General features: G+C 39.8%; 1 protein-coding gene and 1 non-coding gene across 12 annotated transcripts; both read left to right on the plus strand.

Annotated features, from left to right (window-relative positions):
• Positions 1 to 667: 667 nt before the first annotated feature.
• Positions 668 to 148,023, plus strand: Mpdz (multiple PDZ domain crumbs cell polarity complex component). 11 transcript variants are annotated; one of them, XM_021161141.3, is made up of 48 exons: positions 668 to 872; positions 22,077 to 22,146; positions 24,301 to 24,467; positions 44,497 to 44,709; positions 45,644 to 45,783; positions 46,971 to 47,184; positions 47,505 to 47,633; positions 49,066 to 49,275; positions 52,480 to 52,594; positions 52,903 to 52,991; positions 61,509 to 61,671; positions 62,486 to 62,557; positions 65,276 to 65,382; positions 67,162 to 67,308; positions 68,112 to 68,276; positions 69,793 to 69,978; positions 70,904 to 71,113; positions 72,395 to 72,511; positions 74,099 to 74,266; positions 79,625 to 79,900; positions 80,158 to 80,272; positions 89,745 to 89,943; positions 93,099 to 93,140; positions 95,699 to 95,803; positions 98,295 to 98,387; positions 104,699 to 104,876; positions 107,499 to 107,609; positions 111,722 to 111,820; positions 115,008 to 115,170; positions 116,908 to 117,104; positions 118,144 to 118,235; positions 118,954 to 119,044; positions 122,076 to 122,156; positions 128,056 to 128,148; positions 128,237 to 128,311; positions 130,093 to 130,258; positions 132,546 to 132,691; positions 133,326 to 133,409; positions 133,558 to 133,751; positions 135,996 to 136,143; positions 138,637 to 138,723; positions 139,905 to 139,995; positions 141,091 to 141,134; positions 141,899 to 142,021; positions 143,148 to 143,252; positions 143,819 to 143,931; positions 144,759 to 144,882; positions 146,775 to 148,023. In XM_021161141.3, the coding sequence occupies exons 2-48, from the start codon at positions 22,131 to 22,133 to the stop codon at positions 146,919 to 146,921; spliced, it is 6,210 nt and encodes a 2,069-aa protein (XP_021016800.1). In that variant the 5' UTR covers positions 668 to 872; positions 22,077 to 22,130; the 3' UTR covers positions 146,922 to 148,023. The 11 variants fall into 11 exon arrangements, with proteins under 11 accessions (XP_021016800.1, XP_029332734.1, XP_029332735.1 ...); XM_085839204.1 differs by lacking the exon at positions 668 to 872 and adding an exon at positions 4,546 to 4,618; XM_029476874.2 differs by lacking the exon at positions 111,722 to 111,820.
• LOC115031000 (small nucleolar RNA SNORA17) lies at positions 87,223 to 87,353 on the plus strand. The gene has a single exon (XR_003836592.1). It is a non-coding gene; the product is annotated as a small nucleolar RNA SNORA17 (small nucleolar RNA).
• Positions 148,024 to 288,358: the final 140,335 nt, after the last annotated feature.

Consider the following 288,358-nt stretch of genomic DNA (forward strand, 5'->3'; position numbering starts at 1 on the left):
TTCTTGTAAGTATTTTAAAGTCTGCGAGTTTTAAATTGTACACTCTAATATTAGACTTAGAAAAAAAGAGAGCGAGCAAACTGTATTTTCTTTAATGGGTGTGGGGTTGGGGATAGATTGTGGGACTCCAGAGCTGAGGTCAACAGAAAGACAATTGTAAAAGTCACAAAAGGAAAAGGGGCATTTTTCCCCGCCCCACCCCAATTCCCAGCAGCAGACAACTCTGAGCTCTTTCCCGGAGTTTGCTGCTTTTTTTCTTTTAATTGTCTCAGCAGGCTAAGAATGCGTCTTGATGTGCTAAGTAACTTCTCAAAAAAGGACTTCCCTTGACCACCTCTTTTCTCAAGAGGCCACGAATGCAGAGGGCAGTCCTCACCAAGAACTAGGAGAACTGCAACTAGAGACTGCATAAAACACAAAAACTACATTCCTAGCCCAAATTCAAGTTTTTGATAAAATATCAGCAACACTGGAGTGCAAGTATTTCCCGCTCCAATATTTGTGAAATGCTATACTTAAAAAAAGGCATTTCCTTTGGAAGTCACATTTAGGAGCCTGCCCCACGCCCCGCCGCCTTCGCGCTTGTCCGTCACCCACGCCGGCCCCGGCCCGTGCGCCGGTCGTTCCATCCCGGCGGCGGCTGGGCCGCGCCCCTGATTGGCCAGCGCGCCCCGCCGGCGTCACGGCTTCCCGCAGCCCCGCGGCCTCCGGGAGCCTGGTCCGCGCGCAGCAAGGCTGGCCGGCCGTGGGCTCCGGTTCTCGGGCCACGCGTGAGCGTTCGCGCCAGGCGGCACTCCGAGGGCCGCGACTGCAGCGGAGAGGAGCTGAGCGCTCTGCCCACCCCGGGAGTCCCCGCCAGGCCGCCGAGCCGGGTAAGCGGCCCCGCCCGAGCCCTGCCCCCGGGACTCTGGAAGTTTCCCCGGCTGCGCGCTCCCCGCCGAGCTCTCCCCGCGGCCTGCGCGCCTGTTGCTGTGCGCGGGCCCGGGGAGTGCGGGAGGGCCCGGGCCTGGTGAGGGTGGGGGAGCGTGCGGGAGGCGCTTTGTGTCAGAGCCCTGCTTCGTGGGGCGCGATGGTGCTCTCTGGGCTGCTATTCTCCAGGGGCTCGGGGACTGGGCAGTTCCTTCCCGGGTCATAGGCGGCGGAGAGGAGGAGGAGGGGGCGGTGGCAGCCGGGGCGGGCGCGAGGGGGCTGCTCTGCGGGGGGGCGGGGGGGGGGGAGGACGCCGAGGATACGCAGGCCTGCGGGCGAAGGTTGGGGTTTCCTTGTAGCATCAGATAAGAGGACCGCGACTTCACTAGCCAGAGGGAAAACTCCTCTCAGTATTGTTTTAGTGTCCTGAGGGGATGAATCTGAGAACTGAGCCCAGGCCACCCCATCCTGTGCTGTAGGACAGCTGTGCAGTTGACATCACCTTTGTGTATCCATAGACCCTCGTTTAGGATGCCCTTCATAAATTAATAATCTGGGAACAGAGGGGGGATTGGTTCTAGGGGTTTGGGAGGTTTTTGCATATAGAACTTGTTAAGAGATGATGAAGATTTTATAAAGATCAAATTATCCAATGTAGTATATTACGGATTTAGAGGCTGATAGAATCCAGGATAGCAATTACATTTAAAACTCTAATAAAATTAAACTTTGAACGCTTTTGATTTCAAGTTCTAATATAAAGTTTTGGAAAAGTGCACCTGGGCTATTATGGATAGAGGAAAGCTCTGTAATTTGTCTTATCTTCCTCACCCCATTTAAAAAAAAATAAGCAAAACTTGATGGGACTTTTTTTCAGCATATTGATAATAGTGCATATGTGTGCAGTGTCTTTCATGCGTTCCTTTCTTCCTTGGATTCTTCTAGTTTCTTCTGGTTTTCTTTCTTCCTTTACCACGTTCTAATTTTACCACAGATCCCTGATGGTGGCTTGGTGAGGGAGTTAAGTTTGTTTTTAGGGTGCTCCAAATTCTGTCACCCAGAAAATGATCCACTGAATTCCTAGGGGTGTCTTTGCATTTCAGATGCTTTTTAAATAGGGAACACCTTGAGGGAGTAAAGGCTTTCTATACATCATACTTTGCTGCAGGTTGGAAGGTACTTAGAGAGATAATTTCAGAAATGCAAATTTGCATTGATTCAGTGCTGGTTAGCACTTTCAACATTTAACTAAAGTACGCAAAATGGTTTACAAATGAAATCCTGGATATGTGTTCTGGAGGTAAGACGAGGGGGTCTAGAATCTTCTGAGCAACAGTGAGTTGCTGCAAAGGTAACCAACCTGAGCTAGAGAAAGACCATTCTGCATATTACATCCTAAGTCTATCCTCATAGATTTGACTGAGTTGAGTTGCGGTTGGCTCCACTTTTTACATTTATAATATGGCTAACATCCTCTGAATTTCTTCAGATTCTTTAAGGCAGAGTTAACATACTGGACTGGATATGACTCCAAATACTGTAAATGCCCCATCTCCAGAGAAAGATCTACACTAAAGAATGAAGAAACAGATGAGTTCTTAGTGAATTCAAGATTGTCCAAGGGATGTGTCTGGCTTCAGTGGGTTTGTAAAAATAGACATTTGACCTTAGGTATAACTAGGCTGTAACTATCCTTGGGTATAGTTACATTGTTTCAAGCATCAGTTTGCTGATAAGAAAGGTATTTTTCTCTTTTAAGTTTAAGCTTTGCTTACTGAGCAGTATTTACACAAATTTGAGAAACTATATTGTTATATTGTAATTAGTTATATAATTTTAGGAGGGCTCCCTGGGAGGAAAAGTGGGGAGGAGAAATCACTGCTAATTAACCAGGTGCCTTCAATATCTAAGGTAGATAGTAGGTGGTAATTGGGAGCTTTGGAGACTTGTTGCATTGGGTTAGGTACTGGAAGGTCTGGGGATGAGTCAGAAGTAGGCATACAAAATAAATACAAAACAGTTTTCTGGAAGCTTGTTGTCTTCACTGATCACAGGGGAGGGGAGAATAGAAAGGTCTTGTATGTGGTCTTGAGATTCATTAAAAAAAAAAAAAAGCAGCCAAAGGGTCTTAGGTTGCTGGACATGATGAAGTGATAATAGTTTTGCTGTTGGGGCTGCTGTTAACGCAAGTTAGTGTTTCTCATTAAGAAGAGAGCATAGACCTGTAGGTGAAATGATTGGGAAGGAGGTGGGTGGCGGGAATTAGAGGGGATGTCATTTTGTATTTTTCTAGAGTAGAATTGAAGGTTTGGGTCAAGGGGAAGTGTGTAGGTGATGAAGGGGAAGGGGTAGGAAGTATGGATGTGTAGGCAGAGTTTTGGTTTTCCCAGTGTTTGTCATTCTGTCTGTGATCTCAAAAGTCATCCAAATGTCCTTGTGTTTTACCAGTAGTCCCTTCAAGGCAGCCCAGTCTCTCCTGTTATATACTTTCAAACTCTCTGGTATCTACCCATTGCTTGCTTCCCCAGCCACTGTGTGTGCAGTAAACGGCATCTCATTCCCAGTCTGGTGTAATGGACTTGACAGCTGGAGAACTATAATGTATGTGCTGGTGATAATGGGAAGTGATAGCCTTGGTTCCCAGGGGACAGCAATCAACAAGTGTGGCATTTGGTTGCTTGGTATCTGTGTCTTTACCTTGTAGATGATGACATCTCTGTATTTCTTTCCTGTTTGTTTCTTTTTGTGTGTTGACCTATTTTCTTCCGAAGAGGATGCCTGGTCTCATTAGATTAAGGCCACTGATTACCCCATTTAACCTTAATTATTTCTTTAAAGAAACTCTCCAAATATAGTCATATGCTTAGGTGCTAAGGATTTGGATTTCCCATGAGTTTGTAGGAAGAAGATGCATTCCTTATCCTATAAGAAAGTTCTTGGAGAAACCCAGCCTGTAAGCTGATTAGAACCAGAAGAATAGGTTGGCCTGGGGTAAAGGAGAGAGGTCAGAGAGGGGGCTGCTGGGTAGTCTAAGCATTGTTGCGGTAATATGATGCTTGGTAAGAAAGGGAGACTGCTATTTGAGGAAAGGCTATTTTATCTCTGGCCCAAGACCTACTGCTTTCTGTAAGTGTTCACTGGGCACTGTATATCTAAGGCCTTTTTCCTTTTAGAAGATAGATAGAACTTTAGTTCTTTCTAGTGTTTTATAAAAGCATAATTTTCTTAAAATATTTCTAAGCCTTAAAAATAGTAAAACAGATTCGTTAAAGAAGAAAATATTAATGTAAACATGGTGATTTGTATGTTTGATTAAAACAACACACTTTGTTTAATTAATTAACTTTCTGCTTCTTGAAGCAGGGTCTGATGTAGCCTCAGCTGGCCTCTGATTCACTATGTAACTGAGGCTGGCCTTGAACTCCTCATTCCTCTGCCTCCACCTCTGAGGTTCTAGGATTGTGTAGAAGCACACTACTATACCTAGTACTATTTCATTGATTTAGAAACTATGTCCCATGTGTGTTTTATGGCCCAATTTTTGTCATAAACTTTTTCCATTTTGAAAATTTCCCCCTTTTAGAAAAAAAATAGAAGATTAAAAATCATATGTAGCCAGATGACTTAGAGACAAGCAAAAGCCATTCTTCCAGTCCTGGCCATCTGGGTGAAGAAAAACCAGTGCAGTAGCAGAGGAAATGGAGACAAGGTTCTGACATTTTCTTTCCTTCCTGTCCTTCATATATTTAGACTTGTTGGGTTTAGAGAATTCTTATCTTTATTTATTATTCTTATAAAACATTTTTTATCTCTAGGTCTAAGATATTGTAAATAAATGCATGAAGAAAAAGTGAGAAAGGAAACATTTGTAAGAAAGATGAAAAGCACATACAGTAAACTAAGTGCACACACACTCACACACACTCACACACACTCACACACACTCATACACATTCATACATACACACACACACACAGTCACACACACACTTACACAGTCACACACAGTCACACACACATACATACACAGTCACACACATTCTCACTCACACACACACTCACACACTTACATACTCACACACACACATACACACACACACTCACACTCTCATAATACACACAGTCACACACACAGTCACACCCTCACACACACACACTCACATGCACACTCACATTCACAAACACACAAACACACTCACATGAACACTCACACACACATTCACATACACATTCACATACACATTCACATACTCACACACACATTTTAATGTAAAACAATTAGGTTCTGGTGAATATTTACCATTATTAGTTTTGATTATATAGTGGATGGATCTTAGCTTCTATTAATTATCATTTATATATTTGTAGCTTTCATAATTTCTTTTGAAGGGTAATAGATATAAATGGAAAAGGTTTTGTGTGTGTGTGTGTGTGTGTGTGTGTGTGTGTGTGAGAGAGAGAGAGAGAGAGAGAGAGAGAGAGAGAGTGTCAGATTGTGTACCTGTGAAGACTTTAGTAGTGTTTCCTGGTCCCCCTTCTCTTTCTCTACAATGGTCACAGTTTTTTTGGGGTACTGAGTTGATGAGCTGATTGCCCTGTAGTCATGGGAATCAAAGGTGGAGATCCCCACCATGCATGCAAAAGACAATAGCAGGGCCCTACATTCAGTCAAGGGTAGAGGGGGTGGAGATAGGAGGCTCCCTGCAGCTTATTGGCCAGCTAGCTAAAGCAACTCTTAAATTCAGGAGAGACTGTGTTTCCAATACAGAGAGTGATAAAGGAAAACACCTGATGTATACCTCTGGTTCCTACAGGCTCATGTAACTCACTCACATATGCAAGCACACACAGGGACATGTACATACACTGATACAGGTGTAGATACATGCACACATGTACAGCATTGCTTATTGTGAAGGTTGAGTATAGAGTGGATCAGGCTAAGTCGGCAAACGTTTTAGTCTTTCTTGTAGCTGATTGGAGACAACATGATAGATCATCTGGGACTGAATTATTGTTTTCTAGCATGAATATTTGTTCAACCCAGGAGGTTCTTGTTTTCTTAGGGAGGCATAGGGCCATTTAACATATTTGTTGCCCTAAAAAGTTTCCTTATGGCCCTTTTATTTCTTTTCTGCCTCCCTTGCCTACCCATGCCCCTTCTTCAGGGACCAGCAGTGTGCTCTCTATCACTGCAGATGAGCTGGCATAAACAGATCTTGACTAAACTGAATAGACTGATTATACAGAAGGCTATAGCTTTTTCTCTATATAATTATTTTTGAGTTCAAACTAAAGTAATTTAAACTTATAGTTACAACTTAGTTCTGTTCATTGCTCTCTACTAGTTCACTGAACATAGATATACAATTAAGGCTTTAATGGCTTAGGATTCTTTTGTATTTTCATTATTCAATTACAGTATATTTATTCTTAATTTTGTGGATGAGTAGAAGTTTTTGCTATAGAACCAATTAGATTCTACAGTTGAGAACTATAAATTAAAACAACAAAAGATAGATTTACTGGCAAAAAGGTCAAACACATAAAATCAATTCTTCTAATTTTACTTGCAAGAAGGCCACATAGAAATGAATACCTTAAGTGGTTAGTCTGAGGTGACAGATAGGCGGCAAGTGTGTGTGTGTGTGTGTGTGTGTGTCTGTGTGTGTGTGTTTGGGTATATGTGTTTCTGGTGTGTACAGTAGGAATTGTTTTGATTTTATGGGCATGGGAAAGGCTAGTAACATCTTTACTAGTAACAAAGAATATATATATATATATATATATGTACATATACATATATATATGCACACACACACACACTATATATATATATATATATATATATATATATATATATATATATATATAAACAGTAACTTTATGTCCCACTTGGGTTAGAAAGGAAGCATTAAGGAAAATGTCTGTGTCTTCTGGTTCTCTTTACCTCCATATCACAATAGACCTTAGGATAGTGGATTCTGATTCCTGTATTTTAATGTGCATCAGACTTTTTTATTTGGCAGTGAGTCTTCAGTCTTCTTAAAGTTAGGCTACTTTTGGGAAGTCATAGAATTTCAGTTTTATTTTATTAGATGTTTCAAAAAAATACTACTGGGAATTTTAAAATAAAAGGATCCAAGATCCTTAACTTTTGATATTATCAGGTGAATAAGTCAGAATAAATAATTCAAGAAATACTTCCTCTGAGCATAGCATATATTCATATTACATATATTATTTATTGTATATTCATAGTAAAGTGAACTTTGTGCTTTATTTCCAGACTCCCTGTCAAAATTCTTTTCATGTGTGTGCATATTTTTAGTATTTTAAAAATCATTTTGTTAGAATTATCTGTAATTCCATATTAAAAACATACAATAGGAATATGTAAGGCTTTAACCAGTAAAGGTGTAATTTGTTGTTAGGATTATACAAATAATAGGTAGTCTGTAAATGTTCCAATTAAGACCATTGAATATACCAAGAATTAGAGACAGGATGAACTAAAAACCTATTTTATTCTAGATCAGGCCTTTCCAACAGAAAGGTAGAAGACGTATGTAATTATAAAGGTGTGTGTGTGTGTGTGTGTGTGTGCTCCTGCACGTGTGTTAAGTGCATGTGCATATGCAGGTTTGTGTGGGCTCATGCAGAGGCCGGAAGAAGGTGTTCTAGTCTTCTGGAACTGGAGTGACAGGTAGTTGTGAGCCAACTGATAAGGGTGCTGGGAACAGAAACCTAGTGCTATGCAAGAGCAAAGAGTGCTCTTAACCCAGAACCATCTAAAATACATAACTTTAAAAATTCCTAGGATCCCCAGAAAAGAGAGATGCAAAATAGAGGAAATTTATTTTAACAGTGTATTTTGTACAGTATCATTTATTCAAAATATTATTTAATTATGAAATAAAATATGAACTACAGATGAAGTATTTGTCTTCCTTTTTTTAAAAAAGTCTCTACAGTCATTGCTATATTTTATACGCAGAATATAAAATAATCATATAGAATTTGCTGTATTTCAGAAGCCAAAGAGATACGCTGGCTCCTGGCTACCATGTTGGTAAACATAGCGCTTTAAATCATGCATCTAAGCTGTGTGGAAGATGCAGTCAAAAGAGGTGGCTTCATTGTGCCTGGACAGAGTATTCTGCTGGCTGCTCCCTTTGAGCCTTTCTTGGATTGTTTTGTCTTTGGTCTTTTGAGAAATGGTATCATGCCAGACTGGGATTGTCCTTCCTCAGCCTTACAAGTGCTTGGAGCACAGGTATATGGCACCTGTCCAGCTGGGTCAATTTTAGTCTTTATGTGTTTGTTTCTACTTTCTGACCCATTCTTGAAAGTGTAATAAAAACACTGCTTTCTTCTTCTATGTGGCTGCAAACCCCTTGATCTCCTTCGGTACTTTCTCTAGCTCCTTCATTGGGAACCCTGCGCTCTGTCTAATGGATGGCTGTGAGCATCCACTTCTGTATTTGTCAGGCACTGGCAGAGCCTCTCAGGAGACAGCTATATCAGGCTCCTGTCAGCAAGCTCTTGTTGGCATCCACAGTGTCTGGGTTTGGTGGTTGTTTATGGGATAGATCCCCAGGTGGGGCAGTCTCTGGATGTTCATTTCTTCAGTCTCTGCTCTACACTCTGTCTCTGCAATTCCTCTCATGGGTATTTTGTTCCCCTTTCTAAGAAGGATTGAAGTATCCACACTTTGGTCTTCCTTCTTCTTGAGTTTCGTGTGTTTTGCAAATTGTATCTTGGGCATTCTGAGTTTCTGGGCTAATATCCACTTATCAGTGAGTGCATACCATGTGTGTTCTTTTGTTATTGGGTTACCTCACTCGAGATGATATTTTCTAGTTCCATCTATTTGCCTAAGAATTTCATAAATTCATTGTTTTTAATAGCTGAGTAGTACCCCATTGTGTAAATGTACCACATTTTCTGTATCCATTCCTCAGCAAGAAATTATGTTCCTTCTTCCGGATCCCTTCTTTTCTCTGTCCATCCTCCAGGGAGGGGTTGATGTGTCTCATCTTCAGAGTCCTATTGATTCCTGATAATGATGTTGGGTGCTTAGTGCATCACAGTATGATGCTGGGTCATCCATTCTGTTCGGACTCAGATGGTAGGCTTGTGTCCTTATTCTCTGCCATTCTTGTGCTTGCAGTCGCCATGCCAGGCAAATGAAGATTTTTATACAGTTTGAGTATTCATCTTTAATTTTAAGAAGATTGAAATTAGATGTGAAAATATGTAAACACAGGTCCCTAAATTGTTTGTGAAGAAAAAGGAGATGCAAAATGTGCACATGGGAAAGCAAGAGGCTTAAGGTTGGAGACACGAGCACTTAAAAATGTACTGTTATGTTTAAGAGTTATTCTGTCATTAAAAACTGTTAGAAACAAAGCTTCATGCCTGATCACACTGAATGACACTGGTGTCTTCTTTTATCTGATGGTGAGGAGGTAGCTAGAGTGCTTTTCCAGCATGAAGAAAGCCTATGGATGACTACTGCTAGCTGGCAGCTTGACAAGATGTAAAAACACTCTTGGGTTTTGAGCGCAGGCAGTGATGCTCTTTGCTTTCTGAGCCTGGGCTCAGGCATTGATGCTCTTTGCTTTCTGAGCCTGGGCACAGGCATTGATTATGCTCTTTGCTTTCTGAGTTTCTAGCCATCATACCATAGTCACCTGCTTCACACTCCTATTGCTTTGACTGCTTTGCCAGGGTGGAACGAACCCTTGAAATGTGAACTGAAAGAAACCATTCTCTCTTGAGTTGTCTTTTGGAGTATCTTGTCAAAACAATAATAGGAAAAGAAAGTTAGATTCTCTGTGTTATGTTGGAATACCAAAAGAAAAGAGGAGGAGTGGAGGGTGAGATGGAGTGAAGCCCTCATTTGAAGGAGAATGGAAAACCTGGATTCTGAGCTCGTCCTGTTGCTAAATCTCCATATGCCTCATATCTAGGAAGGTTTCAGTGATTAGTTAATGCTTGATGAAGTCATACAGTCGTCAGTTTTGGACTTGTTAATTTGTGTCAATGTCTACATTTCTAGATTAATATGTATAGTTTTATTTTGTGGTTGATTTTCTAAAGCAACCAATAACATCAGTTTATTTCATACGATGAATATTGTAATAAAAATGTCTGACGCCTCTGTAACATCTTTAAGTGCTGACTTTTTTTTCTGACAGTCAAGCTACATGCTTTCCTCCATGCGTCTTTCTGCGCTTTTCAGCTTATTCACTTTATCACAAGCTCTTCCTTCCCACCTGCAGTTGCTTCTCCGAGTCTTGCTGTATTAAGTCAGAATTAAGCTCTTTCCATTAATCTCTCTGGTTAATGACACTTTATGTGTCACTACTAAGACTAAATTTTTCAATTTGGAATTTGTCAGGTTGAGTTCTACTTCTTTCAACCCCTCTGGGGCGGGAGATGATTTTTAGGACTGTAGGTAGTATAAAAAGTGTCCCTGGCTGAGGAGATGACTCAGTGGATAACGTCCTTTCATCCAAGAACGAGGGTCAGGGTTGGGATGCTCAGAACCTATGTACACACTTCAGGCCAGATTGCAGGTCTCCTTAGTCTGACAACTGGGAGCCAGAGGCAGGATTGACTAGGTAGACTAGTCGGGGGTCCATGAACTCTGGGTTCAGGTAGAGACCTTGTGTCAATTAAAAAAAAAAAAGCAGAGATCTGTCAGGGATGGTGGCTAACATCAACTTCAGGCCTCTAAATACATAGGCACAAATGCACTCTTACATCCATGTGAAGACGTGCGCGCGCACACACACACCCCATACTTATACAAAAAAGAGTTTTCGGTAACTGGGAAAGGTGTCATGAAACTTTTTGCTTTGCCACATCAGTAATAATGGGGTAGTTTACTGTTCTTACTCTAGAAATGAGTAACTTCGATTAAATTAGGGACTTATTGTGATAGCTGTTGGAAATACAAAAATACAGAGATTAATATATGGACATTACATCGAATACAAATTAGTAATCAAAGTAGTTTTGCATGTCTATTGCTTGTAGGCATTTGCAAATGTTAAAGATAGCTGATTTTGCCAAGTGGTTAGAACAACTCAAAGAGGAAAGTACTCAACCTAGGGTCACATAACTAAGAACGTGATGTGTTTATTCAAGAGAATTATCTAAGAAAGCAACTATGAACCTTGGAAAGCCCAGCTACCTGAGCTATTTAATCTGAAAACGTATAACTGTTGCTTGTCCTACATCATTACTGTTAGAAGCCAGCACAGGGAGTTGGTGCTGGGGACTCCCTTGCCTTTGATCTGTGGATTCCCAGGTTGGATCTATCTACATGTTGGCTCTGTTGCATATAGGCTGTCTGCACAGAGAAAACACGGACTTCCTGACCCCCTGTCTTATCTGAAAATGGGAGGCTCTAAAAGCATCTGTGAAGAATACATGTCATTGGCTCAAGGGAAAAGGGATATACTATTCATATTTCATAGATAGTTCAGTTGTATACATTAAAAATATGTGCATATTGTTTTGTTCTCAGGATGAGTCATTACAGTAGATGTAAAGGCAGGTAATACTTAGGCACAATTTTGCTGCAAGTAATACTTAGGTAAAAATTTGTTTGTGGGTTTCTCAAGGCAGGTTTCTCTGTGTAGCCCTGGGTATCCTGGAGCTCTCCATGTAGACCAAGCTGTCTTCAAACACAAGAGTTCTACCTGCCTCTGCCTCCGAAGCACTGGGACTAATGGTCTGCAGCACCATGCCCTGCACAATGCAATTGCATTAGCTGCGATTAGTGAACATGTATTTCAAAAGCTCCAAATAGATTGATTGTTGCCTTCATTTGTAGATTACAACTCTACCTACATCTTAGATATTTCAGTGGTAATATATCTAAGGGAGTATTTGATGGTAGATTGTGTTTGAGGAGCCAGGCTACTTTTCTCAATCACAAAAATTATGCAGAATATGACAAAGACTTTGATCTTTCTTCCTTATTTACTTTTGTTCCATTTCCAAACTCATTTGTAATCAAATTAATTTTAAATAAGTTTTGCTATTTAATTATGTAAAATCTTCATATGTGATTTCAGTATCTCTAGGAACATAATGATGGCTCCGGTAAAATCTCTAGGATTGTACTTCTGTGTCTATAAAATCTGGTGTTAGCAAGCTTTGAGATTAAACTATTTTACTATTTTAAAATAATTCATCATTAATAATTATGAAAGAAATAGTTGTTGCCTTACATCAGCTAAATTTAAGGGTTTTGAAGTACTCCATGGAAACCACAGTAGAGAATGGCCTTAGAAAGTGGGGTATGCTCACTGGAAACAGCTCAACTCCCTCACAGTCCCCGCTTTTCTCTAAGCAGACCTGGAACTCAACCAAGCCATTAGTCACCAAAAGCATAGCATGGGAGAGAAAAGGGCCACATTAACTCTAGCTCTAGGGTGTTGTTTTCTTACCAGACAACTTCTGATCAGCAATATGAGCCTGTCTTTTCTTAAATTAACTTGCAAACTTTCTCTTTACTCCTATCCAGATTCAGCGAAGGGAAATCATGGCAGCCACACACTGAATTTAGAAGCGCTGATTGATGAGGAAGGATAAAAATACCTAATTACGTGCAGTGTTTTATAGCTCAGGGTAACTACGTAGGCGAAGTGACAGAGGACACCCTTGATGATTTCTGTAGGAAAGATGCAAGAACTGGAGAACCACTTGGGAAAATAATGGAGAATGTTTGAAATAGATTTAGTCTTAAGAGCTAAAAGGTACCGTAGAAAATGACATTGGAAGAATTGTATAAACTTGAGGTTGTTAGAGAGCACCTTGCCTCTCCCTCTGTCCTAATTCCATAGTGTTTTTCAGAGAAGTTTGTCTCTATTCTCTACCTGTTAGAACTCCACTGAGGAATGTCTCTGTTAGAGTTGACAAAGCCACATATTGTTCTGCCTCAGGATTGGCTCTCCCATCTCACCAACTCAATGGAAATCCTGTGACCGAGTAGGCAGCCAAGGAATGACAGACATCTTCAGTACCAGCCCCTCCTCCTGCAACTGTGAACTCTTGCAAACCAACTGCCTGCCAAGGTTCTGTGTCCATGGGGATGCTTGAGTCTCCATGCGTTTTATAAGCACCAAGGACACAATGTGCTCAGTTCATTGGGGAATTGTCTTGTTCCAGGCAGGCAAAAGGACAAACAGCGAGCGCCAGAAGTAACTTCTCTAGAGAATTAATTTCCAGTATAGGAATTACACCTGAGGATTCTGTAACACAGAGTTTATCCTTCTGTGGGTTTGAGGGCTCCCAAGAAAACAGTGGCCCAAGTGAGTTGTTTTGTGGGGCCGGGGCTGGATCTAGAATCTCCTCTTATTGATGTGTTAATTTGCCAGAGCCACCCTTGGAGGAATCCCTCTGCCTGGCTCTGTCCAAGAAATATGTGTGGCATCTGGTATCTTGGCCATTAACACTGAAAATGAGGTTCTGAACAGGGGCAAACTGCCCAACAATCCAAATTCCCTTGACTTTCACTAAGGAGTAAGAGAACAGAAGAGAGTAAATTTCCATTAGAAGCACCATTTCCTGAGTCAGTATGCTGAGGGGAGTTGACTCTGGAGAAGGGTCCTGTCATCTAGGCCTGTGGGTAGAACACAAGAGAGACAAGTGCCAAAGACAAGGTATCAGAACCGAATTTTAATATTTATTTTGGATTCTTAACAATAACAACAACTTGATGAAAGTGGAGAAGGGAAGGCATAAAATACTAGAATAACTAAAGCAGATTTGATTTATCTAGTACTCTTTAAAAATGTTCCACCAATTTGATACTTGAAGGATGGCAACAGCTCTAAGCCACAGACCTAGAAACCACTGGTTTATGTGGACCAACCACAGTGAGCATGTGTCTCTCAGCTACGTGTGTTTTGAAGTTTTTTTCTAACTCTAGAATTGACATCAGAGTAGATTACAAGCAGAGAATAAAAGAATTTAACTAAAAAAATTACAAATCATAATTTAAATGTGTAACTCAGGAAGTAGATTCAAATCTATAAAAACAGTATTTTTGTGTTTTGGGGTATCTGTAATTTAGGAAGGAAACACATACGTTTCTGAAGGGGTATGAATACCCCTTTAGGTAGCCATCTACAAAATGAATGTGGACATACATATAGACCAAACACACATACACAAAAAATAAAAGGAAAAGGATAAAATAAGTAAAAGTAACTTTCAAAGCCCACTTCAAAGTAATTTTGAAAATTAAAGCAAAGTTAAGGAATGTTTGTTAGTTTGAATGTATTTGTTATATAAATATATTCATAACTAATAAAATGTTTAAACTTGAATTTTCTACATATTTTTCATCACCATGGGATCTTTGTCCCTCTAAAAAGAGAGGAAGTTTTAAAACTAAGGAAGTGAATAGAGTAGCAGTCCTAAGAAATGAAAGGATATAATACCATTGTTATTTTATTGGATGTTTTATGTACTTACATTTCAAATGTTATCCCCTTTCCTGGTTCTCCGGGCCCTGCCTCTCCCATATCCCTGCTTTCATAAGGGTGCTCTCCCTCCCACCCACCTACTCCCACCTACTGCCCTAGTATTCCCCTGCACTGGGGAATGGAGCCTTCACAGGACCAAGGGCTTCTCCTATTGATGGCAGACAAGGCCATCCTTTGCTACATATGGAGATGGAGCCATGGGTCCTTCCATGTGTACTCTCTGGTTGGTCGTTTAGTCCCTGGGATCTCTGGGAGAGTCTGGTTGGTTGATATTGTTGTTCTTCCTATAGGGTTGCAAACCCTTTCAGCTCCTTCAGTCCTTTCTCTAACTCCTCTATTGGGGACCCAGTGCTAAGTCCAATAGTCCCTTCCCTTCCCTTCCCTTCCCTTCCCTTCCCTTCCCTTCCCTTCCCTTCCCTTCCCTTCCCTTCCCTTCCCTTCCCTTCCCTTTCTTTTTTTTTTTTTTTTTTTTTTTTTTTTTTTTTTTACAGAATTCAGATGTTTGCAACTGCATGAGTTATCTTGGGAATGAGACCCTTCCCTTTTCAGTCCTTTCTCTAACTCCTCTATTGGGGACCCAGTGCTAAGTCCAATGGTTGGCTACAAGCATCCACGTCTGTATTTGTCAGGCTCTGGCAGAGCCTCTCAGGAGAAAGCTATAACAGGCTCCTGTTAGCAAGCATTTCTTGGCATCTGTCATAGTGTCTGTGTTTGGTACCTGTATATGGATGGATCCCCACGTGGGGCAGTCTCTGGATGGCCTTTCCTTCAGTCTCTGCTCTACACTTTGTCCCTATATTTTTTTTAGACAGGAGCTCTTGGACATAGTACTACATGAGGATCCAGCTATTCCATTCCACCCAAAAGATGCTCTAACATATAACAAGGACACATGCTTCACTATGTTCATAGCAGCCTTATTAATAATAGCCAGAAGCTGGAAAGAACCCAGATGTCCTTCAACAGAGGAATGGATACAAAAAATGTGGTACATTTACACAATGGAGTACTACTCAGCTATTAAAACAATGAATTCATGAAATTCTTAGACAAATGGATGACTAGAAAATATCATCCTGAGTGAGGTAACCCAGTCACAAAAAAACACACATGGTATGCATTCACTGATAAGTGGATATTAGCTCCAAAGCTTGGAATACCCATGATATAATTCATAGACAACATGAAGCTCAAGAAGAAAGAAGACCAAAGTGTGGATGCTTCCTTTAGTCCTTAGAAGGGGACACAATACTCACAGGAGGAAAACAAATTGTTTTAGTCTGGCTGGAATTAAGTCACGCAGACTGAATGAAATTATATGTGTGTGGGAACTCACCAATGGTGATGACATTTACAGTTTAGTAGCTTCAAGTAACATTTTTTTTCTCCAATAAGTAGAGAAGATTTGAAAAGTACTGTAATTAAAATTAAACAAACAACCAGTCAGTTCTCCCAAAGCAGATATTGTTAATATTTTTACAATTGTTGCCAATCTCTTATTTTTTTAATTCTTACTATGAAAAATTTCAAATAATACATGATCAAATAATACGTGAAGGCAAGGTGAAGGGTGGAGTCTAGCCAGTCAGCTCATGGCCGGGCTTGTTTCTCTGCTTCTCTAGCATTTCCTTAATCATTGTCATGGAAACAAGTCCCAAACACTGAACCATTTTATCTGTAAGTATTTATACACTCACTGATCTACTTACAAAAAAGTAGAGTTTAGCTTCCTTGAAAGAAGGAAAGACAAATTCCTGGTAGATATTCCTTGACTTGAGGCTACCATACCTGTTTATTAATAAGTACTATATGAGCAACTATCTAATAAATACTATAAGCTCATGACTGAGACGATAGGAATTTATCCTCTGAACAGTTCTGGATTTTGGAAAGTCCAGGGACTATATTCAGTCTAAATGAAGTCAAAAATTAAGTAGACTGGTACAGACATTCAACACAACCAACTGCCCATAAAAATCTGATCCAGTTGGATCTATGTATTTTTAGAACCCATCAGTAGTCCTGTCAAAGAAAGATAACATTCATCTTATGTGATGTTCATATATTTAAAGCAAACCAATTTTAAAATGCAATATTTTAAAGAACTTCTCACGATAAAGTATACCTGTTTGTATTAATGTTTAAAAATGTAGCTGTTGGGCTGGAGAGATGGCTCAGCGGTTAAGAGCACTGATTGCTGTTCTGAGTTTAATTCCCAGCAACCACATGGTGGCTCACAACCATCTGTCATGGGATCGGATGCCCTCTTCTGGTGTGTGTCAGAAGTCAGTTACAGTGTACTATGGGTCACCTCCCTAGTACCCCATGTAGGAATGCTGGAATCTGTATCGTACTTGCTTTCTCTTGTGCGCTTTAGCTCATTGTGGCTTTAGCTCCTTACCGACTCATGATCTGTCTTTCACTCTCATTTATTTTTACTTTCTTCTGTATTCTGAACATCCCTCTTGCATGATCTCATTTCCAGTTTCCCTTGCATTTTGCATATCTTTTATACCATCACAGGTCATTGACCTGAAATACAATCTGATCATATTACATACTTGACCAAATTAAACTTTAAATAGAATCCAAACTTTTGTATTCAGGTTCCTTAGTAATTTGGAGTGTCCTTATCCCTAGCTTCATCATGTCTGTCAGAGGTAAGAAAGTTCTGTATTCAGAAGGTGCCATGTATACTGCCTTGCCACACTGCACACTCACCATCAGCTCTAACTCCTGCCCATTTTTTAGGAGTCTGTGAGGGGTATGGGGTCTGTAGCTCTGGGAAGCTTTTTCTGACTTCTCACTGTGGCCTTGGGATCACCCCTTTACATTTCTGTTTTTTCTTTTTGTTGTTGCTGATTACTGTGTCTTCCATTCACTAAGCATTGGATTGTTATACTGTCCTCATTTCTCATTTCTCTGTTTGTGTCACTTGACAGCATTCCAGTCATATGAGCACACTGTGACTGAATCAGTAAAAACCAAAACCTTCCTCTAATCCGTATTTTCACTTTTGAGAGATAATTTAACTCACAGCCCTACAAAGGTAGCACAAGTTTGCCAAGCGGAGATAATATTGATCAGCATGTGAAGTACTTAGGAAGTTAAGTTTCTTTGACTTTGGAGTAAGTTTAGAATTAATAAATTCTGCACTTATTGTAGGAATCCGGAAGGATTTATAACTGTGAATGTGAAAATAAACTTGCATTCAGGAATGCTTTTTTGATCAGGGCCTAAAAAATGAGGGAGACAGTTCAAAGGAGGAGATGCTAGTCAAAGTGTGCTTGCAACTACTGGGCAGCTGTGGTGTGGGTAGATGCTGTGCTGCGTCCCTGCTTTGGAGACGGCAGTTCAGTAGTGTTACCCAAAGTAGGAATTATTAATGAAAGTGTCCATTTTGCCATCACAAACACTTGCAGCTATGACAGACTACCCATGAGACATTATATCCTGGCTTTTGTCTGCTAGCTTCAGGAAGTGCTGAGGCTAGCTGTGAAGGGGACAGAGGCTAAATTTAAATTCAGTGACAGATGCTGAGCTACCTTGATGAGATTTTACTATCTTATATTTACTTATGCTGTAGTAAGAATTGAGTATAATAACTATAAAAGTGTGAGCATTTCCTGCAGCTTCTCCTCAGAATTTTTTCTGTCTGTGCTGGTTAGACTTTTTTTTTGTTTTGGGGTCATCAATTTGACAGACTAGGGAAAAGCAGGCAAAAAAGTACCTCAGTTGTAAAATTGCCTTTGTCAAACTGGTCTGTAGCAAGCCCATAGAGTGTTTGTTTGTTTGCTTGATGATCGATGCCAGTGGGCCCGGTGGTTCTATATTGTGTGAGAGCCAGCTGCGTGAGCCAGGAAGAACAAGCCAGTGGGCAGCATCCCTCCATGGCCTGGGTTCCAGGTCTGCCGACTTTCCTTCATGATGGACTATAACCTACAAAATGAAATAAACCCCTTCTTTCTCTCCAGATTACCTTTGGTCATGGTGTTTTCACAGCAAACAGAGAGCAAACTAAAGTGCTAGAGCGAAGCAGTTGTTTTGTTGTTGTTGTGTTGGTTTGTTTCTTTGCCAGTTGCTGTGAGATCTGTGTATTTAGGATGATTTACTGTTTGAATCGCGTAAGTGTGTGCCTGCATACTTCCAGAACAGCTTGCCAGAGAGCAAAATGGCCAGTTAGTACTTGCTCAAACAAAACCAAATATTCAGTTTATCTTTCATTCCTTGCAGAAAAAAAAAAATAGTGTTATCAACCCATTGTTGGGCAATGAAATGGTCACAGGGAAAGTCTTCAGAGACTTATTAAGGATCAACAAACTTCATAATAGAAGTTAACAGAAAACACATAGGCCTAAGATTATAAATGATGTTTTAGTATTAGTATCCCTAAGCAAATACAAAGATAACCAGATTGTCAATAAAATGATCAGTTAAACTTGAATTTTAGATTTTAGTACAGATATCACTGGAGATATATCTACACACACATACATACGCACACACACACTAAGAAAGTAGTAATTTTCCTGTAGCTCAAATTTGAGTAGGCATTATGTTTATATTTGTTCATTCTGGAAGTCTAGATGTACTTAGTCAAGATGCAAAACTAAAGAAGAATGCAGCACTCCAGCGCTTTCTTCTCTCCCCTCTGGCCTGACCATGATTCACTGTGAACAGTTTTGTAAAATCCATGGAAATAGTTTTTTATAAATATGCAGTTTTGTGGTTCTTACAAGTTTATATCTTTCAATTTCTACCTACAATGGATTTTATATCCTCTTATTTTATAGAGGTAGTTGTACCTTAATACACCATCTCATACATTCTCTTTTAAAAAAATCGATACCTCTACCAAGTATATTCAGGACAATATAGAAAATAGGAGATAGAAGATGAGTTCAGAGGTTCATATTTCTTATCCTTGGTAGGCTGAGGGAATTGGATTAAGAGCTTGAGGACTACATAATAAGATTAAGGGCAGTCTGGACTGCATAGTGAGCCCTGTCTAAATAAGTAGGGCCAGCGTGATAGAGTGTAGACTTGCAAATCAGGCAGAGGGGATTTCAAGTCCAACTTACCCCCCCACTTAAGGGCTCTGTGACTGTGTGATGATCTTGCACTGTCCTTGTCTGGAAGATGGGCGAACAGTTTGTAGGACACTGAAGGAACACTCTGTCAGGCACTGGAGGAGCACTCTGTCAGGCACTGGAGGAGCACTCTGTCAGGCACTGAAGGAGCACTCTGTCAGGCACTGGAGGATCATTCTGTGGGGCACTGAAGGAGCACTCTGTCAGACACTGGTGGAGCATTGTGTGGGGCACTGAAGGAGTACTCTGTCAGGCACTGGAGGAGCACTCTGTCAGGCACTGGAGGAGCACTCTGTCAGGCACTGGAGGATCATTCTGTCAGGCACTGAAGGAGCACTCTGTCAGACACTGGTGGAGCATTGTGTGGGGCACTGAAGGAGCACTCTGTCAGGCACTGGAGGAGCATTGTGTGGGGCACTGAAGGAGCACTCTGTCAGGCACTGGAGGAGCAGTCTGTGGGGCACTGGAGGAGCACTCTGTCAGGCACTGGAGGAGCACTCTGTCAGGCACTGGAGGAGCAGTCTGTCAGGCACTGAAGGAGCACTCTGTCAGGCACTGGAGGAGCAGTCTGTGGGGCACTGGAGGAGCACTCTGTCAGGCACTGGAGGAGCAGTCTGTGGGGCACTGAAGGAACACTCTGTCAGGCACTGGAGGAGCAGTCTGTCAGGCACTGGAGGAGCACTCTGTCAGGCACTGGAGGAGCAGTCTGTGGGGCACTGAAGGAGCACTCTGTCAGGCACTGGAGGAGCACTCTGTCAGGCACTGGAGGAGCAGTCTGTGGGGCACTGAAGGAGCACTCTGTCAGGCACTGGAGGAGCACTCTGTCAGTCACTGGAGGAGCCCTGTCAGGCACTGAAGGAAAACTCTGTCAGGCACTGGAGGAGCAGTCTGTAGGACATGGAAGGAACATGAGGATCACTTATTTCAGATACTATGAGGATCCTTGTCTTCAAGATGTGTCTTCCCAATTCCAAATCTATTGAGTGATGATTAATGTGCCCAGTGTTTCAGAGTGTTTGATTATTAAAATAACTTTAGATCCATTTGTATATAACCTGATGGTGCTATGATCACAACTAGAACTTATGGGAGGTTGCTAGTGGGTAGCCACTACTTCTATGGGTCTCTCAGTGTTGGGGGATTTAGTTTGAAATGTAACAGCTACATTTTTTTATTATTTATTTATTATTAGTTGTACGAGTACACTGTAACTGACTTCTGACACATACCAGAAGAGTGCATCAGATCCCATGACAAATGGTTGTGAGCCACCATGTGGTTGCTGGGAATTGAACTCAGGACCTCCGGAACAGCAATCAGTGCTCTTAACCGCTGAGCCATCTCTCCAGCCCAACAGCTACATTTTTAAACATTAATACAAACAGGTATACTTTATTGTGAGAAGTTCTTTAAAATATTGCATTTTAAAATTGGTTTGCTTTAAATATATGAACATCACATAAGATGAATGTTATCTTTCTTTGACAGGACTACTGATGGGTTTTAAAAATACATAGATCCAACTGGATCAGATTTTTATGGGCAGTTGGTTGTATTGAATGTCTGTACCAGTCTACTTAATTTTTGACTTCATTTAGACTGAATATAGTTTTCTTCATTGGTTTAACCTCTATAGGTATGCTGGCTAGTTACTTGTTGTTGTTAGTTTTATATTCAACTTGACATAAACAAGAGTCATCTAGGAAGTGGAAGCCTCAATTGAGAAAATGCCTTCAGTGGATTGGCTTATATGTATGTCTGTGGGGTCCTTTCGTCATTAATAATTGATGTGCGGGTGTCCAGCCCACTGTGGACTGAGCTACCCCTGGGCAGATGATGGTTCTGCATTGTGTAAGAAAGCAGTCAGTCTTAAGAACAAGAAAGTAAGCATGATTCTCCTACTTTCTGTGTCCAAGTTCCTGCTTCGGTGTGTGCTCTGCACAGTCCTTCAGTGATGGATTATGTTGGGGAAATGTGAACCTAATAAACCCTGTTCACCGCATTGTGGTCAATGTTGTATCATAGCAACAAAGAATAAGGAGAGAAGGCAGTGAGTCTCATGGCAATTTTATCATTGAAAAAGAGAAAGAGTTGTGAGATGAATTTTTCTCCTTTGAGGAGCAGCATTTTGTAACATTTGAATTGTGCACTCTGGAGCCAGATGGTGTGTGTTGAGATTTTGGCTTCATACTGGTGATGTCACCTGAGACAAGGGACTTATCTTTGGTCTGCTTCCTCTTGTAGGTGAGTGGACAGTGAGGATTAGGAGAATAGTTGAACAGTGTGCTCGAAATGCTGCCCAGCACACTGTGATTGCACTGGGGATAGCTCTTCCATTCACCTCGCTCTCACCTTCAAGCCCTTCCCTTCTTACATCTCAACATTATATGTTACTATTGCAACTAGTGGGAACATTTTAAAATCATTTCTTTGCTGCATATGAAACAAACTGTTACATTTAAGTCAATACCATTTTAGTAAAAAGAATTATAATAGCACCAAGCACTTTTCAGTGTTTAGATTTTATTAAAACATAATGACTCCATTTTATTTCCTTTCTCTACAGAATCTCCTTTTAGTTGGTGTTTGGCATCATTGTAGAGTACACTGAACCTTGAAGATGTTGGAAACCATAGGTAAGACTTCTCTTTTCTCCCTGTTTTTGTTAGAAATGAGCATGCATCCGCTGTTTTTTCAGTATGCTATTCTTTGTATATTCATAGTAAATTGGATTTAAATTTCTTATCCAGTAGCATTGAACTAGGTAGTAGATTTCTCTATTCATGCAGTTTTATCCACATTGTTACCAAAAAAAATCATTCAAAATAAATATATGCGAGAGTCTACAAATTATGTTTAATAAGCTTAATAGAAGCTCTACTCTGTTTTATGAACCTATTTATGACATTTGGGTGTCACTAGAAATCTGAACAGTAATTTAATACTAAGACAGGATTGTTATTCTCACTTTTATTTATGTAGGTAAAGCGCTGCCCAATAGGGCAATAATTGTACCTCAGATCCCAGTTAAAGTAGTTTAATTTCTGCATGAGATAATTTTGCCTGAGATGGGGTTACTATCTGCATGTCACTACACTCTTCCCCACACTGCAGTGTGGGACAGTGTTGTAGAGACAACTGATTGTAGAAAGCTGTGTCAGGTATGGCACACACTGCAGAGCTCACAGGTCAGCACTGTGCCTTCCCCGGGTAGCTCTTGGGAGCCTGAGTACTGAAGGGCATGTACAGTTCGCTCTGACACCTCAGCAGTTGCCAGTTTTGAGGGAATGGGACAATAAAAGGAAAAGGAGCTGTTGTGACATTTGACTTCTGACTCCATTCCTACTCTGATCATAAAATTCTGTGTGGCTACATTTTCTCTGTCTCATTCTGCATTGAAATCTTAGGCCATAAAAACTGTTGGGCCACATCGGGAAGTTCCTTGTAATGCAGGAGAAGGAAAGGGAACGTGTGGCTTCCATTCAGACAGTGCTTTCAGGATTTCCTGCTGTTATCAGTTGCTAAGTAGCATGACCCTCTAAGGATTGACATGCATCTGAGTAATAGGCCTGTGTTCTGACTTACCATGGAAAATGTGATACAGAACAGAGTTCTCCGGTGCACCTTTATCAATCTTTGCTTAGAATTTCTGAAAGAACTTTAACTTGTTTGTGTGTATGTACTCATGATCAATATAATTTTGTATTTCGTTACCTAGTGTCTGTGGAATGCCAGATGTTGTTCTGTAAGCACTGTCTCTGGTGGTGAACCCCTCTTTTCTGATTACTGTCATATACATGTAATATTGCATACAATGTACATGCAGTATATGTGTATTCTATCATCGTGACTGTACTAGAACATATTTGAAGAATCTCCATTTGAAAAAAAAAACCAAAATTGGCTTATAAAGTATAAGAACCTGTGTTTGTGTAATTCAGATACGTGTTGAAATTCACTGTAGAAGCATGTATGTAAGGTGGTAGGCCTATCAGAGCATAGTCAACATGCTCACTTTCATAAGATGTCTAATTGTGATCTGAGTTATTGGTTTAAAGCATTTAAAAATATGCTGTTTAATTTTAGGGTAAAATATTCCAAGGGTTGAAATAGTACCTTGAAATGTCCATTATCTAGGATTCTGAAATTATCTAGTATAGAATACTTAAGTTTTTAATACATGGAATTATTGTACTTTGGATGTAATTCATCACTCACAGCCACATCCACTTACTAATGGGTTAATTATCCATTTTATTATACATAAATACAAGTTTGTTTATTTTTTTAAAAAAGAAGAGATTAGATTTTTAAGGCCATGCAAGGCTTTATGCCGTTTTCACAGGAACTGGAAACATCTGGCGCCGAGCTCAGTGACACATCGTTTGCATCAGTTTCTGGGACTTTACAACTGTTTGCTTAAGCATGTACTATACCCTGTTCCTGCTTTTAAATGAACTTCACTGTAAGAAACTTAAATATGTATAGTGACAGATTTTAGTCTTCCTTTAGGTCCTAAATCTAATCAAGCAGCTGGGTTGTTTTGAAGCATATGTAAATATGTTATTTAATTTTGAGAAAAAAGTATTTAAAGTCTTAAAAGAGTGGCATTATACTGAATTAAAAATATGTACTTTTTTAATTGCTTCATACTCAGTTCCCATGTGACAATGTTGTGCACTTTGGGAGATTATTTCAAGGTTTCTAAAGGTGTAAGGGTCTTCATAGGTTTCATGAGTCTTTTAAATTCTGTTATTGACTGATAGTAGAAAAAAATCTCTTTGGAATAGACAAAAATCGGGCCCTGCAAGCAGCAGAGCGCTTGCAAAGCAAGCTGAAGGAACGCGGGGATGTTGCAAATGAAGACAAACTGAGCCTCCTGAAGTCTGTCCTGCAGAGTCCACTCTTCAGTCAGATCTTGAACCTTCAGACTTCACTACAGCAGCTAAAAGACCAGGTAGGATGGCATCACCCACAGAGGCCATCACGGTGTAGCAAAGATCTTGTAAAGAAAGGCTCATGCTTTTCCACAGGCTGACTTCTCTCTGCGTTAATAAATAATGAAGTCATTTAAACCAACAGACATTCAGGCTCGCAGTGCCTATTCCCTGCTGGTTATTTTTGTCCCTGTTGTTGCGGATGGTATGACATTATGTTGAAAGCTTGTGTGGATGCTTAGACAAGAGCTCCTGCAGGAGGAAGGCTGCTGAGAGTGTTTGGGCTGGGCGGCTGCACCCTTGGTTTTCACTATCACTAGGCCCCGTTGTTCATGTAATCCTGCTCACTCAGATTCCGACGTTCAGTACAGCTACAGAATTTGAGAGTAGCATGAATTTGTATGTTTAATCATGTGTGTGAAGAAGGGAAGTCACCTCTGTTTTGACAGTGAGAGGATAATTACATTGTCATCAGCTAGAGGAGCTGCAATTCTCACTTCTTAAAGAGTGTGCAAGTAGCACTTGCTTCCATGACAGCATCAGATGGCGATAAACATTAGGCTCTCTAAATGTAACACCATGTTTTATTCCCTGTAAAAATTATGAACATTACAAAGTTTGAACATTTATATTAAAACTGAAAGCATATCACATGACAGAATGAAAACCAAAGTCAGATGTTCTTTGAACTTACTTAATTTAATCACCATTTCGCAGGTTTTAAAAACGTTTTTTAAAGCAGTTCTTATCCTCTCAAGGTTTGAAGTTAATTTAATTATGTTCTCATGTTTTTTATAATTAATTTAATGGTTATGGATGACTTGCTAGCAAATATTCTGCCTTAAAAGGATAAAAATGAAACTTAAAAACTAGTTTCATAATTCAGTGAATGAGCATTTCTAATGGGATGGATATTCCAGATGCCAACAGATCGTAGAGAAGCTCGCTTAGTGTCTTCCAGCCTTAACCCAGGTTCCCATGTGCTTTTGTAATTCCCCATAAATAAAAAGAAGAATCTCCAGAAATATTTATCTATTGGGCTGAGGAGACAGCATAGTCAACAGTGTCCCCATCCCCAGAACCCTCTATGAACAGACAAACACATGGACAACTGCAAGCTGGTATGGTGGTACTGAGGGAGAGAAACAAATGGATCTCACAAACATAGACACCTGCACGTCGGCTGTGCAGGCGCACACACACACCCTCAAGCCATTTTTCTGTAGCTAGTTTCATCTTAATTATTTAAAAAGCCATGGTTGTGAATTTAAAAGTGAGTTTTTGTTGTGTGTATGTGTGTTTCTTTTCTTGGTAAGTTACTGGAAAGACTGGATTTTAATAATGATGGACCAACAACCTTTTGGAGAAACCAGTATCTAGAATATAAGCATAAATATTACCATATTATGTTAGCAGTTATGTTTTATAATAAATATTACCAAATTATGTTTTTTTTCAAGAGTGACCAGAAGTCTTCTTTGTGCATCTTGTGAACATGTAGTTGTAATGACAGGAAAATTAAATCATATGCCAAGTATGTTAAAATATACTAGTAGACAAGCAAAGTAGCTAGATCTTTGCCTGTTAGGCAGCCTTCTGCAGGGAAGAGGGCTTGTGTCCTCTGTGTCCAGTGAAAGAACACAGATGGCCTATAGGTTGTCCTGCTTCTGCTGCTTTCAAGTAGAAATAGAATCTAACTCTAGGGCCATGTGGGCCTAAGTGGTTCACATGAAGCCTACTGAGATATCTACTGAGTATTGTAAGGAGCTTCACAAAATATATCCTATTGTGATTTTTATCACTGGTAGGGAATGTCTCTGATGCTATAGAGGACACTGAGATAGAGATTGTTTCATGAGGATGTAAGATTTATTTAACTCTAAACAGACCAACAAGCAACAGCATGGCCAGATCTCTGAGAAGACCTGAACTAGGCCTTTGCACCAGAAATAAATAACATAATGGAACTCTGAAGAGAGGAAATCAGGATATAAGTGGCCTTTCTTACACCTTTATGAGGATAGGGGATGTTTCTTAGGACATATGAGGCTCATAACTTTCCAGGCAGGAGGCAGGGGAGGGGGCAGGAGCAGGATGTGTGTCTACCAAAACCTCCTTTGCTATAACTCTGCTTCTTGGGTGGAAAGCTCATGGCACCAGGAAGTCAGTTAAGTAGGACTCACAGACCGAGTCTCAATATGTTGGCATCTATGAAAGGTGGGAGCTGTTATAGAGGACGTTTTTCTGAGCAGCAGCTAGATTCTGAGATTACATTCTTACACTATATTTTCAAGATAGTTGTTAGGTCCTTGAATCCTGCTGCCATGTCTTAGATATCTTTGGATTTTTGTCTCATTGACCATTTGTTCCATAGAATAGAAAAATATTAAAAAAAATAAAAAAAGGAGGGAAATGTGTAGCTCTGTTTGTCACAGTGGCTCAAGAAGGTTACTGATAGGTTTCTAAGGCAGAGTTTCAAGTAGATGTCGGTTTCGTCACTGCCTTTGGGTTAGTTACTGCAGCCTGTTTTAGATCTTTCAATTCTTGTTTCTTACAGAAACAGACTTGATGGCTATGCATCTCTCAAAGGCTGGTGACCCTTCCCTGGACAATGAGAGTTTGCATTTGCATATGTATTTCCTGAACTTTCTCCAGTCTAGCATAGGTGGATGCCATTCTTTACCATTGCCTTTTGCTCTCCAGACTTTTTACTTTGTAAATGTCTAGTAAAATTTCAAAATTTATATGTTATTTTCTCTTTTAAAATTTAATTATAGATATTCTAGACTTTATCATGTTAGATTTAAAAATGCTAATATATGAATGTTTATAATTAAATAACTCATAAAATTTGTTTCATGCTCTTAATCCAGTGGCCATATAAATTACCCATTGCTCACTTTAATTTGTTGCCTTAAACCTATATTGTATATTTGATGTACAATCTTGCATGCACGGCAGATGGAAATTATTGCTTCTGTCTGTTTCTTTTTCTGTCTTCAGCCCCTACCCCATGCCCAGTATCACTCTGTCTATTAGAAAAGCTCGAGGTGTATATAGCGCACTGAAGAACATGATCATATTGTTGTGTTAATGACAGATGCTGACATGCCGTGTTGAATTAAACCTGCAATTTTTCCCCTCCAATCCTTCTCATTACTTCCATTCAATAATGTTTAATTTTTCTAATTTGCTTCCACAGTATTAAGACTGCCCTTAGAAATCAAACTGTTTCCCTTTGGCAAATTAAACACTTGACAGGTGTGTAACTGAGAGGGCAAAAAAGCCGTGCCCTGAAGGGATGTGCTATTTAAATATTGTCAAAATTATTAGCAGGTCTGAGAGTATAATTGATGCCTCTGTTTAACTCTGCCACATTGTGTATTGTTCTAACGCCAGCTAAAAGGATGTATGCTATTAAACCTGAATAATCTCTAATCGCTGCAGCTCATTTCCTATTGCACGACTCCTGTTTAAGTGAAAGAGAACTGCGAGTGCGTGTCAATGATCTGTCAAACGCAGGTTCTCAGGCAGTGTCCTCAGTGTCACCTAGTCATCACAGCTATTAACTACAGGGCTTAATGCCTATTCATGAAAAAAATCTCGCTATTGTGGGAGAAATAAACACGTTAGCAGTTTAATAATAGAATCTTGTCAGCCTTGAGCATATCGGATTTGCATATTTATTCGGAGACGTTGCTCCAGTCCAGTATAGGTGTAGTTGCTTCTTTCCCAATTAATTAATTACCTTGCTTTATGAATGACCATGAGCACTAAATCAGCCTTCCCCTGTTGCTTGTAGGAACACTGTAAATTAAAATTATTAATTTTAAATAGAAATACATACCAGGGTTTATAAATTGACATTGGCATGATTACTTTTAAACCATGACAACAGAGACTAATTCTAAGACTGGAGAAATGGAGTGCCTAGCTCAGGTTACCAAAGATGCTTCCCTGGAAAATGAGCCTTGGGCTAGGACTATCAGGGGCCACTTGAGAAAGACTCTCAGCATCTGTGGCATATGGCACTCTGCTGTATTAGTGGTGTAGTTAATGCTTACAGGTTCCTAGTTAAGCTATCACCCCTTTCAAAAATATGTTGGCGTGTACATGTTTTATTTAGAAGCTTTAGAAGTATAATGTATAGTTTTATATATGTATATATATAAATATATATATACATATATACATATACATATATATGTGTGTGTGTGTGTGTATTATATGCTAGACTTCTCTGAAAAATTTTAACTGAAGAGATGCTAGGTGTTTACATGGTAGGAGGGTTGGCAGTTAGAATAATTAGATCATTGAACAAATCACTTTCACTTTTGAAGTACCACCTGCATGCTGGAACTTTTTTTGTATAATTCTGTATTCGTAAGTAAGTGTTACCTGTTTACACTCAAAACAACTCCTGATGACAAACAACTTGAACAATGAACAAAAGTGAACACAAATGCAAGCACACTAAAACAGTAGTAGATCTGTGAATACCTAAGGACCTTGGCTTATAAAGTTCAAATCATTTAATTTTGGTTTTCAAGGATCGGAGTAAAACCAAACCAAATTACAAAAGAACTGGGAGTTTTAACCTTCTCATTTTGAGTCATTCATTGAACTCCATTTTTCCGTGGCAACAATTAATAATTTCTAGCACACTAATGCTTTTATGGAGTATTTATATGTGTTTACAATATCGTTGTTGAACATCTAAAATCAATGAAAATCAGTGAATAATAAAATAGGGTTCTTACAATTTCAGGGAAAAAAAACAGAACACAAGAAAAGAAGGTAAGAAATGCTCTGATGGAAAGAATTACTTAGCTTTGATTAAAGGAATTGTCCCAAACAGAAGGGAATATTTAAAATGCATCATGAAAAATGAGTACTTTTCTGCAGAGATGAGGGAATAGTTTCAGGTGGAAGGAAGAGTAATTACATGTGTACAGAGTGCTTTTCAAAGGAGGGCATTATCTGAAGTCGGTTTTGCTTGACCTACTTGGAGATGGCAGAGCTGCTATTGGTGTGCAGTGGGTAGAGCTAGGGAAGTTGTCACATGCCCATTGTGCCTAGCACAGGCTCACCCTCCCCCTACATGGAGTTGATGAGTTTGTTAGACTCTACAGCCCAGATTGAGAAACCCTGGCTATATCCACACTTTTATTCCCCAGAATTCCTTCATGATAAAACTCTTGAAGAGAATAGTTATACTGGATACATATCTCAGTATAATCTGAAGCAAGCACACAGTCAACATCATGTCCAAAGGGGAGAGTCCAACATTAGGAATAGGTACCTACTCTCCTGCTTTCTGTTCAACGTGTACTTGAAGTCTGAGCTAGAGCAATAAGAAATGAAGGAGCAGAGGGGATACAAATAAGACGGTAAAACATCAAAGTTTCCTTATTAGCAGATACGCTTCTATAGATAAACAAAAGCAGTGGTTCTCAACTTTCCTAATGCTGTGACCCTTTAATACAGTTCCTCATGTTGTGGTGACCCCACTAATCATAAAATTATTTTCATTGCTATTTCATAAGTATTATTTTGCTACTGTTATGAATCACAATGTAAATATTTGTGTTTTCTGAAGGTCTTTTTGGGGTCATGACCCACAGGTTGAGACCTACTGCCATAAATGCTCTAGCAGAAATGCCTAGGCTGTGTGTGTGTGTGTGTGTGATTAAGCATAAAAACGTAGGAGGCTTTAATAGCATTTTGATAAATAACAACTTTGAATGTGATTTGAAAAATACACAAACCATTCTTCACAGGAATGGTATTCATATTCCTGATGCTAAGAACCTGTGTTCTTTTAGTCACTTTTGATTGTCTAGCATGAGCAGAGTCATGCCTGAAAATGTCTAGCTTGTACATAGATATCTGCAAACCCAAGGGATCAAATTCATGTCCAAATGTGGAGATAATGCCTGTAGGTTGTAACATTATCAGCTCTGATAACTTCTTATAGTTTAGACAGAGGGAAGGAATGAGGTCTTGGCAGATGACTCAGGGGATAAGTCATTTGCTTCTCAAGTGTGAAGACCTGAGTTTGGATTCCTAGAGCCTTCATACAACCTGGACAGAGCAGAGTGTCTAATTTCATCGTTTCTGAGGATGTAGAAGGTGCACATAGGAGATGCCCTGATGTGCTGAGCCGGCTATCCTGGTATAAATAGTGGCGAACAATTCAAGACTATGTCACGTATAATTTGAAAGATGAAGATGGATAACCATGCACACACATCATACACATACAAAAGAGAAATGAAAAATTTTGGTACTTGAACATTTAAAAATTTTGGTATTGAGTGAGGGACAGGTGTGTATACTTGCCGTAGTGTGTGAGCGGAGGTCAGAAGTCAGCTTTCTGAAGGTAGGTCTTTCCTTCCACCTGTATGGGGCTCTCAAGTCCTAAACTCAGATCACCCTATATGAGAGTCAGTTTCTTAACCATCTTGCTAGGCTGACACACACACACACACACACACACACACACACACACACACACACGCGCGTGCGCGCACGAGTGCGCACGCACATTTATTTTTGTGTGGGAAGTAAATGTGCATGTGGGTATATACAAAGGTCAGAGAACCACTTTGTGGAGTTGGTCTTCTCCTCCCTTTGTGTGGGTTCTGGGGATCAAACTCTGTTTAGTTGTCATATTTGTATAGCAAGCAGCTTTACCTACTAAACATTTCACTAGCTTGATACCTGCGCATTTTACTACTTAATTTGACTTTTAATTGAAAAATGCTATTTTGTGATGTTTCTCTTAAAGAGTGTAAATGCTTATGTCCCCAACTTTATTTCATTGCCTAACAAGTTTTCCCCTTTCCTTAATTGTAATTTGTGCAGAAGTGGCTATGCTCCATCTGTAGGCTGTGGACTAGTTAAAGCAAAATGACTCCCACTTCCTTGGACTGTCTAGTTAAGTTCAGACTTTTCTTGTGGGTGTTGGAGGACAGAAAAGAAAAGAAAATGTCATGATCCCATTAACAGAGTTACCTAAAACCAGAATGCAGTTCTTACCCGTGTGTGTTGTTTCTGAAAATGGATAAATATTTTTCTTATGTCAGGAATAATTTTAAGACAGAGCATAGAGCTGGCTAAGATGAAAATGTCTGTGGTGTCTTTTGAAATTCTAATGCACATTGTGCAGAAGTTAGGAGTATTTTTATTTATTTATTTATTATGGGTTTGTTTACTGTAGAAAGTTCAAATACTGCACTTTTGTATAGTAATACCTTTAGATGTTTGTTCATTAACTAAAAAATAAATACATAGGCATTAAGTGAACTAAATTCTTATGTTCTTTGATTAAGAAGGCACTATTTAAGCTTAATGCAGAGCTGATTCAAATGCAGCCACGTTTTACTGTGGAAAATTCCTGTGTATCTGAAACAGCAAATGGTGTTAATTAGGTGGTATTTTTGTGACAAAGATAAAACTTCAGAGAATAAAAAAGCAAAAACTAAAACAAAACAAAAAACCTGATGAAGATTACTGGGCATAATGCAATTGAATGGTTTTTGTTTTGTTTTGTTTTGATGTGTTTTTTTCATTCTTAAGAGTTTAAGAACAAGTCTGAAGACAGGATGACTCAGTTATGAGAGCCCATTGCTCTTTCAGAGGATCTGGTTTCAGTTCTCAGCACCCAGCCCAGGCAGCTCAGAACCCTTGGAAACTCCACTCCCAGGGGATCGGATGCCTTCTGGTGTCTACATGCATCTGCACTCTTGGTGCATATAAAAGCACAGAGATACACATGCATACACATAATTAAAGATAAATCTTAAGACAGGAATTTAAGAACAATACGTACATTTGGATCTTTAGCAACAGCAATTAAATTAGCTTCAAGAAGCCCTTGTATACATGGACCATGGATTGCGTAGCTAGTGCACCAGTCGGCCTTATTCCCATTCTGTCCAGAGGCTGAGCTTCTGCAAGCTGTGTGCCTTACCCAAGACCATGACAGTAGTCATAGTAGACAGAGGAAGGCAAGGCAGGTCTGTTCTACCCAAAGCCAATGTCATTTGTCTTTCAGTTTATTTCATTTCTGACCTTGGTTATCTCTGTAAAGGATCGAATGAGATTTTAAGAAATTAAATGAATGTCATTTCTGAAGGGAAATGTACATAAATGTTTTACATTTTTAGATTAGTTAAGACTTGTAATTGCTATGAAATTGTATTCTAAATTTTAATCCTTAATTATAAATGTTTCATCTTCATTTTATTTACATTTATAATTTGCTGTATGTTATGGGTCATTTATGTGAACTGGGCTAAGAGGATGCTGGACAGGGACAGTGCGGCAGGAATGGAGGTTATGGCTCTGTGGCTCCCGCCCCCTCATTTGTCCTCAGAGTTATTTCTTCCTCTCTCTCTAAGCATATCCGGAGCAGTTAATAGTTGCATTTCTCTTCTGGAAATCTGATAACGATGGCAAAATCATTGTAAGACCCTAATGTCTTATCTAAATTTCTCTTTGCCTTAGCATGGTAGTGGATTCATTCACTTAATCTTGGTGCTTTTGTTGCCTTGATGTAGAAAATCTCATCGTACTTTGATGGTAATATATTTTGTCAAGATACATTCCTTAAATGTTTTTCCCTTGAAAGTTTGCCTGAAGAAACACAGTTCTCGAGATTCAAATGAATTAATGCTCTGCTGAGGTATGCATAAGCACGTGTTCAGACTGCTGTGTGCTGTGAGACTTAAGATGGGGCTAGCATGCACCATGCGGGGCGTTGTGTTAGTCAGAGTCCAGGCTGCCTGAACATCCTCCACTGTGCCTATTATCTTTGAATACTTTGAACCCCATATGTACGCAAGCTCAAGACGATAACTTAATGAACTTTTAAATACCATTAAACATTCTGAAGGCTCTGCATTAAATATGTATCATTCCTTTCCAAGAGACGAACTTGTAAAGTGAAAAGACAGGTAAGCAGAGTTCCTTTGGAGACGCTGTGCTTTCTCAGAGTAAAACTTTGTCAGAGAGCTGTATGCCATGGCCTTATCACCATCATCATTATGATGGCCTGGCACGGTCTTCTTCCCCCAGGACTCGCGCTCAGCACAGTTCTGTGTCTCCATCACATTAGAGTGAGAATGTAGAAGGGACGGAGCTCCTCATGTTCTGAGGAGGATGTGGAAACACCAAATGGTCACATGGCAGAGCTGGTATCTGGGCCCAGCAGGCTGAAGCCAGGACCCAAGTCTTCACTGTGGAGTTCCCTGTTGTTTATGTTTTATTGACTCCATAATTATTCAGCATAATTTAAGGATTTCCTCATGACTTGAGGGTTCCTTAGGATTATTTATTTTCAGATTGTTGTTATGTGATTTTGTATTATTTTCTGTTACTGATAGGTTTTAGTAAGTGATCTTAAGACTTTAATCATATGATCTACACACACACACACACTCACACTCACACTCACACTCTCTCACACACTCACACACACACATACATTGCTACCATTGCCACCACCACCTCAATCACTACCACCACCACCATCACCATACTTCTTACTGAGTGCATCTCTCTCATTATTTAAATAGTGGGACCCAAATGAAATGAAAGGCCTAAAGTGTAATCCAATACTTTCATAGCACTCAGTAAATATTAGCCATCGTGTCTTTTTTGCTAACCTTCCATACTGACATTTAATGTTCTAAGACAATACTTTTCAAAAATTCGATTTCATGATGATTTGCATTTTTAAAGTTTATGAAAAGCTTGGAGAGATGGCTCAGCAGGTAAGAGTGTTTTCTTTGCAGTCAAGAAGACCAAAGTATGGGTCTCAGCACCTGTATAACAAGACCTATATCTTTAAATGCCTACATCTCCAGTTATCAGGGATCTGATATCCTCTTCTGGCCTTTGTTACAAAGATGTAGATCCCTGTACACACAAGTACACATCCTCTCGCAGATACATACACATGTACACCATATAAGTAAAATAAATCTTTCATATTATTGATAAAGAGCTATAAAACGTTTTAAAATGTTATCCCCAAGTATTGACCATATTAAACTTTAGAGAAATGCTTTAAATATTTATTAATTCATATATAATAATTATAGAAAATCTATTTTATGTTTAAAAATTAGTGAGAGGAACTAAGTTTGCTTTATATTTTCTGTGCATTTCTCTACTCTTATTCTTGACTGAATGACTGAGGTGGTGGCAGTGTGTGTGTGTGTGTTTTAAGATTATTACTAAAACCTATCAGTAACAGAAACCAATACAAAAAAAAATCACACCACAACAGTCTGAGAATAAATAATCCTATGGAGCCCTCAAGTCATGAGGAAATCCTTAAACTGTGCTCAGAAGAAAATTGGACACTCTTACCTGCTTTTGCATTTAGTTTGTTTGAATTTATGGTTTTACCTGGTATATATGGGAAAAAATTGGCCTTTCGTGTATATGTGCACTGCAAAAGGAAAATAGCATTTTAGAAAATTGTAGCTATCCTTCTTTTATTTTGAAAATCTATTGTTTCTTCTTTATGCACTGTGTCTGTGTGCTGGGGTGTGAATGGGCATGCGGTGCCTATAGAGGGCAGAAGAGGCATTAGATCACCTGGACCTGGGGACTCAGGCAGCTGTGAGCTGGGATGTGAGTGTTTGGAACTGAACTCAAGTCCTCTGCAAGGGCACCAAATGCTTTCACTTCTGAGCAGTAGCTCCATCCCCTGCCATTATCCTTTGATGGTGTTCCAGGAGCCGTGATGTTTTCCTAAAGGTGAGGTAGAATATGCAGCCAGGAACTCCAGAGTATTTCATAAACACTCTTTATAGTAACACCTAGTTGTTTGTCATGATTTCTATTTTTGTTTTTTACCCAAGCATACTTTTATATTACTTTGGACACTTGAAAATTTGGATATTGACAAAATTAATACTTATACTTATTTATGCAATTAAAATAGTACTTGCTAATAGTATCTAAGACTTATCAAAAACCCTCTTATATATGGGATGCTATCAAGCTCAGGGTGGCAGATATTGGCTCTAAAGTTCTAATTTTCATTTGAAAGCGCTAGTTTCCTTACTGGTAACTACGGTTAGCTATTTTACTTGAAGAGGTGTTTGTCTTTCATATAATCAGGAATTCATAATCATAGTTTGAATTTGAGTCATATTTTTAGATATGCACATTAAAACTTGGCTAGTTCAGCTTGCAGTTCAAAAGTAGTAGGTTTCCTTGATCCCTTCACCAAGGTCTTTTTTCCTTTATGTGACACTGCAATAAAAAGACAAGAACTAAAAGGAAGATTTTTAAAGGCCTTTTAACCACTCCATCAGGAACTTTTGAGCCATCCACAGTACCTGCATTTGGTGGCTGAGACTGAATGCACTGTGAGCTTGCATCCAGCTTGAGCTGAACAACAAGGCTCCAAGGTGAAACTGATTTCAAAAAACCCAACAGAGACCAATCTAAAAGAAAAGAAACAGAGTTAAAGTGATTTAAAGAGTGGGGAGTTAAGCTGTTATCTGTGTTAGAGGAGCTGGAAGTATTTCTAGTCAAGTCATCCTTCCTTTAATCCCCACAATACAGATACTCCCCAACCCCATTAAGTTAATAGAATTGGAGATATGGTCAAAGCAGATGGGAGCTGGGATGGGGAGAGAGCACAGTGGTATGCATTCTTGCTTTGCATGCTCAGTGCCTAGCACTGCCAAAACAGAATTATTATTTTTGACATTAGAATCTTAGTGGAAACTAAACGGCTAGGTTAAAAAAATCCTTTTATGCTTCACTTAATTATAGAACTTAATTATTTTAGTACATTGGCTGTATATGTGCAGATGCACATATACAGTACATACCTGGAATGTGGTGTTCAAAGAACAACTTGTGATGGTCTCTTCTTCATGCTGGTCCCAGGGATTGAACTCAGGTCATCAGGCTTGGTGGCAAGTACCCTTCTTTTCCTGTCGAGCTATCTCACAGGACCCAGAACTTAATGGCTTTAAAGAGTAAACTTTAAGTTTTTTGTATAACAGCAATGAAAAGAGTTTTGTTTTATTTATTTATTTATTTATTTTTAAAACATTATTTTACTTTATTATTTCAGTAGCATTTTAATGTTATAGCTATTGTTAGTATTTTACTAGTTAGAAAATAGATTGGGAAGTAGATAGCTTTCTTTTTTTTATTAGGTATTTTCCTCATTTACATTTCCAATGCTATCCCAAAAGTCCCCCATACCCTCCCCCCTACTCCCCTACCCACCCACTCCCACTTTTTGGCCCTGGCATCCCTGTACTGGGGCATATAAAGTTTGCAAGTCCAATGGGCCTCTCTTTCCAGTGATGGCCGACTAGGCCATCTTTTGATACATATGCAGCTAGAGACACGAGCTTCGGGGTACTGGTTAGTTCATATTGCTGTTCCACCTATAGGGTTGCAGTTCCCTTTAGCTCCTTGGGTACTTTCTCTAGCTCCTCCATTGGGAGCCCTGTGATCCATCCACTAACTGACTGTGAGCATCCACTTCTGTGTTTGCTAGGTGCCGGCATAGTCTCACAAGAGAGAGCTGTATCTGGGTCCTTTCAGCAAAATCTTGCTAGTGTGTGCAATGGTATCAGCGTTTGGAAGCTGATTATGGGATGGATCCCCAGATATGGCAGTCTCTAGATGGTCCATCCTGAAAAGAGTTTTAAACACAGTTGGGACTCTTCAAACTTCAGTTTCTTCTTCATAAAGATCACTCAGTGCTTTATACAAATGTTATGAAACTGGGGGGTGGGGGGAAGTCCCAATGTTCTCACTTGAGAGGCCTTTAAAAGATTCAGAACATTAATTGATTTATATAGTCAGATGGAGTACTTTGCAGTGTGCTTGAGCACACAGTTTTGTTTAGTGTACCTAGTAAATGGATTTTTAATAAATATATTTTTTTTGTAATTTCAGGAATGAATAAAATCATTGTAGCTGCAGTTTTGAGTGAAAACTAAAATGTTATGAAATAGTATAAGTGGTGAAGTGGCCATTCCTTTGGATTAATTAACACTGTATAGATGCCGCCTCTACAGTCTTGTACGTGATGCTGTCGATAAGTCCTAATCAGCACTGCGTGCGCCGGGTGGATCAGTGATTATCTGTATAGACTTTACTAAATACCAGAACGGAAAAGTCAAGAGTCTTACATACTCTTTAACTCATTTCCTGCTCTAGGCTTTAAGTGTCCTTTGCCTTCCATCTTGAGCTTTGTAGCTGGTAATTTCTCCTTTTTCTAGCACGGGGGAGTGTGATGAGAAATAGGCCGTGGAAACTCAGCACTCAGACCTAATGGGAGCAGGTGCAGAGTCTTTCCATCTCCCCCACTCAGAACGACTCCTTGAATTTTCTCGTCTGTCAAGTCTCTCAGCCCAAGGCAGTTAGAATCTATTTTAACAATATCTGTAAATTAGAGGTTCTAGACCTCTGTCCACTCTGCTCTTAAGAATTTATCGCTGTGAAAGAAAGATATCCCTCTCAGTAGTTGGGTGAACTAAGCTGCTTGGAGTAATTTCACAGTTAATCTTAAGTAACGTGTTTTACTTATATTTAACATTGTGACTGGGGAAAGAAATTTGTCACTTCCTGCCCCCCAACACTGCCTAGTGTCACATAATCTGATGGTTAATGGGAATCTGAATGGATGGTCTCAGACAACATGTGAAACTGTGCTGTGTGTGGCAGTGCTATCTTTCCATGGACCTGCATCCCATCTGTTTGTATCTCAGAACATTCAGAAAGTATACATTCCCTTTGCCTAGAAATGTCTCACCAGTGAACATTCAACTCAATCTCTTTAATTAGATTTAAAAATAAGGATCTCCCCTTTTGATTTCTGTTGAAAAAATTATTGCCTATCCCAGAATACTTAAAGAATATTCTCTATGTTTTCTTCTGGAAGATTCAGTGTTTAAAGCTTTAAATTAAGATCTGATGTTGCCTGTGCCCTAGACACTCCCTGCTGCCCCTGCCTGCCCTTGGGGGTTGGAGGTGAGGTGGCTCAGAGTCAAAGACCCAGACTCTGGGAGCAGGTGAGAAATGGCAAAGGAAGCCCACCTGAGCACTGCTGCCAGCTCCTTTACTGCCCTCCACCCACACCCCATTGGTCTCAAGAAAGCATCTCTTTTAGATCCTCTGCACCACAATCCTTGGTCTCTCAGGCAGTCCTCAATTAGGCCCTCCTGCTGGAGATGCTTTCTGTGGCAACACAGGTTCCCGGTATTTGCATAGAGGTGTTGCTGGTATTCCTGCCACAATCCTTAATTCATTTAAATTGATGTTTGTACAAGGTATAATATAGACATCTAATTTAATTCCTCTGTAGGTTGGTATCCAGTTTTGTCAGCACCATTTGTTGAATCTTTTTATTACAACATGTGTTTTTGTCCATTTTGTCAAAAGTAAGGTGTTGTCTGCCAGTATCAGCCTGCCTTTATCACTATAGCTTTGCAGTGTAGTTTGAGGCTGGGTATTGTAAAATGTCCTGCAGTGTTCTTATTCCTTAGAATTACTTGGTTGTTTGTGGTATTTTGTGGTTTTGTTTGCATTTGTTAATCAGTTTTTAATCTGTGAAATATGACACTGGAATTATGATAGGTGATGAATTAAATCTGTAGATAAATTTCGATAATACAGTCATTTTAATAATATTTGCCAATTCGGGATCATAGGACGTCTTCCCGTTGTATGGTATATCCTCTGATTTCCCTCTTCCTTGTCATTGAACTTTTATGGTGTGGAGGTCTTTCTCTTTGTTCAGATATGTTTATAGTTATTTTTTGAAGTTATTTTTATGAGAGTGCATTGTTGGTATATTTTAAGACTAATGATTGTTTTAGATACTGATATTTTATCTCACAATGCTACTATGTTTATTAGATCAAGAGTCTTTTAAAGTAAATAATCATCAAAGACAGAACATTCTGAAACTATTTCCCATATATTCCAGCACTCTTGAAATTCACCCAAATTGTATTAATATTGTGTTCCTTTTTTATTACTAAGGAATGATCCATGTTATGGCTATATCTCTTGATGGGAATTTTGTTTCCAGTATTATTGCTCTTATAGATAAAGTTGCTACTGTGAGCAGTTATGTAGAGTGTTTTTGAATGTAGATTGTTGTTGTTGCTGTTATGTTTTTGTTGTTGGGAGAGATTTCCATTGCATATCCTACGCTGTTCTTGAGTTATAATCCTCCTGCTGCAGCGTCTTGTATTATAGACATGTACCATTCTCACTATGTCTAGCCTTCAGCTTAGGATTTTGAAACTGAATGATGCTTACGAGGTTGTATGGTTAGTGCATGCATAATTCCCCCCAGAAACTACCAGTTTATCTGTCAGTGAGTATGTAGGTTTTTTCCACATCCTCCCTAATATAGGAAGTATAATGGATATTTTTATGCTTTTAACTGACTCTTCTTAGTGGTGCCGAACACCGTTCTGTGCCTGTTTTCCAGTCCTACCTCTTATTTAGTGAGATGTTTCTGCTTTTAATCATTTTCAAATGACTTGTTAGTTTCCTGATATTTTGTATCCTTGTCCTGTCAGATGTGTCCTTGACTCCCTCCATTCTAGTTTAATCAATGCTGTCACTGCCTGGAAGATGTAGAGGACTTACCATCTTTCAACCTATTTTATCCCATCCTGCCCTTCGTGGAACTGCATGCTCCGCATCTCCATAGATATTCCAGACTCTACAGGTGTATATTGTTTGCTGTTCTGAGTAATTGGTATTGATTCACTCACATTTTAAACCTTGTTTACTATTCTTTAACTGTTGCGGCCTGCCCGCAGTCCACAACACGAACGGTTCAACAGAGAATGGCAGTTCGAGCTGAAGAGAGAGGAATCTAGACGGGGCAGAAGAAAGAATGGGGCCAAGACGATTTCATGTTCAAAGCCCGCCTTTTTAATTCCAACATTCAGTTATAAAGGAAGGGGGAGGGAACCCAATTTCCCACCAAGTAACTCGGGATCCAGTAGCAGGACGAACACGTGTGTGCCTCCAAGCAGCTAAGCCGACAGGGTCCAGCAGTGGGCGTGGCAGCACGAATGAGCAGGAAACTCCACCCTTGAGCAAGCAGGTTCAAGCAGGTGGGGGAAGGGAGACCACATTTAACCATGGACCTTCTACATTTTGGACCTACTCTCTTAAGATTAGGTTCTTTCTGTCCCCACATTTATTGTTTTGTTTTGTTTTCTTTTTCCCCCCCTCCAAATCTAAATCAACAGGTAAGTATGCATACATGTGTTCTGAAAACAATCACTTTTTATGCCCTGTTTGTTAGGTTTTTATTATTTATTATTTGCTTATTTATGTAGCGACAGAGTCCCTTGACTCCTGATCCTCCTGTCTGTCTTTTGTTACTATTTCAGGAGTGTGCAGTCCTCTGGCTTATGTCTTAGGTTTTAGTCACTCTGTTCATCTGTGGTTCAAGAAAGGGGTTTCTCTTCTTTGGTGACAAGTTCAGGTTTTCTCTGCCTTGGATGACAGCAATGTCACTGTGATGTGCTGTAGTCAGGAGTAGTGGATAGATGGCAGTGGTCTCTGCTTTCGTATAGTCCTCTCCTTCATCGTGTGCTCTGGCTGCTGCTCTGCTTCTCATTGTTAGAGCATGCTAGAATTCCTGCTCTGCTTTCTTCTTATAGTTGAATATGCTGTGCTTTGTAAAAAAGGAAAAGAGCCAAGGATTTGTTTGGCAGAGGCACAGTATGGTGAGGAGGAAGAAGGTGCCTCTGTGGGCCCTTGCAGAGGCATCCCTTCCTCCTGAGGGACCAGCCATAAGAATAGAGTTTATTTAGGGCATGGAAAGGGGAGTTGAGGAGGGAGCGGAGACAGGGAAAGGCATGGGGTGGGGGGAGAAGAGGAGATAAAAAGAGAAAGAGGAAAGGCTGGCCAAGAACATGTGGAGGGGGAAGGGGTTTGGAGAGTGAGAGAGCAAGGACATGGAGAGAAGGGGCAGAGTAAGAGAATACAAGGGTAGGAGAGCAAGGAGGGGTCAAACAGCCCCTTTTGTTACCTGGCTGTTGCCAGGAAACTGTGAGGTAGAGCCTAGAAGGAGTGCTAACATTCATCTGTTTTGGTTTAATTAAAAAAGGAAAACCTACAATAGTAGACAGGCACCAGGCAATAAAAAATACAATGAAATACTTCTAGTTTTGTACCTCATACTAGAAAATTTTATTAATTCTTTTAGAATTTCATGCAAAATATTTTGATCATAATCAATCACAAGTTTCTGAACTCATTCCAGATCCATAACCATTCCCTCCTCATCCTGCTTTGTGTATTTGATATATTACAAGTCTGTTTAATCTTGTCTGTGCTTAGACAGAGGAGATGGTGAGACAGGAATAGAGTCCGTTGTGAATTTTAGCTACTTCCTTCTGACTTTGGGGCGATGTGTCTCTGGGAAACCCAAGAAATGGGAATGAGGATGTTGGTCCAGTCTTAGGAGACTTGGCTGTTTCCTTGTGTCCAGGGTCTGTGGAACCAAGTGTGGGCAGGAAGGAGCCAGTCCAGTAGAAGCATCTGTGTCTGTGAGAGTCAATTGAGCATCTGTGGGTTGCTTCTCTGGAGCTGTTCTGGATGTAGATTTTGAGTAAACACCTAGATTTGACAAGATGCTGAAACACACACACACACACACACATATACACACACACTAAAGTTTAGTATGCTTGGGAGAATACATATTTTCTCTTAGGTGTACATTTGAAATCCTTAGGTCTTGGTGGTTGTGTTTTTCTCCTAAGAATATACATTTTCAAATTTAAAAACAAGTCATTTGATGGTATAACTAAATTACAGTTTTAAGGCTGTTTTAAGTAGATAACTGTGGTACTCCATTTAGATGAAACTTCAGGAACAGGCAAGAAACCAGGGAAGTCCCCAGCTTCATTAGGTTCTTAAGAGATAACTTCACATTGCAGTGGTGCTTGTTCTCCAAAGACTTTAGTCTTTCAGCGCCCTTGACCCTGGTTCTCTAACATGAGAGCTTGTACTTCAGTGTTAATTTCTTATAGTGAGACCATCTATTCCTGGAATTGGGTTTGTTCACTCTGGCTTACTGTAGCTGAAGTCCAAATATTTTTCCCTATGCAAACATACCATAGGCATTAGGTCCTAGTGTGTGGGATCTTCAGCCTGTCACAAGTTTTATTATGCCATCTGCTTCAACCTGAGCAGCGTGTCTTCTGCCAGCAGACTTCCCTGAAGTTGCCATGGCTGGGGGAAAAAAAAACAAAAAACAAAAAAAACCAAAAACAAAAAAAACAGTCTTGGCAAAAGAAGCTTGCTTTTGAAAAATAATAATTGATCATGCCTGCTGTGGATTGTAAAATAAGCATTTGATAGAATTCCCAGAAGCTTCCTCCCTCTTTTTCATGGGTGACTAAAGATAGGTAATATAATGGCACAATTTTCGTAGCTTTGGTGGCTAAGTACATTTTCTGCTTTATTTTTAAGGATAGGTGTACACAAACTCGTGTGTATAGATTAGGGACACTGTATAGAATATTTTCACAGAGTTCATCATTGGATGCTCCTCACCTCTTGTTTTTATCCTGGAGTGGTACTTCAAGTGATTGTGTCCTGTGCAGCACACAGAAGTGACAGCGGCATGATGACAAAGCATCTTGGTCACACAGTGTTATTAGTCATTGGACTTTGTCTGACCCATCATCTATGAATTGTAGCTGAATCTAGTGGAGGATTTGTGGGGAGAAATGTTTGTTCTGCAAATATATATTGAAGGCCTGCTCTGGGCCAGGCATTCCTCTAAAGGACAGAGACAGTCACTTGAAGGAAACAGAATGGCTGGACCCTTCCACTGGCCAGTTTTACATTTTAGTTACCCCCCAGTGGCTAGAAGGGAAATGCTGTGACAGTGAGTGTATATCAACAGCATGGACTTGATGTCCTGGTTAGCATTACGTGCCAGTTTGACACAGCTGAGCATCCACTGAAAGGGGAGTCTCCATTGAGCACTCGTCCTTATTGTTTGCCTGTGGGAATGTCTCCATTTTCCTGATTGGTAATTTATGTAGAAGAGGCCAGACCCCTGAAGGAAGTACCATCCCGTGGGCTGGTGTTCTGAGCTGTAAAGGAAAGCTAGCTAAGCATGAACCTGGGAAAGACTGAGCTAGAGACCAAACTGCCATGTTGTTCTCTTCCATGGTCCCTGCCTCCATGCTCCTGCCTGGAACTGCTGCCCCTCTTTCCTTTAGGGGTGGGTACTGATGTAAGCCACAGAACCCTTTTTTCTCTCCACGTTGTGCTTGTTCAGAGTGTTTTATTATCACAGGAACAGTATAGAACTAGAATAGGGGCTGTGAAGAGAAGGGACAAGGGCTGCCAGTAGAGCACCTGTTCCATGTGGGATAGGTTGTCATGGATAGGTTGGATAGGCACGGGTGAAGTAAAGAACGGGATGTGAGTGTCTTTACCTGGCTGGTAGTGTGGAGCACCTTACTGCAGTGTCAGGTACCGTGAGGAGGTCAGCATAGCTAAAGCCAAGGGAGTGAGGAACAGGGCAGAGCTATTTTGAACATAACACTGATGCATCATCCTGACACAGAGTTGTAGACAAAACTGCAGAAGTGCCCTGTTAGGACTGACTTCTTACACTGCACAGTAAGGATTGACTGTCTGTATTGCACAGGTAGGATTTACAGCCTACACCTCTTAGTTAGGAATGGCCACTTACACTGCTCAGTAAGGATTAACCATCCACACTACACAGTTAGCATTGACTGTCTACAGTGCTTTTTTTACTTGGAGCCATGTAATGTTCTGCTTTGCAAAATGAAATGATCTGTTTTTGGTGTTGTTATTGCAGATATAGCAGGAGCTGGTCAGATTGGCAGGTTAATGTTTTGAGAATCCTAATCCTAAAGTTAAAGAGGAAAGTGGCTGCAAAGCCACTCTCACTTCTCCCATCACTGCTGGACCACTGCCGATGACGGAAACACACTAGAATCATTGCTAATGATCTCTGCATCCTCCTAGGTAAACATTGCTACTTTGGCAACTGCAACTGCTGACCATGCCCACACTCCTCAGTTCTGCTCTGCTATCATTTCTAACCTGCAAAGTGAGTCACTTTTGCTGTCTCCAAATCATGGGAACCTGGAAGCCCTTCCTGGACCTGGTGTTCCAGCTGTCATGGATGGCAAGCCTGCCTGTGACGAACTTGATCAGCTCATCAAAAATATGGCCCAGGTAATAGTGTTCCTCCCTGTGAGTTAGCACCGGATGGATTTAAAAAGGTCTTCAAGTCCTGGATAATTTGAGGAATGCATTAGTAGTTATAACAGCTGAACAGGTTTATAATGAAAGAGTTTTATGGAAGTTTGTCTAGTTCAGATGTTTCTATTACATATTTTATTTTATTTAATTTTTAAGATTATAGTACATCATTTCACCCTTCCCTTCCTCCTGCCAAATGCTTTCAATTGAATGGTTTCCCTTTTTTATTAATTACATAATGCACATGCACACTCACGTACACATGTACACATGTTGGGTAAAGGAATAAAATGTGAATACCTGGCTGGTAGTGTGAGTACCTGGCTGTATGAGGTACAATGGAGGCAGCATAGCTGGAGGTAAGGGGATGAGAGACTTTTCTAGGGATAGGGTGATTGGGACAAAACAGTCAAGAATCTTGTTGACACATAATTCCCCTGTGTGAGCGCATGCACGCACGCACGTGTGTGTGTGTGTGTGTGTGTGTGTGTATTCGTAAGTACATAAATAAAACCTACTCAGTCTGTATAATGTTCCTTACATGTTTATATTTTCAAGACTAATCATTTGGGAAAATGGTTACATTTTAAATTGAGTATTTTGTGCTATAATCCAGAAATACTCTTCTGGAGAAATGAAATGTTATATTTTAAGTGACAAGTACTAAACTAACTGATCTTTCTCTAGTTCCTTCTTTTTAATAATCAAAGTAATACCCCAAGGAGACAACTGCCACAAGAAATAATGTTTCTTGTTTAGTTTAGTTCCTTTCCTATGTAGCCCAGGCTTGCCCACAATTCTCTTATTCTCCTCTCTCGGTCTCAAGAGCTGAAATTAAAAATATACATCATTGCCACCAGCTAGTAATTGGCTCTTGATTCTGTTTTCTATTGTGTTTCCTGAACAGGGTCGCCATGTGGAAATATTTGAGCTCCTCAAACCTCCGTGTGGAGGCCTCGGCTTTAGTGTTGTTGGGCTCAGAAGTGAAAACAGGGGCGAGCTGGGGATATTTGTCCAGGAGATTCAGGAGGGCAGTGTGGCTCACAGGTGAGATTGCCACAGTGACTCCTTTGTTCTAAATGTACACACAGAAGGGTTTTGATCACTGCAGGAGGAAATGTATGTAGAGAAGAAGCTGAAATAGTCAGACATTAGCCAGGTTTTAGAAGCTGTCATACTTTGAAAGTATAAAACAAGTCTATTCAAGTGAGAGTCACAGGGTGAGTGAGATGCTGGAGTTCTGGCTGTGCAAGTGTGAGGACTTGAATCTGGATCCCCAAGACTCTCATAAGAAAGCCAGATGAGGAAGCACACATCTCTAACCCAGTACTGGGCTAGCACAGATAGGCATATGCCAGAGTTTGTTGGACTACCAGGGTTGCCAAAAAATAAATGAGAGACTGTCTGAAAAAATGGGGTACAGAGCAGTAGAGGAAGACACTCAGTGTCTACCTGTGGCCTTCCTACACAGGTGCATATACAGTCACGCACATGCATGCATATGCCACACACATGAGAGTAGCTTTTAAATAGTCATAAACTAATTATATTTTAGTAAGTTAAGAAACAAATGTAATCATATTTTCATTGTATTTTTATTAGATATTTTCTTCAGTAAATGATTTTACTATAGTCTTTTAACAGTTTCCTGTGTAGATGCTGATGGGTCTTTGTTGTTTTTTAATATTTATTCTATGTATATGTATACACTGTAGCTGTCTTCAGACACACCAGAAGAGAGCATCGGATCTCAATACATGGTTGTGAGCCACCATGTGGTTGCTGGGATTTGAACTCAGGACCTTCAGAAGAGCAGTCAGTGCTCTTAACCACTGAGCCATCTCTGCAGGCCCATTTTCATTGTTATTATTGGACTTCATTTTGAATAAAAATCACAAGACCTGTCTCATTATAGTTTGAATTGTGTTTTATTAATGTAGCCAGAGTAGGAAGAAATACATAATTTCATTTTTAACATAAAAGACCATCTGTTATTGAGTGAGTTATCAGTGGTTGATGAAAAGAGTCCTTTGTCAGTGGTTCAGATAGCATGGAATGGCCACAAGCACAGGAGCCAAATCATGCACTTTTAAAAGTAGAGTTTCAGGTGCAAGTTATAAAACTATGTGTATTCTACACTAGGATTTAAGTGGCCTGAACACTTCAGGGCACAGGAACTGTCGTTTTCTTGAGAACATTCCCATCTTTCATCACTCCATTTCCTCCCTCGATAGAGATGGCAGACTTAAGGAGACTGACCAGATCCTCGCCATCAATGGCCAGGTCCTAGATCAGACCATCACACACCAGCAGGCCATTAGCATCCTGCAGAAGGCCAAAGACACCGTGCAGCTTGTGATTGCCAGGGGATCTTTGCCGCTGGTCTCCAGCCCACGGATTTCCCGCTCTCCATCCGCAGCCAGCACCATTTCAGCCCACTCGAATCCAGTGAGTAGCCGAGGATCAGGATCGGAAGGCGCCACCTCTGGTCTTTTCAGCTGTGCCCACCTCTAATGTCTGCCGCTTCCCCAGAGCTCCTGCTGGTTTGCTTGCTTTAAGGTTTTAGGACTTTTTATACTTATTCTTTTATGTAGTCCTACTTGGTGTCTATTTCTGATAACTTCAAGAAGGGTCAGATTGATAGTGGTAACAGTCTGTTAAATGGGAAGTATACTAAATGAAAAGCCTGATTTGGTTAGTGCTCACGGTTCTGTATGAACTCAGTATTTAATACAGACCATTCACTCACCACAAAACTTTCCTTCTAGATGCACTGGCAGCATGTGGAGACCATAGAACTGGTAAACGATGGGTCCGGCCTGGGGTTTGGCATCGTAGGAGGAAAGGCAACTGGTGTCATAGTGAAGACAATCTTACCTGGAGGAGTAGCCGACCAGGTGAGCCATTACAGATCCGTTCTGTTGTTGTTAACCCGGAATTAGGGCTTCATCATAGAGATTTTCTGTTTAATAAAAGGAAAATTTGATCAATTAAGACCCCTTCATTTTATTGGACTGGCTTTTAAGTACTCTCCTATACTTGGAAGAGAATACTTTGAACATAGACATGGATTTTGCTAGAATACAATTGTAGGCAATGCACTGCATACCCAGAAGAACCACAGTCGGAACCAGGCTGATGGCTCCAGTCCCTGGAGAAACATCTACCCTTTGTTTGGTAGTTATATATTTGTGAACCTTGCAGCTGTTCAAAAAGCACATTATGTAAACAGTGCATTATTACTGAGGTAAAACCTACCATGTTGCTCCTTTAGTGCTGGGTCTCTGGTGCATCTTTGTACATGACACATAGCCCATTTTTCATTTAGTTTGTTGACATGTTGTTGCTTATAAGGTGTGCCATTTTTTTGTGTGTAGGAATTTGATGTGTTTTTTAATCTGTGTTTAATATTTTTAATCTTTTAGGGTTATAAGGCTATTGCTTTCACTAATAGATTTGAACTTAAATTTGGAAGTTGAGTTCATCATATATCCTCATGTTTATGAATGAAAGCTTAGTTAAACAACAACTCTGTAGTGATATTAACAGTAAAATAACATTTAGGTATCCGATGACCTCTAGCAATAGCAAGTGAACTTCCCGTGCTTGAGAGAAAAGGACGAACCATATATATTTCACTAGGAACTAGAAAATACAAGTACATTCAGCTTTAAATCCAAAATTAAATGAAATGTCAAAGGTAATTCTTAATTGGACCAGCCACTGCCAGGTATTCCTCAGTCACATGACACTAGTAACTGCTGTGATGTACAGTGTAGAGCAGTCTGTCATTTCAGGTTTTTTTTTTTTTTTAATATTGTTCATATCACTCTCTTCTATCTTCATTTTCCTTTCACTAGAATATTGTCTGGAAATTCATTCTTTGCAGTATTTATAATTGAAATGGCAAGATAGAAACTCTTGTAGAAATTCCTGTATTTTCTTGTGTTCTATAGCACATTCTAATTAATATGAGCTGTATTTGCACAATGATGTCATACTTTATCTATGCTTAAAGAAATTTTTTTCTTGTTCCTCAAAACCAAAAATCACAAAAACCATCCTTTATTTTCATGTGAATTTTAACTAGAAGTCAAACTGGGAAAAAAAAAAACCTAGCTATTGACTTAACAAATTATCTGTAAGTTTCATTTGCTTTTACAACATTGGATGTCAGAGGACAGTTAATAGTAAAATTTAATATTTAACTTTATATGATTGACATGTTCTATTACTGGCATTTGTATTATTGTCTTTAGATCATTAACACCTTTCAACTGCAGTTATAATAGGAGTGCCTAATTATTTGAATGCTTTTTTTAAAATCAGCATGGGCGATTATGCAGTGGAGACCACATTCTAAAGATTGGTGACACTGACCTAGCAGGAATGAGCAGTGAGCAAGTAGCACAAGTCCTTAGGCAGTGTGGAAATAGAGTTAAGCTGATGATTGCCAGAGGTGCTGTAGAAGAAACGCCAGCATCTTCCTCTTTGGGCATCACCCTCTCCTCTTCCACGTCTTCTACTTCAGAGATGCGAGTAAGTAGTTGAAAACCATTGATGTAAAAGAGTAAATGCATATTTTGTTCACCAGATGTAATTGTTGTCTCTGAAGATTACTGCGGAATAAGTTCACCCTTTCTAGTTCTTTCTGAACTTTGGCTGACTGGTTCAACTCAGCTGTTCTGCTCAAACTACTCCTACCCTCTAAGCTGATTCAATCTGGCTTCTCTCAGCCTCTCATTGAATCCCTGTGCTTGGCCTTAAACTAACTCTCCCAATTTGTTCTAACCTGGCTCCTTATTCTCTGATTTTAACTGCTTCTACTGACCTTCATAAACTCAGGAATAAACTCAAATCCACTGCACTGCACTCCCTGCACTGACTCCAGCTGACTGACTCTCTTTCTCCACACTGCTCTTAAATAGCATCACTGTTTTGTGGTATTCTATTGAGAGTTGGATGTATCCCATCTCTGATTCATTCTGTCAAATCATTCTGATTTATCACGTTGTCTGCCCCTCAATTAGTCTTCATGTTCAAACATAGCTGCTTCCATACACCAAGTAACCTTACCTACATTGTTTGGGATTAAAGGTGTGTACTAAGGACATGTCTGCATTTTATCAAGATCATACTGTAATACAGAAGGTCTTTGGATATGAACCCTTGCCTGAGCAGCCATGTTGCTGGATTAAAATTCCTCTACATAAAGGTCTAAGCAAACAGCATTCAGATGTTTATTTAAAAGTTAGATTTACTGATACCTGTATGTATTAAAAGAATTGAACAAAAAGCATGTGTAGAGATGCTAGTGTTCTATTTATTGAGAATTCCTCACTTAAAGATTCTAGGAGGTCATTTCACACTTTCTGTAAGCAACCATTTTATAAGGATATTTTGAAGCACATATGAAATTTTAGTGTTGTACTGTTCAACTGCCTATAATATTTAAGTCTATCTTTGTCTTACTTAGAAGCCTCTTTGTAAACTGGGCCATCATTCTAATCATGAAAGTTAATCTTTCATTAACTTCTCTGTAAATAGTTTCTTATGTGGCAGATGGGGATTGGGAGCCATGATGGTGGGAATGGATGAGGCTTACGAACATCCCTGTGTCATTTCTTTAATCTGTGTAAGCTATGGACTATTAACAGAACTATGATGAGTGACTGTCATTGTAAATACTTGTTTAAAACAGTAGCCATGTTTTGCCATGGCACATTACCCATGATTTATCAGTGTACTGTCCCATATTTGCCCTAAATTTGACATGAAAAGAAGTTGGACATTTTCAAAATTCTTGAATGTTAAAATTTATATCAGGAAAAATAACAGAAAAAAAGTAGTATCAGTTGGTTTAAGGTCAGAAGACTACAATGGATAAAATAAAACAAACACACCCAAAAGTGTCTTAATCATTTTAGAAGCAAATTCTACCCATTTCTAGATAAATTTTCCAACAAATTCCAATCCTGTATCCATTTTTCATATGTGTAAAATATCCACATTTTCTTTTATTAAAATTGCTCTAATCAGTTGGTGTAAATTCTTTTGTTAATAAGCTAACCTCCTCCATAAACCCTTTAAAGCTTTATTAGCCTTCTTGAGATTTTCATGAGTCTGTTGTTTTTAGGACTGGATTTGGTTGCTATTTTTACAGAGAGAAGAAAGCGAGCTTGTTTAGGGAAGTGTTTAAATGCCATTCTTTTGTGGAAAACAAAACCTTTTATTCAGCAATATATAAATGAATGCAGTACCAGAAACTACTTGATGTAATGAAAGCTTAGGACAGTGTCTATTCTCTGTGTATCATCATTTCTGAAGCTTGTGCCCCGTTTAAAACCATTCGATAGTCAAATTGCCACCCTCTAAAATAGCACTCGGATAACTTATTAAAAATAGAAAACACATTTGTTTCAATTGAAGCAGATTTTATCCTGTCATTTTCTTGTAATTATCTAAACTTTAAACTTTTGCGAAGTTTGCACAGATAATTATGTGCAATGAAAAATAAATCCAACTTTACTTGTAAAATTATACTTCATTTAGGTGGTCTGTCAGTGAGATAACTGTTTACATAAATCAGGAAATGTCAATGATCAGTCCCAAGCTGCAAGGCCATTACATTAAAGCCCATTGCCTTGAGGTTTTTGTAGGGTTGACTGGAAGGTCTGCTGACATCACACCAATGTATAGGACCAGTGGCTTATTGATAACATCATGTGTCAGCTCACTAATGTTTAATTGAGGGAGTCTTCTTTACCTGTGGTCCAACATGCAATTAATTGTAACTATATTAGTATATATTAAAGAAGGCTTAGATCCAAGAAAGCTCTTCTCAGATACCATTCCAGAATGGGAGGGTGCCAGTGTTGAAAGGCACCCTTTCTTCATGAGTATCTTCAATTTGCAAAACAATGTAAAAGGGCAATGTAAAAACCATCCCTGATGCCATTTACTTTTTTGAAAAAATAAGTCACCAGCTTAGTTATAACATGGCTGCAGGATAGACTCACTCATATTCATGGTGTTAGGATAAAGTAAAAATTGTAGGTAACAGTGCGAACTCTCTTGTGGAAGCTGAGGCCCTATGTTGTATACTCTTACATACTATACATCATTTATGAACAGGATCCCTTCAACCACAATGTTGGAATTTGAGCTCTGTCTCCCAAGATGTTTGTCCTTGGAAACATTTATATGCCTTCTTCCTCTGGGGAAAGATCGATAAAATTGGACATCTTACTGGCCTACACATGATGTAGGGAATTCTAGATTGTTAGAAGGAGTAAGAAATAAAGAAATTCCGAGTATATTTCAAGACACTGTTCAATAAATGGCAGCTGGTCATTACTGGTGGCTGTCTAGAAAGTGATGTTTAGAAGGATTTAAGTGGTAACACTAAATCAAAGTTTTGATATCCATTTAAAACATGACTTATTTGAACATTAAACATCCCAGCTCCTTTAGAAATAGATATATCTGAAAATACTTTATTAACAGGAAGCTATTTAATCTTTAACATTTTGTCTATATAGTAAGTTTGTCTGATGAGGGAAGGCTCAGCTTTCTTTTCTACATTCTTTTCTGAATGAAGATGCAGTGTTCTGTCTGTATTGTCAGGTTGCACAGCACAGTTAGAGATGCCTTAGTGAAATGGAGTCTTTGACTTTAAAATTCGACCTTAGTCTTTCTTACATGTTGATTTATTTAAAGATATATTTATTGATACTTCTTTAGGTTGATGCTTCTACTCAGAAAAATGATGAAAGTGAGACGTTTGATGTGGAACTCACTAAAAATGTCCAAGGACTAGGAATTACCATTGCTGGTTATATTGGAGATAAAAAATTAGGTAATATTAAATCCTAAATATTTTCTAAGTGTTGCAATTTTCTCTTAATATCTGTCTTATGAGATATTCAATCATTATATACTTTCTGTTGTTGAACAAAGTTGTTGACAGCTTTCTTAGAAATAATTTGGTGTAGGTGATTCTGATATGATAGGCTGAATAATTGCCTTATTCTTTGTCCTAAATGTCTGTGTGGCTCGTCACTAAATACTTAGTCATAATTAGGATTTTTATGTAGAAGGCAGAAGATGGCTTTTCTTTGTGTGTGCTTTATAAATAGTGAAAAAATTACTTATTTCTAATCTTAGAGCCTTCAGGAATCTTTGTAAAGAGCATTACAAAAAGCAGTGCTGTGGAGCATGATGGAAGAATCCAAATTGGAGACCAAATTATAGCAGTAAGTTACACACTTAATAATAGTTTTTGCAGTTTTCGTGATTAAGAGTTGTGTTCTCAGAGATTGGAAAGATGGCTTCATGGTTAAGAACCTGAATACTCTTCCACAGGACCTGAGTTTGGTTCCTAGAACCTGTGTTGAACAACCAAGAGCCACATCCACACATATGCATGTAGATCATAAAATCTTGTGATGAAGAAATAATTTGTTATCTATGTATCTATATCTGTCTGTCTGTCTGTCTATCTATCTATCTATCTATCTATCTATCTATCTATCTATCTATATCTGTCTGCCTGTCTGTCTATCTATCTATCTGGGTATATATGGTATGCATGCATTTGTATGTGTGGGTACAGTGCATGTGTGCCAGAGGCCAGGGGTCAATGTTTGGTGCATTTCTCTATAGTTTTCTATGTTTATTTATTGGGACAGTGATTCTCACAGAGCTTGGAGCTCATTGGTTGGCTAGACTAGCAGGCAAGTGAGTTCCATGGCATGGCTCTGGCTCTGGCTCCTCCTTGTTGATGTTAAAGACTACACAGCCGTGCCTGGGTTTTATGTGGGTACTAAGGATCTGAACTCAGCTCCTCATGCTTGAGACTCAGTTTACCTACTGAGCTGTGAACCCAGCATTCTGATTTTACTTAGTAAAGAACTGCATTCATTGACATTTTTTGTTTGTATTTGTGGTGTGTGTGTGTGTGTGTGTGTGTGTGTATGTGTATGTGTGTATGCACACAGGTGTGTCTGTCTGCTGGTGTTTGCACATATGGAGGCCAGAGGTTGACACTGTGTGTTTTCTTCTTTCCTCTAGCCTTATTTTTGAGACAGGGTCACCAATTTTCTAGACTGACTGAGCCCAGGGATTTTTTTCCCCATTAATGTATTTATTCACTTTATATCCTGATTACAGTCCCCCTCCAGTCCCATTCATACAATCCCCCACCCCCCATTATTTAAGCCCTCCTTGGGTACCACACCTCCTTATGGCCCAGGGACCTTCACATCTCTGTCTCCTAGCAATAGGATCATAGACGTGTACCACCATACCCAATCTTTTCACATGGGTACTCTGATCCCAACATAGGTCCTTAAACTTGTACAGCAAGCACTCTACCTGATGAGCCATCTCCCCAACTCCAGATCCATGCATTTAATCTAGTTTTAGTGGCTTGAGATTGTCTTTATAATTCACTAATTTATTATTTTGAAATTAAATGGAACATTGGATAGAAGCTTTACTTTCCTTAAGTCAGAAATAGAAATGTGTTTCAATATAATTTCTGATGTATTTCAATTATGGCCATAATGAATTTGTTACACTAAAATTACAGTATATCTTCCTGTGTATATTCTGAAGGAAGACCTGGTGTTTACTATAGCCGGATTTCCAGTTACAGGTATTTTTTTTAAACCTTGCAGAATGACACTGTCATGTAGGTCAGCTCCTTTTAGTTCTACAAGGATTTAGGAGTGAAATAAATCCAGAAGTCTTTGATCTGTTCATTATGGTATTGTAGTGAAGTCAGTGCTTTAAGTATATGGCCAGTTTAGGTAGTTAAGAGAAAAGTAGCCCGCTCTTCAGTGGATAATAGCTTCTTCAAACTGCTCTGTGATGTAGAAACTAATTTAGGTTAACCACACAGGGAAACCTGAAGATGATATGATTTCGTAGGATTTCCAGTTCACATAGGAAAACTAAAGACTGTTAGATGCCCTGCCAGTAGGAAACCTGTTTGTTTACTCTCTCTGTCTAAACTTCTGTAACTAGAAGATCTTTCTCATTGCCAGTGTTTATTTTAATATCATTTTGAAGACATTGGTGGCAAATGCTGACTGATTAAAGATTCCTTTGTCACAACACTGTTTGTCACATAGCACAAGCCAAAGAATAGCCCAGATCCTGTTGGTAGACAGCAGGCTAAACAAAAAAGGTAGTATAAAGATGGAATGTCTTGATTTTTGACCTGCTAAACAAGGAAATTCTGTCACATGCTACAATTTTAGTCAGTCTTGAGGACAGTGTGCTAACTTAAATAAACGAGGTTTGGAGACAAATGTGTCATCCCATCCCAATGTCAGGATCCAAACTTGTCAGAGAAATGCAGGTGGGAGTGGTGGCTCTGGGGCTGTGGAGTCAGATGGTGAGAATTGTCATTCAGTATGACACTGATTCGTGGACACGATGAAAAACCCTAAAGGTTGCTACAAACCAGTCGGAAACATTTACCACTAGGAATTTGATGATTAGAAGAAGCTAAATTGGTAAGTTTTTGTTGTTGTTGTTGCTGTTGTTGCATATTTTCTATGACAGTTTAGGGAAAAAAGGATTAAGGAGTATTACCTCTGACCTTGGAAAGTCTATATAGTATGTCTCCCAGAGCGTTCCTGGCATTACAGCTGGGAATTCTTAACTGTATCTATCTTTTGAAGTCCAATTGAAAGATTAAGTTGAGCTTCCCACCTACTTGGGTAATAGCTGTGAAGACTTTCTCAGTGCATCTCTATCTCACCACAAGTGGAAATGAGCCACTGCCCCGTTTTCATTTTGAGAGTGATGGAGAGAATGAAGAGACAGCATGGATCCCTGTACAGTTATCCCAGTTAAGGTTACCGTTGCTACTGAGAAACCACCGTGACTAAAAGCAGCGTGGGAAGTGTTTACCACTCTAAAGGTGGTAGGACCTGGGAGAAATGAGGCAGACTAAAGTCTCATGCAATAGTGAGATTTATTCAGAGCATCAGACAGTTTGTACTCTGAGAATTTTTTTGTTTGTTTGTTTGTTTGTTTGTTTGTTTGAGACAGGGTTTCTCTGTATAGCTCTGGCTGTCCTGGAACTCACTCTGTAGACCAGGCTGGCCTCGAATTCAGTAATCCACCTGCCTCTGCCTCCCAGTGGTACCAAACTTTGTACTCTGAGAATTAAGAGAGGCCTCCTGAGTAAAGTTGTTAAGAGTTCAAGCTGTATACAACACAAGGACAAACTATATGTGGCAAAAACAGTTTTATCCAGAGGCATATACAGTGGTAGTGTAAACATTTAATTGAATAACAAGAGCAAGCAATAATGAGTATCTGCAGTTAAACTTACTCCTATTGGCGATGCTGGGGAGGAGCAGGAAAACATATTCTAAGGACGATTCAATGTTTTTAAGAAACTGAGGTCAGAAGACTTCTGTTTGGATTTCTTGGAGAGTTCTCATAGGTGCTAAGACTTCTCACACGACTCCATTCTTGGACCGCATTCTGACAGGAGAGGAAAGGGTTCCCTTGGCTTACCTTTCTACAGCATAGTCTTATCATTGAAGGAAGTCAGGACAGAGCCTCAGACATTAAGAACCTGGAGAGAGGAGCTGATGCTGAGGCTGGGGAAGAGTGCTGCTTATTGGCTTCCTTATTCCTCGTGACTTGCTCAGCATTCTTACAGAATCCAGGACCACCAGCTCGGGATGGGCCCTCCCCCATAATTCATTAATTTATAAAATGCTCTACTGAATTGCCTACAGTGCCATCTTCTGGAGGCATTTTCTCACTGAGGTTCCTTCCTTTCAGATGACTACAGCTTGGGACAAGTTGGCATAAAACTATGAAGCACAATAATCTTCAGTTTAAAATACACACTTTCTTTCTACTATGTCACTTCAATTAGATAGTGTTTCAAATAAGCATTATGATAAGTAATTTATATATTCTATAACTTATACCTTTAAATTGTACAATTCGGTGACTATTCATATATTTCCCATGTTGGACAATCAGCACTGCATTCAGTTGTAGAAGACTTTCATTACTGTATTCCTTGCTCCCTACTTTCTCTATCTTCTTATAGAGTCTGGGGTCTACATTCTGTCTTTGTACTTTTCCTGGGACATTTCCTATTAAGAACAACAACATAGGATTTGGTCCATTGTAATTAACTGCTTTATTTAGCATACAGTTTTTCAAGGTTCATCTATGTAGTAGAGTCAGTTTCCATTTTCTTTCATTGCACACACTTACCTTCTCGTCAGTGCAGCCATAGTGGTATTTTCATTTGTTGTCTCTTAGAGATAACACTCCTGTGAACATTCACACACACGGTTTTATGAGGATGTGTTTGCACTCTCTTCCCCTTCCTTCTTTCACTAAAGCGTCTCATAAACCTGCCCTTGTCTCCTTTAAATTCATGCATTTTTAAACTAAATATCAATGCAAGCACATATGTACATATATTCATATTCCTCACTAGAATCTGTTTAGTTTGTACAGTGCTGCCTAGGCACCTATGCACATTTGCAGGGCTGGCCATTTGGAACTGGGCAGCCAGTCTGTGTGCTCTTCCCTGTGGAAGGCGTTCCCATTCACAGCTTTCCTCAGTTCCCTACAGTTCTTTGAGTAGGATTGAGATTCATGGATTTTTCTGTCTGTTTTGGCCTATCCATTGGTCCACCTTTAGCAAGCTTCTTGATTCAAGTGCATTACCTTAGGATGAAATATAACATCCCTTGAAGTACTCTTCAGAGAACCACATGAGACCCTCCCAGATGCTGATACAGGTCTGGCTGTATTAGTATATTCTACTAGAAAAATGTTTACTGATGAAGTAGATTTATTTCAGATTTCTAAGTGTCACAGTAGCTTCCCTCCAGGTTGTCACTGTTTTTGTTCCTATGAAAATGATCCTCAAAGATGACTTCCTCTTAGCCAAGTAGGTGATTAAAGAAATGTCCTCACAAAGGGGAGGTGTACTTTCCCTAAGTCTTCTCTTGCTTTTAATGAGAATGTCTTCACTGTCACCTATATTCTAATTACTTTCTAATTTAGAAATGCCTTCACCCCAGGGAAGCATTATGGGAGCTCTTGACCATGTGCTCCTTTTATGCAAAGCATCATCTTCTTGTGGCTTTCCCATTGGCCATGTGTTCATTCTGTGCCAAGCATCACCCTCTGGTGGCCTTCCTATAAATTGGTAATATTTCCTTCACTCCTAGTTGCAGTTTTACAATTATAGACTTTATTTGTTCTGGCTTTGTTTTGACAGCAGATATTGAAGCTATGATCTATTTTTAATTTTTTTTTTTTTTTTTTTTTTGTTTTTTCGAGACAGGGTTTCTCTGTGTAGCCCTGGCTGTCCTGGAACTCACTTTGTAGACCAGGCTGGCCTCGAACTCAGAAATCCGCCTGCCTCTGCCTCCCGAGTGCTGGGATTAAAGGCGTGCGCCACCACGCCCGACTTATTTTTAATTTGTATTTATTGAGGTGCTGAGAAGATTAAGAATTATATACTATTTTGAGTAAGCATTTATTTTGTAATTTTTTAGCTACTTTGGTCTTCCTTTACAGACTGTCTTCTGTGGACCTCTAGCGTTTTCTTTGTACAGTACAAGGATAGGAAATTGCCAGTGGACCCCACCACCCCCACCAAACTCTTCCATATTGGCATTCTTTGTGACAATCATTTGATAAAGGGGCTCTTTTTCTCTTAAAATGCTAGGTACTCTTGTCAACAGACAAAATCATAATCCCTATTAGTTATTTAGTGACACACTGTTGCAAGCAGCATAGAATTGTGATTGATAATGAGAAATGTCAGATGCTGTCTTTAATACTCTGTGACAGAAATAGATTCTCAGTTTCTTGTCAGTAGATAGAGGTTGTTGGAGGGTGGTTTGGCAAGCCACATGGGGTATGTGAGGGAAGCAGGTTTTCTCAGCTGCGTGACTTCTGTTTCTTCTCCATGAGTTCTCTGGCTGGTTGTGGCACCTGCATTACATGTTAACAGAGCAGTGCTTGTGTTTCCCTGATCAGCAGAGGCTGTTCAACTTTGCACCTACTTGTGTCACTCTCTTCTGTGGTACCGCTGAGTCGAAGCTGACACCATAGCTTTTCTGTCATCAAGCCTGGTCATAGTTAAATACAGATTCTGGACTGGTGTTTTCCCTGCCTGGACTTGTTATGTAATCAGGCTGTAAGTTGTTTATTTCTATGAAACTTTGGGATTTCAAGTTAATTACCTTTCATGCTCTATTAATAATAATACTAGCCTCCATGTACCCTAGTACAAAGCATCGTGAACTGGAGCTCTTGGGAAGCAGGTGCCTTCTTTCCATGTTGTGATGACATTATTAAGAATCTTAGTAGAAGTATAGTTTAAAATCTAGTTTGTTTAAGCAGATTTTCTTTGCTGGTACCCATCTTGTGGCATTGGGTAATAAATATATTTTAAAACTTAATTTGCCATGATTTGAAAACAGAAGCAAATGCATTTTTATATACATGCTTAAACAGAATTCTTTGTACAAAGTTTTTCTTGGTGAAACTTCTTTTTAAAAGAGAGATAGAAAATGATTTTAGAAGAACCACTTGCTGTATAAAGTTTTGTGCATTTGAAGAATTGGGGGGGGGGGTGTTTCAGTGTTCAGAGTTGGGCTGTTTTGTTTTGTGTTTAAAGTTGTCTAAGACACTGTCTCACTTTATAGCCTATGCTATTCTGACACTAAATAGTCCAGAATATCCCTGAACTCATGGTGATCTTCCTCCCTGCCTTCATGTGCTGGGATTTAAAAGATTGTACTACCATGCCTGCCTCCCATTTTGATTTTTTTATTACTATGATAACAGACATATTATAGCATGTCTGTCTGTTTTAGCAAAACTTGTCTTTGAAGCTTAAAGAGCATATAATGTGATCAGAGTTAAATAACTACCTAACAAAATACAAAACCAACCAACAAAACAAAACAAGGTTTGGTGGTGTAGAGACAGGCAGATCTCTGTGCTTTTGAGGTTAGCCTGGTCTAGAGGCCAGAAAGAGCAGTGCTAGCAACTGCGAATGTGAAAGTGCTCAGTAGTAGAGATTACTCTTCTTGTGCACTGGAGTTCAGTCTCAGCACCTATGTCACATCACATGGCTACAAATGACAGTAACTCCAAGCATCAAGAGATCCAATACCCTCTTCTGGGCTCCACGGGCATAACACACACACACACACAAATTTTCATGTATCTATGTTTAAGTATTATTGTTGTCTATTTGGTATCCTATGTACCATTAGTCCACCTCCACTGTGTGTGTGTGTACATGTGTGTGTGTGTGTGAGACTCTGAGATTTTGTATGTATGTGTGTGCATTTGTGTGTAGAATGCCCATAAATGTGGAGACGTTGCTCTCATGTCTTCCACAATTGGGATCTTCACGACCATCTTCAGTCTCTGTTACTAAACCTGGGACTTGCTGATTGATCCTCTCTGTGCCTTTCCTGTGCCATGGTAAGCAGGGGTCAGAGCACAACTTGCTGGACCCCATTCTCTTCTTTCACTAAATGGGTCTTGATGATCCAACCTAGGATGTCAGAGTTGACAGAAAGCATCCTTATCTGCTGACCCATCACTTCAGTCCTGTCCTAGCTCTTGTGCATGGGTTCTAGGGGATTGAGTTTATGTTCTCATACTTTCTCAGCAAATGTTTTACCAAGTAAGCCATCTCCTGAGCCAGGGACCACCTCTTTTTAATGAGAGAACATGGTTTTATTTTTATTAACACTTCTTCTTTGACCAGATGAGCACATGAAAATTAGGCCTTTGTTTCTAGACCAGATTTAGAAGTTCCTTCAGTTACTGGTATAGGAACTTTTCCCCCTTGCTTATGACTCTGTTGCAGTCTTTTCTCTGTTATTCTAATTTGTTAATCTTTGCAAAAGGAAATCAGAAGATCTGTTATGGGGAAGAATAGAGAAGAATAGAGTCAGGTGCCAGTGTTCCCATTGCCATGTAACTTAGCAGGACTGTACGAAAGTCCAGTAGCCAGCATGTGAGACTGTCTTTCACAGGCCAGGTCTCTAGATCTTTGCCTGACTATTCCCACCAGTAAAAATAATTTAAGTATTCATTTCCTCTCTGGTTCTTCTGTATATCCAGATGTCATATACTGTTCCATTTGTTATATGTAGACTGTAGATGTGTCTTCATATTTATATACATATGTACAGATAATTAAAACATTATTTTCAAATGATTAATTTGAAGTTTTAGTATTTCCTTTTCATAACAGTTATAGTTAGGCTGCACTGTGGTAGAGAATGGTAGTCTGGATCTCACAGCATTTTATTCATCTGCTGAGTCTATGAGTTTTAAAGTTTTCACCTTTCTTGTTTGCAGGCAATGTAAAGTACCGTAAGTACACAACAGTGTCTTGGGGGAGTGTTTTCCTCACTGCCTTCTGCCCTTGATCCCCCAAGGTACTCATTTCCAAGTTTGACTGTGCATCGGGATCACCTATGGAGTTAGAGAAATGACCTTAATAGTCACACCCTGAGCCTATACCACAGAATCTGTAGAAAGCAGTGCAACCCTTGGGATAGTCTTGAGAAAACCATCATTACTCCTGGACACAGTGTGTGTTAGGCTGTTGTGGCCATTTCCCAGTGAGAGAAATATTCATTCCCTGATCATTACTCACTGCTAAGTGATAAATACACATTTTGCATTAGCAATGCAAAAATGCTTTTGATTTTTAATATATCTTGTTATTACAGGTCGATGGCACCAACCTTCAGGGTTTTACCAACCAACAAGCAGTAGAGGTGTTACGTCACACAGGGCAGACAGTGCGTCTGACATTGATGAGGAAGGGAGCAAGTCAGGAAGCAGAGCTTACGTCAAGAGAAGATACCGCAAAAGATGTGGACTTCCCAGCTGGTAAAGACCTTTGTATTTTCTTAACATTGTCTTCTAACTCTAAAGTGCTTTTTGTAGAAAAGTTGTAGAAAAATATTTTGGTATTAGTTGGAACCATGGGTTTACTCATTTGCTTTAGATTGGGCTCCTGAGTAAAACAGGCATACTGTTATTGTTTTTCAATTGGAGATAGGCTCTTCTTTCTTTCTGTCCTGACTTTAATTTGGGTGTCATCAAGACTTTCTCTTCAGGGTGGGGATACAGTTGTGTTTGATGCCTTTAGGATCTCTGGGGAGGCATATGAGGGCTGTGTGTGTGTGTGTGTGTATGTGTCCGAGCACCTGCATTTGTATATAAGCAAGCATGCACAGTGATGTGTGCAAGTGTGAGGATAGCTTCCCGTGCACTTCAGGTGCCAGTCTGCCCTAATTGAAATGGACTTCTTTGTTGTTTTACACGGTATATGGCTGATCTAGCTGACCACAAGGTTCTGGTGATTCTCCAGGAGTGTCCCTGCAAACGATGGAAACACTCAGCAGTGAGAGGCTGTTACCTGGAAGGTGTTTTATTGCTAACACTGTGAGCTTTGTGCTTCCCACTGTGTCAAGCATTCGTAGCAGATGGGCAGACAGGTTTCCAGAAAGTCCTAGCCCACTTACAGGAAGACATTAAGTTCATACGGTTACTGTGGAGGTGGTCTCTTCAAAATTAACTCTAATTGGTGGTTCAGACAAGTAACATGGGTTTAGAAAAATTCAAATGGTTTTATTTTCTATTTTATTAGATAATATTTAACTATTTAATTTATTTAACTTAAAATACTTTTATATTTAAGAAAATTGTGAAAAGGATGAAGAATCTTTATCATTGAAGAGAAATGCCAGCATATTACCAATTGAAGAAGAAGGTAACACTTAGAACCAGGCTCAGGATTTCATTATGTTTTAGACAGAATGCTTGCAAAGAGATTAAGTCTTTATGATAGTCTAAGTTACTAAGACCATTATAAATATGCTACTAACTTCTTGGGAAAGAGGAGGTTGATAAATTTGTATTTATCAATAGAACCAAGTGCTTTTTAAGGTTAAAATAATTAATTTATTTGTTGTTTGTTAATTTTCATGCAGAATCAGTTTGTTCTCTGACATATGCACACACATGCACACATACACACACACACACACACACACACACACTCACACACACACTCACACTCACTCACACACCAGACTTACTCTTGAGATATCATTTGGTAATATGTGTAGTTTTAACTTACTGTTTATGTATACTTGACAGTTGAACACCCAACTGTGAAACAATAGTAAAATATGAAGTATTTAAAAACAAACACAGAAACTCTTAGAATTTTTAGGAATGGAAACATGCGGTGTTTTTGTTTGTTTGTTTGTTTGGGAATTTTGATTCTGTCCATTGTTTGTTTTCTGAGGCAAGGTCTTGCTTGCTACGTGGCCCAGGCTGGCTCCTGAGTGATGGATTTCAGGATACACTACCACTTCTTCCTGAAACTGGGCTTGATAACAGTTTTACAGAGAATTGTTCAGGCCATCTAAGAATTCTCACTGTAGGTTTGCTAGGATGCAGTGTTTTATCATAGTTCACACCAAATTTGCCCTCTTTTTATGCCTTGTCTCCTGCCTCTTTCCCTGGTCTTCTTGCTGGGTATTTGGTGACTTAAAGCCATTGAACAAGCGGGAAACTGTTCCTGTCTGCTAGAATGGATTCCGCTGTTCAGAAGCATCTTTACTCTGTCTGTGGCCTCATTATTATTTCCTCTGCTGTGGAAAGTTTTAGTTTACTTTTATTATTTAAAGACATTTTGTATATGTTATGATATCCTGGAAGGAAAATGTGTAGTGTTCATACATATTAATTACATTCTGCCATTTTTTACACTAATTAGTAAAGAAAATACTTGGGCTAAAGTAAATATCAAGAGTTGGGGAGGTGATAAAAATACTTAGAACATGACTTTAAATAGGAAGTGAGGATGAGCATGAGGGGTTATGTGGAAGATGCAGAAACATCGATTTTGTTGCAGAAAGGCAGCTAATGAGAAACTTGCATATGTGTGTGGAGGGATATCTGCACCTTCAGGCTTACAGTCAACAGTTCTTGAGCTATTTAAAATAAATAAGTAAATAAAGAACCCTGGAGGTGGTTCTAATGTACCTGGTGTGTCCATCCTGGCAGGGGGGGATGCCACTGCCTTTCTAGAGGATGGTGATGCTTCAGGATCATCACTTGCCTCAGCGCCAGTGTTGGAGAAGATGGCGCTCTGGCTTTTTGTTTGTGTTTTCAAAGTTCTGAAATGTAGTCTGGAGGCAGGTGGAAGATAAGAATGGCATGGCGTGGGCTGGGTGGATGAATGTGAATCTCAGATGGTGTCATCTGATTGCCTGCATTCCATTTATAATCCCCCATTATATTCCTGTCAAGCTGTGTGAACACACACACACACACAAACACACACATACAGTTGAAGGTGAACTGGGGGAAATGATCTCTGCTCCCAGAAGTAGGGTTAAAGATCCCTTATGCACCCAGCTCACTGTTGGTTGTTACCCCTCACAACTAAATTTTAATTTGGACAGAAAACACAGGGATTTCACAGGGATACTTTCCAGTCCTGTTTGGCTTTTTTCTCTAAGCTAGACATTGAACCTAGGACTTTGCATATGACCAGACCTTTAAAAATAGTTATCAACTTTGTCCAGTTTTTTGAGACAAGTTCAGAATCATTAACTAAAGTATGATGAGCCTGAAATGAGAGACAAGGTAACTGGTAAAAATCAGAACTCTCAAATATTCCTTAAAGTAATGTAAAGACTGTAAAGGAATAGAGGTTTTAAAGAGAAAGCATTTATGAGTAAGCACCAAGTGACATTGTATATGTTGGAGGGCTACTGGTGTGTGATGTAGGGTTAGTTGTATGTGCTGTAGGGTCAGTTGTACATGCTGTAGGGCTGGTTGCATCTATTGTAGGGCTAGTTGTGCACGTTGTAGGGCTAGGGCTATAGCTCAGTAGCAGAGATGCTCCTCAGTCAGGGCCAGCTTTCAGCTCCACATTCTGTAGTCACGAATATGTATGTCGCTTCCTTGTTGCCTTTCTTACTGGCTTGAGGGCTTTTTTTTTTTTTCTTTTTTCCTTTTTTTTTTTTTTTTTTTTGGCTGACTAGTGAGATTCTGACTACAGGTTTTTATCTTGATACACATTCTCATTTCTTCATTTTTTCATACTTTTATATATATTTTCCTGGTGATAGGGTTGTCTGTTATAATTTATTTGGTATGTCTGTGAAGTGATATCATAGTCTCCTTTTCTCCTAACCACAGTTTTACTGCAATCCTTATTCTTTTAAAGAACATTAGAAAATGTATGGAGATTTGAATGGAAAGTCTAGATAAGCTTAAAAGCTGTCCATTAAAAAGGAATACTGTTGCGCATGCAAACATTAGTCTAAATTAGAAAATTAAAATTCAATAAAATATGAGGGAACCTATGAAGAGTCTGATAAAGTACAATAGGAAGGATTTGCCCCACCTTCCTGGTGGAGAAGGTGAGTCTTGTGTGCTGGTACTGACTTTAGGACTTCGACTGTTTCAGGGTTTCCACTGTTGTCAGCTGAGCTGGAAGAAGCTGAAGATGTGCAGCAAGAGGCTGCCCTGCTGACCAAGTGGCAGAGGATTATGGGAATTAACTATGAAATAGTGGTAGGTTGGCTTGCTCTTCCTGTTTTCTCACTTCGACCTGTGTCTGTGCAGGAAATTCTTGGGGAAAATAATGATACTCATTGAGAAGAGGCCTGGGGAGAGGTCAGAGGTCAGAGTTTCTCAAAGCTGTCGTGTTGCTAAGGGACTGAAATACATGGTTTGCAAGGTTGAGAACTCAGGTGTCATCCTTCATGCCTCAGGATTTCTGAGAGTGGTGGGAGTAATATTCACACAGGAAAGGGTTTCCTGATTCTACACATGGGGTTTATAGAAAGAACCAGCCTAGAATGACACCTTACTTCAAATAAGTTAAAGCTTGCCATGAGCTATGACTGAGCGGTAGGCTTTTCCTCCTCCCTCCCTCTTTCCTCACCTACCTTCCTTCCTTCTTTCCTTGTTAAAAAGAGTCACTTCAGGCAAGGCATCACGTAGCCCAGGCTGGCCTCAGGTTCTCTGCATAGACAAAGGACCACGCATTCCTGACCCCTCTACTTTCCTTTCCCTAGTGCTGCACATACAGGTGTGCACCATGCTCTACCCGACATTGCCTTTATCATTCTTATTCATTTAGCTTTTGTGATACTGTGATTCTACCTCGCTTTCATATCACTTATGGCAGTGTTGGATATTTATTTGCTATTATTAAAGGTAGCAAAGTTGACACACATCATTGAAATGTCAGGAAATTCAAAAGCAAAAGTAAAACACTACATGCAGTATAATTTTCATATTTATAGTAATTCCCGCATGCCTCTGGGTTAGAAGAGGTAAAAGAAAACAGGTGATATATAGTACAGATATCTCGGGCTTTCACTGCTAAGTAGAATTGCCAATGTTGCACTTCATTTTCATATCAGTCTTTGTTTGTAAAGACTCCAGGTAAGTAACAGTCAAATAAGAAATGAGTAAGTACAGCCAGGAGCATTTTAACTCTTAAGTTGAGGAGGAATACAGTAGGACCGTTGAAGAGTACTTCATTTAGCACTACTTCATGGGTGGGGTTAATGTGACTGGTATGGACAGCATCATTTGCTGTTTAGGGGGTAACTAAATGAGAGGTGGGCCCTCCACAAGCCATTTCATCTATATCAGAGCCCCTTGTGTACCTGTTGTCTGCATATGTCCTGTCCTCTCCTAAGAGCAGAAGCGTGCTGCACGACAGGACCACATCATTTGTGATCTGTACTCAGGTAAATGGGAGTAGCCCCGCCTTCTCCTCACCTACGGTGTACTTGGCAGCATTAATATAATTATAGAGGGGGTGTGGAACAGAGATAGCTGGCGACTTCAGTGGGAGCCTGGCCTTTTCTTAGAGGAATTGAGCTCTAATTTGGGTTTTCAGGGTTGAGAAGAATTCTTCTCAGCATCACAGCTCAGAGTCTCGTGACTTCACTCTCATACTGACCTTTCACCAACCACCTTAAGATGTGAGAGGTCTTGTTTGGTAAAGTTATTATTTGTGGGAAATGGCACATGGCACCCCATGGTGTGCATAGCAACAAGTCCCAGGTATGCAGTCTCCAGGCTGTTAGCTGTGCTCAGGTCTATAGGAATTATTGTGGAGAATGCTCTCAGGTGCTTGAGGCTAGACATATCCCTTTAATCTTGGTCTGTGAAGCCATTTGACGTAAATAATTTTCACTGGTAGCACTACAATAAGATTTTTTTAAGTTTTTTTTTTTTTTTTTTTTACTTTTTTTGGATGAACTTAATATTTACATGACTAGGAAAAAAAACCCCAGAAAAATGTTAGAGTTGTGATGATTTTTCTCATTTCAGGTGGCTCATGTGAGCAAGTTTAGTGAGAATAGTGGGCTGGGGATAAGTCTGGAGGCAACAGTAGGCCACCACTTCATCCGGTCTGTGCTACCAGAAGGCCCTGTGGGACACAGCGGGAAGTTCTTCAGTGGAGATGAGCTCTTGGAAGTAAGAAATTCTGATTTCCTTCTTTCTACTGATGCAAGTTGGGAAAGGCTGCTGGAGAATTAATAGTGATGAATATATCATAAAGTCAGTCCAAAGCAGAGATACTGTGTGTGTATTCCAACCTGCAGATCCAGTTCCCTGTGTTCTCGTTTGGTGCTTTTTGTTCTGTTGTGTTTTATGCTATTTTAGCCTTCAGAGACTATGAAACTTCCATGACTATTTTTCAAGTATATATTCAGTTCTTAGAATAGTCGACACCTTTGTATCCTTCCATAGAGAATAACGACAAACAGCAAACACATCCTGTCTGTCCCCACTCACTCAATTCTTGTCGCTCAGTAGCTATCTACTGGTATTTGTTTCTCTGCAATCTGTCAATGGTTTTTTAAATGCAGAGATAAAAAAATAGAAAAAAATGTTTCCAGTTTTAAAAACATTTTACCATACTATATATGCCATTTCTAGTCTTTCTTAGTAAAATTATTAAATGCTAATTCTTTGTAGCCTTCTCTCCTGCATCCACTAGGAATATTTGTATTCTCTCTTCCTACCCTACATTCACAGATGAAACCTAGAGAGATGCTGAGGGTTTTACCATGGTACTTAGGAAGCTCTAGGTACAGAGAGACACTGAGCTCACATTCAGATCCTGTTTGGAAGTGCTTGCACAGGTCTAACTGCAGGTCTCAGCAAGGCAGAACCACAGCCATTACCATAAAGAAATGTATGTTGTGGGAAAATGGTGCGCCCCCACAGACCTTTGTACTATAAAACTTATTTTGTGCGGACCTGTCTTTCTGCAGGTGAATGGTATAAATTTGCTTGGAGAAAACCATCAAGATGTGGTCAATATTTTAAAAGAGTTGCCTATAGATGTGACAATGGTGTGCTGCCGTCGGACTGTGCCACCCACTGCCCTGTCAGAAATGGATAGCCTGGACATAAATGATCTTGAACTCGCAGAAAAGGTATGAGACTTACAGAAGGAAGGCTGATTTGATGCTTAACACTGTTAGAATGTTAAGGTATTTTTATTTTCTGCAAGACGATTTTTTTTTAAGAGTCTATGCTTATACAATAGATCTAGAACCCAAATAGCTTGGGCTTGAGTTCAATCAGAATTGATGCTTACCCTGAACAAGGCACCTCTCCTTTGTAAACCTCAGTTGTTTTTGTCTTCTGTAAAATGTAGGTTAGGATGCTGCCCATCTCATGGACAGTCTCTCTGTAGGTGAAAACAGTTACAACAGATAACACTGCACACTGTGAACTTGACAGTAGGTACTCCCAACAGCATGCCTTGCACTTGACAGGAGGTACCACTGCACCATGTGTATTTGGAGTGCCTTCATGAACTAGCTCAACCCCAATCGGCAGAAGTATGCAAGTAGTATACAGATGGAAAAGCATATCTTTACTTACCCACCCTGCCACATCTGGTTTGTAGTTAACCATTTAATGAATAGCTAAAATATAGAAAGATGTGTTTTAGTGTATGTTTGGGTTTTAATTCACTTGTACATTTTAGTGTGAGATCATAAGTTAACGCACAATTCACATCAAATAATTTTCTATGGTGTGTATTTTTTTTTATATGCGTATTCTTATCTGTTTGAATCACAATATCCAAGAACAGAGCGAATCACCTTTTTGGACGGTGCTGCAACATAGACCCCTGGTCAGATATTGTGAAGCAGGGATTTCTTTTACCTTATGCTGAAGGAATCAATACAATGGAATAATTTTGTAACTTAAAGGGTAAAGTACAGAGTTTATCATTCATATGGGTGATCATAACAGGAAAGAACAAGAAACATGATTCCAGCCTGTGTGCCAGTCTAAGGTTGCACCATGGCCCTGCCTGAACATGTTCATTTGGAGTGAGTGGGGTGGTCACAGGAGAGCAGAGGAGGAGGTTTGCGTCCATGGCTCTAGGCAGTGCAATAGAATATCAAAGCAAAGGCAGCACACAAACTAGACAAACACACCTTTCTTAGATTTGACATGCTCATGCAGATAAGTGGGGTTGGCTTAACCTGGTTTTAGGTTTGTTGTTGTTGTCATATGTTTTGTTTTGTTTTGTTCTGAGAGAGAAGTTAACATTATCCCTGCTTAATCTATATATTTTATGCACTGTAGAGACCTTATTTGCATATAATACAAAACTTTACACACACCAACTTTCTCTTGAATTCACCTTAGGTTATATGCTTTGTTTTTAGTTAATATCAATATCACACTTCTTTTTATTTTTCATGTAGAGATGACTCAAATGTACACAAGATGTGAAAGTCACACATAAGCTGTGTAGTAGATGCATAACTGCTAAATAAGCTTATAGAAAATTCTAGCTTATATTTTGAATGCCTTTATGACTTAGGATTTTGAGCGTGTTTTGGTTGACTCAGACAGAGGAACCCGGTTTTCTTGCAATATGTCATTGCTATTCCCTCTGATACAAGAGATGACTGGTCTGTTGTTCAGCCTCATATAGATCTAGGAGAGTTCATTGGGTCCTCAGAGACAGAGGATCCCATGCTGGCGATGTCTGATGTGGATCAGAATGCAGAGGAGATTCAAACACCACTGGCCATATGGGAGGCAGGCGTTCAGTCCATCGAGCTGGAGAAAGGGGGCAGAGGCCTCGGCTTCAGCATTTTAGACTATCAGGTAAATATCTCCCATTTTTCCTAATTGCCATAAGGAAGCCATATTCTAAAAGTAAATTGTTACTCGCAGATAAAAGACAATAAAATTTTACAGTTAGTAATAGCATTTTCTTGTTCAAATTAATTGCTCAGGATAGTAATGTAGTCAATGTTTGTTTTAGCATTATATTTATTGAACTGTTTTATGTTTTAGCTTGAAAAATTGCAGAGTATTAGGAGCATCATAATATTCTCTGTCATTTGGGGAATATTTTTATTTCTATGCTCTTAATTTACAGCTTACACTTTAGCACTAATCCATAAAGTATTAGCTATTTCTTTCTTCTGTATAATAAGGAAGATGAATTTATACTTGGACATATCACAAATTCTAACCATTCCAATCATTTTATTAAATTTATGATTGTTTACAAATTGGTTCAGTGCAGTCTACACCCTTCCCCGGATTGTTTTGTGCTGGGCAAAGAGGAAATGCTAAGCACTGTCTGATAGAACACAGGTGTTCCTCGTAATAGTCTTGACCTCAAGCTTTCTCTGAGCATGGCTTCCTTTTGTAGTTCTTCCTTTGTAAAGGACAAGACCTTCCTCAGAGTATATCCATCCACTATACTGTTGTTACTCATGCCCTTGACATCCAGCTTCAAGCGGTAACTTAAACACTTGACCGTTTCCCCCAGATTCAAATTTCATCTTAAAGTTATCTAGCATTAATCCAGGGGTCAAGTTCATGACAGTAGCAAATGAAGCTCCCATTGCTTCTGGTGAACTCCTCTGGTCTTTCCAAAATGAGGTAGACATTAGTTTGTTCTAGGTGCTCATTAGAACCTCATATGAAAACTGTAAGACACTTGAAACAAAGTACATTTGTAAAAGAGACTTCCGACGCCTGAATGAGCTGACTGCTTTTCACCCTCCTGCCCTGTTAGGACCCGATCGATCCAGCAAACACAGTAATTGTCATTCGTTCCCTGGTGCCTGGTGGCATAGCTGAAAAGGATGGACGGCTTTTTCCAGGAGACAGGCTCATGTTTGTCAATGACATTAATCTGGAAAACAGCACTCTTGAAGAGGCTGTGGAAGCCCTGAAGGGAGCGCCCTCAGGGATGGTGCGGATAGGAGTGGCCAAGCCTTTGCCTGTAAGAACTTGAATTTTATTGATTTCTTGTGTATATGCAAGGGGAATGGCTGAGGAGAGCAGAATAGTTATTTAGAAGCATAGCCTTTTTTCTTTTGCTAGTTCAAGACAGTATTTGATGTTTCATAATCTGTTGGCACTGAAGCATATGATGAATATTCCTGCCACTTTAAGTGGGACTTAATGAATAGGAAATATAAATTTGGGGGCACATAAAGCTTCATAGTAACCCTAAGAGGAAGAAAAGAGGAAGAGCATCCCTCTGTAGAGAAGCCAACTGAGACTGGGAGGGGTCAGTTCAAGGTCACATAGGTAAGGGACATAGCTAATGCTTTCCTGGCAACCCGTACTTTATATTCTGGGATTGGACATTTTATTAAAACCTTTGCTAAGAATGAATTCTGTTGACTATTGAGATTAAACACTTGATTACTATTTAAAAAAAAAAAGAAAAAGAAAAATGCTTTTCCTTTAAAAGTTGTACATGGGTTACTGACAGCCGGTGATGTGGAAAGACAATTAGTATTTTCCTTTTTATTAGAAAGTACAGTACACATATAGAGCTCTTTGTGGCTTAGAATGGCAGCCTGAGTTTAGTAGAGGAATTCAAGTATATGGTAGCCCTGACACTTTAGTTTCTCTTGGTCCTATGAGCCATGCTGGATTTAAGGCCCCAAGTTGTCCGCCTGGATTGTAGGGGCCCAGCTTTAAGTGTCTTCAGAGTTTCTTCAGCTATTCTAATGATGCCTGGGGAGATGTGCTCTCCGCTGCGTTCCAGAGAGGTTGGATGAGTTCACCATGCCCTCAGAACCATTCTTTGTCAAGTAAATTGCATTCTTTATGATAACACTTGTGAGAGAGAGAGAACGAGAACACACAGCATTGATTTTCTTTAATGCTTTATTCTACAGCTTTTATATCTTAATACTTAAAAAGATTCCCTTGAATTATTTAGCCAGAGTATTTAGCAGATAAATAATGACGAGACAGTTATAATAAAATTATTCATTTTATTGTCATTTGTAAGAAGAAGAGAAAGGGGTTCTCATGTAGTCGTTGGTGGGCATGCTAGGAAAACAGGCTTCTGTCTCCTTTCAGACAAGATGGTTATGATCAGTATTTATCTAACTACAAAGCTTTCTTACTATGTTGAGGTCACATGTTACCACTTGGAGACTCATCATTCCTTCATTCTTCTTCCTCTTAAATCCCTTCCCACTTTCTGCCCTCTTTGCTGTTCTTTCTTTCCCACAATCCCCTTCTCCACACCAATGTTCTGCAGCTGTCACCAGAAGAAGGGTATGTTTCAGCCAAGGAAGACGCCTTTCTCTGCTCACCTCACACCTGCAAGGAGTCAGGCCTATCCGACAAAGCCCTCTTCAGGGCTGACTTGGCTCTGGTTAGTGGCCACAACTGATCCAAGTCTTCTTTTAATTTCTTTTAAATCTTACTTTTAAAAATTATTTTGCCACAGTTTTTATTGAATTGCTTGTTCAGTGTATGAAGAAGCTCGATGTGCACATATTTTTTTAAACTAGAGAGTGCAAATTAGGTCTTTGACATTATATATTATTGCCAATACTAATTTGGAGGGGAGATAATTATGTTCGTTGGTGTTTTTACATTACAAGTTTTTGATTAGCTATTTCAGAAGGTATTGATATATTTATAGTAACTATAGTATAGAGGTGACTTTGGCTCTCTCTGGGGGCATTATAATTTAGAGTACTATGGACTCTGTGAAGTGCTATGATGTTGTCATACCTTAACATAGCAAATTCATTTGAAAACATGAAAGGGCACAAAGATAGCATTCATTCATTCCTTTTTTCTTTCATTTTTCTTTTCTGAGACAGGGGCTCACTGTGTTGCCATGGCTTGTCTGCAACTGACAGTCAGCCATCCACCTACCTCTGCCTCTGCCTCCTGAGTGCTGGGATTCGAGCCATATGCAGTCATACCCAACTCTTAGTCTTAATGCAGATCAAGAGACCACATCCTCTTCTAGGGTTTGGTCGGCATCTTTGTACCCCTTTAAATGAATGCCAGTTGAGAAGATCACTTCCATTCGCATGGAAGCCCAATGCATTGTAACAGTCCCAGCATCCCCAGTCTTTTTGGCGAGCTCTGTCTGCTTGAACTGGTCACTCAGCTTCCGGCTGACCTTATGATTCATCTCTACAGTAACTGAATTTTAGAGTCTCTTGAGATTTAAAGGCATCAGTGATAGCTGTACAAATTCTATTTGAGTATTCTTTTTGGTAGTACTTTAAGACAAGCTTTTATCTATTATAATGTGGCATACGGCTCAGTTAATATTGTTTAGATTGTACCAAGTATTTTTTATCCAAATTGTTTTACATAGTGTGCATTTGTAGATGATAACCTCTGCATAGTAACTTTCTAGTGAATTTGAACAAATATTTAAAATATGTTATCAGCCTGTGAATGATATTCTAAGAGACTAACTTTGAAATGTTTCAGCAGTATTTTAACAGCTGTTTCTTTTGATATGTCCTGCTAATGTTAAAATGTGTCTTACTTAATGCTCTGGAAACTAGTTCAGAATCTGGCTACTTCAAAGTTAGTGTGACTCCAGCCTAATCGACAGTCACATAACTGCCTTTATGAATATTAGTTTATTAGTTGAATATGATGAATGATAACCTAGTTCTTTTCATCATAAAACATTACTAGGTATTTTCCGTACTTATATAACTAAACTTGAAGTTGATTGATTCATTTGTTAATTGCTCCTATTAGCTCTTAAGTTGGTGGAATAGGATGAAATAGTGTCTGTCTGGCCTCTTCTGTGGGTGGTCTCATCTTTGTGCTGCTGTATCAGTGCTGTTTTCAAGTGGTTGAGAGTGGGGAAGGCACATGCAGAAAACAGGACAGACACGGGCATAACTGTGTCTTTTAGCTCAAGTGGTGACAGTGACGTGTGGTAGGGTACGGTAACCAGCTGGTCTTACTTTATTCCTAGATAGATACACCTGATGCTGAGTCCATAGCTGAATCACGATTTGAATCTCAGTTCTCTCCTGATAACGACAGTGTCTACTCTACACAAGCCTCCATCTTATCTCTTCATGATGGTGCTTGTAGTGATGGCATGAACTATGGCCCCTCTCTTCCATCATCTCCTCCCAAGGTACAACAGTATGCCACTTTATTTTGGAGAAATGTCTGTGTATAACCTTTTGGAGATCAGAATTTCTGGGAATTTTAGGATTAGTGTGTCTTAGTTATTGTTCTCCTTCTGTGAAGAGACATTATGACCAAGGTGACTTGAAAGAGAAAGCGTTTAAGTGGGGACATGCTTACAGTGTCAGAGGATTAGCTCATGATCATGGCAGAGAGCAGTGTGGCAGGCAAGCAGGCATGCCTCCACTATACCTCATAGGCATTCCACTATGGAGTGTTAGCTAAGAGCTTATATTGCATCCACAAACAAGAAGCAGGTAGGTAGTGAGGCTGAGACTGGCATGGGCTTTTGAAATTTCAGAGCCCACTCCCAGTGACACACCTCCTCCAACAAGGCCATATCTCCTAATCCTTCTAAGCAGTCCACCAACTGGGAACCAAACATTCAAATCTATGAGTCTGTGGGGACCTCTCTCATTCAAGCCACCACATTGAATATTAATGATGTCAGATTTCTCCAGTCACAGGCTCCCATCAGATCAGAGTCAAATTTCACTATGTTGTTGATTGTTTAGACTTCTACTGACTAGTTCTAATGTGTGTGAGACAGGCTGATAGAAATAAAAGTTCAAAGATTTTTTTTTTAATATTTTCACAATATATTTCTCAAATTATGCTTTTAGCAATTAGGAAAATTTAGAATGACTTTTTAAGTTTCTTTTTAAATAACTTTTATGCAAAAGATAGAGTAAAAGGTGTTTTTTATTGTAATTTGACAATCACTAGCTAATTTATACTTAGTGCTGTTACTAATGTGATGTGTTATCAATGAATATTCTACATAAAGACTATGGTGGAAGGCAGTGTGTGTTTATATCAATAGACATGAGTGGAGAGAATAGTCATTATGACACATCTGCTGTCCATACCTTAGACATGGGTTATCAATATGAACGCTAATACTCTATTAATTTTCTTGGTGACTCTATAATGTTTAAAAGTGGTATTTTAAACTGGACAAAATTTTAAGTGTAAACAAACATCTTGATAATGTGTTTTACTTTGATCATCTGATTGTTAGAGATTGTTTCCTCTATGTTTTTGACACTGTTTTTCACTTATTGTCGATTTGCACATCTATTTCAGTCATGTTTTTTTGTATTGAGTACTATTTCTGTTTATTCAAGAGAATCTCTGAGAAGTGATTTAAAACGCAGTTATACACAAATACTGTAAATATCTGTGTATATTAGAGAGAAACTTAAAGTGTGTGACTCTGGCACTTCCTACATGTTATTTTGAAGAAAACCAGGCCGTACGGGATTGCTGCTCTATCCGATTTCTCTGTTGTGTGCAATGGTGACTGGGTACAGAACCAGGTGTCTAGGCAGACAGTTCATGTATGGATATAATGTCTGTGTTGGAAATATACAGTAAATGAACATGAAGACAAAGAGGATGGACAGCATTTTCTCTTAAGGTGATACTGTTTCCTCATACATTGAATTCAGTGCGAGAGCCCCATTAATGAGGAGGTTGGGAAGCAAGGTGCCTTAGGTGTGTCTGTGTGTTCTTCCTTTCCAGCACAGCATTTTGTGTTATGTCTGATGTGTGCCTATTCCTTTTGCCCATGCCACCAGGCACCATCCCGGACTTTGTTTGCAAGTTAAGGTCTTAAGTGAGCAGCCTCTCCTTACCTGCACACCTGAGGTCCCTGGCTACAGACTGTGTGGACTGTGTTCAGTTTTGATCAGCCTCAGGACTGGAAGCTGGTTTTATCTCCTGGTGGGATCCCTGAAACCATAGCGTTGCACACTTCTTCTTGCCAGTGGGACAGATTGCTTTGTTTACTGTGGTAATTGTTACTTCAAGGGATTCCACAGTCTGCAGACCGAGAAGCATACATTTTACAGGGCAAACACTGGCTCCGTGCAGCACAACATACTGACTTGCTGAAGTCGGTTTGCCTCGTTTTTTGTCTAAGCAGCTTACTCTTTTGTTGAATCAAAGTTTGGCAAGCCGACCTGACAACTGAAATATTTAAACTGAAAAGCAAAAATAAGCCATTAATGAGGCTGTTTAAACGTCCTGTGGGCTTTCAGCTTCCTTAGTAAAACAGTGCAACCCTGGTGTTTTCTTGTGTTGTGGTTTTGTTTGTTTCTGTCTCTGAATTTTTGTACTTAGATATCTTCTAGGGAAAAATTATAAAAGCTGAATAAATTACATGATTATCCTCCCTGTTTGCACTAAGTTCATCATACAGGGTTTGTTAAGGAATTCATAATCGAACTTGATAAAAGCTCGATAAGCTTGCCTCTAGACTTTGAAATTAATTAAATGCAAATCAAATTAATAGCATCTATGACTATTTAAGAATATGTGGTAATGTGTACTATATAACCATATAATATGTCTGGGTAATGAAGAAAACCAGATGCTTGTGTATAGATTTCTGACTTCAAGACCAGCCTGCTCTACAAAGTGAGTTCCAGGACAGCCAGAGCTATACAGAGAAACCCTGTCTCGAAAAACCAAAAAGAAAAAAAAAAAAAGAAAAGAAATATAGCTTTTCACATATATATGTATATACATATACACACACATACATATATCTATACCTATATCTATATCTACATATACATATACACATAAAGCCTTTTAATTTCTCATCTATCCCCATTTTTCATGAGGTCAAGAATATGCCAAATATTTTGAAGTACTTCACTTAGAATATTAAGAAGCATGGGAGAGCTGGGCATGGTGGCGCACACCTTTAATCCCAGCACTTGGGAGGCAGAGGCAGGCAGATTTCTGAATTCGAGGCCAGCCTGGTCTACAGAGTGAGTTCCAGGACAGTCAGGGCTATACAGAGAAACCCTGTCTTGAAAAAACAAACAAACAAAAACAAAAGAAAAAAAAGAAGCATGGGAAACTAGAAGAGTTTTAGACATTCGTCTAGAGGAAAGAAGATGTTTTACTTCAACTCATTACACTTGAACATAACAAACAGTAGGGTATTCAGCACCTCTAAGCTTCTGAAGCAGGCGTGCATCATCTGGCTTGTTGATTAGCTATTCCCTTTCAGTGTGTCTGTACTACTTTCCATGAATAATGCATGGACATTTCTGTCCTACAATTTCCAGTAAGCCCTAGCTAACAAGGGCGGATAGACCGCTTTTACTGATGAAAAGCAGATTTGATGATGTTTCTTTGAGGCATGAGTGAGATGATTTTCTGCTAATTATTATAATTAATTTAATAATTCCAAAACTTAGCAATCCTTTGGTAAGCAGGTTGTGATTTGTAAGAATAAGATAACTGAAATTGGAAAGCAGAGCCAACAGTTTCTCTAGATTGTGGGATGTGGCAGCAGCTACTTTCTATCCTTGTTCCTAATAATACTAAAGATGTTAAATACGTCTGTGAGAGACCACTATGTGTGCTTAAAGTATTTTATAATTCAGAACAGTGAAAACATATTAAAGACCAGGACATAAAATAGATCATTTTGAAATTGTTACCTTCATGACAAAAAGGGCTAGACCTACATCCTGTCTCACAACTGAAGTAGATCCTAGATGGCTGAAATGTAAAAACAGTTATGTGTAAAGTAGACGATAAATACTAGAGAGTGCCACCCTTCTTCTGTGGGAATTGTGTGTAGATGAAGCCCAGAATCCCCCAAATTACAAATTTGGTTATGACAAGAACTTAATCGTGGGAACATATTACATATGCAAACTTAGAACCCTGGTAAGCTCTCACTAGAATTCATATTCTGAAAAGAAAAGGTGAATGGTACCCAGTAAAAAGAGCCAGAAGGTGTAGAGTAGAGGGTGTTCACACAAGATACAATAAGAATAGTTCATGTGCACCCCACTGTCTGCTCCTGTGAGAGAACACTGAAATGGCTGAAGAGCTGTACCACTATTGCAGGCTTGGTTTGGTTGTAAACATTGCCTACTATAGATAGCTGTAGTAACTAAGGTCTGCCGGGCCTTTCCTATGATGTCAAGCCTGTTTTCAGCTCTTCATGTCTCCCTCAGAAGTCCTTTACTAGGATCTGTTGTTTTCCCCATGAAACAGGTGAGAGGAGCAGAGGAGAGAGGTGAGAATTGTGAACTTGGCCAAAGCTTAAGCTAATTGTGAGCCAGTACTGGAACTGAGGCTTCAAGAATGCAGGTCCACCATTGCCTTTCCATAACTGTGCTCCTAGGGAGGGTAAAGTGGACTTTAAACACTGACATCAAGATACAAGACTGGAGAAAAGCAAGTGAAAGTACTAAATGGTGGTTCTGTTTAGATTTTAAGATATTAGCCTTATGTGCAAGTATATAAAGATAGTCGCATGAATATTATGCAAATTCATAAAATGGGGAGATCACTAGCTAACTGATCCGGACATATGTCCTGGGGAAGTTGATGGACAGAGGAGCCACGTGCAGTCTTTTATTATATTCTCTGGATTTTTCTTAAGACTTTTGCACTTTAAAAGAGCTGAGAGTGCTGTAGCTGTTGTTCTATGGTATAATGCTCCCATAGTGTATAAAACGTCCCGAGTTCAGTCCCCAGCATCATAGGAAATCAAAAATGTAGATAAGAGGATCTAAGGAAAACCAACTTCTGCATAGCTGTCTGTAAAGCAGCTACATTGTCCCAAGGATGCAAGTGCTACAGTGTGTCTGCTGTGAGAAGTATGCAGCCGTATAGGACTGTAGGATTTTAAGCTTTCAAGGAATTGTAGAAATTTTCTAGTATGTAGCTATCAAGACAGATTCTTTGATATACAGATTGCTAATAAGAAAAAGTAGATTAGAACAGGTTTCTGTGGCTCTCTGATTTACTATTGCTTGTTAGAGCTTACAGAACATGCAGGTTTTCCGTAGCAATCTGAATTTCAAGCATTTCTGTTCTTCTGTATGATCAGATATCTGAACAATTTGCTCCTGGAGGTTGCTGGGATTCCAAAGCCATGGCTCTCGTACTTGGTCCTCTCAGTAGAGAGCAGCTTCTAGCAAGTGTGATTTGGGAATATGAGTTGCTTGCTTCTCTGTCTATCTTTAACTTGGAGTTGTTAGCTTGTAGCTAGAACTAAATATTGTATCTAAAGTTATCTTTTATCTGGCCTATCCTATAACTCACTAGAACATGAGATAGAAGATTTATAAGAAACATATATGAAATTAAAAATATGCAGGAGGAAAACATGTTCAGCAAAGAATGCATGTGTTAGAAGGCTTTAAAAATAAAAAAAAGTGTGGGTTTTTTTTTCCAGTAAATAGTAATTCAGTAAAATGTGACATATAGTATGTTGATATAACTCTAGTCTCAGTTTTGACTTGTGGCTTTGTCTGTTCATCATCAGGATGTGACCAACAGTTCTGACCTAGTGCTTGGTCTGCATTTGTCCCTGGAAGAACTCTACACACAGAACCTCATTCAGAGACAGCATGCTGGCTCTCCTCCCACAGACATGAGCCCAGCACCCACCTCTGGTTTCCCCATCAGTGACTACACAACTACAAATGCTGTTGAACAAAAATATGAATGTGCAAACCCAGTAGCGTGGACTCACTCGCAGTTACCAAGTAGCCTAAGCACCACCGAGCTTGCTCCTGCACTGCCTGCTGTGGCTCAGAAGGTACCATCCTGCGGCTAGGACCTGGTGTCTTGACTAGGGAGATGATGGGAAGTGGAGAGAGAGGCTTTGCATCCCAAGGCCCTCCTAGTGTGGGATGAGTGCTTGTCTGACTGAGAGGTGACCTACGAACTTGATTGATTGTGGGTTCTTGCTAAATCACAACTCGGGAGGGAGCATGTGTAATGTTGAAATGACTGCTCCAAAGTCTAATTTTCTTCCCATGTGACTTTCTCTTTTCTTTCTTCTGGGGTTCTAAGTATTTAACTGACCAGAGCTCTTTGGCGTCTGATGCTGAGTCTGTCAACTTGCAGACTATGTCCCAGGAAGCTTTTGAGAGAACCGTTACTATAGCAAAAGGCAGCTCCAGCCTAGGTAAGTTCCCCACCTTCCACACAGCACTACTCTTCAGTCTGAGAGAGGACAGGGGGCTTCACCTTCCACAGTGTTGCTCCTTAGTCCATGAGAGGACACAGAGTGTCAGCACCATTTTTAGCTGCAGAGAAAAGATGCTAGAAGTGTTCTTGTTTCTTTTTATGCACACATATTTTTTTCCCTTGAAGTGGGAACAGGTTTATTTATTTATTTCATACCAGCATACATCCCTTATTCTCTTATTTCTGGGTTTTCAAAAACTTCACTTACATTCAAGTAAAAGTTATATGAATTTTGTGTGTGGGTGTGTGTGTGTGGGGGGGGGGGGTAAAGTAGCAAATCAGAAAAGGAATTCTTAGAAAATGAGAAGTTGTCAATTGGGACTCTAAGTTCTTTGGAAAAGTAAATTACTACTTTCTTTGAATAATGTTAGTTATGTGAGAGTCAGATTATATTTACTCTTTCATTCACTGGAGGTGTTAGGAAGACTAACACCTGCCAGGTGTGCCACTACATAAATGCAGGTTTTCATTGTCTGCATTTGTCCCTGAAAGAACTCTACACACAGAACCCCTGCAGAGATAGTCCTCTGCCATTCATAACAGGCTTTGGCTGGTTCATAATCACAAACCACTTTCTGAGGAGGGAGCCCTGATGGCAGTAGGTACAGCCGCTGGGACAGAGCCTTAACCATTGCCACGCTGAGCAGAGCAAGGCAGCCTCTCTACTACTTCTGACTGATGGAAGATGATCCATTAGAGCCTCAGAATGCCCACATGTAAACCAATTGTTAGTTCATATCAAAGACTGTCTTCCTGCAATGACCAACCAAGGAACACCCTTTACACTAGTATCCTGGGCGTGGGCCTGGTTTCTTGTTGAACTTGAAACTCAGAAGAGACATTCCCCGAACCCCAGACTCTCCTACATGCTGTTCTGTTTGGTGGTGGCTGGATACTACCCATACCCACCAAAAAGAGAATTGTAGGATAGGATGCAGTGGTGGTTTGAATATGCTTAGCTCATGGGAAGCAACATTATTTGGCGGTTTGGCCTTGGAGTAGGTGTGGCCTTGTTTGAGGAAGTGTGTCACTGTAGGGGTGAGCTTGGATGTCCTACATTCAAGCTCCATTCAGGACAGAAGAGAGTGCCTTCCCCGAGTCTTCCCTGGCTTGCCTTGGGATCACTATGCAGAACTCTTGGCTCCTCCAGGACCACGTCTGCGTGCATGCTGCTGTGCTTCTTACAACAATGGTAAAGGAATAAACAAGCCCCTGGAACTATAAGCCAGTCCCAATTAAAGGTTGTCCTTTAGAAGGGTTGCCCTGGACGTTATGGCTCTGCACAACTATAAAACCCTAAGACAGACATGTACTGCTGTAACTATACATAATTGCACATTCAAAGAAGAAAAAATATTTCATAAATCATATAATTCTGTTTATCTTAGCCATAAAGTACGTGTAATATTGGATAGTTATATAAACCATATACCAAACACATATACTATATAATATATAAATATAATCAATATTCACATCAATTTATTTATATTACATATGCAATATATAATATTTATTAAATTCATGGATCTTAAGACAAGGTTTGTAGCATCTCTGCAGCTCCATGCACTGCCCAGCAGTGTCCGTTGCAGCTGCCCGGTGGAGCTCCCAGAGCCAGGTTGCTCTGTGCTCACTTTGTCCAGGATTAGTGAGGATTCTCAGTAAGTTCTATGCCTCCTGCTTTGGGATTTGGCAGATGTAAGATTCCCCATTCATGCAGCAGATTCAGATGGTGCTGTGTATTGTGGGACTCTGAGGAGGGATAGTGGAATGTATGTAGCATGTTGACTTTTACAGAGATGTATAGGGCTGTACATTGTCAGACAACTCACAGTTCACAGTAGAAGAATGCCATTTAGAAAACTCAATGGAAATGTTTCTATTCCAGCACCAAACAATTGCTGTGCTCTTCTCTGGGGCTCATTGCACAGAGACAACATAGTACACCTCCTTCCCTCCACACTCAGAGGGGATGATCTGTCCCTGTTAACCTTCATGTTCTGTGTATGAGGAGCATCGCAGGTGTAATGTTTCCGTGCTTTTAGTATGTTATATGGCGATTGGCCTCCTCTCATAGGTTTATGTTTTTGCTCTAGTTACTACAAGTAAGTGGGATCATATCGGACTTAACTTTTTGCAACTATTTATATAGCAGAATGTCTTTAAATCTCCTGTAGAACACATCCGAAATTTCCTTCTTTTTAGAATAAATACTATTCTATTGTAAGTGAATGCTACCTTTTCTTATCTGCTGATAGACATTTGAAGTGCTTTCATGCAAGTGTTTACGTTTTGAGTTAGTTAAGATCTTGTAAAAACAGTAAGGGTTAAAAGTATTCTTTATCATATCTGGAAAACTATTAAAACTTCAGTAGCTTGATTTTAAAATTAAAATACAAAATATCCCTCAATTATGAATGTGAGAGCAGTGTTGATGGAAGAAATCACAGCTTGTGCCACGATTTCTGAGTGTTGGTGCCTTTCCGTTGAGCTAGAATTTATTTATTCCATTATTGATTTTGCTTCATTTTCAGAATTAGTCTATATACCTACTGTATCTTTATAAACTTAGACCCTGGTTGTTGGATACTTTTGTACTCAGCAAGGTTCCTCATACGGCTGTGCTCATCCTAAGACCTGTGAGTCACACTTGGCTCTATGCAGCTGTGAACAGGATCACAGCGCAGTGCAGAAGTGTCAAGTTCCTTCAACAGTGTGAGATATTCCACTGCACCTTTTTGACCTGAAGGTTTTGTTCTTGAGTGTGAGCTCTGTTCAAGATTTTGAACATGCCTCCTACCTTCTCAGAGATAACATCTATCTTATTGAGAAAATTTCTCTTAATATTTCATTTAACTGAGATAGTCAGTGTTCAGATTTCTGCATACAAACATGTAAAGAAACCTTGGAAAAGGCCATTTAGAGAAAATCTCTGTTAACATAAATATTAAATTAATTCAGTATGTATAAGTAAGATTTAATATGGAAAGGTGCTTTCACTAAAACCTAAAGCAACAAAAAGCATGATACTAAAATAAAAAATCTCATGTTGATATTCTTCTGGTCAGTGGACAGTCATCATTTGCAGTCTGTCCTCAGCCTGTCTGAGGTGTGCAGTCTTTCTTTTCTGAGACAACAGAAACAAATCATTAATAAATGACAAGTTCCTGTAAAGGCTCTCACCACCAATTAATTTCGCTTTCATGAAACATTTTTTGTTGTTGCAGTTTTTGATATTGTTGTTTGGGGACAGGGTCTAAGTATGTTTCTCACGCTGCCCTCAAATAAATGATTGGAATTGCAAGAATGTGCCACCATGCCCAGCAGGGTTGTCCTTTAGCCTTTTAGAGTTTACAGTGTGTGTGTGTGTGTGTGTGTGTGTGTGTGTGTGTGTGTGTGCGTGTGATTTTTGGTAGATCATAAGCTGATTTGCTAACTTTGTTGTATTTGGGCTTGAAATAAAAAAGCAAACAGTTTAAGGGACTGAAAATGAAAGGAAGATGCTGTATTCCCTTCATTGGCAAGTTATTGAAACATAGACTCCTAGATTTGTCTAGTAGTATTCAGCAATTAAGATCTGGAGTCAGGACTAGGGTCTTCCTGTTGCTTGCTCTTACAAACAGGGCTTTCAGCGTAACAGCATTATGACTGCTGCAGTAAAAATCTGCTTTGGAAGCTAAGCTACGATTTGGGCTTGTTTTGGAGAGCAGTGTTCTTTGGCTTGAATAGAGGTACATTGTAAATCTATCTTATGTGGTGTTTTTGGAGACAGGATATTGCTTCGTAATTCAGGCTGTCCTGGGACTGCCCAGACTGGCCTCAGATCTGCATCCATCTTCCCTTCTTAGTCTTTCATGTGCTGAGACAACAGGCATAAGTCACCACTTTGAGCATTGTCCATCTGTCTGTCTGTCTGTCTGCCTGCCTGTCTGTTGGCTGTCTTTTTGTATTACATTTATTTTCTAATTCAATAGACATTTCTTTCTTGTTACTTTTTCCTTTATTATTATGTCACACATGTACACAGGACCCTATCAGTCTGTCACTTCCTCCCCTGCATGCCCTTCACTGTGTCTCCTTTCCAGTACATGCTGCTGCTATTGCTGCTGGCACCTCCTCCTCTTCTTCTCACTGAGTTCAGTTAGTGCTGCCACTATGTCCCCGGTGTAGGGTTAGCCACTGAATCATGGGGAACCTACCAGTGGGAACACCAGCAAAGAAGAATTGATCCTCATTTCCCAGATGCTGGCAGTTGCTAGCAGCTCCACATTAAGAGGTAAGGCTTTGTGAAGACCATCCCCATCTATCCCAGGATTTTGGCTGTCTGGCTGGACTTACACAGGTAGCCACAACTGCTGTGAGCTCACACGTGGCATGTCATGGCATGTCCATAAGACAGCATTTCATAGTGTTCCTCTGTAGCTTTCAGCTCTTGAATTATGTCTGCTTCCTCTTCTGCCAACTCTGAGACTGGATGGCAGGAGCGGTTGACAAAGATGCTGAACACTGAGTCTCTTTCTCATCATTTACCCAGCTAAGCATCTCTGAATTAACTAATGCCCCCTGCCAAAAGAAGCTTCTCTGACAAAGATGGAGAATAGCCAAGGTCTGAGCATGAATCTAAATATTAAGAAGGCAATGTAAAATCATGACCTTTGAGGAAAATAACAATACAGGTTCTTTCCTGGGCCCATGCCTTCCCCATGGCTTCTGACCAAGTTTACAGTACCAGTCATGAAATCCACCCCACTCCACCCCAAAACATGCCACTATTATACCAGTTGGCATATTGCTTGACAGGGTGGTATTGTAGCACGAAGGGTCTGCTGCTGGTACAATGAAAGCTTGCCAGCAGAGAAGTACTGGTCAGTTTGATATTGTTTTCTATGTGTCCTTCAGCAGAAGTGTGTGTTGTCTTCACCAATAGGGTCTTACTATGTAACTATAGTGGGTAACCAAGGTCTATGTCAATAGCTTATGCTGTCTTAGAGACTTCTGGGGTCTGTCTGAGCAGTAACTGGTAGGAAAGTATCTCATTACTTGCACTGTACTTACCTTTAATAACGCATATCTTCTGATACAAGTATTGTCCACTCATGCAGGGCAATTCCTTTAGCACTTTAGCTATATTTTGAAATTAGTTTTCTATCTCGTGAGCTTCTCTAAGACCTGCTGATGCCCGTGGTTTGGCTAAATCCACATACTACCAGCTTTGTGGCTGGTAGCGCTTGTTTTATGAAATTGGGTGTATATATGTTTAGAACTATGATGTCCTCTTGATGGGTTGTTGTTCTGATTATGAAGTAACCTTCCTTATTTCTTCTGACTAGCTTTTGTTTTGAATTCTATTTTATCAGATATTGAAATAGTTAACACCTGTTTGCTTCTTGGTTATATTTGTTAGGAATAACTTTTTCCATCTTTTTATTCAAAGGTGATATAAATATTTAGAGTTGAGCTATGTTCTTGAAGGCAGAAGAAAAAATAAATTCTGCTCTATTTTCTAATCTAATTCAATAATCTATACTTTTGTTATTGGGAAAATTGAGACTATTAGTGTTTAGACTTGATATTGAAAGAACTGTTTCAGTGACCATCTGCTCTGGGGCGTTTACTTAGCTCCCCTTTTATTAACTGTCCAGGTATTGTTTATTTATTCCTTTTGGCATCTTTGATGTTTATTCTTCTCTTGAGATGGAAATTTTCCTTCCAGCATCCCCATTAGAGCTGGGTTCATGTTCTTAAATTCCTTCGTGTATCTCTGTCATGGAAAGTTTTTGTTTATCTTTCAATTTTAATAGGTAGGTTTTTTTTTCTGAGTATAATGGTCTGTGTTAGCAGGTAATAGTTTTGCAGAGCTTGAAATATATATTTCCAGATTCTTCTGGCTTTAACTATTTCTTTCAGATGATCTGGCGTTACCTTATTATGTTTGCATTTATAAATGACTTGACCCTTCTCTCTTGCAGTTTTCAATACCCTCTGTTGTCTGGTCTTAGCATTTTCACTATAAGATACTAGATTGCTCCTATCCAGGCCTGTCTGTGGTATTGGGATACAAATATTACTGGGAACATTCTCAAAATTGTTTTAAAAATATATGAATTAGTATAGGTGAAACTCATATTTAGATAGATATTAAAATGATATAATGAATAATGATAAAAATAAAATAATGAATTTTGTACTTTTGTCAAGGTTTGTGTATAAAAAACTCATTATGGTGTGATTTATACCTATAATTGCAGTGCTTGGGAGACAGAGGCAAGAGTATTACAGCAAATTCAAGGTTAGCTTACTTAGAGAGTTCTATATAGAAAATTTCTGGCTACTCAGGATTGTCTCTGTCTAAACACAACACAACACAACACAACAAAACAAAACAAAACAAAACAAAACAAAACAAAACAAAAACCAGGCAGGAGGTGGCACATATCTTTAATCCTACCACTTCAGAGACAGAGGCAGCAGGATCTGAGTTCTAGGCCAGCTTGGTCTACAGGCCAATATCCATTACAGTCAGGGCTACATAGAGAAATCTTGTCTAGAAAACAGCCAGAACAAGGACAAGCACCAGGTATTGTGGCTCCTGCCTTTAATCCCATCATGCTAATCCCAGTACTTGGGAGGCAAAGGCAATAAGACCTGAGTTTGAAGCCAGCTTATTCTGCTCAGTGATTTTGAGGCCTGCCACAGCTGCATAGTGAAACCTTGAAATAGCAGCAATAACAACAACAACAAAACCAAAACCACAAATTAAAACACAACAATAACAACAACAACAAAAACCTCAACAAGAAAAAAAAGGAACAAGAAAAAACCGTGATAGCTTTATATCTCTTCATGTTGTGTTTATTCATATAATCTTATTGGGAAAGAAAATATTACACTGCCCCTAGAAGCACTGAGGTGTGGCTGCTGTGTCCCATGTGCATCAGGAAGCAGCAGAGAGGAGAGAGACTGGGTCTACACTCAGTGTCCTGACCTATGAACATCTGAAAGATTACTAGTCTAACAGTCTCTGAAAACAGCAAGCCTGAGATGACCTCACGTCCTGAGCCAGGCTGGCCCAGGCTGGGTCTCAGGACAAGTAGCACACCAGAGCCTAGAAGAACCCTTTCTGGGACCATGAGTGGGATTGGAGGTACATGGTGTGAAATTTATAAGGAACCAGTAGAAAGGTTTTTTTAAGTTACAAATTTGCTTAAGTGAAATATGCTATATTGAAATATTTTTAAATATAAATTTACAGGTTTAATGTGTAAATAGGGTGCTGGATAAGCTGTGAAGGTAACAATAATTCAAACAGCTTATATTGAATGGCTGCTTTGGAGAAAGTGATGCCAAAACATAAGAATGTATAAGTTGTGTTAGAGCATATTCCAGATAGAGTATCAGGTAAAGTGAAAAAGGGGAGAAAATCATTGTGTTATGAAAGAAGGCAGCAATAGCTGGAACTCAAGGGCCAAGGAGTATGCAATTAAAAAGAAAGGGCCTAAGTTTCATGGAGTGCTGGTCTACTATGTTCTCTGTACTGGACCTGAGAGATATGCTGTATATTAGAAAAGTGTTGAGGGTTTCCATGTAAAGGTCACGTAGGATATGATTTGTCTCATTTGAATTGCCTTTCTACTGAGTATAGTGAATTACAGGGCACCATATCAGAAGGCAAGCGAACAGTTACAGGGCTGCAAAATTATAAGCAAAGGATGCTGTAGGCTTGGTCCAGGCTTTATTTAGAAGTGGAGAAGAGCAAGCAGATTGCAGGTAATGTTTAAAGATAGAAATGATAGGTCTTGGTAATGTGTTAAATCTAGGGGAGACATGTCTGATAGTAGCCAAATAGTTTCAGGACTGGGGAGATGGTTCAACTGCTGAAACGCTGAAAGACTGACCAGTCAAGTGGGAGGGACTGAAGTGAGATCGTTAGGACCTATATTAAAAGCCAGATTGGGTGTGACACAGTTTAATCCAAGCTATGATGAGATGGAAGATGGAAATGAGCAGGCTTCTGCCCGTTATAGCCAGCTAGCCTATTTCCAGACCAAGGAGCGCCTTGTCTCAATCAAAATGTAGAAGATGCCTGAGGAACATCACTCGAGTTGCCCTCTAACATCCACACACACTTGTATAGACATGCACCCAGAGTTACACACACACACACACACACACACACAATGACGCCAGTGTGTTTCTCTTTGAACAAAGGAGGGTACTATGATAGGATGGTAATGTCTTTTTATCGAGAAGGGGAATACTGTTGAAATTCAAGGAAGTGAATAACTAAAAGTCATATAACATTACAATAATGGAGATTCCATCTTTTGTCTGATATGAAGTCCAGGGAACTTGTAAAGAAGGTATCAGATGCCCATATTTGGAACTGATTAGAGTTCAGAAACAGAAACGGTAATAGGTGAGAATTACACTTCTGTTGATTTGAGTCAGTGGACAACATTCAAATGTCGTGTGTGCTCTGCTCTGGGGGTCAAGACTTTATCACACATTGCAGGCTCTTAGGAGTTCTGTTCTCTATGCTGTGCATCTTAAGCAACCGGTGTTAAGATTTAGCACATAGCAGCTCCCTGCTGTAGCGATAGAGATGAATGAGGTGCCTAGACATGAAGTAGTAACTGCCATCTTAGGGTATCCATTTGAAGTCCTGTTAATTTGATACATGTGTAAGACATGAACTGCTGTTAGAGAACTCCTCTGATAATATATGGTATTTTCTTCTTAAAAATGAATTTATTTTTATTTATATACATTGGTGGTTTTTCCTGCATGTGTATCTGTGTGAGGCTGTCAGATCTTGGAGTTGGACAGTTGTGAGCTGCCAGGTGGGTGCTGAGAATGAAACCTGGGTCCTCAGGAAAAACAATCAGCGCTCTAACCACTGAGCTATTCCTCTGGCCTTATATGGTAGTTTAAGAGAGCTTATATCTTGAAAGGTGGACCACATCAAATGAACTAAATTATATTTATTTTACAGAGTCAAGTGTTTTAATCTGCTATGTATTAAATATGGAATATTTAACCTTTACACTATTTGACAGAGGTCTTAAATCTCTTAAAAAGATTTTATTGTGGGCCAGACAGATGACTGACCATGTAAAAATGTCTGCCCTGCAAGCTCGATGACCTAAGTTCAGTGCCCAGAGCCATGCTGGAGAAAGAGAAATGGACAAAACTGTGGTCTTCTGGAGTCCACACGTGCTCCATGGCACATTCACGCATATACCACACAGGCACAGCTATGACTGACAATAAATGTCAAGTATTTCCTTAGAAAGACGACTTTGTAACTTTTTGTAAAAGCAAAATTTATACAGATCTATAAGTAGATGTTGAAGTGCAGAGGGTTTGACACGCTATCTGTGGTCCTTGTCAGCATCCCTTTGTCCCCGTAGGTATGACAGTAAGTGCCAATAAAGATGGCCTGGGAGTGATTGTGCGGAGCATCATTCATGGGGGCGCCATTAGTCGTGATGGCCGGATTGCTGTGGGTGACTGCATTTTGTCCATTAATGAAGAATCCACCATCAGTCTAACCAATGCCCAGGCACGGGCCATGCTCAGAAGACATTCTCTAATTGGACCTGATATCAAGTAAGTGTTACCTGGACCAGTTTGTCTTCGGAAATTCATGAGTTTTACCTCCTTAATAAGAATATTTTTCTTTTTTTCCCTATGTAAATTATTCCATGCTTTATTTCTGGTTAGTTCTTGATCCTGGATAAAGTTTGTGACACTTGAATTTTGCTAGCAGTACATTGTCATGTTTGATCTGGTGCTTCCCTAAGAACCCTGGCTGTGAGAGACATCCTGTGTTCCAGACATCTTATAATCTCACACAGTCTCATGGTGGCTACATCCCTCAGTATAAAGAGTCATGTACCCCCCTATGAGTCCTAGAACCACAGGAGTTCTCTGAAGTGCCAGGTGTGAAGAAGGCTAAAGAGCACAAGGCCTGCCTGAACTACACTTACCTATCAGGAGCTCCCTTGTGCCCTATGGAGCACTGATCTCAGTGTTCATTTCTGATTATAGGCCCTGGAGCTTATTTTTCCAGAAAGTGCTTGAATTTTTGTATAAGTCTATAAAGTTCCTAACATATCCACACATATGTATGTGATGTGTGTGTGTGTGTGTGTGTGTGTGTGTGTGTGTGTGTGTGTGTGTGATGTGTGTATGTGTGTGTGTGCTAACATAAATTGCAGCTCAGGCTTTATCACACTCACCAATGTGGATATCTCCTTTGATATTCATCATTGATTATTTGTGCTTATTGTACAAGGGATCAACACATAAATCAGAGCTCAGCAAGATTGCTTACCTTACATTGGTAGTGATTACTAGTATGGGGTTTTATTTCTATAATATTTTGCACATGGCGTTCCTTTGCAGAATATGCACTCAGAGCATTCTGACCACATGGCTTCTATGCTGCCATTCATAAGCAGTGAGCGTGTCTGTTGTGAGCGACTCCTGCTGTCAGACACAGAAGGGCTGTTGTTGCTCAGGTAGAAACTTCATGCACACTGTCCTAGTCCACATGCCATTTTGACTCTATAGTAGATCAGGTCTTCAGATCATAGAGACATTTCTTAATTATCTTTTAATAAGAGTACAGGGGAACATCATTTTAAAATTTCGTCCTTGTACTTCACAAATGGAACAGCTTTTCAGTTCATTTCTTCTTGGTTGTGGCCAGCCCTCCTTTTGCCTAGAGGTACAGATCACATGGAAATAGTTTGTGGCAGGATATTTAGCTTACATGATTGGGTGTGTTACGAAATGCAGATGGCCTGGTGATTGAACACTCAGTTGTTGTTCACTCAGTGTCTTGGGCACTTGAAGCATCAGCATCCATACCCCATCCCCACCAATGATTGTAGAAATTCAGCAGTATCTCCACAGTGTAGGTCCTGCATGGAGTTAATTTCAGAGAAGGTTTGAGTGGATCTAAAGTCAGAACATCTCTTCTCATATTTCTTAATTATTTGTATTGTGTCTCTACTTTTCCTCTTCACTTTGCCAATCAAACCAGAAACCCCAAACCCCGAGAGAGGATCAATTGCCTTATAACTCTGAAAGATAACTAGAGGGCTAACATGCTAAGCATGGCTGTCACATCTTAGAAGCCAAAGCACATTGTGACATTTACATGTAAAACAGAGGGAAGAAAAAGCTGCCTTCTTCTGAAATTAACTAGTCAACTTTACACACACACACACACACACACACACACAAAATCAGTGTTCCTCACATACACATTAGTTTGTCTTTCTCATACACATACAAACAAAATCAGTATTTGTTGTGCACTAGTCAGTTTTACACATACACATATCTGTCTTTCATATACACATACTAGTCAGTCTTTCTCACACATCCATGACAGTCTTTCATACAGATATAATAGTCTCTATGCACATGAGAGTAAGTCTTTTTTTTTTTTTTTTTTTTTTTTTGGAGACAGGGTTTCTCTGTATAGCCTTGGCTGTCCTGGAATTCACTTTGTAGACCAGGCTGGCCTCGAACTCAGAAATCTGCCTGCCTCTGTCTCCCAAGTGCTGGGATTAAAGACGTGCGCCACCACACTCGGCTGAGAGAATAAGTCATTTACACACATACATACACACATACACACATACACACACACACACACACACACACCAGCATACACATAAAAAACACCAGTTTTTCTTAAAGGCCCACTAAAGCTGATTCAGGTATCTGTAAATGGACTTACTGAGAAAAGGGTTGGAATTTAGTTTATTTTCCCACAGTCCTTTTTTCAGAAGCAGAACACGTTATATAAACCACATTTAGTGGTGCTGCCGAGCAATGCTTTCTGGGTTTTCTCTGAAGTATTTTTGGCCATATCCCCTTTCTGTCACTTCCATTTCATAAAGCAGAGGTTTAGAATTGCCCTGAGGTCACTGTTGTCATTCTTCCAGAGGGAAGTGCAGCTAGACCTTTATTCTGAATAAAACCATACCACCGCCCCTGACCAATTCAGCTCTGTACTTATGGCTTGGCTCTAAGTTCTATCCAGTCACTTTTCCTATATTGCTTATTAACGGGGAGTGCTGGAAGCTATTAAAAAAAAATTCCTCACAGATTCTGACTCAGCTACGGAACTGATTGGCCATAGGGAAGGGATTGCTTGTTGAGACGGTATGTGTGTGTGCTCCTTTCTCTGCCATTCAGGATAGACAGCTGTGAAAGTTGTGTGCATTCGTGCATGCCTAAGGGATGGATTGAGTCTGCAGAGTTCAAGAACAGCCAGTTAAGTTCCAGGCCTCCTTGTTTCCTGTGCAAAGCCAGATGTGAGCCCTCAACAGAATGCACTCTGTCCTTTTCACTGTACCTTGCCAGGAGCTAGTACATATTACTGTAATAATAGCCAGGGTTTTGTGCTTAGCAGCAGCTGCTTATAACATCTGCCAGATAATTACTGAGCTGAATCAGAATTCACCTGCCTTAACCCAACGTGTGGGATGAATTCCTGATCAAGGAATAAAAGATTGATTGCAGTTACATTTTCCCAGGCTTGTTAATAATCACCGCTATAGACACCAGGAAAGAGCAGATGCTTTTCTGGGGGAGGTGTAGATGCGAGGGAGGTGGAAAGGGGGAAAATATCCAGGAGCACCCACTTTTAACTACATATGTATGCGTCTCACATTCAGCATAAGACATTGACATTTGTTAACACCATTGTAAAAAGACGCTGCGGCGTATGCTTCCCATTCTAGATTCTCTGCAGCACCTGCTGACGATCGGGCCCCCTTTTATGTGTGAGTATTGGTGACTCAAAAGCTCATTATGGTGGTGTGTTACAACTTGTCTGTGAAAACCATTTCATGCTTTTGTAACATCCCAGATCCAGATTAGATTCAGTGTGTACAGTTTGGCTGTTTTCTTCATTTATAAGAATGCCATTCCCAGCAGAGCTATGCAGTTGCTACATTTTCGCATTGCAGTAATGGTTGAGAACTCATTTGGAAATCCTTTTTTGCCAGCCACTAAGCTTCCAGGCTCCTTTGTGAGACTGATCCTGTGTGCATGTTCAGGCGTGACCCCTGGATTAGCAGCTGTTATCACATGTCAGCATCACTAAAGTGAATCTCTTTTCTTCCACTCCGTGTGTAACCAAAGGTTAGATTACATAGAAGGTTTTGATGCAGTTTCCAGATAATCTGCTTCCCCGTGCTTCTGCAGCTTGTCGTTCAGCTTTGGTGGTTTCTGCCTCATACAGAGGTTCTATGGGCTGTGTGATTGGCCATGGGCTGCAACTGCTCTGCATGTGCTGTTGCATTGTGGGACACCTCTTCTGATGACCACTGTCAATGTTGGTTGGGACAAATACCATGGAAGCATCTTTCTTTGTTTTTTTCCCTGGCCAACAAAATATCAAACAAATATTTATAAAGCCTTCATTTATTATCCTCTGATAGAAGTAAATCAGCAAGTACAGACAACTCATGAATCCTGGTTGGGGTTTTTCAAGATGGCTAATAAAACAGGCGAGACGTTTTATTAGTATTATTGCATTCCTGCCCTACTTTGTCTATATATTTTCTCTTAGTTTTAACTCAAGGGTTGATTAATATGAGTTCCCTCAAATTTAGTTTTTCTAAAGATTTTTCAAAAATTATGTTTTCTAAAATCCTGTTAACTTTTTAGATTTTATATTCATTTTTATATCTTAGTATTATATAGAAATATATAATTACATGATTTGACTCATGAAATTTGAATGGATAACAGCAAATCTACTATTCAGTATTTTTGTAACACATTAAAGGTTTTACTTGTTTGTTTGTTTTTTTTAATAAATGAATACATTAAGCTGGGCCAGTGAAAGAAATGCTTTCACTCTGCCTAGTGAAATTTCTATAACCACTGTTTTCTGCTCAAAGTTTGGTCCTGGAGGTAGAATTGTCTCAAGGAGATTCCCGGGGGGTGGAGTGGTTTTTTGGTGGGCTCCTGTACTGCAGCCAGCTGTGTTCTGAGAGAATCCTGCCTGCCTCACTGTCTGGTGTCGTGTAGCTAATGACTGCCTAATAAATGATGACACGCTTGTGGTTGAAACATTCAAGGTTCAGCAGGGTTGTCTTGCCTCAGAGCACCTCAAGCCCATGAGGTTGCACTTAGAAGACATGAAAGACTGAATGCCTCTGACTCAATGTCAGGATCTTTTGAACTCATCTTAGTGGATGTATTATATTTTAAGAGTCTTTGTGATTGCTATATTGAGCATGTTGTGTGCATCCTCTCTTGACTAGTTGCACAAACATGTCTTCTATTCTACTGATGTCAAGAATTGTATTTCCCTGAGTATTTACTAATTTGAGGATATTGACCAACCTATTAATAAATGTTATCAGTGGTACAACTAGCCTTCCAGAATAGCAGTAAGTAGGAGCTTTGCTGCATTGATTTCTAAGCTCATGGCTGTATTCCATGTCCAGTGTAATGGCTCCCACATAGTGAACACTCAGTTGCTACTTATTGAAGTTACTAGTCTTATTTCAAGTGTAAACAGCTTTCTATGAGGAAAATAAAAGTAAAATAAGTTGCTACACATTAGTGAATCTTTCCTTAAACTTTAGGATTTTAGCAACATTGTTAACAACAAAAGTTCCAGATATTTAGTGTTTAATAAAGTACATGTAATTTATTTCTACTAGGGAATCTAAATATTTTATGACTAAATATTATTAAAATGGATATTTATTTACGTACATTTTATTTACTTACATATTCGTTTTGTGGTACTAGTGACAAACCTAGTCCCCAGGCATGGTAAGAAAACATTCTGCAATTGAGGTATAACCTTAGTCTCATTCATTCATTCATTCAGTCAGTCACTCAACTTCCTTCATTCACTCATCCAGCCATTTATCATTATAGTAAAAAAGAACAAACCCAGAACTTTTCCATGTAAGAACTCTGCTAGTCAACTGCCTCTCCAGCTCTCCTACTGAATTTTAGCACCTCCAAATCTCAAAAATATTACAGTAACTTACTTGTTTGGAGAAACAAATGATTCGACTTCCCCATTAGTAGTTTCCTAGTAGCATTTACAATTTTTATTTCAAGTTGTTGTGTTTGCCCATAGAGTATTTTGTCTTGAAATTTGGATTGTATGTTGAATATGCTCATTCTCCATACCATAAGAAGTGCAGACATGAGTGGGCAGACACTAGTGGGCAGACATGAGTGGGCAGACACTAGTGGCAGACATGAGTGGGCAGACTTGAGTGGGCAGTAGGAACTTACTGTGTTTGAGGGGCTTTCCTGACAGACAGACTCTCTTCGCTTTGTTGTCATGGACTATGTTTATTCCCAGAATTACTTACGTGCCTGCAGAACATTTGGAAGAGTTCAGAGTAAGTTTTGGTCAACAAGCTGGAGGAATAATGGCGCTGGATATTTTTTCTTCATACACTGGCAGGTGAGTCGATAAGTTCATAAATGATATAGAATATTATAAAAACTAAGTCTCCCCTTGTCTCAGTTACTCAAGTAATTATTTGGAATTGAAAATTTGTGATATATATAAATATTCAGTTCAATAAATTAAAATAATCTTTCATCCACCTTCTCTATAGTACTTTTAACATTAAGATTTTATAATTCTCCCCAGTTATTATTATTATTTCATTAATTACCTAGACAGCACATTTTCCATGGTTATATATAGTATTTTTACTTTTCCTAGAAATATCAAACAATCCAATCAGAAACCTTTTTAACAAATCTATTTATTCTCTTTGGAGACTCATAGGTTCAGAATCTTGGAAGATAGGGATGCTAGGAAATGGTGCTTACTTTTTAAGCCTCTTTCAGTAGTGTATATTAAGAACATCTAAATAATAGAGTTTTCTTTACTCTTACAAAAAGAGAGAATTAGGGTTTGGTGGTGCTACTGGTTGAGTTCACAGCAGGAAAGAAATGTCAGAACGCTTTCTCTGGGTTGTTTCTCTGGAAGGGTTTTCTGTGGGTTGCTGTTTGCAGTTACACTGACAGTTGGATACCAGATTTCTCTTAAGCTTACTGTAGAACATAGAGTCTCACAAACACGTGGCAGCTTTCTCAGAAGAGTCCTACCTTCACAGAGATTGTCAGAACACCCTGGTTCCCAGTGGCCCTGAAGGCATTAGGACAGAGCACCATTGCTTCCTCTGCAAATTATGCAAGGCCCACAGTGTGCAGAGAGCACTTGAGAATGTAAAGACATAATCTGTGTTTAGAAAGAAAAAGAATATTCCAGTACTTTGTGACTCAGGATATTTATGGTAGGAGTATGTCACTCTGTGCAAAAGTTGGCCCAGGTGCACTCCAGAATTCCTGTCTCGGGCTTCATAGTGTGGGCTGACTGTAGTGTCCCAGTGTTTTTGTCAAAATGGGAAAAGCTCTCTCTCTTCTGTCTAAATGGAGGACCAGTTAACATCTCAGTACGTGCATGGACCTTAAAACATTGAAAAGTTTTAGGAAGAGCGAGCTACTTTTATTGCTGTTCTCTACTCTCAGCACAGAGAAGGGAATGCCATTAGTTTTTCAGCGTAGGGATTAGCTGTTTCATTGCAAAGAGAGCATGTTTGTTTTTATCAGCAGGATGCTTGCAAAAAGCAGTCTACATCTTACAGAGGAGGAACCTGCAGCAGCAAGAGCTTAACTTCCCGCAGCCCCCACCCCCAGCTAGTTTCAAAGCCATGCTTAGGATGTAATCAGGCAGACTCTTAAAACCTTGACCCTTGACTCCAAAGGAAGTCCCTAAACCAAAGAGGCAGTCTTTATAGCACAGAGTCTTAACATGTTAAGGTAGAGAGTAAGTACTGGCATATTTAGAAGAGCATCTAGTGAAAAGACCACTCAGTGTGGTAGAGTCATTTGAAGAAACTGGGGTCTGTGTATCAAAGGATTAAGACTGTCTTCTCAGCTCAGATGTCAGGTTTGCAGTAGAAGACTACTTATGCATAATTTATGCATAGATCTCCCAGCCCAGGATTAGTGCAGAGAACCTACCCTCCCTAATGGCTATCAGTAGATGTTACAGCAGCTGCTCACATTTGCACTCTGACTCCTAAACCTACTATTTTTCTTCATCTCTTTTCATGCCTTTGGCTTATATTCTGAGTAAGGGCATCATTTGGACTGTTTGTTTCTCATTAAGCTGTTTGACATCACTTTTATAATACACCTCTTGGAACGGCTCATAACCACTCTGGACCATTGTCAGGTTTAGACTCCAGAAAGCTCAGCTCTTCCCAGATCTGTCCTGTTTAGTTTATGTAAAAGGAAACATCAAGTATAGAACAGCTGGTAGGGCCTGTAGCAGGTAAATTTTATTTTAACAATGTTTAAGCAACATCTGACCATTCAGGTCAAAGAAAAAGGATATTCATAGAGAGCCTGGACATTGGCTTCTTAGCACTGGCAACCATGTTGAAGTGCTGAAGCCACCTGAGTTCTGTCCTTACATCTGACGATCACATACCTTGAACCAGTTCAGAATTTCTATCAGTGAAGAATAGCTACAATTTAAATACATGTTTTCTTTAGACTTTTCAGTTCTATAAAATCAACTGATGCTGAATTCATTTAAGGCAGAGAATGATTTGCTGGAAAGTTCTCCTTTAGAATTACAGGATCTGTTGCAATTCCCCATTCCTTTCCTTTACTGTCCTTTATTCCACATCTCATCAGCAAATGTACCAGGCAAGACTTTGTGAGCAGCCGTTTCTCCAGACTTCTGGGTACAACTGGCTCTAGAGTAAGGTTGTTTGGTTACCTTCTCCTTTTATTGTGCTGGGATTTGTTATAAACTTGTAGGTCAAGTACAATGGAAATCCAGACAGCTCTACTGTTTGAGCTTAACTAAGAGTTAAGTACATTCGAGGCAGTGTTGCTCCAAATTCTCACTTGTGTGTTTCTTTAACCAGAGACATTCCGGAACTCCCAGAGCGAGAAGAAGGAGAAGGGGAAGAAAGTGAACTGCAGAATGCTGCCTACAGCAGCTGGAGCCAGCCCCGGAGGTAAGGACCACCTCTGTGTTTACCCATTGAGTGAGGGTATATGGAGAATGGAAGGAAGGGAGAGGGAGGGGTGAGGGAAAGAAAGGGAAAATGAGAGAGAGGGAGAGATGGAGAAAGGGGGGAGAGACACAGAGATGGAGAGGGAGAGGTTGAGGGAAGGGGAGATGGAGAGAAAGGAGGTTGTGGGGGAGAGAGATGGTCTAAAGGACTGGCCTATAACTTGCTTCTTACAGCATCACTTTTTTTTTCATATGTACTATAGAAAGTAATGTTTATCATACAGGGTTAAAACTAACACATGCAAGGATCTATAGCAGACACTGAAGACAATTATCTAGAGAAAAGTGTGCAAAGGTAGTTGGAATAAATAAGTTCTGAAGAGTTTTAGGTATAGCACGTAGTTTGTTAACATTTTAACATTATATTTATATGTTTAACATGCTTATATTTAAAATTGTATGTATTTTAACCAATGTGTGTGTGGGGAGAGAGACAGAGAGACAGAGAGACAGAGAGACTTAAATGTGAGCAAGGAACTTTGCTGTCACAGGCTGAGCTTGTTCAAAGCCTTATTCTTGCTGGCACTGGTTCCTATTCAGCAAAACAGACTGACCTGACTATGTTCAGTCAAATCACTGTAGCTTGTGGACAACTACCATGCTCCTGCTGAGTCAAGTCAGCTTCTGCTTAATGGAAATCACTAAGTCTTGGGTTTGGACCCAGGAACAAAGCTGATAATTTATTGAGTAACCAGGAAGTGACTCTAAGACATAAATTCTGTTTCCAAGGAAGACAGACTGTCCTTGGTCAGGCAAGACCTAGAGATACGAGAATCAAGGAACAATGTGAGATATCAAGTATCAGAAATCATGGTCCAGCCTCTTCAAGCTGCTCTGAACGTAGCCATCTTGCATTGTGATGTTGCCTGTTCACAGAGAGCTTTAGCCTGCAGCAGTATTCTTTTAAATATAGATACTAAAATATAAATTTTAAAATATGTCATTTTTCAGAGTATGTAAGCATCTCAAGTTATCTAAAAGAAATTTTCAGTTTGGATTTCTTCTATAACCAGTCAGCTTGGTTTTTCTCTACAGCTTCATCCAAACCGAGAATAGGCTATATATGAAAGATCTTTGACAGATAATTAGAAGGTGTTACATGTTTTATTTTTGTAATAATAGATTGAGAAAGAAGTTAGATAAAATTATTCTACAGCAGGTTGTTATAGATAAAGTTTGTTGGAAAATGGTAGTAACAATAGGAAAAATAAGTTTGCTTAATTTTAAACACACACTAACATGAAAAATCGTTTTGACATTTTGCACATGTTGGAGGCAGTTTTTTGAGTCCCTTTTGCTACTTGTGTACAAGTTTCTTAATATCTAATGCTCTTCACTTGTATAAGGGGGTAAGTCATGCAGTCTTTTGAATTTGGAGGAGGAATCAGTAAGTTCTGCCTTTAAGCAGCCCCAACATGGCAGTCCTCAGTAAGTACCTGACCCAGTCTGTGTGTCAGTCACAAGTAGCTAAACAAGGAAGGTGTGTGCACAGGGGTTGTTACAGAAAGGGAAGCACATATCCTTGGGCCTGGAGAATTTCTATGCTTTGCCCCTGAGTTCTGTCTTCACATTAGCCTAAGAATCCCCTCTGGGGTAGGGATTTACACAGAAAGTGCATGAAGCCACCACGGCAGCCTCTCAGTATCAGTGTGGAGGATTACTAAACCATTCCTGGGAGTGTTTGTAGATGAGGCGGAAGAAGCAGCAGGGCACAGCCAGTACTTTCTGGAAACGAAGGTCCACTTTCCAGTACTAGGAACATAAACTCAATGAAGGCTTGTGCTGAAATAGAAGATACTCTTGGTTACGTGTTACGGACTGTAAGATGGGGCTCACGAAAGGGTTCAATGGTTAAGGTGTTTGCCTCTCAAGCCAAGTTGACCTGATTGATCTGAGTTCAATCCGCAGAACCTCCAGAAGAGGTACACCTCCACAAAGTTGTCCTGTAACTTCCACATGCACCTCATGGCACATGTGCCTCTGGACATATATCATATACACACATCGTAATTTTACTCTGATTATAAAATAAACATACATAGATGAGATTTTTGCTAGTGATATCTACATGTATTATTTTCCCAGCTTGCTTACACTTTCATCTTGTGTTTTGGAGACATATGTCATACTTAAGCATCCGATTCAGGCCATAGCTGATATTTGAGTGACTAACAGCACTGTTATACTAACTCTGTACAGAAAATGTGTATTTTCTTTGTATGTGCATGACATCTTATCTAGGGTACTTATGAATGTATCCAGAAGTAGAATCAGTAGCTTATAGACTTAGAGTTTATTTGAGTTATCTTGTTTCTTTTTATGGTGATCATTGTAGCTTGCACTTCTATTTCAATACATGATGTTGTTTCCATCAAATGACATGTGCAACCTTTTTAAAAGTGTTCTGTCAATAGTTGGAAAATGACGTCTTGTCTTTACAAATTATGAAGGCATGATGGGGTGGGTATACAATTGCTTAGTTGTCATGTGCGTGGAATAGCACACTTCTCATTCCTATGGAAATCCCCACCATCATCATAGAATTGTTTGTTGCTCATCCTGTGCCAAAGCTTTCATTTCGCAATTATATGTATTAAGTAGTTAAGACTATCTTATTAGAGATTCTTACTGGCTCCACTTCACAGCTGGGATAAGTAAGACAGAGAGACTAAGTAGGTTGCCTGGTGTCATGTGATTAAGTAGCAGAAGACCAGGGCTGGCATCCATGGACTCTGATCACACAGCCCAGTTGTCTGCTCCCAGAGCCAGCACGTGCTCTACAGAGTGTTTCTTGAGAGATGTTCTTCTTTCCCAGACACCGTGTTGTTTCTGATCAACCTAGCCCTTTACCTCTGGGATCACTTGGCTTCCCTCCGCATTGTGTAAGGATTCACAGACCAAGCGTCATGGTAGTATGATTAAACTTTGCAGTCCATTAGGGTCCGAAGTGCTGTTTGCTGAAGTTCCTGATCTGTGATTCTTTCTTTGCTGGTGAATATAGGCCTAAATCATAAGGACTGAGTAAATAGTAATAATAATAATATATAATATATTATTATTATTATTCAGCTCCCTTGAAGAGGGGTTGGGTCACCCAAACCTAACTATAATTTGCTACTTGTATCACTCCAGAAATCATTTCTAACTCACAGTTACCAATAAACAGTCTTAGGAGACATTTCCCATCATTCCTTTTTAAATATTTTCTTAAGAACTAAAGGGTCAACGGGAAAAAAAAAAGAACTGAAAAGTCCTACCTACCTTCTAAAACACGTACATACATTAGCTAAACTTCTTTCTTTTACCAATTTACTAGAAAAGCTATTTCAAGAAATGGCAAAGAGGAGCTGAGTACCCTCTCTTGCCCTCTGCATGGGCACAGGCATGCACAGCTGCACATACATACGTGTTCATTCCCACTCACCCATACACACAAGCACACACATAAATACAATAAATATTTTTAAACATAGAAAAGGATGTTGGTTTCTTTGCTTTTATAGACTTCCTAGAGAGAAAATGTTGAATAATATTTTAGCTTTTTTATCCACCAGGATTATTGTCCAATTCCCTCCAACTAAACAGATCAACTTCCTAGGATTATATATTTTCAGTTAAGAGAAAAAAAAAAATGTCATGACTAAAGGGGGAGCTGTTCATGCTGTGCATCTCGTCTGTCCCAGCCCCGTCCAAACAGTAGCCTTTTCTGCCACTCGTTCCACGTGACAACAGTCCAACGTTCCCAGATGTCAGTGTTGCAGACACACTTGACCATGCTGTCTTCTTGTCATCAATGTCTACATCATTGTCTTCCACGAGGCCTGAGATAGATGCAGGGCCTTCTCAGCACTCTGAGGCTCTTCCTCACTGGAAGCCACCTCACACTTGCATCCTCCCCTTTCCCACAGTGGTCCTGTAAATTCACATGCATTTCCTTTTGTAACTTTTGCTGCCCTTGAGATCAAACCCAGGTCTGTACACACACTGAACAGTCGTCACCTTACTGGTTAGATCCTGTGACTCCATCCTTCAACCTTAGCTATAGCAGTTATCCCATGAGTTCTGTATTTTTGGTGTGGGTAAAGAGAAACTAGAGATAAATTGATAAGGCCCCAAGGTAGTAGCATATGAAGTAAACTTAGAGAGCAGTGAGGAGGTGCTATGCTTGCTGGAGTGGGGGGTACAAAGCAGCTCAGGGTTTCTCAGGAGTGATAGAAGGATCATTTCATGTAGAATATTTTCACCAACTATCCTTCATGCCCTGACTGTTAATGATCAGGTCTGCTCTGGCAAGATAGATTCCTACAGAGGCAAGCTTCTGATTAACGTGTGCAGAATTGTTCTTTCCCTGGATTTGGCTGCTAAACCTAGGAGGTGCCATCTGTTCAGTGGTAGCTGAATCTCCTGATCATTTAATGACTGTATTAACAATCCTGAAAAATGGCACTTCTTCACTGGCTTGCACTTTAACCTAGAATGTGAGTCCTATATTAATACCAACAAAACACATAATTTGGCGACTACTTAAATTAATCGTTTATGACTAGAATTCCATTATGATTAGACATGTATTTGTTAGTGTGCAATTTGGAGCCTTTAAGAACCTTCACTATAAATATAGTGCCATCATCTACAGAAGACTCTCATCTTATGAAACTAAGACTGTGTCTGCTGAACAGCAGCTCCCCATCCACGTCCCAGGAGGGCAAGCTTTGCTCTATGGCCTGTCTCTGAGTATGTTTCCTCTGGACCTCTTGTGAGTGCAACCATAGGCATTTGGCCAACTTCACATTACATAGTATACTCAGACTTTGTGTGCATTGAAACTTATTTTCAGCAGTTTCTTTTTTTTCTTTTTTTTTTTTTAAGGTAGAATAAAGTTCCAACTAAGCTATGTATCGTTTGCTGTTTCGTTTTTAGATGTAAAATGTTTTTATCCTTGTATATGTGCATGAGTGCAGGTGCATGTGGAGGGTGGAGAACAGCATCTGGAAGTTGGTCTTTGAGGCAAGGTCACTCCAGTCTCTACTGCTCAGTATACACTAGGCCAGCTGCCTCTGCACTTCTGGGCAGTCCTCCTCTCTCTGCCTGTGTTTAAGGGAGTGCTGGGATTACAGATGGGAGCCAACACAGTGGGCTTTTGTGGGCTCTGGAAATCAAACTTAGGGATCTGGAATGTATAGATAGCACTTTGATGTACCAAGCCACCACGACTGCCCGTGTCCATTCATTTCTAATAGACATAAGGGTCTCAGATACTTCTTAGCTGCTGTGGATAAGGCTTTTCTGATGTAGATGTTCAAAATATCTCTTTATGTTACCAATTCTTTTGTTTATGTTCCCATATGGTAGTTGTATTTTTAATTTTCATTGTGCCTGTAACCTGTCAACATTCCTACCAGCAATACACAGAACTCCAGCTTCTCTCTGTTCTCATAGACACTAGTCATTTTCTGTTTTCATTAATAATTTCAGTCCTAATGGGTGTAAGGTAAAAGTATCATTAGGTACTGATTGTGTCTCTGTAGATGTTAATCATTGTTTCATGTGTTTATAAAACATGTATAAACCTGTAGCTTAAGCCCTTGCTTAAATTTTAATCCATTTAGTTGGAGGTTTTGTAAATGGATTATAGAAAGTTCATTCTTACATTCTGGATGTTAATTCCTTATTGGATGTGTGATTCCCAAATGCCATTTTCCCTCTGTGAGTTGTCTTTTACCCCCCTCTCATTTTAATGAAGTCCAGTTTGCACACGCACGCTCGTACACACACACAATTTATTTCCTATATCCTTGGTGTCTCTACTAGCTAGTTTTAGGTCAACTTGACACAATTTAGAGTCATTAGAGAGGCAGGAGTGTCAATTGTGAAAATGTCTCTATAAGATCCAGCTATAAAATTTATTTAGTGATCAGTGGGAGTGGGCCTAGTGCATTGTGGGTGGTGATATCCCTAGGTTGGTTGTACTCAGCCTGAGTAAGCCGGGAGGAGCAAGCCAGTAAGCAGCACCCCTTCATGGCCTCTGCATTGGCTCCTGCCCATATGTTCCTGATCTGTGTGAGTTTCTGCCCTGATTTCCTTCAGTTGTGAATATTGATGTGGAAGTGTAAGCTTCACCAAGTTGCTTTTGGTCATGGTGTTTTATCACAGCAACCCTATGTAAGAACAGCATCATCTAAAGGAAATTCTAAAATCCAGGGAGCTTGCCTTTATGTTTTTCTCAAGGAGTTTACAATTTTATTTTTATAGGGTGGAACTTTGGAGAGAACCAAGCAAGTCCTTGGGCATCAGCATTGTTGGTGGTCGAGGGATGGGGAGCCGGCTGAGCAATGGTGAGGTGATGAGGGGCATTTTCATCAAACATGTTCTTGAAGACAGTCCAGCTGGCAAAAATGGAACTCTGAAGCCAGGAGACAGAATAATTGAGGTAAGCTCCAGTGAGCTTTCTGTTCAAACTTGTGCCCTTGCCCACCTTACCAAGGGAGTTGCAATCCTTATCACTCTTTACCACAGTGATAGAGTCAAGTGTTTGCCATTCAAGTATTTTCTCATTCTCATCCAGGGTTTTTGTATGCATGTGGTGGCAAGATTATGTATTTGAGGTTAAAACTTGTATTTGGAGATACAGACAACCAATTTTAAAAGTACTGGTCCTAAAAATATCAATTTTAAAAAAGGAAATTTTCTTAGGGGAAAATTAAAATACTTAATATCATATGAACACAGGGAAAAACCATACAAATCATAGTTAGGTTTTCCAGTAAAATATTATTTCAAAAAATACTTTATTATAGTCCTTGCAATATTAATAAATGTTTTGAGTGAGGGTTTTTGTAAGTGAGTCTTTTCTCCAAAGATTTTCAATTTTGAGAATGTAATTATTTTTTTAAAATGAATGTTTCACAAAAGCTAGGAGCCTTCTCCTCAGTTATATCCCCTCACCCCAGAATGCTCTGTGTATGTACATGCAATGCATATACTTTACTACATGTAAGAGAGAAACATACCGTGAAATCAGATATCATCCCTAATTAAAATTTAATACCTTATGCAGAGTCCTCAGGTGCAGTAGAGCCACACATGCCTTTACTGACATGTGTCACAAGAGCAGCTGGTAAGTTTCTGGTGCTGGGCCAGGAGCTAGTGTCCACAGTAGACAAGACACTGTACCTGGCCACAAGGAAACAGATCAGAGAGGTCACCAAAACACCACTGAACAATACAATAAGTCATCTAATCAGATTAGGCACAGTTAGACTTAAAATGTTGAGAAGAGGGAGTCTGACCTCATGTTCCTAACTTAGAATAAAAGGAAAGGAGAGACTGTTAAGACATTTGTGAATGTAATGGACATTTTGTTTACCTTAAACGAGTGCTTGTCTCATTTTCTCAGTCCATAGACTTGACATTAAATTGCCTTCCTGGTTCACAAGGTTCTCTAGGGCATGGCAGCCACTCTAGAATAAGTCTCTTGGCTTGCTAGTTAGCTGAGTGCCTGGGTACTCACCACACGTGCATGCAAGGCCCTGGGTTTAACTCCATAGATATGTAAAGTGAAAAGAAAATGTTTTATGATGGATTGCTCATTCATTCATTTATCCACTCATTCTCTGGGCCTGAGAAATGAGAGACTGACATTTGAGAGGAAACAGGAACCCGTGCCTTCCTTTTTTCTCCTGTGACCGTCTATGAGAACAAATGACAGGACCCCTGGCCTATTTTCATTAAATGAAATATTAGTCCCCTGAATGGAATTCTTTCTCATAAGTAGAGCTCCATCTAAAGGCTTCAATTTAAGTTGTGACTAGTGTGTTTCTATTTTATAGTTTTAACTATGAAATATTTTTTGCCTAAAGAGGAAAATATGAATTATTTGCAGTTATCTTTAAACATGATTGGTCATTGTTTGCTCCCAAATGGCTTTTAAAACAATTAAAATATTAATTAAATTTAGTAGATAATAAGGTATATTAATTAAAATTTCCCTTTTAAATGGAAAAGAAAGGCTGTTTTGGTGTATGTTCTAAAATACTTGCATGTGGGTTCTTCAGTATATTACATGCAGGATTTCTCCAAGCAATAGGAAGCCTGGCCCTTGTAGTACTAGGCATGCTATCACAGGCCTGGGCTACTGTGCTTGATTTAGCCTTGAATAGCAATGTTTAGTTGACATATAGTAGGCATGACTATTGACTTGTTAGAAACATTGAAGACCATTTTAGTATGAATTGAAAAATATTGTTATATCAGCAAAGTATCCGTCTGAGAGAGGCTTCTAACTAAATGTATAGAATTCTGTGCCAGGACTTAATGATTGCTTTTCTTCCACAGACCTGTGTGCACTCTGAGCGGTACTTAGTAATTGCGATTGGAAACATCTGCAATTATCTGGCAGCAGTATCACTGACCCTTTCTCTACGTTTTCTCCTGGACATCTAGTGCATAAGCTTAGCTGATCATCACCCACAAAACATTATAAAATGACTTTCATTTTCAAGCTATTTATATAAGAAACTAACAAACAAGCACAATTTCTTGGCTTCCAACTTCTGCCATATTTACTGCAGACTTTTGTGCAAAACTAACCTTACAGTCTTCTTGACTTTTCTGAATTTCTATATTCTGTTTATTCTTTAAATTTCTCTAAGAGAAACCCATGAAGACTCACCCCCCCCCACACACACACAAGTAACCACTTGATGAAAAATTAGCAGTACAGCACTGGCTTTGATAAAGGGGTCCCTAAATGCATCTCCCTAAATTTTTTTCTTTAATGAACTGATTCATACATATAACAGAGCAGCTAGTGCAGTGCTGGAAGGAATGCAGAAGCAGAGCCCTCATCCGAACTGGTTATGACTCCAGTTGAGTCCTTATCCAAACAGGGTACCTCAAGTCCACTGTAGGGACGAGACCTGTGCAGCTTAGCTCCTTGTGTTTTTGACACTGAAACAAATCTCCCAGGATCTAAAGGAGCCTCAGAACTGATCCAAATTGCTCTTTTGTTCTCTAGCTTCTTGAAATGTTAAGCTGAGGCCTTCCATTGCAGGTGGATGGGATGGACCTCAGAGATGCAAGCCATGAACAAGCTGTGGAAGCCATTCGGAAAGCAGGCAACCCTGTAGTGTTTATGGTACAGAGCATTATAAACAGACCAAGGGTAAGCAAACACAGGGCAAGGTAGGCATACTGACAACAGCATGCAACTTGGAGTCTAATGTAGCAAGGACCAAGTTGTCCACATGTGCACCTATCCATTTCCAGAGTCTCAGAAGGTCTTTATAAAAAGTTTCCTTTTGCTGTATTGAAACATTGAGCTGCCCTGCAAGTCTATTCTATGGTACATATGAAGACTTTAAAATACATGGAAAGCCGGGCGTGGTGGCGCACGCCTTTAATCCCAGCACTCGGGAGGCAGAGGCAGGCGGATTTCTGAGTTCGAGGCCAGCCTGGTCTACAAAATGAGTGCCAGGACAGCCAGGGCTATACAGAGAAACCCTGTCTCAAAAAACCAAAAAAAAAAAAAAATACATGGAAATATAATTTGTCACCATATCAAGTTGATACCTTGCTAGTATTCATTCTGGTTAAAAAATATACAAATTCCTGAAAAGAATATAATGCGATGTGTAGATTAAACATATTTAGTTGAGTCTCTTGGAATCCATGAAGACTTCACTTTTTTCTAAATCTAGTCTTTATATGGAATCTCTTACCTATACTCTCACATGGTCAGATCTCAACATATTTGTTAATTCCACTGGATACAGAATCCTAATGGAGTACATTCTGCTTATATGCAAATGATTGTGTAGTTCTTTCTCAGCTACAGTCACTATGCAGGCCATCACAGACCCTTGGGTACAGAAACCTACTCTCTCATTCAGCCCTCAGCCATCATTGTTAAAGGACTTTACAAATATTTTAGGGGCCATCCATGATGGTGTATTCCTGCAATCACAGATGTCCAGAGGCAAGGCAAGAGGATTACAAATGTGATGCTATGGATACCACAAGACCCTAATGAAAATAAATTCTAGGAATATATATGCACATCAGGGGTTATTATCTAGAAAAGATAAAAACTGCAGCTTAGTATATTTGATATGACCTAGTGATGCTGAAAGTGAACATTGTGCTGCTAGTTTAGTGTTGGTTTTGATACCTTCTTTATGCCTCACTGAAACATATCTTCATATGGAGTAGCTATTAAAAATTTGTTCACTATACTAAGAAAGTTATTCAGAGACGTCCACAATCCCTCAGAGTTGGGTTTTCTTAATACTAACTCCCTGAGTTTGCTCCAACTCCTGACGCTCTGGGAGAAGCTGCTTCTGAATGGAAAATCTTATGCACACATTCCCTGGACCTCTGCATGCTGGCAGGTCTAAGGTTGGTTGGCTTTGAAAGAAAAGTGTTCTTATGTATTTAAGATGTTAGTGTTGCAGTGGTGGATGGAAGGAGGCAGCACCGTGTGGTCAGTGTCCTGGCCAAGATGAGCCTTCTGAGCTCCCGAATAGAGCACCCAGGTTGATATTACTGTCTGTCTGTCTCGTTGTTGTTAAGACAGGTGTGGCTCTGGTTTAGGGTTCACAGTGTGGAACAAATGTACTGGTTCTTAATATAAGCAGTTCTCCTCACATCTGCAGTTTTTAACCATTCAGTTGTTTATTGTTAGGTAATAATTATCCATTCAGATAGAAAATCTGCCAAATGATAGGGCTGCCTCATGCTGCATTCTTTGCAAATGCTATTCAGTTTGTTTAAATAACTACAAATCTTCTTACATTTGTTAACATTTGTTGTGTTAAACATAGACACAGCATGGTAATATTGTAAATGGCTGTTTAAGTTGAGATACAGCTATTTTTTATGTGGGAGGGTTTATTCCTTTTTTGTTTTATTTTAATTTCTAACTCATATCATTTAGAATAATATTATAAACTGCTGAATAGGGATTCTTAATATTACTTTGAACACTTAAACTACAAACTTTTCTTTCCATGCCAATCACATTTTCTAATGAGCTAGAAAGATATTGTCTCATACACCTGGAAAATATTCCTATTTTTTTTTTATTTGAGGCATAATGACACCTAATTGTATAGCAATTATTCCAGGATAAATCTTGCTTAGAAATGACATGTTTAGTCAAGTTAGACACATTTTGCTTTGGAAAACTAGAATTAATTTTGCATTTTAAATGAGATATTCTTTGTTAGTGGTGGTTTTCTTCCAAATGGAAGTAATCAGCCCTCTGGTTATCTAAAGAAAAAACGCCACACATTTACTTACCGTAACGTCCCTGTGTGACTCTTTGTGGTCAGAGGATGAAGCTTCTGGAAGTCTTACACAGTTGAGAAACTGGTCTGTCCTTCTGCACTTTGACTATTAAGGGATTAAATGTCCCTGATAATCCCTTCAGTGTAACAAAGTGAATTAAGGCTGTGCACATTCGGACTGCTGGGTAGCCCCCTTCCTAGGGCCAGAAGATAGTTTGGTGTCCTCTCTGTGTTACCCTAAGGAAAATTCATCGCTGATTTTTTTTTTAAAGCACACTCTCAGGCCTGTAACTATTTCCCTATTGGTAGAAGTGCCCTACCATTCCACATGCATTGCTCCTCTGAAATTGAAATCTTGCAAGGTCTGAAGAAAAGTAAAAACTAGAAGTCTCTGGGAATTCCATGCCTTGATCATAGTTCTGATTTTGTTGTTCTGCATAGTTACAAAGGACAGGCCCTGGATCTCCCATGCATGATGACCAGAAATAGTCTGCCCACCACCAGGCCCCCCATGTCATCCACTGCCCAGTCATTTCTCCCATCTTACTCTGTGGTCCTGTTTTTGGCACTTGTAAGGCCCTCTTGAGTGAAGCAGGAGTTGACATTTTAAACTGTAAAGCAGAGAGGAAGTTGAGAGGAACAGAAATGTCACTTTACCCATCCCTTTTCCTGCCTTGCCTCTCAGGGAAAACATTGCAGGAAGCACGAATTGAAAGGGTAACGTGGCACGGGCAGCAGTGCCAGAGCCAGTGGACAGAGTCTCCAACATGCTCCCATGCAGGGTGGCGTCATGTGACCACTCCCCCACTCCATGCCTGGCAAGAGGGCTTTGTCAGGGAGAAGTAACACAAACATTTAATTGGAGCCAATATGAATTTTAAATGTCTGCAATTTTCTTTAAAAGATCCAGTCAATAGCAGGAAAGGATAGAGATAGCAGGGTGTGAAAGGAAGACTTTATTGTGCTAAGGAAATTACTTTTTTTCTTTTTAAATATGAACGTGCTAAATTCTATTTGGCTGACTTCCTGCCTTTAATATGTATATTCAGCTTTAACAGCCCTGGCTAAGGGCTTACTACACTCAAGTCACAAAATCTAGGCGCAACACTAAACACAGACTTCAAATATTATCCAAAGCTGTAAACCCTTCAGCAGTGTAGTAGATGTCAGATTTTCTTTTCTTTTATTAAGATATAAATCTCTGTCACATCTTCACAAGAAATGGTGAAGAGAAGAGCACACCATAGCATGGTTCTTTTGTCCCCCAACTGGTAAAGTTTAAAACTGTGGTTTAGAACTAAATCAGTGTCTACTGGCTGGTCAGAGAGCAATGTCCTTAATGGCGGACATAAAGAAATGAAGGTTACAGTGAGCTGGCAGGTAAGTACTTACTGTTCATTCTAAGCAGCTACTGAAAAGTAATGTCCTTCACTTCTTAAAGTAAATGGAAAAAACCTGTTTCCATCTGAAATAGGTGCACTGGGACTCAGGAATCGGAAGCCAGTTTCTAAGCAGAGCAGAGTACATGCCTTTCACTCCATGAGAATAAAACCTTCCGGGACAAATGGAAGAAATTCCAGTCAGGTTGACTGTCTGTTTTCCTTCCTGGAGTGATTAGACTCAGATGTAGGCTTGGGTCATTAGAAACAAACCATTACTCTCTGTTTAAGAGGAGCACACTGAGGGCGGTGGTGGCGCACGGCTTTAATCCCAGCACTTGGGAGGCAGAGGTAGGCGGATTTCTGAGTTTGAGGCCAGCCTGGTCTACAAAGTGAGTTCCAAGGCAGCCAGGACTATACAGAGAAACCCTGTCTCGAAAAAACAAAACAAAACAAAAAAACAAACAAACAAAAAGAGGTGCACACCGAGCTAGCTACTCTGACCGACTTCATTGTCTCATAGGCAGCTCTGACCCATTAAGTACTTGGTTCTTGTGGTTGGGTTGGTTTACATTTCTTGTGCCTTCAGCGCATCTTCTGTTTCCTTTTAGAAATCCCCTTTGCCTTCCTTGCCGCCCAGCCTTTACCCTAAGTACAGCTTCAGCAGCACTAACCCATTTGCAGACGCTCTCCAGCTCACCACTGACAAGGTTGGACCATGTCTGTTGGCTTGTACTTGCCTTTGCACAATGTCTTGTCTCAACCGTGCCTTGTCCCAGTTCACTTTTTACCACACTTAGTCAGAAAAAAACAAAGAAAACAACCCATTGTTTATTCAGAGTAGACATGAACTTTGTCCTGCCAGCGAATATTTATATTTTTAATCGTAGTTAAAAGATTCCAGTGGTTCTCCTGCATTTTTGTTTGATTTTTTTTTCATGTTTAAATTTTAGTTGCCATTTGTATAAACTACTTTTCTATACAATTTCCATAAACCTTGTATGGTCTTAAAGCATCTTCAGATTTGTGCACTCTGAAAATCACTCTGCAAATAATTGTGGTTGCATGTATGTGTGCGTGTGTGTGTACATGACAAAACCTTCTGAATATTCATAGAGTAAGTCTATATAAATGCCAGATCATGAAGTGTAACTGTTTCTATGCTTGTCATTTTTCCTAGTATGTTCTCATATTTGAATGAAATTATAAAACCAAATTTGAAACAAAAATTTATAAAAAAATCTTTTATATCAAAATTCGGTAGTAGAAAGGGAAAAAGCTGTCAGAATTTTATTTTGGAGACCACTTTATGAATATTCGTTGGATTTTCATGTTACTATGTCTTGGGTAAGAGAGGAAGCCATACCTGGAGGGATGTTTTCTGTGACCATGAGAGTTACACAACATTCAAATAAAGTCGTCTATTATTCCCCAACTGACCCTTTTACTCCCGCACCATTTAAGTTTGTCTCCGTGCACGGTTTTTAAAGTGGGTGTGGTTTTTTGTGTGATGTGCATGTTCATTTATTTGCTGTGAGCCCATGGGCTTGGGTGACTTCATTTGACCTTTGTAAAATACATATTTTATTAACAGATTTCAAGAAGTGTCAATAATAAGCTAGTTACATGGTTTTGATACAGGCAATTAGCAGACTTAACTGCCCCTCCAGGAGGAAGACAAACACTGCTTCTCTGATTAGTCAGTTGGCTTGGGGTACAGTTTTGCTGCATACTGTTGTGCCTTCAGTCCTGACAAGATTTTAAGATGGTCAGATTTTTTTCTTCATTATTAAGTGAAAGAATAACAACAACAGAAAGAAAAAGGTTGAATGAGCTACAAAATGCACATCCGTAGATTTGAATAAATTTATGTTAGGCAAATAATACCTTTTGATCATATAGAGAAATAAATTTTCTTTTTAACCAGAAAGCTTCTTAAGTACATGTCTTGTCTTTTTTAGAGTGATATCTGAATTTTGGTTGGATCAAGTGAAGTTTCTGGTGTTCTTGCACATTTTTATTTGTACATTATTTGAGAGACTTTTATAGCATGCTATTCTGGAAGACAGCAGGGATTTCCTTGGCACTTGTAACTTGTATTTGTTTGGCCAGTGGTGTGTAAACTGAACATTGTTAGTACAGAAAATTCTATGCCTCAGATCAATTGCCCCGAATTTGTCAGCCAGCCCTGTGCCTTGCTCGTAAACCATGTGCATTTTGATTTAGCAAAAAAGATTGTATCCAGTGCATGAAACACTAGTGTTGATATGTTTCATGGTATTCCCACGACTAGCTAATCATTTGTAAGTGTTTAAGGATGTCTTCTGTTAAAACAGGTTATTTTTATAAAATAATAAACATACACATAAATTACAATAGGCTATGTAAGTTTATTTTTCATAAAAGTGACATAAAAGATAGAAAAAATATATAGATCGAAAAAGCCAGAGACTGCCTGATACTAGGCACCGTGGTTTATTAGATTATCCTTGATCTTGAGACACAGGTACTGTCTTACTGTGGATCCTGGAGAAGATAGCAAGGTTTAATACAAACTGCATTGTGGTAAGAATTCTAGAAACTTACCAGCAAGGTGGCTTAGCACCTCAAGGTGCTTGCCATCAAGACCGATAGCCTGAGTTCAGTGCCTAGAAACTGCCTGGTATAGGAACCAGCTCTAGCAAGCTATTCTCTGTGCTCCACGCTCACTCTGAGGCATGCACACTCCCAAGTCAACCATGATACCTAAATAAATGTGATAGAAAAGAACTAAAGAGAAACAAGACTAGCACCCGATTTTAAAGATTTCTCCTTCGCTGGCCTTATTTTGATCATCTGAGCAATAAATGAAGGAATCTGGAGAACTAAATAGTTTACAGGCCTTTCAAATTCCAACCTGCTGCCCAGTAATAACTCATATAAGAACCTGATTATACCAAATTAAATTTTTAAAATAGTCCCAGTGATCCTTAGTGACAAAAGGCATGCCACATCTGGCTTTGTTGAAAGGATCTCTCGTGAGCCACTGTAGCAATAAGAAGTTGGAGGTGGTTTTAAACCATCACCTGACAGAACCACATCTGTTCTCTATGTTAACAAGCAGGCTGTTCTGTGAGAGCAACCTGCATGTGTAGTACTATTTCTGTGGATTTGTTCAGAGTTGTTCAGAGAAAGGATTCAAGTAGCAACAAAGAAGTGTTCATGTGGGGCTGGAGCTGTGACTCCACAGACCACCTACTATGTGCAGGATCTCGGGTACAGTCCCCAGGTCCACAAACAAGGAGGAGTGTTCATGTATATCCTTGCTTCCATGTTTTGTTGTTATTAGTACTACATTCATTTATTTTGTGCATGTGGATATATGGACATGCACATGTATGGTCTGAGATCATAAGTTGGCTTGTGGAAATCAGTTCTTCCCTTCGACTCTGCAAGCCTAGGTATTGAACTCAGGCCCCTAGGCTTTGTTTGCTTAGGGGCCTTTACCTACTTATCCATATCAGTGGCCCTCACTAACACCTCTTAAGGGATATTTCTTTGTTAATTTGCTTCCTATTTTTGTTTTCCTTGACAGACTTGAATGGCCTATAAGAACTACACAAATCCTTACATTTTTTTCTCCAGTAGGGAAATTTGAATATTTTTCTCTTTTAGGTCATTTAAGCTTTCAAGCTTTCAAATTGAGTTATTCATTTGTTTAGATTAGCAAATAACAATTTAATGAATTATGTTGATTCCCATATCCTGTCTAATGATTCTTACATGCACATGCAAGCTTTCTATTATTTGGAGAACGTTTTAGAGCTGGCCTTTGGTTTTGGAATTATATTCTTATTTGTTTTCCTTGAAGTGTTCATGATATTGCACATGCCCACTGGATTCTTTTTGTCCCCACAGGCGCCCAGCCAGTCAGAATCTGAGCCAGAGAAGCCTGCATTGTGCAATGTTCCTCCCTCCTCTCCCTCAGTGTTCTCAGAAATGGGTAGTGATTGTGCACAGCCATCTGCAACCACAGTCTCAGAAGATGAGGACAAAGAGGATGAGTTTGGTTACAGCTGGAGTAAGTTGTCTCGGTGTGATGTCCTTAATTATAAGAAGCGTTGAAATAGCTCTGGGTTTGTTCTGTATGACTCGACTCTAGGGATACATGCTGCAGTTATAGGTGGGAGGACGACTGCTTGTTTTCCTTGAATACAACGTGCATTCCCGAGGTATGACATCACCTCCCTCCTTTAAATGCACATTTCTCATAAAGCCCTCTTGCTTCTCATATGAAAAGTATAGCAGTCAAGACATCATCTCGGATCCCAGTACGGGATCAGCTCTCTTACACAACCCCGGCTTTAGACTCCTCTCTGTAGTATCTGATGATTATTGGTATTATGCCCTGAAGTTCTGGTATTTTGGGCACTAGAACGTGATTATAATTATTAAGATCAACTCTTGGGCATTTGGCAAGTTGTCTCAAGTTTTAAATACAGTTCTCTCAGGTTTCTAATATTGTATTAGGTAATGTCTGAGGAATGCTGACATAGTCCTCCATGCTTTAAATTGAGCCAAAAGTCATGAATGTTTCATCATATTAAAAAGTTTAATTTCAAAAATGTTTTAGATTTATGTGTTTGATTTTATGTGGATGAATCTTTTGCCTGAATGTGCGTGTGTTCGCCACATGTGTGCCTGGAGCCTTGGGTAATACTAGGAAGGCCTCAGATCCTCTGGAATTAGAGTTATAGATGGTTGTGAATCACTCTGTGGGTGCTGGGAACTAAACATGGTTTGTTTGCAAGAACAAAGAATACTATTAACACTGAGCCATTTCTCTAGCACTCAAAAAGTTTTATCTTAATAACCTACTTGTCCACTTTAAGAAGTTTATACTGCACATACTTTAGAAAGCATAGAACATTAAAGTTAACCTGCTTGATTCTAAAAGGGGTCCACAGATGTTTATTTAAGTGATGTAGGAAAGAGTGAACATAAGTGCAGGTCATTAGTCCTATAGTAGTTTTCTAAGAGATAATTTGTCAGATGTGATCACCAAATCAAAATTATCCAAATGCTCCAGGTTGTTGTTTATTTTTTTAAATCAGGTTACCGTAAAACGTAATGTTTTAAAAAATAAGAACTTAGGACTGCTCCTGTGGGATGATTGATGTGCTCATCAGGGCTCCACTTCTAAGATGGCTCATTGATATGGACTTTTGCTTTGAGCACCTATGTGTGGTCTTACCTCTCAGATTAAAGAGAGTAGATGAACTGTTGATCAGGAGATCATGTAGTTAGGGCATAGTGCTTAAGGCAGGGACGGGTATATTAACTTGTTCTGGCCTAATGGCTCTGTACACCAGGCAAGACCACTCTCTTCCCTCTGGGTAGCTGTCCATCATGATGTGAGGCATACTGTAGATTTGCCTCTGTTGAAGAAGCCTCCACTGACCAGTGAAGTAAAGAATTCTGAGTATTTTAGCTCCATTCTCTTCTCCAAGTGGTCAATTGATTTTTCCAGTTTAATCATAGTCTTGGGAGACTTTAAATTTAAGACACTTCTCTTGGACCTAATGCTGCCAAGATGGACTGGTTAGTAGTCTCTCACGTTATACTGTGTTTACCATCAATACAACAAAACCCCTAGGTGTTTGGTTTTGCTGTGGAAACAGTCCTGATGTCCAGGCAGCCAGTCTAACTTTTAGCTGCCAAAGAAATTATTATATCCCCTAAGATATATCCAAATAATCTTGTATATTAAAACATTTGTCTGTGAATTAACTATAAATGCATTTGTTGTTATGTGTAGAAAATATCCAGGAGCGTTATGGAAGTCTGACAGGCCAGCTCCATATGATTGAGCTGGAGAAAGGTCATAGCGGTTTGGGTCTAAGTCTTGCTGGGAACAAAGACCGAACCAGAATGAGTGTGTTTATAGTGGGGATTGATCCCACTGGAGCCGCAGGGAGAGATGGCCGACTACAGATTGCCGACGAGCTCTTAGAGGTAGGTGATAGTAGTCAGGCTTGATGATGCTATTGCTACATCGGGTAGCTAAACCTCAGTTCCCAGAAAGTCACCCAGACTTTGTATAGTGACTAAGGAAGCCATCCGTTGCCTAATAAAACTGATGCAGTGCAGCAAATTTGGCTCACAGTAAATCTCTACAACATAGTTGTTGTCCCGTTAACTCACATTAAAGACCATGACTCTGTGGCTCCAGTAACAGTTTTTGTCCCAAGATAGAAATGAAAATCACACTTCAAAAGCATTCTTGTGTGTGCTTTATTTCCATTAGGAATGATTTAAATGCCAAATGGCCAAGCATTCCCCAGTAATAATGTTGACCCACTGGACATTGTGGAGGTCAAATCCCTAATGCAATAAGTATTGGGGGTGAGGTGAGGCCAAGTCTAACGCAAACAGTATATCAGCCTGCCAAACAAAGTAGATCTACTGACCACACTTTATAGTGGTTAGACTTTGTTTGCCTTTCCCTTGCCTCCCGAGGCAGAATCAGCTTAACTTCAAACTGCCTTTGAGCTCCTCTGTGTGTTGCGATACCTCTGATGTCTAGACTATCTCTGGTCTCAGTGGCTTGGTGACTGGACACCTGGGCTCGCAGTTCCATTTCTGTAGAGTGCTGTTCTGCTCACGGAGAGTCTGCTGCCAGGCTCTGGGCCTGACAGGAATGCCTTTTGGTACCCTGTTTCCCAGGACAGGCTTCTTAAGACCAAGGCTTATCCAGGTGTTCTTTGCAAGCCACAGAACCTTTACCTGTCAGGAAGTTGACTGTCTTTTCTTTTTATTGGATGAAAATGGTGTTTCTACAAACTGTCCAGGGATATCAGAATACATGCTTGTTGCATCTTATGCTTTGAGCATAAGATCTTCTGTATTCATATCCAAATATTAGGTTGTGCTCTGGAGAGGAAAACTGTATATAGTATAATAAAGAGAGCAATTCACTTATTAGCTAGACAAGAAAACAAAACTAAAGAAATGAAGAATTTTACATTCAACTAATGATACTTATTCCTTATAGATCAACGGCCAAATATTGTATGGCAGAAGTCATCAGAATGCTTCATCAATTATTAAATGTGCTCCATCTAAAGTAAAAATAATTTTTATCAGGTGAGCATTTTCTCTGTTTGGTTTACCAAATACTTGGTAAAAATTTCACCTCAATTATTTTCTTTTCTTTTTTTAAAATATTTTTATTAGGTATTTTCCTCATTTACATTTCCAATGCTATCCCAAAAGTCCCCCATACCCTCCACCTCCACTCCTCTACCCACCCACTCCCACTTTTTGGCCCTGGCGTTCCCCTGTACTGGGGCATATAAAGTTTGCAAGTCCAATGGGCCTCTCTTTCCAGTGATGGCCGACTAGGCCATCTTTTGATACATATGCAGCTAGAGTCAAGAGCTCGGGGTACTGGTTAGTTCATAATGTTGTTCCACCTATAGGGTTGCAGACCCTTTTACCTCATTGGGTACTCTGGGTATCCATCCCATAATCAGCTTCCAAATGCTGACACCATTGCATACACTAACAAGATTTTGCTGAAAGGCCCCAGATATAGCTCTGTCTCTTGTGAGGCTATGCCGTGGCCTAGCAAACACATAAGTGGATGCTCACAGTCAGCTATTGGATGGATCACAGGGTCCCCAATGGAGGAGCTAGAGAAAGTACTCAATTATTTTCAATGCGAAGAAGACATTTGATATATGTCCATTCTGGGATCTATGACTTTGGGGTTAGAGAATTTGTTTCTAGTAATCTTTATGACTCTTCAAGTAAGAGGAAGGAAATAATATCACAATATGACAGATGAATGCATTTTTTTTAGAAATGCAGATGCAGTGAACCAGATGGCCGTATGTCCTGGAAATGCAGCAGACTCTCTGTCTTCCACCTCAGACAGTCCTCAGAACAAGGAGGTAACTGTCAAATTTTATTTCTCGGAGAAGAGTTGATTAATATATCTTGTTAAGTTGTTAAATATGCAGGGACTCAAAGATAAGCTATAATCTTTTTTTCCTTTTTTTTAAATTAGGTATTTTCTTCATTTACATTTACAATGCTATCCCAAAAGTCCCCCATACCCTCCCCCCTCCCCCACCCACTCACTTCCACTTCTTGGCCCTGGCTTTCCCCTGTACTGAGGAATATAAAGTTTGCACGACCAATGGGCCTCTCTTTCCACTGATGGCCGACTAGGCCATCTTCTGATGCATATGCAGCTAGAGACACGAGCTCCGGGGGGTACTGGTTGATTCATATTGTTGTTCCACCTATTGGATTGCAGATCCCTTTAGCTCCTTGGGTACTTTCTCTAGCTCCTCCATTGGGGGCCCTGTGATCCATCCAATAGCTGACTGTGAGCATCCACTTCTGTGTTTGCTAGGCCCTGGCAGAGTCTCACAGGAGACAGCTATATCTTGGTCCTTTCAGCAACATCTTGCTAGCTTGACATTCAAACTGTTACCACCAGACAGCACTTATGAGAATGAGCATACCACTTTTGCAAAGGCCACCTGAAGAGCCTGTATGCAATACCGAATGGTCTGTTCTGCTCTGGAAAGAGACTACAGAGATGTTACATATGAAGAATATGGTAGAAGCTTAGGGGACAAAAGTACTGCGGCCAGAATGCGTGGGGTAAGGAGGAGCACACATCCCAGCAAGACCTGGACCTGAAACTGCAAATAGTATTAAGGAACGGGATTGGGGAAGGAGTGCAGAGTGGCAAGAAAGGGTCGGTGAGAGTAGAGATGGGCTCAGGCTTGGGAGTCACTGTGAAGGCCAACCCTGGTAGTTTCCATCATGATGGAAATTCTGGTTTAACTCTGTGAGTGTTCCTACATGCTCACTGCTGGCAGAGAAATGAGCCAGAAGAAGCAAGAAGGAAACTCAGCATGACTTAGCTAGCTGGATTGGTTCAAACTTCTGACACCTGATCCCAGCTAATTTATTTTAGACATATTTAAGTACAGTACAAGTTTGGAAAAAGTTTTCTGGTAACAGTTACCTCAATCCCATACGCACAATTAAACTTAAAGCATAACTACATCAGAACTCTTTTGCAAAATACGTGTGACCTCTACCATTAACATGGGTATACAGACTACGGATCTAGGATCTGGTGTGGTCTCTGACTAAGATAGTTTATAGGCCACCAGGCTATAAAGTACATGTGACATCTACCCTGAGGATGGGTTCTGTTGACAAGCAGTGCTCAAGATCAAAGTCTAGGGAGGAAGAATTTAGGGTAAAAATAATAGTCTGGGGATTAAGGTATGACCTGGCACTGCAGATAATACAAATTACCAGGCAGTTAACAACATCTACCCCCTATTTCCAAACATAAAACAGCCATATACTTCCCTTCCATTGAGTAAGCAAGCCTGTGTGATTGTTTCCTGGTTTCTTTAATACTTCTCTGTGAACAGGAGGACTGAGTGCCATCTACATAAATGAACTGTAATTATGTTTTCAAAATCTTACTCTGTCATTTCAAGGCAGAGAAATTAAATTCCATGAAGTACAGAAAGAGTTTAGGGAAAAAGACAAGAACCCATACATCGCACAAGGGAGGAAGGAAATGTCACATCAGAGATTTTAGACCCAATCCAGGAATATTCATGTGGACATGAATGTACTTTTTGAGCAAAAGAGTCAGAAAGTATTTATTCAACAGGCATTTCTAGAATAATTTGATGATTTGGGTAAGGAATGGTGATTAAAATACAAGGAAGTACAAGGCTCTCTTCCACATACCTTTCTTCACGAACTAAGCTACAATGGAAGAGCTGGTATTTTCAGAACCATTGCACTGGCTGCTGCAGGCTGCCTTTTGGGAACTGGAGTATAGCAAGCCTGAGAACAGCTTGTGCTTGTACTGGGGCTGCAGCTTTTCCTGATTTGATCACTGAGCAAGCTGCATGTTAGGAAGCCTGCTAAAGTATATATTCAGACAGGTGGTGTGGAGTTTAGAGGCAACTTCCCATCGAGCATATTGCATTTGTTGGCCCTGGAGGTTGAAAAATTGCCTTACAAAGAACATTAGCAGAGCAGAGAGCAGAGGGCTGCCCATCATGTTAAGGAGGAAAGTAAAAATGAAAAAATCAGGTGACAAGAACCAGTAGACCCTTGAACAGCAGTGAAGGGGAGAAGGTGGCAAAGTGGATCCCACAGCCTGAGATGCTGTAGAGAGGACCAAGAAAGTAATGAGCGAGTCCGTTGGATCTGCAGCCACATGTTGGTGGGAAGGCACCTGACAATGAAGTGGGAAAGACAACAGCTCGAGGATAACAAAGAGTTAAGATTTGGTAGTAGATGATTTTGTTTGAACTTAGAAATCTTTGGATTTGTGTCTAAGAACAATAAAATAAGATAGCAGACAGAAGCAATTAAAATTAAAGGAGCCATGGGGTTATCGGTGCCAGAAGGTGAGGGCAGAATTCATTCTTCCTTCAGTGATTGAGCAGAGGGCTTATTTACATACAAGACAGGTAAAGAAATCATAACCTGTTTCAAGCGGTTTCCTCATGGGATATAAGTTTGGGTGAGTTGTAGATGGCAAACTTGTATTTTCATATTGCACCAACTTTGCGCTGAAATGCTATCATTTAATAACGTTTATGGAAAGCATTCAGTAGTGTCTGAATACCCATCCTAACTTGGGAGGGAAGAATGCTCTATGGCGCCTCTTCAGTCAGCGCCGGCTCCTCACAGTTCATTATTGAGGAAACCCAGGCAAATATCCAACCACCCGAGTGTGTGATGCTCCAAACACAACGGCTGTCCAGTCACACCTCCCAAGGATTTTAATATAACACACACTATGATAACTATGATCAGATATTGAGATGCAAGTAATAGATAACATGAAGTCATTCCGATGAAGTGGTTCTTGTATTTGAAACAAAACTTGCTAACAGTCACCTTTTGGATGTTTTTCTTTGTCAGGTGGAACCATGTAGTACTACATCTGCTTCAGCTGTGGACCTCAGCTCACTTACAGATGTGTACCAGCTGGAGCTTCCTAAGGTACATCTGCTTTGACTGCAAGTTAAATGATTAAATACCCTCCCACACTGGTACCGTTCACTGGCTCCCTGGAACATAGACTCCACTGCAATGGTTTGCTGAAAAGGAGGGTTTTCACCTTCCACAGCTCATACTGAGAAGCGGGTGGGCATGCGGGTCTGAACAAATCAGAGAAGAGCTCAGGCACAGGCGGTGGTGGTAGGGGGAGAAGGCAAAAGGCTGTTCGCAGGAAAGGCTGCTAATGTGGGTGGTTGGAGTGGCCCATTTCCTCCAGCCATGAGGCACCGAGGCCTGGTTCTCTGAGCCTGGGTCATTCTGTCTGGGCAGAGCCTGAGCTTCATCAGAAAGGAGCTTTAGTGAATTAATTTCCTCAATAATAAAGTGTTAGTCAATAATAAAGATTAAATGAATTATATAATATCGTAATTCCTAGCACACAGCCAGACTATTGGAAAAATACCATGACTGTATTGATTTTAGTTTCTTTATCTTTTTCTTTCTTTCTTCCTTCCTTCCTCCCTTTCTTTCCTCCTTTCCTTTCCTTTCCTTTCCTTTCCTTTCCTTTCCTTTCCTTTCCTTTCCTTTCCTTTCCTTTCTCTCCCTTTCCCTTTCCCTTTCCCTTTCCCTTTCCCTTTCCCTTTCCCTTTCCCTTTCCCTTTCCCTTTCCCTTTCCCTTTCCCTTTCCCTTTCCCTTTCCCTTTCCCTTTCCCTTTCCCTTTCCCTTTCCCTTTCCCTTTCCCTTTCCCTTTCCCTTTCCCTTTCCCTTTTCCCTTTCCCTTTCCCTTTCCCTTTCCCTTTCCCTTTCCCTTTCCTTTCCTTTCCTTTCCTTTCCTTTCCTTTCCTTTCCTTTCCTTTCCTTTCCTTTCCTTTCCTTTCCCTAACAAAACAGACCTGTACAAAGATGGGCTGCCTCAGCCTTTTTAATATATACTATTATATTTTTGAGAATGTTGTCTGTGTACACTATGTATCAAAACACTTCCCCCAACTTCTCTAAGGGCCTCCAGTTACCCTCCAGGCACTCCCAACTTCTTGTCCTGGCCTCCCTCTCCCAATTTGTGCTATACGTATACTCCTGGGTATGGGAGCATAGTTGACCTACCAGGGACAACATTCTTACGCCATGACACTTGATGAGTCACCACCACCACCCATGCAGGAATGCTTGGTCTTATGCAGGTAGCCATGGCTGCTATAAAGTCTTATCATGGGTAGAAAACAGAAGTGAACTATGTACTATGAACTGTTTTGCTTTAGATAGAGCAAACAGAACAGAAGTCATTAAAAGCTTTTCCTTCCTGCCAAAACTGTCCATATATTTTAATTAGAATCCCTCCTGTTGTCATGTCAGAGTGATTATGTCCTCTGCCTCTGTCCAAATTTCAGGCCTTAGTTTGTTTTAAATTTGTAAATGCCAAAGCCACTGTTTAATAATGCAATTATCTACCTATACCTTAATTGTAGTTAGCTAGAAAGCACTTAAGTGTATGCTGAAAATTTGGTATGAATTATTCTTTTCAGTTTATATTTATTTTTTCAGTTTATATTTATCTGGAGAAAAGTTGAAAATATGATAAATGTACCTCATGCCCTTTTATAGCAGTTCAAATAGATTTCCTCATGCTTAGTGTATGCTGGAATACACAAGTGCCAGAGAATGCTAGAAAATGAGCATGATAGTTGAGAGGCAGGAAGCACTACCACAGCCGAGAGCACAGATGGAAGGACAGGCAGACCGCCTGGAGCAGAGCCCTGGACTTACCCTTCCTAGCCATGACGGTTACCTAGGGCAGATAACTGCATCAGCTCATGGTGTTTGTATTCATTATCCTGACAAAAGAAACTTAAGGAAAAATGGGTTGATTTTGGCTCACAATTCAAGGGTACATTCTGTCATCACCGGTGAATCATGGCAGCAGGAGTTTGAGGAAATAGATGTCCACATTGCATCTGTAGTTAGGAAGCATAGAGTGCTTAATTTCGTTTCTCCTTTCCATTCAGCCTAGAACACCTAGTTAAGGTGGTTATTCCCACCTCTATTAACCATATATATATAGATATATATATATATATCCCCTAACAGTTATGCATAGTGGATAGCCTCATCTAGGTATGTCTAAGAGGAATGTCTTGAGGCTGTCTCCAAGGTGATTCTAGATCCTGTCAAATTTACAATCAATATTAATATTAGGAATTTGAGGTGTTGCTGTGATGAATCTGACCAAATTGGTTTTTTTGTTTGTTTGTTTGTTTTTTGGTTTTTTTTTTTTTTGAGAGGATTGTAGCATTTTGGAGTTGTGGATTTGAAAATCTGGGAAAATCCCTGGGGAGATATGTTCTCAGGGACATGATACAGATGTGTGATGTGGCCAGTGGTGGCCAAGGGTACATCTGCAGCTGTGAGACAAACTTGGTAGTATGTGATACTCACCCATATGTCCCTCTTTTTTTCACGGCCTAAAGTCTACAGGATTAAAATGGTCATGAATAGCAAGCAGCTAAGGCTTGGCATTGAGAGAGGCCAGGATGGCCATTGGTGAAGGTGCAGCCTTAGCTTGAGTGGAGATGCTCAAGATCGAAGAGGTTATGGAGAAAAGTTGAGGCTGGGCACCGTAGGCTCTAATGGCCACTGGTGAAAGTGGGTCCTCAGTTGTAGTGGCGCTCTCAGCATTAAAGGGGCCATGGAGAGAAGCTGAGGCTAGCCACCATGAAGCAGAGGCAGAGTCCCTGAGGAGACAACAGAATAGGCTCTTTTGACATTGACGCCTCAGTTGTGGTGGACATTCCTGGATTGAAGTTTATGGAGAGGAGCTGAAGCTTGCCGCCAGCCAAGGCCAGTACTGAACATACAGCCTTAGCTGCAGTGGAAATCCCAGGATACGGGGATTACCTGGACTATGGGATAACTACCGAAGAGTAGGAGGTGTGGAATGGAGTAGAGTGGGCTGAGCAGAGGAGATGAGCTGCATGTGTGATGGACAACAAGGAGCTTTCAAAGTCTAGAAGGTTCTGATTGAGTCCAAGATGTTGGTCTCTGACCGGTTTACAATGTTGAGGTTTGGTTTCACTTTGATTTAACTGTTATTGTGCCTTGGGTCTTCCCTCTTGGAATAACAAAGTATGAAAGTTGTTTTTTACTTTACTGGAGCCCCAGTTAAGAGACTTTAAATATTTAAAGAGACCTTGGACGTTCCTTTTAACTTTGTATTGATTCTTTGCGTGTTTTACATCATGTACCCCGAGTGACACACTTCAGCTTCCATGGCACTATGTTTTTTATGCTTTGTCTTGTTTACTTTATTTTGTGTGTTTTTATTTTCTTTTGGGGAGGGAGGTTGCAAGGGAGATGAGTGGGAGCTTGGACTTTCTAAATTTTAAAGGTTGTAGGGTTTTAAACTTATAGGATATTTATTTATATTTAAACTTATAGGATATAATATTGTGAAATTACATGAGATCTTGGAAATAAAAGGAGAAATGTGTGGTTTAATAGTGGTGTGTTTGTGTGTCAAGTTAACAAGTGGTCAATTGTGCTGGTGGTATTTGTCAGTCACCTCTGAGGAGGGGGTCATACCTTTGGTGTATTTTCTTGATTAACAGTTGATGTGGGAGACCCCAGCCCACTGTGGAAAGTGCCATTCTGAACAGGTAGTCCTTACTTGATAAGGAAGGAGGCCAAGCAAGCAATGAAAAGCAAACCGTTACTGATTGTTCTTCCATGGTCCCTGCTTTAGGCCCTGGTCCTTACCTTGAGCTCCAGCCCTGCTTTTCCTTGCACATAGCCTGTTCCCTGGAATCATAAGATGAAATAATCCTTTTCCTCCCCGAGTTGCTTTTGGTTGATATTTTATCTCAGCAACAGAAAAACTAATTATAATACTCTCCAAATTAAGAATTTAAAATTGTACTCACTGGGTAGTTATAGTGATATAAACATAGAAACATAGCGTATCTATTACCCAGTATACACACACACACACACACACACACACACACACACATACAGATTGGGGGGTACATGCTAATCATTGGGTATTAATATAGTTTTTAGAAAATAATAAAATATCTCGTTGCTGACACTAGTGTTCTCTCGTGCTGCCTAGGGACACCTTGTTGACTTACTCCACAGATGTTTGTGTTACTTTTATCCATTACCTCTATCCAAGTTTCTGAGCAACGGATAAGAGTAATTCAAACATGGGAATAGCTCAACAAGAAACTTCTCAAAAACTTTCATTATCAAATAGATAAGTCAGTGTTACTTTGCTTGATGTTTCATAGTGAGGTAGACAGAAGCCTGCTTTGTCCATAAGACACCATTTGACATCCTGAGAGATCTCAGGTGAATTGCTAAGCATATTAACTTCTGCCTTCTGAACCTAAGGCTTCCCAAGTCAGTTACTGTTGAGGTAGAAGAGACCCAGAGCAAGATTCCTCCATCCTAAGCCTGAAAGCTTTGTCTTTCTTTCCTTTTGCCCTTCTGCTGTTTTATTCATAGATGATTATTATTTGAACTTCCCTTTCTGATGTTGTTATCTGTTGAAAATCCATGTTCTCGGAGAATGCACTGTCCACAGAAACGTCCATTGACATGGCAGGTTTATGGTAAAGTAAAACACCAGGCACATGGAATGCATTCTTCTTCTCAACGGTCAAAGGGGTAAAGAGGATAGTTAAGAATCTTTTAAAATAAGCTAGACAAAGAGGCAAATGATCATTTTCAGGATTTTAACTATGACCATGAAGTCACTACGTTCTTTGGGTTCACATTCTTTATCTGTAAGGGAGAAATGGCACATTTATAGTGGAGAAACTATCCCGAGGGTTAAGTGAAATAACATATGTAAAGCACGCGTCACCATGCAGTTTCCTATCATTGTTTCCATAACGTTTTTAAACTCATGAAGCTCTGAATGGCCTGTAGAACGTGTCCTTGGAAGTGTCCTTTGTAGAGATCTTTATGAAAAAAAAATGATGAGTGGTGCATCATCCTACAAAGCCTGTGCCTGCCTCACTCTCTGAAGATGGCATGGAACCCAATGCAGGGAAGCAAAGACAAACAACCAAAAATAAAAACTAAACAAACGGAAAAGCCAAGAGCCTTCTCACACTGATGGCTCATGCCAAGTCCTCTCTCCCTTCAATCTCCAGAATTTTCCAAATTTTACTTGAAAAACAATTTAGTAGTAATGGAACGTTTGCTCGTTATGACATCTGCTGTGTAGTAACTATGAAATGTTGCCATCACTGCTCCACTCTTCGTTGCTGGTCTCTTCCTACCTGAGGCCAGGACACTGAGGTATTCCTGTGTGTTCCACTGTTCCCTCCCTGTTCATAGCTTGAGGTGGAAGTGGGCGTCTAACAACAGGCCATTTCTAGTTCCATTAAATTGACTGTCCAATTACTTCTTTTCTACTATTTTTTAAAGAGGACTACAAATATAAAATAAACTTGTTATGTTTATAATCTACCACCTCAGTGTAATGCTAATTCAATTAATAAAAATAAACTTGGATCAGAAATTTACTTTTAGTACATTATACCCTAGAAAAGTAAGTATACACTACAGCAAGTAACAGGTTTTATGACTGTCAGAAATTGATGTTGCATTCACGTGATTTTTACCTAGAAGAAATCTCAAGCAAAATTACAAGGTTTTTTTGCTTTGTTTTGTTCTGAATTTCAGAAAGGCTTTCACGTTCTGACACTAAGCAGAGCTTGTTCACTGTGTCTCACTTGTACTTCTCGTTGATAGTTCTTGTTGCACACTGTTATGGTCCTGCAGCATGAACTGTTCCTGCTATGGCTTCTGTAGTCCTTGGGCTGATGCTGTGCTGGCTCATCCTGGCTACAGTAAATCAGTTCAAGTTTCCTGACTGCTCTTTCTTTGCTTGCCTAGGATCAAGGAGGTTTAGGCATTGCTATCTGTGAGGAAGACACAATCAATGGAGTCATGATTGAAAGCCTAACTGAGCATGGGGGAGCAGCCAAGGTGAGGCTCGTAACATCCTCACTGCTGAGAAGTGCTGGGTGGTTGTAGGGGGATGGGAATGACTCAGCTCTTGCACATTTCACCTTAGGATGGAAGGCTCAAACCTGGAGATCGCATCTTGGCTGTAGATGATGAAGTTGTTGCTGGGTGTCCTGTTGAAAAGGTATGTTCTGCAATAAAGGCAGTGGCACTGCCAGACCATCCTTTGGCCTGGCTCAAGTAGGGGCATGGGAATTAAGACTCGTAGATTTGCAAAATAGATTCTTGTTTTAAACAGGGCTTTTTTCCCTCAGGTCACCCAAATTTTGTTTTCTATTTTCTTTTTTTTTTTTAAAGATTTATTTATTATTATATCTAAGTAAACTGTAGCTGTCCTCAAATACCAGAAGAGGATGTCAGATCTCATTACAGATGGTTGTGAGCCACCATGTGGTTGCTGGGAATTGAACTCAGGACCTTTGGAAGAGCAGTCAGTGCTCTTAACCGCTGAGCCATCTCTCCAGCTGTTTTCTATTTTCTAATCAAAGTGATGTTATGATTTTACCTGATAAATAATTCAGTCTTCACTGTTACTTCTGATAAATGTTACTTCTGGTTTATTTTGAGAAAACTGGAACCACTGAAGATTAGTTCAATTCTTGTTGAGTATCTGGGCATATTTTCTCATGAATGTTTGCCCTTTGTAGCTCATGTGCATGTTGCTATTAAATAAATTTGAATATGGATGTCCTACTAAGGACAATCCATCTCTACATTAATCAGCAAGAAACTTAAAGGTGTTTTACAATCTTTTCATTATAAAGACTGTATAGCTTGAATCCTTTAATCTGTAAATCTGGCTTTACTTTGAGTTTGCCTTGACTTTACTGTTGCTGAGTTTACTGCTCTGCTTTTGACATGTGCTTATCAGTGTGCTCCTATCTGCTGAGAAAGCCTTGTGGAAGCTGCAACAGATCCATTGCAGAATCAAAAAATGGGCAAAATGTTCACTGTTTGTCAAGGGTTGTAGGGATTCAGGAAAACGGGCAAGAGTGATTAGAAGTGTAACAAGTTGAAAGCCACTCCCACATTTTACTAAGAAAGAAGAATCTTGACAAAGGTAGTGTAGAAGGAGGATAGAAACTGACCATAGCTGTAATCTAATTGGACAGTTGAAGGACTAGAAGAAGCATTTCTTTCTTGGCCTCTCTAGGAACCACATTTGTCTCTTTTTTTTCTCGATGACAGATGAGTTAGAGCCCAGAAACATTGGGTTGGTGGAGTTAGCTAAGCCAATAAATTATCTAGGAATCTCAATCAGTAGGGCTATATTCAGTGGTAAAGGGTGCTTCTAGCTATCCAAAGGTCTGTTCTCAGCACCCATGTTAGGCAGCTCACAACTGCCTGCAATTCCAGCTCCTACAGTTCTGATACTCTCTTCTGGAGTCCACAGGCACATACATACATGCGGCACACTCACGAGCATGCACACGCGTGTGCACACACACACACACACACAAATAATAAATGAATCAATGAATGAATCTAAACTCAAACAAAGAGCCTGAGTTGGATAGTCAGATCCTATGTTGATAAAAGGAGGAGTGGGAGAAGGAGAAATAAATAAATAAATAAATAAATAAATAAATAAATAAATAAATAGCTGGCATGCTGGCATGCCAGCTTTTATAATCCTGGGATGAGGAAGCAGAAACTAGAAATCCTTTGAGATTCATTGGACATCTAGCCCAGCCTGATCAGTGAGTGTCAGTAAGAGACCCTATGGCTTCCACATACCTACATGTATGTACCTGTGCACAGACAAACATGCATACATATGACCACATACCCATGCATCCACATAGAAATAGCAAAAGAGATTCTAACCATTCTGGTGACTTTTATTTGGGTATGTTTACTCATTTTCTTTTAATTTTGTTTTCTTTCATATCAATATCTGGCCAGTTCATCAGCCTTCTGAAGACGGCAAAGGCAACTATAAAACTGACGGTTCGAGCTGAGAATCCAGGTTGTCCAGCTGTTCCTTCTTCAGCGGTAACAGTCAGTGGAGAAAGGAAAGATAGCTCCCAGACTCCTGCAGTCCCAGCTCCAGACCTGGAACCCATCCCAAGTAAGTGCTGTCCCCTGAGAGTCCTATACATACATATGGCAACCCCAATACAGCATTTTCCTTCAGAGCAGGCCTGAGCACAGATCATTGCTTGAACAGCATTAAGTCAGAGTCTTTGGTTAAAAGAGGGCACAACAGAGTAAATTGTGGTCCTGCATGTATAAGTTACCTAACTATGATACCTTAGGAAGCTACTGCAGGCCCCTGCCTTAGCCTCTTCCTCCCCAAACCAAGGAAGTGGTCTTTCTCTCAAGTTCATGCTAAGGGTATGTGCAATTCTAGGCATCCAAGTACGGAATCAGCTGTGCCATTTTGTAACTCCTACTGTTGGAATGGGAAAGCAGCTCTCAGCTTCAGTTTGTGTTGGATGAAGTTGTACACAATGATCTGTTTCACAGCTATGATCAGTAGTGCCTGCTGTTCCACAAAGCTTAAACTGCTGGCTATGCTGTGTATATGATAAATCCAGGTTGGGAGCTCAGAGGATACCGAAAGCTCACATTTGATGCAAGGGGCAAGACTTTCTTGTATCACTAAATGATAACTTAATATACAGATAAAATTATTACTTGACTTACTTTTTAGAAAAAGATTACTCATGGATAAAAATAACTCCAAATTCTCTAAAGCATCAGTTAGAAATAAATTAGATTGCTTTTTCTATAGGAAGTGGGACAGCAAGGAGATAGTCTTCCTGAAATATTTCATTTGTTTGATAGTTTGTTAAGGAAAAATTGGCTGAGAGCATTCATGATACACTTATTAAAAAAAATCTTTAAGTATGTCTGTAATCCTATATTTAGAAGTAACCATTAAAACTTTAATGAAGGCTTTCTCATTTAATGTTTGATCCTAAATAGCATTGTTCTTGAAATACAAAATTCTCAATGAAAACTTAGCATAGATGAAAATATCATGCACCTGCTTTTACCATTTCTGGAGCAAGAGCATAGTCTGTTTCTGACTTCCTGGAAAGAGAACAGCTTGTCCACAGCACACACGGGTGAGCAGTGCTCTGAAACCTACTTTTTCCTGGGTCATAAAGCACGTGTTGTGTGTGTACTCAGAAGACAAGCCGTGGGATGGTTCTTTTTATTTTGTCACACTGTATTCTTATCTCCCCAATTCAGAAAGGTATGTAGCGATATTTGATGTTAAAAGTATAAAAATATCAAGTGAGACTCAAGGAGATATATTAGAAATGAATAAAGTGAATATTTTTGCATGTATTTATAAATGCTCAGAATCAATTACACAAGAGGAGACTCTTGAGGAAACAAAGAAAAAGAAAATAAGAACTGTCAAACCATGGTGTAGGGCCATGACCAGAATTCATGATGGGCTTAGTGCCTTTGAGTGTGCTCGGGAGTCTGTGCAGGCCAACCTGTCTTCAGTGTGATGAATACCTCTTCCAAAGAGCATATTTGGTTTTGATGAAGTATAGACTACTAAATTCAGACTAGAGGCTCAACCTAACTCTAGTTTGTTTTCCTTCATAATCTGTCCTTTTTACCTTAAGAAACTTAAAAAGTACAAAATAACATAAAAAATAAACAAGTAATTGTATTCCTAGCTCCTAGTTTAATGATGAAGAATTAGTCATACTACTTTGATTATTTTAAATACAAAAGAGCTAAAATACTCAAGACAGGTTTGAAGGTATCTTTCCCCCAACCTCTTCCTACGTCCCCAAAGGCATCTTGTGTGCTGAATTTGGCATAATTGTGTTCTAAACTGACCCGTCCAGCAGTTCCAGTTATTCGAGGGTCTCGAGAAACTTCTCCTAAGAACCAAATGGAGGGGATAGAGAGAGACGAGAACCTTGTGCAAGAACGACACGGAAACATTCTGAGTGGGCATCAAGGTGTCAACTGTATTAGCCAGGCCCAAGGTTTAAATGCACAAGCAAAAGGGGAAGTACTTCTCAGCAGGAGGAATGGGGCATCGGAAATGCACCTCAGCAGGAGGGATGGGACAGTGGAAAAAGAGGAAGTACTTCTCAGCAGGAGGGATGGGGCAGCAGAAATTTTTCTTTTGGCGACTACACGGGGAAGCAGGAACTTGGCAGTATCAGGGTACATCTTGAGGTCAGGACATCCGGTGCTGACTTAGGGCTGGAACAGTCTGTGGTTGTTCTTGGAACAGTGCATCGGTGGCCCGCTTTTGACCCCCTTTTCTTCTGGGGGGGGAGGCCCAATTCAGAGATCAGGACAATTGTGTTGTCTTAATAGCTCCCAACACTAAACATTTTTCATTTGTGGCTCCTTGGTTCTGAACTCATTTCTAGGTACAAGCAGGTCCTCCACACCAGCAGTCTTTGCTTCTGACCCTGCCACCTGCCCCATCATCCCCGGCTGTGAGACAACAATTGAGATTTCCAAAGGCCAAACAGGCCTGGGACTGAGTATTGTTGGGGGGTCAGACACACTGCTGGTAAGTATGTTACTCAAGAAGCCCCAACATAGGAGCCCTCAAGTGCCCCAAGAGACCATGAGGAGGAGATTTGCATTTCTTTTATTAAGTCTGATGTGACAGCTCAGAAGAAAATACATCATTGGTAACAAAAACTTAGGATTATGACTTTGACTAAGCCAAGACGAACTTAAATAGACTCTGTTATGCATAAGATATCAGAGTTTGTATAATGTCACTGGTGCTTGGTTTTGTTTAACTTCTTTACTTATAGCCAGGTTATCTCAGCCCCATATTGAGAAGAGTATGAAATTCTTGATATACATTTTTTTTACATGTCAAAATACTTTGAAATTCTTTTACCTTATAGATAGGAAGGTTGCTATATCTCTGTTATATTCATGTATGCTTTAGGAATCTTAGAGTTTTATGTTCAGTTTTCTTTATCCCTAGAAAAAAAGTATATGCCTCATTTAGCCTGTTAAAGAAATCATATCCTTAAGTATTTTCTGACATCATGTGGTGTGTGGCTCACATACGGACCCAGCAAGTATTCTTTTTAGTAGTTTATCAAAGTACAGTGTCTTTTGTTCTTTCTTCTCAGCCTTCCTAGGGAGAATGGATAACACTGCTGTTTGTTATGTTTGGACCCTAGGGTGCTATTATTATCCATGAAGTTTATGAAGAGGGAGCAGCGTGTAAAGATGGAAGACTATGGGCTGGAGACCAGATTTTAGAGGTACAAAGGCTGCTTGTTAACGTAGTGTGAGAAGCACAGGCCAAGGGTGGTGAGGTTTTCTTCCTTTGTCCTCGTCCTCCTTCTTCTCTCCTCCATTCTGTCACTCATCTCACCTAGCTCCTCACCATGGCAACCTGTTTCTGCACAGGTAAATGGGATTGACTTGCGAAAGGCTACACATGATGAAGCAATCAATGTCCTGAGGCAGACGCCTCAAAGAGTACGGCTGACGCTCTACCGAGATGAGGCCCCATACAAAGAGGAGGATGTCTGTGATACCTTCACTATCGAGCTGCAGAAGAGGCCAGGCAAAGGCCTTGGGTTGAGTATTGTTGGCAAAAGGTGTGTTGGAGAGAGCAAACTCAGGGTGCTTTTGAAACTGAATGTCACCTTAATTGCAGGTATCAATAGTTTATGTTCTGCCGTTGTAGACTGAATAAGTCAGGGTGTTACAGGGTTATATAGTCTTCAGGAAAGGGGCAGTTGGTATGAAGTATCTGCTGTGTTATATCTTGAGGATCAGTTAGATAAGAAATAATTCTTAACCTAGGAAAATTTATCCTTAAAGGCTGAAGACATGGCTTAGGGCTTTAGAGCATTTGTTGCTCTTCCACAGGATCTGGGTTCATTTTCCATCGTCCTTACTGGGTGTCTTACAACTGTGTGTAACTATAACTCCAGGGGCTATACACCCTTTTCTCACCTATGTACACACAAGCGGCATTCACATGCATGCAAAATAACAATACATATTTAAGAATTAAATATGTTGCTGAGTGGTGGTGGCACACGCCTTTAATCCCAGCACTTGGGAGGCAGAGGCAGGCGGATTTCTGAGTTCAAGGCCAGCCTGGTCTACAAAGTGAGTTCCAGGACGGTCAGGGCTATATAGAGAAACCCTGTCTCGAAAAACAAAAAACAAACAAACAAAAAAAATTAAATACGTTTTTAAAATTTTATCCTCTGATGTATGAAACTCTAATTCTTATAGCAAATGATTTTATTGAGAGAGACCAAGGCACATGTGGAGCTAAAGAACTGAAGGGACCAACTGAGTTCCCTGTTTAAGAAAGTGGAAGACTGAGAGGGTTCAAGAAAAGATGTGTCTAACCTAAGGCTTAAAGTGCTCAGTGATAGTTGTTCTGTTGCAGACAAGCGAGGGTAGACAGCCTAGGGACAAGGGTTGTCCTATGAATCATGTGCCACAGCAGAAGACTGAAAGCGTAAAGCAGGGCTTGGGGGCACATGAGTGACTACCGTATTATTGAAACACATATATAACATCTAAAGAATATTGATATGTAATTTATATTGACTAGTGTTTATAGAAGTCATACTAGCCAGTAGTGAGTTCCATACACATTTTTTCCTTGTGTGTTATAAGACAATCAGGATCAGAATCTATGGAATAGTTAAGCCGATGAGTCAGAAGCAGGGTCTGCGTAGTGTGCAGTGGCCCTGAGTCGCCATCAGCTGTCTTTACTCCTCTCAAACCATAGACTCAAAGCAGCCTTGCACTGAGGCCTCATCTATGAAAGCCTGTTCCACAGCCACACTTACATTTGGCATTAAAAGGACATACTTACCAGGTTATTTTTTGCAGAAAGAATTGAAGACAACTTTATTTTTAATGTACACAGAAAGTGTGTGAGGCTATTGAACCTCAGTGGAAATATGTCTGGGGAAATAAGCTGTTTTGGAATATAACACTATAGTCTTCTTGCAAAATCACTTCAGTAAGGCTGCTGTGGCCTGTGGGGTCACCAGAGCACTATATAAACTTCTGATAATAAGTCCTAACCATTTTCCTGGAGAACATCCAAAGAGACCAACTAATCCTAACACTCTATTTAAAAAGGAGAAAATGCATGGATAGAAGGAGTCATTTTGTAATTCCATGCAATGGTTGACGTCCTCTTGTGCAATTCAGATTTTTCTGTACAAAATTATTTATACTTACCTTTATATCTTAGTGAGAAATCCCAGGTGTGTGTTTGCAGTTTTGTGAAGCAATGAGGATAAGTTTAATGTTTGTTTTGGATAAATCTATTGTATGTAAAAGTTAACTATGATGACCACATCATAGTAATGGTGGTTAAGTTGTAAGTAACAGTTTCAGTCTCTGGTACATATCGCTCATTTATTTTCAATAATGTTAATGATAGTCTCAGCATGATCACATGACTACAGGACAGTGTCCATAAAAAACTTCAGTGTGGTGTGGGAAAGTCCTACACTCAGAACCCAGCCACTGAAACCTTGATCCTCCTTTTTTTTTTTTTTTTTAAACCCATCTTCTAGGTGTGTGGCCCATAGATAAGAATTGTGGTACTTTCTTATGAAGAATACATAACAGAGGAGGACTAGATATGCCCAGGAAAAAATACTTTCTCTCTATGAAATACTTTTAAAATAAAATTCACTGTTATTTCTCATGCTGTTAAAGCTGCCCCAGTATTGCACAAAACTGTAAAACCTCTTAAAAATAGACACAATTTTCACTTAGAATAATTAGCTTTTGATTAAATAAGCATTGCATTGCAGCTGAGAACCAGGCTTAATGCTGAAACCCACTGTTGCTTGCAGAAATGACACTGGAGTATTTGTATCAGACATTGTCAAGGGAGGCATTGCAGATGCTGATGGGAGACTGATGCAAGGGGACCAGATTTTAATGGTGAATGGAGAAGATGTCCGTAATGCCACCCAGGAGGCAGTCGCTGCCCTGCTAAAGGTAGAAACCAACTAGCATAATTTTGTATAGTAATTATCTGTGTTAGTAGTCATCTCAGAGAAAACCAAGTGTGATACCATCCATATATGAACAGTAAATTTGTGACCATTTGTTATATTATAAATTTGCTTTCTAACTTTGTTAGCAGACTTCACGATATGAGTACCTGAAGTGACAGTAAACCTTTAAGTACACAAACATCTTAACATGTGTTCTTTCAGGTTTCTTTCTGGATTTATGCTTATAGCTTTGTAGTCTGTCGTCTGAGACATTAGGAAGCCCCCACAGGCCCCCCCCCCACAGCATCACAGGAGGCAATGTTTTCTTTCTGTCCTTTCCTTTTCAACTGCTTCATGACCCCTTTCTAGACACAGCACAATTGGTGTTTTGTCTTGTGACGCCAAGTGGCAGAATTTCCCTCTGCTTCACACAAGGGTGTATGTAGCCCAGTTGCCATCTGACTCAACATCATTATCCTATTTTAAAGTTGGAGGAAAACTGTCCTCCAGTGGATTATCCTCAGCACTGAAGGGAGCTTAATATAGACTCACCCAGCATACCAACACTAGAAATTACTCTGACCGTTAAAGGCTACCACCTGGCATCACTTATACTAGGTTTTTAATGTCCCTAATTCTGTGACATTTTAATACAGTCCCTCATGTTGGGGTGATCCACAACCGTAAAATTATTTTTGTTGCTACTTAATAATTGTAATTTTCCTACTGTTTTAAGTCATGATGTAAATATCTGCTATGCAGAATAATTGATGTGTGTGCCCCCTGTGAAAGGGGCGTTTGACCCCAAAGGGGTTGCAACCCCCATGTTGAGAACCAGACTTTGTTCTTTAGTTCATTTTACACCATGAAGTAGGTTTCCTCAGAAGAAAGCTCACCATGATGAACCATTCCCTTTGGGAAGGTGGAGTCATCTTCCTCTGAAAATATCCTGTGAACTACAAAATACTCATCAGGACCACCCCTCGTGGGAGGTAGAGTTTCCCTGTTAGGAAAAGGTCCAACTTCTAGAGAAGACTGTGTTATCAGTAAGGTATTACTTACTGCATTGTCTCTTGTTGCCTGATGTTTTGTTTGTTTGTTTGTTTGTTTAACCTGGAGTTTAATTCCATATAGACTTGAAAACGCCATCATGGTTCATTTCCCACATCTGGGTTTGAGTCAACACGAGTCTGTATATGTTGGCTCCACAGCTAGTAAGGCTGCTGGGCCTTGCTGATAGTAGGAACCTCTCAGATTGGACTCTCAGATGCCTTTTATAAGTTGAGCTTCACCTTAAACTCTGCAGTTTGGATAAGATCTGGCACTATCATTAATTAATAGCTATCATTAGTTATTAATGGGACACACATTAAGCCTGTTATCTATTAAAGTCATCAAAACAAAGTGACTAGAATATTTTTTTGTAGAGGTATTAGTGGGATTGGTGTTTGAGACAGAGTCCTGCTGTGTAGCCCAGGCTATCCTGGAACTCACTATGTAGCCTAAGCAGGCCTGAAACTCACAGTGACCTACCCACCTAACTTCCTGAATGCTAGGAAGCCATGCCTAGCCTATAACCAGAATTCTTTAAGGAAGAACAGCTTCCTCTTGGAGATAAATTAGGAACAATTGTTAGCAGTATAAGACTGAGGGTTCTCACAGAAAGAGAGAAGCAAGTCTCATTGGGATAACATAAATGGTTTTAAAGTCAGCTCAGTCAACCATTTTTAAAAACTAAGTCAGGCAGTATATAATAATAGCCATAAACATGTATGTGTTGTGTGTTTGGCTAGCTCCAAATTGTCACTGTCTTGTCTAAAGTTTTTTTTTTTTTTTTTTTAAAGAGATGGTCTTTAATATACAAATAATTTTGTACATAAATTTTATTGAAGGGGTTTTAAAATAATAGGAAAGCTGTCTCTAAAAGTGCAAGGTCTCAGACAGCTCCCTACATTACCTCCATTATTAGACTACACTGTGTTTCTTACCTAGAGTCGGCTCTTAAATGCCTGCAAGGGAATGGCAATTGTAATGTTACAACTGTAGGAGTATTTATTTATTATGTAGTAGGTATGCTCAGCCACCGTGCATCAAGGAAATGTGGCTGAATGACTTTGAGTTTCTTTTCTGTTAAGAAAATGTAAGTTGTATTGGTAGTGGTTTTATAACTTTTGTTTGCATTTTAAACCCAGGGTATGGCTGGCTCATTTGCCCTTAAATTATGGTATTTCTTGTGAAATTACTTAATTCTCAATTTCTGTTTGTTTTGATAGGAATGATCTCCATGTAAATTGTGGAACACTGAAATGGACACTTATGACTGCTATATTACTATTATTCTTATGAGTTTAAATATGTAAATATTTAAAAACTTGTGATTGCCCTGTCTTATGGAAATCACAAAAGGAATGAATATGCCTTTAGTTTTAGCTGTGTTTTTCTAAGGATGATTATAGAATTTTGTTTTAATATTTTCACAAACCATCTCCATCAGTGTTCCCTAGGTGCAGTGGCCCTGGAGGTTGGAAGAATCAAAGCTGCCCCATTCCACTCAGAACGGAGGCCTTCTCAAAGCAGCCAGGTGAGTAGTTGTAGAGTTTGAAAAGAAAACCAGTCCACATGAGAGAGGGAGTTCAGAGATGTCCCCAGAGAGTCTGCAGGGTCACAGGCACAGGTCCAGCCCTCTAGCAATGTGCAACCAAGTGTAGAATTTGACAGGGAAGAGGAACCAAGTGTAGAGTTTGACAGAGAAGCAGAAGAGAAAGAAACATTGCAGGGAGGACCACTGCACCCTGAGCGTGCTAGACAATTTGGAGACATTTTGTTTCCAGCAGTTTTCTTCCACAGTCTCAGAAGTTAGCCACCTAATCAGTGTAGGCTAATCCAGTCAAGGGGGCATACTCGTAAGATACTGTCACACAAACATCACTTAGTATTCAACTAGAAAATTCCAGGTAGGTGATTGCGAACCATCTCTGTATTGTAATACTGATGGGCTAAGGAGATAGTTCGTTCAAAGTTGGCATAAGGGCTTAAGTGAAATCCCCAGAACTCATGAGAAAGCCAATTTTTATGGTGCTTTCCATCCAAGTTCTGGGTTAGTAGAGCAGCTTGCTGCTTGTTGACCTGCTAGCTTAACCCCATTGGCAAGTCCCAGGTCCCAGTGAGAAACCCTGGCTCAGAAAGCAAGGTGGGTGCATCTTGAGGAAGGTATCTAAGGCAGACCCGTAGCCTCCATATTCATGCATGCTTATATGCACATGTAGACCTCACACACACACAAATACAATGAATTCATGGTTCTTGGCAAGCTTTTCTTCTTAGTATTATCTTCTGATACAGAAACTCAGTTTCATGAGTCTGTTCAGAAAGACCATTTACTGACTTCCTTAATTACTGCTGTTGGCCCTTGTTATACAGTTTTAAGCCCTAGGTATTGTGTAGTAGTTTAAATTCAAAGAGCCTTGAAAGAGATTATGAAAGACTACTAAAATTTTTCATAGTTTGAAATCAACTTCAACTATTCTCCAGTCTTCAAATTATCCTCAATTATATATGTCATCAATCCTTAAGACAAACAAAAGAATCCAATAAGTATGCTTAAGTTGCCTTTAAAATTACCAGATGCCCCTGTTGTTTAACAATACTGTTTAACAGTGTTTCACTTTAGATGAGATAAACACATGGAACTGTGGTATACTTTGTACTTAGGGGAATTATACATTCCCATGCTGCCTGTGTAATAACTGCCATATATTTTAGGTGAGTGAGAGCAGCCTGTCATCTTTCACTCTCCCACTTTCTGGAATAAATACATCAGAGTCATTGGAAAGTAACTCGAAGAAGAATGCATGTAAGACTGGTTTTCTCTTCTCCTCTCCTCTCCTCTCCTCTCCTCTCCTCTCCTCTCCTCTCCTCTCCTCTCCTCTCCTCTCCTCTCCTCTCCTCTCCTCTCCTCTCCTCTCCTCTCCTCTCCTCTCCTCTCTTCTCCTCTTCTTTTCTTTTCTTTTCCCACTGAGCCACTTTTCCCTCTTAGACCATCCTGTATCCTAATGTAGATAGAAACCATGCACTAGCCAAAGTCCAGACCAAACGGAGGCACTTATATTTGCCTTACAAGTTGTAGATGCATCTGTAATTTTTCTCTTATGATGCAGGTCAGTTATTTGATTTTGTTCCTTTTCTCTGTTGAATGTAACTCCAGTAAATCAGAAAACACCACTGAGCAGTCTTCTTTTCTTCCATGAGATTACAAAAAATTTGAGAAAGTCAACACAACCCTCCTGTGTTTTAATTACATGCAATCATGGCATAGACGACTTCTGGCTTTGTGCGTTGGTTGAGAGATTTTCAAATTGAAGAAACTCGCCATATGGCAGTCTCTATTTGCAATGTGACTAATATTCTAGAAATTTAGACACTTAGTGCATAGATTTTTTTTAACTCATCCATAACTATTCCTCCGAGCTGTGTGAGCAACTTTCTATCCGGAGCATATTCTGTTCTTAATTCAGTCGGAGTGGATTGTACAGTTATATAATCAGAGCTGAACCCATAGGGAAGAACGGTATGGCATGCACATTTTTCTGCTTGAAGAAATAGAGTTCTGAAGCCGGGCGTGGTGGCGCACGCCTTTAATCCCAGCACTCGGGAGGCAGAGGCAGGCGGATTTCTGAGTTCGAGGCCAGCCTGGTCTACAAAGTGAGTGCCAGGACAGCCAGGGCTACACAGAGAAACCCTGTCTCGAAAAACCAAAAAAAAAAAAAAAAAAAAAAAGAAATAGAGTTCTGTGTGAGCTGGATTTAATTATGTGCACTGCTGATAACCAAGTGTACCCTTTTGAAAAAGGATACCCATGCAGTGCCATCCAGCTTCATGCATTGGCTAAAATGGGAATATGCATAAACGTATTTTAACAAGCACATCTTATCTGCTTTTGCCTTTACAGTAGCATCTGAAATTCAGGGACTAAGAACAGTCGAAATAAAAAAGGTAATTTGCTATCTTGCAAGGCATTTTTGATTGTATTTTGTTGAGTATTTTATAGTGCCCATCTGAAAAATACATATGTACATTGTAAGCAATGGAAATGGTGTAGTTCTGTCATTGCCAAATTTCTTAGCATAATAAAATTACTTATATTTCTCTATATTTTAATGAGTAAACTATTTAAGTTATTTATTCATTATTTATATTTTATACTGTCAAAGTATTATTCTGCCCTTACACAGAATGATTCTCTGCGTCTCACCTCTTGTACTGATGAATGAACATTAGGACATACGATTTTATAGTCATGTGCAAGAGAGACCGCAAAGGCATGGTTTGCTGGGACTGTGATATAGCCTTCTCAGCACTGCATGCCATCAGTATGTGCTTCATGTGCACTGCAGGCCTCTGTGAGACCCTGCCAGAGCTTGGTGGGCTCAGTGCATGTGTTCCAGGCCTTGCACTAGGACTTGTGATGTCCTGAGTGTGAATGTGGCCCTATCTGGTTTCGAATCTTGTGGTCCTCTTGGTTCCCGAGTTTGCCTGCCTTTTATCAATCTCAACATGATTTAGTATGTATCAATTGCTTCACTTTCCAAACTGACGCTTCCCCCACCCCCACCCCTTAACTCCCTATGTCAAATGAAGTATTTTTCACCCTCATACCTAGAGGATCCTAATTAGCAATAGAATATTGTGTGTCAATGAACAAACAAAAGGTCGGTTTAGAATACTGCTTTGACCCAAGCATGTGTGTTCCATGGCAGGGGCCTGCTGACTCGCTGGGACTCAGCATTGCTGGAGGAGTGGGCAGCCCGCTCGGAGATGTCCCTATATTTATTGCAATGATGCACCCAAATGGTGTTGCAGCTCAAACCCAAAAACTCAGAGTAAGTTTTCCTACTAACTGTAGTGGCTCTAGCAAACCTAGCAGGCGTTTCCACCTCTCAGCCTAACCACCTACAGCCAGGAGGTTCTCAGGGTTTCAATCTGCCTTTAAACAGTAAGCCAAGTCATGGATGAGCTTGCTTTAAGTGAAAGATCAAGAACAGCAAAAGGGAATATGATGTGATCAGATGCAAGATTTAAGGACATTGCAACTTTGGAACCTATTACAGAGAAAACAAAGTGTGTTCAGAGCACAGTGCAGAAGGAAACTTCTTTCATATGTATTGTTGGTTTAAATGCTGACTTGACCATACCAAATTGGAACATGTTCTTTACTTAATTATAAATTTCAACAAAGTTTAATGAAAATATGACTTCATATGTAAAGCATACAGATTTGCTTCAAGGTTAAGGGATGGCCCAATGCTGAACCATTCTGTCAACCAAGTACACTTTACTGCAATAACTTGGCCTCTTGGAAGGAAAACCTTTTACGCCCAAGCTGTAAACAAGATATCCAAAAGAACCATATCTTAGATAAATAGCTTCAAGTTTGGGGATAACTCAGCACTTGTAAGTTTATGATGGACACTGAGAAACTGATCGAGCACCATAGGTTCAATTCACTTCCTATGAGACAGCAGCGAAGACTTAAACTGGGCCATAGGACTCTCTTGCAACTACTTGGCTCTGTCACAGGACAAGTAAGCATAGTGTCTTCCAACCAAATTTGATTAACTGAAGTGGACACTGTGCCAATTTGGCTTTGCTGCCCTTAGTTTGCCAACCTCTGACTTATGGTCTCATCTAACATGGTGTTAATGTCCAGAGAAAACCTGGCTTGCAAACGGCACTGCTACTTTATGGTTTTAATAAGTAATATCTTTCCCAGGAGAAAGAAGGACGGGGGACCAGGGAAGAGTGAGTTTTTTCTCATCACTTTTCCTTCCCCAGAACTATCAACTCCATCTCACCTCTCTCTTTTGAAGTTGCTTCTTAGATTTGAGTTAGTGATCTCCTGCTATATTTCAGAAGCTGGTGGCAGCTTAGGTGCACTGTGAGTGGTCTAAGACCACATTAACCTGTCAGCCCCAGCCCTCCTCTGCATGCTGGCTACTTGTCTTGCAGGTTGGAGATAGGATTGTCACCATCTGTGGCACATCCACGGATGGGATGACTCACACACAGGCGGTTAACTTGATGAAAAATGCCTCAGGCTCCATTGAAGTACAGGTAAGGCTTTATCCCAAGCACTGTTCACAAGGTAGGTAGCCTGAGGACACAGGAGCTCTGGTGCTAGATAAAATCAATTCACTCTTCTGCTACTGGTTTACTTAATATATTCCTTGAACGACAGTGATTAAATCGAGCGCTCCAGGAAAGCATTACGAAACACAACACATTCTGTATCATTTCATCCTGGTGCCTTCATTATTTCATATTTTATATCTAAAGGGAAAAATACAGTACCTCTGCAGCCAATGACTGTTAGAATCCTGTGTGCTCTGTGAGTAGCATGTCTTCTGAAATCTCTGAAAAAATAGTTGCAAATGAAGTCATGATTTGAAAACAAAGGAAATTGTAGAACTTAATTTAGGATATTTTTACTGTCTGCACATTTAAAAGGCACCTGGGCATTGTGAAGTGTCTTTGTTTCCAATAGTGTCCTAATCATTTCAGTGTTTAAGCAGTCAGTATAAGCACTCATTTTAATCTAAGTCCATTTTTTGGAGCAATCTTTTGGGATCTCTCAGGCGAGGTGAATATACAGTTTCTCCTTTCACTGTGCCCACACACAGGTGGTTGCTGGAGGAGATGTGAGTGTGGTCACCGGTCATCAGCAGGAACTTGCCAATCCTTGTCTTGCTTTCACTGGGCTGACATCAAGCAGTATATTTCCGGATGATTTAGGGTGAGCAATATATTATCGGGGTATGTCATTTTTTCCTTTCAAACCAAATTGTTGAGAAAATTGCAGTCTCTGTCCCATGTTCCTGGCAATCACCCAGAGGTAAAATAAAGGGAGAGGGCGTATAAAGTAGAAAGTGCCAATGCTTCTAGTCAGCTTGTCAGTTGGGTGGGTTACACACCACTGCCTGATCAGAGATGACTAGATTATAAATAGTTACCTAGTTAGGAATAAGTAGATTATAGAGAGTTACCTAATCAGAGATGACTAGATTATAAACAGTTACCTAGTTACAGACGGGTACATTAACACCATGCCTGCTCAGAGATGAGTAGATGATTCTAATCAGACATGAGTATACTACAAACAGCTGTTCACCCTACTACACTTTCTGGGTTTTCAGTTTTGATATTTTTGAGAGGACATCTTGCTCTTCTTCATTGAACTGTGATTAAAAATACTGAATATATTAGAAAACACACTAAATATAAAAGAAATATATTAGAAAAGATAAAAGGTAAAAGGGGGCACATTTAAATTTTCAAGTTATTCAATGCTGCCCGTATCTTGTTCACAGTTGACTTTCCTGTCTGAAGTTGAGACTATCATTTATGATCCTACATTGTGGTCCTCTGAACTTTCATCCCCTCTCAATAAACTGAAAAAAGAAGGAGAGTTTCTGTGATATGAAAGCATTCAATAAATAGCATCTTTCTTATCTGTAACATAGAGAATATACTATCTGTAGTTTGAATCAGGTAAAGCACAAAGCACAGAGCCAAGTCAGTGTGTGTGTTTGTGAACTTTTTTTCTCCTTTCTTTTTCTGTAGACCTCCACAGTCTAAGACCATTACACTAGACCGAGGACCAGATGGCTTAGGCTTCAGCATTGTAGGCGGCTATGGCAGCCCTCATGGAGACTTACCAATTTATGTTAAAACAGTGTTTGCAAAGGTAAGCAAGCTTACAAGGTTTACCCATTCTGTTCCTTACTAGACATTAATTAACACTGGTCAGCAGCTAGCTTATTAGTTTAAGGCCTGAGGTGACGCCAAATGGTTAACATTGATATTTTCTTTTGAAATCTCTGCAGGAACAGGTTATTAAATGTTTTTACCCTAATTGAGGTTTAGTTATGTTTAGAGAAAATTAGTTCAAATTGAAACTCCATGGAAATTCTCAGTGATATACATGAGACAATCGATGCAGCCTGTCCTCTCTATTGAATAGAAAGTCACACATGATTATCTTTTGAATATGGACTTTCATGATATATCTGCTGTCAAGAACTTGCATGTTTTCCTCTGTGTTCTTTTATAGTTGTGAAATCTAAAGTAGGTACAGAAAAATACACAAAATTAATCTCACATTATGACTAGGGTGTTTATACATTAATTTCATTGAAAAGAGAAAAAGAATCGAGGAGTAGTGAGCAGCCCTGCTGTCTATAATAAAGCATTATTTGCAATCCAGGGATTCAGTTACTTTTGAAAAGAAAGCTCTGTGTATAGTTGTAGTCATCCACTGAACTATCTTAAGAATGTTTAGAATAAGAATAAAGAGACTGTAATTCTGATGAAGTCATTAAAAATAATAGAAATGCATATAATGATTGGTAATGTGTTGTTAAGACCTATTTTCAAAGACTACAAAATTGAACAAGGTTTCCTGCAGAAGAAAACTCAGAATCTCACATTTTACAGTGGAAAAGAACAGAGTGAACATCAGGCCTGTAAAGATTCCACTTGGGCTCTTTAAATGCTCCTTTATGTTATGGAAGTTTCTATTATTTTAGAAAAACACTACTATTTTCAACCAATTTAAAGTGCTGTTCTGTGGCATACTAGCTGTAGGCTTAATTTGTAAGTTTTTTTTTTAAAGTTATTGGTATATCCAAAAATACAGACAGCATTTGCCAATGAATAGAAGCGCCATGCAATCCTTTTCCTCGGCCTAGGAACAATTTATTTAAGGCATGCTAGTTAGAACATATTTTAAGAATTTCATCATTATATGCTCCTCATTAACTCTTCCATATTTTTAATCTTATATTTAATTGCATAATTATCGTCTATGTACATGCCTAAGATGGAGTTCTTTTTTAAATAGTGATGTCTGTGTTTAATCATAATTATTTAGAGCCTATAGGAATAGGAAGACTCTCTTTTCCCTTGCAGTAAAAACCAAGACAGCTTGAGCAGTCTTTCTTTGCAAAGCTTAGAAAGAATGACACTTAGCAGTGCTGGGGGGCTTGTGTCTGAGCTGTATGCTGGGATGGAACTCGGAGCCTGACTGATGCTGGACAAGCACTTCATGAGCGGAGTCTCCCCAGACCAGCACTGGCTTTTAAATTCTCACTCTGCTTTACCCTGATCAGCCTCTATGTGGGCTTTCTGTCTCAGCAAACCTGTGGACTCTCGAGTCTCCATAGCTTTGTTTGATGAGGCTGCTTTTGTTCCTCCCTGATCCTTTGTCTTTCTGTAGGCCCTCTTTACAGTCTGGAAAAGCCTCCATTTCTATGAAATCATTCCTGCTAGGCAGATGCCCAAATATTCTTTATTAATTTTAGTTGCCATGAATTGCTGTGCTAAACAACCAAAAAAAAAAAAAAAAAAAATTCCAGCTACTCTGTTGACTGCTAACTTCACTACCAGATTGGAATGTCAGTGTTAAACCAATTTGGAAGAAGGACCTCTTTTTAAAGTATGTTCATCATGTCTGATGGTATGGGGCACCGGGAGCCATGTATGTGTACATGCAGAGAAATTTGCATTCTTGTTTGGCTCTTTTTCTTTGTGTGAGGCTGAGTTCTTTCAGAAGTAAATAACCCCACTTTATAATTGCAGGGAGCAGCAGCAGAAGATGGGCGTCTAAAAAGGGGCGATCAGATCATTGCTGTCAATGGGCAAAGTCTAGAAGGAGTGACCCATGAAGAAGCTGTTGCCATCCTCAAGAGGACAAAGGGCACCGTCACCCTCATGGTTCTCTCTTGAAGTGACTGCCAGAGCTGAAGCAGCCCAGCCACTGTAACAGAGTGGACTTGTTTGTGTGCTGTGTTGGTCGGAGAAAAACTACAGGGGGGCGAAAAACAGAGTGTTTGCTACTCACAGCCAAACATCATTTTTCCTTTACTCTGCATTTCATGGTCATCTACTCAAAAAGAAGAGATATTTGCATAGATAAACCTCAGTTTTATCTCCAAGATATCTAACAATTTAAGGTCATGTGGACAAATTATTATATGCTCATCTTGTTAGTATGGAAACAAAATGATACAAAGTTAGCCAATTAGGATAAAAGATGGAAATTTAGAAAAAAGAAGACAGTCTTGAGTTTTATAGGACTTCTTCAATCCAGCAGTCCAAAGGAAGAAAAGAAAGTGCTTGCAATACTTTTGAATAGTCTACTGTTTTAAAATTGTGACATACTGGTTCTACTTACCTCTAATGCATATTTTTCTGCTAAAATTGTTTAGCAGTCCTTGTAAGCTTTAAAAAGAAATTGTGTTTAGTGCATATCTCGGTGTTTGTTTTCAGTTTTAACCTGCTGTATTTTCATGTTGTTATAGGTAAAGTGCTGATGCTACCCTGTGTTGGCTAGAGTTCTAGGAAACATCCATGTAGCCATGGGAGACAGAGAAGGAGCCTAGAATGTTCTAATGCTGATGTAGCAGACTGATACTACGTGGAAAACATGTTACTGTACCATGCTATTGTTTTTCCATTAGTATTAATCTTAATGACATAGAAAAAGACAGTGTGTTAGTAACTATTTTGGTTGTATGCCATTAGTAAATTGACAGAAAAATGAAGGGGGTTAATGAAACTTCATCTCACTGCTGTATATTAACATCTTACAATACAATAGTTTAAGACTGAGGGAAACAGATGGGGCTGTTTACTGAGACAACTGGTGAGGAATTATGTGTTCAATCCCATTTTAGAGCGTGAAACTCCTACATTAGAATAGATAAAGTCACTTTAAATACTATCTATATTTGTAACAGAAGTCGTATACATATATTTTATTATAGCATTCTTGTGTAAATGCAGAATTAAAGTGAATAAATAAGTTTCTGTGGTGCACAACAAACAAGCAGATGCTGTCTTTGTTTTTTATATTGGGAAAAGTGTTATAATTCAGGACTTACTGTTTTAAATTATTGAGTCTCATCATAGATGCAATTAGAGCTCTGGACAACATCCTTGTGGAAACCTTGGTGTTTTTCCCTCCATAGCGTCTCAGGGATTCACAGGCTTCTCATGAGCTGAGGAAGATGCCATAGGAAAAGGGGTGTTCTGCTTCCAAATTGGCTTTTCAGGGATGCTACCAGTGCAGTAATATTATTGTTAGGTCTGTAAAGAGCTGAAATGCATCCGATGGAAATTATCTTACTGAATAAGGCCCATCTGGATGGAGGGCAGAACAAGAAAGCTTTGTCTGCGGGTCCTGTCTTAAATTAGCTAAAGAGAGTGCATTGTCTCATTGTCTCTTGCTGGGTTTTTTTCTTTTTTTTTTAAATGATAGCTTATTTTATTGAAAAACCTTGAGTTCATTTTTTTTTTAATTTTTAATATTTTTATTACATATTTTCCTCAATTACATTTCCAATGCTATCCCAAAAAATATAGGAGAATATTTTTATATAGCCATCCTGTGAGTTTAGTTGTCCATGCAAAACTGAAAACAAATTAACCAACATGCAGGTTGTAACAAGTCTTCCTCCAGTCCTTGTCAGTTGAAGTAATTGGCTAACAAAATCCATCTCACTATGCTGGTAGCCCATTGGCTTTTGGACATCTTTTAATGACCCTCTCTTGTGAAGGTATACCTGCATCCTTCCATAGGATACTGTGGATGCTGAACTTATCTGCTTCTGCAAGTTAGAAGTTAAAGAGATTTTAATAGGGAATACTACTATCAGTACTGGGGAGAAGCCAAGCAATCAAACTGTTGTTCAAGACAGCATATCAAAGTCACACACACACACACACACACACAAACCAGGCAAGCACATGTCTTCACTTAAATAGTGTTGTTCTATGAGTCCATATCCACCTGAATCTCAGAATATAATTTAGAAATAGAGTCTTTGCCACTGTGGTTAAGGCCTGGCTATATTAGGATGGGTCCTGTCCTCTGATTTCAACAATCCATCTACATGGAGAAGATGGCCATGTGAAGATGGAGGCAAAGACATCAGCCAAGGATTCTACAAAGGGAAGGATCCAATCACATGAAGCCCTTTATGGGGAGATCTTGATTTCAAGTTCCTGACCTCCAGAACTGAGAGAACCTTACTTTCTTAAGCCACCAATTGACAGTACTTTATAAATTAATCCCTAGGTAATTAATAAAATATGAACTACCATGATGCTGTTATTAAGACACATGAGGAAGAGGGCTAGGCGATAAAATTAAAAAGGGAACAATTTCATCCTGTCAGAGATGCAGCAATATTATATACTTTCTTTTTTTCTGTATATATGTACTTCATGAAATGGAAGAACATGCTTTGCTTAGGCCAAGAGTTTAAAATTAACGTTGCAGCATTAGGGTTGTGTATGATACAAGACAATGGATTGCCCACGAATTCAGTGCTATTGTTCACTTAAACTGGAGACCACCACTGATTTGTGGTGCTGTTCCTCATTACTAGCCAGGGAATAGTTATAGCAGTAATGATGTGTTAACTTCACACAATCCACTTGTAGCATCGGGAGTAGTAAGGAGTATATAATCACACCGTGAAACTCCTGTATCAGAAGACGGAGTCATGAAGGAGAAGACACAAAAAAGAGGTCCTTTTTTGTTTTCACCCTAAGAATCCTGAGAAAGCAGATGTTGACAGACATGAAGAGAGGAAGAGAACTCTTCCCTTGTCTGAGGTAGATGGCATTAAGCCTGCTTAGATTTACTCAGGTAGTTTGTTGTCTGGATGCCAATGCCCCTCTTCAGATCTCAGAGTGAAGCTGAGAGTTGAAAGGTTGCCTGCAGAGAGACAGGAGTGGGCTTTGTGCTCTTGGTGTGGGAATGTCAGAACTCTCATCACATGCTTTCCGCAGCCCTGCTGTGTTGTTTCCAGTTCATGACAGATCAGGAATGCATTTGATTTGTGCAAAGATGTTCCTGGACTTTGTCTACTAGGAATTAATGTTAAACTTTGCCCTTTGAAAGGGAGCTGTTTATATGGCTTCAAGAGATAAAAAAAAACAAAGCTGTTGGTGCCAAGAAAACGTCTATATAAAAGTACGAAACCCAGGGAAAAGAACTATACTTAAAGTGATTTCTGTGTGCTTTACTTTGCAGCTTTTCTTGCCACAAGATGCAAGTATTTATAATTGTCCATTTCATTGTAAACTAAAGACACAATATTTGTGTAGGCATTTGACTGTAAGCCAAACACTAAAAATTAACAGTAGGCCCTAAAAGAAATTCTAGCAGAAAGGTAAGTGTGTGGTAATAATCTCACTATCATCCTGGAAGAGTGCCTTCAGCAACTTTGTGGAGTAAGTTTCTCCTCACTTTAGTACTGAGTATTATTTCTTAGGAGTCTGTGTCTGTAATCCCACTGGAAAGCTGGTTCTTGCCATTGACCTGACATTCTCTCTCCATACTTATGTCTTTTCATAGAATCCTAAAGTTCCTTCCTTCCTCCCCTCCCTCCCTCCCTTCACCCTCCCCCAGTTTCTCTCTCACACTCCCTCCTTCTCCTTCCTCTCCCTCCCCCTCTCTTTCATATTTGTGTGTATGTGTGTGCGTTTGTAAAGTTTCTTATATATGTGTGCCTCATTTCTCTGCTTTATCAATTATCTTCTGATACTGTAGCTTCTTGACCCATTCACTTGTAAAGCTTTCCTCTGAGTTTTCTGACTGTGTTATTGAGTTTTTCAAACCTGTCTTCATTTCAACTTCAGTGCTCTTCCATACTCCTTTCTTCTCTGAATTCAGTTTTCCAAGCCTAAATTGTCTTTGTCTCTTTTCATTCAACTGTGTGTCTGTGTAGACTTGGACATCACTCCAGTGATTCCTATCCTCTAAGTTCATTCAGTCGTTTGCCATGTGAATATTCTGATTCGTTCTCTCCTTCCCCTTACCATGTATGTTCAGAGATACAGTTGTCTTTGGGAAATATGCAGTTTCTCTTTCTTCTTAGAAATTATGATTCTTGCCTAAGTCTAGCTGGGAATACTGTACATTCACATGTCCTTCCTCTAGAATTCACACTTCCATTCAACAAAACTTGACTAAAAATCGACTGACCTAATATTTTCAAATTTTCAGTGTTGGACATTACAATCTTTATAGTATTTCCTATGCTCTCATATGCTTGTATTATTATTTATTTTCCTTTTATAAGGATTAGTCATTGTGCTGACTAGATTTATGTCCACTTGACACAATCTAGGAAGGAGAGAATCTCAGTTGAAAAATAAAATGCCTCCATTAAGATCCAACCATGGAAGCTGGGCATGGTGTCACACTCCTTTAATCCCAGCACTCGGGAGGCAGAGGCAGGAAGATTTCTGAGTTTGAGGCCACCATGATCTACAAAGTGAGTTCCAGGACAGCCAGGGCTATACAAAGAAACTCTGTCTCGAAAAACCAAGAAAAAAAAAAAAAAAAAAAGATCCAACCATGGGGCATTTTCTTAGTGGTTGGTGGGAGAGGGCCCCACCCACTGTGGGTGATGCTGTCCCTGGGCTGGTAGTCCTGGTTCTATTAGAAAGCAGGCTGAGAAAGCCAGTAAGCACCACCCCTCCTTGGCCTCTGCCTCAGGTCCTGCCTCCAGGTTCCTGCCCAGTCTGAATTCCTGTCCTGACTTCCTTCACTGATGGGGAAGCATAAATAAACCCTTTCCTCCCCATGTTGTTTTCATCATGGTGTCCCAACACAGCAATAGTGACCTTAACTAAGATGCCCTTCAACATAAATTGTCATGAAAGGAAATTTATCTCACTACTCTGTCTTAGAAGTCAGCATGACCTGCCATAAATACAAAACAGTACAAGTAAAAGCTATACCTGGGTGCTCTTGGCTAAAGTTGAGGCCTGCTCTTCCTTAGTAAGGGGTACTGCCATTGTTAACATGACATCGTCAACTTAGTGGAGACTTTTCCTGGACTTAAACTGAAAGTCTTTTCTTCTGTGATGCTATACTTGCTAGGACACCTAAAGTGCTGAGTTTGAAGAATTGTTCCAATACAAAGAAGGCTGTTGATGGCACTTTTCTTCTTCAGTTGCACACCCAGCCATTTCTTAGCCATTTCAAAGGTTGCTTAATACTCTTCATGCTATAAGACATTGGCTAAAATAAATCAGGTCATTGTATCTATTGATTTAGCTTTGGCAATCTGAATTTGAAATAAAGGGCAAATGACATAAATTAATGAAGTAAAATTAATGCTGTGGTAATATTAAATAAAGCAAATGCCTTTTGCACCTGGAGGGCTCTGCAGATGGCGGGTGTTCCTAATTACACACCCTGCTGCTTTTAAGTGCACTGATTAAAAAAAAAAATCTCGCAGCTGAGTATATAATATGCACTTGCTAGCTCCAGAGAAAGGTTGATGGAGGCAGCCAACACACAAATCTTACGTTTATGAAAAAAATACAATTCTTCTAGTGAGATAAATATTTATATGATTTTTAAAACAAAACATTACAATTATTGTCTTTTCTGTGAATGTTGTGTCTGAAGATGATTTCCCTCAAGCCAGTAAGGAAGCCCTTAATTGCAAGAATAATCTTACTAAAAGGAATAATTTGCTAGAAGAATTCTAAATAAGTTAATTTTCTAGGTTTAAGTTAAACTGGTCGGTTATTACTAAGATGTTTATAAACCTAATTCTTTAACAAGTGACTTCTCTAGAACTTATGATCCAATAATTACAATTTAGTGCCTAGGTAATGGTTTGCTACAGAATTTGCAAAAAGGCTAAGCATTGAATCACACTCCCCCCCCCCGCCCCCACACCACACACACATACAGCCAAGTACTTCTACTTTCAATTTCATAATGACGGTTTTTATAAAAATACTTGGTATGCATACTTAGCTTTCTTATAATTAGATATATATTGGATACTTATTTTTCTTATAACTAGGTAAATGGTAGTCACATCTATCTTCAAAATAAAGTACAAGAAGAAGCTGAGGAGATGGCTCTGTCATTGAACTGCCTGTGGCAAAAGCAAGAGGGCCTGAGTTTAGAGCCTCAGCATGTTTGAAGTGTCAGGTGTATTTGGACACATATCTAACGCCAGCCCTGTGGCAGGGTAGTGGGGCAGAAACATACAGATCCTTGGCCAGGCAGCCTACCTAATCAGTGGGCTATGAGTTCAGGGTTCAACTCTATTAAAAATAACATGCAGAGGGACAGAGGAGGCCCTCGACTGTGGTCTCTGGTCTCCACACCTGCACACACACACTGGCAGGCACACTTGTACACATCAACACAAACATATACACATATGTAATATGCACTCAATGCAGTAAATAGAGGATAAGTGTTCTGGTTTGGATCTTAGATGTCTTTCAACAGCTAGGTATGGAGTTCCTGGCACCAGTCTGTGTCCACTGTAGGTGATAAAACCTAGGCAGGGTTTGCTTAGTAGAAGGAAGCTAAATCATTTGAGGAATGCCCTTGAAACGTGTACTGAAACCTGGTCCTTTCTCTCTTTGGGGTTTCCACCCTGCTACCCTGCCTCAGTACAATTTCAGAAACAATGGGGCAAAGTAAGCGCCAATTGAGACGTGCAAGACCTTGAGTCAATAGAAAGATCCCTTTCTTGTGAGTCAAGTGTTTCTGTCACAGCAACAGCTAGCTCAAGTAAACTCTGTTTGTAGAAAAGCACTGTGGGTGTTTTGTAAAAAACAAGTGGTTTGCTTGGAGACTCAAGGGGTATTTAGTCCTAATCTTACTAAATTATACATTTAAACAAAATCCATAATAGTTATTACCATGTGGATAACAGTTGCCCATCCTCCACATCTGTTTGCAGATATTTGTACTTTCTAGCCAATAGATAACTTTTTTAAACTGAAGTTTTTCCTGTCTGTCTATTATACCATTATCAGCAAGTGATGTCATCAATACCCACCCCCAACACTTGCCTTCTTGTCTTTCCACTTATTGTGAAGCATACCTACTAAATGCCTTATGCTAAGGGAACTAGAGGTTATTTAGAAGTGCAGAGTGAAGAGGCAGATCTTTGGCTCTTTGAGCCTTCCTTGGCTTGGCTCCTCACTCGAAAGCAGCAAGCTGGCTGGCTCCTCTGTGCCTGTCTAAGAAATGGGACTGCAGGCTCATTTCATCACAACTTCTCATGTTTTGTTTTGTTTTGTTTTTTTTATCAAATGACGGTAAATGTCTGCACGTGTTCCTGGTAAATATCCATGTGCATTAAGGACTGTGCTGTGTAGAGAGCCATGTAGGGGACGTCTGAGGCAGTGTGATAATGCTATTATTCATTCCAGCCCAGACTTCACAATAAACTTACAAAGCACTTGCCTAATTCTCATGCCATCTCTTCGTAATTACGGCTTAGAAGGGGAAGCTAAAATACAAAGAATCCCAGACTGAGCAGCGCAGCCTCTTCCCTTGGCTGCATGAATGTGCCTTAGTATTATAAGAAAGAATTGCTTTTTCAATGGGAGTTTCTTAAACTCAGCAAGAGTTTTTATCAATAATTGAAGTGTTAGTGCTTACATAATAAGCCAGATACTTAGTGTTCAAACTAACCAGGAAATTGTGCGATGGGTGTCATTTATATTACACTTCCCCTGTCCTCTGTGTCAGATTAATTAGAAGAAATGCATCCATTTCCATGCCTTCTTTTTAAGATACAGTCATGCAGAGGCAGAGAAACAGAGGAAATGAGATTGTTTGACTTAGTAGTCTTCTAGAAGATACTGAGTGAGATCTAGCTGACTGCCAAATGTTTGCTTTCTTCTACAGTAGGTACTTTTTATACGGCAATGAGGTCTCTGGGGATTTTTGGTTCCTATTGTTCGGAGTGGGTAGTTTATGCTGAAGATTGATAATAAAGTAGAAAAAGCCAAAGAGGACTTTAAAGCTACTTTTAATGACTAATGCAGGTTAGTAAGAGTCACGCCCTCAGCTTTCCAAGCTGGAAGCTGACAAATAGTTCACAAGCCACCTTTCTAGCTCTGAGATACTAGGTAGGGCAGTGTAGGGGGTTAGTCTGCTGTTGCTATGTATTTGAATGCAAATGCTATAAAATCTTAGCAAATTCTTTAGCAGCTGAGGTTTCCAGTTGCTAAAGCTGTGCCCCTAAGATGTGGTTGCCTCCAGGAGGAAACCTCACATACTCCAGCTCTGTTGTGAGAATGTTAGTCCCCAAGTTAATTGATCAATAAAAGGGTAAAGCTGGTGATTGAGGAATAGATAGAGGTAAGCAGGTGTTCAGTTACCAGGCTGGGATCACAGGTAGAGTGAGCAGAGAAGAAAGGACAAGGAGAGAGGAGGAAGCAGCCATGAGAGGAGATGGACCATAAGCCCATGGCCAGGAGAAACAGCAAGTAGCAAGGGACATATGGCTGGATGGAAGTTAGAACAGCTCCAAAATCTGCCCTACCTACGCTTACCACTTGTAAATAAAGTACCTGGATTGTGTGTCTTTTATACGTGCTAGTTAGAATAAATAACTATTTTTACAGAGCAGATTTATAAATCAAGTCTTGGGAGTCAAGCGTTTTGTGAATATTTTTCCAAGAAACCATGCATTTCAAATAGTGAAAGGCAGTGAAAGACAAAAAAGAAATGTTTTTGAAACGTTAAAGATTTGCCGTCCTGAAGACGTGCATGTGGCCAAATATGTGGAGCAGTCGCTTGCAGGCAGGCGGGTCCCTGTGTGGATACATGTACTTGCATATCAAAGTTGCAACAGTTTCTGCACTGTGAGATTCTTTGGCCCTTTTCCCTTTCTGGCCATATTTTGGGGCACTGTGATACACTTACCATGACTTTGCTACCTAGGAGGCTTATTTATTTTCAACTCTCAAGTGGAAAAGTAGAAGGTAACTAGAAGTTCTGTAACATTCATCACAAGGACCTGAACTGGAAACCTCAGTGGCTAAAGAATTTGCTAAGACTTTAGAGCATGCTGATCTAATGGGAAAGAGAAGAACAGTGCCACAATCAGGTTCACCTTCTATAAATATACTTCTTAATGGGAATAATATATCTCCTGAGAGTTTAGAGTCCTAACTATGTAACAAATAGGATTTTTCTTTAAAAATATTTTTAATAGTTTTAAATATGTGCCGGTGAGTGTGTCTGCACTCACCGGTACAGCAGCCTAAGGAGGCCAGATTCCCTGGGTCTGTAGGTACTGACAATTGTGAGCTGCCTGACATGGGTGCTGGGAACTGAACTCTGGTCCTCCGGAAGAGCAGAGGACCGCTGAGCCATCTCGTCAGCCCCTAACAAATGTGAACTCTGAAAGCAACATTAATTATTGGGGCCATATCCGCGGTCCATGACAGCAACGTAGGTCATTGTCCATACATATGCAGTATTTCTACCATGTGTTTATAACTAGTTTGATTTTAAAAATCATTACATTAACATACAAAGCACACCCTACATATATCATCTGTCATTTTCCTGCTACATATTCTAGAAATGAAATTTTAATACCTGTACAATAATTAATAAATAATATAGCACACAGTTATGCAAAAATACGAGGTGAAATATAACTTTTTTTAGTCTTTGAGCCAGAACCCTGGAAACTAAGACTCTCTGACGTAAGTGGGCTCATGAGTCCTTTTGAGATTCCTACCAGGAAAGGAGCCGCCCCCAGGACACAGTCTGTAACTTCCCCAGAAGAGCTCAGCATCAGAGCACATCTGAGCATCGTGGGAGCTAAGCATGGTTTTGTAACAAAAATGCATACAAGAAAAACATTGTTTGCATTGAATCTACAAATGGCTATAGATCAGAGAGGTGGACTGAGTGGATCAGAGAATGTTTAGGCACAAGAGGATCATCTCTAAGGAAAGCTACTTGTTGCTTCCAGATGCACTGAGATTATATTAGCCTAGAGAGTTGATTAAGGAGAGTGATGTGGCCCAAGGCCTGCTCATCACCTACATGGGGTTTGATGCAGGTTTTGGCCTGCATCCAGGAACATTACAGTCTCATGCTTAATCAGCCCTCAGGTTCCTGTCAGGTGATTGACTTAGGTCTTCCCTCACTCCTCCATGACATCGACTGGCCTTTGGGATTATATTTACTATCACAAAATATTTCATCATGAATTCGTAATTCTAAATAAAAAAAGTCACAAGAGATCAACTGAAGGAAAAGCCCATATGTTCCTATAGTATGGCCTGCATGTCATCTTTATCAGTCCTCTATTTTATAACATCTTGTACTGTTTTTAATCTACATCTTCAGCTCAGTATCATACATTAGACACAATATTAATACAAGAATTTTCCTCAGTAGAACTGCTGGCAGATAAGAAAGGGATGAAGGAGAAGGAGGAGGAGGGAGAGGAGGAGGAAGAGGAGGAGGATTAAGAGGAGGAGGAGGGGGAGGGGGAGGAGGAGAGGGAGGAGGAGACGTTACAGGAAGGTAAGGGCATCTGCTTCAAATTTTCTCTTGGGATTTCTGCCCCCAGCTATAAAAGTTACCAGTGAACTTCTTCAGTCAAGGAGTGAACCCATTCTCTAATTATAATTTTGGATGAAAGGCAGAACTTTTAAAATCTTGCATACAATTACTAACTTTATAAACACTTGCTGAACAACAAGTGTCAATTAAAGGTTATAAATATATGATAGAATCATTTCAGGACACACTTGAAAATGGAAAAAAAAAGGAAAAAGAACCCAAGGATAATGCAAATTGGACCAATAATAGTTTTCATCTGCTGTCTCTTCTATTCCCTTGTAAAAACTTTTTAATTTATGAAAAAGAAAACTGAGAGAATGTTAGTGTGTCATGGATATCTTTCACACAGTGAAGAAACAGGAACTGTGCATTGTCTCCAGTATATGAGTTTCAGAAAGCAACTGCTGTTTGTTTTTTGGTTTTTTTTTTTTTTGTTTTTTTGTTTTTTTTTTTTACAGAGACTCCAGAAACAAGCAAGGCCCAGCCAGCAGCTGGTTTCCATGTGAACGCATGGTGTCTAAGCAGATGCAGGCAGCAGGATTCTAGCCTTTCAGAATAGCAATTGTTCTGAATTAAATCTGCTTTCAAGATGGTCTTGATTATAAAACCAACAACTGTGTGATACGTACCTTACTTAAGTTCATTTCTAAAGTAAGCGCAGCATCTAATGACTGCATATCTTTCTAGAAATTGCCATCTGGGTACTATTTATCCTTGATCTTTACCGTGGGCGATAGTAAGGATAGTAAGGATACAATAGTACAACCCATTGGTCCCATGATGGCTTATTTTTTTCTCAGCTCTTGCTGAGTTTCCCATGGGACAATTGGGTGTCAGACCATCAATGGTTACCATAACCACCCTGAGCTTTTGAGTCCGTTGTCTCACAGGCAGGAAGAATAAGGTAACACAGACTTGGAATGAGCACAGCAGGGAGACTGATTAAGGAAAACAGAGAAAGATTCTCAGGAGTGGGAGGAGCTTCCGGGGAGGAAAGCAGCCAGGTGGCCTTGACCCACGAAATTTTTAATGAATCGTATGGAAGAAGATTGCGGGAGACCGAGGCAGTCTTCATTGGAAGTGGTTACTTGAGTCCATCTCAGACCAAGCCAGTGAGGACATTGCACGCTGCTGCAGACCTTCTTGGTCCCTTGACTTCGTGGAATGGGTCTCTGGTCACAGGTGGGTAAGGAGTCAGTGGGAATTGACAGACAGACTTGACACAAGGGAGTGTGGATCTGAATGTAATTTGTCAAATCAAGCGTCAAACTTTTTATACAGAAGAAAATAGGGAAGTTGGGTGACACACCAGCAAGGTACAAAGAGGTTACTGGATTCTTACACAAAAGAGAGGAATGCAAACACAGAAGAATTGGCAGGAACCAACTGGGGTAAAATTCAATGTTAACAACTGGGATCAAAAACAGCTCCACCTAAGGTCCACTTAATCTTAGAAGCCAGGGGCAAGGGCTTCGTTTCTACTCTAGTCTATGGTATAGTCCACCTTCCCCCTAGGCCATTGTAAATACTTGTGTATGGGTGTAACTCAGCTATCTATAGTTCTAAGCATCTGCTCTGGTTCCTCTTTAGGTCACAAACTTCCTTCTTCATAGATAATGGTAAATTTCTGTGTAGGGCAGTGACTTAGCTATATTGGTGCCCAAGGTCAGATCAAGGACTGTGGATCAAGGACTGCCTAGAAACTAACAGTTATGTCAAAATATCAATCCTTAGGAGCACTTGTAATAAAGCAATATTAAGGGAAAGCACACAGATCCATTTACCAACTAAAGCAAGGACATTGGAACATTCTTTATACAGGATGGCACGATTCCAGTAGACTAAGTTTCCATGAACTTTTTGCCTCGAGACAGCGCCCAGGTTTTCGGGGCCTGTCGCACTTGTCACTACTGGAGTGGATGTAGCAACCCGCTACATGCATGTTCCAATGACCCAAGTAGAGGTGTGGCGTGCAGTCAGGAAAGTGCCTCCAAGACTGGCTCATGGCCACCATGGCCCTCTGCCCTTTGGCCTAGAAATGTAAAGGCTTTGAGAAGATTATGGCAAGTGGTATGAGAGAAGTGAAGCCCAAATTTAAATAATCCAGATACCAGTTTCAACCACACTGACCTATGGTTAGGAACACTTCGGGGGTGGGGATGGGGTAGACTAAAGTTTTAAACAAATACTGACCATACCTGGAAGTGAGTTTTGTATCTGAGTTGATAGTCAGGTGGTCTGAGGGTCAATTTTCTCCAGTATCCTGCATGAACATTTTAGACAATGTTTTCCAGAATCAGGTGGCAGACTAGAGACGATAAGATCAACCCTGATGTCTTATCCTCCCTCCACGTTCTTCTTCACCAACCAAGACACCCTGGCAGAGAGACAGGACATTCGGGTATCATTCATACCACATTGCAGTAGGTTCCTTGTCCCTCTGGCATGCTTTTGTCTCTGTGGTTGTCTGTGTTCTTGCTCTGATCATAGGGAGAACATCTCCCACCAACACCTCTCCCTGAAAGTGGAGTAGAGTTAGTTATGGCAACAAGCAAGACAGACCACTAACTGCGGCTGAGCTGACGATGGGAGGCCGGCATAAGTTGAGGAACTATGTAGATTCTTCTCAGAGCTATCCCACTTGTCACCAGCCTGTATTGTATGTTACCCCTACTTAACAGATGATGAAACCAATGACTTCAGGCGTCAAGTGATCGTACAACCGCAGCAGGCTCTCCCACCTTAACTTTCCATCTGCAGGAAACTGTGACATCCCTGACTGCTTTCAAGTGAACACAATGGGGACAACAGTTGGTTAGAATAAAGCCAAGTTGATTTCAAAGGCTTGTGTCCTGAGAAGATACGTGAAGTTACCTTTCCTCCCAAAGACTGTCTGAGGGAACTCCGTATGCACCGATCGCATAGTGCATGAGCCTTTTTCTCCTAACAGGAACACTGTAATTTACTTTAACTTTCTAAGGCTAGGCCCTATAATTCTGTAGACAAAGTTTTCTGCAGGCTAAACATCAGGGCACTTCTATATACTTTGTGTCCACGAAGCTCAGAAGTACAGAATAAGGAGGCCTCTTATCTACATATGCTCTGTGTTTAAAAGGAAACATTTTCCATCATATAAATTTTTAAGGATTTTGGTGAAACCTCCATTTTCCTTAGAATGTCCAAAGCCACCAAGTGCAGTTCTGGAAGGAGTCACCACTGCTACACTCCTGCCTGCCATTATTTGACCACTTTTCACTTTGCTTTCTTTGGGGCTCTTTCTAACCCTGGCATCTGTAAACTCTTTATCTACTGGTACTAAAGTCTAAGGCTTTTCCCAAGGGCATAACCAGTGGCTTACTCATAATTTTTATTCAAAGAAACACAGACTGGCAAGGAAGCACGTCGATCTCTTTATCAGATCATAGCTGCTAAGCCTTTTAGGATCCTACAATCATGTCCTCAGGCTGCATTCAGAGCAGGATGTGAAAATATGTCCCCACTAGGGTCAGCCCACTGGAGTCTCCTCACATCCAGTGCTGGCTGATTCTCTCCTCCACATCACATGGGAATGACCATTTCTGCGTGCCAGGCATGCACTTACTCTTTGTCTGTAACACAGTTAACATACTCTCCTACTAGGGCCACTTTTTACTATAGACACTTTTTGTTAAGGAGATTCAGCATATAAGTGAATGAAAGCGAAAATCTGAACCAAAAAATCTGCTGAGGCAGGAAGAGCATAAGCTCAAGGACACCTTGAACTAAAACATTAAATTCTGTCCCAAAACTGCTTGGAACAACCATGGCTAGAGAAGATGAGTAACAGAGCTGAGTGTGCGTAGTGTAGAACCTGCCGCACAGTATGTCTTCAAGTGAAAATAAGTGAATGTGTGCACTCTCTGTGTCTCTCTCTCACTAACTGTCTGTGTCTCTCTGTCTGTTTCTCTGGGTGTGTGTCTGTGTATCTATCTGTGTGTCTGTGTGTCTGTCTGTCTCCAAATCAAAGGATTCCTTTCCCTTTCTAGCTATCAAGGAAACAAGCAAAATTTCAATGTAGCCTCTGATCAAAAACAGAAACAATAAGTCAGGAAATTTGGGTACCTGTTGAAGCGTGCTTTTACTCTGCCAAGGATTTCAGAACAGGAAGGTCAAGGAGAAAACAAGGGAATGGAAGGAGCAGAAGAGGAAGGAAAGAAAGAAGGGATTCCTCACTGTAGATCCTACGATGCAAAGCTTGTCCCAGATTGTCCATGGTGATAATTCCCAGTTGCTGGGCTCCTTTGCAATCGGTTTGCTATGACTCTGCCTCTTTTTCTACCTCACTGCTAGTGTAGAACCTGCCTTCTGGCAGAACTGTCTTACAAACTCCACAGATGACCAGTGTGCTTGCAGGTGAATGAATTGAATACGCTTAGTCACATGGGAAAAAATTCTTAACTCCTGCCTTGGTAAGTGGCCCACTTCTGCTCATGTACTTGGGAAGTTGGAGTTGAGGAGTACTGGGGCCCAGCAGTTCTAGGCCAGCCTGGGAAACAGATAAACACAGGCTTCAAACAAACCAGCAGCAGCACCACCACCACCACCACCAAAGCCTACACAGAGCCTGCTGGGAGTGGGGTAGCATTTCCTTTCAGGTGAAAGCTTCTCTATGCCTGGCCAAAGGACTGTGGGCTTTTCCTTTCCTTGTGCAAATGGGGCTTGCTTCTAAAGGCCATAATGTTCATCTTTTGATCTGAGACTAATCAGGGATAGTAAAGTGTTCTGTTTTGGATTTGGTCTGACTATGACCTACAGGGGCCATGTTTTGGAACTTGGTCCCTTGTGTAGCAATGCTATGAGATGGTTGTGCCTTTAGTAGGTAAAACACAGAGGGAGGTAATGAGCTGTTGTAAACTCTGCCTTCTGAAGGACTTGATGAAGTTCTCTTGAGAGTTTGTTTAGTTCTCATGACAGGATTGTTATAAAGGGGTATCCCTGATCTACTCTCAATCTCTCTCTCTCTCTCTCTCTCTCTCTCTCTCTCTCTCTCTCTCTCTCTCTCTCTCTCTCTTGTGTGTGTGTGTGTGTCTGGAGTGGTGTGTGTGTTCTCTTTGCTCAATTACATGCGCACATACACTGTCCCTTCCACTGTAATGACACCTGTTGTGTAGTCTTCAGTATTCCTTACTACATTGACTTGATGCACAGCTGAGATGATGTCACAATCTTCACCTTACGAGACTGTCATCTAGATAAACTTTTCTCTAACATATTTGGCCTCTGGGATTTCATTATAGTAAAAAAAAATTGACTAATAAAGGGACGTGGTAGTTGAAGATAAGAATTAGAACTTAATCTGCCACTGGTATAGTTAATGGAAGATTCTGAGTATAGACTGAGTTAAAAAGGAAATAACTTTTCTCCCTTGATTTTGGGTGGAAATTTGCAGTAGTAGTTCAAAGAACGGGGCACCCTGGGAAATCTGGCCAACAGCCTTTGCAAGTTTACCCAGTGTTCTTCCCATAAACCATACCTCTCTTTGTCTTACCATCTTTTCTTATAACTCTCCACATACCACATCTAGGGCAGGAACTCCAAATGAAGACCCCAGTGTCATAAATAGCATTCTAAGTACATGTGTGGCTTCTCTGTTGCTAACCTGTCCTTTAGCACATGGACTGAAGGAAAATGCATTCTCTCCCCCTCCCCTATATACCCAAAGCTCAAACACCCAGCACTCAAACACGATGCCCTTTATATACTTTAGTATGCCCTTTATATACTTTAGTATGCCTTGTATTTATTGCCAGCATCTGCCATGATCTGGAAGGACAGCAACGTTCAATCTCGTTTGCCTCTCTGCCCTCTCTTTATATGGGTTGGAAACACAGCTTGCGATGACACTCTCTGCCTGTCCACTGACCCTAGCAGTAGAGCAATCATCTTTCCGAGTGAAGACCCTTTGGTCTTACACTAAATCTCTCTGGGTCTTCTTGGTCTCGCCCCAAAAGTTTACTCAGAAAATGGATTAAGTATTTTTTTTTTTTTTTTATGGTTGAGGGAACAGAAAACTGCTCTGTGTACACTGATGAAATCAAGCTTCCTAGAGAAGCTAGAATTGGTGTGAATTGGATGTGTTTGAGGGAAGCCACATGCAGAGAAGGAGTGTGCAGATCTAGGAGAAAGGCCTTGGGCATTCTAAAGCTGCACACTGAAGTGCAGAGCCTCCTTAGAATCCCGAGTTTCCTTCCTACTGTGTGGCATAGATTTCCTCTGGTCTCCATGTGTCCCTGAGAACGTGTGTGGGGCTCACTTGCTCAGTCTTCCCACTTCCTGTTCCCGCTTGCCTTGGTCTGCTGATTGAGCGAGAAGCAAATGCTTTTATCTCATTAATACCAGGGGCACCTATTGCTTAGCTTTGAGGGTTTTTTTCTTAACTACTTTTCCAAACCTGATTGGCACAGACTGCCTTTCTCTAAGAAGACCTTGTCCTCACCAGGCTACCGTTAGCCTCTCCTTCAGACCATTTGCCTGCATTCCTTTACCTTTCACATGTCCTCTGCTTAATGAGATCTTATGCCCTGAAGCATGTCATGTGTAAAATACATGAATACAGAGTATAATGAACACACGTGCTGATATATTTCTACTTCTTTAAAATAAAAAAAAATCCTATATGGATTTCAAAAATAAAATGTTTGAACATTAGTTTAACACAGAGATGTGTGTTTTGGGGGGAACATCAAAATATCAAACACTGTAATATATCATAATAACTCTTCATTGAATGGTAAATATAATTTTCTGAATATCTTCCATAAAAAATATCTGAAGGGATTAAAGTTCATAGCACTATGTTTCTGGAAACCCACCTCTTTAGCTTCAGACTTTCATGTGAGCGGCGTGAAGGAAACTGTCAGTGTGGTGAACAATGAGGATATGTGAGGACCAGAGAGGAAAAACGATAGATAGATCAGCAATGGCTACTGCTGCAACAAGTAATTCAGGTGATGCTGAAATGTCAAAGTGAGGCTACAAACAAGTCCTTTGATGGTCCCTGAGTCTAACTGGCTGTTCTCACAGTGTACATTCTTACATGTGTGTGTGTTTGTTTTTGTGGTTGTTTTATTCTGATTCTCTGTCATCTTTATTGTCAAATTTCACTAAACACTGGCCATGCACTATAATGTGAATATGCTAATGTTCCATGCTAAATAACTGTCATGTCTGAACATTCTTCACTGTCAATAAGATTAAACAGTCAGGTGGAACATTGTGGCACCTGACCTGCTATCCCAACACTAAGGAGGCTGAGTAAGGAGAATCATGAATTTGAGGTGAGCCTGGGCTGCAAGACAAAACACTGTCATCATCATCAACAACAACAACAACAAAATAAGAAATAATTTAGTTCCCTAGTTTTATAAATGAGTTAAGTTTTTTTAAATTGTCAACAATATATTGGAAAAGCTACCATTGAAAACTATGTTTTCTAGCAAGTGATTTTTTTATTTAACTCAAGTGTTTGGAAGTAGGTTTTTCTAAAGGATTAAATAATTTAATATGACCTCACCGTGTTCTAAGTCAAGGGAATTAGCAGCCAAGCATTAAGGATGCACATTGGAAGCTGGGGTGACCAGAATGAATGAAGAGCAGCTGGGGCTGTCATTAGCACGTGCTTAGCTGCACTCTCCACAATCCAGACATTAGACCCGCCAAGCTTCCAGCCATCAGTATATACGTTTCCACCAGGAGGCTACTGAGATTGCTCAAGTTCTACTGTCTTCACAGAACAGGCCTCTGCAGGTTTCCCAGCGATTCTGTATATGAGTCAGGGTTGCTCTTGTAGTTGTGCCCATAGCAGTGTGAGGCAAGTTCCCATAGAATATTGCCACATGATAGTATTGAGACACTTAGAGGTAAAATAAAAGAGACTAAGCCAAAGAGGTAGTCTGATAACTGTTGTGTTTAGTATTGATATGCTAGCACACACTTGGTTCAATATCTGTGTAATAGTGATTGCAGTATCAGGTTCTGCACTGATTTAAGGTTTGGACAGCATACAAAGCATGCATGCATTCTCGTCACTTAGAGCATGTGGCACTAGAAAGCAATGCTCTGAGTGAATGGACAGCAAAAACATAAAAATAAAAATGGGTGAACTTGAGGCTAGTGCTGGCCACCATTAATGTGTTTATTTATATGGGTGAGCTCATAAGGTATGTTTCAAAGGAAACATTAGAAACAGAAAAGTTAGAATTATCTACAGTAAATAAAAATGATAGACAAGAAGCTATTACACCCACATTAAAATATTTGGCTCACTGTGGACTGTCAGCCTCAGCCAGCGATACTTTGCACATATACAGTGCAACAGTGACCCCATTAGGCACAGTTTCTCTTCCTTTTCTACCTTTCCAGGTGGACAAAAGGAAGAGATGCAGGCAATGGGGCAAAATAGGGGTGTTTAGAATGTGCCAAGGGGAGGTGAGATTTTAGCATTATCATCATAGTACCAATGATATTTAGCAAGCTTTTACTCAATAATATAAATTATTGAATTTGAATAATCTAAATTCCTGAATGACAAGCCATATCTCTACGGTCCCCGAGGATACCGGCATAAAGTTGTCTTTAATTAAATGTACTTGAAATTCTCTAAAGTAAACCCGGGAGAGAAACTAAAACAAATCCACTGAGGAAGTTGCACTTCTGAGGTCAAACCACTAGAGGGCAGGAGAGCCCTGCTACTTTTGTTTTGCAAAAGTCCTCAGGACACTGAGCCCCTCACCACTTGCCTTTGCCTGGTCCCAACTCCATGACTGGTTAAATGGTCTCTGCAGAAAGGGTCTCCAATCTTATTTCTAAAGTACCAGGCCTTTACAGTTCCCCAGAGACTTGTACAGAAGCAGAAAGCAAGTATGTACTTTACAGATTACATTGTTTCTGCTTTTGTGGAACTTTGCTTTTTGCTCTGGAGAAAAAAAGGATAGAACCACAGGCTTACAAGGTTTGTCCTTCCTTCCTTCCTTCCTTCCTTCCTTCCTTCCTTCCTTCCTTCCTTCCTTCCTTCCTTCCTTCCTTCCTTTCTTTCTTTCTTTCTTTCTTTCTTTCTTTCTTTCTTTCAGAAAAGACTTACCAAATTAGCTAATTCTTTAAAAATACCTTCTTTATGAAAATCTAATTTAAAATGGGACAATTTTAAAGACAATTTTTAAATGTAGCTAATTGTATTCCAAACAAAATATTCCATATAAGAAAACTAAAAGAATATCCACACTATGTGCCAATGCTCAGAAGCCAGACGTTTTATTAACATTACTACAACTTCACAGAATTTTTAAATTACTTTAAAAATACATTTTATGGTTTTCTTTTCCCACCCTCTCAGTAAAGCTGTCATTCTGATAGGATGAAAGCTTTGGTGGATTGTTTTCTGACTTAAGGCGAAGTCTGCTTGAGTGTGGCTTCAGTGCTTATTTAGTGGAGAGGATTTAAAGAAGCCGTTCTCCTTCTCTGCTGACTTCAGCCTCCTCTTGGTAAGTTTCGTTTCTGGAACAAACAGAAATAAGCTTACCTGGTATCTTTGGCTTGGGACACTTAGAATTACGTTTCTACAGACATATGAGCCTACTAATTTTTCTTGCTGTAGAAGAGTATGATTTGAAAAACATTTTTTTTTCTTATAGAGAACATGCACATAAAACTATACTCTAGTCTCAGGCCCTTAAGATCACCAGAATAGTCTTCATTCTGTTTAATGGCAATTTGAATCCATTGAACATGGTAAATTCTGAAAACTAAGGCATGTTATCACTGTGTGATAAGAACCAAGGGCCACTAAATTAATAAATATCCAGTATTATTAACACTCCTGGTACCTTCTTAGTTTTTGTTAAAGTCTCCCCTCTTCATAGAAGTGCCTCTGACTCTTTACATTAAGTGGGTTTTAAGCAGAGATGACAGCTAATACTGTACTGTGTCAAACAGCGCCTTCAATTTCTAGCAAAAGTAATGCATTTTTGCAAAATCCTTCTTTGTTTTCTCCCAATTTTTCTTTGGTAGCCCCATGATCTTGGTGCTCTGTCTTTCAGTAAGGGATTAAAAGCATGCTGGGTGTAGACATAGCCCTGGGCAACTTCCTGGAAGGCTTTGCTGAAGTCCCGTTTTAAGCTTAGGGCTCCTGGCTCAGCTTAGCTTTTTCCTTTAATGTGTAAGTCGACTATTACTCACGCTGAGGTTCAGTCTACACCGATCTTTAGGAAACTGCAAGAATACAGTAGTAAAACAGAAAACAAACAAGGCAAAAGCAAAACAAACAAAAACACATACCCCTTCCACTGCCACTGTACCTAAAGGAAAGTCCTTGGAAGACCTCCACCAGCCATGGGTTCCTACTGTCTTGGAATATGCTTTGGCTAACACTTTCGTGGTGTTAACCGCAAAGATGGTATCTTTATTTCCTGGGAGCAAAAGAAAAAAAAAAAACTTCATGAGCCTTGGAACAGTCATTGTAGACCTGTATTTGCATTGTGGCTTTTCTCAATTCGATCCCTGTACCAACTTCTGTTCAGTCAGCTATCCATTCCCGGGCTATCAGAGAATGGTGTGATTTCACGTTACAACTTCACTGTAAAAGGCTTTCTTTCTGTGGGGAGCAGCACTCTTCTGAAGTAGCCGATTCTTCCCTTTGGATATTATCTTAAGTAAAAAGAGATGGTTTGACAATGTTAAGCTTGAAATGTAGTGACCTTGGTTAATCCATTATTAATCCAGTTCAGGTAGCATTCCAGCATGAACTGTCAAGTTTCCCTATATTGGACACAAGGACCACTCTGACCTGGAAAATAATAGTCAACTAAATCCTTTTTATGTGGTGCTGTCTCTCTTTAGTCTTTATCTGGGGTGGGGAGAGCTCCAACATGTTAACTTTTTCTTTTCTTTTCTCTCTCTCTCTCTCTCTCTCTCTCTCTCTCTCTCTCTCTCTCTCTCTCTCTCTTGCAAAAAGCTCTGGTTTCTTAGTTCAACCATCATTTACTCAGCTCATATCACACACTGATCCCACATATATACTTTGAATATGGATGCCCAAAATACTGGGAATTACCACCCCCACCCATCCATCTCAGTCTACCAAAATTGCTGGTCAAGAGCTGCACTATAAATAGGAACAGGGTGACAAGGCCGTGTCTTTAGAAGTTGATAAAAACTTCGATTTTGGGTAAGACTATGGTTGAAGTTTCAGGGCTAGTTGAGTGGGGGGAGCAGTAAATCAAAATGAGTTTGAAGCAGAAGTCACATTGGTCATGATAATGGCAGAGGCCCCTAATGGGGTCTTCAGCCTCTTAGACTCTACCCGGATCTCAATTTCAACAAGATAGCTGCTCTTTAGAGCCTTTGCACAGGAGGACTGCCACAGGATCCTGCCAGAGTGTCAGGCATACTGCAGCTACTTTACAGAGCTGCAAAACAAGTTCAGGCAACCTAGATCTTTATCTGCTTTGCTGAAAGGGGCTGGTTACATTTTAATCTCGGTTATATAAATGTTTGTTTTGAAAGCAAGCTGGCACATCTCAAGCCCCTTCCTTTGATTTCCAGTAAATAACCTCTCCCTTCCCCTCTCTCCTCTTCCCCTCCCTTCCTCATAAAAGACAAGGAGTATAGAAAATTAAATAAATATATCAAATAATGCAAATTATTGAATATATATTCTTGATGCTCATGATCAGATGTGCTGTTTAGATGTTTTGTGATGTTAGCCAATTACGGTTTAGACTGGATTTTTTGCAAGTATGTGCACTGTGTGTGTGTGTGTGTGTGTGTGTGTGTGTGTGTAGATCAGAAGCTGCAGATTGGCAACCGTGCCTTTCTCCACTCGTCCCCACTTGATTAACTGTGGCCAGTCTCTCACTGAACCCAGCTAGCTCACAATGAAGATCACCCATCTCTGCTCTCTTAGTATTGGCATTACAGGTAGCCCCTGAGCCTGCCTAGGTTTTTTGTGGGTTCCAAACTTCGGTCTTCATGCTAGCACTCACAATGCTTTATCTGTGGAGTCACAGACCCAGCTATAGTCTAGAATCCTAAACATCAGCTGGAATAAGCTCCATATATATTCAGTCAGATATACCCCATGTCCCCATTTGACTATGTCCATTTTTATTCATGAAGGCCCCTTGTCACCTGGAAGCTATGTTGTTTTCTATCACTATACATTAATTTTTCCTTATTAGAAATTCTTAGTAATTAAATCACAAAACTATGTTTTTTCTATATTGGTTTCTTTTGTTCACCATGTTTGGGAGATTGTCTACATTGTGTCTTTAAGCTACCCGTAAGTAGCATTCCTTTGAGAAAATATTCAGTCTATTCATTTGTTTAATTACAATGTATATTTGTTTCAACTTGCCAGTTACCATGAATACACCTGTGGACAGTGCATGGGAGTTTTCTTATCCATGTAGCATTATACTTCTCTTTGGAACATTGTAGTTAAGATTTCTATGTGAAAATGGAAGTATATTCTTGACACTGTAAGACATTTTGCCCTTTCAGTAGGACCTGCACACTCTTAAATTCTGACCACTGAAGTCTGAGGGCTTCGGTATCCTATCAGCATTGGTGAGGTCTGTCTTCTGAGTTCAGTTATCCTAATGAATACATAGTGGCTTCTGTCACATCTAATAATGAGCACTGGTTGGGACTTGCTTCCAGGGCCTGTGGCTATCTTTATAGCAACCTTGGTTAAGCTCTCTGCATATCTTCATATCTCATACCCCTGAAAAGCAAATTGTCATTGTGATTATTGTGTATATGGCAGGGCAGGGTGGGAGAGTGAAAGAGGGAGAGAGTGTGTTTGTTTTCTTGTGGTTTGCATTTTATCAGTTTCTCCTTTTGTTTCCATTTAAAAAATATTATTTACTTTTATGCTATGTGTAGGAGTGCACTGCCAACATGTATATATATATATATATATATATATATATATACACACACACACACACACACACACACACATATATATATATATATACACACACACATACATACATACATACATATATATTATATATATCCCAAGAGTATCTGGTGCCTGCAGAGCTGTGTAAGCCAGAAGAGGGTTAGGAGTTTAGGATTATTGTTAGCTGACTCGTGGGTACTGGGAACTGAACCCCAGTCCTCTCTGTTACAAAATATAAATGCAGTGGCAGTGGTATGGAAGTACCTCGTGGGCCCATGACAATGTATCCCACTGAGAAATCATACCATAAAACAATATGGTAAAAGAGAAGTGTATTTGGGAAAGGGAGGGGAGGGGTACCTGGAGAAAGAAAGGTAGGGGCATAAAGACAGGAGCAGAGCTATGAGGGAAGAGAAGGTGGGACATAGAAGGAGAGAGAGAGAGAGAGAGAGAGAGAGAGAGAGAGAGAGAGAGAGAGAGAGAGAGAGGAGAAGAGGAAAGAAGAAGAGAAGAGAAGAGAAGAGAAGAGAAGAGAAGAGAAGAGAAGAGAAGAGAAGAGAAGAGAAGAGAAGAGAAGAGAAGAGAAGCTACCTGGGAACACATGAGAACAGAGAGAGAGAGAGAGAGAGAGAGAGAGAGAGAGAGAGAGAGAGAAGAAAAGGGGCCTGGGGTAGCCAACAGTCTGCTTTTTATGCTGCCTTACCTGCCTTGTACCTGGTAGGTGACCAGTGATGGTGCCAGCCTAGGTTCCTGGGAAGAGCCTAGCAAAATAGTCTGTTAACCAACATGCCTCTCTTTCTGTTCAATTAGAAATGAGTAAAGAGTAAGAGGTAATGGTGGGGCAGGAGTGAGGTCTACTTCCTGCTGACTTTGGGGTAAAGTTCTGTCTTTGAGAAACCTAAGAAAATTGGGATGCTAATCGAGTCCTGGGAGAGTTAGGTCTTCCATTGCTCTCCAGGACCTGTGGGACCATCCGTGGGTGGGAAAGCACAGGCCCAGTAGAGGAGTCGGTGAGGCTAGACTGGAGCACCTGTGGGTAGCTTCTCTGGAGCTGTCCTGGATGAGGATTTTGAGTAAACGCCTGGTCTTGGAAGGATTCCGAAATACACATACATTGGAGGCAGAAAAGAAAGTTAAGTAGTTTAGGAGAAAACCATTTCCTTAGGTGTACATTTGAAACCTTTAGGTGCATGGCCTTGGTAGTTAGGGGAGGGGAGTTGCAAAACCCAGGAATGAGGAAAGAATCCCCGCTCTGGAGTAGGTAACAGGTGGGAACCTTAGGCTACTGATTGACAGGGGTACTTATCAGGATGATGGGAAGTGAACCAGAGTGGGTTTCCTGAAGCTTACAAGAATCTTTTTAAGTTTACAAAAAAAGATAAATTTTAGACATGTTAAATTGTAGTCTGTATTGAACTCCATATTTTAGAAAAAGGCAGTAGATACCATATTTGTGTCATAGTGGAGATGTGGTAAACAATTTTTGTTAGAAGTGTGGGTAGTCACTAAAGTGAGCTCAGGGAAGACAAAACCTTTCATGGAGCAGAAGGGGCAAGAGGAGTTTTTTTTCTCTCCATCCTGAAGACTGGATGTACATAAATTTAGCATAATGAGAAACACCTTAAAGTATGTATTTAAAATACTGCCAAAGGAAACTTGAAATCTTGAATATGTGACTATGATAGTGAACTGTATAAATTTAGCATAATGAGGAACACCTTTAAGTCCACAGTAAAAAGACAACCAAAGGGAACTTAAAATCTTGAACTTATGACTATGATAGTTGATCATATAGTGGTATGTTTTACCAGAGTTAGTCTAATAATTTATCAGAACTCCATTGATTAATGTTAGAACTCTGACCTTTTGAAGTCTTAATAAAACCCTCTCCAAGAGCAACACGTGATCTACAACACTAATCTCTCTCTCCAGCCCATGTTGGTGTTTTCTTGAGGTCTTTTTGTATATCCCAGGCTAGCAGGGAACTCCTTAGCCTTCTGCCTCAGCCTTCTGAGTCAGAGTGACAGGCCTGCATCACAGTTGTCTGCTCCTTCATCAGTTTCTCTTACACAATGGAGGTGGCCTTTCGAAGACTGACGATTGCTTTGCTCTTTTATGGATTATTAACTTGAAGCACATCGAAACAAATTTTTGCCTACATCTAAGTTATAATATTTTCTTCTAAAATGTTAACAGTTTTAGTTGTAGCCCCGAAATTCGTGTTGAACAACTTCTGTGCATGCTGTGAGGTGTATAGTCAAGTGTTTATTGCTTATGTGTTGTCTGTAGCAGTCAGTCACATTCGTGTCTTACTAAGAATGCCATGCTTTCTCTACGGCTTTGGTTTTTATCTCAATGGACACTCATTTATCCACATAGCTGCCAAATTACTTCTTTCCTTTTGTTTCATTTTTCTGTCTTTATACACTAATACATTACCTCAATTATTTGCCTGTTACACTTTAGAATGTGCAGCATAAGTCTAGGCTTGTTCTTAATGTACAGTGGTTTGACTACTTTCATCTCTGTTCGGTTTCATTTCAGCTGTAGACTCTTTTATTTTTTTTTAATTCTACCAAAATAGTCCTTTAAATATTTTGAATGGAATTGTGTTGAATGTATCAGTCAGTTTGGAGCAAAGAGACATGCTAACAAGATGAGCCTTTCAGTATCATGAAGCTCTGTTAGGCACCTACTGGTTTTATTTCTTTAGCAACTTCAGTTATGTCAAGAAAGCCGTTGTTCTGTCTTTGTCTCCAAGGGCTTTACCGACTTTTTCCTCTATCATTTTCTGAGTTCCAGGTTTTACTCTAAGGTCTTTCATCTCTTTGGAGATGATTTTGTACAGGTTGAGAGATAGGGACCTAGTTTGACTCTTCTATGTGTGGACATCCAGTTTTCTCAGCACCACTAATAAAACAAACAAACAAAAGACCCTATTTTTTTCTCCAATGTATATTTTTGCATCTTTACAAAAAATAGTATGGCTGCTGCGTGAGTCTATGTCTGGGTATACTATTCCATTTCATGGATCCAAACATATATCTAGTTTTATGTTAGTATCATGCTGTCTTTATTACTGTGGCTCTGTAGTATAACTCGAAGTCAGGAATAGAGAAACTTCTGGCATTGCTCTCTTTGCTCAGCTGTGCTTCCATATCTATCTTAATATTTTCAAGACCTATTTTCATGAAGAGTACTAGCACTGGGATACCGAGCGAGGTCATGCTGACTCCATGGTACTTTGGTACCATAGCCAATCTCATATTAATTTTTGTGATCCACCAGCATGGGGAGTCCTGTCATCTAGTATCTTTCTCAATTTTTATCTTTGGGGTTTTAAGTTTTCAGTAGGTTTCTTCTAATGTAGTTTTTATTTTGTTTTGCTTTGGGCAACATGGATGGGAGATTTTCCAGAATTTCTTTCTTGATCTTCCTATAAAGGAAGGCTATGACCTTTTCTGTGTTGATTTTGTGTACTTGGAGTTTGCAGAATCATTAGTTCCCAGAGTTTTCTGTTGGAGTGCTTATAGTCATATAGAGAGAATCATATTATCTGCACATAAAGATAAATTAATCTTTCTTTCCTTTTTATTCTATTGTTTTCAATGTTGATTGTTCTAGCTGACACTTTGAACAATGTATTGAATAAGAGTAAACAACTAGAAAAAGTAGGTGCCTTGTTCTTGTTTTTAATTTAAATTATTTCAGGATTTCCCCCATTTAGTATAACGTTGATTGTAGATGTGTTGTATATAGCCTTCGTTATGTTGAAATATGCTCCTTCTATTCCACATCTGTTCCTGGCTTTTATAATGAAGAAATGTTGGATTTCATTTAAAAAAAAAAGAAAGAACCTATTATGATAACCATGTGATTTTTGTCCTTAACCCATTTTATGTCTTTGGCCTGAAGCTCATCTACTTCTATCTTTATGTTGCATAAATTTTATCTTTAATGGTAACCTATAAAACTCATATATGTGCACTAGTCATATTTTCTTTGTTAATGTCTCAGAATTTCAATTTGCCTATCTTGTCTTCCATCCATGATACTCCGTCTTCAGCTTATCTATTCTACTAGTGAGGAATTATACTCAATTATTTTTGACGTACTGAGTCTTTTGCTTCTATAATTTTTGTTTTGTCCCAGCGTTTCTATATCTTTAATGATTCCTGATTCATATCCTATACTTACCTTTTATTTCATTCAACTATTTCTTCCTACATTCTTTGATTTCTTTGGACATGTTTATATTCATTTTTAAATTAGTTTTTATGATGTCATACAATTCATTCTTGTGAAGCACCATCGTTGTAGAACAGTGTTGGACATGAGTTACGCTGCTTTGGGTTTTCATGCTTTTTTATATACTTATCAGAAACTTTTTTTCACATTGTCTTCTATAATCAGCTATGTTTTCTCAGCTGGTGTATTGTCAGTGTTCAAGTAAGAATAAGTGGGCCTCGGTCCACAGGTTCAGGGTGCCCAGTATGACCCAGAGTAGAATTTGCACTGCAGAAACAACCAGGGTTGCTGGATAGGCCCACGGTGCAAATGCTGTAGTAGGCAGTTAAAAGCAAGCAGTGATCCACTTAGTTTCAATAACTAGCGATAAGAGGATGCACCAAGGTGAGGAGAATGTGCATGCTTGGTAGGAGTTACTGAGATTAGCAGTAGAAGGGGATTAGGTAAAGATAGGAGAATTTTCATATTTATATGTATTTCACATATTTATATATAGAGAGAGATTAACATCACAGCAATGTACTTTTATTCAGCTCAGGTATAATTTCTCCTTAGCTCCAGGTATCATTTTACATCAAAATATCCTGTGATTGATCATGATCAATCATTCTGGTGTTTACTTCTAATCTAATTCCACTTTAGAAGATTACATCCTTTGGGCAACTTGTAAAGATTTTTAGAGCTTTGGAAACTTGTTTCAAGTTCCATTTTGGGTTAATGTATGAGTGCCACAGAAAAGAATAAGCACTTTATTCTTGTGTCCGTGATCTAAGAATGCCAATTAGATCAATTAGGCTGGTATATTCTGTGTTATTACTATAATGTCTATTTACACAGTGTTCACTTTTAAGAGAAAGTGGTATACTTTCTTACTGTAACTTAATTTGCATGATTTTTTCTGTATTCAATGATCTTTTTATGTTTTGAAGCAATATTTTCAGCACATAAGTAAAAATTCTATGTCCTTTTATGAATTATTCATTTTACTAAATTCATTTTTTGTTTTTTGTTTTTTATTCTTTTATTTATGGGGATTCCAGTCATTGCCCCTCTTCTCGGTCCCTCCTCCCACAGCTCCTCATATTATTCCTCCTCCCCCTTACCTCTGAGAGGGTGCTCCACTCCAACAGACCTCCCCTTTCTCTGGTGCCTCAAGTCTCTCAGAGGACTGCCATCCAGGCTCCTGTCTGTAAGCACATCACAGCATCAGTAATAGTGTCAGGCCTTGGTCCCTACCCATGAGCTATATCCCAAATTGGACTGGTCACTGGACAGCCTTAGCTTCAGTTTTTTTCTTCATTTTGTCCCTGCAGTTCTTTTAGACAAGAACAGTTCTGTGTCAGAAATTTTGACTGTGGGTTAGTAAACTTGTCCCTCTGCTTGAGGCCCTATCTATCTACTAGTAGTGAACTCTTCGAGTTCCCTCTCCCCAGTGATGGGCATTTTGACAAAGGTCATCCCCACTGAGTTCTAAGATTCTCTCACCTTACAGGTCTCTGATACTTCCTAGAGGGTTCCCCCAACTCTCACCCTGCCCCTTCCCCCAGGCTACACATTTCCATTAATTCTCCTGGCCCTTTGGGCTTCTCTCCTGTCCCCCCTCCTATACCTGATCCTATTCCCCTCTTCTTTTCCACCTCCCTACTCCCACCCAGATTCCTCCCTCTCTGTGCCTCCTTGTGATTATTTTTATCTCCCTTCTAAGTGGGACTGAAGCATCCTCACTTGGGCCTTTCTTTCTGCTTGTTTCACTTCTTACAGTCTGTGTGTTGGATCCTAGGTACTCCAATCACTAATCAATTAGTACACACCATGCCTGTCCTTCTGGGGTCGGGTTACATCACTAAGGATGATATTTTCTAGTTTGATTGATTTGCCTGCAAAATTCACGATATCCTTGTTTTTCATAGCTGCATAATGTTTCACTATGTTAATGAGTCACATTTTCTTCTGTTGAAGGTTGTCTGACACTTCTGGCGATTACAAATAAGACTGCTAAGAACATGGTGGAACACATGTTCTTGTTGTTTGTTGGAGCATCTTTTGAAAATATGCCCAGTAGTGGTATAGCTGGGTCTTCAAGTAGAACTATTTCCACTTTTCGGAGGAATTGCCAGATGAATTTTCAGAGTGGTTGTACCAGTTTGCAATCCCCAAAGCGATGGAGGAGTGTTCCTCTTTCTCCACATCCTCGCTGTCACCCGAGTTTTTGATCTTAGCCATTCTGATTGTGGTGCAGGGTCATTTAAATTTACATTTCTCTGATGACTAAGGACTTGGACATTTCTTTAAGTGCTTCTTAGCCATTTTAGATTCTTCTGTTATGAGTTCTCTGTTTAGCTCTGTACTCCATTTTTTAAATTGGGTTATTTGGGTTTTTGGAGTTGTTTTTGTAGTTTGGATATTATCCTATATAACTACCTCTTTCGGTTATTTATAGTGTTTATCATTATCCCATTGTCTTAGGGTTTCTATTGCTATGAAGAGACACCATGACCACAGCAATTGTTATAAAGGAAAACATTTAATTGGGGCTAGAGTAGAATTTCAGAGATTCAGATCATTATCATCATGGTGGTAAGCATGGCAGTGTGCAAGCAGACATGGTGCTGGAGGAGCTGAAAGTTCTACATCTTGATCTGAAGGCAGCAAGAAGAGATTATGTGTCACACTAGGTGTAGCTTGAGCATAGGAGACCTCAAAGCCTACACTCACAGTGTCACACTTCCTCTAACAAGGCCACATTTATTCCAAAGTCACAACTTCTAATAATACCACTCCCTGTGGGCCAAGCATTCAAATACAGGAGTCTCTGGAGGCAAAACCTATTCAAATGACTACACTGCTCACACATGTTTTCAAACTATAACACTTTATTTTTGCTTTGATAATACAGTAGTACGCTTCCACTCTCCCATCCTAATGTTTGTGTTAACACAAGCACGTGCTTTTGTTGATGCTACAATCTGCACAGAACATTGTTAGCATTTTACTAAGCAGCGAGTTATGACTTAAGTAATTAGAAATAAATCTCGTATACTTAATTATGTGTATTAGTCATTTTCCCTGTTGCTCTAACAAAGTTAAAGAAGGGATGTTTATTCGGGCTCATCGTTGATGGCTCAGTCCATTATAGTGCGGAAGTGTAATGTCAGGGGCATGAGCAGGATGCAGGAGCCTGATGACTGGCAGCTGGTCATTGTCAGGAAGCAGGGAGCGATAAGGCCAGCGCTCAGCCTCATTTTTCCATTCTACTTAGTTTGCCAGTTGGTGCAAGTCTTCCCATTTCACTCAACCTAATCTTGGTGATATCTCACACACTTGCCCAGTGGCTCGTCTCCTAAGTGATCCAAGATCCTGCCAGATTGACAGTCAGTATTAACCCTTATTCCACTGTATTTTTCATTAAGGCAAATCTCATGTGACTCCTTGGCAGCTCTCATAAGAGGGCTGTGGTAAGCAATGAACCTAGCCTCACCTAGCTTTCTCTGGATTCCTATTTGAGATGTGGCCATTCGTTTTGTGGTGCTCCATACTTTATGACAGTCAGTTAATGCTATCATGGAAGGCCAAACTAAAGAGTCTCCGAGTCTTGGATTTTAGACCTCTAAAACTTCATTTATATATAGACTTAAGTATTTTATTTTTACCCATCGTTTCAAAATGACTCATTGTCTGATGTTATAGTCTGAATTGTAGCTGCCTAATACTCATATATTGAGGGCCTAACTCCTGTAATAAAAATGCAGCTGTGTTTGGCAAGGTAATTAAGGTAAAATAAAGTTGTGTCTATGAACTGCAGTCCAATATAACTGGTCCTTACATGAAGATACAGAAGAGGACACAGGAAAGCCTGTAAAGGTTCTGGAAGAAGACACTTTTCTTGGTTAGTTTTCTGTTAGTTCAGGCCATACGGTATAGGTTAAAGCTCTTTTGATGGCTTATCATTTTAAATATGCTATTTTATTATTTGTGGTGTTATAGCTGGAATTGAGTATATGAGACTGAAACTTGAGGGTGTGCAACTGTATCTGAGGGTGTTCCATGATGCAGTTAACATATGAGTCGTGAAGGCAGTGAAGCAGGCTGTGCTGCTCAGCGTGGTTGAACACAAGCCACTGGGCTGCAGACCTCATTCAGTACAAAATGTGAAAGGAAAGGAAGTCTTTTTCCTTCCCTTCTTCTTGAATTGCTACATCTCATCTTATCTTCTTTTGCCTTTGGGTCTGGATTCACATTACCAGATCCCCTTATTTCTAGGCCATTGTACTACAACTGACTCACAACATCCTGGGACTGTAGGAAGTGAAGAGCAAATTTCAACCTCCCATGGGAAGCTTTAAATTCATAGGAGCCTATTCCTCATGGCAGATAAAGAGTAAACATATCAACATACACATGTATAGACATATATGCTGCAGTAATTTCTTACTGCAATAAGCCCATATAAAATCCACACAGCCCAGTTATTATATTTATAGGCTATATGCCTGGATTGGGCAGATCTATCCCCAGCTATGAGACCCCTTGCTACTTGCGGCTTCTCCAGGCCATGTGATTCTCCTCCAACATCCTTCCACCTCCTCTTCTCCATCTCCTAGACTTCCAGACTCACCTTTCCCTTCCACTGCCCAGTCATTGTCTCTAGCTTTTATTTGAAGAGTCAGAATAGGGAGAAAGCCAGGATGTGATCTAGTCCACATCGAGGCAGACCCTCTTGAGGAAGCAGAATTAACATCAAAATTCAAACAGCACCAGGACAACCAGCAACACATATACAATATAGATACATGCATACATAGACATACATATAGATGCATAATGTTTCATGCATAATGTGCATTCATGTTAGATATAAATAATTTATATTATGTTATATTATGCATATCTAATATATCCAATTTCTTTGGTTCCTCTGAAAACCCTAAGTAATAAAATGATCATGCTACAAATAAGAAAAAGATTTTTCAGGAAAATAAAAACCTTAGAAGTATTTCCTACCTGCAGAACTATGAAGAAATGCACTTCTGTCATGGTGGACATGCACTCTGTAGAGCAGACAACAGTTGCCAAAGCAGGTAGCGACATATAGCTTGTATAGCTTGCAGTTCCTGACAAATTGGGTGTTATTCTCACTCTTATTGTGTACAATGCTGTGTGTCCTTGTGTTCCCTTCTGGCATTTAGGCTTTCTGACTATTTTGCTGCAAGGAGATTACCTTAATGTTTTCATCAGATTTGTACTGTGCAGTTTCATCCATCTGTAACCTGTGTTTTTTTCACCCATCCACTTGGGTCTCGGAAATAACAACTCTAAAATTTCTTATATATGATTAAGTGCTTAGACTGCTAGCTTTGGCTCTCTTCCCCGACAAGCTCATAGCTCAATAATCCTGTTACTCTATTCTAAGTTCTGCCACATGGCTGGTTACTTGGTCCTCAGTTTCAGAAAACTGCCTTCCTCCAGAGTTTGGGGGTAAATCCTTTTGCACTGGACTCTATTTCCAGAAACTCACTCTCTTTTTTACTTCCCTATTTCTTGCCTAAGCAGCATTTTATTGGCAAGTGATATAGTACATGGAATTCTCTCTACTGTTTGTTTGTTTTTGCATAGATTCCATCGTGTTTGAAGGAAAAAGGTCACTATGAGGGAAGTATTTATAACCTCTCTTTTGGGGGGAGGACTCGAGTTATTAACATATTAAGTCGATTGATATTAATCCACAGAGAGCTAAGCCTATGTTCTGGTTTTTGTTTGTTCGTTCTTTTCAGGTTTCTGAATGTCCATTATCTCATCGTGAATTCTAGTACCTTTTCTATGACAGGGCATACTACTCACCATGTCCACTGTATTTCAAATTTCATGTCTTGTTTTTCCAGTTCTAGGATTAACATTCTAATACTTCATACCTTTCTCTTCGTAACATTTCTCTGGCATTTATAGCTTTGGTGTGTATTATAATTCACTTAAAACCTTGGCTAATTTCATCATCACTTTAATTTCTACATCATTTCTAGTAACTGGTTTATCATTTCTTTCAAATGATACCATACTGCATACCTTATTGCATATTTAATTTAATATAGATAATTTTCCACACAAAACAACTATGTTTTTAAATTTTTCACTTATTTATATCTCCTGATGTTTTGTTTACTTGTATGTCTGTGTACCACATGAATGCTCGGTGCCAGGGGAGCCAGAAGAGGGTGCTGTGTTTCCTGGGACAGGAGGTACCGATAGTTATAAGCTACTGTGTAGGTGATGAGAATCAAACCTGGGTCCTTTACAAGAGCAGCTGGTACTCTAAAGTGCTGAGTCATTTCTCAGGCCCCCAAACAATTATTTGATTAGATCATTTCTTCTTAGTAAGTGTTGGAGTTAGTTCTCACAAATAGGGAAGTAAATATCAGCTTGACCATATTTAAGCCAGGTTGTGACTGGCCATAGTAGCTTTTACTGCATAGCAGTGGTTCTTAAGATTCCTAATGCCATAACCCTTATGTTCAGTTCCTTATGTTATGGTCACTTCCAACTATAAAACCATTTTTGCTATTATTTCATAACTGTAATTTTGCTACTGCTGTTAATTGTAATGTAATCTGATATGCAGGATATGTGACTCCTGTGCAAAGGTCAATCAAGGAATCATGTCTCAGTAAGGGTGGGTGAACATGGATGAATTCATTTCATTAGACTTTGTTGTTTCTTCCTTACTGTACGTTTCTCATGAGCATGTGTAATTTAAAATTCGGACCAGACTCCAGATGACTCTGCCTCAGATTTCTGAAGGTATTTTCAGTATTGGTTTTGTCTCTTTTAGTCATCGGCAATCCTCTGCAAATTCCAACTGTCTCAACCTCCCTAAACTATTAGTTTTTATTTAGGTTCTGCTAGATTTCAGCTATCCTTAAAATTGTCCAGGAAAAAAACAAAAACAAGGCTCTTGTCACCAAGGAGAATGTAGGAGTCCACTCAGTATTGTTTCACCTGTGGATTACAGTGAACTGTCTGTTGTCCATCTTCTAAAACTGACAGCCTTACATGTCCAGCCCTGAAGTTTGTTTTCTTTTAAACACCAAGTAGGCAAGTCCAGTTGCTTTATTGCAGTCAGAGATAGAGATCTTAGAGGTCTGCACATAAGTTACTGTGTAGTAGATCAGCATTTCTACAAAAGGAGAGCAACTTCCTGTTTGCCAAATTTTATGATATTTTTAGATATCAATACAATACAATACAAATACAAATATGTATATTACCCAATACAAATATGAATTAGCATTACCATATAAATTTTGTTTGTCTCTTAGAGTACATAGAAATTCTAAAACTCCATGGGACCATATGTTACAATAGCTATCTATATTCACATAGGCTTGAGCAGGTACCAAAAGTGCAGTGCCTCGAGGTGCCATCTATGGGATATGGGTAACTTAGAGAATATAGGAGACAGGACCTGGTGTTTCTTTTGAGACATGGTTTTGAAATACATTCCACATAACACATGTATTTTAGAATATATATAAAATGTGTGTGTATGTATGTCTGTGTATGTAAATATAGTCAATTATTATTAAAATATAAACCAGGAAGCATTTCTTCCGAATTTACCATGTTAAAAACAATGGGATGCTTGTCAAGTGTTTATCCTTACCACTTGACTGAAAACTTCTCATCTAGTAAAGGAACTGAAGCAGTAAAATAAGCCCGAGAGGGAACGCACATCAGTGATGCTCGCTGCTCTGGAGTCTGGATGGAGCTCAGCACATTCACCATCTTTCCACGGCAATATCCAATGGGATTCCCTGGGATTAACTGACTATCTTGTGACTTTAAGCCACACACATCTGGCTGGGCTGCATTTTCTCTTCAGAAAGGAGCCATGTTCCTCCTGACACTCTTCCTGCTTCTGTGTGTAAGCCACCACTAGGAGCTTACTCAGACAGAAGCTGCTTCCTAAACCCTGCCCTAACATGTGTTTCATACAGCCACAGGCATGCACTGGGTAGCAGCCTTTGTTCTCTTAATCCACTTCTAAATCGTTTATTTGAAGTTTTTCTGTCTACAGGCATCAGAAGTACTCTAGGGCAGTGTAAAGTACTCTAGGCGTGTCTCCATGTGAGCCGAATGCAAGAGAAAGGGATGTTTTGTGAACAAAGATATGTAATCTTGCCTCCCAGGCATACTGATTGGCAGGGAGTGTCACCCCAATGTTATTTGATATTTGTAATTTATTTATTTTTTTTGTAATTAGCAGAGAATGATTTATATGTTATAACAAACAATGTCAGCCTGGACCTTCAAAGACATTTAAAACTGGAAATATTGTTATATAGTATAATATAAAATGTCGTATAAGTAAAAAGATGCTACTTTACCAATTTTAAGTTCTTTAGTGGTGCCCTGCTCTTCATCTCATGGTAGCTTATGTCTTCTGTTAAATCGTTATTTTTAAAATATGCTATTGTTACTGTTACTAAGTTTTTGATATTTGCATATAAGCATACCATTTTATCTTAGTCATATTCGGCATCCACTCCTTCCTTAACTCCTCCCAGAACACCTCCCAACGTCATGCTCTCTCTATGTTATAATCCACAGTGCAATCTGTGCTGTTCATATACTCCTGGGGTTAGAGGCATGTAATGAAACCTGGTGTAGTTAACAAGAGAGCTCTCAATAGTAAAACAATGGACACCCTTCACCAGTACCATCAACTTTCAATAGTTTCTCAGTTAGGGATGCGGCCATGTAAGCGCATCCCTCCATGTTGGAGTGTTGACTGGTTGTTCTGCGGCAGGTCTCTTACAGCCAAGCACAGCTGCTGTGAGTTGGTGAGTGCAGCCATCCTTTCATTCCCATTTGGTCTTGTCCTCCCTGATGCCTTATTATCTTCCAACACCCTCTTCCACAATGATCACTGTGCTCTGGGAGGAGGGCCATGTAGATGTACCATTTATGACTGAGCATACCATGTCTCCCTATTTCTGTTTTTCAGGAGCTGAGGGACTGTCTACCAAAGGGACACCCATAGGAAGTCCTGTCATGTAGAGTTCTGGTACTGATTTGTAGGTAAGGGTGGAAACTCTCAGGAAGGGGAGGGTGCTGAACTTGATACTACTCACAGGTAGGGATAGGGCCTGATGGAGGACTGGAGTAGATCCTTATCCAATGGAAGCAGAACTCAGAGCAGTCAACAGATAGAATGGGAGGCTTGTCTTCATTAATTTTTAACACTTTTTAAAATATGTATGTGTGTGTGTGAGTGTGTGTGTGTGTGTGTGTGTTTTCATATGCCATAATATACATGTGGAGGCAAGAGATCAACTTGTGGAAGTCAGTTCTTTCCTTCTATCATGTAGATTCCAGGGTTCAAATCCATGTTGTCAAACTTGGTGGAAACTGTCCTTAAATGCTGGGCAATTATACCAGCCCCTCAATAGCATTCCTAAAGAAAAAAGTGTTGAGTTGTGTCTGAGTTACCTCACTCACGATGATATTCTAGTTCCATCCACTTGCCAGAATGCACCAGAGACCTGGGAGGTGAGAGACTCTCAAGAATCAAAGGGAGGGACCTTAGATGATATTCCCAACAGTAAGGAGAGGGCACCTCCAGCAGGAAGACAGGACATCAAGTGAGGGATAGGGTTGCTATCCCACAGTCACATCTCTGACCCATAACTGTTCATGACTGAAAGAATTACAGGAGTGTAAATGGAGAGGAGCCTGAGGAAAAGAAGGTCCAGTGACAGGCCCAAAGTGGGATCCAGGTCAAAGGGAGGTCCCAAGGCCTGACACTATTACTGAGACTATGGAGTGCTCACAAAAAGGGACTGCCCTCTAAAAGACCCAACAACTAGCTGAAAGAGATGCAGATATTTGCATCCAACTGATGGACAGAAGCAGCTGAACCCCTGTTGTTGAATTAGGAAAGGCTGAAAGAAGCTGAGGAGAAGGGCAAACCTGTAGAAGGACCAGCAGTCTCAATTAATCTGGACCCCCAAGATTTTTCAAACGCTGGACCACCAAACAGACAGCATACACCAGCTGATATGAGGCCCTCAACACACATACAGTAGAGGACTTGCAGGTCTGTGCACTTAATCCTCAAGAAACTGGAGTTCCCAGGGAGTTTAGAGGTCAGGTGGTATGGGGGGGGGTGTAGGGGCATCCATGTGGAGACCGAAGGTATGGGATAATTCAGGAGCAATTGAGGGTGGATGGAGAAGGATGGGGAATGGAATATGGAGTGTAAAAAATAAATTAATTTAAAAAATAAATCAACCATTAGAATAGTAAAAAAACAAAACCAAAACAAAACCAAAAAAAAACCAACTTAGCCAAATACAAGTGGCTGGAGATGTTATAGACTTGAGAAGAACCTTCTCCTGCCATTTTATTAATACAAAATCTTAGTGTGTCCTAAATACATATCCTCAGGCCCACAGATAAATGTAACTCTTACCCTTTATCAGAGAAGCTTTTTCCCCAACAATGGAGACTATTATAGAGATACACAAGAAGGCAAATAGAGAAAACTGGTGATGGTGGAGTGCATACCCCGCTGAACCCGAGAACTGTCAAACGTATGGTTGTCTGAACAAAATCAGCATAAAGATAAGACTCATGGACACTTCGACATGAACTGGGTTATTTCCCCATGGTCTCATGCCTAGATGAAGAGCTACAGAGATTCAATGGGAATCAGTGTCTTCCAGGGGTAGCCTGGTGCACACCCAAGTGATTATGCCTGGACTCAGTGGGTTATAGATACAGGTTGCACATATCTCTGTAAGAAGTGACATTTTTAAACTGAAGTGGCAACATCATTTTACATTCCCACAAGCAATATAATCTAGTCCCTGTTCCTCTACATCTTATGTTGTCAGCAGTTTTGACTTTTTCCATTCTAATATTTATGTAGTGTTAATTCACAATTATTTAAAATTTTTATTTCTCTAATGACATGAAATATGAAAAGAATTTGGAATATGTTTACTTGCCAACATATTGCAAACACTTTATTTTTGTTTTTTTTTTACTCCTCTATACTTTTGTTCCTTTTCTGACATTTTAGAATATTGCTAGTATATATTAATATATAATTTTGAAGATATTTCCAAGATAAATAAAACTGCTAGTTTATATATCTTCTTTATGGGGATATCTGTTCAATCTTTTTCTTGTATTAGTAGATTTTATTACTCTTGATCCATTTTATCATTCTTTCCTTTTTCTGTTATTTCTGGGTCATATGTAAAAACTCACCTACATTCTCTCCTGTGTTGTGTTCTAAGAGTTTTTCAGTTTTACTTTTCACATTTAAGATTAATGGGATTAGTTTTGAGAAAATTGTAAATCCTATCTAGAACTATATTCTTACACATGAATACACAAATTTCTGTCTTCATTTACTGAAAGAAAATAATTGTCCTTTTTCTTGAGCTTACTTTGCCTGAATTTACTTGTTCTGTTATACTTCAGTGGGTAGTGTAGTTTGTCTTTCATTTCAATGACATTTTGTAGATTTTAAAAATAGTATGAAAAAAAGGAAAAACGATGAATAAAGCAGGTCTTTCACTGATTGGTTAGCTACCATTCCTCTTTGGTCTAATCAATCACCCTCAAAAAATAGAATTATTGAAGACAGATTTTTATGCCTGATCACAGTAGACACCTTTTGGAAAACATTTGAAATCATGGTGTTTGGGGATAGTGCCATCCAGTGCTGATGGATGGGATGGAGCCAGCAGAAGCCTTGATGTTGTCTGTGGGGCTGTGAACTTCCCCAGCATTGCCCTGACCATCTAGGAGCCCTGAAGTAGGCACACATCATCCCTGGTAGCTGTTTTATTCCTTAAGAGTACACAGAGTCTTCCTTCTTTTCTTAATTTCAGCATAAATTACAAAGCCTCTCTCCTATTTTGGCTCAGTGACCTTCCAATCCACAAGTTTTGTTTTGTTTTGTTTTGTTTTGTTTTTGTTTTTGGTTTTTTTGTTTTGTTGTTTTTGTTTTTGTTTTGACTGATGGAAATTAGGCTCTTCTTTGTAGGTGATTAATGTGTTTGTTTATTTTTAAAGGTTTATTTATTTATTTTATGTATATGAGTAGACTTTGTCTTCAGACACACACCAGAAGAGGGCATTGGATCCCATCACAGATGATTGTGAGCCACAATGTGGTTGCTGGAAATTGAACTCAGGACCTCTGGAAGTGCAGTCAGTGCTCATAAGTACTGAGCCATCTCTACAGCCTGTCTGTTTCTTTGGCCTGCCAATATTACAAAATGTCTGAAAGGGAGCACAAATACATGGAAGCTAAATAATATTAATTAAAAAAAGAAAACACTGTCACAAAGCAAGAAAATTGTTCTTAAACAAGAGTGCACATGTTAGACATTTAAGAAAACATTTTCCTTTGTTATGTAAATAAAGGCCTCAAAGCAGAGAGGCCAAGGCCTAGGAAGATTGCCACTGGCTCTGTGTTCATTCTTTTGTTTTCACTTGTTTGTTTTATTTTTGGAGACTCAGTTCCTCTGTGTAGCCCTCCCTGTCCTGAAACTCACTAGGTTTCATCAGGCTGGCCTAGAACTCAGAAGTGCCTGCCTCTGCCTCCTGAGTGCCTGGATTAAGGACCTGCTCCACTGGGCCCAGCCTCCTTTGACCTTAATAGTCTTAACAACATAGAACTGTTTGGCAGCAATGGAGATAGAAGTCACATAGATTAAATACAACAATCACTTAAGAGAAACATCAGAAGCCAAGATTGCTCCTCGAACTCTGATTGTCAATATTCTTTTCATCTGGCTTACAGAAACATGACAGTCAGTCAGTCGGGCTTTGGGCACACTGGTGTCCGTGTTCTAGGTTTCATGCAGGCAGCACCTATCTTCTGTGAAGAAGGAGGCAGACCTGTATGACTTTTGAGAAGACTTTGTTTAGGCCCATATCAGTTTACCAGCTACAATAGGTTGGACATTATGATGTAGACCTATGACATATTTATTAGATGAATTTTGAGGCAGAGGATTGCAAGGAGTAACAGGCCGAAACTATTAAACATGATCTGAAGCAAGGCCTGGGAGAGTTGGTAAAAAGTATTTTGTTTGGTTGTGGAGGGAAGATTCCAAACAGTTAGACATTTTTGGGAAAGGCAAGACCGTTGGGTCCATATGCAAGCCCACCTCTGACTGTGAGATGTACAATACGTGCATACCATGTGTGTTCTTTTGTGACTGGGTTACCTCACTTAGGATGATATTTTCTAGATCCATCCATTTGCCTAAAGAATTTCATGAATTCATTGTTTTAAATAGCTGAGTAGTACTCCATTGTGTAAATGTACCACATTTTCTGTATCCATTCTTTTGTTGAAGGACATCTGGGTTCTTTCCAGCTTCTGGCTATTATAAATAAGGCTGCTATGAACATAGTGGAGCATGTATCTTTATGACATGTTGGAGCATCTTCTGGATATATGCGTAGGAGTGGTATAGCTAGGTCCTCAGGTAGTACTATGTCCAATTTTCTGAGGAACTACCAAACTGATTTCCAGAGTGTTTGTACCAGCTTGTGATCCCACCCGCAGTAGAAGAGTGTTCTTTCTCCACATCCTTGCCAGGATCTGCTGTCAACTGAGTTCTTGATCTTAGCCATTCTGACTGGTGTGAGGTGGAATCTCAGGGTTGTTTTGATTTGCATTTCCCTGATGATTTAAGGATGTTGAACATTTCTTTAGGTGTTTCTCAGCCATTTGGTAATTCTCAGTTGAGAATTCTTTGTTTAGCTTTGTAACCAATTTTTTTAATTGGGTATTTATTTCATTTAGTAACCAATTTTTGATAGGGATATTTGAGTGTCTGGAGTCTAAAGTCTTGAGTTCTTTGTATATATTGGATATCAGACCTCTATCAGTTGTAGGATTGGTAAAGATCTTTTCCCAATCTGTTGGTTGCCATTTTGTCCTATTGATAGTGTCCTTTGCCTTACAGAAGCTTTGAAATTTTATGAGGTCCCATCAGTCAATTCTTGATCTCACTGATAAGTGGGTATTAGACCAGAAGCTCAGAATAACCAAGATTCAATTCACAGAACACATGAAACTCAAGAAGAAGGAAGATCAAAGTGTGGATACTTCAGTCCTTCTTAGAAGGGGGATCAAAATACGCATGAGAGGGGATACAAAGACAAGGTATGGAGCAGAGACTAAGGGGAGGGGGTCGTTTAAAGACTGCCCCACCTGGGGATCCATCCCATGTACAGTTACCAAATCCAGACACTATTGCAAATGCCAACAAGTGCTTGCTGACAGGAGCCTGATGTGGCTGTCTCCTGAGGGGCTCTGCCAGTGCCTGACAAATGCAGAGATAGATGCTCACTGCCAGTCAATGGACTGAGCAGGGGATCCCCAATGGAGGAGCTAGAAAAGAATCCAAGGAGCTGAGGGAGTTTGAAGCAATATGGACCAACCAGTATCCCCAGAGATCCCAGGGACTAAACCACCAACCAAAAAGTATACATGGAGGGACCCATGGTTTCAGCAGCATATGTACCAGAGGATGGCCTTGTTAGTCATCAATGAGAGGAAAGGCCCTTGGTCGTGAGATGGCTTGCTGCCTCAGTGTAGGGGAATGCCAGGACAGGGAAGCAGGAGTGGGTGTGTTGGTGAGCAGGTGGAGGGACAATGGGATGGAAGTTTTCGGAGGGGAAATGATATGTAAATAAAGAAAATATCTAATAAAAAAAAAGAAATGTACAGTGTGACCTTAAGTAGAATGCCCATCCTTTGAAAGCCAATTTCACTCCTGGTAAAATGTACAAAATGACACTTACTTCATAGCATGTTGTAAGTTTTTACCAAGATGATGCTTAGAGGAATGCTGGGAGCAGAACTTGGGAAGACAGTTAGTTTTTCAGTGCCAAGGTGTCAGTTCTAAAAAACATGCATACAATTAATGTTATATGGACACAGTGGGTAATACTTAGTGACATCTATGTATATACAAATACATATGTGCATGGAGTAAGAACTGATAAAGAAGAAGAAAGTAAAGAAGAGGGAGAGGAGGAGGAGGAGGAAGACATGCATTTAAAGGAGAGAAGAAAGGGGTATGTGGGAGGGTTTGGAGGGAGAAAAAGGCAGGCAGAAATGTTATAATTAAATTACAGTCTCAGAAAAACGTATTTTGGGTCCCCAGTTTCTTCACCTGTGAAATAAGTCGTTGCCAGATAGGCATAGTGTTTTCTCACAGTTCTTTCATCTACAGTTTGATTCATTCCTTTTATCCCGGTACAGCCCACAGACAGGAAATCCCAAAAGACAATGCAATTCATTGAACACAAGTTCCCAGTGGGTAAGGGAAATGGGCCAGACTTTTCTGCAAATGTGTGGCATTCAGTCTTAGGCAAGAAAGGCTCCTTTATTTTATGAATCTTAAATGTAGTAAAACTAAGCTGTGAAACTATGCTTCAGATGTGCCCCATCCTCAGCCCGGTATTGCTTAAATCTGATTAATCATTACTACAACTATGGGCAGAAAAAAACAGGTATGAAAGGCAGAGTGTGAGAAAATTCAAGAAAGTCCAGGGCAGAATCAAGGTTGAGCCTCCTCCTCTTTCTTTTAAAGGCTTGAGCAGCTGCCAGAAGACCTTAGAGGGCAGGCTGGAGCACTGGTCTGTGGAGGGGCCAAGCTGCTCACTGCAGTCGCCCATGGTAACCTACATAGTGAGAACACACAGGTAATTCAGAGCTAAGCCATCACATGGACTCCCACATTCGTAACAGGTTTTTCTAAAGCATCAATAAGTTTATGTTAGCTGGAATGAATGTCTGAATTTAGGCCTCAAAAATATTCCTTTCCCCCACCCCAATCTGTATAATTACTGTTTTTTTTCCTCCAAAAGTCTTTCAAAATACTATAATTAACAGATTGGCAGATAACCCATATAACCGCAGTTAAGGCAAATATAGTATGCAGCTGTCTTTGCATTAAGTGATTAAATCAAATAGCACAGTTTTGAAGTACATTTATAAAGCATAAATTTACCTCCTGGCAAAACTGTCTCAAGGAACACACCCTGCACCATCTGTTCTCTCCGTCTTAATACCATATTTCCCAGGATGCTAGCTATGGTGAGCAAAGCGACCAGCTGTGCACGCCCAGGAGCTGCTGGGGGATCCTTTGGCGTATGGGACAACTCCTGGAATCTCTTACAGATGCGCAGAGTAAATCCTGCATCTCATGCTTGAACACATGACGGGCAAATGGGATGCATGGCACAACACGAATTCAGCCCAAGAAGATCTCCCATTTTGATACTTTGAGATGACAGATACTTTCCATGAAGGGGATGGGATGGTTTTAAATGCAATTTTCAAGGGCTTACTCTCTTGTTAAATTCTTGGGTGTAACCAATCCATTGCCTCTGTGACACACTAGGTACTAAGTACTATGGGTAATAAATAGCGGTAGTCCTTGCCCTCTAAGAACTTACGGTTTAGCCCAGGAGTCTTTTATTAATATGCAACTTTGATTAAGATTAATGGTTTTGATAAATCATGCAAGCTCACATAGGCATAGCCTCATTTATGGTTTATAAAAAGTATGGATTATCTCTAATATATAAATATAGCGAAAAGGATATGACCATACACTGTAACCAGAGCCAGTCCCACTCAGTATTAATTCACTATACGGAATAGAAACATTTTATCATCCAGTGAAAAACCTGACTGTAAGTATAGAAAGAAATGCTAAATTTGATGATATAGACTGTTTTGAGGAGTCTCAGGGATATCAAACACTATCTGAGAATAGGAAGAGTGTGCAGGTAGGGACTACAGCAATGGTTACCAACCCTGGCTGCTTATTACAGTCTGTTAGGGAGCTGTTTAAGAACATCCCTACTCAGTCACAAGCCCATATCACTTAATCAGAGACTCCAAGAACGGGCTTTCAGAATCTCTCTCTCTCTCTCTCTCTCTCTCTCTCTCTCTCTCTCTCTCTCTCTCTCTCTCTCTCTCTCTCTCTCTCATGTTCTTGGGGGTCATTTTAACAATCCTTACACAGTATAAAGTGACCTGTGAGCTAGACCTCTAATAGGGCCACTGGCTGATACTACACAATATATTAGCACTGGACACAGGGATGGTAATTAAGTCAAATTTGAATCCAAGTGCCCAATCATATTTTAAGCATTTAATAGTCTCATGTGGCTAGTGAAAAGGTAATATGAATTATACAGAATTTGAATCTCTACTGTCTTTCTGTTGGCTAGTTCTAAGCATTTTCAAACAGTGGCCCCTGGGCTGCGTGTTCCCCAGGATAGATATGAATGCAGCTCAACACAGAACCATAAACTTTCTTAAAACATCAAGAGGAGTTAGGAAGATGGCCCAGTTGATAATGAGTCTGCCATGTGTGAGGACCCGAGCTTGATCTGGAACACCTATATAAGAAAGACAACTATGGCGTGGGCCTATACTTCTGGAACTGCAGAGGTAGAGACGGAAGGATTCTTGGGGTTTGCTAGCCAGAAAATCTACCTGAATTAACAATCTTCAGAGTCAGTGAATGACGCCATATCAACATATAATGTGGAGCATGATTGAGGATGACAGATGACCTGGTGACAACCTCTGGCCTCTGCGTCCCAGTCCCCCCCCCCCCCAGATATCTGTATAAGTGAATTATACAGAATTTGAGTCTCTACTGTACAAGTGAAAGATTCTGTGATTTGTTTGGCTATTTGATTATGAAACATGGACCTTTGAGATCACAATATTACATCAGTGTCACAAGTAATAGAGGGACAAAGAAGAGAAAGTATACAATAATGCAAGTCATGAAGGAGTCAGCAAAGATTGGAGAGCTGTGGGCAAAGGACTGGGTACTCACGGTGGTGGAACAGTGAGAAATGAGGACTGCAGGAGTAGCCAGCACAGTGAAATGAGGACTGTACACAGGGCAGAAGTAGCCAGCCCAGTGAGATTCCTCACTCAGGAAGAGACTCTTAGATTTGAAGAAATTAGAAAGAGCAGGTTTTTGGAAGACAGGACACAGAACATAACATCGTTGTTACAGGACAATAGCCTGTCACCAGTCAGGATAACAAAAGAAAGTGGTTGAAATCTGTGAATCTGATTGGAAAATGGCCTCTTCTGTATTGGCAATACCGAGAAAGTTAAATGAAGGCCTGGTTTAGTCGGCCTAGGGCACAGATAAACATCAAAAATGAAGACGGTAAGCCAGGCAGTCTGTATTTATTTATTTTATTTTACTGTATGTGTGTGTGTGTGTGTGTGTGTGTGTGTGTGTACTCTAAGTACTTAGCGTGTGCATGAGTGTATGTAAGTACTCTAAATGAATGCAGGAGCCCTCAGAGGTCAGAAGAGGGTATTAGATACCCTAGAACTGGTTGTAAGCTGCCTCATTGTTGCTGGGAATCAAACCCAGGTCTTCTGCAAAGGCAGAAAATGCTCTTAACCACTGAGCCATCCTTCTCTGTGTTTAGGGGTGTAAGTCATCACTGCTGTGAGTTGTACCTATCCAGACTGTACTGTGGTGAGGCAATTTTATGAAAGTATTTCTTATATCAAAAGACTAAAACTTTTGCTGAGCCTCACGGCCAAGTTCACAACATGCCTTGAGGTCGCTTAAGACTTGCCTGCTGTCCTGCTGTGTACTTACCCTGTTTGTTTCTCATGCCTTATAAGGATGCATTTACTTCTTTTGGCTTCATATTCCTCCATGCCCTGACTCAGAACTGCATGTATGTATGTATGAGTGTTATGGAAGTCATATACCATATAATCAGAAATGTCAGAAGCCATCTTATATAACAAATATCCCTACAAATGTTGGAAGGAACATACATACATACATACATACATACATACATACATACATACTGGCTTGACAACAGTGTGTTTGCAATGCTGTTTGCTATCTGAATCAGTTGGGACATCTGGCGTTAATATCTTCCCCTCTCAAACTTTGTGAAGGATTTCGGTGAGGAATCCCTTATTCTTTGCACATGCAATGCTTTCTATCTTTGTTATTCAAGAAATACAGAGCAGTGCCCTCTCAGACAGATATGATACACACAGTCCACCCACTACAGAAAAGCCAGCAACACAGACGAGGGACAGATGGAAAATTCAGGGAGAATTCAAGCTTAAGCTGGCTCCTGGTTAAAGTAATCCCAGGACAAATGCCGCACTGGCTCTCCTTAAAGTGACAGCCATGCACTTTGGTGCCTCCAAGGCGATCTTTGAAGCACTTAGCTGATGCACTGTACATGACATCTGGCTCAGTAGTGTCATTTCCTGTGTGTGACTGAGGGTACAAACATGCCAAATGACTTTCCCAACGCCTCACAGCTAGAATTCGAGGCAGGAGCTGGAGTGTACTCCAGGTTGTCCAATCTCCACCCTGGAGACTTCACACTGCCTTCCAGATTTTCCAATGTGGCAAAGAGCAAAGCCATACACAGGGAGCCTCTTCATCGTGGTTTTTGAAATAAAAGTACTTAAAGCAGGAAAGAAGCAGCAATATCGCATTTAATCAGCTGCGAGAGGGCGCAGAATCAGACTTTTCAGGATTCTTTTTTTTTTTTTTTCATTTATGTGAAATGTCAGCAACCTTCTCTCTCTTTTCCTGTTATAGGATATTTTTGTTTAGAGGTATAAATTATTTTACATTTTGGAGAATTTATAATTTTACAAGTCCTAGTCATCCTATAAGTGAGACTCTGACGCCTTATTATTAAATGTAGAGCTTCTGGTTGCTCCCATTGTACCTAAAAATAGATTTTTTTTTTTTAACTGAAGCTCAGTATATGTACTAGCCAGCCTGAACTGCAGTAGGCAGGCTGAAGAGGAGGTATTTCCAGTTTTGTTTTGCTTCAATATTTATTAATGCATAAGTAGCTACATTTAATATGCCCACAATTTACTAGTAGACCTTATCTAAAGGCAGAACTGGAGTCCGTAATTACTGTGACGCAAGGATCCTCCAGGCAGTCCTTAAATCTGACTTTTGTTTACTGTCATTCGGGTGGAACGTTTAGCAATGCGATTCATAAAGAGGCAGTTCACAGAAAACTATGATCTGGCCTAACTCGACAGTTCCCGCTTTAATAGTCAGTGGGAGTCAGCTTTAAATTACTCAGCTTATAATTTATATCCGGAACAGACAATTTAATCGTTTTCGGATGTGTTCAAGCACAGCTCACAGTTTAACGGCCTGCGCCTTTTATTTTCTCGCCCCTCCCTGACAAGAAGACTCTGTGCTTTCACAGAGAAAACAGCCATCCTTCCCAGTCCTCCTTCAGCTAGACTGTGGATGGAAACACATCATGAGGAAGGGGGAGGTGAAAAGCAGCGCAAAGCTCCAAGGAGGAAAAACCTGGGAGGTTTTGAGGTTGTATAAAAATTAACTGAGAAAATGGAACAATTATTTTGACAGCAGGTGGGAGCTCAAAGCTGTTAATTAAGAGGGCAACCAACAAGAACATGAAGACTCAAGTTTCAAGAGGTTTACTAATTCTTTTCCAGTGTTTTGTGAAGATTTGATTATATGGTACTATTTTAAAATATCATTTTATAGTTTTAAGAAATGACAGAGGAAGTGGCTTAACAAAATGATCATCCTGGAGGGACAAGGATAACAAGTAGCATTTGGCAGCTATTCATTGTATATAACTCAAAAGTGTTATTTACCCCGTGGATAAAAAGACAACTAATTATAAGTAGTGATAAAATTAAACATGTGTGCTGCTCTCAAATAAGTCAGGCAAGTTGCGATGAAATGAATGGATAGATGAATGAATAAACGGGTAGATGAAAGAATAGATTAATTGATGGATGGGCATAGGCTAGCTATCCCCACATGAAAGTAGCAGCTAATATTAGCATGACATTGTTCATGTCAAATCGACAAAAGTAAGATGAGCCAAAGTAACAACAAAAATTAATAGGAGGGTTATACTCTCTATAGGAGGGTTATATCTCTATAGGAGGGTTATACTCTCTATAGGAGGGTTATACTCTCTATAGGAGGGCTATACTCTCTATAGGAGGGTTATACTCTCTATAAGAACAGGGGAAATAGCTACAGGATAGACAGATCTTTCTGATGGGAGCTTTGTTATAACATGAACCACTCCATAATTCCTCTTACACAGTTCAATAAATATTAAATAAATGGAAGTAAGGAAAAAGGAAGAAAAGAAGGAAGGAAGGAAGGAAGGAAGGAAGGAAGGAAGGAAGGAAGGAAGGAAGGAAGGAAGGAAGGAAGGAAGGGAGGGAGGGAGGGAGGGAAGGTAGGAAAGATGATATATTTGGGAAAACAAGAATGGTATTTATCCAGTACAATCTAAAGGATCTTCATGGCATAGAACAGACATCCCCAACATGTTAGTAAGAACCACTTAGGCACAGAGGTGGGGCCCACATGCCCAACTTGATCCCTGAGGGAATTTAGCAGGTGTTTCCAGATTTGAGATGACACCTCAGAAGATATTACCCAGGACAGCACTGGTTATCTAATCATTCAAATGAACTCTTAGAGGGGTGACTAGTACTGACCATCACTGAAGGCTTCCTAGTAGCAGGGTAACCTGAGAGGACAAAAGAGACAAAGAATCAGATGAATCAGGTTTCATTTCCTTTGTCTCCACTCAGCTCCCTCTATGTCTGTCTTGTCTTTAATACCCCATATCATTTTAGAATCCATTGAGACTTTGTTCTGTTTTAGGGATGATGGTGATGATGATGATGATGATGATGAAGAGATACTGTTTTCTCCTTTGCCTTTTTCTCTTCCACACAAAGTACTCTGGTCATGCATACGTCAGCCTCCCGAAAGCTGAGAGTGCTCTATGTTACAAGGAAGCACATACCTAACTCTCTTTTCAGTCAGCCGTTCAACAAAACTCTCCCATCCCCTTCAACTTTTGGGGGGGGGAGGGGAGGGGCTGACCTGCAGTTGTCCTTTCTATTACACTTCTTGCCTCTATTTTCCATTACCCCAGTATGAATCAAATCACCAGTCAGGCTGTATTTCTTTTTTTTTTTCATTCATACTCACAACTAGTAAATGAGTACACACAGTGCCATCAGTGTCCCTTGACTCATCCTAAATGATTAGCACGGAATGAGTGACTGTTTTGTGATTGACATTTACCCATGAATACTGACTAGCAGGTAGTAGTCTACTCTCAGGGGAAGACTGGATAATTACACACAAACACACACACACACACACACACACACACACACGTATTGTGTTGTTAATTTTTTTTAAGTATTTATTTTTATTCTTTTACACTCCAGGACTGTTTCATATCTCATAACGCCCCACCTCCCTGTCTCCACTAGGATGTCCCTGCCTCCCACCCCCACCCCACCTGACCTCTAAACTCCCCGGGGCCTCCATTGTTTTGAGGGTTAGGTACATCATCTCTGAATGAACACAGACCCGGTGGTCTTCTGCTGTATGTGTGTTGGGAGCCTTCTATCAGCTAATTTCAATTGATGCAAATAAACTAATGTATTGTATTACATAAATGGAATCAAGGACAAAAAATTCACATGATCATCTCAATAAGTGCAGAACATGTTTCACACAATCTAAAGTATCTTCATATAAAAACACTAAAGGGACTTTTGAGCTGATGGAAAGTATTTTAATAAGGGCTATTTAATGACACAGCCAGAATAAATGTCATGCTAACTGGAGAGAAACTCAAAAGTGTTTCCTTTAGATTAGAAACAATACAAGGATTCCTCTCTCTCTATTCCTATTCAATATAGTGCTTGAAGTCTTAGTTAAAGCAAGAAGACATGAGAAAGAAATAAAGCAATACAACTAAAAAGAAAATAAGTCAAACTGTTTACAAATCATATAATTCTGTATATACACAAGAGACCCTAAGGACCCCACCAGAAAACTTAGCTGGATACACTTTCACAAAATGACAGCATGCATAATTAATGTACAAAACCAGTAGCCTTTCTATATATTAGTGACAAACATGCCACCAGAGAAATTGGAGGAACAATCCCATTCCCAAGAGCCATAAATCCTACCCCTCACAAAAACAAAGACAAAAAAACAAAACAAACAAACAACAACAACAACAAAAACCCTAAACAAAACTAACCCAGCCATGAAATAAAGCTAATCAAGGAAGTGAAAGACCTCTACATTCTAAAGAACACTTTAGAATGCTGCATAAGAAAATTAAGGAAAGTACTAAAAGGATGACTATCTATGCTCATGGACTCAATTAAATAATAGTATGAAAATGGCCATCCTACCCAAAGCAATCTCGAGTGCACACTGCATCAAAATCACAATGCCATTCTGAAATAGATAAAAAACAAAAATCACAATCATGACATGGAAACACCACAGACCTGGATAGCTAAAGGAACAACGTAGGAGTTATGACCATACCTGGCTTTAGGTTAAACCACAGAGTTGCATCAATGAAACCATCATGGTACTATAACATACAGACATGCAGGTCAATGGGTGGGAACACAGGACCTACATATATACCCACATAGTTACAGTCACACGACTTTTAACATAAGATGTCAAAACACACATTGAAGGAAAAAAATGGCCTAATTACTGAACATACAAGAATGGAACTATATTTTTATATTTAATTCTGCATTGAAAAATGTGTTCCACATGTATCAAAAACCTCAAAGTAGTAGCAGAAACCCTCAAACTCTAGAGGAAAAAGTCCAGAAAATACTTCAAGACACAGACATACATAAGGACTTGTTTCATAGAACTCCAGTTGTTCATTAAATAAAGCAAACAATTAGCAAATGGGCCCTTATGAAGTTAGAAGTCCTTCCGTGCCTCAAAGAAACAATTGAAGAGACATGTACAGAATCGGATGAAATCTTTGCTAGCTAAGCATCTGACAGAAGCTTAGTACCCACAACATACAAAAACAAACAAAAACACACTGGAAACCAAGGAAACAAATGCTCAATCGGAACGCAGAATGTGAATTAAGAAACTGAAGCAGAAAATTCTCAGAAGAAACCCAGGTGGCTGATAAACGCTTTTAAAAAGTATTCAATATCCTTAACCATCAGGATAAACAAAACCAAGTCAAGATTCCTCACCCGGCTTAGAATGGCTGTCATCAAGAAGACAAAAGACTGCTAGAGCTGCCAAGTAGGAGGGAAAAATGATTCTTCATCTAGTGTTGGTGGCAAGTTAATGCAGCCACTTTGGGAACCAGTTTGGACACTTCTCAAAAAATATACCAAAGGGAAACAACATATGACCCAGCTACACCACTCCTTTATGAATCTGTCATTCTGTGTGCAAGTGCACGAGTGTGTGCACACTTACGTTCTGTTCTGCTCCATTCACAGAGGAAAAGACATGGGGTCATGCTGGATATTCACAAGCTATATGCTTGATGAAAATATATGTATTCTGTGTAAAGAAAATGATCCTGAGATGTAAAGGAACATGGAACAGGATTAGAAAATGTTGTAGTAAGAGCGGCAACTTGGGCTTGGAAAGACAAACACCATGGCTTCTTCCTCCTATCCGACCTTAGCTTCTAACTTTGAAGTATGTGCGTGTGTGGGGGAGTTAAATATAAAGGTGTACCTGGAGCAGGTTGAGGAAAGATTCCTTAAGGAAAAGTGGGATGGTAGAAAATATTCTACTTGTAAAAGGAAGGAGAAACACTGAGGTGGAAAGGTTAGAGTGGACAAGAGGGTAAAAGAGATGGGGGAGAAGGGTCCTAGAAAGGAGACTCAACCCAACACAAATGCATGTTTTGAGCAAACCTTCCGCAGGTCTCAGCCTTAACTCTATTGAGTACAATGTTAAATTGTGTCCCCTTAATTCATTCCCAGGTGCTGATACACCTTTTCAGATTCGTATGTTCCCTTGTGGAAGTTCCTTATCTTATGGAAGTACAAGTAATAAATAATTTTCTATTGGGGGTGGGGAGAGAGGAAGGCAAGAGACAGAGCTTTCATGGTATTTTCCAGTTATGTGCTATTCTGAAAGGGATTCTGGTTTCTTGGAGATGATTTTGTCCCAAGGAAGCTGTAGCTTTCTTACGTTTTACTACTTTGTGGAATCTTCATGGGTTCTTCTGTAAACAATACCTTCTCTGGCTCAGCTCAGCATCTCCTAGCTCAGCTGTCTCTTCTTTTCACCCTGCTCAGTCTCCTCCCTAGCTCCACCCAATCTTCTTCCTTCCTGTATCAACTGTCTCTCTAACTCTCTGACTCTACTTCTCTGCCACCTAGAGACCCTCTTCTCATCCTCCTCCAATCCTCCTCAATATCTCTCAGCCTCTGCTGGCTTTTTATATCCTCTCCCATTCCCAGAAGTCCAAGAGGCAACTGACAATAATGGTCATAGGGTCAAGCAGTTCTAAGAGCTAAGCCTTCCCAAAGAGTCAGTTGATTAGCCATTGGAATTCCTTTAAATGGCCAGACACACAAACAAAAACATACTACATTTCCAGTTGCATTTTTATTTGGAAACACTTTCTTGTTTCTCGGATATAATTTTGCCCCCAGGAAGCCCTAAGACGTGAAGTCTCCCTATGATCTCTTAAACGAAACATCTGCACTCAGAAGGCAGAGGCAGGCGGATTTCTGAGTTCGAGGCTAGCCTGGTCTACAGAGTGAGTTCCAGGACAGCCAGGGATACACAGAGAAACCCTGTCTCGAACCCCCAACCCCCCAAAAAAGAAAACATCTGGAAAACTTGTATTTTCAGCCAAAAATAAGGTTGCTTCAAAATGAAGCTTTTCTGAAGCACCTCTGTGATTGAGATGTGTTTACAGATGCTCTACCGAGGGTCCAAATCTTTGCATCATTTCCATTTTAATTAAGGAAGGTCACTTGATGAATTATAGCACAGGGGTCAATGCCAGAAGCTTGTTTTATAGACAGTGAGAAAGATGCTTTCACACTGGGTTACACTGGGGGTTTCTATTATCTCAGTCAATACAAAAATATATATTCACTAATATGCATTAGTGAAAGCACATGTGTGCCCAGTCGTGAGTGTAGCAGTCAGAGGACAACGTCTGGTGTTGATCTTTGCCATCTACCTTGTTTGAGACAGGACCTCTGGTATTTGCCTAGTGCTCTACACCAAGCTCTCTGGCCTACAAGCTCCAGGGAGTTACCCTAGCTCTGTCTCTTTTATCCCTGTTGGAATACTGAGGTGTGGGCGCTATGGCTCTGAATTCAGGTTCTTGTGCTTGTGGAGTGATTGCTCTTTCCCATTGAGCTGTCTCCTCAGCCTTCCATCTTAATCATGGCTACTACTTACCACATCACTAAATACTTTCCATATGAAGAACTGGACTATGTAAGTGATAAAATGTTGTAGACCATGGCAGGCAGTTCATATGTAGAAAAAACAGAAGCTGGGCTTGCAAGGTAAATAGGATGCCATTTTTATATGTGGCATCCATTTTTTATTTCACAGGTGTCCTTTCAAAGCCTTTGCTAATAATCCTGAAAAGCTTCCTCAATATGGTTAGAAGTATAAAGGGCATATGAAGACCTCAGTTTTTGCCTAAGGTAAAGTCTAATAAGGCTGTTTGAAAACTGGAATATTTCACTTTGGAGGTCTGGGTATGAAGATGGTAGCTGTGACCACTGAAGTTTCTTCATGCCAATCTTCACTAAGATCAGCAGGGTCTGGTCATTTGTTTAGAACCATTTACTAGGAAATGATTTGAAACCCAGAAATTGCTAGAATTGATTTTTTTTTTTTTAAAGAATGAACAGGTGCTGGAGAGATGGCTCAGCAGATAAGAACACTTCATGATTTTTTAGAGAACTCCAGTTCATTTCCCATCACCCCTGTCTGGCAGTTCGCAATCACTTATAACTCCAGCTCCAGGGGATCCGATCACGTCTGCTGGCCTCTGTGGTTACCACTTCCCCAACACACACACTTACATGTACCCACACAGACACATAATACACATGGAATTATAAAGTAAAATATTTTAAACAACAAATCAAAATAACCTAATATTTTTACAACTCAGATTTATTTTGTCTAACTGGTTCCTATTTGTTATGTACGCAAACACTATTCTGCTTTGAACTTCTGAAACTCAATTCCATGCTATCTTAAGGTTTCTATTGCTGTTCTGAAACACCATGACCAGAAGCAACTTGGGAAAGAAAGCATTTATTTCATTATATAACTCATGGTCCTCAGCACGTGGGTTGCCACTCCTTTGAGGGTAAATGACCCTTTAACAGAGGTTGCGTAAGATGATCAGAAACATATATATTTACATTATAATTCATAGTAATAGCAAAATTAGTTATGAGGTTACAACAAAATAACTTTGTGGTTGGGAGTCACCACACATGAGGAATCGTATGAAAGGGTCACAGCATTAGGAAGGTTGAAAACCATTGCTGTAGATTTGTATAGTCTCTCCTCCAGAGAAGTCAGGGCAGGAACTCAAGGCAGAACCCTGGAAGCAGAACTGATGCAGACGCTTTGGAGGAATGCTATTTATTAGCTTGTTCCATATTATGGCCTGTTCAGCTTGATTTCTCACACCAGACAGAATTACCCCAATCCGGGAGCTGCAAAACACGTTGTGGGATGACTCATCTATTAGTGAAATGTACCACAGGCTTGCCCCCAGTCCATCTTCATAGAGGCATTTTCTCAATTGAGGCCCCCTTTCCTCAAAGGACTTTAGCTTGTGTTGGGTTGACACAAAGCTGACTAGAAAATACTTTCAGGGTTCTTTGTGAATATTTAGGTATGAGCAAAGAGAAAGACCCTTCACAGCATAGTTCTCAACTCGTGTAAGGTTAGCAGAAGCACAGAACCACTCTGTGCTTATTGCTACTTTAGTCACAATAGCCAGGAGACAGAAAAGACCTAAATATCGTTCAGCTGGTGAATGGATATTGAAATTGTGATACATATTCCCAATTTAACTCTATTCAGCTGGAGTGAGGTAACTGAGACCCAGACAAAAGACAAATTTTCTCTCTGATTGTGGTTCCTAGATCCAAGTCTTTGGATGGTGTTTATAACCTGAAGTAATAATAGGAACGAGCAAAGTAAAAAGGGACATGAGTAAGGGTGGGGTGCTAGAGAGGGAACTAGCAAGACACAGGGTCCATGGAAGGAAAATTGGGGGAAGGATTTAACAGAGAATCATTATTTTGTGTTTACCTACACTTACATATTACACGCACGCACGCGCACACACACACACACACACACACAGACATAAATATATAGTTTGAGTGAAGTTGTATCACTTCGGGTGTTAGTGCCATAGATCCATAGACTAACAAACAAAAATTCCATTACCAGGAATGAGAAACTGCCTTTGAGTTGTTGCTTAGGACAGTCCAACAAACCTCTTGAACAATGAATTTACTCAGGGATGCCAACTGCTGAGAACATTTAGCATCACACAGGGCCCAGCAAGGGTCATCGACTGTACTTGCCCACAATTTCACTAAGTCTCCTGTTATCCAAGGCAGCCACAGATTTCTTTTCCTTTCATGACTGACATTTTTGAAGAAAGCAGCCGATGAGCCATTTTCCAGTGCTGTTTTCCCATCTGGAAGCAGTTGCTGGAGCTTGCTTTTGCTCAAAATTTGAAGAATATTTCTAGTATTGTAGTGTTTTGTCAAGCTAAGAGATGATGAAGGGGGGGCACTTTTCTGAGCAGAGACACAAGTGAAGATAGGAAGATTTGAGTATGTACGTGCTGTAGTCTGAATGCTCATGTTCTACCAAAATCTATATGTAGAAATCCTTATATCCCTGGTGATTATAAAAAGAGGTGGAGCTTTTTAAAAAGTGGTTTTCTGTTGAAGGCAAGGCACTCACAATCTGAATTAGTGTGCTCTTGAGAATTCGGAGTGATGCCCTACTTCTTCCTCTGTGTGAGAATTCAGTGAGAACAAACAGCCTTTGAGAAAGCAGTGTCCATACATATATTACAATACACTTATAAGATATTCATATGATGTAAATATGTTATTAATTGTCTTGATATCTATTGAAAGTATGTAGATGAAATCTTAGCAACTATATGGAAAAAACAGAATATACCTTTTTTTGAAAATGTACTGATGTGATTCAAATCATGTCTAGAAAATGCAGGTCTATATGGTTCCAACTTCTCCCTTAAAAAGCTGGGTCTCCAAATCAGGATGCCCCTGGCTTTCCAGGTGGGGTGGGGAGCAGGGAGAGCTGGCATGCTCTGTGAGAAACAAGAACAGTATGGAACAGTATGGTGGTGTTAATAAAGGGACCTGGGATCTGGTGGTGGTGATAAGGGAACCATTGGAGCTGGGCACTATGTGAGTATATGGGATAAGACTAAGATCCTAAAAGGACTTTGATGGTGAAAAGGTATGTAGACTAGGATGCATGTTGTAGGAGTATGGGCTGTGTGTCCTGTCTCCCTTCACCTGTGTAAGATAGTTAAAATCTTTGTTCACTAATGCTTTTTATAAAAGTGTTACAGAAGTTTATGGGCTTGGAAGGAGGCTGAGCTGGGTTTGATCAATGAAAAAAGATGTATAGGGAAACTGGAGTAGAGAGGGAAAGGATTTCAAGATCAAACATCTTGGACCATTGGTACAAGTTCTAATGTAAACTTCAGATTATCATGCCTGAAGAGGAGCTATGTCCAGAGCCAAGATCTGCAACACATGTGTCATGTGATACATTAAAGGATGGACTAGACAATAGTTGAGTCCAGAGAAAGTTTTGGATCAATGGATTCACATCTTTGCCCTTATCTAGCAGCCCTCTATGCAGGCTCAGAGCTGTGGCCCTGCAGGAACTCACTGGGCATGGCTTTAGTGCCCAGGCTTCTGAGGGTGAAGTGTTTTTATGGTGATGGAGATGGCCTTTTTCCTTCTGGAGTTACACTTGTTCCTCAGAGAAACTAACATCTGTTTCTTGGGATGCTGATATGATGTTCTACACCCTCTTAAGGTTATGATTCCCCCCTTTTAAAACCAGCTCTAGGGGAAAAAAATCATCCTCCTGAAAAAAAAATGAAGTTTTGATTTTTTTTTCTCTTATCCTGCTTTTCGAAAACACCTTTGAGATGAAAACTCCTAGGAACTGGAACACCACCGTTCAAGGGAAATAACTTGGACAGAAAAGAGAATACAGTGGGCATAGACTCCCACACAGACCTCCCAGCATTGGCCTGCACTGGTAGAGGTTTCTAGGTCAATCTCCTCTCTTGCTAATCAGGAGTGCTGCGTTAGTTATGAGAAGTTTCCAGTGAAGTGTAACAGTGTACAAGTGTGTTCCCTACTCATTGCTTCCTGGCAGCTATTGTTCATCTTAGCTGTCTCGGGATGACATGGGAGATAATGTTCACCCTCTGCTCAGATGCTGCCCTGTCTGTGTCTAGTGGATGGAATTGATACGGCCCTAACAGTCCAAAACTCTTCCCTTCTTTAGGAGGGGCCTAGTAGTGAGGACCTCATGACGGGAACATCACCAGGTTTTTCAAGAGAGGAAATGTAGGAAAATTGTTCTATTCATTTTTACAAGAAGAATAATGGGAAAATAAAAAAGATTTTAATGTGACCTAGAAATGCAGATTATTCACCAATAGCAGTGTTCTCAGTTTGCTGTGGGTGGGACATACAAGCCTAAGGCGCTTCATTCCCTACCCCATCCCCCATCTTTTAGCAGCAATGCAGAGAGCCAGGAAGAAGATCAAAGGTGGGCTACTAACAAGCATACTTCTGCCAGATCACCCACTGCCAATCAGAACCCTGAAAGATACATGATCTTACCATGATCTCAAATGCTGAAATCCTAAAAGAGCCAAATCCCTAAAGTATAAAATCTCCAAAGATCCAAATCCTGTTGATCACAGTTCCCAAAGAGTAAAACTCCACATGTTGACATTTGAAAAGATGAAATCCTGAAAACCGCAACCCATTGAAGAAAGTAGATGGCTACACAAGAGGGGCACAGAGCTGAATTCCAGGGAAGCCTTTGTTACTGTTCCGATGGCACTGGGAACTGATGCTCAGTTATGTCCCTGTGTTCCACCTCTGTCCCTTAACACAGCAGCATGCTTAACTTCTAAGAACCACCCTGTTTAACTTCTAAGAACCACCCTGTGTTAGAGAATAAAGTGAGTTCTGTACACCAGCAGCTTTCTAGATAAAAGACGTCTGCCAGTACAGGGTTCCACCAGTGTTAGGCAGCACACTGAATGGGGAACTGTTAGGGTAGGGATTTGAATGAGAAGAGGAATTTTTCCATTTAACATTAGATCTGAAATAAACTTCACTGCACAGACTTCACTTGAGTTCCAGGATGGTGGCTTCCAAACTCTCTCCACTGAGTTTTAAACTTTGTTTTGTGAAATTTTTGTTTTTGTTTCTGTTTGGAGACAGATCTCATTTGGTATCCCAGGCTGGTATAGAATTCACTATGTAGCTATGGGTGGTTTCAAACTCACAGCCATCCTCCTGCCTCCATCTCCCAAATGCTGGGATTATAGAACAGTTCCACACCATGCCAACATTCCACTGACTTTTATGTCCATATGTACAATCCCTGCTCCTATTGCATCTAAAAATCCATAAAATGTATCTGGTTTTAGGTTGATAACTGGAAAGACAGCATGAGACTCAATAGCCTTGAAAGAAGAGAATGAATCTCAATCAAATCCCTGAACAGTGAGAACAAGTTTATATTTTGATTCAACTAAAGATGCTATAACTGATAAAACTTTACGAAAGGGCTTTGTTGTTGTTGTGTTCATTTGTTTGTTTTTGTTTTTCTAACACCCACTTATCCTGAAGTTCAGGTAACTCCACTGGACTGAAGATAAGACAAATGGGCAAACTTCCCTTTCAGAACATTTGGTAGAGGGAAGAAGACAAACAGCGACCACCACCATGTTTAGATCTCCCCAGTCGAAAGCAAAGCCCCAAGTTCATGATTTCAGGGAAAGCTGAGTGACATTAAAAGGTGGATAGTAAGACACTAGGTGAAGCACAGAAATATTGGAATCTAAAAGAAAGCAGCCCTAACAGGCATGCTAGGCAAAGGACAAGGTATATGTCAGGGTGAGCTCCACAGGGTAAGAATATGGCACTCTGGAACACAGTATAGATTAAGGTGGGAGATCTGAGATCTGCTCAGCAAGCAGACCCAGGAAAAGTGTTCCCAGCATGACCTAGCTTGCTCGTGGGTAATTTGGTAAGGGTCATTTTATGAGAAGGATCTGATGTTCATAGTGGTTGCTGCTCTTATAAAAAAAACTAGAATCCAATTCAAGTGACTCAAAACCATCTACACTTCCAAGTCCAGATGGATCCATCTTCTCTGCCTGATGTATCACTGCAAGGCTCCAGATATTGACCTGACCGAGACAGCGAAGGAATAAAGAAATGTCAGACACATGGATACACACAAAAGCTGAGATCAAGTGGCCTGAGTCCTCTATTAGAAACCAAAATGCCCCCCCCCAATAGTTAAGTATGTTAATTATATACAGTTGGATAGGTAGGAAGTCTGATATTTTCATACAGATAAACAAGAAAGTGGTGTTAATATATACCTGAATCAAGGAGGCAGTTTGAGTACTGTTTAAGGGGAGCAATCTTCAGGCCCCAGACATCTTGTAGGAGGAAACTATGGTAGATACTTTCTGCATATACTCTTGTTATCTACACATGGTCCCAGGAAGAAAGGCTTTGCCATTTCTCTGAGCCTAACCTAGAGAAGCTTTGTTACTCTTATAGGGCTGAAGCATTGGTCTTTAACATGGCTGTGACCATGTTAAATAACATACATTCACTCAAGTCTGCATTGCATTGCTCCATACATCTATGAGTACTTATGTGAACATAATCCTTATATATGGATTATTATATATATACACACATACACACACATATATACATGTATGTATATATGTATATATACATATATGTGTATATATATCAGTAAATGTGTGTTTTTTCAGAAGGTGATATTTTACAGTTTACTGTTTCATCTGTGGAATCAGATGCCTCTGTGTTTTCATGGTTTCACATCACAGACCTCCCTTCCTCTCTTAGAGTTTTATTGCTGTGAAAAGACACCATGACCGTGGCAACTCTTATAAGGCAAAACATTTAACTGGGGCTGGTTTACAGTTTCAGTGGTTTAGCTCATTATCTGCATGTCAGGAAGCCTAGCAGCATACTGGCAGGCATGGTAGTGAAGAAGAAGATGGTGGATGAAGAGTTCTACATCTTGATCTGTAGGCAATGGGAATGAATATCACACTAAGCCTAACTTAAGAATCTGCAACTTCAAGGACCATTCCCACAGTGACATACTTCCTTCAACATGGCCACACCTCCTAATAGTGATACTCCCTATGGGCATTCAAACACAGGAGTCTATAGTGGCCATTCCCAACCCAACCACTACACCTCCCCTACTGGATACACAAGGGACCAAACAAAGAATCACTGTGGGTCCAGGGAATTGGTTGTAACTTTTTGAACAGAATTCCAATAGATTGGGATTGGTAAATAATAGCAAGAACTAACTAGTGGAATTTTATTAAACCAAGAAACTTCTACATAACAAAAGAAACAAGGAACAGACTGAAAAGACATCCTACTGAATGGAAGAAAATGTTTGCTAAGTACTTATATGATGAGGGATTAATATCCAGAATAAACGAGGAACTCGGAAATGAACATCCAAACAGCAAATACGCCAGTCACCAAACAGCCGTTTTAACTGAACAGAACAACTGTTGAAGTCAAGTGGCCAATAAATACATGAAAAAATAATCAGCATCCTTATCATTCTGGGAAATGCAAATCAAAACAACATTCAGAATCTATTCTACCCCAGTCAGAATGGCAATCATCAAGAAAAATTCAAACAGATAAACAAACAACCCCTCCCCCCAAAATATTAATCAGGATGTGGGGGAATGTATAAACTAGAGCTGCTATTATGGAAATAAGTGAAAAATTTTCAAAATTAAATGTAGAGCCATAAAATGGTACAGCTAGATCACTTTTGCATATTTAATATATGGAATCTAAACACTTTAGTAAACTTTTATCTACATATCTATTATAGCGGGTTATGTAGTGCTTATTATTGCAGTTATTTGAACACTTGTTTTGGGGGCATTTGAATACTTCTTTACCAGTTGGTGGCACATTTTAAAGAAACATAGGAGATGTGGACTTGTTGGGAAAAGTGTGTCACTGGAGTCTGGCTTTGGAAGCTTAACTGCTCCTTACATTTTTAGTTCACAGAGATGCTTTGTGCATAGGATTCAACATGTGAGCCCTCAGCTTCAGCCACCATGCCTCTTGCTTCCTGCTATGCTTGCTTTATTTGATGGATTCTTAGCCCTCTGGAATTATAATCCCAAATAGACCTTTCATTCTATAAACTTCACTGGTCAGAGTGTTTTATCACACCAATAGAGAAGCAGCTAACATATCTATTGATACACTACACAAAATAGACATGTTATGGAATCAGCCAAGGTATCCATCAATGGATGAGTAGATAAGAAAAATGTGTATTGTGACTAGATCAAGAAAGATTAGTATATGAACATGATGGAGCATTTTTCATTGATAAAGTAGAGCAAAATCTTATCAACTTCAGACAAATGGAAGGACCTAGAGGTTATGTTATGTAATATAAACCATACTCACAAAGTTGTGTGTCACATAAAGATATGGAATGGAGAAGGGGGAGGTATAGGGAAATAAGAAAAATAAAAGGGAAGACAAATATGATCAAAATATATTATATACATATTCAGAAATGTCATACTAAAACCCATTGATTTATACAATTAATATATGCAATCCAAAATTGGACTCAATCTTTTATTTCATGAGCCAAAATAAATCCTTTTTTTCCTAAATTTTTCTTGTCAGTACACAAAACTCATTCTAAAATGCTCCAGTTATTTAGTTGTGTAAAGTCATGGAAAGTTACCAGGCATGGTGGTGCATGCCTGTTATCCCAACAATCTGAGGTGGAACTGGAAGATCAGGAATTTAAGGTTCTTAGCTACATAGAAAATTAGAAGCCATCTTGACCTATAGGAGATCTTATCTCATAACAAAACAAAATAAAAACTTTAGTGTTCTAATACTTTTTACTGGATTTTGATTTTGAAAATGCATAATCACAGACATCTAAAATATCTATATAAAATATTAAAACTTCCTCAATAAATGAAGAGATGTCCTCTTTTGTCATTTGCATTAATTAAAGGTCTAGTTTCTTAGGATATAGGTTTTTTTTTTGATTTTTAATATTTTTATTACATATTTTCCTCAATTACATTCCCAATGCTATCACAAAAGTCCCCCATAGCGCCCCCCACTTCCCTACCCACCCATTCCCATTCTTTTGGCCCTGGCATTCCCCTATATTGGGGCATATAAAGTTTGCAAGTCCAATGGGCCTCTCTTTCCATTGATGGCCGACTAGGCCATCTTTCGATACATATGCAGCTAGAGACAAGAGCTCCGGGGTTCTGGTTAGTACATCATGTTGTTCCAACAATAGGGTTGCAGATCCCTTTAGCTCCTTGGGTACTTTCTCTAGCTTCTCCATTGGGAGCCCTGTGATACATCCAATAGCTGACTGTGAATATCCACTCCTGTGTTTGCTAGGCCCCGGCATCGTCTCACAAGAGACAGCTATATTTGGGTCCTTTCAGCAAAATCTTGCTAGTGTATGCAATGGTGTCAGCGTTTAGAAGCTGATAATGGGATGGATCCCTGGATACGGCAGTCTCTAAATGGTCCATCCTTTCATCACAGCTACGAACTTTGTCTCTGTAACTCCTTCCCTGGGTGTTTTGTTCCCAATTCTAAGAAGGTGCACAGTGTCCACACTTTGGTCTTCATTCTTCTTGAGTTTCATGCGTTTATCAAATTGTATCTTATATCTTGGGTATCCTAAGTTTTGGGCTAATATCCACTTATCAATGAATACATATTGTGTGAGTTCTTTTGTGATTGTGTTACTTCACTCAAGATGATGCCCTCCAGGTCCATCCATTTGGCTAGGAATTTCATAAATTCATTCTTTTTAATAGCTGAGTAGTACTCCATTGTGTAAATGTACCATAATTTCTGTATCCATTCCTCTGTTGAGGGACATCTGGGTTCTTTCCAGCTTCTGGCTATTATAAATAGGGCTGCTATGAACATAGTGGAGCATGTGTCCTTTTTACCGGTTGGGACATCTTCTGGATATATGCCCAGGAGAGGTATTGCTGGATCCTCCGGTAGTACTATGTCCAATTTTCTGAGGAACCGCCAGACTGATTTCCAGAGTGGTTGTACAAGCTTGCAATCCCACCAACAATGGAGGAGTGTTCCTCTTTCTCCACATCCTCGCCAGCATCTGCTGTCACCTGAATTTTTGATCTTAGCCATTCTGACTGGTGTGAGGTGGAATCTCAGGGTTGTTTTGATTTGCATTTCCCTGATGATTAAGGATGTTGAACATTTTTTCAGGTGTTTCTCTGCCATTCGGTATTCCTCAGGTGAGAATTCTTTGTTCAGTTCTGAGCCCCATTTTTTAATGGGGTTATTTGACTTTCTGGAGTCCACCTTCTTGAGTTCTTTATATATATTGGATATTAGTCCCTTATCTGATTTAGGATAGGTGAAGATCCTTTCCCAATCTGTTGGTGGTTATTTTGTCTTATTGATGGTGTCTTTAGCCTTGCAGAAGCTTTGTAGTTTCATGAGGTCCCACTTGTCAATTCTCGATCTTACAGCACAAGCCATTACTGTTCTATTCAGGAATTTTTCCCCTGTGCCCATATCTTCAAGGCTTTTCCCCACTTTCTCCTCTATAAGTTTCAGTGTCTCTGGTTTTATGTGAAGTTCCTTGATCCACTTAGACTTGACCTTAGTACAAGGAGATAGGAATGGATCGATTCGCATTCTTCTACATGTTAACAACCAGTTGTGCCAACACCATTTGTTGAAAATGCTGTCTTTCTTCCACTGGATGTTTTTAGCTCCCTTGTCGAAGATCAAGTGACCATAGGTGTGTGGGTTCATTTCTGGGTCTTCAATTCTATTCCAATGGTCTATTTGTCTGTCACTATACCAGTACCATGCAGTTTTTATCACAATTGCTCTGTAGTAGAGCTTTAGGTCCGGCATGGTGATTCCACCAGAGGTTCTTTTATCCTTGAGAAGAGTTTTTGCTATCCTAGGTTTTTTGTTATTCCAGATGAATTTGCAGATTGCACTTTCTAATTCGTTGAAGAATTGATTTGGAATTTTGATGGGGATTGCATTGAATCTGTAGATTGCTTTTGGCAAGATAGCCATTTTTACAATGTTGATCCTGCCAATCCATGAGCATGGGAGATCTTTCCATCTTCTGAGATCTTCTATAATTTCTTTCTTCAGAGACTTGAAGTTTTATTATACAGATCTTTCACTTCCTTAGTTAGAGTCACGCCAAGATATTTTATATTATTTGTGACTATTGAGAAGGGTGTTGTTTCCCTAATTTCTTTCTCAGCCTGTTTATTCTTTGTGTAGAGAAAGGCCATTGATTTGTTTGAGTTAATTTTATATCCAGCTACTTCACCGAAGCTGTTTATCAGGCTTAGGAGTTCTCTGGTGGAATTTTTAGGGTCACTTATATATACTATCATATCATCTGCAAAAAGTGATATTTTGACTTCATCTTTTCCAATTTGTATCCCTTTGATCTCCTTTTGTTGTCGAATTGCTCTGGCTAGGACTTCAAGTACAATGTTGAATAGGTATGGAGAAAGTGGACAGCCTTGTCTAGTCCCTGATTATAGAGGGATTGCTTCAAGCTTCTGACCATTTACTTTGATGTTGGCTACTGGTTTGCTGTAAATTGCTTTTATCATGTTTAGGTATGAGCCTTGAATTCCTGATCTTTCCAAGACTTTTATCATGAATGGGTGTTGGATCTTGTCAAATGCTTTTTCCGCATCTAACGAGATGACCATGTGGTTTTTGTCTTTGAGTTTGTTTATATACTGGATTACGTTGATGGATTTCCGTATATTGAACCATCCCTGCATCCCTGGGATGAAACCTACTTGGTCAGGGTGGATGATTGTTTTGATGTGTTCTTGGATTCGGTTAGCAAGAACTTTATTGAGGATTTTTGCATCAATATTCATAAGGGATATTGGTCTGAAGTTTTCTATCTTTGTTGGGTCTTTTTGTGGTTTAGGTATCAGAGTAATTGTGGCTTCATAGAATGAGTTGGGTAGAGTACCTTCTGTTTCTATTTTGTGGAATAGTTTGTGAAGAACTGGGATTAGATCTTCTTTGAAGGTCTGATAGAACTCTGCACTAAACCCATCTGGTCCTGGGCTTTTTTTAGTTGGGAGACTATTAATGACTGCTTCTATTTCTTTGGGGGATATAGGGCTGTTTAGATCATTAACCTGATCTTGATTCAACTTTGGTACCTGGTATCTGTCTAGGAACTTCTCCATTTCATCCAGGTTCTCCAGTTTTGTTGAGTATAGCCTTTGGTAGAAGGATCTGATGGTGTTTTGGATGTCTTCAGGATCTGTTGTTATGTCTCCTTTTTCATTTCTGATTTTGTTAATTAGGATGCTTTCCCTGTGCCCTCTAGTGAGTCTGGCTAAGGGTTTATCTATCTTGTTGATTTTCTCAAAGAACCAGCTCCTTGATTGGTTGATTCTTTGAATAGTTTTTCTTGTTTCCACTTGGTTGATTTCACCCCTGAGTTTGATTATTTCCTGCCGTCTACTCCTCTTGGGTGAATTTGCTTCCTTTTGTTCTAGTGCTTTTAGGTGTGTTGTCAAGCTGCTAATGTGTGCTCTCTCTAGTTTCCTTTTGGAGGCACTCAGAGCTATGAGTTTTCCTCTTAGAAATGCTTTCATTGCGTCCCATAAGTTTGGGTATGTTGTGGCTTCATTTTCATTGAACTCTAAAAAGTCCTTAATTTCTTTCTTTATTCCTTCCTTGACCAAGGTATCATTGAGAAGAGTGTTGTTCAGTTTCCACGTGAAGGTTGGCTTTCTATTATTTATTTTGTTATTGAAGATCAGCCTTAGTCCATGGTGATCTGATAGGATGCATGGGACAATTTCAATATTTTTGTATCTGTTGAGGCCTGCTTTGTGACCAATTATGTGGTCAATTTTGGAGAAGGTACCATGAGGTGCTGAGAAGAAGGTATATCCTTTTGTTTTAGGATAGAATGTTCTGTAGATATCTGCCAGATCCATTTGATTCATAATTTCTCTTAGTTTCACTGTGTCCCTGTTTAGTTTCTGTTTCCATGATCTGTCCATTGGTGAAAGTGGTGTGTTGAAGTCTCCCACTATTATTGTATGAGGTGCAATGTGTGCTTTGAGATTTACTAAAGTTTCTTTAATGAATGTGGCTGCCTTTGTATTTGGAGCATAGATATTCAGGATTGATAGTTCCTCTTGGAGGATTTTACCTTTGATGAGTATGAAGTGTCCCTCCCTGTCTTTTTTAATGACTTTGGGTTGGAAGTCAATCTTATCAGATATTAGAATGGCTACTCCAGCTTGTTTCTTCATGCCATTTGCTTGGAAAATTGTTTTCCAGCCTTTCATTCTGAGGTAGTGTCTATCCTTTTCTCTGAGATGAGTTTCCTGTAAGCAGCAAAATGTTGGGTCTTGTTTGTGTAGCCAGTTTGTTAGTCTATGTCTTTTTATCGGGGAGTTGAGTCCATTGATATTAAGAGATATTAAGGAAAAGTAATTGTTGTTTCCTGTTATTTTTGTTGTTAAAGTTGGCATTTTGTTCTTGTGGCTGTCTTCTTTTAGGTTTGTTGAGGGATTACCTTCTTGTTGTTTCTAGGGCGTGGTTCCTGTCCTTGTATTGGTTTTTTTCTGTTATTATCCTTTGAAGGGCTGGATTCGTGGAGAGATAATGTGTGAATTTGGTTTTGTCGTGGAATACTTTGGTTTCTCCATCTATGTTAATTGAGAGTTTGGCTGGGTATAGTAGCCTGGGCTGTAATTTGTGTTCTTTTAGTGTCTGTATAACATCCATCCAGGATCTTCTGGCTTTCATAGTCTCTGGTGAAAAATCTGGTGTAATTCTGATAGGCTTGCCTTTATATGTTACTTGGCCTTTTTCTCTTACTGCTTTTAGTATTCTATCTTTATTTAGAGCATTTGTTGTTCTGATTATAATGTGTCGGGAGGTATTTCTTTTCTGGTCCAGTCTATTTGGAGTTCTGTAGGCTTCTTGTATGTTCATGGGCATCTCTTTCTTTAGGTTTGGGAAGTTTTCTTCTATAATTTTGTTGAAGATATTTGCTGGTCCTTTGAGTTGAAAATCTTCATTCTCATCTACTCCTATTATCCGTAGGTTTGGTCTTCTCATTGTGTCCTGTATTTCTTGGATGTTTTGAGTTAGGATCTTTTTGCATTTTACATTTTCCTTGATTGTTGTGCCGATGTTCTCTATGGAATCTTCTGCACCTGAGATTCTCTCTTCCATCTCTTGTATTCTGTTGCTGATGCTCGTATCTATGGTTCCAGATTTCTTTCCTAGGGTTTCTATCTCCAGTGTTGCCTCATTTTGGGTTTTCTTTATTGTGTCTACTTCCCTTTTTAGGTCTAGTATGGTTTTGTTCATTTCCATCATCTGTTTGGATGTGTTTTCCTGTTTTTCTGTAAGGACTTCTACCTGTTTGATTATGTTATCCTGTTTTTCTTTAAGGATTTGTAACTCTTTAGCAGTGTTCTCCTGCAATTCTTTAAGGGATTTTTGTGCTTCCTCTTTATTGTCTTCTGCCTGTTTAGCAGTGTTCTCCTGCATTTCTTTAAGTGTGTTATTAAAGTCCTTCTTGAAGTCCTCTATCATCATCAGGAGATATGCTTTTAAATCCGTTTCTAGCTTTTCCGGTGTTGGGGTGCCCTGGACTGGGCGAAGTGGGGGTGCTGGGTTCTGATGATGGTGAGTGGTCTTGGTTTCTGTTAGTAAGATTATTACGTTTACCTTTCGCCATCTGGTAATCTCTGGGGTTAGTTGTTATCGTTGTCACTGTTTAAATATTGGAGCAGAAGCTGTGTTCCACTCACCAGCAGTCCCAAAATCCTGCGGCGGGGGTCGTGGGTAGCTGCCGGGTGTCAGGCAACCCTGCTCTCCCGCTACCCTGGCGCTGATCCGGCCGGATGAGGCCTGTGGCCCTACTCAGGCCAGTTTCTGCTTCCCTAACTAATGCAGTCCAGGATATAGGTATTTTTTCAAAACATAGTGATGCCCAACACAACTTTGAATTGTTCACTGTCCAACTCAGTATTTCATGTGACTACGGTGGTAAGACTAGATGCATACAAATGATAACACTAGTGTTTAGATTTATACATTTAATATTTTACCCACTTTAAAGAATATTGATCTTTATAATTTCTTATAAAATGAAATCAGTCTTTTATTTGGCATACACACCTTTTACACCACGTGACTGTAACTCTAAACTCTCCTTTTCAGGAAGACTTGAATGTATAGTCTTTGGTGGATGATGAAGAGGCCAGTTTCTGGAGTAAGTGGTTAGAGGTCCACAGAAAGGAATCTGAAGCCCTGGACATTCTTACAGTCCCTACTTTATTCATACCAGATGGTGGAGTAAGGGGTAGTTCAGTGGGGTTTGTTCACTGGGGGATAGTGTGAGATGCAGCATACATATGTATGCTCCAGAGAAACAAAGCCAGTAAATATAGAAGTGTTGCCTGGGCATTTGCAACTGCAGCATCTGAAAGATAAAATTTCAGTTTGAGGCCTAGGGACAAACTGGCATTTTGTCTTATAGCTGAAGTCTGGCTAGAAGATTGGGTCTTCATTTGGAAAAAATTCAGTCATTCATTTTACTTTGTTCCTTCACTTATCAATGATGGCTACCTCCATGAAGGAGGCCACACTGGCTTTACTTAAAGTCCTCTACGTTTTAGAGCTTTTTATTAGTTCCTTGAGAATTTCATTCAATGTGTTTGACATTATTTACTCCCTCTCCCAACTCCCCTCTGATTTATCTTCCCTTTCCTTCTCACTTGACCTCGATCCTCTTCTTGTTAAACACATTGGGTTCAATCTATCTGCTCATGTAGTCTTAGATGTCTGGCCTTCCACTGGAGGAGCATGGTTGACCTATTATTGGCTCTACTCTTAAAGAAAATTGATTCTTTTTCTCTTGGAAGCTATCAAGTGACAATAATTATTCATCTAAGAGTTAGATCAGTTCTCTTGTCCATGCTGAGATTTTGTTTGAATCAAGCTTACACAGGCCATCTGCATAGTTCCTCAAGTGTTGTGAGCTCATATATGCAACTGTTCTACAGTGTCCAGAAAACACAACTTTTCTTGTACGCATCTACTGTTTATGGCTCTTACAATCATTCTGCTCACCCCCTTCTCAGTAACTTCTGACTTTTGGGAGGAGCGGAGTGGGTTGTAGATGTCCCATTTAAGGTTGAAATTTCCACATACTATACATCCATATATCTATATATAGTGTATTTATATGTGTGTGTTGTGTATGTATGTATGTGTATATACATACACACACACATATATATAGTTACAGTTATATTTAGTAATACACACACCATATATAATTATTTAGTTACACACATTTAATATATGTGAGTGTATATAGTTATTTTGTTATACATACATTCACACACACTGTTGTATAGCAGCTTCATTATAGATTAAAACCTTGAATCTTGGAGGGAAGCTCATTAAGACACAGGATGCTTACAACATTAATAACAAGATGGAGAGGAGCTTCGAGGGGAGATGAAGCCTTTTATCCTACAGGAAGCTCCTTAAGCTCAGGAAGTCCCTCAAACTGACCAGATTCGCTAGGCCCCCATACCCCCCAGAACTCATAAGCAGTAAGAACTGCTTAAGACATGCCTGAAAGCTGAGCAGCCAGGAAGAGAAGCAGTTGGTGTGAGCCACGTGGAAAGAATGCTCTCCAACCTGCAGCTCTGCCTACAAGCTGCACAGTGCACTTTAGCTTTCTGGCTCTGTGAGCTTTTACCCATACCAGGGTGGGCTTTGATGATGCAGGTATGTTTTATTCATTTCTGCTTCTGCACAAACCCTATACCATATTCCTGTAAGTAACCACAATAAAACTCCTAGGTTCACAACATTGGACTTTGGTGCTGTTTGTAGATTGGTCTACTGTACATTCCCTATGTTGATAGAGTAGATTTTTTTTTCACATTTCCCCAGAAAGACTGTCATAAGATAGACACATCTCTACAGAGTTTAAATGAAGTTACTCCCTATAAGAAGTGACAATGCTCCAACCATATGATAGGGGTACTACAGGATAACAAAAATCCTTATGACACAAATGTTTTTTCTCCTGTGGAGTTGTTGGCATGAATTCTCATATATCCCCAATCCTATTGTGGCTAGAATTGGTTATACCCCAGAACTTGATGGGGTATAACCACATATTTGAGCTATAAAGCACAGAAAAATCAAACTTGTCCTGACATAAATTCTTCATCCCTACTGGAATCTTTCATCACTCTGGTTCTATGCACATTACCAGAATAGAAAAGTAATCATTAGTTTTACCCAGATATGAGTCCTGGAGTCTACAATATTGACTGGTTGGGCAAAACACACCCAATGGTGTAATGGTGGCATGAACACTATAAAAATAAACAACCACTTTTTGATTGGACTTAAGTCCCTCTCTACAAGATGAAACCCATATCTGGTACCATTATCAAACCAAGAATGCATGGCTGGATAGGTCATAGACCCTATGGAAGAAACTAAAACTATTATTCTGCTAGATGGATATACTAGTAAATCAACTATTAATCACTTATTGTTGTTACAGACGTACATGAATGCATCTTTCAAGCATTAAAAGAGAAGCTTTTACTTGCAATGGATATTATTAACAAAGTTCCACAACTTGTCAAGATGCAGAGTCTAAGAGACTAACAATGCATGTTGAAGAAAAGACAGAAACTTCAACTTGTACTGCTGGTCAAATTGGATAGCTACATGAAGAATAAAGATGGATTCTTATCTCTCACTGTGCATGAAATTCAGTTAGAAATGAATCAGACTTCAATGTAAAGCCTGATGCCTTGAAATCTAATAACACTCACAGTAATATTTGAAAGAAATACTCAGCTAAACAGAATGGATATTTAGAGGCATATAGATGGTGCTATTGATGTAACAACTGGAAGATGTGTTTTTTCCTTGAGGAGATAGGACTCTGAAACATCTATGCTTTGCTGCAAAGTTAAATAAGTTAAATAACTTCTATTAGAATGAATGAACTAGGAGAGAGAGAGAGAAGAGAGAGGAGAGAGAGAGAGAGAGAGAGAGAGAGAGAGAGAGAGAGAGAGAGAGAGAGAGAGAGAGAGAGATTGAGTGATTGTTGTGTGCACCCATGTAAAAGTCAGGTGTGGGGGCATACATCTACAACCCCACTAGATTAGAGAGGAATGAGACAGACCTCCTGGGGCCTGCTGGCAAGTCTAGCTAAACTGATGAACCCTGGGTTCTAGGCAGAAACCCTCCTTCAAAAAAATAAGGTGGGGAATGTCTTAGGAAGACACCTAGGGTCAAACTAGGGCCTCATATGTGCATGTATTGGCAAGTGAACATACACACACACACACACACACACACACACACACACACACACACACACATGGGGGCGGGGGGGCAGAGACAGAGACAGTGTCAGAATGAGCCAGTGTTATCAGTATAGAGCCAAATGTGAAAGAAAAAATATTTTTAAGGATTTGAATCACTTTAGAAAAAAAAAGAAATAACCCCTTTTCTATATTGGAAACAATTTGAATGAATGAATCCTATTTTGATAATGCATGTTTTAAGAAACAAAACTGGAGATTAAGTATTTGGAATGAAAATTTAGCATCCAAATTGAGTTATATTGAAATAAGACATACATCAAAATTCAAAGACTTAGAACAGTTAAAAAACTTGTTCTTTATTTATATTGACTACATGTTGCACTTTCCATATATTGAATTGATTGAAATAAATTACTAAAAGTAATTCTACTAATGTGCTCTTTAATTTTTAATCACCTTGTGTCTGTTTTACATTTACATATATGGATCTGACATGTAAAATACATTAGGTTGCTCGTTCTAAGTGGAGCAAAGCTCTAGTATTTATTTCTTCACTTTCAGAATAGTCTTTTATCTTAGTCAGACATTCTTTGGAATGTCTATGTGTACCACAGCAGCGCTCATCTAGAGTGGACTGATTCCATTACAAATGGAGGCACTCACTGGAGTGGACTGATTCGATTACAAATGGCAGCACTCTCATCTGGCATGGACTGAACCCCATAGAGGCCTTGCTTATAGGTTTTGCTTCTCTTGCTTCTTCCCAACCCCATTTCTACTCTTATGCATTTGGCCCTTTACCCTTTTTTGGAAATCATAAGAGCAAATGACTTCATTCACAGCCCATTGTTTATTCTCCATTCCTAAGCCTTTCATCTGCTTGCTTGCTTGAACAAAACGTCATCAACCCTTTGCTTTACTTGCCATTGAGAACTTTCCACAAGCTCTGCTTTAGGTTTCCTGATTCTTTTCCCTCATGTGTGTTCCTGGCCCAAGCACTGGTTAATAGTGCCCTCCCATCTGGGAATTTTATTTTGTTTCATTTTCTTTCTTTCTTTTTTTTTTAACTTTCTGGCATCAGATGTATTTTAAAGTACTATTTCTATTCTTTGTAAGTTTCACACATCTATACATTATATATCGATCCTATCTATCTTTTTCTAGCTCTTCCTAGTGTCTGTATTATCACTTCTGTCTGCAGCTCCTGGAGGTTGGCTGCGCTTCTCTGAGGCTCCCCGACTCTTTCTGTACCTCTGGCCTTCATTCAGGAGGTTCAGAGCTGCGTTTCTGCCCAGACCTGCTCCGGGCCCCTCTTACCTTTCTTATGTACCATCACCCCTTTACCCCCAGTAAACTTTCTGCTGTATTAATTTTGTTTTACTCCTGCTTCTAAGTGACATCATTTCTTAATATTTTCTCTTTCTTACTCTTTCCTGATTGCCTGATTTTTCACTGTCTTCCTGCTCCCTTGGAAAATGTTCAGATTTATAAAATATAAACTTAGAATATAGACTTAGAAACCTACATACCTGTTCTATGGATCTCCCAAAATCTAAATGAAAAGATGTGTATGTTACCAATACTTCTTGAGGTGAACTATATATTCTTTTTTTTTCACTATATTTTATAATCACAGATTTAAGATGCAACCCAAATAAAGTAATTCAATTTGTAGCTACCTTGCCCAGCCCTGTTCTTTAGAGGTTCCCAGAGCCAGAGTGTTTAGGTGACTCACCTTCAATTGGGAGAGCTGTAAAGTTAACTGCCCTCATATGTTAATCATCTCGACAGCAGTCTTTATTTAGTGGCATTTTTTCATCAGAAAGCCCCAGGGCCTAGCTCTGCTCCTCATCTACTAATCTTATTAAATTACTTCCTAATGTATTTAACTATGATTATTTAACTCATCTAAGGTTGGATAGATTAATTCCATACATATGATGATAGCCCTTTCCTTGAGGGAATATATTCTACCTATTTCTGGGCAAGTTTTTTGTCAATGTCAAGATTAATAAGAAAGTAGTCAAAGAAAACCCTACATGCACACACACACACACACACACACACACACACACGCGGGATAAATAAACATTAGCACATACATATGTTAGCATATATAATTAGCATATATATGTTAATGTTTACTTTCTTTAGCTATGTCAGCAAGTTAATATGACGGTTCCATATTAAAAGACATAAAATGAAAGTGTTAGCAATAAAAGATGAAGTATTTTCTGGTGTTCTATTTTCCTTATTTTGTTCTTAACTACAAGCCCTCCTTTTTCTTCACCCAAATGGCTATTATTCTCTCAACAATTAACCCTAGGGGACAAAATCTAGGATTTCCTAGGAAGGCATTACTAGTCACCTTTCCTAGATGGTGGTGCATCTTGGAAAGGGAAACTCAAATTAGCTATGAGAAGGTAAGGCAGAGCTGGGGGTGCCTCTTCTGACTTGGGCAGGAATCAAGTAAGGAGGCAGTGCCTGACTATTAGGCTAAGTCTTGAAAGGATTAAACACACACACCCACTTAATTTTGTCCCCAGGAGTCTTGCAAGTCATTTTCTTCCCTATGTAATTCTGTCAAATGTATCCATGTTTTCATTAACTGCTGAAATCATTTTTTTCTCTTCAATAAAGAGTTACACTGTACTTTTTTGTGTTAGCGAGCATTTATCCGCTTACCTTACACTATTACAATCATTAACTGTGGTGTGTAAATGTAGTAGTTATTACTGCCTAACTTTTGTTGAAAATGCACAATAAAAGGGGGAAAGTAGAAAAAAAAAAAAGGACAAGAAAAACATGCAGCCAGAATTCTCTGCCAGGAGCAGGGCACTGACTGCGTGACATTTAGCTTCTGAGCCCAGCGGCTGTGTCCTGTGGTTTTAATGAAAGAGAATACAGATCAGCCAAGAAACATAATATTCTTGAGAATTGCACATCATGGCATTGGAGAAAATGAAAAATTACATTGAAAATATCCACGAGTTACTTTTTTTTCCCTCTCTTTTTAATCTCATGTTTTCATAAACGAAACACATTTCACTCTTGGCCAGGAAGGTGTCAGAGGGAAGATAAGAAAGCTGTGCGCCCCAGGAGATTGCTTACCCCAAAGAAAAAGACTCACAATGAACCACAAGGAGAAGGACAGTAAATGCTGGAGACTGGTTCACCACCACCACCACCACCACCACCACCACCACCACGACCACCACGACCACCACCATCACGACCACCACCGCCACCGCCACCGCCACCGCCACCGCCACCGCCACCGCCACCGCCACCGCCACCGCCACCGCCACCGCCACCGCCACCGCCACCACCACGGCCACCGCCACCGCCACCGCCACAGCAACAGAAGGGAGAACAAATGAATGTATAATCTGCTCTGCTTCTAGAGCGTCCCGGAGCTGTCGAAGCACATCAGGGTGTTGTGAATAAGCAGAATCTCCACCATGGTTTCTCTCTGCACACAATATTTCAGATAAAACAAAATCTGGGGCAGTGCAGCGGGCAGAGCCTCTCAATTGCGTAGCACGTTCCTGTGCTAGCTTGACTGTGCAGGTCCACAGCTTAAGGAGATGGAAAACTTGTAATAATATGACGCATTAACCTGGCCTTTGTGAACAGTCTCTGCTTACCTGAAAGATGTACTAGCCTAACAAAGTGTCAATTTCCACAGATGTTTTTCTAGGCTTCTTTTTTATTTGTTTGTTTTGTTGTTGTTGTTGTGTTAATTTATTAGCAAAGTAACATCGAGGCCTTCTTTAAGGAGAGGAATTAGATTCGACATTCAGGGGGGAGGAATATTGATTCTGGATATAAACAGGTACCTGTAGACTTATCATCAGGACATGGATATGAGTGGCTTTTGTTTAATCTGATATTTTTATATTATAAGAACCAAAATTAGTTGTTGGCTGAATTTCACATTTGTGAACCAAATCGGGCAATAACAGAGAATTTAGGAGGCGTGCTCACAGCGCTGACTCTTTTGCTACTCTGGCTCTCACTGCACATGCATGAAGACAGGCTATCTGGGGTCCCAGTTGAAGAGTGCACAAGAAGGAACTCTGACCAGCACTCGTCCTCCTCCTGAAAGGATTCCTTCAAAACCTGTATATTTCTTGCATTATTTTCTACTTTCCCCCTTTCCACTAAATAACTTTTAAAATGCACGAACCATTTACGCCAGCTGACGTGAAACCACTCCGGCAAGCCCAGCTGCAGCCCCACAGAGCCTGCGGACAGAATATGGCCTCCAGAACTAAGATCAGTTTGTCCACTCCGATGAATTATGCATAACTGCCAGGCTATTTCTTGGCATGGAAAAATGTGATATGTCAGATTAAAATTAAATATTGAGTAGGCTGTCTCCTAGCAACACAGATTAAAGAAAGATTCTTGTTTTTATTTATTTATTTATTTAATTTTTTTGGTAGTAGTGGGATCCTCCACCTGAAGTGTGCTCGGATAAAGGAATTTGACTGATCCCCATCTGGCACAGAACACTGAGTGCACAACACTGGCTCTCCCTGCTCAGCTGCTCACTGGCTTCAGTAGTGAATCCCACAGGTGTTCAGAAAAAAACCCAAGAGTCCACTTAGTGCCAGGTTTTCAGGGTTTTCCACATACCACTTAGAGTTTATGGCAGGGTAAGGCTTGCACTGAACACCAGAGCCATTCTTGAAGCAAATGACAATAATGATGGTGGCCACAAGCTATCAGAGAATCCACTGTCCACTCCTCACTCAGGAGTAGACAGCAGGGAGGTATATAACAGGAACAGCCTCAGAACAACAGACCATGTAGTCAAGATGCGAGCCACTTTGGGAGGCTTGGGAAGAGACAGAAGGATACATGATCCATACCCAAGGTACTAATTGACCTTTCAGGAGATCTCAATGTAACTTTTCCTTTTGGCTTATTTTCTTACTGGTTTCACATTTTTAGCAACATATTAGAAGACAATTTAGGTAAGCCAAAAACCAAGAAAGGGGTTGTTTTCTAGAATAGGCCAATTGCAAATAACTCCAGCAAAGACTCAGTCTTTTCTAGACCCCGGGTTACAGTGTCAGTGTGTGTATATTAGGCATGGTCTTTTCTGTTGCAAAAAGGTTTGTGTAGCTGAGTGCTTACTTCTGAGTTAAAAGTTCCTTTGCAGGTGCATGATGCTATCTCTAATAGTGTTCCAGCTCCCTCATGAGCTTCTAAATGGAATAAAAGAAAGCAAAGTCAAGCTTCCTAGGAACGAATTCCCTCTATAAGCATAAAGCTGGACCTGCGAAGCAAAGGATATCTGAAGTCGAGCTGATATGCTAATCATCACAAAACATGAAGTCATTTCAAGTAAGATGTGCCACAGCCAGAAGATAGAAGCCATAAATGCATGCAATATTAATAAAGCAATTACTGTAAGTGGTAGGACATCCTGCTTTGCAAATCTCTTGCCACTTTAAGAAACATCTGTCTCTGCCATTAGAAATTACTGTTTGAAACGAACGAACGAACAAACAAACAAACAAACCAAGCTGTGCTTTGTGTTTTAGTTCTGCATTCAGTAGCCCTATCAGTGAGTTTGCTGCCAAAGCTTCAATACCAATTTCATAGCCCAGTCCCTTGGTTGGTTTTCTAACCATTGTAGCCAATTGTGCTGATAGTCGGCAAAGGAGCAATTAGCAGATCCAGTGCATTGTGCGAAGTGCCCGGATGCAATCACACATAATATAGCGAATGGCAGAGATAGGAGGCATTCAATGGACCACACAAATCTTCATCTAATAGAAACTGGCTTAGGCCTTCATATCAGTATTTTCCAAAAAGCATATATTCCTTAATTTTTAAAAATGTGATTGTTTATGCTCCGTGACAGAGCACCTCAGGTCTTTTTGTGACTGATGACTGAAATAAACTAGCTGAAAGAGAAGGAGGCTGTAGGTGACGAGTGAGTCCATCTCTGGGAGTCCATTGTCTTGGTTCTGTCTCTGTTAAGTGTCAAGTCTGTAATCTCTTTGAGATATTGATTTTCTTCATTTTGAAAACAGGACGTGATTTTCTGTCTCCGTGCTTCAAAGAGTATCAGCTAACACTGCTTATGGAAGTGCTTATGTCTGAGGAGAGCCAAGTCAAGCAAGCACCTCTCATCTGGGTCATTTTACCTGGGATAGCACTGGCTTCTTAATGTAGAAGGAAGAATCCAAATTTATACCCAGTCACTGAGCTTGTCCAGGGAGTCTATGTAAAGTCCCTCAGGGAAGATAGATTGTATTGGAAACTGAGTGGGGGTTTCAACCCTACCTTGAACATTTAGTTCCCAGATAAAAGACACGAAACCTTTATAATAAACCTTTATAACACTAGAGCTGGGCAGATATCAACCTTCTAAGTTATTATGTCTACTTCCCTGTCAATAACCCTGAAATATAACTTGCCATGTGCTCCCTGGGTGGCTCTTACTCTGACTAGTCAACCCTTATGAACATTTCTCATGATCTGGCTACCCCATGACATCTTGCCCCCCTCTTCATTCTCCACTCTCCTCCTCATGGTCTCTCCTCAGTCCACAAGCTCTAGGAACTGAAGCTCCACCTACCTCTCTTCGGCCCAGTTATGTAGCCATCTTTATTCAGCCAACTGTTTAAAATTAAGGAGCATGGTTACTTGCTGCACATGAAGGTTTCCTCATCCTTGAGGTAATTAGATCTTGGGGGCCAGTATTTAGCATTACAACTCATAGCGATAGATCAAACCTCAACAAGGGATCAGAGATTACAGTAGCCATTGTGGTAGTTTGAATATACTGGGCCCATGGCAGGTGGCACTATTAGGAGGAGTGGGTGTGGCTTTGTTTGGAGCAAGTTTGTTACTGTGAGGTTAGGCTGTGAGGACAGGCATTGAGGCCCTATGCTTAGGCTCCACTCAGCACAGGAGAGAACCTCTTTATAGCTGCTTGCAGAAGACAGTCTCTTCCTGGCTGTCTTTGGATTAAGGTGCGGAACTCTTCAGAGCCTTCTTCAGCACCATGTCTGCCTGGACAATGCCATGCTTCCTGCTACGATGATAATGGACTGAAAGCTGTGAACCAGCCCCAATTAAATGTTTACCCTTATAAGGGTTGTTTTCCTCATGGCTTCTCTTCACAGCAATGAAACCCTTATAAAGACAGTCATGAAGAAAAAACACAAAAAACCTATAAGGGTGACTTCTGAAATGGGAAATCACACAGAAGAAAATATTAAAGGGCCGACCTTTTAGACTTGTCACTTTGTAGATCATAGTGGAGAACTGAATTCAAGAGCCATTGCCCTTAGGTACCCATGGTGATTCATTGTATTAGACACATCTACTACAAAATTATAACTGATTGGTTACCGCATTTCCGTTACTGTGTAGAATGGCACATACCTTTTTCATACTTTCTTCATTTTTAAAAATCATTTCCTATGATGTTCTTCTTGATTCTGGTCTTTCTTCTGAGATGTGTTCTCCACATTGGATCTTTAAAGAAATCCAAATCTTAATTTAAAATTCAGACCAAATCCATGATTTCCCATTTAACTCTCACGAGTGAGCCTAAACCATTCACAAAGCAAAGCTCCAAGTCTTCAAATGGTCGACAGAGCTCATGATATGCGCTTTTGTGCAACTTTCTGGTTCCACATGTTACAATCCCAAACAATATGATCTACAAACAATATGATCCTTACTAAAATTTTGGAAATTTGACATTTATTGGTATGTGCCAAAACCTTGTCTCATGCTCCCTGGCCCATCAGACAGATCACGTCTTTACTTTCTTCCAGTCTAGTAGTCAGTCCCAGTTACAACTATATGGCCACGTGTGCATACTTGATTTATAACATCATTCTCAGAATATACAGGGCAGAGTACCACAGCATTGAAGTAGGAATAGAGCTTTAGAAAGAAAGAAACTTTGATTCAAATCCTATCGTATAAACTATATCCTTATACTCTAGTTCATAGAGTCTTGGGTTTTCTATTTATCAAATAAGAATACAAATGTTAAAATATAATAAAGATTGCAACTATGATAAATAATACACACCGTGTTATACTTGACCCAGTAATATGTTTGCCATGGACTATATTAAAACTTCCTTGTGATCACATTTTTCTTCTGCTTGAATGTAAGGCCCATTCATCCTCTTTGCTATCGTGCCTATCCAAAAGACAGACATACACGTGAACACTCAAGATCTCTTCCAAGGATAATACAACAAAGATGACATGGATGTATTAATCAGGACATTTACACTCACTAGTATAGAACTCTTAGAAATAATGACATTGAAAGTGGCTTCAAAATTCAACCATACTTACGCATCCTTCCATGTATGACCTTTGAATTTGCTTCTCTGAAAATTGACGTTATGTATTTTCTAGTGGACAGACCATCACCAAATATACAAAACCCTGGGTGAAGAGCATTGTCCAACCTTGTCTTCATGTCTTTGTCTGGTTGTTCGGGAATTGAACCCATGATAAAAAAGAATGCATGGCATTTATCATTGGGATTAGCAGAGCCTATGAGACAGGCAATGGAAAGAGAAGGAGGTGACTAATCAAGACCGTACCAAGAAGGACCATAACACTTGTGTTTGAACTTGGACATGACCTTTTAGGAGTTTAATTGGCAGGATAAGTAGGGAGGTGAGAGGACCAACTCTATTTCTTATAGAGTTTGTTCATAATACTGAAGGGAGAGAAATCTAAGAAAGGTAACTTAATTATGAGGCTCTTGAATAATAATCAAGGGACAGGGTATAAAACATGATAGGTGTCACATCCAACTCCTAGAGGGTGTGGGCTGGAACATTGCATGTGGTCTGATACTGAGAATGCCTCCTATTGATTTACTGCAATGTGGTTACCTTCCTGAAACTCTTAGTAATTATTAAAAACAGGGTTCCGCTTTTTTGTCAAGTATATGTATTTATTTGCTTTACTTTAAATACTTCTCTTTATTATTGCCACAAAGAAACAGAAGTATTGGAATTTTCCTACAAGAAGAATTGAATTGGGGCTTGAAAGATGGCTCAGTGGGTAAGAGCACTCTCTGCCCTTGCAGGGGTCCTGAGTTCAATTCTCAGTAACCACATTGTGGCTCACAATCATGTGTAACGTGATGTCTTAATTTCTCTGCTTCCTTTTTCAGTTCTCTGTTAGCTATTGGTAAGATTGGGGACATCAGTTGGCAATATGTCTCAGCAGAATAAAGGTACTGACTGTGCAAACCTGGGGATTTGAGTTCAATCCCCATAACTCAAGTAAAGGTAGAAGGGAAGAGATAACTCCACAAAGCTGTGATGTCCACGTGGGTTTTGTGGCAAGTATCTCACCCCCCCCACATGTACAACACACACACACACACACACACACACACACACACACACACATAGAAAGAGAGAGAGAGAGAGAGAGAGAGAGAGAGAGAGAGAGTAAACGTTCATAATAAAAAAAGATACAGCAGCATTTTAATGAAAAGAAATCAAAAGGCAAAAACATAGTAAACCTTTTGATTTAAACAGCCTTCAATTCGGGGTCCTGCATTTTCACTGTATGCTTTGCTGTGTGAATTAGTGTGTCCCCGAAAAGGTCACTGAAGAGGAATTATGAATCACACAGTGGGACATAAGAAGATCCATGATCTATTCTCCTTTCCTCTTCCGTAAGTCCCCAGAGCTATTCAAGCTGCCTGCTCTGTGTGGAGTGTGCACTGAGTTTTGTTTTACTAAAATACGAGCAAAAAGTAGACATGTTTGTTTCGGTTTTATAAATGTAAATTTGAGTTCTTTCAGGCAGTAGGAAGTCAGGGTTTATAGAAAGACAAAAGTATTATTCGGGTATTATTTTATCTTTCCTTAGCTAAAACTGAAAATTGTATTCATTGCTCTACATAAAAGCAAAATCGTATCAAAGAACTAGAAAATCCCCCAAATAGCTCCTAGATTGCCACAGGGAGGGTCGGAGTGTCAGATGGCTGCAGACTCTGGGATTTCAAAGGGGAAAATGTTTACTGTGACCAGGCTAAATCTTGAATGCTTAGCTAGTGTAAGAGAGAACTATTACCTGAGTATAAATGATCTGCAGGTTTTCCTGCCTATTTTTGGCTGTTTACAATATAAGCACTTCCACTTGTCACTGACCATTTTCACAAACATATTTAATAACCTTGAATTATTCATTGTATATAGATTTTAAATAAGTAATGCAATTTCTCTCTTTTCAGCGTGCTTCTGATACCCTGAACAAGTCTATTCTCACAAGCCTTGTTTTCTTGGTTTCACTACGATCATCTCTGTTATGGATTGCTCTGATTTGAGCGATAAACATTTATGTGCAACTGTAGTTTGGATTTATTTACATATCCTAATTTCAGAATTAGTATACAAATTATATATCCTAATTCGTAAGGTGGAAAATAGATCTTACAATAGAAAGAGTATGGTAATTGTGTTACAGGATATGATTTTATTTTATTTTATTTTATTTTATTTTATTTTATTTTATTTTACTTAATTTGTTGCTGTTGATCGCTGACAAGCCCAGCGGCAAGCATCTTCAAATATGACAGATTCTGAAGTATAGTGAAGGCTGTGTTTATTTTCAAATGACTGTGATGTTGTGGGCAACTGTGCCTTAGACTGAAGCTCTATCGCTTTGGGTTTGGAAAAATAAGCGTTGTGCACTACAGTCCAGAGACTCTTATCTGTCCAATGCGAGAAGAGAGACACAGGTTGTGACTGGAGAGTGGGCTGATAGAGGGCTCTTGCTACCTGAGCACACCTCTATGAAACAAGATTTTAAGCAAAATAGAAGACAATAATTAAGAGATTGAAATGGCTCACGTAGAGAGGAAACCAAACCAGACTGAAAACCTACAACTAAAATCACTTGAACAGTAAGCTGGGTCTCTTTTTTTTTTTGTTTGTTTGTTTTTTTTTTTTTTTTTTTCGAGACAGGGTTTCTCTGTATAGCTCTGGCTGTCCTGGAACTCACTTTGTAGACCAGGCTGGCCTCGAACTCAGAAATCCGCCTGCCTCTGCCTCCGGAGTGCTGGGATTAAAGGCGTGCGCCACCACGCCCGGCTAAGCTGGGTCTCTTGTTTTCTTCTGTGTGGCTACTTTTTTAGGATTCTGTACCCACATGTCATGAATACGGAATTGGATAGATACTAGATTGAAAGACTTGAACACCAATTTTGTTTTTAATTTTTAATAATTTGAATATAATTAATGAATTGGGATTATTTTTCCATCTTGTAGAATTTACACAGAAGTTATTTTTTAAGCTAATAGTTAAATAACATGGGTATTAGTATTTTTTTAAAAGCACCTAAAATATTTCTGAAGTTAGGAACTTACTTATCATAATTACATACTTTTTTTTTTAATGTCAGAAAAATACTTTTCCAGACTTGAATCATGGGGAAGAAGTTTCTTTTTTCCAGGCAGAGTAGCTCAAAATAGACTGGATGGTTTCCAAGATTTTCAAAATGAGTTTTGATCTGGTTTAAGACAGTTTTAAATATTTTTCAAAGACAAGAACATTTTGAGAAAATTTTCAAAAGTTAGAAAATGAAGCTTTCTTAACAAGAAATAGATCTTACAAATTAACTGTTTAAAAACCTAGTAAAGTCTATTCAATCAATTCCAATCATCTCTCTTTTTCCAACACCCCCCCACACAGTGTGTGTGTGTGTGTGTTTGTGTGTGTGTGTGTGTGTTGGAAACTGAGAATTAACTTTGAAACTTATTTGGGAAACACAACTCCTGAAATAAAGTCAAAGGGATCTCTTCAAAGAGCAGTGTGGGGGCATCCTTGTGATACCTGGAGATGAACAGTTGCACAAACAGCATGGTGAGAACCCACCTGGGGTCAACTAGAACCAAACACGCACCATCAACTGGCTTTCAAGGCAACCCAGCATAGGTGTAACTGAGTCAAGGCTGCTTACCGGAGGAAAGGGCTCTCCAGCAAGCTGAGATCAGAGCACTAGACACATACATCAAGTAACTGGTTTTATATCACTAGACATGAAGGAAGCTGTACATGATGCTTTCATTGAAATTTAATTTCTGCTTATCAAAAGACACCATGGGGAACACCACCAAGTGAAGAAGCCACAGGCTGAAGAAGATAGTTCTCCAACCCACACTAATAACAGAAAACTCACACCCACATTACAGAACACCTTACGATACGTGGGCTTTGGAAAGCTCAGTTTCTAAATGGACACGAGGAAGACCCACAACTCCTTGCGAGCATATGAAAGAATGCTCAACGGCAGTCAACAGCAGAGAGCTGAAAGTTAAAATCCAAACATGTTAACAGTTCACATATATACTATATAGTGGCTAAATTCAAATGGACAAATAGTGGCCAACATCAACCCCCAGTATCATACATACTGGCTGAGGTTGCAAAATTCTGTGTCTAAACATGGGTTTCATCTCCGAGCTACCTCATTTCATACATGAAAATATTACAAGCTGTGAAGACACCAGAAATCTAGACTATCTCTGCTCCCAAACATTTTGGACTAGGATTTCTCTACTTGCGTGTCTTAATTGTGATAGAGCTTGCACAAATGAATGTATACTTGTTGTGATTCAATGGACTGCTTACTACAAATGTCCATTTTATTTATTAGATATCAATTACTAACAGCATTGCCATACGTAAGTATGACTTTCGATTATTTCACCTTAAGTAGCACAAGACTTAGCTGAATACAAGGAAAAGGGGAGATGAGAAGATGGCCTGGTGGATAAGGAGCTTTCGAGGGGCTGAGTTTATGTTATGCTGGGTATGATGGAGGTACCATCCTAGAAGATGTGTCTCTGAGAGATCAGGGACCAGTTTGTCTGACCAATCAGTGAGCTCTAGGTTAACTGAAAGACCATGTTTCAAACATTAAGGTGCCCAGTGAAGACGACAGGGTAGTCCTTATGCACAAACACACCCTGCACACGCGTACGTGCACACGCACACGCGCGCGCACACACACACACACACACACACACACACACACACACACGTACACAGATGTATATACTAAACATGTGTAGAGAAAAGAATAGCAGCTTTAATTTATGGAAAGTATTTTTGCTTCTCCAAAGCTGCTGTTAGTTTCTGAGCTTAGCTGTCATTCATAGCGAGTAGGTGATTTTCAAGTAATTTATTTCTTCTTTCTTGTTCTCCAGTCGCCTGTGAATGTACACGTCCAGGTGCCTTATGCTAGCTAGGGCTAGGGAACAGTCCCTTTTACTAGGGAACAGGCCCTTGCACATTCTAGCTGTGAGCATCGTAAGAACATATCAGGATATTTGTTTTGTAGGTGATTTTATTTAGGCAGCACTGGGTCACTTGCAGGAGCCAATCAAGTGCAGAGTAAAAATACTTGCATCTCAAACTAGGAAACCATGTTTTTAAAAGCATTAAAAGTGTGGTGGAGATTTTTTTTTCTTTTTTCTTTTTAACTAGGAGCAATACAGTGAATTGAGTCTGCTGAAGAACAAAGGAAATTCCAGCTTCAGGTGGGCAGTACCCCAGCTCCCAGTTCTGGCTTGACAGCTTCTTGGCAAGAGCCATGGCATCAAGCTTGACTGGATGGGAAGGAAGTCCTGAGGGGAAGCGCAGGGCGGGGGGCCGGAAGAACAGCGAGGGAGGCTGGAGCCTCAGCTGCAGCCTGAGCTCCGTGTCTATGGCGCAGCGCCAGCGCCACCATGTGGCCATCTGTGGCGCATCAGCGGGAGAAACCGAGTCTCAACACATTTGCAGAGCACAACTGTTCAAAGGCCTGGGACATCCTTGAGCAAGAGCATCCTCCAGCTCTTTTCCATCTAAGAGTGTCAGAGATTTCCCAACAGCTCAATTAGTAAGCCATCTGGAATGTTCGCTGTCTAGGCACTTGGTATTTGTTTCTGCACTTATCAAATATTGTTCAAAACGTTATGTGCCACACACGAAATGGAGCAGGTAGTCTGCACACATGGAGGTACAGTGGGGCATATTAACTGTGAGATGATCAGTATAAGACAAGGACTTCAGTGTGGCAAGGAAAGGCACATCTGAGCCTGTTGGGGGGCATTCAGCGTTTACATAAATGTACACTCTCCTCCCACCCACGATGAGCACAGGAATTGATACCCTAGTAACGGCGGCCCCAGAGTCTGTTCTCTGTCTGCTTCTGCTGCTGGCTTTCACCAACCTTCCTGTTGTTAAGTGTGCCTTCTGTGTGCAGGAAGAGAACCATCAAGGAAAAAACAGTGTTACAATCCACTGTTAGTCATAGCTGAGTTCCTGCACCTTGCCTGTTTTCGTTGCTTCCATTTCCTGTATCCACAAGTGCTTGTGTATTCTCCAGTTAACACAGTGTAAACAACTGTTCTAAAAGTGCTTCAAGTTAGTTTGAAAAGTTAAATAAACAAGGCTTCTTCAAGGGCATGATGTGCATGATGCCCGGTTGTGCACAGGTCCACTTGTGTTCCCTTAAGCCACAAGGGGTCATCCTTATGGAGAACTTAGTGGGGTTCGACCATTGTTTCATTTGTGAGGTTAACTCTTCTCGATCAATGTCTCTGCCACTGTGGGGTCATGGCCATAATAATGACAGTCACCCAGACAGAAGTTTAGATTCAAAATAGCAGACAATAGGATGCTGAAAAGATACCTGCTCATACCCAGCTTCCAGACCTGGTAGCAATGACCTCTGGGAGAGAACAGACCACAGCTCCCAAATGCACACAGGAAGTCACTCTCTGTGCCTGTACCCAGCAGGTTCCAGCTGAAGTGGGAGACAACTGCTCTAACAACCCCAAACAAGGATAAGGCAGGTAATTAGATGAGCCATGTAACAAGCTGGAAGACGTGATCTTGATGAACACAGCAGATTTGTTAACAATTACCGGAAACCAAACTGTCACCACAATTTATGGTTGCGCCCTTAAGGAGCTGAGACTCTTCACTAATCATTTATGCCTCATCCTGTTAGTGTATTCCCTTCTTGTTTACATGTGTGCTCAGCCTAAAGGTTGATGTCTTGGTTGAGGTCATCCCTCTCTGCCAAGTCTATTGAGAATCTAATCTCTGGTCATCAGGATTCATTAAACGTGACTGGATTTAAAGAAAAAAAAAGGTATCATTTGGACCTGGAAGACCAAGTTCTCAGCTCAAAGGGACAAAGGTCAGGAAATAAAAAACAAAAACAGGAGATAGAGGACCGAGAGACAGAGAAGGGCAGAGGAACAAGGCAGAGGGGGCAGGGATATGTGCCTAGGTATGGGTCAAAGGACTGCCTCTGGATAGAGAGGAGACAGATGTGGTCCACAGAAAAATGGCAGTTTATAAAGGTAAAGAGGGAAACCCTGTGTTTGGATGAGGTGTTGAATTTTAATTGGATAAGTTAACTAAGGAAGCCGGGGTGGGGGGACAACTTTTGATTGCTGGGTTTCAGTCCTTTGATAGCTGGACCTTGGCAATCAGCCTCAGGAGGAGGAAGTGGTCAAATAGCAATAGACCTTGGTGGTTAGATTTAGGAATATAATCTGCTTTTAGCCAGGCAAGTGGGATGGGAGAGAAGAGCAAGACCTGCCAGAGCCATGCTCACATACTTGAGTCCCTTCAAAAATCCACTAGAAGATTGGAATTGCCTGTGAGAGTGCTGACCTGAGAGGACTCACTGAGGATAAAAAATCACCCTGGAAGTGGTCAGAAGCCACCCTGGACATGGGCAACAGCATCCATTCCATTGCCTGGGACCCCAAACAGAATAGAAATGAAGAAAGGAGAAAGTTTGTAGCAGCATTGTTTTTCAACTGTTTTGCCTGCTGAGCTGTGTGCTTTTCTGCCCTGACACCCTCCTGTCCCCTCCCGTCCCCTCCTGTCCTGTCTGTTATTTACTGAAACCCTTGAAACTGTGAGCTGAACTGCCACCCCACCCTTATGTTGTGCCATTAGGCTTATGTCCATAGAGATATGAGAAGTCACTTGAGCATATATTTTGCATCCAGCTTGTGTCACATTGTGGATGCCAAGGTCTAGTAGATGGGGGGGGGGGTGCTTCTAGGCCCATAGTCCTCTTTGCGAGTTGGCTCCTTCTTGGGTGGATCAGCCCACAGTACAGCCCCCTATACTTGTAACCACATCAGACTTCAGTTCATCTTTTTTGGGAGAGTCCTTTCATCTGGAACCGAAATTTCCTGTAAAAATAAGACAAACTGAAGCCAAACGGAGTCTGCATGCTCTTGCTCGCAAAACATAATTTCAAGTTCTACATGGTGGGATCTGCTTCCTTTATTGATTGATAATCCTGAGTCTTATGTTCTTTGTGGTTTGATGACAATGTCTTTCTATTCATACCATCATGTGAGAGAAAGAGGAAGGACTCTACTTAGAACACACCAAGTTTGCAGTCATCGGATCTCCTCTGCCTAGATTTCAGTATATCTGAGAAACCTGGTTTTAATAAAACTGAGAATCTACATTTGAATTTGAATCTGACAAGACACACAATATGTGAAAGATTTCTATGATTCTCTGAATCAAACCTGTATGTGTTCCTACATAAGATAAAATAGCTAAAGTTCTGTAAAATTTTAGAATGTTATGGATATTGTTGGGACAAGATGAAGTGAAATGAATCCTCATATAAAATAATGTGACTGCATTTTTCAGACTCTAACAACTCATGGAAAAGTGTGCCTTTCTCTGTTATTATTGGGGTTTATGGCTATGAACAAATGTTTTTTCCTTTACAAAAAGAAGCTGCCCAGTTCTCATTTGGGCCAGCTTCCAGAAAGGCATCTTTGGTCAGGGACACAGAGCATCCTCACTGCAGAGTAGCACAGGATGTGCTGTGAGCTAACCCCTTCCTTCTCAAAGTACTGCTTGCACAGAGAGGCAGGATGATGGGCCCGAGTCTGTGGCAGTGGTTCCTATTAGCTTCCTTCAAGCACAATGGTGATTTCTGTATTTCTAGACCATAAACATTCACATGCAATATAAACAATGCTCCCCATTAAAATGCTTAATATTTTCATGGTTATTTTTCTAGAAACTTAATGTCCCCAAATCTTCGCAGCCCAAGCCCTCAACCACTACCTGGAATGTCTGTGCTCAGTGTGAGCAAGGTTAATAGTCACGTGTACATCCGCAACAAACCCCTCAGTGACCATGGGACATTTCCTCAGACAGCCCTCTCAGCCTCTAAGATTGCTCTAGTTTATATAAAATTGAATCAGGAACAGCCTGAAAATCATTTCAAATCTGTTTATCACTCTTGTGATCTCATTAGGTAGCCTTTACAGAGAAATTAAGAACATTTCAGATGCAAAGCAAGGCTGTAGTAGATTGGGTCTTTAACATGCTTTCTCTCTGGGCGCAGATTTGAAATTCAGAGAATAAACTGCATGGCCATGTGCACTGAGTCCTCATTCTTGTGAAGGATAAACGGCTTGCATTGTTAAGGATGAGGGCATGAGACTGTACTGAAGACTTTGTTTGGTCCATCTCGGAAAACATGGCTTGACTGTGGCCCTGGAAACCTCTGTATTCGGATGCTGACCTATGCTCAGTAGATGAACTTACCCTCACAACCGCACTCCGAGGTGATTCTGTCGTCCCCACTCGATAGGCGAAGACACTTTGGAAAGGTGAAGTGCTTGCCAGAGTCTTGGAGAGAACTCACAGTGAGGGTGGGGTGGTCTGCCAGACACTCAACCTCTTCGATCAACAAAATCCTTTACCCGGAGACCCAAAACCATCCTTAGCTTGGGATCTCTTCCTGACTCCACATGTCAGTAAGTTCCGAAGGGCACAGAGAATTTGCCTGTATGCTAATTCCCTAATTTGCCTCCCCAACTCATAGAGCAGTTCATCTCTCCATCAGTTCCTTGTGCCCTAGCGGGCTGTGTTCTCTCTCCCAAGTACAACAGCTCTAGCCCATCCCCTTTGGATCCTCTCAGCTGTTCCAATCTTTTTCCTTTCTCCAATTAATTGATCCCTAAGAAAGTTATTGGTCCATTCCTCAAATCAGCCTTTGTCCCACTAAGGCTTTGGCAGCTTGCTTATAGAGTGAATAAAACCCTAACATATTCGACCATCATCTTTACTTACATTTCAGCCCTTGACTGTCCCGGCCTCTGTCCCCACATCATTATTGTTTTGTGTGGTTTAATTTCCATTTTCTCTTTCTCATTCCCAAGCCTAATATGACCCCACTGCTTCCTACTGGCTCGCATGTCTCCAATGTTCCTGGTAAACTTTCTTTCACAATTTCTTTCTTCCCTTTATTCATCTCCTCTGCTATTTCATGGTTTATGTGTACAAAGATCTAAAATAAGCCTTACCTGTTTTCTCTCTCTTTTTAATGATCTCTTACATTAATGTACTCAACCTATCACTGTTAAGGTGAAAATACCAACACACACTCATTTATCCAGCTAGCAAATTTCCTGCTCAAAATCCAAAATAAATTCTTACTTACTGTAGATTGGCTTTCCCACACCTTCACCATGTCCATGGCACCAGTGACAGGGGATCTGTTAGTCTTTGTTTTTCTTAGCTTGCCATCAAACACGGCTTTGAAACCCCATCATGGAACATTTGTAACAACCTCACACGGTCAATCTCTGCTTTCCACTCAGAAATGCATCACCATCAGACATGGTCAGGCATGTTCAGGAAGCAGGGATAGATAGCCTCGCATCTGTAGAGCTCTGTGAACTAGATATTCCTATATTCTCTTCACAATTATTTCTTCACATTCTGAAGGTACCAGACTTCATAAAGAAAGCCCTCCCTAGGTCGAAGATATCACAGAAGGCCCAGAGTTCTTCTCACCTGCGACCATGTGGGATAATAGAGCCTGGCACCAGCCAAGGAGTGTACAGGAGCTGAACCTAGACCCCTTATACATTTGCTGCAAATGTGCATCTTGGTTTTCATGTGGTTTCCCTAACAAGTGAACCAGGACTGTCTCTGTCTCTATTCCCTGCCATTGGATCCCCTTTCCCTACTTGGACTGCCTGGTTGGGCCTCAGCTGAAGAGGATGTGCCTAGTCTTGCTAGGACTAGAAGCCACAGGGTGAGGTGGTACCCCAGAGGAGGGTGCAATGGGGGGAAGGGGGAGGATTTGTCAGGGTGGGACTGGAAAGTGAGGAGGATGATGCTATGATTACGATGTAAAGTGAGTAAAATATACATAAAAACAAATCTGTCCTTTATGCTCTCTTCCTTGTCTCTGTCTTGAGCCTGTTATCATCTGTCCAGGAAGGCCTCTGTGAGCACTTTGGTTACAGCAGGCATTTGTTTTCACATCCAGCTCTACCACAAATGCCTGAGGTAACAGACTTACAGAAAAGAAAGGCTTCTTTTGTCCTCTGGTTTCAGAAACTTTGCTCCATGGTGGGTTGGCTCTAATATTCTGGGCCTGTGTGGGGGAGGTAAAATCCTGACTGGAGCAGGAGGTAGGACATGACTGCTTGCTATAAGGTCAGGGAGAGAGGCATAGAAAGAAGAGGCCTGAGCCATGGTTGAAAGTATCCCAGCAGTCTTGCTTCTGTGTCTCTTCTGCAGGTTACACATTTGCTTACTAAGAAACAGAAGCAGGAAAGATGTCCCCTAGTTTGACAACTGAAAAGGAATGAAGGGAATTGGACCAGACCTTTTAGGACAGTAAAGGAAAATTTACCTTAGTTTCCAGAAACTTAATCTTGCATATTTAATCATCTAGAAACTTGGGTGAGAGGAAGGAGCGTTAGCTCAGTTGTTAGAACTCTAGCTGCTTCTCCAGAGGACCTGGGTTGAATTCTCAGCTTCCACATGGCAGTTGACAACCATCTGTAATCCCATCTCCAGAGGATCCAATGCCCTCTATGAGCACACAATACATAAATATACATGCAAGCAAAACTCCGATGCATATAAACTAAAAATAAAAAAAATTAAATTGTATAATGCAAGCTGCTTAGGGAACATGCTCTTTTCTGAAATACATAATCTACATTAATTCAAAAATGTTTTCATACATGTCATTTTATGTACCACATAACAGAGAAAAATATGCAACACACTTATGATCAAGCTTGTCCTTCATGGCCAAGAGACTTAAAATATGGAATCCAATACACACAGTGAGTTCTGCTTCCTGGACAGGCTCTGAATCCTAATCTCCAGGTTCTTTCCTCTTCTACGTATGAGGCTGTTATAGCTGAAGTTTCATAAGGAAGCTGTTAAGGGAAAGGGGGTCTGAAACAAAGAGTAAGAGGAGATTGGAAACTCTTGTCTTCTGTGTGTATCATGTGAACATGGGGGCAGCTCTGACATTCACTGAGATGCATTCCAGAGCAATTGTCATGGATATTCCAGGGAAGTCACTTAACCACTAATCTAGTTGAAAAGGGTCACAGAAATTGCATTTCTTGAGTTCATTTCGGAATGAGATGTTCTTTCCTGAGGCAGGTTAAAGCATTTGTTCTTTCAAGGTTCTGGGTTCAGACCATCTGGAGACTCTTAGACTCTTCCCTGAAGTTTTTTTTTTTTTTTTTTTTTTTTTTTTTTTTTTTTTTTTGGTAGGGGGTGTGGTTTGGAGCAGGGGAGCCAGAAAGGGTTAGAGATTTATAGAGATTTATAGCTTCTGTGGGTTTCAACACACAATTCAAGTTCTCCTCTCCCCCCCCCCCCCCCGAGAGAATTTTATTTCATTTGGAACATTTGTGCAATGATATAGCACGTCACATATGAAGCATTCCTCATGATAAAAGCCAATCTATCTCCTGCATGTCCAGTCACATAGCTGAGTGGGGTGTGATCTGGAGCAGACTTCACTGAAGAGCCAGGATCGTGTGGAATGCAGTGATGGGCTCATTGCAGCCTGTCTCAGACCATCCTAGCTCGGCTGAGCTGGGGCTAGAAGATGAAAAGCAGCCACTTCTTCTGGCCACTCATCAGGTGTCCTTCCTGGGGGAGGTTTATAGAGCTCCAGTGTTTGGAGATGCTCTGAAAAGGGTGATCTGGAGTAACTTTGGTGCCAGGAAAGTAAAATGGGACCATGAAAGGAGGCTCTAGGTAGGATAAAATAAAGATGCTATGAAGTGGAGAAATGGGGCAGTACAGGAGGGTAGTTGGGGAGGGGGAAAGGGGAAACATCATAGGGAATCACGTCGTCTTATGCTTATTTCAATTGTATATTTGAGGATCAGAATGTCTTCTCTGAGATAGTGTCTTCTACATCTAACAGGAGAACTATACTCCTGAAACCTCAAGAATATGGCTGCTTAAAAAAGACTCTATATGCTAGCTGGAGTAAAGAAACTGCCCACAAAGTCATAAACTGTCCAACAAAATCCCCCTTTTCCAGGCATGGAGAACTTCCTTTCTTGTTCTTGGTCATGGAAATCCAAGTGAGTCCCCAAACAATATAGGATGTTGCTGCTGTCCTTAGTTGCCTCCCAGAAATTGAGAATCCATCCATATTGTCTAAGAGTCTTCTTTGAAACTGAGTGATTCTCAGGCCTTATTGTTTACTCTGTCAAAAAGGGGTTTAGTGAATATGGTCAGTTTCAGGAACTTCCTGAAACATTCTGAGTTAAACCTTTCTGTTTAAGGAGCTTCCCTGCAGAATAAAACATTTCAATTATATAACACAAGTTACCAAAAAAGAAAAAAATACAACAAAAACAAAACACCCAAACTCAAACAACAACATCAACAACAAAACAAGTCAGTAACAAGAAAACAAAACAATAAGCAAATAAACAAATAACTTAGACAACAAGAATAATAACACTAACCAGGATAGTGATTGGGAGACCCTACAATTATTCTGCCTACCTCAGGATGTCTCTGAAGAATGAAAGGCAAGCCTGATGAGCTTGGCTTGAGTGCTAGGTTACCTGTTATAATGTTATTGTACAGTTCGCATGAGCACAAAGGGAGAAACATTGAGCATTTATGGGTTGAACATCCTACCTTAGACCTCTGTATTTACTTAGACTGACAAATCTACTCTTCTACTGTTCCATACTTACCTAATATCTCAGCCTTTAGGCTTTCAACCTACATACACATGCTCAAGTTTATCTTCTATTCATTCCTAACCAGACCCATCCTTCAACAGAATTTCTGAGAGTTTTCTCTGATTCATTGAACCCTGCACCCACTGTCAATATGTTAACACTGTCAGTGTTTCTTGGAAACTCCCATTGTTTTCACACAGGAGCCTCCTCATTATTATAATTTACATGTGTATGTGTCAATGTTGTATATTTCCAAAGAGCAGCTATTTTTAGGGTAAAGAGTTGCTAAGAGTAACGCTTGCCATGGTAGGTATGGAAGTAATACACCAATAGCAAATAAAGAAAGCAGAAAAGATTAGCCTGATATGCTGGCTAGTTTTAAGTCAACTTGACACAAGCTAGAATTATTAGAGAAGGTAAAACTATATTTGAGAAAAAAGCCTCCATAAAATGTCAAATCTGTGGGGAATTTTCTTAATTAGTGATTGGTAGGGGAAGGGGATCCAGCTTATTGTGAGTGAGGTCACCTTTAGCTGATGGTCTTGGGTTCTAAAGGAAATTAGATGGCCTAGTTGGCCATCATTGGGAGGAGAGGCCCTTGGACTTGCGAAGATTATATACCCCAGTAGAGGGGAATGACAAGGTCAGGATGCGGGAGTGGATGAATTGGGGAGCAGGGCAGGGGGAGGGCATAGGGGACTTTCAGATAGCATTTGAAATGTAAATGAAGAAAATATCTAATAAAAATGTGTTTGGAAAAAAAAAGAAATAAAGAAATTAGAATCAACAAGCCACAAGGAGCAAGCCAGTAAGCAGCACACCTCCATGACCTCTGCATCAGCTCCTGTCTCCAGATTCCTGTTCTGTTTGGGTTCCTGTTTTGATTTCTTTTGATGATGGCCTGTGATGTGGAATCATTAGCCACATAGGCCCTTTCTTCCTTCTTTGGTCATGGTGGTTGATGGCAGCCATAGTAAACCTGAATAAGATATGTGACACATCTTGAAAACACATTCCATCAGCCAGGGCACATGCTGAGCTGCTGAGCAGAGGCAAAGAAGCCTCCATTTAGTCCTGGGGCTTATGTGAAACTGGAACTGTATTGGGAGCCTGCGGCTACGTTGGTGAAAACTGTGACTGTAAACCAACATTCATGACTTATTAAATCCAAACCTAAAAAAGGATAAACATGTTTGGAACTAAGAAAAAGAGCTACATAATGAGTCTAACTGTGGCTGCACAGAATTGGAGAGATTTTTTTTTTTCCGTTAACAATGATGTTAACAAATGAATGGGAAAAAAACCTCAGAGATAAGTTACCTGCTGTTCTGCCACTTCAGGGCCAGACTGCAGAGCATTTATTATCATCAGTTAGTGCTGCAGGGTCTGCACACCTGAATATCCTATCCATCAGCTCCATAGACCCATCTTTTGGGATAAATTCAGCAAGCCTGCAGATCTCATAACTAATAATCCAATTCCTTTTGCTCATAAAGACTCTGAATCTTATATTTGTCTTGAATACCTTCCAAAAAAGCAAAAGGATTCATTACTTATCCCAAGCATTTGCTGATATAAAAAACAATGAAACAACTCAGGAAGGCAATGGTCAGGGATTGGCAACTGCTGGTCACCCAGTCTTCAGAATTCAATCGTAGTAACCCACTGAGCCCTTTTAAATAAGGACTATGTCTTTCAATACATTTACCAGGAGGTAAGGCCCAGACTAATTGAAACACCTTTTTATTTCTCCATTATACAGTAAAGAACTCCTTGTTCTGTCCACTCTTGTTTGTGGTCTCACAGTAGTGGGGACATACAAAGAAAAGAATTAAGTTAGCTGTGCCATTGACATTTGTACACCAATTTGTCTTGGCATTTGTCTTGTCAGAATCTTCCTGGGGAGATATAACCAGAAGTCTGCTCTACCCCATAGAACACTGACAACAGATCTGAGAAACAACCCTATTCAATTCAAGTCTAGGTTGAAGTAATGGGTTTGTTGTGCTTTTGCACAGTGCATGGATATAGGATCACTTATGGGAGCATGGATGAGTCAAAGGCAGCAGCATCCTCTAACACCTACCCTGGGATGGGTGGAGACAGTGAAACCTGCATCTCTAGAGCTCCTGACAAGCCTCTAGGCTGCACCTCAATCTTTCCTGGAAACCGGTTACTGCTTATATCACCCTGAGAAAGAGCCTTACGAGTGTTGTAAGCTTCATGCACTTCCTAAGCCTTGGAAATTGCTTGTCCTTCTCAATCTTTATGATGTCCCTCATCGCTCCAACAGCAAATGTCCACTCGGAAGAAATAGCTGAGCATGTCTTTAAGACTTAATCTGAAGGTAGGAATACCCCATAAGAAGGCAATTTTGCCTTAAACCATGCTGAAAAGATAGGCAGAATAATTATTGTTTTAATCGGTTACTGTAATTTTCTTTCCCAGAATTCACATCCATAGCACAGTTCCTACAAGCTGGGCAGTATCTGATTAAAATGATAATTATTCTGTCTATCTCTTTAGCATGGTTTAAGGCAAACTTGCCTTCCTTACATCTATTACTTCATTATTACCATGTTTTATGTGAGGAAAAACAGTTAAGACTTAGTCTCAGAAAATAGCAACTATACAATATAGTATTATTTGTTTTAGTTAACCATATTATACATCAGATATTAAGGATCAATTGATAATTTAGTTGAAAATTAATCTTTTGACTGATATTTTTATCTTTCTACTGCCAATGGCAATCATTGTGCTACTATCTGATTTGTGGCCTTGAATTTTTTTTAGGTTATAGTTGTGAGACCATGTAGCATTTTTTCTTTCTGTTTCAAGCTTATTTTACTTGATGTAATAGTGCCCATATTTATTCATACTGTGATAAATACCAGAATTTACTTTTAAGGCTGAATCATATCTATACCACATTTTCTGTCTAGTTATAGCCATTTCCATGATGCAACTCGAGTGAATGGTGTTATTAACACACAGGAGTATTATGGGGAATCTTGGGAGGCAGAGTGGTTGTTTAAGGGCTACCATGTTCATTCTGTGAGACAAAGAATTATACTTCCCAAAGAGGCTGAAGACTGATAGGCAAAGGAATCAAACAACTTTTTAAAAAGTAGAAGAGAGCGCCTAGCCTGAGCATCAGCAGCAGACATCCTGGTTCCGGGACCCCACCAAGTGTATTCTGCACAGGTGAGAGTACGGAATACAGAAGCTAAAAGCTTCTGGGACGGGGAGAGCCACAGAGCTTCTAAGGCAGCACCCTTTTCGGGCCCCAGACAGCTGGCCACTTTTCTGGCCAGTGGTTAGGGATCCGACCGGCCCAGGAACACTTTGCCTGTGCATCAGCAGCAGATATCTTGGTTCTGGGACCCCGCCGAGTGTATTCTGCACAGGCCCCTGACATCTGGCCACCTTCCGGCCAGGGGAAAGGGGTCTGAGCGGAGAGGGAGCACTTTGCCTGAGCACAGGCATCAGACATCTTGGTTCCTGGACCCCGCCCAGTGTATTCTACATAGCCCCAGAGATTACCAGACAGCAAAAGGCAAATGCAAGAATTCTACTAACAGAAATCAAGACCACTCACCATCATCAGAATGCAGCACTCCCACCCCACCTAGTTCTGGGCACCCCAACACAACCAAAAAGCTAGACCCGGATTTAAAAGCATATCTCATGATGATGGTAGAGGACATCAACAAGGACTTTAATAACTCACTTTAAGAAATACAGGGGAACATTGCTAAAGAGTTACAAGTCCTTAAAGAAAAACAGGAAAACACAACCAAACAGGTAGAAGTCCTCAAAGAAAAACAGGAAAACACATCCAAACAGGTGATGGAAATGAACAAAACTATACTAGACCTAAAAAGGGAAGTAGACACAATAAAGAAAACCCAAAGTGAGGCAACGCTGGAGATAGAAAACCTAGGAAAGAAATCTGGAAGCATAGTTTCGAGCATCAGCAACAGAATACAAGAGATGGAAGAGAGAATCTCCGGTGCAGAAGATTCCATAGAGAACTTCGGCACAACAATCAAAGAAAATACAAAATACTAAAAGATCCTAACTCAAAACATCCAGGAAATCCAGGACACAATGAGAAGGCCAAACCTACGGATAATAGGAGTGGATGAGAATGAAGATTTTCAACTTAAAGGGCCAGCAAATATCTTCAACAAAATTTTAGAAGAAAACTTCCCAAACCTAAAGAAAGAGATGCCCGTGATCATACAAGAAGCCTACAGAACTCCAAATAGACTGGACCAGAAAAGAAATTCCTCCCGACACATAATAATCAGAACAACAAATGCACTAAAGATAGAATATTAAAAGCAGCAAGGGAGAAAGGTCAAGTAACATATAAAGGCAGGGCTATCAGAATTTCACCAGACTTTTAACCAGAGACTATGAAAGCTAGAAGAGCCTGGAGAGATGTTCTACAGACACTAAGAGAACACAAATGCCAGCCCAGGATACTATACCCAGCCAAACTCTCAATTACCATAGATGGAGAAACCAAAGTATTCCACGACAAAACCAAATTCACACATTATCTTTCCACGAATCCAGCCCTTCAAAGGATAATAACAGAAAAAAACAAATACAAGGAAGGAAATCACACCCTAGAAAAAGAAAGAAAGTAATCCCTCAACAAACCAAAAAGAAGACAGCCACAAGAACAGAATGCCAAATCTAACAACAAAAATAAAAGGAAGCAACAATTACTTTTCCTTAATATCTCTTAATATCAATGGACACAATTCCCCAATAAAAAGACATAGAATAACAGACTGGCTACACAACCAGGACCCAACATTCTGCTGCTTACAGGAAACCCATCTCTGGGAAAAAGACAGACTCTACCTCAGAGTAAAAGGCTGGAAAACAATTTTCCAAGCAAATGGCCTGAAGAAACAAGCTGGAGTAGCCATTCTAATATCGAATAAAATCGACTTCCAACCCAAAGTTATCAAAAAAGACAAGGAGGGACACTTCATACTCATCAAAGGTAAAATCCTCCAAGAGGAACTCTCAATTCTGAATATCTATGCTCCAAATGCAAGGGCAGCCTCATTCATTAAAGACACTTTAGTAAAGCTCAAAGCACACATTGCACCTCACACAATAATAGTGGGCGACTTCAACACACCACTTTCATCAATGGACAGATCGTGGAAACAGAAACTAAACAGGGACACAGTGAAACTAACAGAAGTTATGAGACAAATGGACTTAACAGATATCTACAGAACATTTTATCCTAAAACAAAAGGATATACCTTCTTCTCAGCACCTCACGGGACCTTCTCCAAAATTGACCATATCATTGGTCACAAAACAGGCCTCAACAGATACAAAATATTGAAATTGTCCCATGCATCCTATCAGACCACCATGGCCTAAGAATGCTCTTCAATAACAGCATAAATAATGGAAAGCCAACATTCGCATGGAAACTGAACAACACTCTTCTCAATGATACCTTGGTCAAGGAAGGAATAAAGAAAGAAATTAAAGACTTTTTAGAGTTTAATGAAAATGAAGCCACAACATACCCAAACCTATGGGACACAATGAAAGCATTTCTAAGAGGGAAACTCATAGCCCAGTGTGCCTACAAAAAGAAACTGGAGAAAGCACACACTAGCAGCTTGACAACACATCTAAAAGCTCTAGAAAAAAAAAGAAAAAAATTCACCCAAGAGGAGGAGACGGCAGGAAATAATCAAACACAGGGGCGAAATCAACCAAGTGGAAACAAGAAGAACTATTCAAAGAATTAACCAAACGCAGAGTTGGTTCTTTGAGAAAATCAACAAGATAGATAAACCCTTAGCTAGACTCACTAGAGGGCACAGGGACAACATCCTAATTAACAAAATCAGAAATGAAAAGGGAGACATAACAACAGATCCTAAAGAAATCCAAAACACCTTCTACAAAAGGCTATACTCAACAAAACTGGAAAACCTGGACAAAATGGAGAAGTTTCTAGACAGATACCAGGTACCAAAGTTAAATCAGGATCAAGTTAACGATCTAAACAGTCCCATATCCCCTAAAGAAATAGAAGCAGTCATTAATAGTCTCCCAGTCAAAAAAAGCCCAGGACCAGATGGGTTTAGTGCAGAGTTCTATCAGACCTTCAAAGAAGATCTAATTCCAGTTCTGCACAAACTATTCCACAAAATTGAAGTAGAAGGAACTCTACCCAACTCATTCTATGAAGCCACAATTACTCTGATACCTAAACCACAGAAAGATCCAACAAAGATAGAGAACTTCAGACCAATTTCCCTTATGAATATCGATGCAAAAATCCTCAATAAAATTCTTGCTAACCAAATCCAAGAACACATTAAAGCAATCATCCATCCTGACCAAGTAGGTTTTATTCCAGGGATGCAGGGATCATTTAATATACGGAAATCCATCAACGTAATCCATTATATAAACAAACTCAAAGACAAAACCCACTTGATCATCTCGTTAGATGTGGAAAAAGCATTCGACAAGATCCAAACCCATTCATGATAAAAGTCTTGGAAAGATCAGGAATTCAAGGCCCATACCTAAACATGATAAAAGCAATCTACAACAAACCAGTAGCCAACATCAAAGTAAATGGTGAGAAGCTTGAAGCAATCCCTCCAAAATCAGGGACTAGACAAGGCTGTCCACTTTCTCCATACCTATTCAACATTGTACTTGAAGTCCTAGCCAGAGCAATTTGACAACAAAAGGAGATCAAAGGGATACAAATTGGAAAAGATGAAGTCAAAATATCACTTTTTGCAGATGATATGATAGTATATATAAGTGATCCTAAAAATTCCACCAGAGAACTTCTAAACCTGATAAACAGCTTCGGTGAAGTAGCTGGATATAAAATTAACTCAAACAAGTCAATGGCCTTTCTCTACACAAAGAATAAACAGTCTGAGAAAGAAATTAGGGAAACAACACCCTTCTCAATAGTCACAAATAATATAAAATATCTTGGCGTTAATCTAACTAAGGAATTGAAAGATCTCTATGATAAAAACTTCAAGTCTCTGAAGAAAGAAATTAAAGATCTCAGAAGATGGAAAGATCTCCCATGCTCATGAATTGGCAGGATCAACATTGTAAAGATGGTTATCTTGCCAAAAGCAATCTACAGATTCAATGCAATCCCATCAAAATTCTAACTCAATTCTTCAACGAATTAGAATGAGCAATCTGCAAATTCATCTGGAATAACAAAAAAACTAGGATACCAAAAACTCTTCTCAAGGATAAAAGAACCTCTGGTGGAATCACCATGCCTGACCTAAAACTTTACTACAGAGCAATTGTGATAAAAACTGCATGATACTGGTACAGTGACAGACAAGTAGACCAATGGAATAGAATTGAAGACCCAGAAATGATCCCACACTGCTACGGTCACTTGATCTTCGACAAGGGAGCTAAAACCATCCAGTGGAAAAAAGACAGCATTTTCAACAAATGGTGCTGGCACAACTGGTGGTTATCATGTAGAAGAATGCGAATCAATCCATTCCTATCTCCTTGTACTAAGGTCAAATCTAAGTGGATCAAGGAACTTCACATAAAACCAGAGACACTGAAACTTATAGAGGAGAAAGTGGGGAAAAACCTTGAAGATATGGGCACAGGGGAAAAATTCCTGAACAGAACAGCAATGCAGAGTAAGATCAAGAATTGACACATGGGACCTCATGAAACTGCAAAGCTTCTGCAAGGCAAAAGACACCATCAATAAGACAAAAAGACCACCAACAGATTGGGAAAGGATCTTTACCTATCCTAAATCAGATAGGGGACTAATATCCAATATATATAAAGAACTCAAGAAGGTGGACTCCAGAAAATCAAAATCAAATAACCCCATTAAAAAATGGGGCTCAGAGCTGAACAAAGAATTCTCACCTGAGGAATACCGAATGGCTGAGAAGCACCTGAAAAAATGTTCAACAGAGTTGAGAATCCACAGAGTGGGCTCTCAATCAGGATGCTGTTTAGAGATCTGGGGCCCTGCCCTTTTCTGAGCACCCACCCTTTCTTCTTGATTGGTCCTGCCCAACTATCCCTATTCCTGGCTCCTTCTTCCCAGTGCTCATGGTTCTCAGTCTAGGACAAGAATAGACTATCTTAAAGGGGCAGTTCCTATCCACCTGTGTTTCCCAGGAGGCAGGTGTTTCTGCAGAGCACTAACAACTCGATTTGAACATGGAACAATAAATGGAATTGATGTTGTGTCTGTTCTGTTACAAGTTTTAAAAAAAATTTCACTGTGTTTTAGTCAACGATCACACCAATTTATATTCTCAGCAGTATTCTCTAGTGGGAAATACTTTTCTTCAGTATTTTCTTCAACAACTTATGCTCAAATAATATTTGAGATTGTGAGGAAGTAATGGAAAGAAGTGTACAACGTCAGGTCTCTGCTGTGTTCCCGCTCATTCTCCCCTGACAACACAATTTCGAGGCAAAAGTGTTTATTTTAGCTCACAATTCCAGATTATCCTCTGTCATTTTAGGACAAAAAGGCATCAGGAACTTGACATAACTTGTGACATCCAAAGTCTAGAGCAGAGAGAAGGAATGAGTGCTCATCTTACTATCTTATGCATTCCACATCTCCTTTCTAGGAATGATGCCACTCATAGTGGGTAGGTCTTCTCACATCAATTAATAATATTCGTCCCCTATCAGATTTAGGATCGGTAAAAATTCCTTCCCAATCTGTTTGTGGCCTTTTTGTCTTATTGACAGTATCTTTTGCCTTACAGAAGCTTTGCAATTTTATGAGATCCCATTTGTCAATTCTTGATCTTACAGCACAAGCCATTGCTGTTCTATTCAGGAATTTTTTCCCCTGTGCCCATATCTTTGAGGATTTCCCCCACTTTCTCCTCTATAAATTTCAGTGTCTCTGGTTTTATGTGGAGGTCTTTGATCCACTTAGACTTGAGCTTTGTACAAGGAGATAAGAATGGATCAATTTATATTCTTCTACATGATAACTGCCAGTTGTGCCAGCACCATTTATTGAAAATGCTGTCTTTTTTCCACTGGATGGTTTTAGCTCCCTTGTCAAAGATCAAGTGACCATAGGTGTGTGGATTCATTTCTGAGTCTTCAATTCTATTCCATTGATCTAACTGTCTGTCGCTATACCAGTACCATGCAGTTTTTTATCACAATTGCTCTGTAGTACAGCTTGAGGTCGGGCATAGTGATTCCACCAGAGGTTCTTTTATCCTTGAAAAGAGTTTTTGCTATCCTAGGTTTATTTTTATTTCATATGAATTTGCAAGTTGCCCTTTCTAACTCAGTGAAGAATTGAGTTGGAATTTTGATTGGGATAGCATTGAATCTGTAGATTGCTTTCGGCAGGATAGCCATTTTTACTATATTAATTCTGCCAATCCATGAGCATGGGAGATCTTTCCATCTTCTGAGATCTTCTTCAATTTATTGGAGCTAAGACGAAAGGTTGGACCATCCAGAGACTACCCCACCCAAGAATCCATCCCATAATCAGCCTCCAGTTGCAGATACTATTGCATATGCCAGCAAGATTTTGCTGAAAGGACCCTGATATAGCTGCCTCTTGTGAGGCTATGCCAGTGCCTGGCAAATACAGAAGTGGATGCTCACAGTCATCTATTGGATGGAACACAGTGCCCCCAATGGAGGAGCTAGAGAAAGTACCCAAGGATCTGAAGGGGTCTGCAACCCTATAGATGGAGCAGCAATATGAACTAACCAGTACCCCCAGAGTTCATGTCTCTAGCTGCATATGTAGCAGAAGATGGCCTAGTTGAACATCATTGGGAAGAGAGGAACTTTATATGCCCCAGTACAGGGAAACACCAGGGCCAAGAAGTGGGAGTGGGTGGGTAGGGGAGCAGGGCTGGGAGGATATAGGGGACTTTTGGGATAGCATTTGAAATGTAAATGGAGAAAATATCTTATAAAAAATGAAACAAAAAAGAATATTCATCACAGGGCATCCTGATTTAGACAATTCCTCATTGAGATTCTGAGGGGATTCTACTTTATTTCAAGGTGACAATTAAAAGTTACCACCACCACCACATCCTCTCCTACTTCTGCTCATCTATTCCTCCCTCTGGAGGTCCACAGATATCAAGGATTATCAGCTTAAACTGCATATTTAGAGGTCTGTTGCCATGTGGGACAGTCAGGGGCATGAAGCCACCAGGGACTTCCAGCTCTGCCTGTGGCCCTGAAAGCATGCTGTGACCTGGGACAATGAGCTCTATCTGCAATCACAGAGACCTGCTGCCATCAGAGACTATGAGGCCTGCCAACACCTGGGACAACCAAATGACTAACAGCCAGCTTAAGAACTCAATTATCAAATGCCAGGGCAATATGGCACCATCAGAACCCAGCTATCATACTACAGCAAGCCCTGAATATCCTAACACACCTGAAGGGGATGACATTGACCTTAAATCATATCTTACAATGTTGATAGCAGCCTTTAAAGAGGAATAAATAAATCCCTTAAAGAAATACAGAAAAATGTAATCAAACAGGTAAAAGAAATGAATAATACTTTCAAGACCTGAAAACAGAAAGAGAAGCAATAAAGAAAACACAAACAGGATATCCTGGAGATTGAAAACACAGGAAAGAGAACTACTACAGATACGAGCATCACCAAGAGGATATAAGAGATTGAGTCTCAAGCATAGAAGATATGATAGAAGAAATTGATACATTGGTCAAATAAAATGCCAAATCTTAAAAGTTTATCACACAAAACATCTAGGAAATATGGGACTCTATGAAAGACCATACCTACAAATAATAGAAATAGAAGAAGGAGGCAATACCCTGCTCAAAGGCTCAGAATATATATTAAATAAAATCATAGAAAAAAATTTCCCTAACCTAACAAAACAGATGCCTATAAACATACAAGAAGCTTACAGAACACTAAATAGATCAGATTAGAAAAGAAAATCTTCCTACCACATAACAATCAAAACACTAACTGTACAGATTAAAGGAAGAACATTAAAAGCAGTAAGGGAAAAGGGTCAAATAACATATGAAGTCAGATTCATCAGAATTACACATAACTTCTCAACAGAGACTCTAAAAGCCAGAAGGGCTTGGGAACATGTCATATAGTTCCTAAGAGACCACAGATGTCAGCCCAGCAAAACTTTCAATCACCATAGAGAAACTAAGATGTTCCATGACAAACTCAAATTTAAGCATCATATTTCTACTAGTCCAACCCTATAGGAAATACTAGAAGAAAAACTCCAACACAAGGCAGGGGTGTAATTCCACCCAAGAAAGCATAAGAAGTTAACACTTTCACACCAGCAAAAGCAAAAGAAGGGACTCTCTCTCTCTCTCTCTCTCTCTCTCTCTCTCTCTCTCTCTCTCTCTCTCTCTCACACACACACACACACACACACACACACACACATGAGAGCACACACTACCATCACCAATATCTAAACAGGATCCATCATTCTGCTGCATATAAGAAACACACTTCAGCAGCAAAGATAGACACTACCTCAGAGTAAAGAGCTGGAAAAAGGCTTTCCAAGCAAACAGACCCAAGAAATAAACTGAAGTAGCCACTCTAATATCTAATAAAATATAATCTCAATAAAAAGATACCAAAAGAGATGGGGAAAGACACTTCATACTCAACAAAGGAAATACCCACCAAGATGACTTCTCAGTTCTGAACTTCTATATTCTAAATGCAAAGGCAACTACATACATTCATTAAATAAATATTAATAAAGCCTAAATCACAAATCAAATCTCATGCATTAATAGTGAGAGACTTCAACACCCCACTCTCATCAGTAGAAAGATCTTTGTAACAGAAACTGAACAGAGAAATAATGAAACTAACAGGCACTATGAATTAAATGGACCTGTTGCTATAAATATTTAATCTCAATTGGGGATTTCTACTCTGCCAATATAAAATAAACAGGCATTAGTTAGGGAAGCAAAAAACCGGCCTGAGTAGGGCCACAAGCCTCTTCTGGTCTGACCAGCACCGGGGTAGCTAGGGTGCAGGGTCTGCTGACACCCGCCAGCTACCCACGACACCCGCCACAGGATCTTGAGACTTCTGGTGAGTGGAACACAGCTTCTGCTCCAGTCCAATCACGCGGGACCTGAGACTGCTTTGGTTGGGGAGGCAGAAAACCGGCCTGAGTAGGGCCACAAGCCTCTTCTGGACTGACAAGCACCGGGGTAGCTAGGGCGCAGGGTCCGCTAACACTCGCCAGCTACCCACAACACCCTCCACAGGATCTTAAGACTTCTGGTGAGTGGAACACAGCTTCTGCTCCAATCCAATTGCGCTCGGGACCTGAGACTGCATTAGTTAGGGAAGCAGAAAACCAGCCTGAGTAGGGCCACAAACCTCTTCCGGTCAGACCAGCACTGGGGTAGCTAGGGCACAGGGTCAGCTGACACCCGCCAGCTACCCATGACACCCGCCACAGGATCTTAAGACTTCTGGTGAGTGGAACACAGCGTCTGCTCCAATCTTTAAACAGTGACAACGATAACAACTAACCCCAGAGATTACCAGATGGCGAAAGGTAAATGTAATAATCTTACTAACAGAAACCAAGACCACTCACCATCATCAGAACCCAGCACACCCACTTCGCCCAGTCCAGGGCACTCCAACACACCGGAGAAGCTAGACCCGGATTTAAAAGCATATCTCATGATGATGGTAGAGGACATCAAGAAGGACTTTAATAACACACTTAAAGAAATACAGGAGAACACTGCTAAACAGGTAGAAGACATTAAAGAGGAAGCACAAAAATCCCTTAAAGAATTGCAGGAGAATACTGCTAAACAGGTAGAAGACATTAAAGAGGAAGCACAAAAATCCCTTAAAGAATTGCAGGAGAACACTGCTAAACAGGTAGAAGACATTAAAGTGGAAGCACAAAAATCCCTTAAAGAATTGCAGGAAAACCAGACCAAACAGGTGATGGAATTGAATAAAACCATCCAAGACCTAAAAAGGGAAGTAGAGACAATGAAGAAAACCCAAATTGAGGCAACACTGGAGATAGAAACCCTAGAAAAGAAATCTGGAACCATAGATGTGAACATCAGCAACAGAATACAAGAGATGGAAGAGAGAATCTCAGTTGCAGAAGACTCCATAGAGAACATCGGCACGACAGTCAAAGAAAATACAAAATCCAAAAAGATCCTAACTCAAAACATCCAGGAAATCCAGGACAAAATGAGAAGACCAAACCTACGGATAATAGGAGTAGATGAGAATGAAGATTTTCAACTCAAAGGACCAGCAAATATCTTCAAAAAAATTATAGAAGAAAACTTCCCAAACCTAAAGAAAGAGATGCCCATGAACATACAAGAAGCTTACAGAACTCCAAATAGACTGGACCAGAAAAGAAATTCCTTCCGACACATAATAATCAGAACAACAAATGCACTAAATAAAGATAGAATACTAAAAGCAGTAAGGGAAAAAGGTCAAGTAACATATAAAGGCAAGCCTATCAGAATTACACCGGATTTTTCACCAGAGACTATGAAAGCCAGAAGGGCCTGGACAGATGTTATACAGAAACTAAGAGAACACAATTTCCAGCCCAGGCTACTATACCCAGCCAAACTCTCAATTACCATAGATGGAGAAACCAAAGTATTCCACGACAAAACCAAATTCACACATTATCTCTCCAGGAATCCAGCCCTTCAAAGGATAATAACAGAAAAAAACCAATACAAGGACAGAAACCACGTCCTAGAAAAAGCAAGAAGGTAATCCCTCAACAAACCTAAAAGAAGAAAGCCACAAGAACAGAACACCAACTCTAACAACAAAAATAAAAGGAAGCAACAATTACTTCTTGCTAATATCTCTTAATATCAATGGACTCAACTCCCCAATAAAAAGACATAGACTAACAGGCTGGCTACAGAAACAGGACCCAACATTTTGCTGCTTATAGGAAACTCATCTCAGAGAAAAAGATAGACACTACCTCAGAATGAAAGGCTGGAAAACAATTTTCCAAGCAAATGGTAGGAAGAAACAAGCTGGAGTAGCCATTATAATATCTGATAAGACTGACTTCCAACCCAAAGTCATCAAAAAAGACAAGGAAGGGCACTTCATTCTCATCAAAGGTAAAATCCTCTAAGAGGAACTATCAATTCTGAATATCTATGCTCCAAATACAAGGGCAGCCTCATTCATTAAGGATACTTATTAAAGCTCAAAGCACACATTGCACCTCACACAATAATAGTGGGAGACTTCAACACACCACTTTCACCAATGGAGAGATCATGGAAGCAGAAAGTAAACAGGGACACGGTGAAACTAACAGAGGTTATGAAACAAATGGGTCTAACAGATAACTACAGAACATTTTATCCTATAACAAAAGGGTATATCTTCTTCTCAGCACCTCACGGTACCTTCTCCAAAATTGACCACATAATTGGTCACAAAACAAGCCTCAACATATACAAAAATATTGAAATTGTCCCATGCATCCTATCAGATCACCATGGACTAAGACTGGTATCTTCAATAACAAAATAAATAATAGAAAGCCAACACACACGTGGAAACTAAACAACACTCTTCTCAATGATACCTTGGTCAAGGAAGGAATAAAGAAAGAAATTAAGGACTTTCTGCAGTTTAATGAAAATGAAGCCACAACATACCCAAACTTATGGGACACATTGAAAGCATTTCTAAGAGGAAAACTCATAGCTCTGAGTGCCTCCAAAAAGAAACTAGAAAGAGCACACATTAGCAGCTTGAAAACACACCTAAAAGCTCTAGAACAAAAGAAGCAAATTCACCCAAGAGGAGTAGACAGCAAGAAATAATCAAACTCAGGGGTGAAATCAACCAAGTGGAAACAAGAAGAACAATTCAAAGAATCAACCAATCAAGGAGCTGGTTCTTTGAGAAAATCAACAAGATAGATAAACCCTTAGCCAGACTCACTAGAGGGCATAGGGAAATTATTCTAATTAACAAAATCAGAAATGAAAAGGGAGACATAACAACAGACCCTGAAGAAATCCAAAACACCATCAGATCCTGCTACCAAAGGCTATACTCAACAAAACTGGAGAACCTGGATGAAATGGACAAGTTTCTAGACAGATACCAGATACCAAAGTTAAATCAAGATCAGGTTAATGATCTAAACAGTCCCATATCCCCTAAAGAAATAAAAGCAGTCATTAATAGTCTCCCAACCAAGAAAAGCCCAGGACCAGATGGGTTTAGTGCAGAGTTCTATCAAACCTTCAAAGAAGATCTAATCCCAGTTCTTCACAAACTATTCCACAAAATAGAATCAGAAGGTACTCTACCCAACTCATTCTATGAAGCCACAATTACTCTGATACCTAAACCACATAAAGACCCAACAAAAATAGAGAACCTCAGACCAATTTCCCTTATGAATATTGATGCAAAAATCCTCAATAAAGTTCTCGCTAACCGAATTCAAGAACGCATCAAAACAATCATCCATCCTGACCAAGTAGGTTTCATCCCAGGGATGCAGGGATGGTTCAATATATGGAAATCCATCAATGTAATCCATTATATAAATAAACTCAAAGACAAAATCCACACGATCATCTCGTTAGATGCTGAAAAAGTATTTGACAAAATCCAACACCCATTCATGATAAAAGTCTTGGAAAGATCAGGAATTCAAGGCCCATACCTAACCATGATAAAAGCAATATACAGCAAACCAGTAGCCAACATCAAAGTAAATGGTGAGAAGCTGGAAGCAATCCCACTAAAATCAGGGACTAGACAAGGCTGCCCACTCTCTCCCTACCTATTCAACATTGTACTTGAAGTCCTAGCCAGAGCAATTAGAAAACAAAAGGAGATCAAGGGGATACAAATCGGAAAAGAAGAAGTCAAAATATCGCTTTTTGCAGATGATATGATAGTATACATAAGTGACCCTAAAAATTCCACCAGAGTACTCCTAAGCCTGATAAATAGCTTCGGTGAAATAGCTGGATATAAAATTAACTCAAGCAAGTCAATGGCCTTTCTGTACACAAAGGATAAACAGGCAGAGAAATTAGAGAAACAACACCCTTCTCAATAGTCACAAACAATATAAAATACCTTGGCGTGACTCTAACTAAGGAAGTAAAAGATCTGAATAATAAGAACTTCAAGTCTATGAAGAAAGAAATTAAAGAAGATCTCAGAAGATGGAAAGATCTCCCATGCTCATGGATTGGCACGATCAACATTGTAAAAATGGCTATCTTACCAAAAGCAATCTACAGATTCAATGCAATCCCATCAAAATTCCAACTCAATTCTTCAACGAATTAGAAAGGGCAATCTGCAAATTCATCTGGTACAACAAAAAACCTAGGATAGGAAAAACTCTTCTCAAGGATAAAAGAACCTCTGGTGGAATCACCATGCCTGACCTAAAGCTGTACTACAGAGCAATTGTGATAAAAACTTCATGGTACTGGTATAACGACAGACAAGTAGACCAATGGAACAGAATTGAAGACCCTGAGATCAACCCACATACCTATGGTCACTTGATCTTTGACAAGGGAGCAAAAACCATCCAGTGGAAAAAAGACAGCATTTTCAACAAATGGTGCTGGCACAACTGGCGGTTATCATGTAGAAGAATGCCAATTGATCCATTCCTATCTACTTGTACCAAGGTCAAATCTAAGTGGATTAAGGAACTCCACATAAAACCAGAGACACTGAAACTTATAGAGGAGAAAGTAGGGAAAAGCCTCGAAGATATGGGTACAGGGGAAAAATTCCTGAATAGAACAGCAAAGGCTTGTGCTGTAAGATTGAGAATCGATAAATGGGACCTCATAAGATTGCAAAGCTTCTGCAAGGCAAAAGACACTGTCAATAAGACAAAAAGACCACCAACAGATTGGGAAAGGATCTTTATCTATCCTAAATCATATAGGGGACTCATATCCAATATATATAAAGAACTCAAGAAGGTGGACTCCAGAAAATCAAATAACTCCGTTAAAAAATGGGGCTCAGAACTGAACAAAGAATTCTCACCTGAGGAATTCCGAATGGCAGAGAAACACCTGAAAAAATGTTCAACATCCTTAATCATCAGGGAAATGCAACTCAAAAAATCCTGAGATTCCACCTCACATCAGTCAGAATGGCTAAGATCAAAAATTCAGGTGACAGCAGATGCTGGCGAGGATGTGGAGAAAGAGGAACACTCCTCCATTGTTGGTGGGATTGCAAGCTTGTACAACCACTCTGGAAATCAGTCTGGCAGTTCCTTAGAAAATTGGACATAGAACTACGGGAGGATCCAGCAATACCTCTCCTGGGCATATATCCAGAAGATGTTCCAACCGGTAAGAAGGACACATGCTCCACTATGTTCATAGCAGCCTTATTTATAATAGCCAGAAGCTGGAAAGAACCCAGATGCCCCTCAACAGAGGAATGGATACAGAAAATGTGGTACATTTACACAATGGAGTACTACTCAGCCATTAAAAGGAATGAGTTTATGAAATTCCTAGGCAAATGGATGGATCTGGAGGGCATCATCCTGAGTGAGGTAACATATTCACAAAGGAACTCACACAATATGTACTCACTGATAAGTGGATATTAGCCCAAAAACTTAGGATACCCAAGATATAAGATACAATTTGTTAAACACAGGAAACTCAAGAAGAATGAAGACCAAAGTGTGGACACTGTGCCCCTTCTTGGAATTGGGAACAAAACACCCATGGAAAGAGTTACAGAGATAAAGTTTGGAGCTGTGATGAAAGGATGGACCATCTAAAGACTGCCATATCCAGGGATCCATCCCATAATCAGCTTCCAAACGCTGACACCATTGCATACACTAGCAACATTTTGCTGAAAGGACCCAGATATAGCTGTCTCTTGTGAGACAATGCCGGGGCCTAGCAAACACTGAAGTGGATGCTCACAGTCAGCTATTGGATGGATCATAGGGCCCCCAATGGAGGAGCTAGAGAAAGTACCCAAGGAGCTAAAGGGAACTGCAACCCCACAGGTGGAACATTATTATGAACTAACCAGTACCCCAGAGCTCTTGACTCTAGCTGCATTTGTATCAAAAGATGGCCTAGTTGGCCATCACTGGAAAGAGAGGCCCATTGGACTTGCCAACTTTATATGCCCCAGTACAGGGGAATGCCAGGGCCAAGGGGTGGGGGTGGGTGGGTGGGGGACTGGGTTGGGGAGTGTATTGGGGACTTTTTGGATAGCATTGGAAATGTAATTGAGGAAAATACCTTAATAAAAAAAAATAAAAAAATAAAATAAACAAAACTTTTATCTTTATAATTAACCTTAAATGCACTAGAACTGGGTAAATATCTACCCTCCATGCTATTATGCCTACTTCCCTGTCAATAACCCTGAGTTGTAACTGCTATGTTCCATCAAGGTTACTCTTAACTCCAATTGGCCAGCACTCATAGCCATGTTTTCAAAATTCTTTTCCCACTTCTTTTCCTCTCTTAACCTTCTTCTCCCTCTATATGTTTCTCCTCAGCACCTAAGCTTAGAGATCAAAACTTTGCTTATTTCTCTTCTGCCTAGCTATAGGCTGTAGGCATCCTTATTCACCAATCAGAGATAACTTGAGGGGCAAAGTTATATAGCATCAGTTAAATCCATGCAGATTCTCCTGTCCCTGGGGACCAGTATTTAGCATTACAATTCATAGCAAAAGACCAATCCTCAAAAATTCCCCCTTTTTGTCTAGACAAAAGGATCTTTCACTTATATTACAACATACAATAATGAAATAATTATGAAAATTATTAAGTAAGAGTTGCATTCACAATGTTCAGTACATTTATTTTTGGCAACTTAGATAATGTTTTCTACCATCTATCCTATCTTTCTGAGTTCAGAGTTCTGTTTCTAAATCATTTTCTATCTCAAATTGTATTACTATCTTAAAAACATCCTTTTAGATTTAAAGGATATTTTAAATCCTAAACAGTTTAAGCTTATAGTAAGACTATGATTATTTAGTTTTCAATTCCATTGGAAACATGAAAAGAAATGAATATTACCTGAATATACAGGAAGTGCTTGTATGCAGCTTCCAAAATAGAGTAGAGGTAGCTGACTACCTAGGCAGTTCCCAATATTTTCCATAACACTGAAACATCTACCTTCAATCTTCTTGTCCAGACTATCTAACAGACATTACGTGAAGAATGAATTATGAAGGACTTGCTTACTCTGCATTGCAGAGCTTGGCAATTGAGTATCCTATATCCATTTGCTCTTTAAGGACAGCATTTATTCTGCAGATGAAATTAGTGTATTTTCTTTGCCTAGTGGCTAGCTTGCAATAATTAAAGCAACTCCATATGGAGGTTACCTATGCTTATCAGCTTTTTAAAAGTGGAATATGGATATCGTCAGGAGAAGACCTGTCTCATAGTCAGAAGATCTTTTAATGATGATATAATTATAAATGTCATATTCTGTGGATCTCTGAGGGTTTTGAAGACAAACTATCTATAGTATATCTGAATTTTTAAACATTGTTTATTCTTAGATATTTATTATCTGAATAACCTTGGAAACATTGTATCGTAATCAACTAAACTAGTATCTAATATGACTATGAATTTGATTAGCTGACTATTAACTTGCATTATTTAACTATTCCAAACAATTTGTAATAGCAGATTAAAAAGGACTGGGACTAAATCTTGTATTTTTAAGTGAGTTGCATAGGAATAATAGCCATACAAGAGTTGAAACATACATATATTATGTTGTATCAAAATTAACCTTAAATTTTGTATCAAAATACAAAAACTCCAGTGAAAATCTTAAACCTGTATCAACATATAAAAATCTGTATCATTGTAACAAAATATTACCTCAATTTTGCATCACTACATAAAGATTTCTACCAATGTAAGATTATGGTTATAAAATGTTTTTTGCTTTAAGAGTAGATTCGATGATGTACCCTTATTTGTCTAATTTTCTATAAGATTTCTACATCACTCCTTTTCTTTTTAACTCCTTTTATCTAAGAAAGAAAGGATAGAGAAAAGGAAAGGAAAGCTAGACATCCTTGAGACTAAGCTCTCTATTTAGTTTTCTCCCTGTCTAAGGTCATAATTATTTGTAAATAATCCTTTAAATGGCAACATGTATATAATTTCTAAAATGATCCATCCACCACAACTTAAGGGACTAGGATGATGGTCTTTTTATAGTTGTTCTTGCTGAATTGACATAAAGAATTCCTGTTTGGAGCCCCAAAAGGAAATTGGAAATATGGTTAAGTCAAAAGAAATACTAGCTGTAGCATTTGTTGTCCAGGCTCTGTATGTTGAGAAAACCCAAGCTTAAATGAATTCTCAATCAGAATAGTCTGAAAGGCTAGACCAAAGGATATCCTTGCCATGCATCAATGGAAGGAGAGGTCCTTGGTTCTATGAAGGCTCGATAGATACCCCAGTGTATGGAAATTGTGGGCGGAGAGGTGAGAGTGGGTGGTTGAGTGGAGGAACACCCTCATAAAAGCAGGGGAAGGGAGGATGTGATAGGGTGTTTCTGGGAGGGAAGGAAATTGGGAAAGGGAATAACATTTGAAATGTAAATAAAGAAAAAATAGAAAAAAACGTCTCAGGAGCAAGTCTTAAGAGGTAGGATCAAACAGGGAGCTGAAATAGCAGGTCTTAGTGTCTCAGCATCACCAAGGGTGAATCCTGTGAGGGATGCCTTCTTGTTCTTCCATTCTTCAATAAACAAACCTTACAAGCAAAACATAGTTCTATAAAGATATTTGTATGGACTGTGCAGGTTGTACAGATCAATGATGATTTTCTGCTCTTTATTTGAGCAGGTAAAAAACAACTGTCTTTAGAAGTTACTTTGATCATAAATTCAAACTACACTATAAATCTCCATTTGTGCCATCTGAAAGGATGATATGAGAATCTTATAGCCAACATGATTTATTGGCCATACATGTGAAGTTGTGGCTGAAAGTGTGTGTGTGTGTGTGTGTGTGTGTGTGTGCGTGAGTTTCAGAGTTGTTTCAATAGAAGATTTGGCATTGTACATTACTGGTTTGTTTGACCCTTTTGATTTCTTTCTTGTCTGTAGTTGAGGACTTCACAAGGTCTTACCTGTCATGTCTGATTTTAATCAATTTGGAAGGGACCCATAGCTTTTCTTTTTCTGTGGAAATATAGGCATAACAGCTCCCCCAGCAAAACACATTTCCTGTTTTCCATTCTCAAGTTAGGACATCTTTAAACTAAACAGATTGGTTTAGATCAGCAGTTTTTTCTATAATCCAAGGTCTTCCAGCAGCTCTATTATTTTTTAATTTGTTAGCATTTGAAAAATGTAAAGTTAATAAATCACTATCTATCTCTGGGTATCTTTGTTACCCATTATTGCTTGTTGATAATCTATTTTAAAATACAATTGTATCTCTCTGTAATTTCTTGTCTTGTAGGATTGAGTGGTATATCTGTAATATGTTTTATACCATAATTTGCAAGAATCATTTCATTTTACTAGAGACATATGCTGTAGAATTGTCAGTCTTAATTTGTCTAGGTATTCCCATAATAGCCACAATTTCTAATAAATGTATAATTACAGATTTAGTCTTTTCAGAAGTTAAAGCAGCTGCTCATTGAAATCAGGAACATGTGTCTATAGTATGATGCACACCTTCCAGTTTACCAAACCCTGTAAAATAAAACACATCATTTGCCAAATTTCATGTCTTTGGGTGTGTTTGGGGTTATTCCCTGTAGGTAATGGGATTTGGTTATATATAGAACAATTATTAAATTGTTGCAGTAAATCTCCTTCCAAATATGCACTGGCAATGAAAACACAACACAGTTAAAATGATTACATGCTGTGCACCTAGATTGTGCAGATCTACAACTACACTACCATCTTCCACATCTTTTGAGACCCCTTAGAACTTGTGGTTTCTCCAGGCCATGTACTTCTGTTCCAATTTTCTTCTTCTTCCTCCCCTTCTGTGTCCTCTCCCTCTTCCATTTTCTCCTTTCCCTCATTTTCTGTTCCACTTTCCCTTTTATCTGCCCAATCATCAGCTCTCCTTTATTTTAAAAATTAAGGTAGGAAGCAGGTTTACAGGAATTACCTGAGTGCTCACTCATTTCTTGTTCACAGCCAGTCACAAGAGAACAGAATTATATCAAATATAATTAGCCTCAAGGCTATCCACAACAGTAAATGTCATTACAATTTCCTTCGCTAGTTGCCAAGTGATAGACAATTTCTTTTTTAAACCTTTGTTGTTAACAGGGTAGATTTAAAAAAATAAAACTCTGAAGCCTCTAGCACAGTTCCTATAGCAGCTGATCAATTTTATTGTTATCTTGTGCTAGATGGCCTGATAGATCCATATGAGATCTGATATGTGTTATATATAGTTGATGATTTCTATTTATGATCACTTATTATATTTGAATAAACAATGAATTCATTCAGAATTTTCTTGAATAAGTTCAGCAGTTTCTATGTGCAAAACATTTCTTTGTGCATATCGAGAGTCAGTTACCATATTAAGAGATTCTTAAACATCTAATAACACCATAAGAATTGCATATAACTCTGATTTTTAATTGAATTATAAGGATTCTCAAACACCTTAGTTATGTTTTCTGACTTATATCCTGCCTCTTCTAATTTAGTTGCATATATGTGTGTGTGTGTGTGTGTGTGTGTGTGTGTGTGTGTGCTGAAGTTGCTTGCTTTTTTGGGTATTTAATGTCAATTTCTCCCAAAAATTACTCCAAGTTCTTTGCCAATATTCAATTTTCTGTCCATAATAAAGCAGTCACAGCATTAGTAAAAAGGTACCATGACCTCAAATGGATCTATTCCAGCTAATTGGCAAAGTCTTGTTTATCCATTTAGAATCAGTTTAGAGACTTGTTTCTATGTAGGCCTTTAATTTTTTTACTCTGTTTGTGTCCTACAAATATCCATTTAATTAAGATTAAGATATAATCTTCCCTCTGCATAAGAATGCCTCTGGAAGAATGAGTAGAAGGCAATATAACTAAAATACAAGCCATCTTTGGGTCAATACGATCTATATGGGCATTTCATAATTTTGTTCTGTCAGAGCCAATTTCTTTTCAGCTTTAGCTAATAATCTTCTTGCACTATTCTATATCACTGTGAAAGTCTTGAAATAGATTGCTCAGCTCTTGAGTGGTCAAATGAATTGTAGACCAAAGCCAGTTAATATCTCCTAGTAATTTTTGAAAATTATTAAAAGCATTTAGCTGGTCTCTCCTTATTTATAACTTTTGTGGTCTGATTTCCTGTAGATTTACCTTATATCCTAGGTAATTAATAGAATCTCCTCTTTGTATTTTTTGTCAGAAGAAATTTCTAATCCCCAATGATGCATTTTTTTCCTCTTTTTCTTCATGAAACACTTGTCCTAAGATATCTGTATTTAAATCAGCTAGCAAAATATCATCCATATAATGGTAAATTATGGATTGAGGAGATTGCCTACAAATTACTCCCAGTAGCTCTTGTAGAAAATATTGTCACAATATGGGATTACTCTACCTTTTTAAAAAAAATTATTTATTTATTTATATGTAAGTACACTGTAGTTGTCTTCAGACACTCTAGAAGAGGCAGTCAGATTTCATTATGGATGGTTGTAAGCCACCATGTGGTTGCTGGGATTTGAACTCAGGACCTTAGGAAGAGCAGTCAGTGCTCTTAACTGCTGAGACATCTCACCAGCTCCTACTCTACATTCTTGTAGTACGACTTTCTATTGCTACCTTTCGGTTGGCATTGAGTGGTTAAATGTGTACACCCTGAAGGCAAATCTCTCTATCTCGTTTCTGTAAAGGGATTGTGAAAAAACAGTCCCTTAGATCACTAAGATAAGCCATTCCTTAGGTAACAAGGAAGACAGTGAAATCCATTGGCTGAATAATTTTATTAATTGCATGTCTTAGTCAGGGTTTCTATTCCTGCACAAACATCATGACCAAGAAGCAAGTTGGGGAGGAAAGGGTTTATTCAGCTTACACTTCCATGCTGCTGTTCATCACCAAAGGAAGTCAGGACTGGAACTCAGACAGGTCAGGGAGCAGGAGCTGATACAGAGGCCATGGAGGGATATTCTTTACTGGCTTGCCTCCTCTGGCTTGCTCAGCCTACTCTCTTATAGAACCCAAGACTACCAGCCCAGGGATGGTCCCACCCACAAGGGGCCTTTCCCCCTTGATCACTAATTGAGAAAATGCCTTACAGTTGGATCTCATGGAGGCATTTCCTCAACTGAAGCTCCTTTCTCTGTGATAACTCCAGCTGTGTCAAGTTGACACAAAAATAGCCAGTACAATTGACCCCTTGTCAACTTGACACACAAACACATCACTAGTAAGCCTCAACCCTTACATTCTTATTCATCCCCAAGATCTAAATAACTTTAAAAGTCCCACAGTCTTTATATATTCTTAAAATTTCAATCTCTTTAAAATATCCATCTCTTTTAAAATCCAAAGTTTTTTTACAATTAAAAGTCTCTTAACTGTGGTCTCCACTAAAACAGTTTCTTCCTTCAAGAGGGAAAATATCAGGGCACAGTCACAATCAAAGCAAAAATCAATCTCCAACCTTCCAACGTCTGGGATCCAACTCACGATCTTCTGGGCTCCTCCAAGGGCTTGGGTCACTTCTCCAGCCATGCCCTTTGTAGCACACACGTCATCCTCTGGGCTCCAGATGCCTGTACTCCACTGCTACTGCTGCTCTTGGTGGTCATCTCGTGGTACTGGCATCTCCAAAACACTGCATGACCCCTTCAGTCCTGGGCCTTCAATTACAACTGGGGCTGCACCTTCACCAATGGCCTTCCATGGCCTCTCACAGTGCCGAGCCTGAGCTGCTGTGTGACCCCTTCATGCCTTCAAAACCAGTACCACCTGGGTGACCCTTACACATTACCAAGTCCCACTGCAGAAGGAGTACAACCTTGCCTATCTCTGGAACACAGCCTCTTTGTGCTTTCAGAAAACACTTCCCAGAAGATGTCACCTCAACGATGCTGGTCTCTTCTTAATCACCGCTAATTTCTTAGCTCCAGCTAACCAGCATCAATAGTCCCAGTAATGCAAAGTTTTTGCTTTAGTAGTTCTGGTATCTTGTTAATCACAGCTGATTCTTCAGCCCCAGCTAACCAGAACTACAAAATCTTCACAATAAAAACAGCCATGGCCCTGAAGAGAGTCTTTAATTTTCCCCCTGAAATTTCACAAACCAGGCCTCCATCTTCTGCACTGTTCTCAGCATTATCTTCCAAGCTCCTACACAACATCTGACAGAGCTCTTAACAATGAATGGATCTTCAAGCCCAAAGTTCCAAAGTCCTTCCACAGTCCTCCCCAAAACATGGTCAGGTTGTCACAGGAATACCCCACTCTGCTGGTACCAATTTGTCTTAGTCAGGGTTTCTATTCCTGCACAAACATCATGACCAAGAAGCAAGTTGGGGAGGAAAGGGTTTATTCAGCTTACACTTCCATGCTGCTGTTCATCACCAAAGGAAGTCAGGACTGGAACTCAGACAGGTCAGGGAGCAGGAGCTGATACAGAGGCCATGGAGGGATATTCTTTACTGGCTTGCCTCCTCTGGCTTGCTCAGCCTACTCTCTTATAGAACCCAAGACTACCAGCCCAGGGATGGTCCCACCCACAAGGGGCCTTTCCCCCTTGATCACTAATTGAGAAAATGCCTTACAGTTGGATCTCATGGAGGCATTTCCTCAACTGAAGCTCCTTTCTCTGTGATAACTCCAGCTGTGTCAAGTTGACACAAAAATAGCCAGTACATTGCATTATAATAAATAGCAAAAGACCAAACCTAAACCGGACCTAACAGATGCCTGTGGAACATTTCATCCAAACACAAAGGAATACACTTTTTCCTCAGCACCTCATGGAACCATCTCCAAAATTGACCATATACTTAGTCACAAAGGAAACCTCAACAGATACAAGACAATTGAAATAACACCTTGCACCATACCAGATCACAATGGATTTAACCTGGACTTTAACAACAAAAGAAACAGCAAAAAGCCTACAAAGTCATGGTAACTGAACACTATACTTAATGAATAGTGGGTCAAAGGAGAAATAAAGAATGAAATTAAATATTTTCTAGTATTCAATGAAAATGAAGGTACAATATATCTAAACTTATGGGGCACAGTGAAAGTAGAGCTAATAGGAAAATTCATAGGACTAAGTGCCTTCAAAAAGAAATTAGAGAGTTTGTATACCAGCAATTTAAAAGTACATCCAAAAGTTCTAGAAAAAAGTCAAACATACCCAAGAGGAGTAGAAGGTAAGAAATAATAAAATTCGGGGCTGAACTTAATAAATTAGAAACAAATAGAACAATACAAAGAATCAAGGAAACCAAGAACTGAATCTTTTAAAAAATCAACAAGATAGACAAACTCTTAGACAAACTAACTAAAAGGCAAACTAACTAAAAGGACAGTTCCTAAATTAACAAAATCAGAAACAAAAATGTAGATATAACACCGGACATTTCAAAGGCTTTAGTTAAAAAGGCTGTATACAATATTGGAAAAATCTAAGTGAAATGGATGATTTTCTAGATAAATATCACTTTCCAAATCAAGATCAGGTAATCTATCTAAATAGTCAAATAATAATAATTTCCAAGGAAATAGAAGCAGTCATTAAAGGTCTCCCAACCCTCATCCCCCCACACCCTCTCAAAAAGGCAGGGCCATATGGTTTTAACATTGAATTCTACTTGTCTTTCAAAGAAGAGCTAATACTAATACTCCTCAAATTATTCCACAAAAAAAGAATCAGAAGGAACAATGCAAAACTCATTTTATGAGCCCACGATCACCCTGGTACCTAAACCACACAAATACTCAACAAAGCAAGAGAACTTCAGACCAATTTCCCTTATGAACATCGATGCAAAAATACTCAATAAAATACTTGCAAACCAAATTCAAGAACACATCAAAGACATTAACTACCATGATCCAACAGGCTTTATCCCAGGGATCAATATATGAAAATCCATCAATATAAACAAACTGAAAGAAAAAACACATGATCATCTCATTAGAGGCTCAAAAAGCATTTGACAAAATCGAACCAACAACCCTTCATATTAAAAGTCATGGAGATAGCAGGGATACAAGACACATACCTAAACACAATAAAGGCATTATACAACAAGCCAATAGTCAACATCAAATTCAATGGAAGGAAACTTTAAGCAATTCCACTAAAATTAGGTACATGATAAAAATGTCCACTCTCCCTATCACTTTAATATAATACTTGACGTTCCAGCTAGAGCAATAAGGCAGCCAATGGAATTCAAGGGGTTACAGCTTTGAAAGGAAGAAACCAAAGTATCACTATTCACAATTGATGTGATAGTATATGTAAGTGACTCCAAAAATTTTACTAGAGAACTCCTACACCTAACTGATCAACACCTTCAGCTAAGTGGATGGATATAAAATTAACTTAAAAATATCAATTGCCCTCTTTTACACAAATAATAATAGTCTGAGAAAGGAATTAGGGAAACAATAATTTCAAAATAGTCATAAATAATATGAAATATCTTGGTGTAACTCTAATCCAGGAAGTGAAAGACCTGTGTATGATAAAAGTTTCACATTCTTTAAGAAAAAAATTGAAGAAGATATCAGAAAATGGAAAGATCTCACATGCTCATGGATCAGTAGGATTAACATAGTAAAAATATCCATCTTACTAAAATCAATCTACATATTCATTGCAATTACCACCAAAATTCCAATGTAATTCTTTACAGAACTTGACAGAATAATTCTCAGTGGAAAAACAAAAACAAAACAAACAAACAAACAACAACAACAACAAAAAAACAGGATAGCTAAAGTAATCCTGTACAATAAAAGATACCCATCGCTGACTTCAAGCTGTATTATAGAGCAATAGTAATAAAAACTACATGGTATTGGTGTAGAAGTAGACAGGTTGATCAATGGAATTGAATTGAAGTTGCAGAACTAAACACACACACGCGCACACACACACACACACACACACACACACACACACCTCTATGGTAACTTGATTTTTGACAAAGAAGCCAAAACCATATAATGGAAAAGGGAGGGCATCTTCAACAAAAAGTGCTGTCTTACTGGATGTCTGTATGTAGAAGAATGCAAATAGATCCATATTTATCACCTGCCTAAAGCTCAAGTTGAAGTGGATCAAAGACCTCAATGTAACACTGGATACACTGTACTAGAAGACAAGGTGGGGAATATCCTTGAATGTATTGACACAGGAGGCAATTTCCTGAACAGAGCACCAATAGTTCAAGCACTAAGATCAACAATTAATAAACAGGACTTCATGAAACTGAAAAGCTTCTATAAGGCAAAGGATTGTCAACAGGACAAAATGACAGGTTCAGAATGGGAAACGATCTTTACCAATTCTATATTTGATAAAAGGCTAATATCCACAATACATAAGGAACTCAAGAAGTTAGACACCAACAAACAAAATAACCCAATTTAAAATTGGAGTACAAAGCTAAACAGTATTCTCAACAGAGGAATATCTAAAGGATGAGGAGTTTTTAAAGAAATGTTCAACATCAATTAGTCATTAGAGAATTGCAAATCAAAATGATTCTGAGATCCACCTTACACTCCAAGAGTGTCTAAGAGCAAAAACTCAAGTGACAGTACATGCTGGTGAGGATGTGGCTCAAGGGGAATACCTCTTCTTTGCTAGCACGAGTGCAAACTTATACAATCACTCTGGTAAGCAATTTTGCAGCTTGTCAGAACATTGGAAATAGTTCTACCTCAAGGCCCAGCTATACCACTTCTGGGTATAGACCCAAAAGAAGCTCCACCATACTTGTTCACCATGGACACTGCTTCAACTATTTTCATAGTAGCTTTATTCATAATAGCCAGAAACTAGAAACAGCCTAGGTGTTCTCTTTCTGAATAATGGATAAAGGAAATGTGGTACACGTACACAATGGAATACTACTCAGCTATTAAAAACAAGGACATGATGAAATTTGTAGGAAATGTATGGGACTAGAAAATATAATCCTGAGTGAGGTAACCCAGCCCCAAGAGACGCATGCTTGTATTCACTTACAAGTGGACATTAGCCATAATGTACAGTATAACCATGCTCCAATCCACAGAGTCAAAGAAGCTAAATGACAGGCAAAGCCTAAGGGATAATGTTTAAATATTATTCAGAAAGGAAAATAAAATAGACATCGGAGTTGGATGGAAAGAGGGAACTGAGTAGGAGAGGGGCTGGGGAGGAGAAGAGAGCAGGGGAAACACATGTAGGAAGAACATGGGAGAGAGGATGGAAATTGGTGGGGGGTGGGGGCAGGGCAGCTCTAGGACTTGCCAGAGACCCAGAATTGGGGAGGCTCCAGGGAGTATCTAGTGGCACCTCTAGCTAATAGTCACAGCAGTAAGAGATATGGGCCTGAAGTGACCACTTCCTGTAGCCAGGCAGGATTCTTAGAGGAAGGATAAAGACACCAATCCACCCACACAAACTTTCACCCCAAATGTGTTCTATCTCAAAGTTGTGCAAGGACAAAGATGGCACAGATACTGAGGTAATGGCCAACCAAGGACTGCCACAACCTGAGGCCCATCCCATGGGCAAGAGCCAATTCCTGACACTATTAATGATATTCTGTTACACTTGCTGGTCTTATCAATGCTAGGTCAGGAACCTAGCATGACTGTTCTCTGAGAGATTCCACAAAGTATCCAATGGAAAGAGAAGCAGAGACTCACAGCCAAACATTAGATGAAGCTCTGGGAGTCTTTTGGAAGAGTTGGGAGAAGGACTGAAGGACCCAAAGGTCACAAGGACTCCACAAGAAGAACAACAGAGTCAAGTAACCTGGACCCTTGGGGGTTCTCAGAGTTTGAATCACCAACCAAAGAGTAAACATGGGCCGGACCTAGAACCCCTGCATATATGTAACATATGTGCAGCTTGGTCTTCATGTGGGCCCCTAATAACGACAGCACAGCTGTCTCTGACGCCGTTGCCTACCAGTGGAACCTGTTAACCTAACTGGGCTGCCTTGTCTGGCCTCAGTGGGAGATGGTGTGCCTAGTCCTGCAGTGATTTGAAATAACGTGGTGGGTCCTTCCTCTTCTCACAGGAGAAGGGGAGAGAGGGTGGGTGAAGATGTTGTATGAGGTGGAGATCAGGAAGAGAGGGGGACTGCAATAGTGGTGTAAAGTGAATAAAAAAAAAAATCCGAACTATAAAAATGCCAGAAAAAAAATACACTTAAGATGTTGAAAAGAAACACCACAAAAGTTTTTACTTAATTATTAGTTCAATATATGTGGGATGAAAACCTTTCCTTATACTCTGTACCCCTTTAAAAATAGGAATGTGGAAGAGAAAGCATCAGATAGGAATCAGAAAGATTCAGAAGACAAGGGCTGTGTAAAGGCACATAATTGTGTAATTTCTGCTTTGATTATAAATTAGAAAACCACTTTCCAGAACTCTGTTTACTGATAAATTTGCTCATTTTAAAGCATGTGATTTTAAATCCTCTTAAAATGACAGTCTATTAGGAATGTTGAAGTGTGTTGGAAAATTTAAATGCTCCCAGCTGCTTTTTAAATTTTAAAATATTTTCTTAAAGGGGATTTCCAGTCTGTTAGCAGGATTCAGATAGAATTTCTGTTTTATTCCTTGTTTCTTTCTTTTCTTTTTCTTTTTGGATTTCATAATGTGGTTTTGCATGGAGAAAGTATATTTATTTATAAATTTATATAATTTCTTAATTACTTATTAAAATATATTTTTACATTAGCTTCAAGTTGTCCTTACTAGAATAATAAAGAAATAAAGAAATCTGTGATGTTCTTCAGAAGGTACTTAAAGTTGACTGTGGCTCTGATATTATGGATCACATGGTATTTTGGATCAGCACTAGTGATGAAAAAAAGAAATCAATACTGAGAAATAAGCAATAAGAGATATTGCAATTACAGAGAAATGGACAAAGGACAGATGTTCTCAAGATGCTATTTTTCAGTTTAACAAAGATATACTGAGGATGTGACAACTGTGGTTCAAGCTACTCAAAAGAGAGTGTGTGCAATAATTGACTTTAGGAGTTTCAGCCTGGTGAATACCTTTTTTTTTCTTTAATTTTTTAAATTAGATATTGTCTTTATTTACATTTCAAATGTTATTCCCTTTCCTAGTTTATCCTCTGAAAACCTGCTCCCCAACCTATCCATTCCCTCTTTCTGGCCCTGGCAGTCCCCTATACTGGGGCATAGAACCTTCACAGGACCAAGGGCCTCTCCTCCCATTGATGACCAACTAGGCCATCCTCTGCTACATTTGAGGCTAGAGCAATGAGTTTCACCATGTATTTTCTTTGGTTGGTGGTTTTGTCCCAGGGAGCTCTGGAGATACTGGTTAGTTCATATTGTTGTTCCTCCTATGGGGTTGCAAACCCCTTCAGCTCCTTGGGTTCTTTCTCTAGCTCCTTCATTGGGGTCAGCTGGTGGATACCTTACTTAGAAAAAAGTTCTTTGTGGTTTTGATGTGGATTTAAGGTAAAAGACTATCCTTTTGGATTCCAAATGCTTTTGAGTGCCTCATGAGAGATGGGCAGGGAAAGATTAGATTCAGATACATGTGGAGAAGAGGCATCATGTTCTTTCAGACAGCATGGTGGGTCCACATGTCAAGTTCCTTCCACACTGTGGAAACCAGCTAGCAGAGGGGAGGGTATCAGCTGAGGCCAGCATTATTTTTCTAGATCTTGTACCAAAGTATACATTGTGTTCAGCAACATGCTCTTATCATCTAGTTCTGGTGGAAAAGCAAGAGGAATGAAAACAGTCTATATTGTGTGTGGAATCTCTGGGATGATCCTGTCCAGCACCTCATATGGAGATATTCCATATCTTATATAAGAAATATTACCCAGTCATGAAGGGTATCTCCTTTCTACAGTTTTCTTAGTTATGTCTTTAAATTAAATCACATGGTAGTAGGGTTTCATATAACCTTGGTTTTGGTTACCCCTCCAACCATAATTTCCCTTATATTCTACATAAAACTGAGCCTGCAAAAGACTGGCTCTGTTAACATTCAGTTATGAATATTGAGCAATTAGCTACTAATATAGTCTGGGAGAAAAGGAGCTATTGTCTTCCGTTGTACCCTCACTGATTTGCTACCAAGCTCCAGCATTAATTCAGACATGGGGCCATGGAACTAAAGAAGAGGATATGATATGGAAAGGGATTTGTAGGGCGGAGGGTGATTGATGGTGTAGGAGGGCTATTAGAGAGACTGGAGATGAAAATAATTAGAATATGCATGCATAAAATTATTAAAGAACACATTTAATTGATAAAAATTGAGTTTTCATTGCCAAACCTTCAATTTCATTATGTCCAATTTCATTACTAGTTATCGGGTTATAGTTAGGAAGAAATATTTTGTTGCCATTAGATTAGACAAAAAATTAATAATGCTTACCATGTGGAAAAGAGGTGAACTATAATACATTTTGATTGGAAGTAAAATTTATTTCAATCAGCTTAAATAATTTGAATTTTCTCAGTTTTATGGGTTGACTTGTGTCTACCTCAAGATAAATATATTGCAATTTTAATTCCCTCCCCCCAGTTTCTCACAATGGGATATTATTTGGAAATGGGGTTATTACAGTTGGAATTATTAGCATACTATCATACTGGAGTAGAGTGGGCCACTAATCCAGTTGTTCTTGCAAAATGTCTATGTGAATACACAGGGACCCAAGGAGCATGCCATGTGAAGATGCAAGTAGAGATGGTTAGGGAGCCACCCACCAAGGGATGGCTGTTGTTACTAGAAAGTTTATTGGAAAAATGATTTCTCCTATATTAAGCCACCTGGATTCAGACATTATGTTACAGTGGCCCAAATATTTAATGAAGCTGAAAATATGGGTGCTGGTGATCTTGTTTCTTGCTCACTCTAAAGAGTTCCCTCAATATTCACACAAATCACCTCATGAATTCAAGCCAAGTCTTCCTGAAGTATCCTGGGACCTCATCATGATAGCTGTTCATACAGAAGCACAGAGAGATGGGTGGGGTGAGGGAGGCTAGTGCGACTTTTGGTTGTGTACTCACCCTAGATTACCCCAAATCATTTCATTTTTTATTTGATTTATGATTTCCCTGGAATATTGAATTCTCTGACTAAAAATAAACTTAAAAACAATTGGGATGAGAATATATTATTTTCTCAAATGATGACATTTCCTTTTGTTTAGTATAAATTGGATTTTTTTTGAGTCCACAAGCTGTGTGGTATTTTTATCTTAGTGAACCTTTTTTCCTCTCAGGTCTTTTTTCTCTATATAGCTCCAATATCATTTTTGAGACATGTTGACTAATTCATCTATCTTACTGGCCAGTGTTCTATTTATCTATTTTAAAACACCAAATGCAGCCGGGCTTGGTGGCGCACGCCTTTAATCCCAGCACTCGGGAGGCAGAGGCAGGCGGATTTCTGAGTTCGAGGCCAGCCTGGTCTACAAAGTGAGCTCCAGGACAGCCAGAGCTATAAAGAGAAACCCTGTCTCGAAAAACCAAAAAAAAAAAAAAAAAAAAAAAAAAAAAAAAAAAAAAAAAAAACCCACCAAATGCTATATTAATGCCCAGTTTCAGGTGGTGTGGGGCTTGGATCAACATTTATCTGGTAAGTGTATCTGGTAGTGCAGTCAGGACTTGTTGAACTCTGTTTTTCCTGGGTGATCTGCTGGTCACTGAGCAGCAGCAGATCTGTTCCTGGATGCTTTCCCCTGCTGTACATCTCTGTTGTATTAAGATCTTTTGTTTGTTTGTTTGTTTGTTTATCTACTGGAGCTTTCTATGAGTCCTCAAATCAAGCTCCATTCCTATTTTTTCCTTTTTCAAAGTAGTTTTTAAAAAATATTTTGTGTTGTTGTTGTTGTTGTTTTTACATTCTCATGGGACCCCAAAACAGTGTAAAATGAGTTACAGGCAAATGAGGCATTTTTTTTTTCCAAGTATGAGATTCTAAATAAAACCTTGAGGAAAGCCTCAGTGATCAATAGCAGAGTGTCTTTAGATATGATATAAGAAACATTATTCAGAAAATAAAACATTATGTTGGATGTTATCAAATCTGAAGGTTTCTGTTTAAAGGTGAAATTAACACAAGAAAAATCAACCCACTTGCAGATAATTTGTAAATTATGTACTTGACAAAGACAAAATCCAGAATATGGAAAGAAATCTCGAAACTTAATAGAAATATCAAAATAACTAAGTGAAAATAGGCATGCTGTTTGTAAAGATACTTCACCAATTGAAATATAGAGAGGTCAAATAACTATATGAAAATATAGTGAACATTATTAGAAAATATATAATTTAGGAACATCCAGACAATATTACATCTGTAGTAAGTTTAATACTCAAAAGGCTAGTTAAGTGTTGGCAAAAATGAAGTGTCTCAAACACATCTAGTAAGAACAGAAAATACAACATGAGTTTTACAAAATGACTTGGCAATGTCTTTCCAAGATAACCACACCCTACTATTTGATCCAGCCTTCTATTCCTAAGTATCTATTCAAGAGATTTCAAAGTATACGTTTGTACAGTAACACAAAAATATGTGTGTTGAGATCATTCATAAAATAGGAACAGTTCAAACTCAAACAAGAGGTAAATGGATCATCAAATATCTGTCCAGCCTGGGCTATAGGCAATTATCTCAAATATATAAAAAAAATCCTACATAACTAAACAAACACTCAGAAAAGTGTTTGGTGTAATAAAGATTTTTTACAAAAAATATTCTGGAATTCATGGCATGTACTGTCTTACTGAATTTTTGCTTAACACTCATTCTTCATTGTGTTATAAATTTTGTTGTACAATATCCTTTTTGTTTATGGGCCAAGAAAAGTATGTAGTAAGTAATGGAGGAGTGAATGAAAAAAGGCTTTATAAGCTTCTAGTCCTGTTAGGAGCTTTCTAATTGGTTTGGGCTGTATCCCTGCTCACAATAGTTTTTTCAACACATTATGTGCTACAAGTGGCTCCTGTCCATAGTGGTCTGGATTGCACACACTGGTTCAAGAGATTTGTGCATCTTTCTCTGTATGCCACAAGAAACAAACCTTGATTTTTTTTAACAAGTCCTGGTAACAGCAACAACAACTTCTTCTTCTTCTTCTTCTTCTTCTTCTTCTTCTTCTTCTTCTTCTTCTTCTTCTTCTTCTTCTTCTTCTTCTTCTTCTTCTTCTTCTTCTTCTTCTTCTCCTTCTTTCCCTCCTTTCCCTCCCTCCCATCCTCCTCCTCTTCCTTCTGTACACTGAAAAAAATTAATTAAATTTAAAAAGAAGAATAAGGTCTGCAGGGGAGAGACTGGTGAGACCCCAGTTCTAACACTAGCCAAGGTTGGACAATCTGGAAAGTAAGAGGAGGTAGGCTTGGGCAGTGGCTCTTCCTGTTAGCTCATTTTCCATATTTATAGATGATAGGGTCTGAAGGCATTTGGATGACAAGCATTGGGCTTATAGTGATGCAGCTGTCTATGAATCACTTCTGCTCCTGTAAGCAACCCATAGCCATATTGCTCTAAGAAGGCCCAATAAAACTTAACTGGTTTACCAAGTTGGACTTTGGTGCTGTCCACATGCTGATCTGTCATTAATTCCCTATCAGAAATGAGTACATGTTTTTACATTACTGTAGGGATAGTTTCTAAACCAACAAAAACCTGGTTTCTAAACCAAGAGTAAAGTGATTGTTCACAGCACTGGTGGATTAAAAAATAAGCAATTGTCCATAGCCCACTATCACATATATTAAAAAATAATGCCCTAGTTATTTATGGGAGGCAAGCTAGTTAGCTTGCAATATGGAAATAATACTTAAAGCTTTTTCTACTTTTATGGAGAGGAAAAGTATACTAAAAAAAGCCTATTAATAAAGCTAACACAGAGTTGTCTGATTCAAGACTAATACAATTAGTAAAATTGCCAACAGGCTAGAAAAGTCTTCTAAGAAGCTCACAGCTCAGGTGGTCACCTGATATTGCCACTAAGGCTGACATTAAATATTAATGATCTTCACTACTTCTGTCTTATGTATTTTGAAAGTCTCTGGGTCCCTGACCTAGATCTTTGAAGATTCCCTTGTGTCCAGGATTATCAACTCTTGTAAAGAAATGCCTGAGGGCCATCATATAACCAGTCACCAGTCAACCAGTCTTAGCATTTCAAAGTGAGTTGAGACTCACCTGGGAACTACCATCCCTACTCAAAATATGATATAGCTTGAGAAGAATGTTTCCAATGTCATTCAGGATAAATTCAAATATGGTCTTTCCAAAATAGTACTAAAGGACACATTTATTGAGAGATGTAGGTCATGTCACAGAAAGTACAACCCCCCATCTACTCAGTTAGTTTTGTATTCTTTGAGGAGAAAAGTTGCATATAAGATTTAGAAAACTAGGCTAAAATTATGATTTAAAAGTTCTGGGTTTGCAATCTATTAGTATTCTATTATTTCTCTCTCTACCTCTATCTCACAGAGCTCTGCTGCTTTTCTGTCTCTTGCCTCTGCCTGTTCTTCCACTTATGCTTCCTCTTGTCTCAAGACTTCTTCCTTCCTTCCTTCCTTCCTTCCTTCCTTCCTTCCTTCCTTCCTTCCTTCCTTCCTCCCTCCCTCCGTCCACCCTCTCTTTCTTCCTTTCTTTCATTCATTCTTCTCATCTGTATCATCCATGCTGGTCTCAATCACATGATTTACCCGACTTGGCTTTCCCGTGCACATGGATTATAGACATGGTCCACCATGGCAGCCGTTTAGTCAAGGTGAAATTATGGGTATACAATTAAAGAAACATTACACAAAAGTAGGAACCCAAAGCTAAGAACAGCATTCATGCCTATTTTCACTTAGACAAATTCCTTTAAAAAAAAAAAAGCTAAAAATATCCCATGGATTCTTGTAGTATGTAGTACCACCTGGGGAATCAATGTTTGGCATCTCAACTCAGATTACAGAGAAATGAAGTTCACAATTTATAACAGATTGTGAAATGGAATTTTTCTTCTACCTTGAATTTCAGCTAAATTTCAGATTTAGTTAATACAAGTGTCATCTTATATTTTCTGTTGCTTAATTCCCCAAACTGGATAATTTATGTAGGAAATAAATTTACTTTGGATTATGATTCTAGGGGCTGGGAAAGCTACAGACACAATGCTGGATCTTATTCAATATCAGATAAGGGTCTTTTGTTTGCAACTTAACATAGCAAAAGGAGTTTTATGGTGGAACAAGGTGGCTCTTGCTCTTCATCTACAGCAATCATGTTATCATGAGGTCACTATATTGGTGACTTCATCTAATCCTGATTACTCCCCAAAAGTTCTGTCTTCAAATAACATCAGCATATAACACCGAGAACCAATTTTCCAACAAAAAATTCCAGAAGGCTCTTTTATAACAATTTCTTTTAATGTGAAATATTCCCTCCTGGAGGAAGGCTCACTGAGACTTGGGAAATAAAAGAAATTTATAATATCAGTATGTAATATCAGTATCAGTTTCAGGAAGCTACTCATTCTTACAAGATCCACAAAACCTTCCCCAGTTTATGTGAGTAGAAACCATTCCTGAGGAAAGGGGACTTTTCAGACAGGTAGAGCTGCCTGCATATAGTGAGTGAGATCCACTGAGTCATAGCTTTTGCTTATTCTAGGGCAGGCTTTTCAGTGATGTATGTACCTTTGAGTTATTTTGTAAGTTACCCCTCAGCTATGCTATGGAAGACACCCCCAATAAACTCACTACTTCACTAAGCTGGAATTGGGTGGAATCTCTTCTTTGGTCTGTTGAGCCTACCCTGTCTGCATGACTACATGTTTGTTTACATCTCTCCAGGAAAAGTCACACAATACAGACAAATGCAAAACAAAGCAACATGTTAGCTTGTCCATTGCACATTTTTTTTTTTAAAGAATCATAACCTTAGCGGCCCAGAAGTCAGTCTTCTCCTAACCTCCTAACGGCCTTCAGATGAAGATGTAGAACTCTCAGCTCCTCCTGAACCATGCCTGCCTGGATGCTGTCATGCTTCTATCTTGATGGTAATGGACTGAACCTCTGAACCTGTAAGCTAGTCCCAATTAAATGTTGTTCTTTTAAGAGTTACCTTGGTCATGATATCTGTACACAGCAGTAAAACCCTAAGACAACTCATATGTTTGTATGATTGGTCCTCAGCTGGTGGCACTGTTCAGTTAGGTTTAGGTTGTACAGCTTTACTGGAGGAAGTATGCCACTGGAATGGGCTTTGAGATTTGAAAGTCATCACACCATTCCTAGTTCATTCTCTCTGCTTCATCTTTGTGGTTTAGGATGTGAGCTCTCAGCTTGCTGATCCAGCTGCTAAACCTTCCTGATGCCACAATTTCCCAACATGATGGGTGATAACTCCTACCCTCTGAAATCACAAGCCCAAGTAAACACTTCTAATGAGGTACCTTTGTGGTGGTATTTTATCATAGCAATAGAAAAGTGACTAATGAATCTGCAGATCCTTAACCACACATGGCTGGAGATGTATGGAAGCTGAGAAACATCCGAGATCCTAGGAGAGGCTCTTTTGCCACAGCATGAATTTTCACCACATTCTTCTCACCTTGGAACCCCAGAAAAACAAAGGAACAAAAATGTACGCAAAGACCCCACCTCGAATGAAGTTGATGGAAATTTCATATCTAAATATGGCCAGAGATCTAGGGGCCAGCATTAAGGAGGAAGAGATATGTATAAGGGTTTCAGCTCTGTGGGGAAAATTTCCCCAATGCAAGTGTTGCAGCTCTGTGGGGAAATGTATCCTGATGGTTGGGAGCCAAGGAATACCACGAAGTCACTCTGTATAACAAACATTACACAAGAGACTTACTAGGAAGACACAAGAGGGTGCTGTCTGCTTTGGAGAAAAGCAGCAGAACTGACCTCTGGGCAGGTTTTATTATCAGGTGTCTTGGGAGTAGAGTTTTCCAGAGTGGAGATTTCTAGGGTGCAGATTTGAAGGATTATACATCCTGAGTTTGGGGCAAGGTCAGAGATTAGTGAGTTTTCAAACACAGAAGTGATCACAAACATTTTTTTTTCACTAGAGTGTACCTTTCCAACTCTGGCCATTGTGGTAGCACAGACATCTGTATGCCCTGTGGAGTGCCCTGAGCAGGCTTGTGGATTGTCATGTTCTTGCAGGCACTGACTACTGTGGCAAAAATCCAAAGGTTTGGGCATCAATGGAACATTCTTATGATAGAAATTAATGAAAACTAATTTTGACTTTTGACCTCATTTTAATACATAGAAATCACAGTGAAAACCTCTCTCTGTATGACAGAGCACACAAAGCACTGAGCAACACTCACAACCATGTGATAACTGGGGTTTTACACATCCTGAAGTAAGATGTACATCACATGGTTGGCTAGTGCAGCTTCTCTGATTCCACTGTGTCTCTCATCCCAGTGACTAACCCTTTAGAGAATCACTGGAGTGAGGTGTAGCAGAGACCATGTCACTTCTGTACCACACACTCATGGTTCAGTGCTTTCCACAGCTTCACACAGTAGGCCTACTCCAAACCAAAGTGCTGGACAGTCTGGTGTCTGCATGCAGGATGGCTGCCCCTCTGGCAAGAAAGGAACAGACTCTTAGGCTTGATTCTGCTCCAGGTACCAGGCTCAAAGCAGAGAATCCTGTGTGTGGGAAGGCTTTTCCTTTCCCTCGAATAGGATGTTCATGAGAGCGCGACTTTATTAAACAGAATGTAGCTATTAATAAGCCCTTTGCAATGAATAAATAGTTTCTTCGTTGTTAAGTGAAACCTAATCACAGACATCATATGACTACCTACTATATTCTGTATTTCAGGCACTGTTAGGTACTTTACAGGCAGGACTGTATTTGATTCAAATAATTCTGTTTATATTGTACTCTGGTTTTAGCTGAGAAAAGTAGGGCTCAGCTGGAATACATAATCTGCCTAAATCAAATAGCTAGAAAAGAGAGTAATTGGACAAACTCGGATTTCTTACAGGCCTACTATGTTTGCATTGTGAAGAACATCTTGTTCATTTGTTGTCACAGTAAAAACAAAACCACCGAGAGTTTAGTGGCTGTAAACAATTGATGACTGGATGGACCCTCATGCAATGCTTTAGAGTTACAGGTCATTATGTCACACACTAGATGGATTGTTAACAATACTATGCCAATATTATTATTCATATTTTAATTTCCTGCTTTGTGATTTAATGGAATTCATTTCCTCAGTGTGAGTCTGCCCAGGATGAGTCCAGGTTTTTACTCTTACTAACATAACAAATGATTTCATTTGTTCATTAAGGAAGTTTAGTAAATTTATTGTTCTTGTAGAGGACCTGATTTTGGTTCACAACTATCTGCAACTTCAGTTCCAGGCAATCTAGCACTGTCTCCTGCCTCCTGCCTCCACAGACAAGCATGTTACACATAAATGCATACAGGCATACACACAGTCACATAAAAATAACAAGTCTTTAAAGACTGCAATGCATGAGCTTGATATGAATTTGCAGTTTTGTCCACAGCATTGAGTGTTTTAATTATTAAATGGATGTATTCCCCTAAAGCAGTTCTCTAAGTGATAGTGAGCTTAGACCTTTAGCTCAGAACAAAACCTGGCAGCTCTGTAAGTTAATATTTAATAACTTTACAAGAAGAAACACTTTCTCAAGCTTCCAGAAATCAAAAATGTGTGGTAGAGAAAGACAATAATTATACATGTGTGCTATCTTTGGGGGGGGGTGAGGATATCAAATCTGTATGTCAGCTCTGTTTATACATTATACATATCAGGTAATAAGACTAGAGTTATCTTAAGAAATATGATATTATGGGATGGATCCCTGGGTATGGCAGTCTCTAGATGGTCCATCCTTTCATCTCAGCTCCAAACTGTCTCTGTAGCTCTTTCCATGGGTGCCTTGATCCCAATTCCAAGATGGGCAAAGTATCCACACCTTGGTCTTTGTTCTTCCAGAGCTTTATGTGTTTCACAAATTGTATATTATATCTTGGGTATTCTAAATTTCTGGGCTCATATCCACTTATCAGTGAGTACATATCATGTGAGTTCTTTTGTGATTGGGTTACCTCACTCAGGATGATGCCCTCCAGGTCCATCCATTTGCCTAGGAATTTCATAAATTCATTCTTTTTAATAGCTGAGTAGTACTCCATTGTGTAAATGTACCACATTTTCTGTATCCATTCCTCTGTTGAGGGGCATCTGGGTTCTTTCCAGCTTCTGGCTATTATAAATAAGGCTGCTATGAACATAGTGGAGCATGTGTCCTTCTTACCGATTGGAACTTCTTCTGGATATATGCCCAGGAGAGGTATTGAGGGATCCGCTAGTAGTACTATGTCCAATTTTTTGAGGAACCGCCAGACTGATTTTCAGAGTGGTTGTACAAGCTTGCAATCCCACCAACAATGGAGGAGTGTCAGCCTACAAACGCTGATACCATTGCATACACTAGCAAGATTTTGCTGAAAGGACCCTGATATTGCTGTCTCTTGTGAGACTATGCCCGGGCCTAGCAAACACAGAAGTGGATGCTCACGGTCAGCTACTGGATGGATCACAGGGCCCCCAATGGAGGAGCTGGAGGAAGTACCCAGGGAGCTGGGTGGATCTGCAACCCTATAGTGGAACAACAATATGAACTAAACAGTACCCCCACCCACCACCCTAGCTGCATATGTATCAGAAGATGGCCTGGTTGGCCAGCAGCGGAAAGAGAGGCCCATTGGTCGTGCAGATCTTATATGCCTCAGTACAGGGGAAAGCCAGGGCCAAGAGGTGGGAGTGGGTGGGTGGGGGAGTGGGTGTGGGAGACTTTTGGGATAGCATTGGAAATATAAATGAAATAAAAACCTAATAATAATAATAATAATTAATAATTAATAATAATAATAAAAAGAAACCGAAAAAAAGAAATATAATATTGCTTCCACATAGCTCATTTAACTGATGTCTTTCATGAAGCCACAGTCTCTTTCTATAGGTGGTGAATAGAAAAGTCTGAAGTATATTTAATCTTTGTTTTTCCAGAATTATTGTTTATACTTTAAGAGAGATATATGTGGTAGAAAGTCTTCTTATGCCTTTTTATCAATCAAAGAAAAATCAGGAACAATGAGAAGGAAAACTGGGAGAGATAGTGTCTTAGAGCAGTCGGTGGACTTAGGCAAACAGCAGAATTTCTAGCAGACTAGAGTGTGTGGATGGAAGAGATGTAGTAAAAAGTCCTTGAATCTGAACCATTCTATGTGATATCTTTAATTCATATCACTCTTCCAGATTCTTTTAAGGGCATTTACCTGCAATCAAAATAAACTGATGATTAATTAACAACAGCAACAACAGCGCAGCAGCAGCAACAACAATAAAAAAGCTGTATGCATGAAGAATGAAAAATAAACGTGGGGCTTCTTGGCAAAAAGAAAAATCTACCCAAGATTCCCTGCTGCTTCATTGGCAATCAACTCCTTGGCCAGTTTTGGTCATTATTGTTTTGTAGCTCCTGAGGCTTTTCTTTTAAAGCTGAGGTCACACTTAGACTGCATGGGTGTTTGAGGATGTCACGTGTTGTTTAAAATTATTGTACTTTAAGACTAAACTTCCTGTGTAGAGGTTAAATGGGGTGAGGAAGTTACACTGCCTTTGTGTGCAGTCAGTGCTTGAATAAACATGGGAATCATTTTCCCACTAGAATGAAATAACACAAACTTAAAGTCAAGTCCACCAAACCTTGTGTGTGTTTATTCATTGGCAAGCTCACTGTGAAATACAGGTCTGGACTAATGCCATCACATATTAAGGCAAAATTTTTATAGTAACACAATATTACAAGGACTGGGTTTTACAAAGATAACAATGTCAGCTTGACTTGTGTTCAAAGCACAACAGATTAGTTATGAGACAATGAAATCCTGCCTGCCTGGGTTAAATAGCATGGTCTTAGGAGACCAGAATTCTCCTCTATCTAGCCATATTCTTTTAGTTTGATGTTTATATCATTTCTCAGGTCAAAAACCATTGCTTCTCATTGACTTAGAGATGGCTCCAAACCTTCCACATGACACAGAGACATCTGGAATGTGATTCCAACCCACCTTTTGTCTTACACTCAAGTCTATATCAGATCATATTTTCCAGTAATGGCTGTTATGTGGTCTCAGATTCCAGCAAACCTTAATCTACCTCTTGCAGCATGGCACCACTCTTGTGCAATGAGTTTTTAATGACATTGGCCTTTAGAGTATGTCAGAGATGATACACACACTTTGAGTTGATTATAAAAATAGAGCAAATTATAATGCCACATATAATTGTCATCTTGGATGCTTACAGCTTAATAAACTCACACTTTCTAGCTCTTTTTGAACTCTGGCTGGCTGGTTTAACTCAGATGTTCTGGCCCAAACTCCCTTCCAAGTTGACTGGTTCAAACTAGCTTCTTTTGGCTCCTCACTGAATTGTTCTGCTTGGCCTCAAACTAACTTTGACAGTCTGTTTTAATCTTCTGGTTCCTTCTTATTATCTGGCTAGTTCTGTCTTCATATGTGTCTAGCTTGTTCTCTTTGCAACTTGCCACTCTAAAACCGTCCCAGCAAAAACTGCCTTTCAACTTCATGAACTGACTGTACAAACTGCTTAAGGAACCCAGCAACCACTGACTCCGACACTGACTGAACTGAATTCAACTGCATTCGACTGACTTACTCTGTGCTGTTCTTAAGTAGCCTCTCTTCCCTGTCTGTTCTCATGAGAGTTGGGTATATCCTATTTCAGACTCATTCCAACAAATCTTTCTCTGATTCATCACTTTGTCTGCCTCTCAATTAGCTGTCACCTTCAAACATGGTTGCTTCCTTCAACTAACTTAACTAATGTGTGTACTAAAGGTGTGTTTTTATTCCATCCAGAGGAATTAAAGTTGTGTCTGTATTACAGCTAGAGGGATCAAATATGTGTACCAAGAGCATGTCTATATTCCAGTAAGATCCCTCAGATGTAGACTTTTTAATATGTGATTCTTTGCCAGAACAGCCATGTTGTTGGATTAAAATTCTTCTACAACATGAGAAGTCCATTGAATCAACTGGAGAGATTATAGAGAGACACTACTCAGATGCAGTACAGTCTAGGCCAATAACCAGCCTTTCCCTTTGATATTTGAGTCATGAAACTTCTAGTTGATTGCACTTTGAGCTGCAGAGTCCCCTCTGATGTTTAGGTCTCCTTCCCTGAAGAAGTTAAAATAACTGCATCCCACTAGCCCTCCACAACTTCTTCCAACATGTAATCTGTCTGTGTCACAAGAGGGTTTTTGTGCCACCTGCTTTGAGAGGCCATAACTACACAGTGTCTCTTTTTGTTACAAATGCAAAGCTTCAGGTCAAATTAGCTCAATTAAAAGAGAGAGAGAGCACAAGTATAGCTCACCCGATAAGAATGAAACAGATCAAAAATAATAAAGGCATGAGCATAAACTCCACTCATGTGGGGTCTGCCATCCCATCTCACTGATTCCATTTCATCTCACTGTCATCTCCATTTCTTCCAAAGTCTGACTTCATTTTCTATGATGGTGGCAATCTCTGTGCTTTTCCCTGTGTACAATGAGAGGCAGCACCTCAACCTTGCTGTGAGTCAGCTGATTCTCTGATTTGAGGTATTCGTCCTGCCCTACTTCCAAGAACAGAATGGGAAGCATAATAAGGAGAACTTCATTTGCCAGTTAAAATGAGAAAGTAAATGTTTCAATAGGAAAGTAGGAACTCGGAACCTCCTTGGAGGCAGCAGCACGGCAGCTGTGCACTCAGCAGACCTGACATTCAGCTACGTTTGTTGGCAAGTGTTATAGCTCAAAAGTTCTTGGGGGAGATTTTGGGTTATGGATTGAACATAATCTCTTCAGAGAAAGTCTGCAGGATTAAATTCACTTGTAGAAATCACCACTATTTTGGAATTTTGGGGTTGCTAGTTCTCATTGGTCTGCAGGAATAACACATCTCTTCAGTGGAACAAGGATGTAATGAGCATGGGTTTGTCTTGTCTTTGAAGGAAGCTCCCAAAGCTGTTTGTCCACCCAGATCTTCTTTTCATTGAATTCCAGGCCACAGGTGGCACAGAATAAAGCACTGAGAATAGTTCATGTTCCTGAAGGATAATGCCCTTTACCCCTCTCAAGAGCCTCACACTGCTACTCTGTGTCTTATCACCCTCCATAAGACCGCTGCCCTCCTGTACACTCCTGATGGGAAACTAATTGCAGGCATAACCTCATGACTGCCTATGTTCCCCTGCATTCTATAACAGGTAGTCATTGCAAACCTGTTGGGGTTGATCACAGCATAGCAACTTGTACTTGGTAAGCTCAGTATTCATAGCATGGCATCCTTTAACTCAAAGGGATTGTGGACAAATGGTACTTGTTCAAGTATCATTTGAGGCAAATATGAAAGATAGGGTTTTTTGTTTTGTTTGTTTTGTTTTTGTTTTTGTTTTTGTTTTGGTTTTTCTTTTCTTTTTCTTTTTTTTTTTTGTCTGATACCCTTCTTAGCAGGCAGGCAGTGACCAGGTTTGGTCAAGAAGCCTTCTAGTAACATTAGGGAGTTTACCCTGCCAGAAACCTTCAGTTGCTTTAGAACTGTACTTCAGATCCTTATATTGGGTAGATTTCTAAGACAAGAAGCTGAGCTGACACAGAACTAACAGTGGGGAGCAGATGACTGAATGTATACTATTGACATGAGTGTAACTAAGCCAAGGATCCCGATGCTTAAGACCCATGAGAATAACAAGGCATTCCCTGGGTCAGGCTCAAGATCTTTCCTGGTGTGAGTATAGATGCTGTGTGCAGAAAGCATCAACAGCAGTTTCCTTCTTCCTCTTCAGCATGACTGCAGCCCGAGACTACTCCCCTACAGAGACTTCCTACTGATATTAAATAACCTCCTCCTCATCCCTCAAATGCCAAAAAGAAATTTTATACACACTGAGTTTCTGATAGGATCCTGGTACATCTCCATCAAAGCATATGGCTCAATCAATCCCAGCTTCATTCATGTGTCTGTTGTTTCTTCATGTTTGTCATCCCAGTTGGGCCAATCCCAAAGCAATGCAGGTCACAGCATGTCTCTGTAGGAAGAATAGAGGATCAAGTTTGTCTCAGCAATCCTGACTGTAACCTAGAAGCTGTGTTTATCACTTTGAACTAGTTGATAGTCTTTACCTTCAATGTTTGCCAGACAGGACTATGGTGGAACATAAGGCCTCCTGAAGATAGAAGCAAGGTAACATTCATTTCTCTCGACATTCTCATGAAATTCTTTCAACTTCCAATGATTCCTGTTGACTATTCATCCAATTTTTATAGAATCCCTATTGTGTTCCTGACCAGGTCAC

Source organism: Mus caroli, unplaced genomic scaffold (assembly GCF_978045245.1).
Source record: "Mus caroli unplaced genomic scaffold, Mus_caroli_1 scaffold_6, whole genome shotgun sequence".
Lineage (NCBI taxonomy): Eukaryota > Metazoa > Chordata > Mammalia > Rodentia > Muridae > Mus > Mus caroli.

Excerpts from the sequence above, each read along its gene's own strand:
- Mpdz (XM_021161141.3), top strand. Across the intron at positions 132,692-133,325 it reads GGGGGTCAGACACACTGCTG|GGTGCTATTATTATCCATGA; the intron begins GTAAGTATGTTA and ends TTTGGACCCTAG. Across the intron at positions 136,144-138,636 it reads CAGTCGCTGCCCTGCTAAAG|TGTTCCCTAGGTGCAGTGGC; the intron begins GTAGAAACCAAC and ends CATCTCCATCAG.